General features: G+C 39.8%; 1 long non-coding RNA gene across 7 annotated transcripts; it reads left to right on the top strand.

Moving 5' to 3' along the window:
- Window positions 1-118,000: 118,000 nt before the first annotated feature.
- LOC132653602 (uncharacterized) lies at window positions 118,001-251,203 on the top strand. Of its 7 annotated transcripts, none has more exons than XR_009591336.1 (8): window positions 118,001-118,166; window positions 122,874-122,991; window positions 221,442-221,543; window positions 227,122-227,223; window positions 237,407-237,493; window positions 245,354-245,451; window positions 248,911-249,654; window positions 250,742-251,203. It is a non-coding gene; the product is annotated as an uncharacterized LOC132653602 (long non-coding RNA). The 7 variants fall into 7 exon arrangements; XR_009591339.1 differs by having other exon boundaries at window positions 237,407-237,498; XR_009591338.1 differs by lacking the exon at window positions 227,122-227,223.
- The last annotated feature ends 19,511 nt before the right edge of the window (window positions 251,204-270,714 follow it).

Below are 270,714 nucleotides of genomic sequence, written 5' to 3'. Positions count from 1 at the left end.
CTCAGTGCTAGGTCAGTGTAGATACTTTTAGTGATCCCTACATCTTAGGAAGCAGGACACCTGCCCCTGAGCAGACTGTTCATTTTTCTGGCATTCCCGTCTTCATTTAGCCTCATCATAAACATTTTTTTCTTATGGATAAAATGAGCCTCCATGTTTGGAAATCATCTCATGATGAATTTCTGTCTTTTCCTGGGGGGGGGGTTGATGTTGTTTTTTTCTCTCTCTCTCTTTCTTACTCCCTCATGGCATGCTGTTCATTCTTCAACAGTGTTTTCTACATACCTCACACTTTTAATCACCTGGAATCCCCCCTGCAAAAGACTGCATCTTTTGAGCACACGGGCAATGGTCCTAAGCGTGCATATTAACTGCCTAGCATAGTGCTTGGGGCATGATAGACATTGAATGTCAAAAGAATAAATCATCAGTGGCCAGAACAGAAGCTACTTACACAGATTTAAGACTATGTGAAAAATCCATATAATTTAAAGCATTTTAAAAGCCAAAATAAAAAAAAAAAGAGGAGCATATGGTTTCCTTTTTCTTTTCCTTTCTTTTCTTTTTTCTTTTTGATTTTTGAAGACAGGGTTTCTCTGTGTAGCCCTGGCTGTCCTGGACTCCCTTTGTAGACCAGGCTGGTCTCAAACTCCTAGAAATACACCTACCTCTGCCTCCCTGAATGTTGGTATCACAGGCATGAGCCACCATGCCCAGCCTTACAGGTTATTTTTAAAAGGTGAATAATTAGTATTAAGCCTCCTAAATTGTAGTAAAAAGAGAACAAACAAAACACATCAAGCCCAAAATGTAAAGCCAAAGTCTGAAGAATGGAAGTTCCTGGTGCACAATGGATTTTGTAGGGAATTCATAGACATTACACATAGCTTTTGTACTCAGTCTGGCTTTGTTTCCACTGGTCCTACCTTAAAATTAACCTTTCAACTCCATTCACCATTCTTCTCTCCCACTTCATTTTTAAGAGCCTTCCTCACATACACACACACACAAAATTCTTGACGTGGTTCACTAGATCAGTCTGGTAAAGCAGATATCTACATCCACTATTGAATTTATACCAACCCAAAGTCTCCAATCTTTTGGAAACCTCCACAGAAAACCTTGCCTACTACATGCTCTCAATGATATTTTCAAATGCGCTAGCTGATTAAAGCATGAAGCCAACATCCTATATAAATAAATGGAAAGTATAACTTAATTCAGAACTTGCAAGAGTTCTAGGCTGGGTAATTCCATTTCACAGGTAGAAAATATAAGACTAGTTGTAAGGACATACAAGAAACTCCATTGTTACTGAATAAACCTCTGTTTCCAGTAGTTTCTTTAGCCTAGAAGTTCAGTTTTCTTTATCGATTAAAATAGTCATCTGTCAATTTGTCTACTTAAAAGTAAAACCTTTTGCTGTATGTTTATCCCATTGATTCTAAGGATGCCCCCATAACTTTAGTAATCCAGAGACTGAAGGAGTAAAATTATTTAAACTTCACCAGCGAATGAACAAACCCAAACAATAGGGCTGCCTGTGACAGGCTGGAGATATTCACACAGCTTTAAACTTCAAAATTTGTATTGGAAAGGACAGTACCTTTTGAACGTATCATTTCATCACAGCTTTGTGGAGGTGTTAGCACCTACAATCCATCCAGACAGTGTGGCTCTCAGTTATAGCATCCCTCCCTATGATGCCAATATGGCCGAGCTTGCAGTTGCCAGCATCAGCATCCAGGTGGGAAGATCCCACATTGCTCCCAATCACAGATCTTTCAACTAAAAATGCACCAGGCAAACAAGCAGATTCTGAGGTATCAGCATCCTGGGATCTTGTAAATGTCTAAGCCCATAAGTTCAAACTGTCTGTGTTCCATGAATGGGCAATGGTTTGTTTTCTTTTAAGCCAGTGTCTGCTACTGTGATGGTGCATGTTTGTCATTGCTAAGCTTACATGGCTGAAGCAGGAGGATTGTAAAATCTGAGCAGGCCTGGCTCACCTTCCCCCCATCACAATAAAACAACAGCCAGAAGTGAGAAGTCCAAACAAATCACATAGATGTTTGGAATACTTATCTTTGAAGTTACAACTTAAGACCACAAAAGCATTTTCCTTCCAACAATCACCAAGGCAATAAAAATGTGGATCTGGAAATGGAATCTGGCAGCTTTCTCAATCATATAGAAATCCAAAGGCCAGTCACTCCCACTCTTCTTGCCCAGGCTCTTTTGTCAACCTTGCATTCTAATATCCATCTACATTCATCAAAGGGTAGCTATGGTAGAAAGAACATGAGCCCAGATACCATCAAGATCTTAGTTTTGCTCTTCCCTTTCTCACATGGGAACTTTTGATCTAATTCTCCAAGTCCATGGAGGAGATTAAATGGGATGATTATTGCATACAAGCTTTAGCATGTTACACCGCCATCTAGTAATGTTCAATTAATAACATGTCTTTCCAGGCATGGCTATAATCCTAGTACAAGGATGGATTGAGGATGGGGACAAGGGGATTAACAATTCAAAGATAGTGGACTACATAGTAAGTTCCAGACCAGCCTGGGCTGCAGAGTAAAACCATAATTCAAAAACAAAGCAAGAAAAAAATTTAAACAACAATCATGGGGTTTTGTTTGTTTGTTTGTTTGTTTGTTTGTTTGTTTTGTCAACAGATGCCCTGTGTCTGACAGAGGAAAAGGAAAAGGGTGATGTTCCTGCTTTAGCAAGCTTGCTTGTGTTGGTTGATCCTGCCCTATCCGTGGAATGCTGTTCTAGGATAGGCCAAATTTCAACCTTTGTCTCCAGATTGACATGCCCTTACTCCTCCCCCACACCCCCAAGTTCTGTTTACCCGCACCTACCTACTTTCCTCACTCAGCTACACAGAAACGTCACAAAACAAACTTATGGAAAACTGGACTGGCCCAGTGGGAACAGGTGCTTCTCTTTTCCCCAAGACAAAAACAATTTTACCAACTCAGAATTGAAAATGATCATTTACTCCATCCAGTTAATGAGAGCTAATTTAAATTTCAAGGCCATTCATTATGCATAGTCTCCTCCATCACTTTGGCTTCACTTGAGATCCAGCTTTTCCATGAACCCTGCAAACAAGCACTTTCCATTTTAGGATTTGGTTTGCTGGCAGGGCTACAGTCCCCATTTTGAAGAAATTGGTGCTCAGCAAATAATGAGAGGTTTTGTGGATTATGGAGATTATGGTGCAGTGTTCTCCAGCCTTGTGGCTTAATTTAATTAGATGTGCTACAATAACAACTGGGCTGTAGAATGGGCTCCTGTTTGCCCCCAGGTAACTGCAAGAACAGCAGAAATATGAGGTGTGCTGTGCAACTCATCAGCCTATAGAGAATGCAGTGAGTCCTACTTCCTGGGTGAAGTGACTGAGAAGCATCCCTGGGAATTCTGTACCCACAGGAGCTTTCCAAAATATGCTTACAGGGAAGAAATCTGCAAAACTACCGTCTGACCTTGAAATGAGTCTGTGGCCACTGGACTTTGATGACACTATTGGAAGCAGGTAGTGAATCTGTCTGGAACTGCGATCAGCATGTCCTCCTCCTGCCAAGCCCTCCCTCCCAAAGATGCCAAGGTGTCCAGCAGTAGCATCTTCTCCAGGATGACGCCCAAACACAGGAGTCAGGATGTCACATTTTTCCTTTTCTGACTAGAACCCAGGTAGGTAAATATTCTGTAAGGTTTCAGTTGTGTACAAATACTAAGACGTGTTTCTTAGGTATGTCTTTGTTATGGTTTCTGTTGTTGTGATGAAACACCATGACCAAAAACAACTTGCAGAGGATAGTTGTGCTCTGTCATCACAGGAGTCAGGACAAGAACTCAAACAGGGCAGGAACCTGGAGGGAGAAGCTGATGCAGAGGCCATGGACAGATGCTGCTTACTGGCTTGCCTGTAGCCTGGTCTTAATGGAGGCATTTTCTCAATTGAGGTTTCTTTCTCTCAGATGGCTCTAGATCAGTGGTTCTCAACCTTTCCAATACTTCGACTGACCCTTTAGTACAGTTCCTCATGTTGAGGTGACCCCCAACCATTAAATTATTTCATTGCTACTTACTAACTGTAATCTTGCTGGTGTTATGAATTGTATATAAATATCTGATATGCAACTCCTGTGAAAGAGTCCTTTGATCCCCCCACACTCCAAGACGTTGTGACCTACAAGTAGAGAACCACTGCTCTAGATTGTGTTGACATAAAATTTGCCAACACAAAGGGATTAAAAACTTTCCAGATTTTGATTTTTGAACCTGACAAAACTAGGGTTCTGAAGCCATAGGATGTTTGGCATCTCTGCTCAGGCTTGTAGGGTGGCATCCTTGTGGGAGCAGGGGTAGTCTCTGGTTCCACTTCACTTGTTGTCTTCAGAAGATTGAGCGTTGAATGGGGCCACATGATAAAGATTTCTATTATAAGATGGAAATGAGAGATTTAGACATGTAATAAATGGCTTCTCAAGCAACTAGTATAATCATTCATCCATCTGTTGATAGTTGTGCAATCTGAAGACACTGGTAGCGTTTACCCAGGAGACAATGCTCAGTCACACATGGTCAGTTGGTTGTTAGGTCCATGTGCCTCCTGCTAGGTTGTAAAGGGAGCACCGGCTACACTCTGAAACCAGGCACAACCACAGCCACATGCTAGTGGTCCCTTTAATTATCTGATAATTAGTTATTTCATTACCCTTCATCCCTTCTAAAACTGATCCTTATTTATTACATGACACTTAAGAATAAATCATAAACATCAGTGTGACCAATTCAACAGAAAAGAACACAGGACTTATACTCTTTCATCATATGCTTACTGCCAATCCTTCCATGTGGATGTTAGGTAAGCCTTGACATAGCGTTAAACATCTTTGGCATTCATTTATTTACCTATTACAGTTCAATAACCTTTAAAGGATGTGGTCATTATTATTTGACATATACAGGAACATCTAAATTATCATTTGACTCTGGGCAACTGCTCATTAATAATTGTAATGGACTTTGAAGGCAGAGTGACACTAATATCACAAGAAGTATGAAAGCCCTGAGGACACAGCTGCTGTATGAGGGTATAGTATAAGTTTGAAAATAATTTTTGCTCACCCATAAGAGAACAAGGAATTCCTAGCCGATGGAAAATGCCCAGAGATGTGACATAACAGGGTTTTTCAATTTGGTGTGGAGAGTGCAAACAAATGTGACATCACAAGTGGTTTAAAAGATAAGGGTGTGTGGATAGCTGCACCTCAATTTTGGGGTAAGGTCATTTTCTCACTATGTCAGTACCAGAGTGTATTAATAAAGGTGACATGCTTAGAAATAGGACTTACAGAATTATTTGTGAGAACCACAGCATGAAGACAGGAAGGGAGTGGAAGACAGAGAACACATGTCGATGCTGTAGGCTGGTGACAGGGAAGAAAAGTTAGAGACCGGGGAAGTGAGTGGAGGGAAATTTATGAGGTAGAGACTGATAGTTCTGACGACTAAGTTGGCATGTAGTATAAAGGGACGGTGCCATTAGCCTGACTTTGGAATCCTAATAACCTGTTCTAAGACACTTGACAAGAAACTGCATTTGTTGAAGTCCAAGAGATAGGAGAGGAAACAGTCCAACACCCTATTAAATGGTCAGATCCTGGATGTAGCTGGTGGTTTACTGCTGTGTTTTTCTGTGATATCATTCGTGTATGTGTCCTTATGTCATCTTTACATCATTTGATGGGGCGAACATCAGTTATACTATAGATGAACACTGAGCCTTCACTGTTTAAGCATCTTTGCTGGATGTCAGTCAGCCTACAAATACTAGACTGGGAAAACAAATGAGATTGGCCCAAAGCCAAGGTAGTAAAGTCCTCTCAACCTGCTTTTCCTGAAGAAATGCTTGCTGAAAATGACTCACGCTTGAAAGTCATCTGGGAAGATCTGAGATTCACTTCTGTCCGCGGTAATAAGTTCTTTCACTTGACTCAAGATGCAAGAACACTTCAGACTAAAGCCTATTATCCCCCTCCCCAACTGCTTTTTATAGAAGTGACATTTGACTGAGCCAGACATGATGCTCACACTCTATCCCATGTCTGAACTCATTGTCACTTAGTCACCCACCACTTAATGATAGCATCCTACCAACACTCTCCATTCTGTCTATGATATTGTCATATGTTCCTCTTGTTTGAAGATGTCGGGGATGCTTTGCAAACCCGGAAATTTAAGAGTTCATTGAAGAATGAGCACTCATTTGGAAATTGTAGTTATTTCTGAGATCACTGAAAATGTGGCAGATTATCTGAGGAACTAGGCAGGGATAGACTCTCTGTCTTCCTGGAAATAAGGGTTTTCATCTCAAGTCAGTCTTGATGGGGACTGGGCTGGCTTACTGATGGGCTAATGTGCCTTAGGTATGGGCATTTTATCCATGGGACATGTTTGCCGAACAGTGTTGCTAGGGACCCTGCTCATTCCTGCTTTAAAGGGCAGGGATTTAAAAGGCAGGGCTTGTCTGGAGTAAGCACTGGGGAAACCAGGAATGTTAAACCCATAGGGTAGTCTCTTCAAAGGATGGAGATATATGCTTGTTTCCACCCAGAAATCTGGCAATCAATGCAATAAATAGCCTTGTGATCTGTGCTATCTGTAGGGCCAAACCACACACAAATCCCTCAGACTCTTCCTCCCTAGACCTTTATCTTGAACAGTGTTTCTTAGTCATGGAACCCACCCTTAAGGGATATACTAGGTTGGTAACCTCTACAATGACCTGGACCCAGACCACACCAGATCATCCCTTACTCCCTTAAACTAGAGTACCCATTCTTATTTCTTATGGAAGAGGTCACACTGTACTTTGCAAAAGAATTTCATGCCTTAAGCTTTATTGTGTATATGAAATTGAGATAACGCACCAGGAAACTTTCTCCCCAAACTTATTACATGCCGTTCTTAAATATGCCTAAATAAACTGCCTGGTGTCAGACTCTAGAAGTTTGAACCAACGCTGGTCACTGAGTTGTATTGAACTAGTTTTTCTTCTTGCCTCCTGTGGATTTTTTCCTCTGCAGGCCCTGGTGTTTACAGAGATCCCCAGACTTCCTTCCATGTTAGCATATTTACTTATGTTGCCACTGCTCCCATCTTTTTTATGTAGCCATTTCTAGAAGAGACTATTTCACCTCAGACTTCCTGGTATTCTGGCTCTCACAATTTTTCTTCCCCCTCTTCCACAATTTCCTTGAGCCATACTTGCAGGGGCTGTACTGTACATATATCCTTTGAGGCTGGGCTCCCCACAATCTGTTTATCTTTGCTTTGTGTCCAAATGTGTTTTTCTGTGATGATATTTGTCCACCCTGAAGAGAAGGATCTGATGGAGAATTGTAACTACACTTATCTGTGAGTTTAAGGATAAGACTTAGAATATAGTATGGAATTATGTTGGTCTAGCAAACAGGGGCATGGCAGGGGTTGCAGGAAGAATACGTGGAGTGGCTGGAGGGAGGAAGGGAAGGATGAAAATGATTTAATTCCATTTCAATTAAAAATACATTAAAATAAGAGCTCTTACTCAAATAAGGTGTAGTACAAAGGCAGTCTGTGAACTAACATCACATAGTCATGTCCACACCCACCGTAACAACGTAACCCTGAATTACACACACATAGACATACACACACACACACGCACACACACACACACATGCATGGACACACAAAGTTGAGGCTCAAAAGGTACTATGATATTCCTTTTATGTACGTTGGTGTAACAGCAAACTGCTTTTTCCCTTTGGTTTTAAAATTATCTGCCTCCACATAAAATGCCTCTTATTACATGGCCATAAGCACACAAATTCAAAAACAAGGAGATTTTGTGTCTTTCCAAAATGCCAGAATTTATTTAACAACAATAAATTCACAACCTGCAGCAGACTTATTGGCATCTAGTTTCCAGGTAGCCTCACTTCTGTTGACAGTCCTAGAGGAGGCAACACCCCCACCCAAAGAACACCCCCACCCCAAGAACGCCCCCACCCCAAGATCTTTTATTCCAGTTTTAATTACTGACATTAACTCTGAAATCACACATTACACATCACCTGGTACATATATCTCTATATGTGTACATTCAAATTTCAGAGTAACAACAACAGATCAAAGAGGCAAAGAGTCCAGCAAAGATGCCTCAGCCATTTCCAAGAGGCCTGAGAAATCATATCTGGGCAATGGAGGGAAGCGCAAAGGAGTCTGTGGGGATGAGATAAGGAACCAGCGGGATGTCTCTGGAGAGGTTCTGTAGCAGCTGCTCCAGAGCCTGGCAGCAGGGTCAGAGCTGAGTGCAGCCTTCAGAGGTGAAAGTCAGGACTGGGTCCAGGCTAATGACCCAGCAGATGGATAGGTGGCATGTCCAGATGGGTAAGCAGGAGTACAGGAAGACAGTAATTTGAGTAGGCCACTGAGGGAACAAAGCCAAGCTGAAAACCATGAGACAGTCAAGAGTTTTCTGCCTGTTGGACCTTGACATGCAAACCGAATGGTGACATGAGAGTTGAGTGGGAGCCATGATAGTGCTGAGTCCATCTCTTATGGGACCCAGATGTAAACATTATGCCTTTCCCTTGATGTGGTGTTTGTCTCAGGCTTAGTTTTTCTGATATGATTTTAATACGGTCATGTACCTTTAACATCCAAATTTATCTTGGAATAAGTTAACAGTCTGTGCCTTGTGGATGGTGCCAGACAGATAATGCTATTTATGTGTCCACGCCCATACACAGAATCAAAATGCAGTCAAAACTGCTTATAGGGGCTGGAGAGGTGGCTCGGTGGTTGAAGAGCAGTGGCTGCTCTTCCAGCAGCCCTAGCTCAGTTCCCAGCAACCACGTGGTGCCTCATGAGCATCTATAATGGGATCTGATGCCCTGTTCTGTCATGCAGCTATACAGGAAGACAGAATACTCAAATGCATAAATAAATAAATCTTTTAAAAAACTGCTTATAAATTGGAGTCTTTCGGGGCAAAGCAAAATATAAACAAAAACAAACAAACAAACAAACAGAATACTGTTTTACATAGTGTCTTAAATTGCATTCTGTTGACTGTGAGTAAAGACCATGACTAAAATCTTCTTGGGGAGGAAAAGGTTTATTTCATCTTACAGGTTACAGTCCTCCAGTGCAGGAACCTGAAGGCAGGAACTGAAGAAGAAGCCATGGAAGAACTCTGCTTATTAGCTTGCTCCCCATAGTTTCCTTAGAAAGCTTTCTCTTACAACTCAGAACAACCTGAGGGGCATCACTTTCAGTTGGCTGGGCCCTCCCACATCAATCATTAATCAAGAAGATGCCCCCCAGGCTTTCCCACAAGCCAATGTGGTAGTGAGATGTTCTCTGTTGAGGTTTCTTTTTCCAGATATGCCTAGGTTTTTGTCAATTTGACAAAACAACAACAACAAACAAAAACAAAAACAAACCAAAAAACAGTCAGCATACACTCTACAGAGCACCTCAGCCCAGGACACAATCTGATCTCAATATTATACTTCAGTTTATGGCTGACATTCAGGGCCTTGGGGAATAGATGTTAGGAACTGTGCTGCCATCACCTTTGGTCTTCACATTGAGCACAGGGCCTAGAACCTTGGATATCCTTAGTAAATAGTAAATAGTAATAGTGCCCAGTGATACTTCCTTAGGTGAAGCTGTTGACAAGGACAATCATAAGGCTCCAGAAAAGAAAAACAATTTAATTTGTCCAAGATTTTTCCCTATGTTAGCAAATGATGTCCTTGCAGGAAAGTGGAGTAGATGGCTCTCTAAATGAAGATAAATGATAATATAACAATATCGTTCTTTTAGAATGTATCTGATATGTCACTGGATCTCACTAATGAAAAGTGGACAGAGTTACCTTTGGTCTTTTCAATTAGTGTAATGGGGAATCTGAATATAGCAGTAAGAAAGATTCAGACATGCCCAGGCATGTTTGTGGAATTGGTGGGAGCAGCTGCCAGAAGCCTGTTTGCATATGGAATGAGGGTCCTCTGGGGATTTTTCTCATTCTGAAGGAAGAAGTTGCCTGGCAACAAGAGCTTGACCCGTGGCGAGGTCCTTACCCAACAGAGGAACAAGAAAGTCTGAGCACAGTACAGCATTTGTCATCTCATTTATCTCCCAGTTGGGAGGCATGAATATGTGCGTGTGTAGTTCCTAGAGTGGGAGTTTGAATGTACAAAGAGGAAGAAAATGTCTTTTTTACAACATAGAAATATAAGGTAGTTCTTCTGGTCTATTTCATAGACTGGGAACCGAAATATGAGGAAAGTATCCTTTCTTTCACCACAAATTTTCTTACTTTGCATATGGTAATGTTACCAAAGCATTCATAGCAATTCATGGTACAATGGCAGAAGTCCCAAGAGAAAAGCCCTGAAGACTAAGGGAACATTAAGAATTGATACCCACTTAAGCAGTATGAAAACTAGTTTGTATGCTGCAACATGAGATCAGATATAAGCCACAAGATTTGTGTCTAGTGTATAAAGCCAAACAATAGTACACATGATGTATACGTGATCTTGCTTACTGTGGGAAATATTGAGACTAATTTCACATGATGTCAGATCCTCCAAATTCTGATATGAATATTCTTCCTGGAAAGTTGAGTTACACTTTCAGATTAACATTTTTAAGTTTCTTTTAAAGAAGAGAGGTCATCCTTAGAGAATGTAAGGCAATTCAATGGTTAGCTATTTGTGGAGGTTTCTGATATTCTCCCAGATGCCATATGCTCTCTCCTCTCCAATATCTCTGTCAGTCATATATTATAATCTAGGTAACAGGAATGGGAGAATCTTGTCCACAGGAATACAATGCTCATTCGATACTTTGACATATGTACAATCCGAGAGGATGCTCAATGCCTTTCTCACACCGAAGACTTCTTTTCCTGGTGTGATATTGACGGAAGTGTCTTGTGAACATGATTTTTTTTTTTTTTGCACATGGCACTCAGAAGGAGAAGAGTTAAACCGGAAAATGAGAAACAAAGACTCTCAACACAAATGCCTCACCATGACTCTGCCACCTGCAAGATACATTCCATATTTTCGTAGCTAGTCCCCAGGTGAAATTATTTCAGTCTTACAAATATGATACACTATTATGATTGTGTTCATTTTATTGTGTTCTGCTTTGTTTGGGATTTGGTTCCTGTTTGGGACTTACACATGCACTATATTTTGAGGCTAGCTATTCAACCTTTCTCAGCCTCAATTTCCCCATTGCTACAACATAACATCTAATACGTCTATCATATGGCTATTGCAGATATGAAATAAGAATCAGATCCAACACATAATAGATGTGTGTTCACATAATTAATAAACAAACAAACAAAAACTCCCATCAACAGTGCTCACTGGTGATGAGGCTGGGCAGAGCACATGGGCATCCCAGTCATTCCACCTTCGCAAATGCTAAAAACCCATGCTCATAATTAGCTGAGTGTCTGCTGTAAGGCAGGATCTTTGAAAAGGTCCTGTATGAATTATCTCAGACATGCAGGATTGTGTTGGCCTATGTCCTTAGCTTAGAAGTCCTGTCTTACTCAGGAAATTGGCTGCCCAAGGTGTTTTGGAAATTTACCAATGATACCATGGACATGTTACATATCTACAACTCATTTCACTCCAGCTTCAGCTTTCCTGTTTATTATGCACTGCATAGAAAGCATTCTCCTTGAAGATGGCCAATGTATTTAAGAAAGCTTGGGGCCTAGCAAGTGCCAGTGTTTCTATAGTTTCAGGAGGGCTTAGCTGGAACATGTAAATCACTGCAGGAAGGTCCAAGGGAGTTCTATCCCATTCTTATTTCCCCCCTTACTGTTTATTTTCTATAAAGTAAATAGCCTGCTCTTCCACCCAAGCCCACCATGATGTCAGCCTCATGTCCAATGGATTGAAACCCCTGACACCAGGACCCAAAAGAGTTAGTCATTATGGTTGATCTCTCTGTTATAGAGGACACATCAAAGGTAAGACACATTGTTGGAAAAATGTATATATTATTCTCAAATCTGAAGCAGTTGCCTAGTTGGTGTCCATTTATTTTTAATGTCCCGATAAATGTTTCTTTCATTAAATTACCATCCCTGAAGAAGGGTTTGTGTTCTTGCTACAATCCAGTGGCATCTGAAACTTTGTCCTTCTGACTGTTTCCACTGACCATGAAATGGAATTAGAAATCTCTCACATTCCTGCTGAGGAGTCCATATTGTTAATGGGCTAGGAGCTTGTGCTCCAAAATCTATCTATCTTGCCTCCAGAGTATGAGAAAAGTCAATGTGAGCTCAGTGACTCACTGTTGGTGGAGGAGCAAGGCAGCTCTGTTACACAGGATCATCTCTAGATGCCCTCAGTGCTCATAAACTTTTAATTACTAGGTAGTCCGAAGTGACTCCTGAGTCTCATGGGATTGCATTGTGGGGCAATCTACATCATTGGTGTGACAAGGTGGGAGGGGACGTCCCAGTTTTCTTACCCCACAGAGAATGCTTATGCACCCTTCTTTTCCTCCTGTGGCGTAAAGAACAATTATTGCCAGTTGTTAACTTCTGAAACTGACAGTGTTATCAGAACTAGAAGTGTGGTGGGGGTGAGGGAGTTTACTTGGAAAAGTTAGTTGAAGGAAAACAGCTACCGAAATCAGTGAGAGAACAGGTAAGACGACATAGGTGAGAAATGCAGTTAACACATAGAAGCATTAATTAGTATGGAGATCGTCTGAGAAGGGGAAGGTAAGGCACCAGGTATGTGAGTGTCTGTTGTGCAGGGTGGTTACACTGTAAGGAGCTGAGGCTGAACGGTGTGCCTCTATTTAACCGCAGCGTATTTATGCTTAAGATATGTTAAGTAGGTAGCTCATCTGTTCACTGTGCCTACCGAAATGAGAGAACAGCAGTATAGAAGCAGAAATAAGGGGAAAGGTACTAAAACAGCTTGGCTCCAGGCTTGAATTTGTGAAGAAATGCTTCTACAGGGAAACTTACAGGTATTGGTGGCGCAACTTGGCAATCCAATATGTTTGTGATAAAAGAAATAGCATTGTTATGTCGCTAAGTAATGAGGAATATCTCCAGAAAAGCAGAGAGAACTGGGGCTTCTGTCAGGTAGGATGGTATCAGGATTTGTCCAGAGGGTAAGATGACTCCTAAGACGGCCCAGCTTCAACGTGCATGAACTTGCAATGACACAGGAGAGCCGCAGTGTCAGCCCCTGGCCAGCAATGCTGTTGAGTTTTTCCCAAAGCCCTTTCAGTCCATATTCCCACTCTGCCATTCCTTGTTTTAGACTTTTCTGCTAAAAGTTAACGGCATCTCTGTTCAGCCTTGAGAGCACTGTGCCCTCCCCAGGATTTAATGCTTATACTCTTTGAAGCTGCTGTTGCTTAAAAGCCAATGCCTGAGTAGAACCAGAGTGAAGGAACCCAGTTCCCGGAATGGCGACCTCCAAAGTCATATTAACTGACGCCGGGTTCAGAACCACAGCCTCTTCCTTCTGTTTTGATTTGGTTTTGTTCTTTCCTTCCTACTGATGCTTTGCCTTCCTTACTGATTTTGCTAGGAAGCCCTTACTCAATCACTGCCCCGAGCTCTTTGGCTCTGTATCTCCTGGGACAACACAGCTCTAGAGGAGCGGCAAATGACTTGGAGATAGTTCAAGATTCAGATCAGAAAATGATGCTTGCTGTTGCTATTTCTGTACTCTGACTGAACAATCAGCAGCCATCCTGATTTTCAAGGTTTCAATGGGGAGAAATACTAACTGACCCACACTCAACCCAGTTTTACCATGTAAGCACAGGTACTCACTAACTAGACAACATTTGTGGTCTATTTACACTCGTTCTTTCTTTTTTGTTTTTATTTTTTGAGGCAGGGTTTCTTTTTTTGTATTTTTATATTTTTATTTTTTATATTAATTACAGTTTATTTACTTTGTATCCCAGCTGTAGCCCCCTCCCTCATTCCCTGCCAATCCCACTCTTCCTCCCTCATCTCCTCCCTGCCCCTCTCTAACTCCACTGATAGGGGAGGTCCTCCTCCTCTTCCATCTGACCCTAGCCTATCAGGTCTCATCAGGACTTGCTGTACTGTCTTCCTCTGTGGCCTGGTAAGGCTGCTCCCCTCTCAGGGGGAGGTAATCAAAGAGTCAGCCACTGAGTTCATGTCAGAGACAGCACCTGTTCCTCTTACTAGGAAACCCTCTTGGAGACTGAGCCACCATGAGCTACATCTGAGCAAGGTTTCTAGGTTATCTCTATGAATGGTCCTTGGTTGGAGTATCAATCTCAGAAAAGACCTCTTTGCCCAGATTTCTTGGTTTTGTTGCTCTCCTTGTGGAGCTCCTGTCTCCTCCAGGTCTTTCTATCACTCCCTTCTTTCGTTGCGTATGAATTTAGGATAGATTTTCTAGATTTCTGTAAAGCATAAAATGGGTTTTTTATTGGGATTGTATTAAATCTGTAACTAGATATTGGTAAAATGGTAATTTTCACAATATTTATTATAGTAATCCACAAGCATGGTATGTCTTTCCGTTTTCTAGTGTCTTGCTCTATCTCTTTCTTCAGAGGTTTAAACTTTTCCTTTTAGAGGTTCTCTGTTTCCTTGGTAAGTTTATTCCAAGAATGTTTTGGTTTCTTTTTTTTCTTTTTTTTTTTTTTTTGAGACTATTCTGAATGAGAGTATGTCCATGCTCTCTTTCTTTGTATGCTTGTTGGCAGTTTGTAGAAATGCTATTAATTTGTATCTTGCCACAATGATGAATTTATTTATCATTCCTAGAAGTTTTCAGGTAGATATTTTTTTCTTCTTTTAGGATCTGTATAGTGTCATGTCATTTTCAACTAGACATAGGTTGAATTCTTTCCCTATTTGTATCCCTTTTGTTTCCTTCTCTTGCCTGGTTGCTCCAGTTAGTACTTCAGACACAGTATTGAAAAGGAGTAGGGGTAATGGAAATTACTGTCTCATTTTTTTCTTCAGTGGAATTACTTCAAGGTTTTCTTTCTTTAGGCTGATATTAGCTGTGGGAGTCATGGTAAACAGTTTTGATTGAGTTAAGGTATATTCCTTCTAGCCTTACATTCTCTGGTACTTTACTCATGAAGGCATGTTGGATTTTGTCATTGCTTTTTTTTTTTTTTTTTTTTCTGCATCTATTGAGGTGATCATGTGTTTTTTGTCTGTAGGTCCATTTGGGTGGTTTACTGCATTCATTCATTTGTGCATGTTGAGCCATCTGTATATTGCAGGGATAAAGCCAGCTCGGCCATGCTGTATAATTTTCATTGTATGCCTGCATTCTGTTTGAAATGTTATTGAGCACTTTGGAGTCTGTGACCATCAGGAATATTGGCCGGTAGCTTTCTTTCTTCATGGCGTCCTTACCTGGTTTGGGTGTTAGAGTGATTATTAGCATTGTGGAAGGAGTTTGGAAGTGTTGCTTCTGTTTCTATTTTTTCTTATTTTAAATATTTTAAGATTGACTGGCTCTTAATGTCTGGTAGAATTCTGCTGTGAATCTGTCTGGTCCTGAACTTATTTTAGCTTGGAAGGCTTTTATTACTCTTTTAATCTCCTCATCTGCTATGGGTCTGTTTAGGTTGTTTAATCTTGGTTTCATTTTAGTGGTTTTAATGAAACCGGGAATTTATCCATTTCTTTTATGTTTTCCAGGTTCATGGAATACAGGTTTTTAAATTACCTCCTTATAATATTCTGAGTTTCTTTGCTGTGGGTGTCATGGAGGTCTTTGTGGTCACAAGCACTAGGGCTGTGGTTCCCAAACTTTGTAATACTGTGATATAGTTCCTCACATGATGGTGACCCCCAACCATCAAATTATTTTCATTGCTACTTCATAACTGTAACTTTGCTACTCTTATGAATCAAAATGTAAATATCTGTGTTTTCTGATGGTCTTAGGTAAGCCCTGTGAAAAGGTCATTTAACCCTCAAAGGGGTCAGGATCCACAGCTTGAGATCCACTGCATAGGGGGAGTCTGGAATGTTCAGCACAGGGTATTGTGCCTTCAAGAGAAGGAACGCAAAACCTGTTTTCCACCCAGAGGCTTGGAGCTGATATGCTCTCTAGCCAGCTAACCTTCATGAAATCCGTGTAGCTAGACTTTTCTAACACGGGGTCCTCTTGGACCCTTCTCAAAAAGATGTTTTTCTCACTCAAGCTACAGAACCTATACTCATGGACAAGATCATGTGTAATTTACAAAGAGTTTTGATGTAGTCCTTTCTGATATTTATTAAGCTTAGTTTGTTCCTCAAAGAGGTTTAGGTCTGCTTTATTGTGTAACAGAATTGAGTTAATCATCACAGAAAAAGTTTTTACCAGAATGTGCCATATTTAAATATGCCTAAAACAAACAACTTGAAGTCAGACTCCTGATGTTTGGACCAACACAGGTAATTGAGTCATGTGAAAGTGAACTGCCTTCTTGCCTCCCATGGTTCATTCCTCAGCTGTCCATGAAGGTCAGGTACACCTTTGCATTTTGGTGTCCATTGTAATGTTTTCTCTTTCATTTCTGATTTTGTTAGTTTTAATCTGTCTGTCCTTCCTTCCTTTCCTTCTTCCTTCCCTCCTTCCTTCCTTCTTTCCCTCCCTCCTTTCTTTCTTTCCTTTCTTTCTTTCTTTCTTTCTTTCTTTCTTTCTTTCTTTCTTTCTTTCTTTCTTTCTTTCTTTCTTTCTTTCTTTCTTTCTTTCTTTTATTCTATCTTTGGACCAAGGGTCTGTCACTGTTATTTATCTTCTCAAAGAGCCACCTCTTAGATTCATTGATTCTTTGCATTGTTTTCTTGTTTTTATTTTGGTTTCGGCTCTGTTTTTTTATTATTTCTCCCAATGGACTGGGTTTAGATTTGGTTTCTTTTTGCTTATCCAAACTTTTGAGTTGGATCATTAAGCCATTTATTTGTACTCTTTCTAACTTTTTAATGTAGGCACTTAGAGTTATTAATTTTCTTCAAAGGACTGCTTTGAGTATGTTTAGAGGTTTGGTTGTATGTTTTTATTTTTATTATTTCTTTCTTGATTTCTTCTTTGACCCATTCATTTTTCAAGAATGGTTTATTTAATATCCATGAGCTTGTGCATTTATTAGAAGTTTTTTGTTGTTGTTGTCAGTTTTAAGTTTTATCACATTGTGATTAGTCAAGATACAAAGGGTAATTTCAACCTTTTTTGTATTTGTAAATATTTATTTTGTGTTCCAGGATGTTTGTTTTATAAAAGCTTTCTTGTGCTGCTTTGGTGTTTGGATAGAATATTCTGTAGATATTTGTTAAGTTCATTTGATGTGTGGTGTCAATTCTGTTGTTTCTCTATTTACTTTTCATCCAGATAACCTGTCTTTTGGAGAAAAATGGGGTGTTGAAATCACATACTATTAATAGAGTCGTGTTACCCCGTACTGTAATTCCAGTAGTAGATATTTTAGGAAATTTGTCACCCCTAAGTTTGTTGCAAATATGCTAAGATAGTAATTTCTTCTTGGTTAACTGTTCCCTTGATTAGAATGCCCTGTCTTGTTACAGTTATTTTTATAAAACTGTTTGTTTTTCAGTCTTTCTCTTAACCCAGCTACTGTCTTAACCCGGATATCATATAAATAATCGAGACTCCATTCTATTAGTTTAACAAGCGTCACTACACAAGAACTGAGCAGTTACTGCTCTATTCTTAACCCTCTAATTTAAACTGGCTTCCTCCCAGGAAATATCCCAAAAATACTTGTACTCTGTGACTTTTTCTGCAGAGTTCTTTCTCTCCTGATTCTTTTTTTATTTTTTGTCTGGACATCTGCTGGTGGCTCCTGCTTCCAGGGAGAAACTTTTTCTGCCTCCCTTACTGGATCCTGACCCTGCCCCGACTCTGGGCAGTTATTATAAAATGCTTGTTCATCTTACCTGTATGAGTCATGCCTGCAAAAGCCCCTTCTTAAAGGGATTTATCTTCTTGCCTTGGCTAGGAAAGTCTGGCTTTGAGAAGCTTGCATGAGTTAAAGAGCCTTTTTTTTTTTTTCCTTAGCAAGAGCTTCCTAAAATAACTGCCTCTCTGAGATTTGTATCAGTTTTTGTTGTTTTTCAAGGCTGGAGGCCTTGATGCTTTGCACAGAGCGTCTAATCAAGAAGCTGTGAGCTTCTGCCTTAGAAATACAGTTGCTCTCTTACTGTACAGAACTAAGAGACTGCTTTTTGTTTAAGTTTTAGACTCTATGTATGTTCTGGCTAGATTTATCGAAGCTCTGCCCACGCTTGGTGCCAAAATGTTAAAGTTATTTTTATAAAACTGCGTTTCTCATTTTCTCTCTTAACTCAGCTTCCACACAAAAATTGAGAACCTTTTATGTCTGTTTAATAATAAGCTTCACAACACAATAACTGAGTAGTTAGTTATTACTCTGTTCTTAACCCTCTAAACTAATGTGGTTTCCTTCCTACATCCCAGGGTACTTGCACTTTGTAGCTTTTCTTGCTGAGCCCTCTTTCCTGGTCCCTCACGGATATGGGCCCATGGATGAATCCCCTATTTCCTCTTCTACTGTCCCTGGCTGGCAGGAAGTCCAGCCCTATTCTCTCCCCTCCTCAGCGATTGGCTGTAGGCTGCTTATTGGCATATCAGAAGACAATTTGGGAACAGCGTTTACACAACATTGAAACAGGAGATTTTCAAAACAAGGATTGTAACCAGGTATGGGGCGGGGTTACAGAAATCAGTATTTTAATTATACCATAACCTTACGCCTACATGTGTCTCTCGTTATCCCTGATTAGTTTTAGTTTGAAGCCTGCTTGGTCAGATATTATGATAGCAATGACTGCTTGCTTACTAGTCCCATTGGATTGGAGTTCTTTTGTCCATCCTTTTACTCTAAGGGGTCTCCTATTTTAAAACTAAGATGTGTTTTCTGTACTCATCAAATAGTTGGGTTTTGTTTCTTGATTCATTTAGTTAACCGATGTCTTTTGATTGGAGAATTGAGGCTATTGATATTTAAATTTATTTTTGAAGTTGTGGTTGTTTAGCTTGGGGTTTTTGTGAGGCTCCCGACAGTGGGAGTAGGGGTGTCTCTGACTCTTTGGCCTGCTTGTGGTACCCTTTTCCTCCTACTGAGTCGTCTTGTCCAGCTCTGATAGAGTTTGTGACTAGTCATGTTATGTTGTGTTCAGTTGATATCCCTGGAAGACCTGCTCTTTTAAAGAGAAATGAAAGAGCAGTGAATCTGGGAGAGGGGGGAGGTAGGAGAACAAACTGGGAGGAGTGGACGGAGGGGAGGCTGTAGACAAGATTTATTGTATGAGAGAATAATAAATTAAAAATAAAGTTATTGAAATATGTGTGTTAAATTGTGGTCATCATGTTGTCAATTTTTTGTGTGTTCTTAGTGATATTTTGTGTTTTAATAATTAAGCTTCATATTTCTTTCCATTGTCTCTCTACTAAGCTCATTCCTCTCTTCAGCCTGAAACATTGCTTCTTGTATTTTCTTTGTTTTGTTTGTTGGATGTAAGGTTTTTTTGTTTTTTCTGTTTTGGCTGTTTATATCATGGAAAGTTTTTCTTTCTCCCTCAATTGTAGTAGATAGGTTTGCTGTATATATTAGTCTAAGCTGTGTAGTCTTTTAGGACTTAGGATGTTCTGTTCTGGAGTCTTCTGGCTTCCAAAGTTTCCCTGGAGAAATCAGCTATTATTCTGATGGGTTTTCCTTTGTGTGACTTGCATTTCTCTCTTTTTCTCTCTCTCCCTCCCTCAGCTTTCTTTGTTATGTATACTTAGTGTTTTAACTATGATATGCCTTGGTTTTTTTGTTTTTTTTTTTTTCTTTTCTGGTCTTTTCTATTTAGTGCTCAGTTTGCTTCTTATAATCAAGATGGATTTCTTTATGAATTTTGTTTCTTAATCTCTTCAGCTAGTCTTTGTCTTTTTAATCAAGCGTTGGGGTTATTAATGTTTAAAGTCATTGTTGAAAAGTTTGTGTTGGTTGCAGTAATTTTATTATATATCTGGTGTTTGTATTCTTAGTCCTACTTTGTGTTCCAAAAAGTATAGCTTTATTTTTTTTTTCTACAGATTCTTGGGTGTGCTTAGGGTTTTTTTTTCAGTACTGCTTCCATTATTCTCTGTAGGGCTCATTTTGTGAACATGAATTCTTGTCTTTCTGTTTCAACTATGTCAGATAGTTTGCTAGGTACAATGGTCTAGGTTAGTATCCATGGTCTTTTAGAACTTGGGTTATATTGCTTCAGGCTCTTTTTGCTTTCAAAGTTTCTGCATAAAAGTCATTTGCTATTCTGATGGGTTTTCCTTTATATGTCTCTTGTGGTTTTTTTTCTTTTACTACTTTCAACAGTTTTTCTTTGTCCTGCATATTTAGTATTTTAACTCTGATATGTCATAGGGCATGTCTTTTTTATTTTTTCTGATTATTTGATCATGTTGAAGAGCTAGTTTAAGCCAGTAACCTGAAACTCTTCTCATTTATCTATGCCTACAATTCAAAGATTTAACCTTTTCTTATTGTTCCATAGTTCCTGTATGATTCTTTTCTGTATTTAAAATTCATATTCTTTACTTGTATGTTCTAATTTCTCTACTTTATTTCTGAGTACCGATATCCTACCTTGATCCATTATGCTTGTAAGAACATAGGACAAACCCACTAAAACCTGTGCATCTAAAGAAACTAAGCAAGAGAGAGGACCCTAACAAAAATGTCCAATCCCCATCTGGAAAGGCAAAGAGGATGGACATCAGAAGAAGAAGAAAACAGGAAACAACCTAGGAACCTACCACAGAGGGCCTTTGAAAGCCTCTGCCCTTCAGACTATCAAAGCAGATGCTGAGCCTGATGGGCAACTGTTGGGCAGAGTGAATGGAATTTTAGGTAAGAACTGGGAAATAGTAAGAGCTGGAGAGGACAGGGTCTCCACAAGGAGAGCAACAGAACAAGAAAATTTGAACACAGGGAACTTCCCAGAGACTGATACTCCAACCAAGGACTATTCATGGAGATAACCCAGAACCCCTGCACAGATGTAGCCCAGGGCAGTTCAGAGTCCAATTGGGTTACATAGTAATGTGAAGAGGGACTGCCTCTGACATAATCTGATTGGCCTGCTCTTTGATCACCTCCTCCTGGGGGGGGGGGGGGAAGCAGCCTTACCAGGCCATAGTAGAGGACAATGCAGCCACTTTTGATGTGAACTGATAGACTAAGATCAGAAAGGAGAGGAGAACCTCCCCTATCAGTGGACTTGGGGAGTGGCATGCAAGCAGAGGGAGGAGGGAGGGTGGGGTTGGGAGGGGAGGAGGGAGGGGCTTATGGGGGGATGCAGAATGAATAAAGTGTAATTGATGAAAAATTAAAAAAAAAGAAAAAAAAGAATTTTCCCTGTGTTTTTCTAACAGGGATATTGAATTTTTCAGTTCATCACCATTTTAGCTTAGCTCTCTTCAACATTTCAGTCTCTTTACTGAATTCAGTTTTCAAATCCCAGAGTGCTTTTGTCATTTCATTCAGTCTTGTGTTTGAGTTTTCTTTGTTATGATTCAGGTTTGTTGAGCTGTTTGTTCATGTCTCCTTCAATATAGCCCTTGAATTATTTAATGAAGTATATAATATTTCTTTAAATTATTTAATGAAGTATATGATATATCTTTTAAGTTCTTAGTTCTGGGGTTCATGTTGGTAATTTTCATTGGCAAAATTTTCTTTAGGATTGCTGGATTTTCAGGAGCACATACTTCCTTGATAATTCTTGCTGTTTACATTTTTGTGATGAGAACTGGACATATGGGCATCTTTCAATGATTTTGTATCTGATGTCTGACACAGCAGGATGAGTCTGGAAGTTGGGTATAGAGTGGATGGGAAGAAGTTAGGTGGACACAAGGACTTGGCTGCTATGTAGTCTGTGGATTTTGGCCCAAGCCTGGGAGTTAGGATAGTGCTGGGAGGGGGGATCACCAGACTTGTCTCAGGCCTTAGATTTGAGACCTGGTAAGATTTTAGGATTAGGGAAAGTGTGAAAAGGGTAGGATCAGGTAATGTAGTATGTTGGACCTAGCACAAGATGTTCTGTCAAGGGATAGCCCTGGATATGACATGGGAGGGATAGCAAATAACTTTTATAGGGTGGTGAATTGACCAAAACATGTTAGTTTACTGTAGGGGTGGGATATGACTCAGTGACAGAGCACCTACATATGAGGCTCTGGGTTCAATCCTCATCACCCCAAAATGAAAACAAGGAGGTCAACCCAACACATGTGTATTATACACACTATATCATACCACATGTACTATATAAGCTAGAAGAATATGGTGCTATGGTACTTCCAAACAACCTAATGGACATTTCTAGATGGCAAAATCATAGAGTGTTTCTTTCTTTCTTTTTTTTTTCTTTATACCTTTGCTTACTTTTCAAACTTTTTTTATCACCCATGGGTGCTTATTTGTAATTATAGGAGAAGATATGCATTATTCAGAAAGATCAGTCCTGCCCAAATATGTACAATTTAGTTTAAGTCTTGAGTGAAATTTGAACAAGACTATCATACCATTTTGTACCTGCTAGATTTGGGGTCTGTTAAAGAGAGGAGACCTTGTTCGCTGCTCTTGCTGATACATGCGGAGACTGACACTAAGAAGCTGTAGAGTGTGTTAAGTTACGAATAGGAGAAAGGACTGTTGAGGAATACAGGTGGGTGGCTAAGGTAAGTACCTTGAACAAATGGATAAATCTGCTAAATAATGTTGTGGAATTGAAGAACAGTGTACGACTCAACAGGCGAAAAACTGAGCTGCCTGGAATTAGGGGGCGCTGAGAGAAACACTTTCTGAAACCTTTATTGTGTTTTCTCATTAATTTTATGACTGCCTACAAGATATGTATTACTGTGTTTCTTTATTAGAATGAGACTCTCCAGGGGGGGAGGGGAGTGGCACAAGAGCTGTTCAAAGTTACAGCATTATAAATAGAGTTGAGTCTTGAACCAGTGTTGTCTTGCCCACGACAAGCTTTGCTGTTCTTTTATGCTACAAAGGTAGTGGCCTTGAAGACATCTATAAATGATGGATGGATGGATGGATGGATGGATGGATGGATGGATGGATGGATGGATTGATGTGGCCTATAAGGATGATGCCTGTCAAAGTAGCAGGCCACTTTTCTTATTCCTCTTCTTTTGTACCTCTCAATGGCCCTTGATTAATAACCGAGATTCCCACATTTCTTTTTTTAATCTAAAGAATTGCTTTGGAAAAATGGTACTGTTGCTGGAGTTGCCCAAGGTGTGAGTGACTTTTCAGTATTGATTATCAGAGATTTAACAACAGAAGAAACTGATATACACATTCTTAAATTTTCTGGCTTTTTGTTTTGTTTTGTTTTGTTTTGTTTGTTTTATAGACTTACCAAGTGTACTCTAGTCTCTGCTTAGTCAATTCATTTATGCCACAATCAAGGACAACACTGTCTCTGCCTTTGACAATAACAGTGTGGGAAACAGAAATCGCCATTTTGTTGACATGAGAAAGAAAAGAGATAAAATATTTGAACAGGTAATGCAATGAAGTAGACAGAATCTGGGCAGGAATAAAAAATACAGTGAAGCTAAGTACCTTGGAAGCCTTGTGGTGGCACAATAGTGAGAAAAGAATACATAGGAAGCCCAAAACCTTCCATTTTTGTGTAGAGAAAGCTTCCTTCTAAAACATTGAGGCAGCAACTCCTTTTTCTTCAAAGAATCTCTAGCTTAAGGAAGAAATTTAGCATAGCAAAACTCCAGCATGAAGCTGCCTTGCATGAGAAAAATGAGCTCTAAATCATTAACAAGGCAATCGCGGCTACATGCTAATGATTCCATTTCCTCAGCTCTCATCTTTGGATAGTAATGCACCCCATGGTATGCACTGAATGATACAAAAATGATTACATGCTTCGGAAATATTTCTGGGCTTGATTGTTTTCTACCATGCACCACTTGTTTAGGTTATGAATTAACTAATAAATCTGCTGTTCCCTAAGTTTTAAGAATTAAAAACCTTAATCTTTTGTCTGACACCAATTCAATGCATTTTTCTATCTTTGGTGATAGAAAAATGAAAACTTAACAGTGGCCATTATCATGATTTACTTCGTACTCCCTAGCTTCCTAAACCTATCATTCATCTATCTAATGATTGAGATATATGTCTCTAATACTATGGATAATTCAGACTGAATATAATGTCATTTGTCCCAGCTTGTAACACATTGTTCTGTGCACATTGACCTCAACAGATATTTATTTAAATGTGCCATTTGTTCATATACTTTGACCTTTATTTGTGGGAAAATAGTATAACAAAATCTTAAAATACCTCAAAGGATAGTCATTCTACCTTAAGATATAGGAGAAAAAAACCGCTCTCACTTTTATATACTGTTCAATATTATGAGCAGTCCACGATGGACTATAATCTTCAAGGTGATACACAACCTTTTATCCCGGGTCGGGTGGGTTTGGTTGATGTTTTATCACAGTAAGAGAAACCTCATTAAGACAATGTCCTGTGAGTAGTTACTTCTGATATTGCCAAACTGGGAAAAGGACCAGATCTCAGTTCTACATGTGTGCTTCCCATTTCAGATGTTCTGCTTCTTTCTCTTAGTTTGTAATTAGCACATACCCGTCATCCAGAGCGAGGTTTCATAATGACATTTTCCACCAGAGTGTGTCACGCATTTTGCCCCATGTTTTCAGATGCTGAACTTCTAATACCTGTACTGAGCCAACATACCTTGGCTCCCACGACTCACTTGTCAGTTTTAATTAATTTGGTAACATGGCTCTGAGAACTTAGGGAGAACACTCTACCTATGCTCTTCTACAGTGACCTACTTCCACCAGTCAGGCCTACCATCCCCAAATCTCTACCACATTTTAAAACAGTGCTACTATCTGGAGCCCAGGTGATCAGACATGAGCCTGATGGGTATTATTTCGTATCCAAACCAATATGAGGATGGACGATGCAAATTACAAAGAAGCCTGTAGCTTTTATGAAGCCCGAACACTTGAAGGAATTTATGGGGTATGGAGGTCAGTGTTCAATGTCTGTCTTGCTAAAAATGAGCCCAAACATAGGTCATTCTGTAGGACACTGGACAATCACTGTACCACCCTGACAGGTTGACTATTTGTTGGCAGTTTACTGTTAGAAATTGGATTGGGTGAGGATTTAGGGGGAAGGTTTTTGTACTGATATGATCAGAAGCGTCTTGCCTTCAGGGGGGGTTCTCAAGGGTCACAGAGCCTATTCCCTTGGTCTTGGAGAAAATGACCTAGTAACAGAATAATCTGTCCTCACTGGACTCCTAATTCACCTCTTTCTCCCACATTAGGCTGACACTGAGGAAATCACCACTTTTGTAGGTCAAAATAATGGGGTGTTATTGTTTTTATATACTTCACCCAATAATCTTTCACCTTGTTGTCATTCTCAGGGATCTAGAGAAAAATCTCATAAACAAACAAACAAACAAACAAACAAGCAAATTAAACCTTGTACTCTTACTGATGCCTCAATTTCCTAACAGTGGCCTGGCCTTAAATATTCATGCTCTGACCAAAACATCTGATCTATGGCTTTAAGAGAAAAAATTCCAAGTAAAAGTGAAACATTTATGCTTTCTAAAATACTCTGTCACTGAGCATAATAGTTCATACCTGTATCTCAACACTAGGAAAGCAGAGGCATGAGGTTCCTAAACTCAAGGTTAACATGAACTATACAACACAACCTGATCCCCAAAACAAAAAGAAATAAATTTGAAGCAAATTCTCCTCTAAAACAGAACAAATAGATAGCTATTCAGCAATGCTCACCACTGTTACTAAGCAAACTGCTTCAAAATTGTCACCAAATTTATTTCCTCCCACAATCTTTTCACCTAAGAGCAAAGCTGGTCATAAAAACCAGAAGCTTTACTTCCAATGCTAGAGGAGGATCACTTCATTTGAGCGTCGCTCAAGTTGCTCTTAGCCACTTTAAAAGCACTATATTATCAAACATTTAATATGCAAGAACATTACACATACAAGAATGCTATAAAAGGGGAGAAAAGAATCAAAGAACTGTGGTTTCTGTATTTTATGGAACTGTTGGCATACTTTTAATGTAGATTGTAGTAAATTAAGATTATAGTATAATCTTAGTATAATAATATATATAATATATTAGTATTAATATATTAATATAATATATTAATATATTAGTATAATAATATATAATATTATATATAATATAATATATATAGTATAATCCCTCAGTCGAGGCTGGGGCATGCCTCATTGCTTGCTGGCTAAGCATAAAAGCCTGTGTTTAGCTGCTTAGTCTAGAACAGAACATGAGAGACTCAGACCAATTTCACCAGAGATTGGAGAATTTTAATGAATATGGATATATAGGTTATTCTGAAAGCTCCCGATCAATTTCTGCAGAACTCAAATGTCTGCATTTGACGGTCTTATCCATTTCCCCCTGTGCTGTTCATAAGAATTTGAACTTAGATGAAAAGAAACAAATAGAATAAAAGTCAATGCATGGAGAGGACTTTTTTGCAAATCTGGAATAGCTTTGTGAATAGCAAAGTTCAGGGAAAGGAATTCTCAAAAGGAGAACAGCACACAATTTCAAAACTCCTGTAACTGCAGTAACTAAGGCAGTGTGCGATTATATATATATAATTAAATATATATTATATATAAATATTAAGAGTGATGCAACAGGAGTAAAGCAATGAAGGCCAATACTTATGTCTACAGCAAGATGCTATGACAGCATAGGAGTGAAAACTGTCTTAGCAGATTGTTTCATGACTACTGGGTGCCCACACATGAAAAAGTTTGAAGTGTTACTCTCCACATTAGAAAGCAAATCCTTTAAATTGTGTTATGCACTTCTTAACGCAGAAACTATGGTGCTCTCGTGAAAAGAAAGCACAGAACCTCTGTGACTTTGTTCCAGGCAAAGAGCTCTTAAAGATGACATCAAAGCTTTGAGTCACAAAAGAAAAGAATGGTAACTCACACTACAAAGACACTTAAATTTTTGTCCTTCGACAGACATCATTATGGGGGTGCACAGCTGTCCTTAAGAGGAAGAGGCAGGAGGATTTGAGAATTAGAGGTCATTCTGGATTAAGTCATGAGACTATGCCTAATGAAAAGTGAAAGAAATAAAGAAAAAGGTGTCATTAAAATATGTAAAGCCAAGATTATGTGTGAGAAAATATTTGCAAATCAGCTAGTGTGTGTGTGTGTGTGTGTGTGTGTGTGTGTGTGTGGTGTGTGCATGTGGTGTGTGCATAAGTGTACTTATGTGAGTATGGGTGCATGTGCCTATGCATGAGCCTAGAGGATGCTGGGTATCTTCCTCTGTCACTCTTCATCACTTTCCCACGAAACAGCGACTCTGCTGAGGTTCCAGTTCCCTGTCTATTGGGTTAGGCTACAGCCAGCGAGCCCCAGTGATTCTCCTATTCCCACCCCAACTCCAGCAGCAGGGGGACAGGGTCAAGGCAACTCTATTAAATTACTGCCAGAGACCTGAACCCATGTCCTCGTATTTGCGCTGTTATCCTCGGAGATATCTCCACAACCCTTACAAAGTAACCGTGTCGTGAGAACTCTTCCAAGTTATTGTAGTTTTGTTTTGTTGCTGTGATAAAATTCTATAACTAAAGCAACTTTTAAATGAGTTTATTTTGACTTACAGTTCAGAGGGGGGGAGAGAGGGGGGTAAGAGAGGGGAGATAGAAGAGAGGGAAAGAAGGGGAAGAGGGGAGGAGAGGGGAGAGAGAGGCTGACTAAAATGGTGGGGGAACTGTGACAGCAGGCAGCCAAAACAGGATTTTTAGAGATCATGTTTGCAACCATAAACATGAACCAGGGAGTGAGCAGGAAATGGGGTGAGAGTATAAAATTTCAAAGGTGACTCCTTTGAGAAGTCCTTGATCCTAGAGGTTCTAGAACCTGCCCAAGCAAGTGCCACCAACTGGGAAACAAGTGTTAAAATAAATGAGCCCGTGGAGACATTTCTCATTCAACACACCGCACATGGTAATAACTAGAAGAAAACTATCTACTGAAAAATTGCCAGGCCACAGAGGAAGACAATGCAGCCAGTCCTGAGGAGACTTGATAGGCTAGAGTCAGATGGAAGGGAGGAGGATCTCCTCTATCAGTGGACTGGGGGAGGGGCATAGGGGAGAATAGGAGGGTGGGTGAGACTGGGAGGGGATGAGAGAGGGGGCCCCAGCTGGCACATAAAGTGAATAAATTGTAATAAATAAAAAATAAATAAAAGGAAAAAATTAGGCAGAAAACTTGAAGTAATATGTCATCAAAGGAGACTATGAATTACTAACTCTTCATGTGAAGGCACTCAGTATTACTGATTATTATTTCCTTATTTATTTGTGAATTTTCAGGTGCTGTAGTGTGAGCTGTTTTACATAAGTGCTAGGAAACGAACTGAAGTTCTCTAGGAGAATGCCAAGTGTTAATAACGGCTGAACCATTCCTCCAGCCCACAATCATTAATTATTAATCAGCTTGCATCAAAGCCACACTTAATGCACTCTAGAAAGATCTTCACAGGAAAGATAGCCATTCCAAAGTCTAAGCATCATGTTGGAGCTGAAACAAGGAAGATAACGGACAGCAGAGACATTAGCACGGACAGAAGCAAAAGCCCAAACAGATGGCATGCATGACCAGACTTAAAAAATTTCAAAGACCAAAGGGATTGTTGGGAATATAAAATGGAACAACAGACAGCCTAGAAAAAAAGTCGATGATGTCTTACATTGAAAGAAACTAGGTATATAATACATCATTTCTGAAGATACCTGTACTTACAGAATTGTATGCCATTCATAAAAATGAAATATAAGGGCTAGAGAGATGGCTCAGTGGTTAAATGCACCTATCACTTTTGCAGAAGCTCCAGATTCAATTCAAAATACCCACATTCAGTGGCTAACAACTACCTACAACCCCAGGTCCAGGGAATCCCATATTTCTGGTCTCCATAGGCATCTGAACTTATGTATGCATTCCCATAAACAGAAAGACAACACATAATGGTTTTTTTTAAGTGAAACATAAAAGCATGTATGGCTATAAACTTTTGACTAGGTTAACAAAATGTTACATATTTATAAATGGAATACTACTCAGTAATTAAACTGAATGTTGATATATTCCACAAAAAGGATGAAACGCAAAATCTATATATTAGTCACAACAAACACACACTCAAACGCATACACCACATTTTAACACACATTTAACGTTTTTTCATCACTGTCATAAAAATAATATAAGAAACTTGGGAAAGATTTGTTTTAACTCACAGTATCATAGCGAGGCAAACATGGCAAGCAGAATGCAGTGGGAAGGGGGGTAGCATTACATATTGGCAAATCAAACAGCAGAGGAACAAGATGGGAACCAGACAAGGGCCATGAACAGTAAACTCCACTTCTATTGTCTTAACTTTTGCTAGCTAGGTTCCATGTTCCACCATCAGTTAAGAATCAAATATTTAAACACATGAGCTCATGGGGACAGTTCACTTTTAACTGGTAGGCCACTAGAAGAAATGTCTAGGAAAACAGGGCAAATTACAGAGATAGGAAGCACTGGTGTTTGCTTGGGAGGTAGGATTGACTATAACCATTTTCTGGGGAGTAGTTTGTTTGTTTGTTTGTTTGTTTGTTTGTTTGCAAAAACAGCCACCTCTTGCCATTCTCTCCTCACCAATGCCCCCTCTTTATTGGCACTGCAAGGTCTTTTTTAAGGTACTGACTTTACAATAAAACCGAGTTAAATGGACTTTTCCTTTTCAAGATTCACTATATAACATGATAATGCAGTAAAGTTTGCCAGGAGGATTTAGGATTTGACCTAAACTAAGCACCATGAATGGAAATAGTTTCAGTCTCCGTGCAGATTTTGGTGGGTGAAGAAACAACATTCATGTTACAAAACTACAGCGAGGAAAAAACATTGGAGCCCACTTCCCCCACCATAGACATGCAGCAGAGGAGAATGGCAGCCACGTGAACAAAGCAACAAAGATCAAGAACTAGAAAAGAAAAGCAGCAGCTGACAGCATTGTTACCACAGAAGACAGTAGTTTTCAACAGAAGATCATGGTAGCCAGTGGGGTGTGAGGCATTCATCTTTTGAGGCATTCATCTTAAGAATATTCATATTTAATTACTGTGGATTCAACTATGATAGTATCAAGTTTCTGAATCTCAAGGCCGAAAATAAATCTGGAAAATATAAAATAACAACAAAAAAACAAACATGACTTGCATTTTTACTTTCAAAAGTTTGACAGCTATAGAATTCCTACAAATGAATGATAATGTCATTCTTCAATACTTCCTGGCCAGCTTTGGTCATTTTCAAAATTGTATGAACTCAAAAAAATTATTTTAAATAAAGCCATTTTCTAAAGATAAATTTAGAGGGGAGAATTATTTTCTTTTAATCACTTTAATGAATGCTAACTTTATTGGAAAAAATTATAACTACTGAAAAATATATCATTATCAAAAATTAATATGTGCAATGAGGCAACATGCTGGTATAATTTTATATAGCTGATTTGTTCAAAAATACAGAATGAGAGCTAGTCAGGTCTGGTTTGTAGACCTCTGTCACAGCTACCAGTGAGACTGAAGCTGGGGGTACAATTCCAAGACCAGCCTCTCCATTTAGTAAGAGGCTGGCTCAAAATTGGAAAAAAACAAATAAAAGGACTGAGGAGTTAGCTCAGCTGTAGAATGTTCTAGAGCCCTTGCCCCACATGTACTAAGCCATGTACTATTCAATCCAAACATGTACTATTCAATCCAAAGTACAGAAAAACAAAACAAAACAAAACAGAAAAACAGTTAAAGAAGTAGAGCCAAATGGTATTCCAGTAAGATGTGGCCAGGTCTCAGCAGACTTCGTATGGATACAACAGGATGAAGAGGTCCTACTTGCAACATTTCTAGTCTTGGAGTGACCCTGGGGGTTGCTTACCCTCCACCTGAAATGGTACAGGTCCCTGAAGCTGGGAGTCCTGGCTGTGACCCGACTTAGAGCCAGCTCGGAGAGGAAGAAACTGTCCCAAACATAGACGCCATAGCTAGTACCAGGCTCATGCTGGTACAGAGGATTCTGAATTACTCTGGTACAACAGGGACCTGCATCTTGTTCTCTTGTTTCTTTCTTTCTTTTTTTCTTTATCTTTACAATTATGTTTAGTTGCTGTGATTTGACAATGGCTTCTTAAATTAAAAACTGGAGTGTCTTAAGTTTTTTTTGTTTTTTATAAGAACACTGGTAACCCAAAATCAAAATCTATTATAGGCAGACAAAAAAATAACAATCAATAAATCAAAACTTTTCAGTAGGATTTGATGTTTTGGTTTGCTTGTACCAAAACCGTTCTTCAAATTAACCAAAAAAAAAAAAAAAAAAAAAAAAAAAAAAGAGTAAAAGAAAATGGAAATTATCACAGATATTGATAAAGTGGGCCGTGGGCCGATATAAATGCATATTCACAGAATATCCAAATATATAAATCAAATATTTACAGACCTAATGGGAGAGGCAGGTTCCAGTACAATAAAAAGTGGGGATTTGAAGACCCTACTTTTAGCAGTGGACAAGTAATCTAGACAAGGTCAACAAATGACTGAGTTAAAATGCACCCTAAACCAAAATGACTTAACAGAAGCCACAGAACATTCTAGCCCACATCTGTCAGATACATATTTTTCTCATCAACAGATGAAACACTGACCAAGACAAAAGAAGTGTTAGTGAGTAAAAAAATAAAAAAACCCGAAATTAATTATAGTTTGTGGCTGTAGTGCAATAATGCCAGGAATCAGTACCAAGACAAACTCTGTATATATTTTTTAATGTGGAAATTAAACAACTAAAGATCAAGGAAGATATGAAAGAAAATTTTAAAATATTGAAAGCAATGAAAGTAAAAAGAGCTTTCTAAAGCTTACGTTATCTTTGGGAGTTGGGATTCTTTATAACACATTCTATGAAGCCAGCACAACCCTGATACAAAACTATAATGTAATAAGGACACAGGTACAAAGGACCCCCCCAAATTATGTCAGACCCTTAATAATCATAGATTAAAAAAAAACCAAAATACTAGCAAACCTAACCAAACAGCACATTAAGTATTCATTACAATGATGTGGAATTCCCTAGATGCAAGGATGGTTCAAAATATGCAAATTATTAACTCTGATGCAGTATAACAACAAAATTGAAAATAAATGCTGCAGGAGAAAAGCTTTCAATTTCAACATCCATTCATACTGAAAACACTCAACAAGTTAGACATGCAATGAACATACCACAACATGATAAAAGTCATTTACAGTGATTCAATAATAAACAGTATAATGCATAGGAGAAAATGAAAGCTTTCTCACTATGATGTAGAACAAGACAAGGATCCCCATTTTTACCATTTTTATTTAACATGACTATATAAATCCTGGATAAGAAAAATTGAGTAAGAGAAAGAAAAGGCATCGAAATCAGAAAATAAGAAGTAAAACTGCCATTGTTTGTTGATAATAGCATATATATATATATACATTAAAATATATGCATATATACATATATACATACTTATACCCCCACACATATATGTATACATGCATGTATTTATAGAAATACATACATATGTATATGCATATATACATACATGAATATATCACCACACCAAAAAGAAAGCTTATTAAAAGAACCTAGTGAATGAACATGCAAAACCAAGAGGAGTTGCTGTATGAGAGCAGAAATGCCACTTATAGTTGCTATAAACAGGATACAGGAAAACATTGAGAAATACATTTTAAAGAATAGGTCAAAGTTCCTTATCATAAACTTTAAAGCATCGATGAATTAAATAGAAAAGGACACAAAATCTGAAAAGAAAGATCATATATTCAATGAATAATGATTGTAAAAAAATGTCCATGAGCCAAAAGTGATTTATGGATTCAACACAATCTCTTTCAAAATACTGATGCATTCTTCAACAAATTAGAAATGTAAGATTCTGACATTTCTGTGGAACCACAAAACCAAAGAAAACATGATTGGGCAAAGGCATCTTAAGCAAAAAGAACAAAGTAGACACATTATACTCCTGCATTCAAAACATAGTATCAAGTATTAGTTATTAAAACAGCATGGTATGAACATGAGAATGGACAAATAACCCAAGAAGAGAATACAGACAGAAATAACCCTGTGAATCGACAGCCAGTCCTTCTTCCCAGTGTTCCCTCCAGGCACTTAGGGAAAGGACTGACATTAAAAAAAAATGGTCTGAAAGCTAGAGAGCCACAAGCTGACCCCTGTCTCTTACGGGTTACAAAAATCAGCTCAATGTGGATCAAAGATTTTAATGTCTGAACTTATGAAGCTGCTGGCAGAAAGCAGAGAGGAAATGTTCCAGAACACTGTGATGGACAGACTCCAGAATAAAGTGAGCAAAAGCAGACAAATGCAATTACACCAGCCTCAAAAGCTTTTGAGCAACAAATCAGCAACCCACAGCGTGCAGAGATCCTCCAAATATGAGAAAATGTGTCATACATCTGATCAGGAGTTATATTCAGAAGACGTAAAGAACTCTAAAACCCAGCAGCAGAAAGTCAGACAACCTGATTTTTAAAAACAGGCAAAAGATCTAAACAGAGTTTTCAGAGGAAAAGCACAAATGGCCAATGTGTATGTGAAAAGCAATGCTTGCCATCACTAAGCATGAGGAAAACAAAAATTAAAAACAAATAAACAAAAAACGTTAAGGTTCCCAGTCAACGCGGTTGACTATTATCAGAAAGTAATTATCCTCACTGATGAGGAGGAGATGAGGGGAACATGAAGCCCAAACACCATTGCTGGCAAAGTAAATTAGTACAGTCATTACTGTAAACAGTATGGAGGTCCTTAAAAACGTTTAAAACAGAACTGCCATGAAATCAATCAATTTAACTACAGGGAGTAGATCCAAAGGAAATAAAGCAGTATGTCCAAGAGATGTCTGTATTCCCATGTTCACTGCAGCAATATTCACAATGGCCAAGAGGACAGGATGTTGTAAGTATTCATCAATTTATGAATGAATAACAACATTGCAGTGATACCGGTGATGAATACCGACCAGCCACAGAAATCACGAGGCCCTGTTTGTCCTCTGCAGCAACAAAAGGAGCTGGAAGTCATTGCGTTAAGTGAAATGGACACAGAAGGACAAGTGCTGCGTGAGCTCACTCATATCCTAAGCTCTTTCATAGAAACTGATAGTAATATGGGGGTTGACTGGGGCTCTGAGGGAATGGGGTTGGGCACTGTTGGTCCGTGGGTTCTGAGTAACGGGTATCCATCCTCAAGTGAGAAACCGCTCTACCTCACACCAAGGTGACTAATGAGAACAAAGATGTGCAGTGCAAGCCAAAAAGAAAAGATCGCAAAGCTTTCGTTGTAAAGAACTTAGAAATGCCTTAGGAGACAAACATCTTCAGTCTGATTTAAATATTATGTTACATATTAAACATTACAGGGTTCTCAACTTATAAATACAATTTTTAGATTTTATGTAACCACTAAAATAAAATTTAAATGTACAATTAATATGTATTTACTAAAATTAAAAGTGATGCCCCTGAAACTATAAATAAAATAAAAGAGGATTTAGTGGTTTTGATAGAAGTATAAGCAAGAAAGTTATTCTGTCCACATGGATAGAGAAGAACATTTTTCAAATTTTTTTTTTTTTAATTCCTGGAGGCATGTGTGGCAATGACCAGAAGGATGCTAGAGATGAACTGACTGCTCAGAAGCAGCATGGGCACACAGGAGCTCGAAAGGGACATGTGACAGCTAAAGGAGACCACAAGGAAGACAGAAGAGGCCGGAGTGTCCTCATGCATCACATTTGTGAAGTGTCAGAGGAACAGAGAATAATTTCCCTCCTGGAGACGCTGCTTGTTCAGGGTGGTTAAGTGGCGATGAAGCCAGCTGAAGGCTGTGAGAATGTGAATGTATTTGTCATTTCATGCCATTGGTGTGGAGAAGGAACATTGACAGTGAAACCCAACCAGAGGCTGGAAAGATTGGAGGGATCATACCCAACATATCTCTACCAAGGCACCCCCTGCAAGCCACTAGACACTGAAAATTGAAACTTAATACCAGGTTATAATGAGGTAGTTTTGTTCTCTTTCTTCCCTCCCCTCCTCTGTTACCCTCCCCTCCTCTCTTCATCCCGACTCCTTCTCTTCCCTTCCCTGTCGCTTTTTCTTTTTTTGTGACCCAACCCAACAGTGATGGGATTGCAAACACTCATTTTCTTCTACCAGAGGCAGTAAATGCTCATTGTAGAAATGTGAAAAAGGGATAAAGGAAAAGAAAAACAAATTACATGGCCTGCGACTTCCCCAAGTAACAACCACTGACATTTTTATGTGCTTCATATTGCTTATGTAAATGTTCTATATTAGAATTATAATACAATTTTAATACCCTTTATTTACAGATTTATATACATTGCTGTTGTAAATACCCAGTAAACATCATTTTAATAGCTCCTTGATTAAAATTTGTTTGTTGCATTATTTTGCTGTCATAAATGACATTATAATGAACATGGTTTTACATAAATACTATTTTACTACATGTTATAAAATATTTACTTAGGAAATATGCCCAGAAATGCAGTTAGTAGGTTAAAGTGAGTAGACATTAATTTTTACGTCTCTTATCTTTATTTTTCAGATAATTGCCATCATTCATGCCTGCTAGCAATGTTAGGCTCCTTTGACTCCAGGCTCAGCAACATGATATGACACCATTTTCAGAACTTATAAGGTTTTTGTAACCATGGTTTTTCTATGTAGGCCAGAGTGACCTGGAATTTGCTGTGTAGCCCAGGATATCCTTAAACTCACGGCAGTCATCCTGCCTCCGCATTTCAACTATGAGGGTTGCATGCTTATGTCACCATGCCCAACTGTAAGCTAAAAGTTTGGAAGACAAAATGAGGGGCTGGTGGGTGGCTAAGACAGTGAAGAGATTGCCTGAGATTGCTACTCAGTACCCCTGTGAAAAACCTGACACACTATCATGGGCCTTCAATACAAGTGTCAGAGGGGTGGAGACAGGAGGACCTTGGGGTCACTCACCGTACTGGCCTATTTGGTGAACTCCAATCCAATGAGAAGACCTGGTCTCAAGGAGATGGATAGCATCCTCAAGATGGCACTCCTTGTCTCAAGGAGATGGATGCCATCCTCAGGATGGCACTCAAGGCAGTCCTCCTGCCTCCATGTACCCACGTGTTTACATGGGCACCCACATTTATGAATGTATGCACACTCATCCACAAATGCAGATAATGTCAAACAGATAGAATAGCAACAAGCATAGCGTAGCAAAGCGATACGGTATTTCTAAATGCTTTCTATGAGCTAATGCTGTTCCACGTCCCTCATTTAGCTGCCGTTAGTTGCTGTTAACATATGAGCAATCAGCAAAACAGTTACTCTGCCGAGTCTAAATACCAGGTACATGTGTCTAATGCTGTAGTTCTCAATCTGTGATTCGGGAAAACACATATTTCCTATGGTCCTAGGAACTGAGACACCTGCTGAGTGGCAAAATTTCAGTTATGAAGTAGCAATGAAATTGATGTGTGCTTAGGTGTTCCTAACACCACAGAAATATGTTTTCTGATGATCACGACCCATAGGTTGAGAACCACTGGTAATGTCTTACAAACCTGGCAGTCTTCAGCTGACCTATTTATAAATTGAATGCTTTTACTTTTCCTGCTGACACAAGCACATTCCCTTCTTTCCCTCTCTCTGTGCGGGCCCCTGCTGCTTTTACCTACTGCAGAGGACTTGTTCTTTAGAGTGAAGTCTGCGGTTGTCTGGGAGGAACTTCCAGGGAGACATTACTATCACCTAGTCAGTCTTGCATCTTACTGGTCCCACCGTTCTGGACTGAGCAATGTCAGTCTTGCATGTGTCTGTCTTTCCTGATAGAGGCTAGCAGTGGTTCTCAACCTTCGTAATGCTGCAGCCCTTTAATGCAGTCCCTCAGGTTGTGATGACCCCAACCATAACACTATTGCTTTTTCACAACTGTAATCTTGCTGCTGTTATAAATTGTAATGTAAATATCTGATAAGCAAGATATTTACTCCTCACCCCCATTCCATCACCCGCCAAGGGGTCATGACCCACAGGTTCATGCCACAAGCTGGACTGGGAGCTTTGCCTGGTGCAGAGAAGGTGTGATATGAGGATGGTACTGCTTCTCCCTAATGGACAGCATCGTTCCAGCAATGGACAGTGCTGATCGAGGTTCATCTTAAGACCTCTTCTGTCTCTCCTGAACTGGCCTCGCTCCCATGGATCCAAGCCAAGTGTCTGCAGTGATGAAAATGCTCCTCTGCAGCAAGCCCCTCATTAGGTCAGAAATACTAAGACCACAGCAGGGATTATGTATAAAATGCTCTCTTGGTGGTTTTTTGCAAAGGAAGGGAATACCTCTATAAGCCTTATAGCTAAGTCTAAGTAATGCATGCTTGGGAATCGCTAACAGGTAAGCCACCCCGCTTCAGGAAGGAAGCATACTGGATCAGTCTGCCAGATACCAGACTCACCTCTCTGCCTGAGTGCCTATAGCAAAGGGGAAGAGAATGTCAACAACTGAACAAAGAATCAGAAATGAATGGAGCATAATGAGAGCAATGCCCACCAATACCCACAACCACTATCTCTTGATCATAGAACTATTTAGGCACATTGTTGCATGTTCTTCTTTAACATAAGGCTTTCCTATCAATTAAGGAATTCTCATCTTATAAAAGGAGATTCTGAGACTTCTAGACATTCCCTAATTTGGCAAAGGTGACACAGCTGGTTGGGTGGAAGCAGGATTTGAAGCAGTCAGGATAACTCTCAGTCTGTGTAATTAACCTGATGAAATGCAGGGATTGAGGGCCAAAGGAATGAATTCAGCCTTCCCTTTCCTTTAAAGTCCCTTATATTTAAACAGAAAACCAAGGAGAAATACCAAGGAAAAATAAGGAGGCAGGGGGTTGGTGTAACTTTATTAATGAAGTTTGTTTATACATCCACAAACAAAGGAGCCATCTTTCTAAGCATTCATGGGGCAGTTAACAGAATGAGTTCAATACTGGGTCAGAAACAAAACTTGACAGAGAAAAATTATACAAGCCATATTTTCAGATGATAACAGAATTTAAAAATAACAGATTCAAAGCCTGGCATGTTGACTCATGTCTGTAATCCCAAGACTTGAGAGGCTAAAGCTGGAAGATTGCTGTGAGTTCAAGGCCAGCCTGGGCTACTGACATAAAAAACACACAAATTTAATGATATGAATGACTGGACAGTTCTCTCAAACCTGAGTAAATCTTAGGAGAAGAAATCCTAAGAACCATAGATTATAGTGATTTGGTGGCATAGAAACCTTACATGAAATAAGCAGTGACATGAGATGACATGGACTGTGTCTTAACAAAGCCTAGCTTAAGAGTTTTCTTTTTAAAACAAACAGAAGTTACAGTAATTCACACTATTTCTTCCAATGACATACTCCTGAAGCATCTCTTCGGGTGCTGCCATGGGCTGCTATTTGACTTTACCCATAGCCCCCTGCAGGCATGGATTAGAATGGACACCTCATGAGGGAAAGCACAGAAGCTCACTCATGACACAGTGTAGCTATGCTTTTCCCTGTTTGCCGACTTCTCTCCGAAGCCCCTAACAAGGGTCAGACACAAAATCAGAATTGCCTGCCACTGCAGATTTCTGTATATTTTAAAGTAGTTGCAGATGAGTGTATAAATTGTGCTGCTGACAAATCTAGAACAAGTAGCTCTGCATAAGAACCCTAGTAATTTCACCAATGCAATGTATTCATATAAATTTGTGTTGATTGTATCAGTACACACATTTGCAAAACAGCCTGTCATTTGATACTTTTTTTTTGAGTTATTGGACTGATTTTTCTCTGTCTTCCAAGAAGTTTTATTAAGTTTTAGTGTCCCTAATCATGTGTCATTATCTATCATACAGAAGCTATGCATTAGTTTTGGACAATGGGCCAAAATATTAATTTTGTACTTAAATATTAAATTGTTAAAAATAAAGCCTTTTCAATACTTTCCAATGCCAACCTTTGTTTATATAATGTTCTTTTGAAATGTACACACCTTGCCCTTGTTCATTTAAATGCTTATTTCTCTCCCCCACTCTCTACTTACGATCCAGACATTGCATTGTGATACTTATTCTAAGCATCACCTATCTCAACTTTGTGTAAACATGCCAAAATAAAATAACCAGCCACATTGCTGAGCAATGGAGAGGAAGGAGTAGGTGGGAGAGGGGAGGAGCCAGAGGACAGGAAGCCATGGGAGGCAGAGGAAGAGGAAGAGCAGAGGCTGGGAGAGCAGAGGCAGGAGAAGAGGTCTTGGAACAACATGGAGAATGAACCGGACCTAAGATTTCACAAAAAGCAAGTATAATGGGTGAATCTAAATGTTAGAAAACTAAGAGGGCTTGGAGGTTTAGGATGGAGTAACTATTGCCCAGCATTGTGTTCTGGGTTAACTAAATAAATCATAGTCTCTGTGTGGTGATTTAGTTATAGAGCTGTTTAAGATTAACAACAGCGTTACTAAAAGATAATTAATAGTACGTATTAACAAAACACAACAGACCTTACTTGCTGTTTCTCTGTTTTATTGCTGGTACATATTTCTTTTTTGTTTAGCCTATGAATAACCAATAAGTAATTCTACTGCACTTTAAGCATATCACATTAGTAGTGTCCATCTTTATTTACAGTAGTGTCCATCTTTATTTACCGTAATGACTGATTTCTTTTCACAAGTGCACATATTTTCTACATGGATTAGAGGTCCGTGTGTTTGAAATGTGCTCCCACTCATTGTGTGAACCCCTGAGAGGGAATTTTACATTTGACATTCTTCTGTTCTCTTTGGCATGTAGTCCATGTATAAATACGTATACAAACTTGCTTTACTTAAAGATGGGTTTCACTCTCTGAAATGATTTCACAGGTTTTGTCGTTATGCCATCCTGGGGTGTAATTTCATGAAAAAAAGAAGTTGACTATCACACCTGCTAGGTGATATAATATTGGGGGTTATCATCAAAAAGCCACCCACTTTTGATGAAAACATTTTTATGCAATTCATGATATAGATACTACATATAGGATATATAATTGTGTGTATTTGTATAGTAATACTATATAAATATGGATCATAAATATGGTACTTTGCATAGATCAGCTTTTTAACAGACGTCCTTGAAATAAGGAGGCAATTGAACCCTTTGTGTTTTGCAGGTGATTTACCCCCTTTTCCACTTCTCTTGACTTATCTTCATTTTGCATGGTTAATTCTGCCACCCTTGAAAAATGTGTATCCTTTGTCTAGTCTGTGGACTCTATATACCACAATATGATTACAAATATTAAGTGTTTTTTAATGAAACACAGGTTATTACCTTCTAGGAGTTAAACTTGGCATCTCTTAAAATTAGAAGATATATATGTTTATGTAACTATACATACACACACACATATATTTATACATATTAAAGTTTGCTTTCACAAATTCTTTAAGTAGTTCGATATTACATCCTTTCTCAGATTTCTCTTGTTGTGATAAAATGCCACGACCCAAACAACTTGGGAAAAAAGTGGGTTCTTTCACCTTATGGTTCCAGGACACACCCACTTACTGAGTGACGTCATGGAAGCAACTCAAATAGGGCAGAGCATGAGAGGGAGGAACTCAAGTAGAGTCCATGGGGCAATGGTGCTTACGGGTTTGCTTCTCACAGATCACTCAGGCTTCTCTCATGGAGCACCCAGGACCACCTGCTTAGGTGTGGCTCCGCCCACAAAAAGCTGGGCCCTCCCACATCAATCATTCATCAAGACAATGTTCCACAGACTTGTGCGTAGGCCAATCTGGTGGGGGTCATTTTCTCAATCAGAGTTCTCACTTTCCAGATGAGCTTGTTTCGGGTAGACAAAAAAAAAAATCCAATGAGGAGCCAGGTGATTTTCTAGAAATATTAACCAGAGTCGTAAATTCTTTAGCCTCCAATGTTCTTTTAATTTTAAAGTCTCTTTTGACTCATCAAAATGGTTATAAGGCTAGACTATGCATTTGATAAACAAAATTGGCCTTCAACAATAAAAGTAGACCAATCTTAGAGAAACATGAAATCGGGTTTAGGAACATGATCGTGGTACCTGAATCTACAGGGACTGAGTCTTTTGTGTTAGGGATGTGCTGCTGTTCTGTACTTATTCTTTTTTTTTTTTTTTAATGAATACCATCTTTTACTTTTTTTTTAAATATATTTTTATTTTTAAATAATTTTATACATTCACTTGTATCCTAGCTGTAGCCCTCTCCCTCTTTACCTCCCAAGCCTCCCCTCTCTCCCTCATCTCCTCCCTACCCCCTTCTGAGTCCACTGAGAGGAGGTGTCCTCCTCTCCTTCCATCTGGCTCTAGCTTATCTGGTATCTTCAGGATGGTTGCAATGTCCTTATCTGTGGCCTAGCAAGGCTGCTACTCCCTCAGCGGGGAGGGGAAGCTCATGAGTTCATGTCAGAAACAATTCCTGTCCCCCTTACTAGGGAACCCACTTGGATACTGAGCTACCATGTCTGAGCAGGGGTTGTAGGTTATATCCTTGCATGGTCCTTGGTTGGAGTATCAGTCTCAAAGAAGACTCCTGTGCTCAGATATATTTGGACCTAGTGGGGCCCCCTGTCCCCTCTAGGATACTTATGCTTAATGTCAAAAAATTTGTTCGTATGCTCATAGTCATCTTGCACAGACCCTGGAGTCTGTCCTTTGACTAGATGGCACATGAACACATAACTCTTACTTCCCATTGTTTGCTCTGCTTCGGGGCCCCTGGAGCTTTCAGCACAGACTTAGCTAATATAGTTTCATCCAGCTTTGGATCTTCAGTAGTTTAGTACTTAGCTACATGGTACAACTTTATCCTGGACAGGATCTTCCAAGATAAGTAGGGAACTTTCCTAACTGTACGACCAAGATTTTTTTATTTTAATTGTTTTCTTTTTTTTTTTCTTTTTTGGTAACTTGATTAAATCTTCCTGGGATTTTTTTTTCTCAAGTTCTTGTATACACATCCCCTCTTTAGCCCTCAAGTAAGCTTATTACAGTTTCCTGGCAATTCTCTTCTTTTTCTGTTCAGGCAAAGGAATTGACTTCATCATATTTGCCCACATCTATATGTAATTCACTCATTCATTTTTCCCCCAACTTTTCCTTCTTGTTGGTAATTCTAGCATTCCCAACTCTGCTGACCTATATCACTGAGTTCTCTGTATGAAGTAAAATTTATGTTCTGCATACTCTGCCTTTTATTTATACACTGGTTAAACATAACTTATGATTACAGTTGCAGAATAATTTGCAAGAGTATTTTACTACTCCCTGGGGCATAGTGATATCTGGAGAGATGATTTTTCACCAAGATTCTCTGGAAGAGGAAACAGTCACTAACATATCTTGATGTGTATTGTAGATTTTATTATCAGTTAACAAACATTCTCTCCTCTTTCTGTAATGTGGGTGGTATAATCAATAATGAGCTGGATATGACTTGGCCACATAAACATGGCAGCTGTGAATGCTCAGTCCCAGTCTTCCTGTACTGCTGCCCGCACAGAAGAGAGCAGTGAACCCAGATGGGAGTGGCTGCTTCACCCCAGGCCTTTAGGTGAGAAAACGCATAGAGTAGCTCTGAACCTGATATTTCCTAGAGAATACCCACAGAGCTGGCCTACAAGGATGTGTGAGGACCTGATGTTTGTGGTCGTTAGTGGCTGAGATTAGATGCTGTTCCTTACAAAGTGTTTTCACAAGGGGTATTTGTCTGGTAGGAGTCAGAGTTTTCATAGACAAGCGACAGCAAGAATTATTCATTCTTGTCATTCTACTGCTGATGCTGGTGGTGGTGTGTGTGTGCGTATATGTTAAATGTCTGGGTATGCTATAAAAACTAGCTCAAGATCCTAGATTGAGTATCAAATATTGATATCTCTTAAGGATTCCTCCTTAGGAAGAATGCCAGAGTTTCAATATGAATTGTGCCTCCATCCACCAAAAAAAGATTCATAAACTGAAGGCTTGGATGCCTACTTGCTTGGAAGCTTGGGGAGATGGGTTCACCTGTAAGAAGTAGGTCATTGGAAATGTGTCCTTGAAACCTTATCTTGTTCCTCTCCCCATTGCTGTTCACCCCTTTCCTCTCTACATTCTGCACTAGTGCTTGCATACATGTGAAACATCTTTAATTCAAAAAGCTGAAATTCAGGAAGGTCTGAAATCTGAAAAGCTCTTAAGTCTGTTTTGAGAACCCATGTTGCTCAGAAGGTTTCTAATTTTAGAGCATTTCAGATTTCTGATTAGAGATAGTCAAGTATTGAAGTCATGCAAATATTTCGAAATCCATGAAAACATCTGGAATCTGAAGCACGTGCAGCCACATTGCAGGTAGGAGATACTCAGCCCCGCCCTTAGATAATTTCTCTGTACAGTTAGCCCACCACATAGGGCAGTGGGCACCAGTCCAGATCAGGGTGCTTGCCATCGTCAGAATACTTGTGGAAGTAAGCTTACAGCATCAACAGCTGCTGATCTTTAAAAAATGTGACAGTTGGGATAAGCACCAGGTTATGTTATAAATAATGCTGATAAACTTTTGTGGAGGTGGTATGTATTTCTAGCTTTGAGCTCAATCTTCAACTCTAATTTTCTGCCTGTGAGTTCCAAAAATATGTGTCTATATTTTCCGGAAGTTGTTAGCTGATATATACATGGATTTGTTTGTATATATGTATTCAAATATCCATGTATACATTTATCTATGTATACATTCCCCCCCTCCACAAATGTATATATTGTTGTTTGACCAAGAGCTCACACTATCTTTGGTAGTCTCATTCCTACAAATGTTTGAAAGAAGTAAATAGCCAAATTCAAAGCACAAAGCCAAGAAGTTAGTTTATCAGTATAGAAAAAAAAATAATGATAGAAAATTCAATGCCTGGAGGAAAGATGTATAATGAATTAGCGACTGTGATTTGAGGGTTTCTATTTCTGAAGAAAATCTGTCCATATAACGATGTGTTCTAACATTTTGGACGTTATTGAAAAATATATGGACATACAAGGTTGTATTTGTATTTGCATTCCTTTGTTATTTTCAGATGTTAATGTCACATTACAGACATATTATAAAGTTTGAGAATAACAAAGTATAATTGACAATATGTTTGTTAATAAATATAGATTTTTTTGAATATTTGCATGGTCTTTTAGATCATGCATATTTTACCTTTAGTAAAACAATTTCTCAAATTGTCAGTTTTAAAGTTGACTATTATTTTGAGCTATCACATTTCTCTCTACACTCTTGTATAAAGTTTTCCTTTGAATAAATGACTTAAAATACTTAAAAAAAGAAGTAAGTGACCTCAAGAATGTGTGAGGTATAAATAATCATGACCAATTTAACAAACATAAATTTTTAAATGCAAATAAAATTTTCTTGAAGGGTTTGAGGAATCTACATATTTTTAAAAAGCATTATAATTTGAAGATTAATGGCTCTATGATGACAATTCCTTGAATTTCAAGTGGACCCTCAAGGGAGTGCATCTTGCAGAGTAGAGATGTCCTGATGTTCTGATGATAAGAATCAGAATATATGAATCATTAAACTGCATAGGTGATACTAATTTTATTTTTTTTAAATAATATTTATTTTTTCACACCTTTGAAAAATAATGTTAAATTGAGAATTGCAGAGTTGGTCAGATGCCTGGAGACAATATGCTGTAAAATAGAGTAAATATCAATTTTGGATTAAAATTCCTTATTCTAATTTTAGCTGGATGTTTTCTATGTAATACCTACCTGATATTTCAGTAGTCATTTATAAAATGGCCTTTTAACTTAGTATTAAAAAAATGCCAAGATTTGAGATAAAATAATGTGTTCCTAGAGCATAGCATGTGTTCAATTAAACTGTGAACATTTGTTTGCATTGTGGCTCCTGGCTAAGGATTTAGTGATTTCACTGTTCCAAATGTTATTGAAGAAAAGAGTTAGTGTTCAATATATAGTTTTGCATGATAATTTAAAATTTTATAATCTTTTTAACATTAGCATATAAAACACACGTGTGTGTGTGTGTGTGTGTGTGTGTGTGTGCGTGTGTGTGTGCGCACGTATTTATACTTTGGTCATGTTCACTACCTTCCCATTGCTCTTCTTGTCTTCCCAATATAAGTTAGGAATATTAACTTCCATTTCAGCACTGCTTATGGCTAGGTGTGGGTTTGCTTGGAAGGCAGAAGCCAGAGCTTTACCACCAATTTGTAGCTCTCCTGGTTTACACTTCTCAGTCCATAGTTCCCAGTTTATATAGCTAGTTTCCACAGACAAAGCAGGGTTACACAGAGAAGACCCTGTCTCGAAACAGGAAACCCAAACCCAATCCAAACAAAAACACAGGCAGAAAAACAAACAGCAGCAACAACAAAGAACCCAAAACCAAAACCTGCTTTCTGCACTTACTATATAACAAAATCAGCACGGGCAAGTTTTCCCAGGGGAAGACCAGTATTGTAAGACACTGGGTTGGAATCGCTTCACTGGGGAGGCTTGCCAAGAAGGATCGTAAGTTTGAGTTCAGCCTGTGCTACATAGTGAAGAAAGATTGTGCATTGTTGCTTCATGATGGTTATTTTAGCTAAACATAGTGATAGGCACGGTCAAGTTTGCTGTGCAGGCATCTCCTACAGATCCAACAGTATCCAACCAGGTAAGTCCATAGTGGTTACCTATAGCAAAGCTTTATTGAAAAAAAGCATATATGCCACCCCCTGAGTACAGATAAGCACAAGGAGAGACCCATAAATGGGCTAAGTGACTTAATCAGTGATTGGCTGAGGGAACAGCTTGGTATCATTAGCTTTCAAGAAAGATTATTTTAATAATCTTCCCCCCACAATCCCACACTGTTTCTAAAATATTTCACCTGCAAGGTCATGGTACTATTTCAGAGAAGGAAACATGTTTTATGCCAAGCTTCCTAATTCTCAGAATGTTAATGTATTGAAAAGTCAAATGAATGATTCATGTAATTTGAGCTTGAGACAGTAGAGTATAACATAGGAGAGCCTTGGGGTTGACTTCTTTTGGAAAAGCTTTCAGGAAGCTGACTTACGGATCTTCTCAACCCCACCCCCAAAGCCTAGCTGTCCCTATGTTCACACAGGGGCACTTGGCTGCCAACAGGATCTAAAGGCAATCAAGGGAAGTGGCTATTAAGTGCTCAGAGCTTTATTGCAGGGAGAAAAATGAGTTTTGCTAAGAGCTGAATCTGTAGATATTCCTGAAGCTATTTTCCCTCTTATCCTATACGTGTGGGTAGGTCATACATACGATCATTACATTTTCCCCTGATTTGTGTGTGTGTGTGTGTGTGTATGTGTGTGTGTGAACAATCTTCTCACGTGTTTAAATGTGACACTTGCTGAGCACTTACATGGCTGAGTTAAATAAGAACTCTCTTGAGCAATGTTGGCTCATTGCCATTCCTTAGGGTTTCATCATGGAAGGTTAGCTTGCAGGACGGAAGCCAACCTCTAATTGTTTTATGTAATCAGAACACTTAATGCCGAAATGAACTCCAAGACCTGATTCCTCTGAGTCCTCGTGCTTGGACAGGCGCCTGTGCTGGAGACTGTTCATCTAGAACCTTCACAACCCTGAGCAGCGGAGTTGAGGTGAGGGTGAGGAACGGTCTTTGCATCTATCTTCAGGGGCATTTCTCAGGTAGTTCCCTCCTGTCCCTCCTCCTCCACTCCACGATACACGAAAATCGATCCTCTTTGCTTTATTGCAGCCAAGAGGGTCATATATCACTGAGTCTATAAAAGCCTTCAGGGGAAGAGCTAAAGGAACGGCTCTTCTAGATGAATTCTTCTCTTCTTTTGGCCACCTGAAAGACAAGAAAGGGTTCAATTGTCAACTCATCGTGAATTTGAAATAGTAATGGAAAACAGTGCATTAAAATTGTGCATGGAATTATGTCAAAGGGTGGAGTCCTTTTGAAGTTATCAGGCAGTGACTGCCCCATATGCTAAGACTTGGCAGCATTTTCTTTCCTCTCAATGTTGGGATTATATTACAGAAGGCAAGTGAGCCCAGGACTTCTCTGAGAAATACTAATGAATGGTAGGAATAATTATAAGTTTGCTTAACCAACTGTGATGAGTTCTTTTTATTGTCATTTAAAAATAATTGCTCTACAAATTCCAGGATTATGTAACTGAATTGCACTGAAATATTGGAAATAGTATGCTATGCTCTAGACAAATGTCTCACAAAGGTTTATGTGTTATAGCCTGTTCCTCAGCCTGTGCCATTGTAGGCTGACTGAGAACCTTTCGATGGTGATACCTAATACAAGCTTAAGATCATAGAGGCAAGCTGTCCAAGAGGATTGTGGGTCTTTTGTCCTTTTCTTTCCCTGGACTTCTCTGAGGCCATGAGGTGAGCAGGATCCTCTCCATGATGCATTGTCTTCTCAGTAGTTCAAATGAAGGCCAACAGACTGACCATGAACTGACACTTCCAAAGCTCTGAGACATAATAACACTTCTCTCTTTAGGAGTCCATTTGTCTCCAGTATTTTGTATTCCTGGGCCAATAGGTAAATGAGAGTAACTTAGGGAGATTGCTAAGGATTGGGAAACTCAGGATCTTGAACTCTGTTGATTTTCTTTGATAGAAGCACAGATTTGGACCACGGGTCTGAAAAGTTGAGTGATTGAGGGACGTTTTCTCTGCATGTTTACACCAGTTCCATGGAAACCGATGCTTAACCCTTTAATCTCAGTATATGTGTCTGAGTGTGCCAAAGAGAACCTGGATCCTGAGGTTTACTTTTATGAGGTTTTCTATCTGGAAGATGGCTCACATCTGAACTGGCCTATTTCCTGCTTCCTGGAGAATTTACAAGGTTCAGCCGAGGGCATTTAACACAGTGAGGTCATCTTAGATTCCCATCAGCTTTTCACACTAATGCAGTGTCATGTTGATTTGGTTGTTGTCCCTTTCTTTCCCTGCAAACCTGACTTTGTTCAGCTGTTATTTCTGTGACTCTGCATGAGACAGTAGTGACACCCTGTGAAGGCCTGTGAGTGAAGAGCATCTCTGCTGAGCCTGTCCTGTGAGTAGCATCCTCGGGGGCAGCACCACCCTCCAGAGCAACCTGTCTGACAATCAGTGGTTATTTATTTAGCCAGCCTCATCACTCCATTACAGGAGGAACTGAGAGTTCTTTGCTAATAAACTATGTATCTTTCTTGTAAATCTCGACAGCTTGCCACTCTGATGGCAGAGCAAACGTGATTTCCCCGAGGGCAGGCAGTCGACAGAAAATGACTCCATTCTCATCATGGACAATAAATGCGGCTTATGGCTGTCTATAGATGTAGAAAAGCTCATTCGTGCTTCCATGGAAGTACCCATCATACCAGTTGCTCTATATCAGTACTGGAGCTAGTCAATGATTCTATGACTGAAGGTACAAAACAGAATCATATCATGTCTGTTGAAACTTGGAGAAGCCAGGGAGTGTGCTAATAAGCATTTAAAATATTTCATATTTCAAAACCCTTACTATGCTCTAGGAGGTAAGCATAATCACCATTTGCAGTGGAGAAATGTGAAGCTCAAAAAGTTAATCACTGCATCCTCTTAGGTTAGGGTCAGATTGTAATGGAGGAGAACCTCTTCTGTCAGTGAACTAGGGGAGGAGCATAGGGGGAGAAGAGGGAAGGAGGGTGGGACTGGGAGGAGAGGAGGAAGGGGCTACAGCAGGGATACAAAGTGAAGAAAGAAAAAGAAGGAAAGAAAGGAAGGAAGAAGAAAGAAAGAAAGAAAGAAAGAAAGAAAGAAAGAAAGAAAGAAAGAAAGAAAGAAAGAAAGAAAGAAAGTTAATCATTGTAGAAAGGTTTCAACTAGAAAAAGGAACTGGCATCAAGTACAGGCTGTTTACCTGTCAACACCACATCAGTGTCCATCAAAGGATGACCTGAGAACTAGATGATCTAGGGCTCTTGCTTTCCAACTCAAAAACGTAAAAGCCAGAAAGCCAGCAGAGGAAGGTAATTGGTACCCAGGGTGGAGTGATGGGCCTTTGTATCTGGGCTTGTTATAAACTGGCCATCAATCTTACAAAACTCATGTGTTACTATGGCCATTTGTGGAGCAAAGGTGTGGGATCGTTCATCTTCTAACATCTCTTCCAGTTCTCACCTATTGGAGTCAGTGTATGGCTGGGTCCAGGACAGTAAGCTCATCACTAGATTGAGTACAATGTCAATGAAGCACATGAACCCTGTGCCTATACAGAGTAAGATGCAAAGTGTGGCTTGTAGACCATTCTCTGAAAGGGCTTTTTAAAAGCACTTAATTAGCTCTCACATTAATTTTATCCCTTAATGTTATCGTTTTTGAATTTAAAAATGCAAAAGAATGAAAATTAATAAAAACCATCAATCTTGCCTATAATTCAGATACAGTTTTATTATACCACACCTAATAGTTTAGTGAATACATTTTTAAGCTACCCTCCGTTTCTTTACCTCTGTGTGCAGGATGATCTTTTCTTCCTTCTTTTTTGTTTTTTTCCTTAGTTTTGAGACAAGGTATCTATATATAGTCCAGGCTTTCCTCAAACACTATCTACCTCCACCATGTCAAGAAAGCTGGGATTACAGCGTGTGCTATAACACACGCCTGGCCTAGCTCTTCCCTGTTTTTTTTCCCCCCTCTCTTCCTCTTCTTTCTTTCTCTCTTTTTTCCCACGTGGAATGAGATAGTATATAATGCCAATATATGTGTATATATTCACATATCTTCACATATATGTGAATATATCCACACATGTGTACATTAGAGTTACTTTACTGCATAGTGTTCTATAGAGTAAGTGAAGGCTGTTTGATGGTAGCTCCACTTTATTGTTTCTGTTTTTACAAATGTCTTTGACTTTTTTTCCTGTCATGAGTAACTTGACTAAGACTTTCAGTGATAAATAGTAACTTAACTTTATTGGAATAAAATATGTGAAAATGCTATATCAAAGGCCATTAAAATCTCCATGGAAAGGTTTATTAGTTCCCATTTTCACCATTAGTTTCCCATTTGTATAGGAGAGTGCTGATTTTCCAATTTCTCGTTAATTCTAGCACTATCCTTATTAAGCACCACCAAATGTGCCTTCCCAACGTTCCAGTGACACAAAGGACAATCTCTAAAATCTGATGGCTTAGGTAGGAGCAGTCTCTGATTCTGAGTACGTTTGATAATTTGTGACTATTTTATTTTAAGATTCTCACTGCAGCCTAAGAGAGGAATCATAGCATGATCACTGTTTGCAGTGGAGAAACGTGAGGCTCAAAAAGCTATCCTTGCATAAGGCCTCTCAGTTAGGAAAAGATGCTGGAATCGAACATGAGATCCTCTGTGACTAAAAACTGCAGCCTGTAAATAGAACTTGCCCTCAGGGGTGCAGAGTGTCTGAGATGATGTAAGTAAATGAGGCTGTGTTGCAATTATTAACTGTTTTCATTTTCCTTCGTTATAAATCCATCTGAGCCCTTTTCCCTCAATAGGCTTGTCAATCATTTGTTTCTTGTTTTCTCACCTGTTGCTCATGTTTATTCCATTTGATCTGTTTCTTTACTTTATCTGAGAGTTGCTTGTACCCAGAAAAGATACGCAAGAGAATTCCAGTTAACTTGATAGATGGAACATAATCCAGGCTTCGTGTGCTATAGCAAAAAGCAAAACAGCCATGGTGGTGCTTGCCAGAGCACAGAAAACTGAGTCTTCTTTACCCCAAATTTAAGCCCAGCCTGAACTACATGGCATATAACCAGGCTAGCCAAGATTATATAAAAAGACCCTGGACAGAGAGAGAGAGGAAAGAAGGGAGGGAGGGAAAGGAATGGAGGAAGGAAGAAAGGAAGGGAGGGAGAAAGGAAAGAAACAAAAAAAAATTCTTTTCTGTAGCAAGTAAAACTAATGATCTGTCTTTCTATAATTGTTCATTTGGAGCTTTACTTTCCAGGAATGCTGTACATTTCAGAGAATGGAGACCCGGTGCACATACTCATGCTTAAGCCATGTGTCTCGAGCCTCAGAAACTGCTGCATAGACTGCTTAGTATTGCTCTTGTACTTTGAAATGTGTATGAACACTTTCCCAGTCTTCTACCAGATAACCTCTCACATTTTAAATTCCTGGAGTAATCCGTGGAACTATGCTTAGCCTGTTTTCATATCCCAGGTTCACCTTTTCTTACTTCAAAGGGTTTTTAAGGGGGAAATGCCTGCTCAGAGTCAGCATTTGCCTAGCATGTGATACTGTTAGAAGCTGGGGACATTTTCTGTTGCCCCATGTATTATAAATGCCATATTTTCAAATAAGAACCCTAGGGCCCACACATATAAGCACCCATGAGATGTGCTACGGTCTGCTCTGAGTTGTTCTATATTTTACACAGCAATAGTGTTCATGCTATGGTCTACCCTCAATTATCTGGACTGCACAGAACAGCGTTCTGGCTGAGCCTTGCATTAGGTCCCTTCATGTTACAAAATGGCGCTTGGCTCCTTGTTCAGTGTAAATACAACTTGTTTGGGCAAGTAAACAACCATTATGGACCAGCTCAGCATGGACTACATGGCATAGACCAATAACTAACTAATCCAGGCAAGTAAAATATCGCCATCTGTGGACTAAATCACCAAGTCAGGAATACAGAGATATGGCAAAACCATGTGAAGGACTGTGAAGGACTGAGACTTATCACACCGAACAAGAATGGAGCCCCATTACCAGGCATAAAGGTAGCAGCACCCCGAAACTAAGATGTGACAGTACACTGATCTATCACCCAGCCTCTGGTCATGAGCTTTATATAGGAAAATTGTCACAGCAGAAGAGCTCTGCCCTTGTCACTAGGCCTCAGGTCATGCACCGTTTCTCCTGATAGGGACACTCAGCTCATGTTGAACTCACTGTTTAAACTGCCTCCCTCTGTGCTGCTACTTGTCAGTTCTGCATGGGAAACTGCTCGCTGCCTGATCGGAAACACTGTGCATCTGGTTCCCACAGCGCTCCCAGGCCCTTGCACCATTCTACAAGATGTCTGTCATTGTATCATATGAATGAGCTGAGGAAACAGTCAATAATCAGGCCTGGGATATAGGAATACCCATACAATTCAACAAAGCCTGGATGACTGGGAGAAGTTAGACCCTGAAACTGACATAGCTAGTGAATCTCTTATTACTCAATAAATCCTGACATAGCGAAAGCACACAGCTGTCTATATGTCTCTGTCATAGAGAACTCGCAACACCCCATCTTCTAAAGCTCTGGCCAGGGCTCTCCATTTTCTTTTTAATTTGTTTTTTACAATTTATTATTATTATTTACAATTTATTCACTTTGTATCCTGGATATCTATTTCTTATTTATAATGTTTACTTTACATCCCAATTCTATCTCCCCTCTTCCTCTCCTCCACGTCTCTCCCTCCACCCTCTTTTCCTTATTCCTCCTCCCCTTTCATTTACTCTTCAAAGTTGGATGGTTTACTGTTTCATACTCTTGCCGAGTTGTGCATAGCATTCCTCTCTTTTTCTTCTGGTTCAGTTTAAATTGAACTTAAATGAATAAAATTATACCTTGTGACCAAAACCTCTGGAGAAATAGCAATTTTAAGGAAATGGTAAAGAAGCTGGCTTGTCTCTTCAGTTGTTTGTTTACACTAGTCCTTATATGTCAATTTGCACCTTGAGAAAGCTGTGCTAACCATAGCCTGTAAGATTGAAGACTGCACTAGGCCTGCACTGTCCCCTCCCTGGAGTGTGGGAGGGACCTGCGAGTCTAATTGCTTCCCTCTTTTGCCTACTTGACATTACACAGCAAACTGGACAAGCCTTTTGAAGATGCAATGAAAGCCCTGGCCTAATTCATTTGGGGTTAGCCAAAAGAAGGCTATCCTGAGTAGTCTTGACTTAATAAAGAAAATTATTCAAAAAGGGTACTATGCCAAGGTAGGTCTCCTCTGAGGAGAAAGAGAGGAAGGAATGAGGAGAAGGGGAGGGGAGAAGAGGAAGGGCTTGATCCTCCTGGTGATGGTGGAATGAGACACACCCAACAGAAATGTAAGTGTTCTCTGGGGCTGAGACCCACCCCTGGCTAACAGCCAGCCAGGAAGACTTCAATCCTGTAAGCGCAAGAGACTGAGTTCTGCCAACAAGAACATGCATTCAGAGGAGGCCCATGGGCCTCAGAGAGGAACACAACTTGGCCAACACCATGGCTACCTCCCCATGAAAGCCTGAACAAGGGACTTGGCTAAATAGTGCTAGAACTCCTGAGCCATGGGAAAGATAAATGTATAATTAAAAAAAAAAAGTCACCACATTTGAAGGGATTTGTTCCATAACAACTAACACTTCTTGGCCTTGTCTACATGAAATGCTTCTTTCAGGGATGTTCTTGTTCACTTTGACATACGTAAATAATATATGTGTGTTTGGTATGTCTCAGCAGAGTGATTCTCATAAGACAGGAAGCCAAGTTGCCTTTGCCTTGTTGTCCTCAGAACCTATGAACACTTGGAGGGTGCTGAATCAGAGCCCCCGTGTGGGAAGGGTGTTGGCAGAGCTATGTGTCTGTGTGCTGCTGGGGGCCCTCCTGCCAGATGAGTCTAAACTTAGCCATACTGCAGTAGAGATAATTAGAATTTAAAATTCTCCCCCCCACACACGCACACACACACGCACACAGACAGATGTATACGCACAGAGTACCTGATTCTTGGCATCTTTTACTAATTTTAATTTGCTGTATGATTCCGGCCATGCCACCTGACCTTTCTGGACTCTGCTCTCCTCATGGATCAGAGAAGTATTTAGACTCACTGCATATTCTCCAGGTGAAATTCCAATCCACGTTACCAGACTTCAAATTAGAAAAACACATATATCTGAAAAAAAATAATAAAAATGCTAAAAGCATCAAGAAATTTAATACCAAAAGAAAACAAAATGACTATGAAAATAATATCAAACCAAGCTTTGTCCAGTAAGATTGCATCTGTAATGAAGAAGTCTTAGTTTCCTTTTTAATGGGGTTGAAATCATTTTCCCCTATTCCATCCCTCTTCCACCTCCCTAGCCCATAAGCTCCCTCTCTCCTGAATCCCTTTCTTGCCCACTCCTTCCCTCCTCCTCCCCTGTCCTACTCCTATCCATTTGTCTTCTTCTGTTCAGCTGTTGTATGAATTTTCAGTTGTAGAAAAGCTGCAAAGAAACTTAAATCTTAAAGGGCTATTCTTGGTAGAGCCACAGCAGCGGTTGCTCTGGTGTTTTTGTCCTCTGCCAGTCATTCCCACTTAGCTCATTTCTGTATGAAAATGATACCTATCAGCTCCAGTGCATGAACCCATTAGCCCCAGGTTCCAAGCTCTATTTTTCACGGAGGTCACAGAGGGTCGCCTAGGAGCAACAGGAATTTCGCAAGAAGCAGTGTGTATCACATTTACATATTATAATTAGTTTTTCTATAAATACAATTTCCTCTGCAGATTAACATTTTGTGTCCTCATTAGATAGCAAACATTTTCATATTAAACCCACAAAGCTGCCAGGACTTGTTTTGCTTACATTGCATGATGGTGTTAATACCTCTGTTTATACCAGTGCCAATTAGTAGTGCTCAGTGTTGGAAGAATAAAAGAGTTCACTAATGCTATTAATATAAACAGTAATAATAAAGCTGAGGAGCGCTCGCAAACCTTGTTAACTTCAAAGATCATTAGCAGTAAAGCACCTCTGGGTGGCAAATGGCTGCATTCCGAGGCACATAAAGGGTGAGAGCACCTGGAACTCTTTGCTCTGATATGGTGCTATAAACAGGAGCATGCAATTACAATGTTGTCTTGTTTTGCTACACACATTTACTCGCTCAGGAGTTAGATGCGCTCTAACCAGGTAGAATAACAGTTTCTTCAGCTTGTCATACTTAGTGCAGCACAGTTTGCTCTGGTGCAGGAGGCCAGCTTCTCCAAGGCAGTGAGGAGTTTTATGGACCCATAAAAGGGTCCTATAAAGCAAGATGTACCAGAATTTCCCACGAGAGGATTTTCTTTCTATCTTTTTTTTTTTTCCCCTGGGCAAGAAAGAAACATTTCTGTCGAGGAGGATATTGAGGAGCATATGAGATAAAAGGTAATGTCTGTCATGGGCTCACCCACATGTATACACACATGTGCGCGCGCACATACACACACACACACACACACACACACAGGTCTTAACACACTGCTCTGATCTGAAGCCAAACTGGAAAGAGCTGCTTTAGGCAGACGCTGAGCTGCAATTGCGACAGCAGCAAGCAGGCTAAGAATCACCCACAATTCAATAGTGAAGAGATGACCCTACGTCGCCACTGGGAAGAGCAGGTTGAGGGGGAGGGGCGAGTGGGATCAAGTACATTGTGAGAATGTGTCACTACGAAAGCCCAGAATTTTGTGCAGATAATAAGCACCCAAAGTGAAAGAACGGTCCTGAAGAAATGAGCCAGCTTTACTTCTTTGGTAAATGTTTGGGTTGATACAGCACACACACATAGATTCACCATGACTCTAAAAGCATTGGTGATGGATTCAAGCAGTTAATTTCATAGTTGACTGAACTATAAACATGTTACTATTGAAAGTTAGTCTGGGACGCAAGGAGACTGGACTAGAATGCAGAATTTTGTATAATTTTAGAATTAAGGCTAAGTAAAAATAGCCTTCACTCTCAGTTCTTCTATGGCTAAGTGGAATTTTGGATAGCATAGTTTCTGTCAGTCTTAGTTTTTCTCATCTGCAAAGTGGAGATGAAAATTGCACATAACTCATGGTGCTGTTTTGAGGACTCATGTTTATCATTGCCCTCACAGAATGCTTGAATCTTATAGTGGACACAATAGACAAAAGTTGCTGTTATCACTGTGAAACACTTGCCTGATGTGGGAGGGGGGAGAATAAGCAAACTCTACCTTTCTCCTTCCCTGTGCTGAGGGTGGAACTTACTTGTACATGCTTGCAAGTACACTTCCATAGCCATCTTCATGCTCTTTTATTAACATCTGGTCCTCTAAGGCAGTGGTTCTCCACCTTCGCAATGCTGCGACCCTCTAATACAGTTCCTCATGTTGTGGTGATTCCCAACCATATTGTTTCTGCTGCTATTATATAACTATAATTTTGCTACTGTTACGAATTACAAATGTAGATATCTGTGTTTTCTGATGGTCTTAGGTGACCTTGTTGTAAGGCTCATATGACCACAAAAAGGTTGTGACCCACAGGTCGAGAACCATAACTCCAGTGGGTTTCCTGTACCACCTTTCTATCTCTGCTGCTGTCCTGCTGCAGAGCTAATGTTTCTTCTTTTCTCATAATAGCATGATGTTCTACTGTGCCACAGCCCGCTGCATTTATCTGATATAATAGCCAAGTTGCAAAACAATGCTTTCTGCTCTTGGGCTTTCAGTGTTAACTAAGCATTTTGTGAAGCTGGTATTTAGTTCTCATTACTCCATCTTCCTAAGCCTAAGGAATGGAGCCTAAGCCTCCATTTTCCGTACTTCTAGGAAAAGGAAGCAAATCCACAGGTAGTGAGCTTATGTCTCTAATCATTCTTTCTTTCTTTCTCATACTGACTTCTCACTCTTGAAGGGTGACCCATAGTTGGCTAGTACGTATGGTGGTTTGGGTTGGTCTGTGTGTCCCTATGCATTCACTATGGTTGAGACTTAGTCTCCAAAGTGATGCTACTAATAGATAATGAAATTCTTGGGAGGTAGGGGGTGTGGGATTCCAGCCCTTCTCAAAGTCTTCCTATTTGGTGATGTAAGTTATTCTAATGTTTTCCTTTACAATGATGTGATACAATGGAAAGAGAAGATCCTTAGCATAACTGAGCATTTCAGTTGCCATGGTCTTGAACTTCTAAAGCAAAAAAGGTTTTTTATTTTTCTTCATACACGTGCTTCCTCGGGTATTTTGTTATAGTAACATTACAATTAGTATTAGTAGTTACTCATTATATTAGCTCTTTGTTCCTTCATGAATGTAGTTCCTCTGCTGGTTTATTCTTTCTATTCAAGTTTTGGTTCTCAGAGTGAAGAGATACAGAATTCCCAATCTTAGGTTTCTGTTATACATTTCTAGGGGAAAAAACAGGGACACCTGATAAGCTAGGGTCAGATAGAAGAGGAGGAGGTTCTCCACTATTAGTGAACTAGGGGAGGGGCATAGGGGGAGAAGAGGGAGGGTGAGTGGGACTGGAAGGAGATGAGGAAGGGAGCTACAGCTGGGATAGTAGGTAAATAAACTAATTATAATTAACTAATTACAAATAAAGAACAAAAGAACGGGGACATTTAATATACTGTAGACCAAGTTTAGGAGGGAAGTAGTAGTTCCTCTAAATACCTGAAGGATTTCCCAGTGGAAAGATTGAATTGTTCTGACAACAAGGCCCTAGGGAAGAGGTTGGAGGAAAAGAAAAGATGCTAGATAACAAAAAAAGTCTTACAACCATTTATCTATGAAATAAGGACTGCATCAAGAACAAATGAACTCTTATTTTTTAGGTGTGTTCAAGCAAAGAGAAAATAATAACTCCAGAGGTATAACCATGCAGAATTGTGTAGCAGAAAAGAATTAGAACAAGTGACCCAGGTCAGTGGTGACTCTTTGTTTCCTTAAAGAGTGGTCTCCAAGTGACAGTACAATTTGAAATATATACTGGAGTTGAGGGAAGCTTTAATAATTATCTCTCAGGTATACTTTATATAGTAATTTACATAAAATTATAATAATCAGTTGTCCTTATCACAGTATGATGTGATCCACTTAGACCTCAGTTTTGTGCAGGGTGATAAATATGGATCTATTTGCATTTTTCTGCATGTAGATATCCAGTTAGACTAGAACTATTTGTTAAATATGCTAATTTTTTTTCAGTTGTGGCTTTCTTGTCAAAAATCAAGTATCCGTAGGCACGTGGTTCTACTTCTAGGTCTTCTATTTGATTCCATTGATCCACCAGTCTGTTTCTATGCCAATACCATGCAGTTTTTATTACTGTTGATCTATAATACAGCTTGAGATCTGGGATGGAGATACCACCAGAAGATCTGTTATTGTACAAGATTGTTTTTAGCAATTCTGGGTTTTGTTTTGTTTTTCCATATGAAATTGAGAATTATTCTTTCAAGGTCTGTAAAGAACTGTGTTAGTATTTTGATGAGAATTGCATTGGAGAACTTAGAGAAGACATAAGGAACGACAAAGGCAAGCATCACCAATAGAATACAAGACATGGAAGAGAGAATCTCAGGCACTAAAGATACAGTTGCAGAAATTGATATATCTCTCAAAGACAAAATAAAAATGGAATATTCCCAAACACAAAACATCCAAGCAATTAAGGACACCATGAAAAACGAAATCTAAAAATAATAGGAATAGACAAAAAAGAAGATTCCAGGCTCCAAGGTCCAGAAAATAATTTCAAGTATCTAAGTTTTAATGGACAGTGATGAATGGGTCAAAGCTGCTGCCTTCTGGAGCATGCATTCTGCTCAGAGGTAAGGATGAACCTGAAGACAAAACAAAAGGTGGATTTTAAAACAGGCAGACATGTGTCAAAACATTCCTACTTCTCTCTTACCACTTCTTCTAGGGAACCTTTTATTTCCTCTTTAGTTTCTCTGAGTCACTCTGCAGCATCTCTAGAACCAGATTACAGGGGAAGCTGTGATGGGATCAAGTCTTTGCTCCCTGGAATGTGAACAGTAGATTTCACCTAGCAGTTGGTTCTCTCATGCAAGAAGTGTGTATTTGGTGGCCGGGTAAAACCTCTCTATCATGCAATAGTTGATAAATAAGCAAATATACAATGAAAGAATGTAGAGTGGGTGATGAATAGTCATTATGAAGCCCTTTTCTATATTACCTAGGAGAAAAGGAACGTAAAATCATCTTTCTGAGTCAGGTGTTTGTGAATTTCCGAAGACCAGACCGAACATTTCTTTAAACCCCCACTATTTCTACCACAAAACAGATTCTTGGAAGTGAAACAGGCCTGTTAAAAAAAACCCTTTTTTATGCAATGAAAGATGTAAGGAAACTGGAGAGAGTTCAAAGAAGAAGAACAGGAATGATTAAGGGGCTGAGAGCATGATTTATGTTGAATGATTAAAAGGATTAAAATGCAGAACTTGGCCAGTGCTGCATACTCAGCTATAAAAGAAAAATCAAAATTAAGTGCCAAAGCTCTTAGCTCCCATGAAAAATACAAATTTGCATATAATTTGGCACACATTTCTACTCAGAGTTCAGCAGACCCTTACTGAGGCAACGTTCACAGTGCCAAACCCACTTGTCGATTTGGTCAGTTGAAAGCACAGTCTGATCATATCAGGAAAATCTTGCTATTTGGTAGACTGAACAGATACTTGAACCCCACTGTGTCCACCCAGGGCCACCATGCACAAAGATAAAAGAACGTAATCTATCACAATGTACCCAACGATTGTGACCAAAATCTCGCCTAAGGACAAATAGCTGGAGAATGCAGACTCATAGGACTGTAGCAACCACTCCAGTCCTGATGATTGTTCTCATGAGGGAATTTTAGCCTTAGCCAAGAGCTGACAGATCTTTCTGTCTGTCAAATGAAGCCTGTGATTTGGCAGTAAGTAAAGGCAAAGTGTGTGGAGCTAGCTCCCCTCAGAACTGCATATTTCCAGAGGAGGGAGAAAGGAGATGGGATGGGTAAGAGCAGGCTGTATGGATGAATGTAGGGAGAAAGCCAACTGATAGTGATTAAAATTGAAAAATCACATCTTGGTTGTAGTATTGAAAAAAATTTTTTCTTAGAAAATAACTTTCCTCCATTTATATTGTCTGGGTAATTTCCTTGTTTTCAAGTAAGGAAAACTAAAATTTAAAGAAAGAATTCACAGGGTAAAGGCTGCTGAGTTGCCATGGGTTGGTGGGTAACTGGGTCTGAATGAGCTTAGAGCTTAGAGCTTTTTTCTTCACGTTGGTGAAATACACAGCGTTGTATTTTCCATCTTGCCCATTTTCTAATGTAAACTTCAGTGGCAGTTACACTCAGTTGTATAAGGTTGGTCTGCAGAGTTCTCTTCATCTTGGAAAGCTGAACTCTGCCCATTTCCTGCCCCCTCCAGCACTGACTGGCACCATTCTATACCATCCTTTCAAAAATTTGCTTTCATTTTTTTTCCATTTCTGGGAATTGAACTGAGAACCTTGGACTAGGTAGGCATAGGGTCAACCACCGACCAGTATCTTCAGCCCTATTTTTATATTTTATTTTAAGACAGGGTCTTGTTAAGTTTCCCAGGTAAGTCTTGAACCTGTCCTATAGCTCAGGCAGGCCTTGAGTTTGCCATCTCCCCATGTTAGCCTCCCACATAGCAAGAATTACAAGCTTGGGCCACTAGTCCCAGCAACTTCTGTAGATTTTAATATGCTATGTACATTATACAGGGGGCATCATATTTGACTTCTTCTGATTGGCTTGCAATTTTACTTTGTATACCATCTGCAAGGTTCATTCATATTATATAACATCAGAGAATGTCAGAATTTTCTTTCTTTTAAAATACAAATAATAATACTGTATTGCACACATACCATATTTTCATCAGTAATCCACATGTTGATGTACATTGGAGTTGCCCTCTCCTCTTGGTTACTGTGTATAACAAACATCATATTGGTAAGATAAATTTTCATGAACTGTTTAAAGTCACTGAGAAGTTGCCTCTCTGACAGCTGTGTTGCTTCTCCCCTCATGTCAGATTGGACAGGTTTATCTCTAAAAATCCTTTAAGACCCCTTGTTCAGGGATGGGGTGCTCATTCTCCAGCTCCATAAGAAGGATGGAAGATAGCAGCAAAACAGTCATTAGTCAAAAGAAAAATGTGGCCTTGAGAACAGCTAAAAGGACAGCCATTTCCAACAGTAGTTACTACTATCTGCTTTATGGTACAAAAATGCTTCTAGGGGAGTGAGAAGCTGAGACTTCAGCCATGGGAAGTTGAACTTCCTATGTAGAGAGATTTCAACCTGGAATTCCTGTTGTTTTTTTTGAGATGACTGCTAATACCAGATTTGATGAAGGGAGATGAAATAGGCTAGGTAGAAAAATACTTCTTAATGATTACCATGCTCAGATGGTGTTAGAAAGTACACAAAATGGAGTCAGAGAAGTCAGGCTTTTGTCCTGCTTTTTATTATCTTGCAGCCTCGAGTAAGAGCTAGTGCTTCTAGGTAAAAGTAACTGGCTATAGTTGTATAGTTGCATTATTCAGGGTTCTCTAGAGTAGTGGTTCTCAACCCTGTGGCTCACAACCCCTTTGTGGGGCAAATGACCTTTTCACAGGGGTTGCCTAAGACCATCAGAAAACACAGATATTTACATTATTATCACAACACTAGAAAAATTACAGTTATGAAGTAGCAAAAGAGATATTTTATGGTTGGAGGTCACCACAATGTGAGAAACCATATTAAAGGGTCAAAGCGTTAGGAGTGTTGAGATTCACTGTTCTGGTTCTGTGTGTAGGACTGAGGCCCCATAGGCTTTTCCTTGTGCAGTTTGACATATTCCTCGGTGTCCTCCATGTTCAGCTCACATTCGGGTGTTATGTTGGTCAGACTTTACGGGTATAGCTTCTGATGTTACTAGGAGACACAATCTCTCAGAAAAATCCTTGATTCTCTGGCTCTCACAATCTTTTTACTCCTTCTCCCACAACATTCCTTGATCCCTGATCCTTGAGAATGTCTTCTAGATGTATTCACTAGGACTTAATTCAACAAATCTGTATTTTGGGTAGTTATGGTTTTCTGTAGTAGTCTCTATCTGTTGCAAAGGTAAGTTTCCTTGATAAAGGCTGAAGACTATACTTATCTGTGTGTGTAAAGACAACTGTTTATAGATTGTTGTTAGGGATTATGCTGATTCAGTAAAGTAGTGGTTTGTAGATTCTCCTCCAATAACCATGCCATCACTAGCACTGAGTAGCTAGCTAGGTTTCTAGTACTAGATATGGTATCCTCTTGTTGAACAGATCTTAAGTCCGATTAGAAAGCTGTTGGTTACCACCAAAATATGTGTGCCACTACTGCATCCAAACATTGGGTTATGATGACATGATGCTCATTGATATGTTTCATCACAGCTGAGTAGGACTGTTAGATGCCTCCCTCTTCTGGAAGCTTACATGGATCTTTCTAGTACCATGAAAGCTAGTCCCCAGGGAAGGGACATTCATGTCAGTTCTAGCTCAGGGGTCTGTGGGACCCTATTTCTGAAGTGCATGGTGTCTTAATAAGAACTTAGCTTCTGCCTTGAGCTAACCAAAGGCAGCAGTAACAGGCTATATGCTTTTGGAGTCTCTTAGACAGCACTAGTAGAATCTTCTGGTAGATTTTATGTGCTCTCTAATATTTAGTATCATGTTATCTGCAAATAGGGAAAATCTGACTTCTTTTTCTATTTGTAGTCCTTTTAATTCCCTCTTTTGTCTTATTGCTCCAGCTAGTACCTTGAGCACAATATTGAAAATCTTGCATTTTTTTTCTCTTGTAGCTTTCAGTACACGTTTTTTGTCATGTATCTTTAATGTTTTAACTTTGATATTCCATAAGGATTTTTTTTTCCCTTTCTGTTCTCTATTTGGTGTTCTCTGTGCTTCTTGTATGGGTGTGTTTTTCTTTAGTTTGGGAAGTTTTCTAACATTTTGTTAAAGATCTTGTCTATTGACTTGGGATTCTTCTATCTTGTCTGTAATTTAAGGGTTTAATATTTTATGGTGTCCCACATTGTATTCCATTCCTGTTTTTTTTTTTTTGTTTCTTTTTAAAATTTTCTTAAGTTTCTTTCTTATCTAGTCTAGATCTTCTATTTTGTCTTTTTGATCTCATATTCTATCCTCTGCTTGATTCATTCTATTTGTAAGGCTTTCCTTTGAATTTTCTAGTTGAGCTATTGGGTTTTCAATTCCATATTCATGTCAGCTTGAGCTTACTTCATTGTTTCTATCTTTGCATTGAATTCCATTCTCAAGTTCTGATATGTCTTTGTCATTTCCAGCAGCCTTTTATTTGTGTTTTCTTGTGCCTCACTCAGGTGTTAGTTTTCCTTGAGCTCTTTCTCTTTGATTTCATTGAGTTGGAATTTTTTGGTTTTTTTTTTCATTAAATTTTTATTTTATTATATTAATTACAGTTTCTGTCCTCTTCCTGTAACTTCTGACTTGTACTTATCTGATAACTATGACGTAAAGAGGATGGATAAGCTGTGGTTAAAGTCCTGTAGTCTACTAAGACTATAGAAAATGTACCTATGAGTTGTAATTGTAATCCTAACATATATACTTAGCATATTTATTCAACAACTATTCATATGCAAAAAAATCTTAAATGGAGCTCTAGTGAATATCAGTGAAGAGTTTAAAAAATAGTATTTTAGGAATGTGTAGATTTACTGAGGCTATTTCCCACTTTTCCTTTCTTTCTTTCCTCCTCTACCTTCTTTTTAAATGAGACAAGGTCTGCATGCTATGTAGCCCAGACCTCAACTCATGATGCTCCTGCCTTTCCTTATGCTAGGTTCGGATTACAGGTGTGTACCACTATTCCCATTACCCATTAATGAAGACCCCAGTGTAAAGCACACATCCCATATACATCACGGTAGATAAACTGTCAAGTTAGCACCGTGTGCCCTACAATTTTGGAAGAATTCTTTTGTTAGACTGTAGGGACATCCAAATTAGGCTAAAATTCACTTGTCTAATTACTATCCTTCCCTTCATATATCCTCTGACTATCAATTGCTATGATGGCTAGAGGTAGAGACAAAACTGAAAGTCTCAAAAGGGTGGAACACCCTTGTTCTGACAGGTGAGACACAACCTTGAGTAAGAGAAAACAGTTTTCATTTTCAGAAAAAGGGACTTCTATGCTAAATACCATGAAACACTTTGACAGCAAGAATTATGACTAGAGAAATATGTAGTAGAGGAAGTGGTGGAAACTCCAGCCCTGGAGACATCTGAAAGTCAATAGGGTAAAGAACTAGAAAAAATCTGTACTGGGAAAGAATCCTTGGCTGGTTCCCCTGAGACTGAGGGATGACATCATGGGTATCTTCCATGTCTAATAATAATGGTTCTCAGACTTCATGTATTTCCTAGAGTTTTATAAAGTTAAGCTAAATGGCTCTTCTCCTTCCAAAGTGAAACAACAAATCAATAAAACCTGAACTATAAACAAGCCCTAAACATGTTCTAAGGAGCACAAAGATATTCCCAAATGGAAATTGTGTATCATAACATTTTCCAGTGTGAATTTCATTATGCCTCAGAGGTGGTCCACTGAGATAAGAGGTGGCTTTATATACCTTTTCTTTTTCCTTCTGGTTTATTTTAATTTCAGCGAAGAGAAACCAATAGAACAACAAATGTTCAAAGTTCTGGCTGAATAGGATCTGTATTTTTCTTTCCTGTCCATTGATTTTCAACAAGATGCCTGATTTCCTTAGTGGTTACAAGGGACACGGAGATTAATACACAGAGGGGAAATGGAAGTCTCCTGTTTACCATTGGACTGTTGGCATGTGTACTTTAATTTAGACTCAGGAACTGAAGAAAGAGCTGGGTCCCCTCAGTGAAGAGAATTTGGAGTTTGCTGGAAATGGCACTAATTGTGCGCGACAGCATTGGTGGTCTATTTTCATACATTTCCCTGCATGCCTTCGTGTTTGTGCTTAACTCTTCTAGGCTCGTAGATGACACTGGTAGCTTGCAGGCTTTTTTGTTTGTTTGTTTTTAAATATATATAAATTCTAAGGCATAATATCACGGTCAGGTACGTAGGGTTGGTAGTACAGTGTTCTGTCTCTGGCTGGTTCTGGGACACCAACCAACAGAGTCCACAATGTGACAATGTGCTAAGACGAGCAATGCTTTCATAAAATCCAGACACAACTCAAACTATAATTTGCATTTATATAAACAGGTAGTAAACCTGGCATTACATTTATCTTATCCTTATCTAGGTCATGGAACAAGGGCCTCAGTCCAGGCACCCATCTATGGTTTGCTAAATACCCTTTTTGGCCTGCATATTGAAAAACCATACTTAGAAGCCCATACTTGGTAAAATTTCCACAATTGCTCTAGATGTATCATAGATTTTATAATTTTTTGTGGTAAATATCTCTTTCAAGACTTCCAATTTTGTTTGTTCTGAAATGATGGAAGGTCTCATTCTTGTGAACATTGGCCCCAGAGTACCTCAGTGACCAGATGTTCATATTGAAAACATCACTGTTCCTAATTGCGAAGTTAATGACCTTGAACTAATGATTACAAGGAAGATTTGAAAACAAGAACCAAATTATGTGAGTGTTGCTCTTCTCCTGTAGATATCTCTCATGATTACTTAGAACCAGAGTTGTTGGAACACCAGAAACTCTTGTTAAATCTCATCATTTGAAATGGACAAAATCAAATAAAAACAACAAATGCCACCATAGAGCCAGGTATTGGACTGATACTTTAAAACTGTATTTCCAACTCAGAGGTGACTAACACTTCCACTTTCACCAGTCCCTGCTTTCTCTTCCTCTTCAGAAATATTTCTTAGGATAATTTCTCTAGACAGTTTGGGAGCCTCCTCTTCCAGTATTTTTTCTCTGTCTCTGTCAAGAAGCATCTTCTTTGCAATCGGATCATAAAGCCTGTATACTAAAGAGACAGTTTCACAAATGTCAATGATGTCACAAAGCCCTTGGAGAACTGGTCAAAGCAGAAACCTCCATTTTATGTCCATAGGATATTATTGGTACCCAAAGGACCATCATGCCTCTCCTGTGTGCAACGGTTGTAGAAGCAGTAAGGGTCTAGTTAACTTAGGGCATTAGATGTTTGGCCAGTTTCTGTAAAACACTGGAGAGAATATAGACTTAAGGAGATGAAGTTATTAAAATGGGGTGGAGTAAGAGGCAGCATGCCAATAAAAACAGACATTGTGGCTTTTTAATCCTTGCACAGGAATTCAGGCAAGAAGGGAATAAAACAATTCCACAGGGTCACTTGTAATTCAGCTAAAACTAAAGCTCAAGAAACTGAATAATATTTCTGAGAGGCTGATTTATGCTCTTAAAGTAACTAAGTCCCAGGTGCCATAGGAAGTAATACAACTTCTAGCCATGTCCTGGTCTGCGTGCTCAAACTAACTGCCTAAATCAATTTCTAATTTCTCTCTAATGCTTTTCAGAGTGAGTTCTATGGGGACTTCTGCAGCCCTGGATTCTGCTAGCAGAGGCTTCATGGAGGGGTGTGCAGGACTAGGTGAGCTGTACATTACAAATAAAGCATGGGCCAAAGCTGGCCTGTGAATCGTTTCTTTGGGAACCCGACATTCTAGAAAGAAAGCAGAAACAAATATAACACAGCGAGGCTCCCTGGCTCTATCCAAATTCCAAATTCTACTTACCTTGTGTGCAAGTCAAATCCCTCATCTAAATAAAAACTAGACAACAGTCCCATACTTGCAACCAACCAGGGGGATCAGACTCAGTAAATTTCATTTTTCACCCCCCTTTCATTAATCTCCAAATTAGAGGGGGATAAAAGATGATTGGACCTTCCCTAGACATTCAGGTGAAGGTTTTTCAACATTTTCCAGGGTTTCTGAGGCTTGTCTGAGACACAGATTCCTTATAAGCTATTATGAATAGGTTATCTTTTCTAACATAGGAAATAGCAAGGAAAATGTCTCAGCAGAGAACAAAGAAGGAAATCTCCAGCAATCACATCTACCCCTGCCATGGCATGGCATGTCTTGGAAACCAAGCATTTCAAAACACAATTCACTAGGCACCATGAAGCTTCTTTTGTCCCCCCCCCCTTTTTTTTTCCTCCTTGGATCCAATGACCTCATTCACCCAGGTCTTTATTAGACATGCTAATCAAGAGTGAATAAAAACACTTTTGGCAACCTGTATCATTTCTTTCCCCCTCAGAAATGGCCTGCGGTGGTGGTACAATGTGAAACTAACAGATCCCAAATGTAGGTATGCAGAAGGAGTTAGAGGGGCCAAGGAAGGCCTGGAGGCTTTACATCTGGATTAAGACCTGGCTAGCTTGGTTGGCTATTCGGAATTTCCCTATTTTCTTCTCAAAAAGAGGCTGTGAGCTGCATGAAATGCTTATCTAGGACACATCAGAATACTCTAGCAATGTCGACACAGAATACTGGCAGGTATAAAGGAGGGTGTACGTAGCTGCCTGTGTGTATTTTCTCACTGTGGGACAATCTACATGCCTCTAATATCTAGGGACATGAGGACTTCAGATTAAGCCTAGAAAAACCTCTGCCGGGCCACTCCCCATGAGAAACTCAGCATCTCGGCTATAAAGTAGTAGAAGTGAACCATCTCATCAATTCCTATTCGGACCATCACTAGAGAAGGCTGGGTAAGAAAGGAGTTTGGAATAGTCTACTCAGGGCTTAGGGATCAAGTGATGGATCATATTCTAACAGGTTACACTGGCCTTCAAGTGAAAAGTCATTTGAAATGTCCCATTTGGATGTCATAGGACAGTTTTTTGAGGAAGAATGATGAAGTCAGTGAATCCATGTGAAAAGATTTAATTCATAGGAAGCAGACTGAACCAGAGCACAGCTCACATACAAAGGACAAGTACTGTGTCTAGGAGTTCTTAAATCTTGGTTCACAGGGGAAAAATCTCCTCTTCCTCCTTCATAATTCTGAGCAATTTTTAAATATAGAATGAACATATTTAACCATAAAATCTAAAGCCCAAAACTTCATGAGTTCTGAGATGCCATCACAAATGAAAAATCCTACACCTGGCATCAGTGATAGACTACAGTTAAATGATAAAATTATTCTCTAAAATTAACTTCAGCCTATGTGAAAAGGTATAAATGAATTCTGTGTCTAGGTTTGGAATCTACTACTAGGAGATTTTATTTATTTAATTTGTTTTTATGAATTCTTTGAGAATTTTTTTTTTAATTTTTATTTTTTAATATTAGTTATAGTTTGTTAACTTTGTATCCCTGTTGTATCCCATTCCCTCTTTCCCTCCCTCCCACCCTAACCTTTCCAAGTCCACTGATAAGGGAGAACCTCCTCCCCTTACATCTGATACTGGTTTATCAGGTATCTTCAGGACTGGCTGCAAAGTCCTCCTCTGTGGCCTAGCAAGGCTGCTCCTCCCTGGGGGTGGGAGGGATCAAAGAGCCCGCCATCAAGCGAGTTCATGTCAGAAACAGTCCCTGTTCCCCTTACTAGGGAACCCACTTGGATACTGAGCTACCAAGGGCTACATCTGAGCAGGGGCTCTAGGTTGCATCCATACATGGTCCTTGTTTGGAGAATTTCAAACAACATATTTTCATTGTATTCATACTTTCCCCCTAATTCTTCCTAGATCTAGTCTTCCTTCCTTACCTACTCAACTTTGTGGGTCTCCCCACATAAAGGTCAATTTGGCCACCCAAATATTTTTGTATGTGTGGGCTTCTACTGGAGAAAAATTAACTTACAAGGGACTACATTCTTAAGGAAACTGGCCCTCCACATCCCAGCAGTTGACAATTGCCAATAGTTTTTCACCCAAGAGTAGGGCCTCATGCCCACCTTCCCTCTCTATGCTGGGATTTAGTCTCAGTTTCGCTTGCACAGGCCTTATGCATACTGTCGCAACTACTGTGAGTTCATACGTGCAGGGGCCCGGCTGTATAATGAAGATGATTCCTTGTAGTTATCCACCATATCTGGCTCCTACACTCTTTCTACCCTGTTTTCTATAATTATCTCTGAGCCTATGAAGGAAAGTGTATGGTATATATATGTTCTATTTGGGGATAAGCATTCTTCAGCCCCCCCCTTTTTTTCTCTGCATGTTGTCTAGGTGTGGGTCTTTATATTATTGTCAAATACTGAAAGTAGAAACTTCTCTGATTAATGATAAGAGATATATTAGTCTATGGGTGGGTATAACAATATATCATTGGGAACTGGTTTCATACTATGTTAATTTAACAAAATAACAGCACAAGGTTCTATCCATATTACCTATGCAGTCATAAGTTCTTAGCTCAATAATGGTACCAAGGAAGGACTTTATCTTGTCAAGCAGGCCTTACATCCAATCAGAAAGTGGTTGATTACTCACATAACCTTTATGCTACCATTGCACAGATGACATGTCTTGCCAGGACGGTCATTTATTGTAGCTCACAGGGTTCACAGCTGACTAAGCCTGATGATTATCTTTCTCCTCAGGTAGTGTATGTAGTACCCCCAGCACTAGGAACGATACTCAGTCAAGTCAGAGCCTCCAAGTCAGTGCCAGCATAGTTTCCCAAGAATCTGTGTACAATGACTAAGAACATTGCATAGCCTAAAATGTTTGGGGACATCTTTTTATATATACAAATATCCTAAAATCAGAAAAGAAAATTCCATTTTCCAAACATCTCTGGTATTTAGGACAATAGATGTTCCATTTGAACTGGAAATACAGGGGGAAATCGTGTAACAAATTTACAAAAGACTGAGTAAAATGGTAGTAAAAGAGAATCGATTTTTCTAAAATTTACTTTAATATTGATTCTCTTTTTCTGCGAACAAGCTGGAATATTTATTTATTTATGTCTTTGAGAGAATGTCTTGTTTTTAAAAGAATTAAGTTGATCTTATATTAATGTAATTAAATTAATGGGATTTCAGTGTGTATGTGTCACAATACTTTGTTTAAATTCATTTTCCTCCCACTCCCTAACCTGGCTGATTTTCTCCTGGCCCCCAACTAGTTTGCTCACATTTGCTTTATGTCACCTGTATTCTGCTACCTTGTAATGGAATCTCTCAAGTGATAAAAACAAGTGACTTCTGCCTGTTCTATGTCTGTGTTGCCTCAGGCTGTTTGAAAATTCCCTTCGTGGAGTGTCTGTTGACAAATTGGTTTTAACTATAGTTTAGTTTGTGAGCTGATCGCCTGTGCTGTGAGGTTAATGAGTTGGACTCAAAACAGAAAGCATTTCTGTTTGTTGGAAGGCCCACAGCGAGCCTATCAAGATGAATTGTGATTCTTTTTAAGGAATTGTACTGTGGAAGTTCAAGATGTGAGGAATGTGTTTCTAATATCAGTATTTGTGAAAAAGGCTTTGGAATTCTAGTCAACAACTCAGTCTGAATAATAAGTGGAAAAAGACAGGATAAGTCGGCATGGAATGTATTTATCACAAGGGAGGATGGCGCCCCATCCCAGTATGTGCTGCCAAATCTACCTGGGGAGTTTGGAATCAGCTTTGATCCCAATTTTCAGGAGACACTGGCAAACCATTACTCATTCATACAAAGATGAGATTGGGTGGGCACTTTTTAAACAGAGAGGCTGGGACCTCTGATTTGTCAGCTTGTCGTTCATATAGGAAAACCACATGTGCTCAGATCTTTGGTTCTTGTGAAACAGCAGATATGGCACAATGCTTTAAATTAATCTATGTGAATTAGGTACAGGGGTCAAATATCATTTTCTGGGAAGCCAATTGATTGGAGTGTTTGAGACATGAGGGGAAAATATGGAAGGATGATACAGATTTGGAAGTGGAAAGCCTCTAGTTTAATGAAACAACTAGGCAATATTTATAGTGTGTTTTAATTTCCAGGGATTCATTTCTTTCTAGTACATGCCTTCCTAATGCTAGGAAGCCAAGTTTTGCTGTCTGTGTAAATATCTGGGGAAATGGGTTATTACAGTGTTTAGAATCCCAGCACATTCAAAGCCCTAAAATTGAAGCACGTATTTTATTTGGCCAGAAGAGATTTTTGGCCAAAGCAAGGGCACCAAAATACTCACCTTTAGTGGATAAAAATGTGCATAAAAGAATGAATAGAAACATTAAAGAGGCATGATGACAGCCAGACAAGAGGACAATGGCAGTGAAATTTAAACTGGTAGGTATGTCCAGCAGGTCAAATGCTTTGGAAAGCTTTCTTGAGACAAAAAAAAAAAAAAAACATTTGAGTGGAAGAGGTGAGATGTACCTTTCAAACAAGGTGAATGTTGTGCAAAGAGACACATAAGAGTTGTTAGAAGCCAAGTGGCAGACTAATTTAAAATAAATGGTGCAGAGAAGGGTGGCAAGGCGAAAGAAAGGAAGGCTTCAGTGGGGGAAGGAGGAAGTTTAAGGAATATAAGGACACAGAAGAAGCACCTAAGAGCAAGGGCACCTGGCTTTTAATCCGAAAGAATTATTTGTTTTGAGCTTTCGTTTCTTGTCAGGTTTTCTGAGAAAGTCCCCATTCTTCATGCGGAAGTGCCCAATGGCTGCAGATATCTGTCACCTCCTTGACTCTTTCCTTCCTGCTTTGAGCATTCTCCCTCTGTAGGGATCTCCCCAAGCGTGTGAATGCATATCAGAACTGGTCTTGGGGGAAAATCAAGGGCATCCTCTCCATTCTAAGATGTATACCACAACAAAGCAACAAGAACGTAAAAAGAAATGTACGGAAATTTTTGGCAAGGTCCAAGTGTGACTCTTTCGTGGCTGGCCTCCTACCGCAACAGTGGGCTTTGAAAAGGAAGAACCAATGTGGGATACACAGGAGAGGCTAGTGAAACAGGCTTTGAGTGTTGCATGAGGTGGAGGGACTGATGTTTGGGGGTGGGTACGGATGCACTCCTGTAATGCCAACACTCAGGAGGTGGAGGCAAGAGTTTGGGGCTAGTATAGGCTACATAGCAAGACCCTGCTTCAAAACCCTGAACTCCAAAAGTACATCTTGATTGTACTTTGTCCTCTGGATATAGAGATTCCAGAGGAAAGTACGCATTTGGGTTGGATCCAAGAGTGTTCCAAGGAGTAGCTTGCACACTGAGCTGCCTGGGCTCTCTGTCCCTGCTCTGCACAGGCAAGGGAAGAGAAAGAAGGATGGAAGGAAGTACTGAGATGAGATCGCTAACCACCGCCCAGCCTCTCTTAAGAGCCAAGGGCATACGCAGAATTTAAATAATATCATTTAAACTATAATAACTCATACAAAACTAATAAACTATAAGGGAAGAAAAAATGGTTGTACCTATGAACCTTGCTGACTGTCTCGGTTTCTATAGTCTACAGTAAAGCCCTTTTCCTGTAGATAAACAAAAACCTTCTGTGGAAGTCTAGGCCTTCTAAGACAAAAAGAATGCTCAAGATAAAGAATCGGGGGCCTTTAGGGGAAGGCCTACTCTGGGAATGTGATCTGTGTGTAAAAGCTGTCAAGGTTAGACCTCAGGATCAAAGAGTGTTTGCTTATGCAGAGGACAGGGTCATGAGGCCCTGTGGTCTCCGCCCTCTGTGATGATAGTGCTCTTATCACTGTGCTTTGCCTCTAAAACAGGCCACACAGGCCAGGTGGAAGGAGAGCCAGAAGTGCAATGAACACTTGCTTCCTGATTTGAACCTCACCAGCCCCCACTCCCTTATTGTGAGCCTTAGCCAGAGTTTGTGAAGAATAAGAATCCAGGGATCAGTTACCACACAGACTCCTACATCCTGCAGAGGAATTGGGCTAGCATCTACTGTAAACCCACACGTTATCAACTTGGCTAACTGATTTATTTGGTATTTATATATTTCATCATTCCCATCATTGTTGAAGAGACAAGGCTACTATAGCCTGTACCCTGCCTCCCCCCTTCAGGACCCACATGGAAAATTCAGTAAGGCAGTGGTTTAGCCGCTTTCCACTCAGAGATGGAGCGCTTGGAAGAAAAGTGTGACTTGCTTCCAGAGCTTGCTAGAAAATAAATGTAGCTAAATCCTTTCATGCTGGGTAGATTTAGCTGCATTCCCCCCTGGGACCAATATTTCTTCTGAGGGTTCTTCTCTTGAAATTCTTGTGAATATTTGAAAAGATGGTCCCTGCAGAGAAAAACTACCTCAGTCTTCAGGCTCAAGAGCCTCTGAATTATGCCACAGATTCTAGTGTGAACACTGTGTTAATGCAGTATCATGGGCTGCAGCAAAAATGCACCAAGTTGGGAAACTCAGATTTATGACTTCAGCCACAGTCCTGACTTCTCCAATTCTGGTGTGCTTTGTGTTCTTTTAGATTGTATTGCCAGCAAAATTTATGCATTGTTGTGCTTCAGGAATGAATTATAGATACAGTGGGAACATTATTTTTGCGTTTCTTGACTTCTGTGTGTTCAAAGAGAAAGGGTCTCAGAAACCACTCCTCACAGTATCAGGCCAGCCAGCTGAAGTGGTTCATTCTGTACCAGTGCACTGGGAGCCAGTGGCTGGGCCTGCCTTGAAGCTGTCCCTCGACCTACCATCTTGAGGGATAAAGGTGACACTTGGGGTAGGGAATGCCCTGCCTCAGGAAAACACAGTCAACCCAGCTGACAAAGCTGAGCTAATGGAAAAGGTAAGCAATAAGGATTCATCATTAATAGATAATTATTTAATGAAAAATTGCCGTATGTCTGGGATTGTTCTAGGTAGTCCAGTTTGTGTTTGCTTTGCTAGCTTTATCTCGAGACTGTGGAGTAGGTGGTACCATCCCACCCATGCACCAGGAGGACACTGAGTGAAGGAAAAAAAAATCCAAAATTTTACTGGAAGTGGCAGAATTCAGATCTAGATCTGTTGACCTTCAAGCCCAGACTCCATGTAGGGCACCTCTGAGGCTGCAGTTCTAAGACGCCATTCTAACCAGTCTTCCCTGGGTGTCTGACAAAGGCTTGGGTTTCTCTTTCATAAAATAGACTTTACAGAGCCAACAGACTGCCATTAGCTTGAGTGGGGTTGAGGCTGTTTATTACGCTGTTGGTATAGCTGATACTCCCTCTCAAGGATTTCAGGCTTACAGGGTATGACCAGCCAAAAGAAGAAAAAGAAAGAAAGAAAGAAAGAAAGAAAGAAAGAAAGAAAGAAAGAAAGAAAGAAAGAAAGAAATAGCCAAGGATGACAGGTATATTCTGTTATTCATTATTACAAGCTCTCTGGTGGCTAGAATTATTGCCACTTTTGATTGTTTTATATGTCTAGGGCTTAGAGGAGTGCTTTCAGAGAGATGTTCTGTACATGGTGACTAAGAGAATGATCTATGTTAGGTTTCCTCCCACTCCATGCTTTCTTATCTCCCAGCATCTTGGACACAGCCAGGTTAAAAGAAATGTGTCCCCGAGTCACAGTAGCAATTGAAATTCTGGAAAAATAAAATTGGCCATTTGTAAAGCAACCGAGATTTTTCTGTAAACTCTCAGAAATCAATAATATCGTAATGGTGGGACTTGTTGAAGCTACAGCAGGCTTTGAGAGGTGTGTTTTGGAGGCTGCTACTGACAGCTATCTAACCTTAATGGATAAGAGTCAACACTTAGGTTACTGAAAGAAAAAATCTTACTAACAGTAAAATAAAATCGAAGGCCTGGAAAGGTGACTCAGCAGTTAAAAGCATTTGTTGTTCTTGCAGAGGACCTGGGTTTGGTTCTCAGCACCCACATGGCAGCCCACAACCATCTGTAACTCCAACTTCAAGGGATTTGGTGCCCTCTTCTTCCTGTAACAGGCCCAGCACACGTGTGCTGCAAATACATGAATGCAGGAAAACACTCAGATACATGAATAGATTTAGAAGGAGAAAGCAAAAACAAGAACTGTTGGCCAAGTATCATTCAATGGGGGAACTGGAGAGTGAGAAAAGAGCAGGAAGAAAAAGTTGATTGTGACAGCTTTGTTTGGAAACCTAATTTCCTTTGTAATCAATGAAAAAGTTTTAAAAACTTTTTATGCGTCTTACTTTAGCTGAAAATTTCTTTACCTTTCAAAATGCACTTATTCGTCTGTTTCAACAAAAATGCCGAGTGCCTAGTATGTACCTGTTTCTCTGTGAAATGCTGGCTATCTCTTTACAGGAGAAACACATTCACAATAACTGATAATACGACAAATGGTATCACAGTGTCTTATAGAAGCGTTTGTCTTAGAAGTTGCCTGTTGTGTCTGAGAAAGGGCATATTCAGATTGGGGCTCCCTCCAGCTCCTATCAGTGTCAAAGAACATTTCCCCCAAAGTGTCTTATATTACCTGAAGACAAAGCTGTCAAGAAAGCAGTTTGCTGAAGTTAAAGCTAGTGTAGGGTAGAAGGTCATTCAGGATATTTGTGCTGGATCGTTTTATGTCCACTTGATACAAATAAAGTTAGCTGAGAGGAACAAACCTCAGTTAACAAAATGCCTCCATAGATGAACTGTAGACAAGGCTATAAAGCATTTTCTTAATTAGTGATAGGCATGAGAGGACCCAGGCCATTGTGGGTTGGGCCTTTCCTGGCCCGGTGGTCCTGGGCTCCATCAGAAAACAGGGTGAGCAAGCCATAGGGAGCAAGCCAGTAAGCAGCACCCCTCCATGACCTCTGCATCAGCCTCTGCCTCCAGGTTTCTCCCCTGGCTTCCTTCAATAATGGGCTACACGATGGAAGTGTAAGTCAAGTAAACCCTTTCCTCCCCAACTTGGTTTTTGGTGTTTCCTTTTAGCAACAGTATAATTAACTAAGACAGTGTTGTTCTCTTAAAATTGTTCGAAGAGTTCTTCTAAGGTTCCTGAAAGCCAGAGATGGTGCCATGGGGCATCCTTATAGCCTTTCTCACCTATGTCTATGAAATGCTTCCGGGATGGGAGATTGGTACATACAGTTAATGCCGAGCGAAAGTATCAAACAAAGACCTTTGTGTATAAATAGGTCGCAGTGAGTGCTGTTTGCGACTCAGGCAGCTGGGAGTCTCAGCACATGAGTCTCTATATGTGTCTACATGAAGACAGTTGTCTCTTTAACAGCTCTTTGCTGTCACAGAGGAAAATACCAAAAAGCAACCACAGTATCTGGTATGTCCATGAGTTAAACAGATCCTACCTGCCTCCCTCAGCGTTCACATGTGTTTGCATGCACAGGCACACATAGCAGGTAAGTTCATACAGCAACCACCCTCCTAGGTTTCAGGATCAGCAGAATTCTAAACATTCTGCTTTACTTTCAAACTTTGTTCCATGCCGGGTATTCTGAGTCTTGCAAGAATACAGTCACCACAGAAATGCTGAGCTAGTGGGAGGATTTTTCTTCTTGGCCAGTTCTTCTTGGTCCTATTGACCTCCCAGTCAATTTCTGAGGCCTTTTCAGGGTACCTTTTGGAACTTTCTCTAGGTCCTGGCTTCTCCTATCCCGGCAACTCTGTTTGATCTCACAGAGCAATCCCGGGATTAGGATGGGTGGGTCAGGGTGTTAAAACAGAGCTCCGGTCATCACTTTGATTGTGCTGCTTGCTTCTCAGTGGTCATAAATGGATTGAGCCCTGGGAAGGCAGAGATTAGAGCAGAGGTTCTCAGCTTTCCTAATGCTGACATCCTGTAATATCATTCCTCATGATGTCGTGACCACCCAGCCATAAATTTATTTTCATTGTTTCTTCGTAACTGTGATCGTGCTACAGTTAATGAATAATAATATAAACATCGATATGCAGGATATCTGATACGCAGCTCCTGTGAAAGGGTTATTTGACTCTCAAAGGGTGGTGACCCGCAGGTTGAGAACCACTGGATTAGATGGTCCACATGTTCTTGGTTCTCTACCACTCTGTGAGTCTTACGTGTGATCTTGAATAAGGCATTTAACCGTGAGACTCAGTTTTCTTCATCTGAAAAATGGGGATAAAATTGAAACCAACTTCATGGCATGTTCTAACACTTTAACACACATAGTGAGAACAAGAGCTGGAAAACAGTCACACCCCCAGGACCTGCTTTCACTATGATCCCCACTGCAATCCGCTCGCTAGTATCAGAACAAGTGGTCTTACGTTTACAGTGACACACACAGACACATGGGCTCTTCAAAGGTTCTGATAAGCACAAGGAAGGCGTGAGAGGGTAAGAGGTCAACTTTAATAAGGATAAAACCCCCCTTTTCACATACAAGGAACCATGGGTTAATGAGAGTTGTCAAAACTTCGTTGAATGGCATGGAGACATGCCAGCAGCTTCCATCTGCGGATTTCTCTCCTGTTTCCCTCTGCCTACATCCCTTCACCTAGTCCCAGCCAATTGAGTTGCTAGCCTCAGCTTTTCTCTGACTCAGCCAGCAGGCATCTTAAAAGCCAACACAGGGAACTCCCGAAGCCAAGCATCTCCGCATTAGCTTTCCTCTTACTCTCCTTTGCATAATTTTCTTTCCGGTGCACTGTGAGCCTTTATTAAATGTACCCCAATACCCACACTTTCCCTTCTCCATGACCAACTGCATAACAAATCGGGGCATTTGTGCTACAACTTAGCTTGAAATCTGAGCTCTGAACCAACCCCTCCAACCCCAAATTTATGTATTTCTAAATACCGACTTGTAGTTTTATTTGAGTCTAAATGGCATGTTCCAATATTCCCTGTCTGCTCAGATTACTGGTGACTGGACAATTAAGCATTTCCAGGTTGTTTCACTAAAACTCTAACCTCTTTCTCTAACCCTTACTAGAATTTTGTCATGAGATCAGCCAATTTGTGTTTGGTTGCAGTGGGAAAAAGCATCTCATGGCAATTAGGTAGAGGCCAGCTTGCTTTCAGAAAATGCAGGTTTCTTGAGATAGAGGGGCATGCTTACTTCCTGTCTTTGATATAACTATCATACTTTATCTAGACCCACAAAGGGCATTAACCTAGAAAACAGGCCTGTAAAATGGTGCCCATCTTCTTTTTTTATTTTTTATTTTTTTCTTCACAATTTATTCATTATACAACCCGATTGAAGCCTCCTCCCTCAACTCTCCTAATCCCACTCTCCCTCCCTCTTCCCCTCATCTCCTTCCTCTAGTCCACTGAAAGGGGGAGTTCTCCACTCTTGCCACCTACCCATAGCTTGTTAAGGCTCATTAGGACTGCTTGAATCCTCTTCCTCCATAGCCTGGCAAAACTGCATCATCAGGGGCAAGTGATCAGAGAGCAGTCAACTGAGTTCATGATAGAGGCAGCCCCTGATCCTGTCACTCAGAGAGCCACATGGAGACTGAGCTGCCAATCGGCCACATCTGAGCCTGGAGTCTAGGTCCTCTCCATGCTTGGTCCTCCTTGGTGCATCAATCTCTGCAGGACCCTCTGGGCTCAGATCTTTTAGTTTTGTTGGTCTCCTTTGGGGCTTCTGTCCCCTCCATGTCCCTGTAATCCCACCCCTCTCTTCCTTCAAAGGTTCCCTGCAGTAGGCTCCTGTCCTGTTTCCTGTTTTCTCCTTCTTCCAGTATCCATCCCATTTGCCTTTTTGAGTGAGGATTGATCATCTTACCCAGGGTCCTCCTTGTAGCTCAGCTTCTTTAGGTATACAGATTTTTGTAGGGTTATTCTATATTATATGTCTAGTATCCACTTATAAGTGAGTATATACCATGTGTGTCTTTCTGTTTCTGGGATAGCTCACTCGGGATCTTTTCTAGTTCCCACCATTTGCTTACAAATTTCATGATTTCCTTGTTTTAAATTGCTGAGTAGTATTCCATTGTATAAATGTACCACAATTTCTGTATCTATTCCTCTGTTGAGCCACGTTCTGGCTATTATGAATAAAACTACTACAAACATGGATGAACAAATGTCCTTGTTGTATAATTGAGCATATTTTAGATATATGCCTAGGAGTGGTATAGCTGGATATATAGGGAGCACTATTCCTATTTGTCTGAGAAAGCACCAGACTGATTTTCAAAGTGGTTGAACAAGTTTACATTCACCAGCAATGAAGGAGGGTTCCTCTTTCTCCACATCCTCTTCAGCATGTATTGTCACTTGAATTTTTGGTCTTAGACTCTACCAGCAGTGTATCAAACCAGATACTGAAACTCATAAACAAACTTTGGGCAGAGTGCAGGGAATCTTAGAAAAGAAGGAGGAGATAGTAAGACCTGCAGAAGACAGGAGCTCCACAAGGAAAGAAACAGAACGAAAAAATCTGTACCCAGGGATCTTTTCTGGGACTGATATTCCAACCGTGGTCCATTCATGGATATAACCTAGAACCCCTGCTCAGATGTAGCCCATGGCAGCTCAGTATCCAAGTGGGCTCCCTAGGAAAAGGAACAGGGACTGTCTCTGACATGAACTGATTGACCTGCTCTTTGATCACCTCCCCCTGATCAGGGAGCAGCCTTGCCAGACCACAGAGGAGGACAATGCAGCCAGTTCTGATGAGCCCTGATAAGCTACAGTCAGATGAAAGAGGAGGAGGACATCCCCTCTCCATGGGCTTGGACAGGGGCATAAGAGGAGATAAGGTAGGGAGGGTAGGATTAGAAGGGGATGAGGGAGGGGGCTACAGCTGGGATACAAAGTGAATAAATTGTAAATAATATAAAAAAAATAATTAAAAAAAAAGACTCCCTGCACTCTGCCCAAAGTTTGGCCCTGAGTCTCAGTATCTTCTTTGATTCAGGTGGCTGAATCCTTTTAGAGGGTCCTCTATAGTAGACTCACATCCTGTTTCCTCTCTTCCACCACTTCTGGTGTCTCTCCTGTTTGCCATTCTGAATGAGATTTAAGCACCCTTTCTAAGGTGCTCCTTAGTGTTTAGCTTCCTTAGGTCTATAGATAGCTGTCCTATATTATATGGCTAATATCCGCTTATTAGTAAACATTTACCGTGCATGTCATTCTGTTTCTGGGTTACCTCACTCAGGATGATCTCTTCTAGTTCTATCATGATTTCCTTGTTTTTAAGAGCTGAGTAGTATTCCTTTGTGTAGAAGTCCATATGTAGAAAATGCAAAACAGAGCCATATTTATCACTCTGCACAAAATTAAAGTCCAAGTGGAACAAATATCTCAACATAAAACCAGGCACACTAAATCTGTTGGAAGAAAAAGTGAGGAAGAGCCTCAAACTCATTGGCACAGGAGATAATTTCCTGTACAGAACACCAACAACTCAAGCTCTAAGACCTACAATTAATAAATGGGACCTCGTGAAACTGAAAAGCTTCTATAAAGTAAATGACACTGTCATCAGAACAAAACGACAGCCTACAGATTGGGAAAGGATTTTCACTAACTCTATATCTGACAAAGGCTTAACATCCAGAATATATAAAGAACTCAAAAAATTGGACACCAACAAACCAAATAACACAATTTAAAAATGGGGTACAGAGCTAAACAGAGAACTCTCTGTAGAGGAATATCAAAATGGCAGAAAAACACTTAAAGAAATACTCAACATCCTTAGTCATCAGGAAGATGCAAATCAAAACGACCCTGAGATTTCACCTTACACCCATCACAATGGCTAAGTTCAAAAACTCAAGTGACAACACAAGCTGGAGAGGATGTGGAGAAAGGGGAACCCTCCTCCATTACTGGTGGGAGTGCAAAGGTGTACAACAATTTTAGAAATCAATCTGGTGCTTTCTCAGAAAATTGGGGATAGCACTATCTCAGGATCCAGCTATACCACTCCTGGGCATATACCCTCAAAATGACCCACTATTTAACAAGGACATTTGCTCAACTATGTTCATGGCAGCTTTATTTGTCATAGCCAGAACCTGGAAACAATCTGGATGCCCCTCAAAGGAGGAATGGGTGCCCATCTTCTTTGATATTTTCTCAGATCAAAGGAAACAACAAAAAAAATTATTGATTCAAAAACAAGAAACAAACAAACCAGCCCCACAATCCAAGTAATGATGGAGGAGTAATAAATGGTGACATTAAATTGAAAACTTGTAGCAAAAATACAAAAAGAAAAAGGAAATTGGGATAATTTTCTAGCCAAGGGAAAAGAAAGGCAGTTTTCCATTGAGTGGCTGCCAAGAATAATCAGGGTCCTCAGTGGTCCTCCGTGGGGTGTCTGAGAGGTTACAGAGTCAGGCAAACACAAGAACAGTGGCCAGTGTGACTTTGCTGAGGTCCCTGTGTAAAAGCAGGCCTCAGGAAGCCTGTACAATGTAACTAGGCCCAGAGACTGAACACAGCCAAATGGGAAGAAGGACCATTCTTCCGTTACTTCCTGGTGGACTGTGAGGCCCCTTAACTGCATACTCCCAGCAGTCTACAGTCTTCCCACTACCATGGACTCCAGCCATGGTTTGGGAGCCAAATGACATTACCCTCAGTTGCATCTGTGGGGAGTTTTGCTATGATGATGGAAAGAAAAGAGAGGACTGTAAAGGTTGGGGAAGGAGGTCCTTCTGTGATCAGATAGAGCCTTCAGCGATCTCTCGGGGAATAAACAGGAAGTTTCAACCTGGGGTCACTCTCTTCCCTCAGCCTTATCAAACAAGAGGAACCACAACGGAATCCTCATGGGATATTTTCTCACGCAGCATCAGGTCTGGCTAGTAAACAGGGCATTAAATGCTTGGGGAAATGCCGCTACTTGAGTTAAAGGTCAGGGCCCTCGCACACAAAACTCCTGTCTGCACCGATGTAGGTCCAGTGCTATCCAAGTTGACAAACCGGCAGGACACACTCTGAAGAAAATACATCATCAGCCAGAGGGAGGTGGCAATCCAGACCGTGGTGGCTCCCTGAGACCAGAGTGAGGTGCAGGCTGACAGCCAAACTTGTGATTTAACAATAACTTCCTAAGTGTTTGTTAATCCAGTGTGTTAGCCATTTAAAAAGGAAAAGTTATTAGTTTATCAATTGTCTAATGCCATTAAGCCGAACAATCCTAGGGAAATAGTTATTAATAACTACAGGCCTAGTTGAACTTCAAAAATGGGAATCCCTGGGATGGACTCTCACCTTCACCATGGTCATACTCTCATTCTGGAAGCCACACTTTTTGGTCTACAAAGCAAGTCCAGCACAGCCAAGGCTATAAGAGAAGCCCCATCTTGAAAAGCCAAAACCAAACCAAACCAAACCAAACAAACAAACAAAAAGTTGGTGTGGGATTCATAATTTATGATTCTATTCTTGCACCTCCTGTGTCTTAGTTTATAAGTAATCTACTGTAATGCCTGACTTTTCATATTACTGTTACAAAGTTTTATTTCCTTATGTATGTATATATAAATTCTTTCCTTCTACCAAGTTGCTTTTGGTTACAGAATTATATCATAGCAACCCTAAATAAGACACTCCCTAATGAGAGAGGGAAAAGACAGACATATGTGGCTATAATATTATCTGCAATAATTGTGTGAGAAGAAGTGAGGATAGACCCAGACAATTCACAACAACTCTGTGAAGGGGTTTTTACACAAACTTCTTATTTCTTTATGCATGTGATAAAATCATGATTGACCCTGAAGTCAATATATCCTTACTAGCAAAATCATTTCCTTAATATGACTTTTTTTTTTTTTTGATTTTTTTACATTCTAAGAGACCTAATTACAAAAGACAAAAATGGAAAGGAAAAAGAGAAGGAGGAAAACTGAAGAACTGGAAGCCCAGGGCTCTTTTTCTTAATCATGTATCTTGGCAGTGAGAGATGCAATATGCTGCCACCTATTAATTAAATCTGTACTCTGGTGAATTGGCCAAGAGAGAAAACATTTTTTTTAAACAAAAGGAACAAGAAAGCTAAGGAGGGTTGTATGTCTAGGAAACCAGGAGGTAAATCAGCACCTTCGATTTAGCGATTCTCTGCCACATTGTATCCCAAAAGCCTTTAGAAAACTACACGGAACTAAGACGCCACCTCCAAAACTTGGCTGAAAAAAAAATAACCATTAAAACTTTACACTGCCAAAGTAACTAATTCTGAACCAAATAGAAGAGCTACTTTTGAGCTTAGTCTGGATGACACATAAGACCAACCATCTATTATCCTGAATGTCACTAACCATCCTCATGTCACACATGGCTTTGGAAGTGTGTTGAGAGACATTGAGACAGTCCAGAAAAATGCATGTCTAAACAGTTCTCCTTAGCTCCAGCCTTTGCTTGAGAGCACATTTCCTCATTAATGGCAAGAAAAACACATGACAGGAAGAGCTGGCAATTTGTTCACGATTATACCGGAAGCTGGTGACAGCAAAGTGGTGTGACAAGAAAAGTGCCTACAGACCTCAGGCCCCAATACTGGGTTTCATCTCAAAATATTTTCTTTCCTGTGTACTAGTGTTCAACAAATAAAGTTGCTCCTTTCGTCTGTGAGTTATCTGTTATAAAGTTCTGTGAGATACTTGTTTCACGAGAGGGAATCTGAAATGAAAGTGAGATTCCTTCTGTGCTGGCACCACACCCGGTCCCTCAACACATGCTACTGAAGCACAGATAATATTTTTACTTTACAGTGAGGAAGTACAGATTACAAGAGTTAAAGTGACTGGTGACTTCTCCAAGCTGACACAGGGATTACGAAATAGGAGTCCAATATGAATTACTACATGTAAGCTCAATTCATTTTTTTTTTTGTTGTTGTTGTTTTATTTTGTTTTTCTAACCTGACCCTCCGGGAGAGCTATGTTGCTTTGTTTTGTTGATGTAGCAGTTGGATAAAGCTTTTGTTATTATTGTGGCGACTATGATTATATTTAGTGAAAGAAACCCCTTGAGAAACTCCCCCTACCAGAATTGTATGAAAATATCTGTATCTATTCTTACTTCTGCACAAGTTTTACAGGTGCTACTCCAGCTAAGCTCTCCTGTATATTCTCTTTCTGCTTGAAATTTCAGTTAGCACCTCTTGGAGGGATCAAGACTCTTGTGGGTTTGCAAGCATTCTGTCTCCTTAGCTCTCTGCAGTACCTAGCAGTGTACTGAGATGTATGTGTAAAATATTCACTGTGAGACAAAATCATTGATAAGGGTACAAATAACTGCAGCACAGAACAGCAGCAGAAAACAAGGGGGTCTTCAGACAGCCCAAGTGTGCAGCCATCAGAGACAGTGCAGGAGCTGTGTTTATCTCATGTGACTACGTGTGGGATAGATTTTTTAATCTAATTATATTCTGCAATATATTATCTCATTACTTTTCAACGTAATGCTATACGTGACTATATACCCTTTGCCTTCTCTATCAACGTATATCAGCTGTTTCCTTTTCCTTTATATTTTGACTCCATGATGGTCATCCTGTCTCTTTTTCAGGGATCTAGTCAATCTTGACCTTACATACTCCACTGCTAAATATCTCTTCTTCCTCTCGAAAAATAAATCTCGCCTTTTCTCGTCATTAATGAGAATTTTCTTGCATGGATCTCTTGTTCCACAGTGAACTTTATGATTTAGGCATGTAAGATGTCATTGTCAAATTAGAAATCACCAATTTTCTTTTAACAAAAGGTGGATGCTAAGGCAATATTTTGTTGTGGAGTCCAAAGTTCTATATTGGAGCTTAAAATTGGAATCCTGCCTTTTTTCTTTCACTTTTCTATTCTGTTTTAAAAATCTTAATTCATATCCAAATTGATGAAGTCCTCTGGATAAACAGGTCATAAAGAAGGAAATGGGAGAAGATAAAAGCAAGTTCATATATTTCAAATCATTGTCTCCATCAAACACCAACTTTATAATTTAATTTTAAAAGCAAAAGAATCTTCATAATGAGTCTTCCCATACCAAAAATAATAAAAAAGGGGGCTTTATCGTTTCTTAGCTTAGGCCTCACATTTCCAGGAATATTCTATCATTTTGTCCACAAACATCTTATACATTTATTATTTAATCTGTAGGCAGTTTCAGTGATGGTTGGTATTGTAGCATTGTGTTTTCATTTCAACTTAATTTTTAAATTCTTGACTGTGTTTAGGAAATCCTAATTTTTACTTTTATGTGTCTGTGTATATATGTGAGTACAGTGTATGTGTGTATTGTATGTACACATATATGTATCCCCAACATGGGGAGGTCAGGGGTCCTGATTTATCTCTCTGCTTTATTTCCCGAGTCAGGGTTTCTCACTGACTGGGGGGACAGTTGGCTGGAAAGCCTCAGGGATCCTCCCGACTCCACCTCTCCCCATGCCTGGGTCACAGGCGCATGTGCAAAACCAAGCTCAATTTTTTATGCAGTGCTGGGACTTGAACTTACATCCTTACACTTGTGTGGCAAGCACTCTTCAACCTTGACATTTTTTTTTTTTTCTTCTGTCAATTTTTGCTTGTGAGACCTTTTGTCGTTTCTGTTCTTTTCCATCGTGGTAGGGTGCATCCTGCATATCCTGGACAGACAATAATGACAACGTCTCCTCCTTCTGGGTAGTTATTTCTTGTTATGTGTTTTGTTTTGGTTAAAACCTGAAGGAAGACAAGTGTTAGTGTAGGATGGTTACAGAACAACTATAATCACACACTGCAAACCAAGAAATTCTGCCGAAAATGCTCCCAGTATTGTGCCCCTGAGTGTGATGTTTCTGTTAGCTATCCATTCGGGTTGGAGGAGTCTCTTTCTGTTCCAGCTGACTGGGGAGATGCCCCAGAGACGATCATGTATTTTCTATCTTCTAATCTTTGATCTAGTGAGTCACGAAGATTGCTTTCCCAGTGTGGGGAGTGTCTCATTTTCCTTGGTCAATCCTAATTGGTCATAGAATGTTATTAGATTTAATTTGTGTGTACTTTGTTATTTTATACCATAATGTTTGTTAGTGAGACATTTTATAGCTGGGAAGCTGTCCATCAATTTCTACGCTTTGGATAGTTTATGTAACATAAGAATCATCTTTTTTTCTTTATATTTTGGCACAGTTTAAAGCCAAGGGAGAAAAGAATTTTATAGCATGTTTTACATATAATTGTGATCTTTTGAAGATGAGATATACGTATAAAAATATGGGTGACTACTAAATATATCAAATATTAACAATATCTGAGGAATCCAACTTTTTATTGTTTGTTTCTAAACTGTAAGTTTTGGCTTGTCTACAATAGATGCAGATGTTTGGGAGAACAAATAAGGGCATTAAATGGGCAAAAGCATTTAGAAGTATGTGACTAGATCTCTCTTACTTCAGGAACTCATTCACAGGCCCTCTAGGCAAGCACCTAGTGATTGGATTCTCCTTGCCAGCGCGCCCATCCCATAAAATGCTTTGCGAGCCTGTTGGGCATGGAAGTGTTATCTGTGCATCTCTCCCCATGGTTACATGCATATAAGTCTACCCCAGCACATTGCCTCTTACTGAGAAATTGACATGCACATTGTTCAAGGAAATGGTTAAAGAAGACCTGGGTTTCCTTTCTTCACTATGAGGCTATGTGCATCTAGACCTAAGAAGCAATGTATTCTTACATTTTGATTAATAGCTCTAAAGCGGTTCTATTGACTAGAGATGAAGTTGCAAAATTCCTGTTTATTATGCTTCCAGGTTCTATCTTCTATTTAACAGGAGGCTTCTAGCCCCATAGAAAAAAACCCAGAGCAAAACAGTTTGCTTCAGTAGTTGGAACTAGTTTGGGCCTCAGTATAGCATCGTAGCTCTGGGAATCGCCCCTCTCTGGGCTGTAAAGCTGCAGGCTGGGTCTTCTCAGTTACCACATTAGCATACACACTGCCACTCCAGCCACCTCCCCGTCAAAATGGTACCCTGCCTGGAGCAACGGGAAAGCGGTTCTCTTCTTCCCAGCTATTTTTTTTTATTCCCAGCTATTTTACACAAAGCAGTTTTGTTGTTTGCCTCTTGTGTAAAGGCTCACATCCGACCTCTAGAAAATCCTAGTGACTAAAGTGGTTAGGATGTTGTAGTTGCTTTTCTTTTTTCTTTTATTGAAAATATATTCTTTTCTCACATAATATATCCTGACTATGATTTCCCTTCCCACTACTCTTTCCAGTTCCTCTCCACTCTCCCTTCCATCTGAATCCACTCCCTTTCTGTCTCTCACTAGAAAAGACCATGCTTCTATATTAATAATAAAATATGACTGGATAAAGTACAGCAGGATAAAACAGAACCTACCATATCAGAGTTGGACAAGACAGAAAATAGAAGAAAATAGCCCAAGAAAAGGCACAAGAATCAGGGACTCATTTGCACATTTGGAAATCTCACAAAAACACTAAACAGGAAGCCATGATATGTATCCAGAGAACCGACTGTGGGCCTGTACAGGCCCTCTTTGTGCTGTATCAGTCTCTGCATAGCTCATGTTGATTTGGGCCTTATTAGCTCAGTGTCCTTCATCCCTTCTGGCTCTGACATTCTTTCTGCCTTTTCTTCTGTCAGGTTCCCTGATCTCTGAGGCGAGGGATTTGATGGAGACATCTCATTCAAGATTTAGTATTCCAAGGTCTCTGCCTAATGTCTGGCTGTGGATCTCTGTTCAAAGGGAGTTCTCATGTTAAGCATGTTTATTTGATTGTGTGTGTGTGTGTGTGTGTGTGTGTGTGTGTGTGTGTGTACATCTATTTAACTCCTCTTTTCCCCCCATCTTCTTTTCATTTTTTTTTTCTTCCTGGTTGCTTTGGAGATGCAATCTCATTATATAGCTCAAGCTGGCCTAGAATTTACCATCCTCCCACTTAAACCTCTCTAATGCAAGGATTACAGATGTGTGCTACCAAGCCCACCCCACTGCACATTAATCTTTCTCACCCCTCTTTTCCAATCTGTGAATTTGGGAAATAATAGTACCTTCTGATACACTTTAGAAATAAATACTGAGGTGACCATAAGGCTTTTTGCAGAGTGTCTGGCTTGTGGTAGTCCTCAGTAAATATTCTCTGTTCTCTTGTTTGGAAGTGCGCCCAAGTCCACGGTCTAATGAGTGGGGTTCTTGGCTAGTTGTTCACTTCCCATCCTTATTGCTTTCGTTGTACAAACACTTTTCCAGTACAAGATTCCACACTTGATCTAGAGGTCCACAATTCAGCTGTCCTCAAGTTCTGAGCACTTGAGATGCTCACACAGTGATGCAGACAGAGCAGCCTGTCCTCATGTTTCGGAGCTTCCTCTCCGCTTTGATTCCTTTCTTGTCCTCTGCAGGTATCGCCTCACTCCAGCCCTGGGCATCAGCACCATGCTGTGTCTTAGTTAGTTAGCTGCCACACATTCCCTACGTTTCTACCCTTCTCTCTGACTTCCCAGTCCAGCAGTTCTGGGTCCTCATCACATCCTCCCCAAACACCTTCCCACCCCTGAACTTCTTTCTTTTGCCTCTCTGTTTGGCCTGTGCTTAATGAGCTCTTATTCGGACACCATCCCTGACCAGGTCTTCTTCCATTATACCCACTTCCAACACTGTTATTATTTAGACAAATAACCTCCAGTCCTTACCTCTCAGACAAAGCTTATAGAAGAAAAGGAGATAGAATAAACTATGTCAAACAAGAAAAGAATGAAACAAAACTCTTAAGAAGTCATCCTATAATTAATATAAAAAATAAAAATTTAATTAAAAAAAGAAGCCATCCTAGGAGACCATGTTGTTGGACACTTAGGAATCTTTATCTATGTCTGCCTGCCTGCATCTCCTGTACATTTATACCTTAAACAAGTCAAGTTCTACTTTCTTGGTGAAACCTATGCAAAGGGTTGATTTCTGCTATTGCACAGTAATCTATTTATTCTCTGATTTAATTTTTAAATGAAGTTGCCCGAGATAAGCAAAACAGAACTGACTTGAGAAAGAAGTACATTTTTGTATCTTGCTTAGATTTATTTATCTATTTATTTTGCCTCTCCCGTTATAGTAGAGAACTGGCAAACTAATGTTATTAGAGTGGCATTCATGCTCATATCTATATTCTAGAATTTAGTATGAGAAATTTAAGATTGCTGATTCATAGTATTGCTTGAAAATAAATTTGAATCTTTGAAAATTATGAATGTAAATGTACATAGATTGGATGTGAAGGGCTGCATGGCAATAAACATTTACCAGTTATTGGGAAATGGATAGCCCACAGCATTCTCTCTAGACCGTTGATTAGATCTTTTTCAAGTATTCCAAAAACCCATTTGAAATTACAATGTGTGTGTGTGTGTGTCTGTCTGTGTGTGTGTAGTTAATATTAAGGAAGAAAGCTGAGTATTCTTTATGGGGAAAAAAAAACAAACTACACAAGAACATAAACAAAGAGCAATAAATACTACAGATGCCCACCATATACCAAGTTTAGAACTTTCACTTTACTGTATAATATTTTTATTCTTGAAATTATAATATAATTATATCATTATCTCTGTGTCCTTTCTGCCTCCAATCTTTCCCATGGACCCCCTTGCTTTCTTTCAACTTCATGAGATTTTTTCTTTAATTGTTGTTTTACACACACATACACACACACACACGCACGCACACACACATACACACATTCTTAAACTTTATAAACACAATCTGCTCAGTCTGTAGAATGTTACCCATCCTGTATTTTTTAAGGGATTACTTCTAGCTCTTTTTAAAAAAATATTTTATTTTTAATTACATGCCTGAGCATCTGTGTATGGAGCTGTGTACACAATTGCAAGTGTTTACAGAGGCCAGAAGAGCCTCTCAGATTCCTAGAACTCCTGTTCCAGCCAGTTGTGATCCTCCAATGTGGGTTCTAAGACTCAAACTCAAGTTCTCTATACATGCACTTAAGGGTTGAGCCACGTCTCTGGCTTTAGCTTTTAAATTTAAATTTAATTTAATTTTAATATAAAGCCTTTATTTTTTTTCCTCTCCACACAAGCTTGTTTTGAAGACTGCAGTCATGGTTTTAAGAAAGATATTCGTCATGCTGCAGACTGACCGCCCTGGGTTGTGAAATGAGCTCAGCTCAGTGGGTGAGCCGAGTCTCCCAGAGCACAAATCACTCCACCTGTGTTTGTTAAGACCTTTTATTATCCATGAAATTTATCTCTGGCACTTTATTTTCTAAGTCGATTCATCACCTCTGCTTACTTAAGGAATGAGCGGCTAGAAGCCATATTCTTTGCCAGAGCTTTACTCATGTGGACATGTTTAGTATTTCTTATGAAAAACTTTGATTTATGATGGTGCTATTATTGAGAGTTGAAAGAATATTAGAAGGAAGATGGAGGGAGAGAGGGAGGAAAGAGGTCCATGAGGGAACGGTTTGCAAGAGAGCATGCAGTGTGTATACTTGCTCTCCTCCTCAGAGCCACATAGACAGAGAGGAGACAGTAAGATACTTCCCATCTGACCATCTTCCACAGCCTCTACACATAGGCAAGCCAAGGTGGACGACCCTTGGCTCACCACAGTTGTTCAGCCATTTAAGCAACAAAGAGGAAAATAGAACACTAGAGAATGACCCATCAGAGGCTCCCAGCAGTCCTAACTATATGTCATGCTCTTGGCCATCAGTATTTAGAGATTCTGCACCCAGAGTCAGCCAATGGCAGATCAACTACACTGCTATACATTCACAGAAAGTTTTGTAGAGCCTTGATTCCTTAACCAACACAGTATAACAACTCTGTATAGTATTCCCACTGTATTGAGTATTGTAAGGAATATATACATGATTTAAACTATATGTGACTGCTGGTATTAAATGTCATAAACTTGACAGGGAAAGAGAATAGGAAAAGTTGGAGGAGGAGAAGGGTAAGTAGAAATGATGTTAATATAGTATTCACGGATGAAATTTCAAACATTTTAATAAAGTATATGGCGGATTGTACAGGTATAAACAAACAACATGCCATTGTGCCAAAGTACCTGAGTGACTCTGGCATTTAGTAGCTGTGTGTACTTGGAAGCAATCCACTGTGTATACCGAAGGATAACTGTATGCAGACAAGGAAGCTGAAGCTCAAGGACAGGAAGCTGTGAAGACAGAGTTGTTGACATTGCTGATTAGAACCAAAGATCTTGGCTTCTTTTTAATAAATGTTCTGGTGTCACATGAAAGAATAAGGGATTATGGGGTACATTTAAAAAAGATTATATGTATATCCATTTCATCCCCTAGATCAGGGTCCATAAACTATGCCCCGTGGGCCTAATCTGCGCCCCTGGCTGTTTTCTGTGGTTTCTTTAGATCTCAGGCACATGCAGAGTTCTCTAGCCCTTGTGACTGCTCTCATGCTACAGGGACAGGACTGAGTGATTGTAGCAGATAATGTATATTTGCAAAGGGTGAAATAAAATATTCACTGCCTTTTTTCTTACGGAAGAAAGTTTCCTGACTTCCACCCTAGCCTATTACTCTGTGGATCGAAGGAATATTACTGTCTCCTAGCACCAAGCCTCATGAATTCTCAGACATTTGTTGAATAATAACAAGAAAAATGAAGTATCTGTATATGCCCAAACTGAAATTTTAGTAGGGTGGCAGAGAAGCAATGGAGAATATAAAAGCAATCTGATTAAAGAGCCCAGGATTCTGAATCCAGGATTCTCTCAGGATTCTGCAGTGAATATCTCCTTTCTGTCCTCCTGTGGTTTCTGCATATCAAATGTGAGGCCGGCTCCTCCCATCCCATTAAATTCTCCCACTGCCCTTTATAAAGGATTTTACTGTCACCAAATGTCATCAAATGTTCTCATTTGAGGACAGGCCATGAGACTAGTGCAAAGAAGGCACTTAAGTGGAAGTTGGCTGGTGTTGCTTTGAACTGTGACAGCTAAATGGTTAGATACGATCCGCCAGTGTTCATTTCTTTTATCCACAGTTACTGACAAGTCCCCAACAGAGACTAATCTATCATCCTAGCCCTCACACAGACATTGGACAGTAGAATGGAATTCTCTGCTGACCCTCGATGACATGTAATATGAGACTGAAATAAATCGTTGTTCTAAAGTGCAAAGATTGCGTGTTGTTTGCTATGAGATAAGGAAGCCTTCCTTGATTGATGTGCTTTTTCATCTGGAAGATAGAGCTGATTGGTCCTTGGTTCTTCCACATCCTCAATCTTGTTTGTGTTTTTCTTACCTTCATTATCCTTTTTTTTACTTCCTTGCTACTCATGGAGGCCTTCATCTTTCCCTAAACATCTAGCATGAAAGAACCCCATCACCACTCTGCCTCAAAGCCTTTTCTGACCTCTGTGATCATAACAGTCCTTTCACTGAATTCCTAGAGTTTGATTAGCAATGCCATCATCTATTACCCGGTTTTGTTTTGGGTTTTGTATGATATTCTTTCAAGGAAACTTATGGAATCTCTTCTCCCAAACATCAGTCCCATTGAACATCTAAAATCATGCTTCTTATTCTTTGGATCCCCTTTTTAAAAAAATCACTTAACTTGAATGAAATGAATCAGGCACTTGGCCTTGATTCATCTATACAACCAATGTGTCAACAGAGACTGATATGGTAATCAAAAGTATTCTGACCAAAAAAAGCCCTCATGGATTCACAGGAAAATGCTAGCAGACTTTTAGAGAAGACCTAAGCCAATCCTTCTTGAGTTAATTTAAAAAATAAGGAAAGAAGCAGAAGGAACACATCCAAACTTCTGTGATGCCAGTATAACTCTAAATCCCAAACCAGGTAAATATAGGGCAAAAATAAAACTACAAGCTAATAACCCTGATGAACATAGATGCAATCATTCTTGATAAAACACCTATAAGCCAAGTACTGGCATATATATAAAAAAATAGCATTCAGCATGATCAAAGTGGCTCTATCACAGAGATGCATGGATAGTTCAACATATGTAATTCAATAAATAAAATAAGTCATGTAATGGTTTAAAGAAAAAAATCACATAAACATCTCAATAGATGCAGAAGAGGCCCTTGACAAAACCTAATTTGACTTCATGATGAAAATCCCAGAAAGCACAATATTGTATGGAACATACCTCAACACAATAAACGCTATACGCCAATCTTACAACCTACATCATCCTAAGTGGAAAAATCCTTGAAGCAGTTCAGTTAAAATCAGAAATGAGACAGACTCTCTCTCCACTGTCTTCACTCCTAGTGTGTGAAGTCCCAGCTAGACCAATAAGTTAAGAGAACTTGACAAAAGGAATACAAATAAGAAAAGAAATTAAATTATCACTATTTGAAGGTGATGTGATTTTATACATAAGAAACTCAAAAACTGCCACCAGAAAACGTTTAGAAATGATCAACACTTTTAGCAAGATGTCTGAATACAAGGTCAGTTTACAAAAACCAATCGCCTTTCTGAAGACCAAAGACAAGCATGCTGATAAAAGAGATTGTGGGAAGACTTAACCTCAAAAATCTAGGAATAAGTTTGACAGGAAAGGAAAGACCTCTACAATGAAACTTTAAATCTTTGAAGAGAGAGATTAAGAGAGAAACTAGACAATGAAAAGACATCCTATTGCTCATGGAGTGGTAGAATTAATGTTCACAAAAATAGCCATCCCAACAAAAACAGTTTATAGATCCAAGTGCACATCAATAAGATTTCCCATAACATTCTTCAGACAAGTGGGGAAAACATCCTGAAATTCATATGGAACCAAAATAGACCTTGGGATAACCAAAGCCATTTTGAACAAAAAGAACAATGCTTGTTTGATTCACATTCCAGATTTCAGGCTCCATAATGGAGCTATAGTATCACTTGGTGATGTTCAGATGCAGGATGCAACAGGATGAAATGTGGGATGAAGAAGAGCCTCATATTGCGGTCTTGACCATTACTCCAAACCCTTCCTCTGACCTGAGGCTCGGTGCTTAAAATTATGTGAAATCCATAGGAAACAAAAATTGGAACACAAATCAGTTTCAATCTGTTTGATTTGAATAGAAGCCTGAATATTTCAAGACCTTTGAAACATTTATTATGTCACTTGTGTCTAAATTGTTGTATTAATTGTCTTCTGTCATTGTGACCAAAATACTGGAAATAAACAACTGAAGAGAAGAAGGGTCTATCTATCTATCTATCTATCTATCTATCTATCTATTTATCTATCTATTTATCTATCTACCTACCTGCCTATTTTGTTCATGGCTTCAGAGCACTTTAACTATGTGTTTGTATGTCCCCATGCATGGGACAGGATAGTCCTGGAACACATGGATGTGGCAATGAAGCACCTTCTCCACACAGTGGGCAGAAGCATCATCATTCATGTTATAACATTTAAACACTTTTTTTTGTTTTGTTGAATTTTATTTTTTTTATTTATTACAATTTATTCATCCCTCCCTCATCTTCTTCTAGTCCCACCCTTCCTTCCTCTTCTCACCCTATACCCCTCCCCTAGGCCACTGATAGGGGAGGTCCTTCTTCCCTACTATCTGACCCTAGGCTATCAGCTCTCATCAGGACTGGCTGCATCGTCTTCTGTGGCCTGGTAAGGCTTCTCCCCACAGGGAAGTTATCAGAGAACTGGCCACTGAATCCATGTCAGAGACAGAACTTGCTCCCTTTACTAAGGAACCCACTTGAAGATTGAGCTGCTTATAGGCTACATCTAATCAGGGGTCTAGGTCCTCTGCATGTATGGTCTGTGGTTGAAGTATTAGTCTCTGTAGGCCTCCCTGTACCCAGATATTTTGGTTCTGTTGCTCTCCTTATGGGGCTCCTGTCTCCTCCAGGTCTTCCTATCTCCCTCTTCTTCCATAATATTCCCTGCACTCTGCCCAAAGTTTGGCTATGAGTCTCAGCATCTCCTTTGATACCCTGATGACTTGGGTCTAGATAATCTTTTCCATGATGAGCATTACGAGACAGATTTTGAAAATATTCAACAAAACATGCCAATTCTTTCTTTTTGAAAAGTTGTGTGGAACTTAATTTTAAGCATCATTACACAGAGGAAGGGACAATGGATGCATAAGATGACAGTCCACAAAGAACACCTGAATGATGTAACTGAAGCTTTCTTAAAAACAGTAGGCAATAGAGAAAGTTACCTGAATTATTCTTGGCATTCCACTAACAATAGTGCAACCTTTATGTAGTCCGACCTGTGCCTGACACTTTGGTGTGTGTATTAATTTCTTTAAATCTCAATATTTAATAAGTTGTTCAAAGTCACTCAGCCAGGAATTGCCATATCTCATGTGGAAAATACTGTAAGAATGATCAATGCTTCAAAGGCCCCTTAAGAAAGGTGCCCAAGGTCCTCCCTGACATCTTGAGACACATAAGATATTCATGTAGCTCTTTGCTAAGGAGGCTTGGGGCAAAACACAGTGGGAGTTTCTGTTTGGCTGAGAATCTGTATATTCTGTGGATGTAACTGATTGTGAAGGGCAAGGAAGTGACATCATCCTCAGCTGCCAGAGTCTCTGTATGTCCTTCCCTGAGGCAGCTCTCAATCTCCTCTCCAAATAAGTGTGAACAAATGATCTGCCGATCCAAGTGTGAAGGGGCAGCGGGGTCTTGGTCTGTCGGTGTGCTGCGTTATTAGCTCACATGAAATGCCCATACATCTCTGTCAGAAACTGGGCAGGCTGAGTGTATTTTAATGGAGCTGGACTCCCAAAGTAATTTAAAAAGTGAGAGAGGAATGGTAGACAGAAGCACCCGAGGCACTGTGTGGCATTGCGGTGGTGAGGTGGTTCCCACCTCCTTAACTCAGAAGAACATCTGCAGAGAGACTGTAAAAGACTTCTTCTTCACCCTAACGGAAATGACCCCACTGCCCTAGGGATTTTCTGTAGTGCTGGATTGCTTTTGGCTCTCAGGTTAAATGCTAAGTTCTCTGCATCAGAGAACTGTCATACAGAGGATGGTGACTTGGAGCCGAACTAAGCCTTTCTTAGGTAAGAGGACACAGGAAAGAGCCCAGGGTGGTCGCTACAGCTGTAATTTGAACATGTGGGAAGAAGAGAAGATCATTAGTTCAAGGCCAGTCCAGGCTATATAGTAAACTATAGTAAGACCAGGTCTCAAGGTCAGAGAGAGAGATGAAATTTAATCTTAGGAAAAACCTCAGCTATATCAAAAAATTTGAGTTACAACAACTGACGTGTACTTCAGAGAAAATCTATCGGCAGACTTTTGTACATATGCTATTAGGAATATTCTATTATTTTTTATAGCATATATCTGTCCAATGCCTGGTCTGTCCTCATGGACTCATGCTACTATTTGCTTTATTCCAATATATCCTGCTTTGTGTATTAAAAACAAAATAAAAACAAAACTATCTTCTTTGTCCTGATTCTGTTTAGGAAACTATGGTGAATATTAATTGAGTTTTTAAATTTTTATTAATTATACTTTATTCACTTTGTATCCCCCCCATAAACCCTTTCCTCCTCCCCTTCCAGTCTCATCCTCCCTCCCCCTTCTTTACGCATGCCCCTCCCCAAGTCCAGTGATAGGGGAGGTCTTCCTTTCCTTCCTTCTGATCCTAGACTATCAGGTCTCATCAAGAGTGGCTACATTGTCTTCCTCTATGGCCTGGTAAGTTAATTGACTCTTAAATATAAACTTTATACTGAATATATTTTTGTCTCTCAAAAAATTATAGTAATTTTGACCTGTATTTTCAATGGACTGAATTTTTGTCTCTAACTAGAAGATGTTTGTTGGTCCCATCAAAGCCAATTTAGGCATTGATGAAGCCCCTCAGAAAATAAGGGGGTAAGATCTGGGGCATTCATGTCACATAAATGGAAACTGCTATCTCAAGATTGCTGGCACCTCCTTAGGTTTCAGAGTCTTAAGTACTCTAGAGTGGCCTTCCCTGGGACACACACAGTTATCACTGACTACCTTGTACTTCATGTGAAGGACTTTATAGTCTTATTTTTGTAATTTTGAGATAGACTCATTGAAACTCAATCTGGCTTGCTTTGAACTAGAGGCTTTCTTCCTACATCAGTCTCCTAAGCTCTAGCATTAGAGGCTTGAAGCCCAAGGAGGATTTCCCTTAGAACTGATAAGATAAGTTCAGAGAGTGTAGTTATGCTTGAAATAAATGAACAAGCTGTTGTTACCTAAAAGATGTATGTGTGTATGTATATATTTGTGTGTTCAGAGATTCTAAAAAAACCCAATCAACCTATCTTCTTTTTTAATTTATTTTTTCACAATGTGTTAATTATATATCCTGATTTGAGCTCCCTCCTTCAATTTCTTCAAGTCCAACCCTTCCTCCTTCCCCCCATCCCCTTCCCCTAGTCCACTAAAAGAGGGTTTTTTTCCAACATTGCCTATAGTTTGTCAAGTCTCATTAGGACTGCCTGGATTCTCTTCCTCTGTGGCCTGGTAAGACAGAGACATAACAGAGGCAGCCCCTGCTCCCCTTACTCGAGGACCCACGTGGAGACTGGACTGCCGATCTGAGCAGGGGGTCTAGATCCTCTCCAGGCATGGTCCTTGATCGGTGGACTGGTCTCTGCAGGACCACCTGGGCTCAGATTTCTAGCTTTGTTGGTCTCCTTGTGAGGCTTCTGTCCCCTCCATGTCCTTCTATCCTTCCCTTCCTCCATTAACCTCCCAACTTTGCTCTGCCCAAAGTTTATCTGTGAGTCTCAGTATCTGCTTTGATCACCTGTTGCATGGAGTCTTTCAAAGGACCCACTATAGTAGGCTCCAATCCTGTTTCCTTTCTTCTACCACTTCTGGTGTCTATCCTGTTTGCCATTCCGAATGAGATTTAAGCATCCTCCTTAGGGTTCTCAGTGTTTAGCTTCCTTAGGTCTGTAGATTTTAGTATGGAGATCCTATATTATACAGCTAATATCCACTTGTAAGTGAATGCCTCCCATGCCTGTCTTTCTGTTTCTGAGTTACCTCACTCAGGATGATCTTTTCTGTTTCTAGCCATTTGCCTGCAAAATTCATGATCTCCTTTTTTTTTTTTTTTTTTTTTAAATAACCGAGTAGTGTTCATTGTGTAAACGTGCCACAATTTCTGTATCCGTTCCTATGTTGAGGGATATCTAGGTTGTTTCCAGATTCTGGCTATTACAAATAAAGCTGCTATGAACATAGCTGAGCAAATGTCCCTGTTGAATGGTGGGGCATCTTTAGGTATATACCAAGGAATGTTGTAGCTGGATCTTTAGGTAGTGCTTTTTCCAATTTTTTTTGAGAAAGTACCAGATTGATTTCCAAAATTGTGTAAGTTTGCACTTCCACCAGCAATGGAGGAGGGTTCCCCTTTCTCCACATTCTCTCCAGCATGTGTTGTCACTTGAGTTGAGAATTCTCTGCTTCACTCTGGACCCCATCTTTTAATTGGATTATTTGGTTTCTTTGTGTCTAATTTCTTGAGTTCTTTATATATTCTGGATGTTAGTCCTTTGCCAAATGTAGGGTTGGTGAAGATATTTTCCCAGTCTGCAAGCTATCATTTTGTTCTGTTGACAGTATCCTTTGCTTTACAGAAGCTTTTCAGTTTCATGAGGTCCCATTTATTAATTGTAGATCTTAGAGTTTGAGCTGTTGGTGTTCTGTTCAGGAAGTTGTCTCCTACACCATGGAGTTTGTATAATCCGGCCTCTACCAGGGACTTATTATAAGACAACAGGAACTATTGCTGAAGGTCTGAGTTTCCCCTCTTGCTCTTTGGGTGTGTGGGCTTTTGATGGTTAAGGTTGAATTAGCTATCTCCGTAGAGCCAAGTTTTTTCGCTTGGTCTGTGACTCCCTTTTCTCTGTGGGGGTTCTAAATGGGTCTCCCCTGATCTCAGTGACCCCAGGTTTTGTAAGGAGCTAAGAAATATCATAGAGCCTTCAGGACAGATTATAGGCCAGACCTTTCTCTGATAAAGAAACTGCTCCAGTAAGCATTTAGAAACTCCCCACCCTGTTAAGGGTCTTAGTCCAGCAGTGACCTTCAATTATACTTGGAACTCCCTGCCTCCCATAGAATAGTTAAGTACTGTATTTTCCTTCTTGTGATAGAACCATTAAGGATCCCTGACCCCAGCGAATCAAACACATTCAACCTAAATCTTCCTCTGCCCGGGGTTTATATTGCTCTTGATTTCACAGGAATAAAGGTTCACATTTTCTCATTCTAGACTGTCTGAGTATCCTCATTTATCCTCCAGCAAGTCTTGTCTCACTGAGCCTACCTTCTGGCCCGCTGGGTCTGGGCCTTGCTGGGCCTGTGTCTTGGCTGCAAGCAGACCAGGCATGGGATGGCCCATACCTCTGTTGGGCTTAGCACAGTAGCTTGACCATGAGCTGTAACACTTTGGTATCACCATAGGCTTTGGCTTCCTGAATTATAGGTTCATAAACATGTAAAGTTTAAATGAAGTTTAGTTCTAAATGTTTAACTATGATCATGTGTAAATGTGTAATTAGCAAAACACTGGGGTCTATATCAAAGATCTGTTTTTTTGTTTTGTTTTGTTTTTTGTTTTTCATGGTACCTAGGGATCCTTATTAGTTAGGTAAATGGTAGCAACCGAGATTTCTCTCACTGATATATAAGAAAATCAACATCTCTATGGCTGATGAATCCATGTATGAATGATAACAAAATGGACAGCTCACCAACCCACAAAAAAATAAAATAAAATAAAAAACAGAAGCAGAAATCAAGTGTGCACTCACTAAAAATCAAAATCAAGTGTTGTCACCTTTCCAGTGGGCATGGTCCAGAGAACAAGATTTTGGGGCACAGTCAGAAATGACCCTAAGAAGCCTCTTTGAGTCCATAGTATAGCAGGAATATAAAAACAACACATTATCTTATTCAAGCCGTGACACCAAAGATGGGAAGGAGGGTAGTTCATACATTTAAGGAGATGATTTTGTTTAAGCCACCACAACAGGAAGTGTCTTTCTTAACAACAACAACAGAAAAGCTCAAAGAAGAAAGGAGTTTTAAAAGCCTCCGGTGTTTTAAAAGCCAGTGAATAAAGGCATGCATAAAAACTACACTAAGTCTTATAGAATGCACAGGGTTGATATTCTTATCTTGGAATGAGTGAGGGTATTGTGGTTGTATTTGTTTAGCTGGTTCCCTGAAACACTGGGAAATGTAGACCTTATATATAGAATGTTAAGGTTAAGCAAGAAATGTAGATACACTAACAATGTATCATTTGTGTAAATTTATACTCAAAGCATAGCAATAATGTACATTGTGCTTGTACACAGATACATGAAATAGTTTTAAGTGGATACGTTGAGAACCTCCAATCCTAACAGCCAGATGCATACAGATATTTCGCTTTGGAATGCAGCTAGTCCAAGTTGAGATGTGCTATGTATGTAAACTATATACTTATTCTGAAGATGAAAAAAGTGTAATATATTTTAAATGTAGATTGTTAAAAGTACATCTCATCTGGGTTGTTTCCCGCTTCTGGCTGTTACAAATAAAGCTGCTATGAATATGGTTGAGCAAATGTCCTTGTTGTATACTTGAACATCATTTGGACATATGCCTAGAAGTGGTATAGCTGGGTCTTGAGGAAGCCCTATTCCTAATTGTCTAAGAAAGAGCTAGAATGATTTTCAAAGTGATTGTACAAGTTTACATTCTCACCAGCAATGGAGTAAGGTTCTTCTTTCTCCACATCCTCTCCAGCATGTGTTGTCTCTTGAGTTTTTGATGTTGGCCATTCTGATGGGTGTAAGGTGAAATCTCAGGGTCATTTTGATTTGCATTTCCCTGAAGACTACGGATGTTGAGCATTTCTTTAAGTGTTTCTCTGCCATTCAGTGTCCCTCTATTGAGAATTCTCTGTTTAGTCTGTTCCCCATTTTTTAATTGGATTACTTGATTTGTTGCTGTTTAACTTCTTAAGTTCTTTATATATTCTGGATGTTAGCCCTTTGTCAGTTATAGGGTTGGTGAAGATCCTTTCCCAATCTCTAGGCTGTCATTTTGTTCTGATGACAGTGTGTCCCTCAGTAGAGGAATGGACACAGAAATTGTGGTACATTTACACATTGGAAAACTACTCAGCAATTAAAAAAATTTGCAGGCAATGGTACAATCTAGAAAAGATCATCCTGAGTGACGTATCCCAGAAGCAGAAAGACACACATGGTATATATACACTTATAAGTGGATATTAGACATATAATATAGGATAATCATGCTAAAATCTGTACACTTAAAGAAGCTAATCAAGGAGGAGGACCCTGGGTAAAATGAACAATCCTCGTTCGGAAAGGCAAACAGGACAGACATCAGAAGAGGAGAAAGCACAGAACAGGACAGGAGCCTACTACAAAGGGCCTCTGAAAGACTCTACCCAGCAGGGTATCAAAACATATACTGATACTCATAGCCAAACTTTGGGGCAGAGTACAGGGAATCTTATTAAAGAAGGGGGAGATAGAAAGACCTGGTGGGGACAGGAGCTCCATAAAGAGGGCAACAGAAACAAAATCTGGACACAGCAGTCTTTTGTGAGACTGATTCTCCAACCAAGGACCATTCAGGGAGATAACCTACAACCCAGGATCAGATATAGCCCATGGCACCTCAGTCTCCAAGTGGGCCTCCTAATAATGAGAACAGTAACTGTCTCTGACATGAACTTAAGGGCTGGCTCTTTGATCACCTCCTCCTGAGGGGGGAGCAGCCTTACCAGTCTACATAGGAAAACAATGAAGCCAGTCCTGATGAGACCTGATAGACTAGGGTCAGATGTAAGGGGAGGAGGACCTCCCCTCTCATTGGACTTGGGGAGAGGCATAGGAGAAGAAGAGGGAGGGAGAGTGGGATTGGGAGGGGCTGAGGGAAGGCGCTACAGCTGAAATATAAATTGAAAGAATTGTAATTAATAAAAATAAAATAAAATTTTTTTAAATGTTAAAAAAGTACATCTTAAAACAAGTGAATTATATAAAATATGTTATTAATTTTACTTGTTTCTTTTTTTTAAATAGCAGAGCTATGGACAATATTTTATTTCTAGTGGATAGTTTATATATGCAACTCAACACACTAATTACTCTTATGAAATGGGAACAACAGCCCTTCAGATGTGGGAAACCAATCATCTTCAAGTGTTCCAGGAAGGTTCAACTGCCTTAGTTATGCTAGAAGCCAACATGACACAGATGTTTATAGCCTGTTGATTGTGAAATGTGAATGTTCAGATGTTACCTGCCATTTATTATCTTTTACATGAGCTACTTGTACGTTTGATACAATAAAATGGATGCTAGAAAAATATACTAGGAACTATTCACAAAGCATCCACAGAGCCCTAGAGGTCACCTCATTTTGATTTTTGACAGGATGAATAGTTGAATAGGATCTTCAGGAGAATTTTCACCTGGACACATCTTCAAAGGAAACTTTAATGATGAGATGTGGAACCTATTCTGTCTTTGAGGGTTATACAGAGTGTTTTAAAATTAATTTGTCATTTTAACAGTTAGACAGTCAGATTTTATTTATTGCAAACACAGTATCTGGCAGTAAAGAAACAACACATTTTTTCCTTACAGATGAATCTATCAAAACCAAGACAACTTTGAAAAGATGTTTAATTTATTTCATTGTTTTCTTTTGACTTCAGGTATAAAATGCGCTCTCCTTCCTGTCAGCACTTTGAGTCTTTTTGGAACCATTCAGCCTTGTCCTCATTCTTTTTAGATTTCACATTTGAAACACATTAAGACAGAACACTTTTTATCTTGAATAATAACTTGCCAAATATTCATATTCATCTGCTACCATTATTCCCTGCTTTGTCTCAAAATTCATATTATAAAATTAGATATTGAAGTAATTAGCTTTCATCTCACAAGGAACATTGGGATGTAAGTGGTTGATCCCTTTTTTCATGGATGAGCATTTTATCAGACTAGCAAAATTTATGGACATAGACCACACAACCATCTGTAGCCATTTGAGTCCTCTCTCTTTTTTTTTTTTTTACAATAGAAAAACTAAACTTATTTATCAATGAGACATACCCTGGCAGTATATCATTCAAGACATACACATGTAAATTATATTTAATATCTCATGTTTTCAAATCTAGTCATTCTTAAGAATATCTGGGTATCTAATGGTTAATCATTAATGAAGTCAATATTAGTTCTAGGTTTTAAGTTACCTGAGGATGTTGGATAATAAGTTCAATCTGACACACTATAAAATGATTACTGATAAAATAAATTACTGATAAAATATGAAGCTCTTCAGAATATCATTTTTCAAATTAAATATTTTACCAATTAACATTTTCATAGTCTTAAATATTATATGATAGCAGCATTAGCGTTTTTGATAAATAATATAGGCTATTTAGAAAGCTGATTAGCTTTTCATAGAAAAGCAAACCCTAATCTTATAAAAATAAATGTATTCTTCTATTATATTTCATGCTGATTAAATTTAGAAATAGATTTGTAGCTGTATTTCTTTTTCTTAAACTCAAGTTATTAAACCAAAGTTATTAAGCACTGTTTATGTAAACTTATATTTTCATAAAGAAATTATTTTTAGCTCATGCTTTCTGAAGAGATAATTTCAATTTTTAAGTCTGGTACACTTTAAGCTGTAGTTTTAAATTTACCTTTTATTCTTCCTGTGAATTTGTGTAAAGCGTTAATACTGGTGTGCCTTTAAGAAAATTAAAATTTAACTCTTTACACTCCTCACAGGTAGGAAAACAGTTCAAAATTGACAGTAAGAGCAGAAGGTCTGCTTGGGTTATAGAGTTTATAGTTTCATCCCCAGACCAAAGAAACACAAAAATTGCTTTTCTGGATCTCAACAAATTTGTCCTCTACCCCAGTAGACACGGAACTGATTACGGATTTGAGTTCACAAATAGAAGAGGAACCAAAACAGACACTGTGAGGAGAGATCTGTGATATTCCCAGTTAACCCCACCACGAGGAAAGTAGTCTAATAGAAATTGCTCCCTGGCTGGATTATGACAGCAATTTCCCAGTCAGAGGGGCCACCAGTGAATAAGTTATCAGCTGTGGCTAAGAGGAAAAAAAAAAAAAAATTAAAGATCAGTGGCCCAGTTCCTTCAACGAATAAAAGGCAAAAGGGGAAATTACAGGGTAAATCTATTGAGTGAATGAACAGGGTGTGGAACTAGTTACAATTTCACAAAAGTGAGTCTGATGCAAAACCTATATCATGTCAACATACACATCAAGGCATATACATTTAAATTATACTGAAAAGCCTATGTTTTAAAATGCATTCCTCCCCCCAAATCACCTGGGTATCCAATGGTTGTTCATTAATTAAGTCAATATTAGTCCAAGGTTTAAATTTACCTCAAGGATGTTGAATATTATGTTCAATCTGACACGTTATAAAATGATTATTGATAATACAAGAAGTGTTTCAGAATATCATTTTCAAAATAATTTTTTACAAATTAACATTCTTATAATCTTGTATAAGAACAATATTAGCCTTTTCTTAATAAACAATATGGATTATTTAGAACGTTCCAATTAGTTTTTTTGATGAGACCCAGAAATATTACTACTCTATATCATGTCAACACATCATTCAAGACATATACATTTAAATCATATTTAATAACCCATGTTTTCAAATTTAATTATCCTTACAAACCCTAATGGAAAGAAAACATACCCTGATGGAAAGAGGGAAGGGGACCCAGAGCTGGCAAATTTAAACATCTCCTGCCACACTAAAGGGATAAAAGCAAAACACAAAATAGAAATAGAATCAGCTTCTATGCTCAGCTGACTTCTTTAGCTTATGTTTTTCCAGATTCTATCAGAAAAAAAGTCCCTTTATTGATGGTACAGCAGTTTTATGTACTCTATTTCTTTCTCAATTAAAGTTTTCTAAGCATTTTCATTACAAACATTTCAAACATATATAAAATAGAACGAATGGTATAAGGAAAGCGTGTAGGTGTCACTGCACTTTGTCACCTATACCAACTTTCTTTCTAAATCTATACTCATTTTCCCCTTGTCTTGACTATTTTGAAGCAAATCTTATATGTTAGACTTCATTTTCCCAATATTTCACACCATAATGCTCAAAAATAAAAAGCAAGAACTCTTGAAATGAAACAAAACAAAATAAACAAAACAAAAAATGCCACTACTGAATCCTGCCTCCATTTCTCTGCTATATTGGAATCTCTTCAGTATCAGACAAGCTTCAGATATCACCAACATGTGTTTTGTTATAGTTTGTTTCCATCATACTCAAACTTACATGTCATTCTAACTACCAGTTCCACATACCACTCTTTAGATTCATGTACTCAATAGAGCCTTCCTGTATTTTTTTTTATCGATTTTTATTTGTTAAAGAAATGGAGTCATTGATCCTTTAAATATTTTGATATTTTGGATTTTATTGGTGGTGTCACTATAGTTTTGTTTAGGATAGATCTCTAGCCCTTTAGTATTCCTGTAAATTAATAGTGAAATATATATTTTCGTTGACAATAATTCTTTTTTTTTAACTTTTATTAATTACACTTTATTCACTTTGTATCCTCCCATAAACCTCTCCCACCTCCCCTCCTAATCCCGCCTTCCCTTCCCCTTCTTCACACATGCCCCTCCCCAAGTCCACTGATAGGGGAGGTCCCCCTCTCCTTCCTTCTGATCTTAGTCTATCAGATCATATCAGGAGTGGCTGCATTCTCATCTTCTGTGGCCTGGTAAGGCTGCTCCCCCCTCAGGGGGAGGTGGTCAAAGAGCAGGCCAATCAGTTTATGTCAGAGGCAGTCCCTCTTCCCATTACTGTGGAACCCACTTAGACACTGAACTGCCATGGGCTACATCTGTGCAGGGGTTCTAGGTTATCTCCATGCATGGTACTTGGTTGGAGTATGAGACCCCTGTGCTCAGATTTTTTGGTTCTGTTGCTCTTCTTGTGGGGTTCCTGTCCTCTCCAGATCTTACTATTTCCCACTTCTTTCATAAAATTCCATGCACTCTGTAAGTAAGTCTAGTCAAGTGCTTTTCTCAGGAGGGTGAACTGATAGCTTCTCTTCTGTGATGCTAAATTTGGCCAGTGTGTTCTGGTGTTGTGAGCCTGAAACTTTCCTTATTGTATTCATTTTCAGCCCTTTGCTCAATGATTTTAGGTTAATGATAAATGACTATGTTCATTATTTCATGTTAGGGTTTGAAAAGTTATGATATTCTGTCACAGCTTCGTGATTTATTGAATGGGATGGCATTATCCAGGTTATATTTGAAAAAAAGCAATCATATTGGTAATAGAAAGGAAGAAATTTTACCACATGAGCTGCTGTTGATAATTGTTGAAATAGAGGGGGAGGGGGACAGACAGACACTTACCTATTAGAAATAGAGCTTAAAGAACTTGGGATAAAAATACAGCATCAGGGAAGACTAACTGTGGGAAGAGGGAAGAGGATGGGTCCTTACTGTGCTGGTTTCCATTCTCCTGTTGCATTTCCTGTTGCTTTCAGGAGTGTGATTTCTAAGAGCAGCACAGAAATTTCTGTGAATTCCCTCAGAGACTTCCCTCAGGCGCTAGTATTTCTCACCATCTGGAAATGGAAAGATCTCTTCTATATGTAACCAGAATTTTTATTCTTTAGCCTTTTTTTTCTTCCTGAGAGGTAAACATTGTCATTTTGAAGGGTTCAGGGCTGGATGTTTTATTCTATTTCTTTCAGTTGAAGGTCCTTGATGATGACTCACCTAATGTGGAATTCAGAAGGTTGTCTCTGAAGACCTTTCAGATACCATAAACAAAGGCATTTGTTCCATTCCATTGGCCTCACTTAACCTCTTTTTATGCCCCTCTAAAAGGTTCTTTTCCCTCCAGTGTTCTTCAGTTTCTGAGCTGTCACTTGCAGGTCTGGCCTCCTGCTTGGGTAAGCTATGTGGACAGAATTTAGTTCTGTGAATCTTTGCCCATAAATCAGTTTCCAATTTCATAAGCATGTATGTCCATTGTTGAGATCGAGCTGTGCCCTGGTCTAAGGTTACTTCAAGCTGGGAAAACTGTAGCTTTTTAGGCTGTGACTTTATGGGGGAGATGCTATTTTATAGGGAGCATTTGACTGCACTTTGAGTACAGACACGGAGCCAGCACCTAATTGGTGCTCCATCTGTCTGGCAGCACCCACAAGGACCAGCCACAGCCTGATTGATATCTTATTCCAAAAGGGAAAAACGTTATGGTTCTGTCCGTTTATTGAAGTAAACAGGAGCTATATGAAAACCATAGGGAAACCAGACCTGAGAACTGATCAGACACAGGAGACTGAAGAATGGGATACATCGTCCTTACTTGGACCCCAGGAAGAGGACAACACCCAACACTGTGATGACAATGACCCCATCAGTTTGTCATCTGATTACTCAGTGTGTACACCAAGGGACCAAAATGCAGACAATGCTCAGCTATCCAGTCCACAGTGCTGACATGGCTAACTTGAAATACCTTGTCCTCAGACCACTCTTGTGCCTAATTGTCTGGACCCAGGGCTCCTCAGGTGACACCAGGCATCTACAGGGATTCTCCAACAAGGCTCCTTAAGTAGTACCTCTACCTCCCACAGGGACTCTGTGCATCTCAATCAGCTATTTGCCTCTGCCCCAGATTAGGCCCCATTCAACTCCTTTAATTCTGCTGCAGCTCTTTTGTAGCCATTCCATCACACAGACACACACACACAAACACAAACACAAACACACACACACACACACACACACAGAGAGAGAGAGAGAGAGAGAAAGAGAGAGGGAGAGAGAGGAAGGGAGGGAGGAAGAGGGAGAAGGAGAGGGAGACAGACATAGAGGACAGATAAATAGGTATATTATGTGATATGAGGTGTTGTTTGTTAGGATTGGAATGAAATAACTTGTGTTTTTTATGAGAAGGTATCAAGAAAAATCAGGATTGCTTAGCAAATTGCAACTGACAAAACAGACCTAGCTTGTGAATTTATTGTATTTCAATACATTGTCATATTATGGAAAGACTCAAATGTACTTGTCTGGTTTCTGACATAACACCCTCATGCACATTCCCATTATTTTACTCCAATTGTTTTACACTGTTCTTCCATCATTGTGCAGAAGCTTCCATTCAGAATTCTAGAACACTCTGATTAAAGACACTTACAAAGAAAATGTTCTCTTTTTGCTCCAATTGGTCACCCATCTATGAGCCTTTGTTGAATTGATGGGCAGTCCACTAATATCTTAATGTTTGTCAGTGCCTTTCTAATACCGGGAAAGACATATAACCTTAGATCATAACATTCAGAAGTGAGAAGATGCATAACTTCTGTGTTATTCTATTGATGTGTGGCTGAGCCATTAAGCTCAGAGAAATGCTTTTCTAAGTGTTACAAAACAATGAATAATAAACATCTTCCAACAGCATTTTACATAAATACACCATCCATCAGAGCTAGGTACGTAAAATAGGAAAATTTCTTGAAAAGTAAATAAATCCCTTTTAACAGTGAAAACAACTTCTAAACACATGAGGTGAACTAGTCACTTACCTCCATGAGCTCTATACAGCTGCCTGGTGGTTGGAGGTGAAGGAATAGTACAGTTAGACAAGGCACCCAGAGCTCCAAGGCCAAGAAGAACAGGCTCTGAAAAAGAAGGTTTCATCAGATGGCTCAGGGATGCCTGAGGTTTATGCCATGTATTTGGTGATTCTTCAAACGGCAAAGAAACAATTGGGTATCATAGCAACACTCTTTTGGATATGCTATAAAACAGGATGAGCAGCTTTTATTAAATAAGTAAGTAAGTAAACAAATAAATAAATAAATAGTGAGGGGAATCTTTTATCCTTGGCTTTGTAAAGGAAACGACCATTTCTAGCAATATCTATGGAAAATTCCAGTCCATAGGCCGTTAAGTAAAGAACTAATCCCATACTGCTCTGAGGTTGGAGAATACCATGTTTCTATTTTCTGCATATAATAAACAAGTTAGAGTGGTTCAGTTAGAGTGGTTTTTTTTTTTTATTTTTGTTTGTTTCGTTTTCCATCTTGGGCTTAGGGAGATCATCACAGAAATAGGGCTTTTTGGGAAGCTAAAACAAAACAAAACAAAAAAACATTCACTCTTGAAGTTAGAACATTTAACTACTCATTCCAAAAGCTATTTGAGTGTTATTAAATTAGATCTCAGACTTCCCCCGATAATGTATTAATTAGAGTCCCAATTTAGCTCAGCCCTCTAGACATAAAAGATGACCTGGTTAATGAAAAGCAGTGAATTGGTTGAAGATTCAATTTTAAATTCAAATTTTATTTATGTATTTATTTATTACAATTTATTCACTGTTTATCCCCACTGCTGACTCCTCCCTCCCAGTCCCACCAAATCTCCCTCTTCTCCCCCTATGCTCTCTCCCTAGCCCCCTGATAGAAGAGGCTCTCCTCCCCTTCTATTTGCCCCTAGCCTATCAGGTCTCATCAAGGCTGGCTGCCTCATCTTCTTCTGTGGCCTGGCAAGGCTGTGCCCCCCACCCAGGGGAAGGTGATCAAAGAGCCTGCCACTGAGTTCATGTTACAGACAGCCTTTGTACCCCTTACTAGGGAACCCACTTGGAAACTGAGCAGCCAATGGGCTACAGGGGGTCTAGGTCCTCTCCATGCGTGGTCTTTAGTTAGAGTATTGGTCTCTGCAGACCCCTCTGGGCCCAGGTATTTTGGCTCTGTTGTTCTCCTCGTGGAGTCCTGCCCCTCCAGGTCTTTCTATCTCTCTTTTCTTCCATAAGGGTTCCTGCAGTCTGCCCAAAGTTTGGCTCTGAGTGTCAGTATCTCCTTCAGTACCCTGATGGGTAGACTCTTTCAGAGGTCCTCTGTGGAAGGCTCTTGTTTTGTTTCTTGTCTTCTCCTACTGCCAATGTCTATCTGTTTACTGCTCTGTATCTAGTAGTGCATTACAGACACAAAGAAAAAGGTAATTTCCCCCAAATATGTGCTGGGAACCTAAGTTTTTCTCACCAAAGGTAATCTCTAACTGGGGTCATATCCAGCCTACTCCAAGCAAATCACAATAAATTTTATGTAACCTGCTTTCTTTCTTAACCCCATATTTAAAACCCAGTGAATTCTGGAGCCTTGTATAGTGGTGCACACCTTTAATATAAGCACTTGGGAGACAGAAGCAGGTGGATCTCTGTGAATTTGAGGCCAGCCTGGTCTACGTGGGGAATTTCCAAACAGCCAGAACCGTTGTAGTGAGATCCTACAAAGAAAAAAACAAACAACACAAACCCAGTGAATTCTGGTTGAATTGGGTACTTCAGACACTCTTAGGTAGAAGAGAATATACAGTGTAAGGAACAAGACTACCAAGATAGTCTTAGGTCCATTTTTATTGCTGGGAATTAGGAAGATAGGATCTACTAGTAAGTTTTCTGCTACTGTAACAAATACTCAAGATCCATTAACTTATAAAGAACAAAGGTCTGTTTGTTTATAGATTTAGGAGATTTATTTAGTCCATGGGCATTTGGTCCCGTCGCTTTCAGTTCTGTGTGAGGTAGACCATCATTGTCAAAGTATATGGTATAGCAGGTGCTGAGCAGCAGCAAAGAAAAAGAGAGAAAGGAAGAGACTGAAGTCCCATTGTCCCCTTTGTACGAGTGCTCCCAGTGACCTAACTTCCTCTTTTGGAGCTAGCCTTTCTCATATAAGTCTTTGGATAACCTCTATCCAAATCAGCATGGAGAAAGAGAGAGAGGCTGAGAGAACAATGCTGAGAGAGGAGTGTGTGTGTTTGTATGTGTCAAAGACAGACAGACACAGAGAGAATATGAGAATGTGATTATAGCAAGGTCATTCCCCCCAATGATTACTGTGACTGTCATTTAAAATCCCTGTTCAGTACTAGAGATTGTTCCTTGATTTGCCATACTGAAAGTATCCATAAATATCAATTCCATGGGTATAAAACTTCTACTATCTCTTAATTTCCCTATCATAAATAATTCAATCACCCCTTGTGATTCTTGATTTCACACAACCCATCTGTTTTATATAAGATAACAAGTCTTAAAAAACCGACACTGAAACTCCTACAGAATTCTTTATTCATTTCTAAAAGCCTAAATGAATTGAAAACCAAAAGGGTCATGTACATAATTAAGACCAGGACCTAGGATGGTTGGAGTAAATGTATCATGAAGTCCTAAACAAGGGTTGGATCAGTAATGAAAGCACAAATGTACATGGAAAATAAGCCCTATGCTGGAGTCAGGCCACCCGGACTCATTATGACCTGCTTAATAAAAGATGTGGAGGAAAAAAAAAGTCTGTCTACAGCAGGTTCCTGTTAGAAAGATTCCCCAGAGTCTGAAAATGCCAGAAATATAACAGACTGGTGAGTTATCGGTAATGAATCACAGAGACAATTAGCTAAATTCATCTAATTTGTTAAAATTCACAGTTAGAATTTTAATTTGCACATCAAGTGCTGCAGCTGTTTGGCCTTGCAGGGTAGGTACAACAGTGTGATTTTTTTTTTCTCCACAATAATTTTAACAACATTGGGTGGGAGCAGAAGCCCTTGAAACTCATCATCCCGACTATCCATCCCATGCTTGGTATTTTTGTACAGTAGCACAGGTCCAGGCAAACAAATGAACTTGGGGCACTGGGAGGAGCTTCCACCCACCCTAGCTGTCTCAGGCCAGGCTGCATCAGAATGTGGCCATGCAACAGACTGCTAGTCAGTGGACTTGCTGCCTCCGGACCTAGGAAATTTAGGGGATAACCTGGAAGGTTTTCCAAGGTTCAACCCATAAAAGCTCATCTTTTTTTTTTTTAAACTATGCTTACACTAAGCGTTTAAACTGCCCTTAACAGGAATTAAAGAAAAGGGCAGTTTAAACACTTAATGTAAGCATAGTTTAAAAAAAAAAAAAAAAAAACCTGTTGGGGGATCTGTCAAGGTAAAAGAAGTGTCAGAAAAAGTTATGATGCATTGGGCATGCGTGCCCTCTTGGCCACCAGGTGTATGACAACTCTTTGAGGAGCACAGCCCCAACTTCTGCCAAGCCAGGACCCTGGTCTTCTTACATGTGGTCCATCCATAAATCTTGAAAAATTACTCATTTCACCATGGGAAATTAATTTCTGGTGCTAATTATGCTGGTTGCTTGGCTCTTTAACCAACAGAACCCTTCTTGCCACATCCATTGTTCTTCTGTTAAGAGCTCTGCTTATGTATCCATAAAACCTTAAATAGTTGATTCTATGGAAAGAGAAGGCAGGCTAATGGTTCCCGGAAGCTGGAGCAGAGGAAGCATGAGTAAAGTTGTTCAAAGTTTACTAAGCTATTTTGAAGGGAAGTTCTGGCATTCTGTTGCAAGTAACACAGCTATAGACATCAATGATGCAAATTTCAAAAATCCTAAGAGAAAGGATTTTGAGTGTTTTCATTAGGAAAGATGAGTATTTGAAAAGATAGACAAGCTTACTCTGTTTTGAACATTACATAAGGAATACATGTATTGAAATGTCACTATGTCTTCATTAATGAGAAAAGTTTGAGGGACTCATTAAAAAAATGGTTCTGCTATTTAGCAATAACCAGAATAATTGTGGGAGCATTTGGTTGTCTTCTATCACCACAGTGGAGATAAAATTAACACCATACCTTGCTATGATTCTGTATGGGGTCAAATATTTTAGAATAAGCATCATCAAAATATTATGTACCTGACAAAATGTGAAGAAAATCCATCAATTGGACAAACATGGAAGAGACTTTCCTATGGTAATAAAAATTACAACTATTTGTTAACACTATTTCCAAATGCCAAAATAGTTTATATAACAAGATCAAATGTCAACATGTCAACAGAAACTTGACACTTTCTTTAGAGAAAAACAATCCTGAACCAAATTTCTGTCATTCTAAGCAAGTGTCAATGATACTTGCCTAGAGAGATGTGGGGGGAGATGGCAAGTCATTTCAGTACAGTTTTATTTTAAACTTTCAAAGGTTTATTTTATTTTTAACTTGTGTTTGTGTGAGGGTGTGTTTGTGTATGAGAGTGTGTATGCATGTGAACATGTGTGCAGACAGAGGCCAGAAGAGGGTGTCAGGTTCTCTGGATCTGGGGTTACAGGTGGTTACAAGCTGCCCAACATGGATCCCAGAAACCAACCTATAGACTTCTTCCTGAGCAACAATCACCCTTAATCGCTATGCCTTCACTCTGGCTGTGATACACTTTAATTTTAAAAACTGGCATATTAGTCGTGAAAACAAATGGGTTTCATCACGACATTTCTATGCATGGGTGAAATGGACCTGAATCATATTTGTACACACCATTACCCTCTGTTGTTCCCAGTCATTCTTCATGTTGACCCCAAACAGTACCCTTCGACCCTCATGTGCTTGTTGTTGTTGTATCTAGAATCTGCATATGGGAGGAAATAAGCCACATTTGTCTTTCTGTGTCCAGCTTATTTGTCTTGATACTACAATTCCTAGTTTCATCCATCTTCTGCAAACAACACGATCAAATAACTCTCAGTAAGCCCTGTAACTTGGGCAGAGAACTTCGGTTTTTCTGACTTTTTATCTCTTTTCCTAAAAAATAAAACAATTGATATTTTTTACTTCTGTATTTTATTTTAATTATTAGCCAATACTAACTACATAAATGATTTTATCTATGACATTTGCATACATGTATATAATGTATTTGAAGCATTCTCTCTCTCCCTTTCTCTTTCTCTCTCCCTCTCTCTCTGGATGTATATAGAGAGAACAGAGAGAGAATGAATGGGGAATTAAAAACAATATACATATTAATTACATATTAATATATATAATATATATTGCATTTAATTCCCCATTCCTTCTCTTTTTTTCCTCCCTGTCTCTATATTCCTAGAAATCTCTCTTTTGGTTTAATGACCTCCCTTTTGTTTTCTCTGAGAAATACATGAAAAATATCAGTATCTTTAGTTGTTTTAAAAATTGCAAGTCAAAACTTCATTGAGATTTCACTTCAGCCCAATCAGTGTGGCTGTCATCAACAAATCAACACAAACCCTGGAGAGGATGCAGGGAAAACCCCTTATACACTTCTGGTAGAAATGTAAATTAGTTCAACCACTATGAAGATCATTATGGAAGAATCTCAAAAATAAAAATAGAATTACCACATGACCAGCCATAGGATTTCAGGGTACATATGAAAAATAGTCAGCTTAGCATAGGGATACCTCCACATCATGCTTATTACAACAGCCAAAGTATGGGATCAGCCTGGGTCCCTCTTGACAATGGAGAGAAAAAAAAATATGATATATATGTACAATGGAGTTTTACTTAGCCACTTAAAATTAAATTATGTTGTCTGCCAAAAATGAAGGGAACTGGATATCATGTAAAGTGAAACAGGACAGTCCCATAAAGACAAGTACTACATGATTTCTGTCACATGCAGAAATGAGGTATGCTGGTTAAAGTTCTGTCAACTTGACACAAGCTAGTGTTATCAGGGAAGGGGGAGTCTCAACTAGGGAATTGCCTCCATCCAATTAGCCTGCAGGTGAGTCTGTGGGAGTGTTTCCTCAACTAATGATGGATGGGGCACAGCCCAGCTCTCTGTGGGTGATGCCATGCCGGGGCTGGTGGTCCTGGGTTCTGTAAGAAAGCAGGCTGAACAAGCCATGGAGAGCAAGCCAGTAAGCAGCATCACTCCATAGCCTCTGCATCAGCTCCTGCCTCCATATTTCTGCCCTATTTGAGTTCCTGCCTTAGCTTCTCTCAATAATGGATAACAAGGTGAAAGTATAAGCCAAATAAACCCTTTCCTCCTCAACTTGCTTATAATAACCCTCACCAGGACACAAGGACAGTAGAGGGGAGGGGAACCAATAGTTCTCTTCAAAGTTCCTGCTAGTTCTTAAAAGACTATATCTGGATCATAGTTGTATGACTGTACAGTGTAAAGCTAATAATTCTAGGAATTTGAATATCGTAGTCAAGAGTAGAAAGAAATAATGAGGTTTTTTTGTGCTTTGCAAACATTAGGTAGCCATTTGGGGGATCCCCCACGATGCTGCTTCTTCAACCCTCCCTCTTTGATGTTCTTAGAAATGGTCAATTTCTCTGAAGCAGGGAACCTATCTGTGAACGTGGTGATGCTTTCTAATGGAGATGACATCTGTAAAGGCAGCTAAGTCCTCTGGAATAGGAGATACAGAGAACATATGTTGTCTCCTAAAATGTTTCATTAGAAGATTCTTCTTGTTTACTTCACATAGTTATTCCCTTGGAATACAGATTCTACATCCTTGACATTAAATTTCTCTAAGTGGAATTTTCTGTGCAGATAAAGCACTGTACATGGAAAGCTTGGAGTCTGAGGAAATTTCCTTTGATTAAACTCACTTCAAAATGTCTGTGGGAGCCACATTACTTATCCCCTTTGTTTCTGTGGGAGCAATGGCCTTTACACAGGAAGGTGGAGATACTCCAAGCAATTTTCTGAAATACTTCAGTTGATTTCTCAAACTGACAGACTGCGTTATGCTGACACCTAAATCAAGTGAGGCTATACACTCCCGGGTGCGAATTAAAGGGCCGGCACCAGGCTAACGCAGAGAGACCATGGAGAATCGATACCGGCTATTTAAGCATCACAACTATGTTTCATTTCTGACACGTGAGTTCACACTTATTGAGTGCGAGAGTTTTTTCTCTGTAGCAGCGATAGACTCATTAGAAAGCGTCAGTTGTGATTATACTGTATGTTAAATAAATATGGCCAGTGCTGAGACAGCCTCATTAACTGGTTAGCAAAGCGTCTGAATGTGAAAGCAGCTTCAAAGTCTTAGTTAGAGTTGGATTTGTAGACACCTTCTCCAACTGACGTGTCACAAGGCTTAATTAGAAAAGGATGGTTGGGTTAGAAAACCTTTTTTTATTTGGATATCTAACAAAATGCTATGCCACATCTTTAAGGAGAGAGGTTCTCTTTTTTAATTTTTAATGTATTATTAGTTAAAAAGAAATGTTAAAAAGCAAAAATGAATTGGACATCTGGCAGTTCTTTGTCATGTTAGCAAACACACGTACAGGTGGTTTGAAGAAGCATGAGCCCTTTCTCACGCTGGGATTTCCAAACATGAAGCTTTACAACAGAGTTTAAAGAAATCAGGTCCACATCAGCCTTGAAGACAGAATGACAGAGGAGCCAGAAATGCTGGTGGCAGCATCCACAAGAACGCCCTTTCAGAGATACCCTTGTGGTGTCCAGGTCTCATTTTGAGGCCTTACTCTTGGTCCTTGCTTTTCTGTGTTACACTTGTGTGTGTGTGTGTGTGTGTGTGTGTGTGTGTGTGTAGCAGAAAGCAGTCATTTGGGGAAGAGGAGCTTCCCTGCTGCATTGTCCACTCATTTTCTCATCTGCTGCTTCTGCAAACAATGCTGACACTTTGTTGTCAACTGCTTCCTGGATCTAGTAAAATGCCCAACTTAAGAACAGGTTCCTTGTCATTGCTGCTGCTCTTTTGCTTTAGGGTCTGTGTAACCCAGGCTGGCCTCAAACACTATACTGTAGCTGGGGATGACTTGGAATTCCTAACACTCTTATCTCCATCTCACACGTTTCAAAACTACAGACATGCTACCACGTCACTCAACTTCAGGTTTTATATGGTGCTGGGGATCAAATACAGTATTTCTCCTATGATACAAGCACATTCTACCAACTAAGCCTCAGCTCTAGGCTCTTGTTAATTAAAATAATTTATTTATTTTACTCTATTTGTATGAATGTTTTGTCTGCATGCATTTATGTGTGATTTGTGCATCTGCATTGTAGCCCCTGGGATTATGGATGGTTATGAGCCAAAATGTGAGTGCTGGGAATTGAACACTGGTCTTTTGCAAGAGCAACAAGTGCTCCTAACCATTGAGCCATGTCTCCGGACACTCTGCTTATGTTTTAATAGCTTAGAAATGATGCAATTTATGTTTCTTTTGTTCTGTCTTTACTGGTGAGAGGCTTCCTCTGCTTGCTTCAGCTAATGATTCACTCCTGCCATCTAGCAATCACATATTTCCTCTTATTTTCCCCAGAACTGCTGTTGATGATGTCTAAACATAGCTTATAACTGAAAACAAAAGATCTTATGAGCACAATTGGCCTTGTAGTTTTTTTCAGGACGTTCATGAAGAGGACATAGAATCCCAATAAGATCTGCAACTTATGGGCCCATTGTATGTTCCTATATTATGTTTTTGAGTAGAAAATTGGAAAACTTGGACCACATTGTTTTATCATCTAGATTATATCCTGAATTCAACCTAACAGTAAGACTTTCTTCAGTCTAGAAAAGAGAAGTGCTAGTTTTACCGCCTAGCAAAACCTTGAAGTATTCAGCTGGAGATAGTGTATGTTTAAATGTTAAAATATTCAGCTGTCTCTAATAATTAATTGACCTGGCATATAGTTTTATTCAATAAGAAAGTACTGTGTTTTAATAAAAAGGAATGAAGCCATTTATTAAAACGTTAATCCATATAAAGGGTTTGGAAGAGGTCCTGGTCCTCCACTAAGGGTTCCTCTTGATCGTTCTCCATTTGACTCCTCAGCAAACTTTCTCTGGTTGTCTCTCTTCTCAGGACCACAGTGGAGAACTACATACCCCAAGGTGCCTTGCCAGCTTCTGCTGGGAGGCAGTGGGAGGAAACGTCATGAGACCAGCTACAGGAAGAAATAGAAGACAATTAAGTCCTGCTGGGTTCTAATTTGCTCACTACCCTGGAAGCAACCCAGTGTCTCCTTTCTAGCTTCCACTAGGCTGTTCTTCATTCCCTGGAGTAGAACTGTTTCCCCTTTCCGTTCCTTTGGCCTCAGGTAAGTTAATGCTTTCCCTGCATTTGCTGGTCCCTGTGTGCTTCCATTTCCTATTTTCACTTTGTAACTCTGCCCAGATCCCTGTGAATAGTTCCCTCCTTGCATTCTAACCACTTAGCTCAGAGGTTTGCAAGCCGTGGTGCACATTAGCATCACCATGGACTCTCTCGAAAACCACCAATGCTTGGGCTGTCATCCCCTGAGAGCAGTGTTACAGGCCTGTGGACAGCCTCCTTGTTCAACAGCTCCATAGGTAGATAATGAAGCCAGACAAGAGAACCACTTAGTGAAACCGTCTGAGTGGATTCCGTTTCCTGCCACAGCCTGACTGTTGAGAACTGAGTGAATGTTATGTGTTTATTATTGAAACTACCACCTTAGATGCATTCTGTGCTATTATCATTTCTCCTCGTTCATAGATGAGACACTTGGAATTCTTGTTCTTATACAACTTTACTCAGTCTTAGGGTTTAAGAATGCACGTCCAGCAGTCTTACAGCTGATGCTCACATTCCTCCTCCAGTGACTTCATACTGGCATAAATGACTTTCTCACAGCCTCTTCCAATAATCCCACCTATCCACATTATTTTCACCTGATGGCTTTGCTTCTCACCTTGCTAAATACCCCAAAGGGATTCTTCCAAACATACCATCACCTCCACCTGCTTTGCAGAATCTACACCTTCCATCAGAGATGTGACCATGGGTAGCCTTGTTGTGCTCATATTCCCAACCACTCTCTCCTCCACATCAGATCCCATCTGCTCTTGCTTCTCCCCAACTCAACACCATCCTCTGCATCTATTTTGCCCTGCTGGATTGTTTCCAACAGTACAACATAGAAACTGCGTTTTCACACTTAACGGACAAAAACATAGGTTGATTTTATTTCCTCCACGAACTCCTGCTCTCCTATTTTTGTCTGCAAAAGAAGTTATTAAAGTTTTCTGATATTTTCTCTGTAACTGTACTCGTTGGCTTATTCTGCCTTAACTAGCTCTCCTTGGTGTCATTGATCAAATTCATGTGCTTAACCAATGATTAACTCTGGTCTCCACCTTACTGTCAGTATTTAGTACATTTGACAGAAATTCCACCTTGATCTTAGAACACAGCATTATTTGGCTTGTTGTCCATTTACCAACAACTCATGTTGGTCCTCTTTACTGGGCCCTCTTCTTTTTTGTAGTCCTGTTAACTTTGGTGTGTTCCTGAGCTCAATCTTTGATTCTTCCAGGTTTCTCTGTGTAGACCTGGCCGTCCTGGAACTTACTCTGTAGACCAGGCTGGCCTGAAACTCAAAGATCAGCCTGCCCTTGCCTTACAGGAGCTGGAATTAAAAATATCCACCATCACCACTTATCTTCAATTTTGATTCTTATCTCTAATTATTGGTGGTGGTATCCTCCAGAAGTATTACTTTGAATATCATACAGTTATCAAGTTGATGTCTCTACCATGCCTCTTTTGCCTGAAATCTAGGCTTCTAAATCCAATAGCCTGCACAATATCTATATGAGGCATCTAATAGCCATTGATGCTCTTTCTTAAGTTGTTTCACTCAGTTTTCTCCATCTTATTTGTATGTACCCATATTCTTTCCAGGTCAGAACATCTCAACACATCCTTGAAGTGCCTTTCTTCCATATATCACAGCCAGTCTAATCATATTGACTCTTCAAAGAAGATGCAGAATCCTGTACTTATAGAAGGAATATCTTCTGTATTTTATGGATGTAGCACCTATCAATAATAAATCTGATGGCCTATAGCTTAGGCAGGAAATAGGAAGTGGAACATTAGGAGGCAGACAGGATTCTGGGATAGAACCAAGCACGTGAGATTCAGTTGGTAAGATGCTGGGTACCTGAGCTCAAGTAACCACCCATGAGGCAAAATATAGATTAATATAAATGGATTATTTTGTTATGAGCTAGTTAGAGAAAAGCCTGGCTATATGGCTTACGTATTGTATAGTATTTAATGAGTCTCATGAGTCGTCATTCTGGGGATGGAAAGAAAAACTACCAGAAACATATAGGCATCCTGCAAAACATGCTTCTTTCACAGCTTCCCTTATCTAAGCCACTCGCCTCACTTGCTTCACCAGCCTTTGAAACTGTCCCTTGGTTCTGTACTGATTAGCCAGTATCTACAATCTCATTCCATAAGGCATTCTTTTAAAGTGTGGTTCAGATCATGTGACTCCTTTGCTCAGTGTCCTGGGAAAGCTTATTTTATTCTTGTCTAAAATGTCTACATAGCTCCCCTTCTTTCTCCTGTTCAATCTTTCTGACATCACATCCCATATCTTTCCTGCCATCACTCCTCTTTAGACACATTAGTTTCCATGTTGCTCCTCAAAATTATCAAGCCATCTTGCCTCTGTCACTTAGTTTCCCCTGAATGTTCCCATATCTATTTGACCAGCCCTCTCACCTTCTAAGACTTTGCTCAATTCTCCGGAATGCTCACTCCGGTCATCCCCCTGCAATTGTCTTCTATTATTGATTATCTGACTTTCCTAATTCCCATTTGGTTTCTACATTATACAGTCTTCTTCTACATTATAGATGTTATCTATCACATGGAATATAAATTTCCAGGTCAGGAATTATGAGATCTTCTTTCCTAATATTCCTTTAAGTTAAGACAAATAGTGTTGGTATGCTATAACAATCAAACAGTTTTGTTCCTGCTAGGTTCAAATTCAGTGGTATTTGCAACCATTTGACCAGAATAATTACAGGTTGCCCTTTTTCTTTTCTACCCCATTCCCACCCCACTACTTCACTTGGCCATCCTTAAAAAATATTTTATTAAAACATGCATGTTAAAGAAATTTTTATTTTTATTGCAATTTCAGAATAGCAGAAGAATAGAATACTTTTTTTTGATAAGCAGGATCCAAGAGTAGAAGTGTTTGCATATGGCACTGAGACAGAGATATGAAAAATTGAGATAAACATTCAATCTCTTTCTATATTTAATGATTACATAGGATCTAAGAAATGAGTTCTAGAGAGAAGTTGATTGATAAAGTGTCTCTTCCTTAAGCTTTGGTCTATTCCACAATATCTCAAGTGAGCATCTATTCCCTACTCTCTGTGCTCAATAACATCTGCCAACATTTTGTAGTATGAAGAAATGTCTCACAGCATGAAATTTGGGCTGACAGGATACATAGGGGAATGGAGAGGTTTAGGGTAATGTTCAATATCTCAGAGTACAGAGCCCTCGGGCTGATATTCTCTAGAAGAATCCATAATTGGAGCTGAGCTAAATAGCTTTGTTCCCTTCCAATCTGAGCCTGGTTACTTTATCAAGGAAACAGATGTTTATTGCTTTCAGGCAGAAAATAATAACTTGGGAAGGTTTACAAGCCTCTTTTCCACCCAGAAAGCATTTTTGTCAGCTTCTTCATCCTCAGAGAAAATTACCAAATCAAGCCTTGAAAGGTGGATGAGTAGTGGGCAGCATGCTTGGCATCCCATTTCTTCCACCCGCCTGGGGACATGGAGACACTATCGACCTCCCACTTAGGGGAACTCAATTTTTGACAGCAGAGTTGTCTTGGGGGCATTTTCTCGGAGCAGAAAAATATAACTATGTGCTAATGTAGAAAACCAATAGAGCCTGGCACCAGGCACTCGATGTGGCTTGAATCATAGCTTACAAACAGTGATTTAATGGCTGCCATTTATAAGGGAGAAATGCATCCTACGTCCTCACCCCAGAGGTAATTTGGAACATGTTGAAGGTCTCACCTAGTAACCTTTTTATCCTTTTTAATATCCAAACTTTTCAAGGACAAGTTTTTATAGCCCTGGGGGGGGGGGGGGCGGGAAGACAGTTATAGTTAATTATGGAAGTCTCTGGGTGTTTAAATCTCAATTCAGAGAGCACTCAGAAGTTCTTTTAGCACAGAGGGCTATCTTGTTTTTAAAAATATATGAGATGAGGGTTTGGAAGGGAGTATCTTGTAGTGTCTTGTCCACCTTGTCCTGTGGAGGAGAGTCAGCACCAGAGGCCCTTGAGAATCTTTGACCACACTCAGGCTCATGGATCAGGATCAAGTGAATGGGAATTCAGAAACGGCTACAAATCCAATCTTATATGTTGTTAAACATTACTGTAGTTTTTATATGGGTATACCACTATTTAACAGCTCTGAGAATCTTTCAAGCTTGTGTCAGGGTTGCTTTCGGAGTTACTGATGACAAAATATGTGATCTGGTCCCATGAATTAAATTTTGTCAGTGGACTCTTGAAGCTCACCTGCTATTCCTTTCTCTCTTACTTTATAAGGGTGGATCGTACTTCCTCATCAATTGAGTGTCTCTTTGAAAGTGATGGGAAGGCATCACCAAAGGTGATGATATTTGGTGATGGGACAGATGTGTGTCCAGTCTTTGTGCTAACAGTAGAGTGAAGACAAGCTATTTCCAAAGCTATCACTTGTTCCTGGATGAAGGCTCCATAACAAATGACAAACCAATGAGAAAAAAAAATACTATGGTTTGAAAGAAAAATATCCCCCATAGGCTAATGTATTTGAACACTTGGTACCCAGTTTATGGCATTGTTTGGGGATGTTATGGAACCCTTAGGAGCCAGAGCCTTGTTAAAAGAAGGATGCCACTGGGCCTGGGCTTTGAGATTTTATAGTCTCACCTCACTTTCTGTTTATTCCCTCCTCCCCTAGTGTTTCCTGCCTGCGTGTGGAGGAACTGTGGTCAGCCAGCTTCCTGTTCCTGCCACCTTGCTTTCCATGACTGCTGCTGTGTCTGCTCCATCATGATGAACTCTATCCCTCTAGAATGGTAAGATGAAATGAAACCTTTTCTCCTTTAAACTGGCTTTTGGTAGTTTATCATAACAGAAAGTAACTGATTCAAGCATACAGTTTTATAAAATAGAAGAGCCTTCCCAAGAAATAGGGCTCAAAAACATATGTAAGCCTGTGTATTTTCATGCTGAATTTGTTAGAAGCGTATAGTCTCGGAAAAAAACAACTGGCAAAGGGATTACAGTATAGTGATAAAATGGGGGGATTTTGCCAGGCAGGATCTGCTCAGATTCTCTTCTGTTCATGTGTTCACATATAAGTATGTTCATATATTCAGATATGAATATGTTCAGATACATGATATTCATTCCTCTGAGGATACAGTGGGGTATCTCTGGGTTGGAAGTTTACTTATCTGCTTAAAGAGAGGTGGGTAAGAACGTGAGCAGTAACCTTTGTTTGTTTGCTTCTGCTATATTCTTGAATTCTAAGCAGCCTTACATATCTGTGTGTGTATATATGTATGTTTGTATGTACCTACACACATGTTCATGTGTTCAAGTGTGTGCAGGTGCACTTACATGTGTGAAAGCCATGTGTCAATCTTGACTGTCATTCCTAAGTCTCTCCACTGTCTTTTCTGAGCTGGAGTCTCTCAGTGGCCTGAAGCTCGTCAATTAGGCTAGGATAGCTAGCCAGCAAGCCTGGGAGCCTCCTCCTGACTTCACCTCTTCAGCACCAAGATTGCAAGCACATGCTAGCACATGTGCTTATGTGTACAGTTTTGTGCATGTGTGTCACACACATATCCATGTGTGTGGAAGTCAGATGAGGACACTGAAATGTCCTGTCCTATCACCGTCTACCTTAGTCCCCGAGGACAAAGTTTTTCCTAAAATCTGGAGCGAGGTTTGTGGCTATTTAGTTCAGTAATTTTCCTGTTTCTGCCATTTCCATCCATAGCCCTGGGATTACAGTGCAAGGTGACCACACCTGGCTTTTTATATGGGTTCTGGAGATTTAAACCTAGGTCCTCGTACATATGCAGCAAACTTTATTTTTATAATTTTTATTTTTTAAAATTAATCACAGGTTATTTACTTTGTACCCCAGCTGTAGTCCTCTCCCTCACTCCTTCCCAATCCCACCCTCCCTCCCTCATCTCCACCCTGCCCCTTTCCAAGTCCACTGATAGGGGAGGTCCTCCTCCCCTTCCATCTGACCCTAGCTTTTCAGGTTTCTTCAGGACTGGCTGCAATGTCCTCCTCTGTGGCCTAGCAAGGCTGCTCCTCCCGCGGGGAGGGGGGAGGTCAAAAAGTGATAAATCAAGTAATCCAATTAAAAAATGGGATATGGAGCTAAACAGAGAATTCTCTGTAGAGGAATATAAAATGGCAGAGAAACACTCATCCCCTATCAGTGGACTTGGGGAGGTGCATGCATGAAGAAGGGGGAGGGAGGATGGGACCGGCAGGGGAGGAGGGAGGGCCTTATGGGGGGATACAAAGTCAATAAACTGTAATTAATAAAAATAAATAAATTTAAAAAAGAGAGATGCTCAATGTCTTTAGCCATCAGAGATGCAAATCAAAACAACCCTGACATTTTACCTTAACACCCATCATAATGGCTAAGATCAAAAACTCAAGTGACAACACATGCTGGAGAGGTTGTGGAGAAAGGGTAACCCTCTTTCATTGCTGGTGGGAATGTAAACTTGTATAACTACTTTGGAAATCAATCTGGTGCTTTCTCAGACAATTAAGAATAGTAATTCCTCAAGATCCAGCTATATCACTCCTAGGCATATATCCAAAAGATGTTCAAGTATACAACAAAGATATTTGCTCAACCGTGTTTGTAGCAGCTTTATTTGTAATAGGCAGCAAACATTTTTATCCTTTGAACCATCTCCCTGGCCCTACACCTGGATTGCTAGAGAGGTCCTATAGATTCAGTTTAGGCCCTCATATCTTAAGACACGATTTTACCCTCTGAGATACCATGTCAGCCTCCATAGCAAGATATCTAGAACTCATTAATGAATGTCAGTAAAGAGCCACTCTCATCTAAATTTACTAGCAATAGTTTCTTTTTAATTTTAATTTTAATTCCAACAAAGGATGACTATAAAGACTGAGGTGATTAAATTAAATGTTCTATAAATTCCCAAGTGACAGATAACTTCATGATATCCACAGTGTAAGTCAATTATCTACAGTTGTTTACCTACTTTTCTTGGTCTTTGCTGAAGCCTCAAATTCATGTTATCTTAACAAACGGAGCTACCTGGTAGGGAAGGAGGATATGAGAAAATGGGATTTTGCCCCTCTGAGTGATACAACCACTACTACCTTTCTTTTGCTTTTGTTTACACATTTTATATTCACCGTCTGCCTTCTCCCCCAAATTAACTTTATTTTCAGCTCAGTAAGTTTCTTCCCGGCATCTTAGATGCAGATTTAGTCACAAAGCCAGGCCAGTACAACGAGCATTTCCTTCCAGCTGCACACAACAAGGCCTTGCAACCATCTGCCCAGTAGCCATTCTTATTTTCCTTTAGAGATGTCCATTTCTATATATGTTTCCAGTGGTGGGTAGAAATTTCTGTAAACTTGTAGAATGACCAGGAGCTTCTTCATGCCCACTTTTTCCCCTTTTCTTTTTGTTCAGTTTTCAGAACATGTTTTGAATAACTGGAATGTAATTGTGATTTCATTGGGGGGGTGGTCAGGGACAGGACATTTGTGTAATCCAAATCAATGGCTGGAGTACCAGTCTCAGAAAAGACCCTTGTGCCCAGATACTCCAACGAAAAACCATTCATGGATATAACCTAGAACTTCTGCTCAGAAGTAGCCCATGGCAGCTTGGTATCCAAGTAGGCTCCCTAGTAAGGGGAACAGGGACTGTCTCTGACATGAACTCAGTGGCGGGCTCTTTGGCCACCTCCCCCTGTTGGGGGAGCAACCTTGCCAGGCTACAGAGGAGGACAATGGAGCCAGTCCTGATGAGACCTGATAAACTAGGGTCAGATGGAAGGGGAGGAGGACCTCCCCTATCCATGGACTTGGAGAGGGGCATGGGAGGAGATGAGGGAGGGAGGGTGGGGTTGGGAGGGAATGAGGGAGGGGGCTACAGCTGGGATACAAAGTGAATAAACTGTAATTAATATAAAAAATAAAAATTTAATTAAAAAAGTAAAAACTTTTTTTTTTTTAGACAGAGTTTCTCTGTGTAGCCCTGGCTGTCCAGGAACTTGCTCTGTAGACGAGACTGACCTCAAACTCACATAGATGGATCCACCTGCCTCTGTCTCCCAGGTGTTGGGATTAAGACATGACCACCACATAAACTTTACCAACAGGAGCATTCTTGGCCAGAGCATTGTGTCTGTATATTAACGTAGTAGGGAAATAACATTAAAAATAGGTAAAAAAAAATATCAGATTACCTTTCCCACAAAATTACCACAGGACCAATGGTGTCGGTGAAAGGTAAAAAATTAGTTAAAGATACAGAGAGGCTGATGAGCTGAAAATAGGTGTGTTGTGGACAAAGTATTTCTCTTTTGGACAGTGTCTATTCCAGGTCCCACATCTCTGTAATATTCTTTTACTTATTTTTTATAAGTATGTCCTGATTCTTTTAACGAATGGAGTGTATTTTCAAAGTTACCAAATTTTCTTTTAACAATGGAATTAGAGGACTGTTTTGAAGATTGGAACTCATTTCTTATGATTAATAAAGGATAGAACAGCAGCTCATGCAAGATGTATTCTTGCACAGCCTGTGGTCAGCCAGAAACTGCTAGCAATAAGTCACATGGTGTTTTTTCATCATCTTCAACATGGGGGAAAGGATGTAATTTAAAAAGTCAATATTTGCTAGAGGAGAACAAGTTAGCCAGAGAATATTAACAGTCTGTGACATAGTACTAAGAATCTCTAATTCTCAAGGATTGCTTCTCAGAGAACAAGGAACCTTTTGCCTAATCCACCCCAACAGCTGCATATAGAGCTGGTACTAACAATTCTCTTTGTTATTTTAAAATTATTTCTTTGAGAATTTTGTACAGTGTATTTTGATCACACATATTCTCTCCCTCTGCTCTTCCCAGATCCATCTCTACTTCCCTATCCACCCCAAATTTGTTCATGCAACTCACTGAGTCCATCTAGAGAGGCTTGTGTGATACAGTTTCACGGCTGACCACTCTGTACTGAATAACCAGTTAGGGGGATCACCCTTGGAAGAGACTAAGTCTCAGTCTTTCATGAGTCCTTGTGCCTGTAGTTAAAATGTAGGGGTGTGATCTTGTGAGTTTTCTCTCTTCCATGTTAGTATGCTTGTCGTTTGTCCTTGCTCAGGTCTTGTTCAGCCATTTTGTTGAGGTAGCAGGAGTATAGCTTCCTGTCATTTCTACCAGATAGAATCTCACAGCAGACTTCCTGGTCCGCTGGCTGTTACAGCCTTTCTGCCACCTCTTCAGTGTTAGGCCCTGAACCTTATGGAAAAGATTTGAATTGTAGAAATGTATGTTGGGGCTAGGCACCCCACAATCAGTGGATCTTTGAATTATAACCGGTTTCGGTTTTCAGTAATGGCAACTCAAAGAAAAGTTTCTTTGATGTGGGGTGAGAGCTACACAAATTCGTTGTTGATATCAGAATGTTTTATAATGCATGTAGGAATTATGCTCATGTAATAAAGTGCTAATACTAGGTTCTCCTCTAAGACCCGTGACCTCTCTAATATCAGGTAATTGGCATGATTTCCCTCTGTTGAGGGAGCCTTAAGTCCAATTAGATAGCTGTTTATTACTCCTCAAATATGACAGGTAGCAGAGCCCTTTACAGAGATCTTGACATTTGAGTTGTTGGTTATGGAAGTCCTAGTGACTCCCAGTACAATAAAGGCTGTTTCCATTGCACTGGATTGCCTCTCAGAGTTTGGAGATAAATCCCTCCTGCTGAAGACACTTGAGACACAGGACTCAGAGGACTCAAGCTTCATCTCATTTGAAAACCCTGCCCTGAAGTCCAGCTTTCATAGAACCAAGGGAGGGAAGCAATCAGTATTTCTATCCAGCTGTGACACCTATGAACAAATGAACCTTAGAACTAGAGAAATTTTATTGACAGTAGTATGCCCAGACTTTTCAAAATGCATTCTATACTTTGTGTCTCTACCTTGAGCTCTTTTTCCAGAGTGATGATGGCTCCTCTAAAAGAAGAGGCCTGTAGAAGGAATGGTAAGGTAGCATTGTGTGTCCTGCTCTCTCTTGCAGAAGCCTTTTGCTTTTTATTCCCATTAATACATGTTTCTTACTAATTTTTTTTCTCAATTTGAGGAAAAGGTCTAGAAAACAACATACTGCTACTATCTATAATCATGAATAATACAGTATTTTTGTGCTTTCCAAATCGAGAAAAATAATCATTTTAGGAAAATTAATATGCATTAATATAAATTTAATCAATGCTTGTATGTTGTTAAAGGAATACAGAGAATCAAAATATAACAATAGTTGTGAAAATAAAAAAATCAACATTATCCAAAAATATTTCTTATAGAATTGCAGAAAAAAAGCTTCAAAGTTTTGGAGAATATATAGGCAAGTATATTAATGTATATATAAACATAAAATTTGAGGTCTTATTTTAAAATTTAACCTATTATAACTGTAGGTAAACCTAAATGAAAAACACAGATGCTACTTATCACAGCAAACAGCATTGTCAAATTTGAAAACACTTAAAAATTCACATAGGATAACCGGGTATGAAAAAAATATATATATGTCTTTTACTCACTCAAATATATCCTTTTTCAGGGGGCAAGTCTCAAGACAGGGATACTCTGTGTAGCCTTGGCTGTCATGGACTCGCTTTGTAGACTAGGCTGGCCTCAAACTCACAGAGATCCACCTGCTTCTGCCTTCTCGAGTGCTGGTATTATAGTTACATGCCACCACACCCTGCTTCAAAGTAATAATAATAATAATAATAATAATAATAATAATAATAATTTCCCCATACAATACATCCTGATCATGGTTTCTCCTCCCCCAAATCCTCTTAATCCTCCTTACTGCTCCCACCCATACAATTTTACCCTCTTTCTTTCCTTCTTTTTTCTTTCTCTCTCTCTCTCTCTCTCTCTCTCTCTCTCTCTCTTTCTCTCTCTCTCTCTCTTTCTCTCTCGCTTTCTTTCTTTAGAAAACAGTCAAACAAACCAGAATAAAAAACAAGTTAAAAAAAAAGAAAAAGGAATTAAGGAAGAGAAAAGAAAACATGGAAACACAAACACATACACCATAGAAACACAAAATTGGAAACCATAACATACAAGCAAAAGATAAGTGAGACAAAAAAAAAATGCCCAAAGCTATATGAGACAAAACATCAACAAAAATACGCCTGAATTTGTTGTATGTTTGCCATTTAGTGCTAGGCATCAGGCTTCCCTTAAGTGTGATTACCATACCCAGTGAGACTGCATTAGAGAAGACTCGTTTTTCCTTTACAAGTGGATGTCAATTGCAGATAGCTTATTGGATAAGGATGGGAGATCATCTTCACTTTCCCTCTCAGCTCTGGGATGTCATCAGGCCTGATCTTGTGCAATCCTGTGTGTGCTGCAAGAGTCACTGTACGTTCATATGTGTGGTAATCCTGTTGTGCCTGGAAGGCTTCGCTTCCTTCATGTCTTCCATTCTCTCTCCCTCTGGCTCCTACCACGTCTTCTACCTCCTTTTCTACAAAGTTCCATGGGCCTCGGTGTGGGGGGAGGGGATTTGGCATTTCCATTTAGAACTGAATGTTCAAATCTTGCACATTTAACATCATAAAAATGTATTATTATAGTTGATTTTCACGAACCATGAGATGGTTTGATGAACAAGATGATATGAAGGTTATGGTTGTGGAAGGTTGTGGAACACAATTGCAGTCAAATGGTAAAGAAATAGCAACTAGTTGCCAATGGATTCTTCAGATAAACTGATCCAGAAGTCTGAAAAGATAACATAAGCCTAGCTTGTCATCAAAGCCTTGGGTCAACAACAACGTTTGAATCAGTAATATGCTGACTCTTTGCTTTGGGAAGCTTTTATTTGTGAGTTTATCACTGTTGGCTTGTGAGAGGCCACAGTGCTGTGGTGTGGCCTTAACAGGAGTTTTCCTTCACACTGCTGCTCTCACAGCGAACAATGAAATATCTGCCTACCTGCCTGAGACCAATAGAGATACATGGTTTGTTGTTGTTGTTGTTTCATAAAACTATGGGCAAGTGTTTTCTCTTTTTTTCTAATCCCCTGAATATTGTAGTTTAAACTTGTATTAATGTGGAGCCATGGGAGGTGATGTTACAGGGCTATTCAGTACATTTTATAGGTAAGCATGTTCTGAGACTCTAAAATGAAAGAAGAATATAGTAGATTTCAAAACATTAATTTCTCATGAATTTATTTCTTTAAGGGGTATGTTATACTTTAGGTTCAATAACATGCTTTGGGAAATCCTAGGAAAATTAGATAAATAACATATAAAAATTAAAAACAGTAGAAACATATCTGGTACCTCTGGTTTTAGCCATTGTTTCTGAAGTGCTAATATAAAACAATAAAGTATATAGTTTAGTGAGTGTGTATTAAAGAAAAGGGGGAGAAAATGTTTTCATTTGGAAATTGTGAGTTCCTTCCACAAAATGCTGAAAAGCTAAAACCCCAGTGAAGCTGGTAAAGAGATGGAAGAGAGGCTTACTGCAGCAGGGCACTCTGCCATAATGGGCTGCGAAGCAAATTTGAGAACTGAAAAGTTTTAATTCTCAGGCTTGCCAGTTTTAAAAAGAATACGGAAATCATAAACACTTTTCACTTGGTAAGGACTCCTGTTCAAATAATTTATGAATGGTTTCTCTGCTTTCCAAATGCCCATGTCGGGGACTCCATTATATCATGACTTATGTTAGCCACGGTTCACACTCTTTGTTTTTGTAATCGTCTCCCCTTCCCAGTTAAAATAAGCATTTCTTTGATGACTTTGGTGTTATCACTGGCCTTAGCAATGTGTTATTTATCACATTTTTCACAAATGCACTGTGTATTAGGGTAGGTAGAGAGTACAGGTATAGCATATTAAGGATGGTGAAGAACACATATGTATTAAGAGAGGGTGGAGAACACAGCTACTGCTTATTAGGGAGGGTGGTTAACACAGCTGAAGTGTGATGTCAGCTTGCTCTTTTCCTGTATGTCGAGTAGGGGGATAGGTGGGTGCAGTGTTAAGTCCATGCCATCCCCAAATTACATATTACTTCATGGCATGAGCCTTTGAGATTGTAGTCAAACATAGTAAGTGCTAAACCCAGTTCTGCAATCCTGAATCACCAAAACTCCCAGCTCATTATTTAAGGTTAATTCCTCACAATTAAAAACTTTACATAGCATGTATCTATTTGCACACTATCAAAGTGCATGTGATATCTGAAAATAATGAGCGCCACCATCCTCTAATAATGCAAGGTAAGTGCACCAGTCATGAATAATGGATGGGAATCTTCAAAATAGTATGTGAGGCAGATTATAGATCATCTAGTCTTTAATAATTTATCTGCTCACTCTCTTACATCATGCAGGTTCTAAGTCCCATTTAATGCAAGAGGAAGCTCAGACATCAAGAGGTTAACTGGCCTTTTCAGGGCCACATGGGACATTGTTTGTAGCCAGAGCTAAAGGTCAAGGACAGCATCAATCCATTTCTTCTGCCTTCCTTTCTATGATTAGAAACATTTATTTTAGCTGCTCAAATATTGTACTGTGCAATATCAAAGTGAGTTTAAAGAATAAGCTGTGTGCAGACAAGAATGCAGAGAACTATTTAAGACTAGTAGAAGTGATTTGAAGCTGTAATTATGACATTCAGAGAGAGAATTATGACATTCAGAGAGGACAAAACTTGACCAAGATTCAAAATATTGAAATGGTTTTCAAGCTCCAATGTGTTTAAGTCCCATTGGCCTGACAGTCTTTCTTTTTAAAGTTACCACAGATGATCCTAAAGCATCTGGTCCACAGGCCACATTTTAAGTGTCACTGCAGGGCAGGCTGGAGATTTGGGGTTTCAAGTAGATCCATCCTTGATGTGAGTGAAAGCGTCCTGATAGAACACAATGTACAGTGAATATATACAATGAAAATTAAACATAACAAAACTAAATAGAAATAAAAAAGACACAAGAAGATTAGGCAACAACAACAACAAAAAGTAAAGAAAAAGAAAAGTCCTCTCTTAGCTGGGCATGGTGTCGGACCCCTACAATCCCAGCAGTCAGATTGAGGGCCCCCTGGGCTCTACAGTGAACACCTGCCACACATTCTTCTGAAGGAAATGCTCCAACTTTAAGTAGATCCCTTTGGAAGCACACCACGAATCAGTGCTAAGTGATCAGTGGTGAGGGGGGTTGTTTCTGAGAGAGGAGCATGAAGCCCATGGGTGTTACTAGTCACACTTTCACTGAGAGAACTTCATCCTTAAACCTACTTTTGGCTTCCGAGTGGCTGCTTTGCCTAAAGCTGTCTTGTCCAAGGTAAGAAAGCAAATTCTCCTTCCACAGTTGTTGCCAATGCTGTTCAAAGGGAACCTATGTTTTGCCCCCTCAGCCTGTCCCCTGGGGGGCTTTGTGGGATCTAGTGGGATTCTTGGAAGGCATGCCCAGACAAAAGTAACTTAAAAATGGCAACAGAGACCAACACCAGAAGGCCTGCTAACGCTCCCATGCCCGCCCATTCCTTCATATGATTCATGGCTGCAGCAACCCAGGTCCCGCCTCTGAGAAAAAGGTATCAGACGGGTCTGATGCTCTTTGGGTGGATGACACCTAAATGAACATGAGTACAAAGTCCCAATTTATTTCTAATATCAGAGATCAGACCTCTACTCTTGCCTGATGCGTCTAAAACAAAAAGGGGGAACTGCAGAGAGCTGAGTAATGCCGTGCCTTAAAGATGGAGCTGGTTTCCCGCCTTCCACCTTCCTGATGGTGAGTGCTCTCTGTCACGAACAACTCCACATTTGGCTAAGGCCAAGGATCTGGCTTGCTTCCATGTATGTGGACCTATCTGCATTGCCCACATGGCACGCTGGGGTTGGCTACCCAGAGGCTATTTAAGCTGTGGGCTGGCTTTCCCCAGGGTAAGATGATTGTTCAAGGTTCCTGAATAAACTGCATTGAAAAAATAAAATTAAATTAAATTAAAAAAAAAAAAAACTATTTCAAGAACATTTTGTCAGAACTGATAAAAAAAATAAAGAAAGAAAGAAAAGAAAAAAAATGGCAACAGAGGGTTTGTAGACATAAGGCTTATGTTTAATTCAAAGGGTGATTTTGTATCCCGCCCCCATTTCTACTTGTAACCCTTGTTCTGAGAGTCTCCTGTCTCAGTGTTGTGTAAACATTGCTCCCCAGTTGTTCTTGATATTCCAGTCACGCAGTTTATAGCCAGTTCCTTAGCAGGGATGAGAATAGGGCTGGACTTCCTGCTAGCCAGGGGAGGAATAGTTAGAAGAGGAAGTGGGAGATTGAGCCACTGACAAGGTCCAAGAGACATGAGGAGAAGGAGCTAGAACAAGAAGCAACAAAGTGCAAGTGTCTCTGGATTCACACTGGGAGGAAGCCACATTAGTTTAGAAGGTTACAAAAGAGTAAGTAATAACTGCTCATTTACTGTGTTGTGTAGCTTCTTTTCAATCAAATACAACAGTGTTTCAATTATGTGTGTGATAGCCAGGTTAAGAGAGAAACTGAAAAACTCAAGTTCTTTTTTTTTTAAAGCATTAACAAATGTGACTAGCTACTTTTCTTTGCCTTCATAATACCTGTTGACAGTCAAATATTGCTTTACAATTTTTCTTCTTCACATCTTTGCTTGTTCAAGAGTATGTTCCTTAATTTGCATGTATTTGTTAACTTTCCACTTTTCCTTTTTCAACTGATTTCTGGCTTTATTTTATTATGGCCAGAAAATAATGATATAATTTTCCTTTTGATTAAATATATATATATATATATTATATTTTTATAATATATATATATGTATAGTTTTTGTGAGACAGTTTCTCTGTGTAACTCTGGCTATCCTGGAACTTGCTCTGTAGACCAGGCTGTCCTCGAACTCATAGAGATCCACCTGTCTCTGTCTCCCAAGTGCTGGTATTAAAGGCATGTGCCATCACCGACTGGCTTTACTTTTCTTAAATTTTTAAAGACTTGTTTTGTGAAATTTGGAGAGATGGCTTCTCAATTAAGAACACTGGCTGTTTCTCCAAAGCACCCAGAATGATTCCCAGCACACACTAGGCAGCTCACAATTGTCTGCGACTGCAGTTCCAGAGAATCTGATGGCTTCTTGTGGTCTCTGTAGGCATCAGCTGTGCATGAGGTACTCAGGCTTACATGCAGGCAAAGTACTCATATATAACATAAACAATCAGACGAACAAAAAGCAAACTTGCTTTGTAGTCCAAAATGCAGTGATTCTTGGAGATCATCCCATGTGTACTCAAGGGATATGTATATGGTACACTTGAAGGGTGAGGGCTCTGGGTACATCTTTTGGAGCTAATTTGACCATATGGTAAAGTTCTTGTTTCCCTGCTGGTTTACAGGATGTAAACAGATTAGCGACCATGCTGTCCTCATCATCGTTTATATAGATTATCCTCATCCTTTCAGCCTGGTGAACCTTTCGGTATACACTGGGTCTTCCGCAGACAGCGTGTAGTTGGCTCTTGTTTGCTTTACTTGTCATTTGCTCAGCCACCATGTGTCTTTGGGGAGTTTAATCATTTACATTTTAAATAATTACTGATAGGGAAGGACTTACTACTATGATTTTGTTAATTTTTTTAAATGAGTGCATCTTCTAGTGTTTCTTTCTTTTTTTTCTCAGTGTTTTAAAAGGTTTGTTGTATAGGTCTCTTCACTTCCTGATTGAATTTATTTTAGCTGTTTTATTCATTCAAAGTTATTGTGAATGAGATCGTTTTTATCACCTCATTATTGGGACACTCCTGATGTGTGTGATTTATCCTGTGTATGTTTGTTCTGGTGGAATCTTTAAGGTCTCTGTGTGCAGGATCACATCACCTGACCATAGGGATAATTTGACTTCATTCCGATTTGAGTCTATTTTATTTATTCTGTCTGTCGAGCTCAAACTACAAGTGATATATCAAATAAGGAAGAAGAAAGAAAACACCCTTTTCTCATTGTTCATTTTGGTAAAAATGCTTCCAGTTCCATTTAGCGTAGTGCTTGCTAGAGGTTTGCCATATATAATCTTTATCATATTGAGATATATTCCTTCTGTTTCTAGTTTCTTTGGGCTTTTATCATGAAAGGATGGTAAGCTTTGTCAAATGTCCTTTGTACATGCATCTACTGAGATAATCCTGTGATTTCTGCCTTTCAGTCTATTGATGTTTTATATTATGCTAATAAATTTACATTTGTTAAAGCATCCCTGTGTCTCTAAAATGAAGCTTACTTGGCTATGATGGATGATGGTTTTGGTGAGCAGTTGGCTTCTGGGAAGTATTTTATTGAGAATTTTTTACATACATTTTACCAGAGAGATTGGTGTATCTCTTACTTTTGTGGATGTGATATCTCTTTTTTGTATTCAAATAATACTGGCTGGATAAAAATCAGACTGGTAGCATTCCTTCCTTTATGCAGTAATGAAGGAGTATTAGTGTAGGTTCTTTAAATGTCTGGTAGAGTCCATATTCCTGGCTTCATTTTAATGGAGAGACTTTTTTTTTAACTGCTTCAATATCACTGCTAACCAGTTAAATATGTAAGTCATCTTGGTTTAATTTGATAGATTATATGTACCTGTATTTTCTAATTTACTAGAATACAGGTTTTCAAAGTATTTTCTAATGATTCTATACATTTCTTTGGAGTTTGTTACAATGTTTTCCTTTTTATCCCTACTTTTATTAATTTACATCCCCTCCCTCTCCCTCTCAGCTACTTTGACTAAAGGTTTGTTAATTTTGTTTATATGTGCAAAGAACCTAGCTTTCTTTCATTCCCTCTTTGTATTGGTCTTTTATTTCCATTTCATTAATTTCTTCTCTGATATTTTTTTTCTGACTGATTTTGGATTTCTCTCTCATGTTTGGAAAACAAAGCAACAGAGGTGTGTTACTTGAAATTCCTCTTAATTTTTAAATATAAGCATTTAGAGCTGCAAATATCCCTCTTAGAACCACTTCACTGTATCTTCCAGATTCTCATATGTTGGATGTTCAATTAGCGGTTACTTCTCAGAAACTTTGTATTTCCTTCTTCATGTCTCCTGTCATCCACTTCTCATCCACCACTGCATTGTTCAGTCTGTGTGCATTTATGCTCTATAGTTCCACCTGGGGATTTGTAGTTTTATTCCATTGTTATCAGAGAGAATATAAGAAATGATTCTGCTTTTCTTAGACTTGCCAAGTATTTTTTGTTGTTGTTCTCAAATAATATATATATATACTTATAAAATTTATTCATTTATATCCTGATTGAAGCCCCCTCCCTCAACTCCTCCCAGTCCCACTTTCCCTCTCTTTCCCATCTCCTTCCCCTAGTCCACTGAAAGGGAGAGTTCTCCTTTGCCATCTGCCCATAGCTTATCAAGTCTCATCAGGACTGCCTGGATCCTTTCCCTCTGTGGCCTGGCAAGGCCGCATCACCAGGGGCAAGTGATCAAAGAGCAGGCAATCCAGTTTATGACAGAGGTAGTCCCTGTTCCTCTTACTCGGAGACCCACATGGAAAATGAGCTGCCAATCAGCTACATATGAGCAGAGGATCTAGGTCCTCTCCATGCATAGTCTTTGGTTGGTGCTTCAGCCTCTATAGGACTCCCTGGACTCAGATCTTTTAGCTTTGTTGGTCTCCTTGTGGGGCTTCTGTCCCCTCCATGTCTTTCTATCCCTGACTTCTTCCATAAGACTCCCCATGCTTTGCTCAAAGTTTTTCTGTGGGTCTTAGCATCTGCTTTGATCCCCTGTTGGGTGGAGCCTTTCAGAGGACACTCTGTAGTAGGCGCCAATCCTGTTTCCTTCCACTGCTCCTGGTGTCAATCCTGTTGGCCATTCTGAATGAGATTTAAGCATCTTCCCTAAGGTCCTCCTTGTTGTTCAGCTTCTTTAATTCTGTAGATTTTAGCATGGCTATCTTATATTATATAGCAAATATCTGCTTATAAGTGAGAATATACTACATGTATCTTTCTGTTTCTGGGTTAACTCACTCAGGATGATCTTTTCTAGTTCCATCGAGTTGCCTGTAAATTTCATGATTTCCTTGTTTTTAATAGCTGACTAGTATTCCTTTGCGTAAATGGAGAATGGATGTTTTGTTTCAGGTAACAATCTTAAAGATTACTAAATCTGTTAAAAGATTTTAGGATTTTAATGGTTTAAATACTCCTTCAGTGTTTTAGAAACAGATTCACACAGACACCTCCTGATGACTTGTGAGTAGAATGTTGAGTAATGTGAGGTAGAGTACTATGCCTGAAGATACACAAAAAGGAATATAAGTTAGAGTCTGTTCAGCTGTGGCACTCCACTCAGAAATACTCATAAGATGGTATGAAATAGATGACTTGGACAGCTGTGGTATCGTTGTTTGGTTAATTTTTCATTCACTGCCCACTGGGGAACATCTGTTCTAAGCCAGGCACAGAATGGCATACCAGAGATACAATGATACCCAAGACAAGCACATGCTTGGTGTGTGCTTGCTGTATGATATGAGACACATATAGATATAGCTTTAGCAAACAGTCCTTATCAAGAGTAAAAGTCACCTTTGAGTTATATGCAAACCCTGTGGAAACAACCTTGTTAAGAGATGTGCTCTACCACAAAGCAAGGTTCTCATTTTAAAGCAGATCGCGCACCATAGATTCTCCAAAATAAATAAAAAGCATCTCACTTGTACTTTCATTTACTAGTTTTTTTTTAAGTGTTTCTGGTTTACATTTTACACTCCAATAGTGAATTATATAGCATTTCTGGTATTTTAAGACAGGGTTTCATTATGTTGCCCTGGTTGGACTGGAACTAACTATTTACACCAGACTGGCTTTAAACTCAGAGATCCACTTGCCTCTGCCTCACAGATGCTGGGATTAAAGGTGTGCACCACCATGCCCAGCTATATAATACTGTTTTTAAAGGAATACTATCTTTCAGCTATCCCTTGAAACAATTAAGAAAACAACCTAATGTACAAAGAACAATCAAAAAGACAAGTGTTCTGCTGTTTGAGGGTAGCTTATTTTCTTATTTTGTTTCTTGTCAAACCATATGTTTTTTTTTTTTACAAATCATTGCTTTACAATAATTATTACAAATTAAGTATATAAAGGAATCAAACATTTAACTTATTAATAGCAATGTTACTTTTCACTGATGTTCCATAACATCACAGCATTTAATTTTATGAGGATGAATGTGTGCTTTGTTTTTGCCCAAATCACCAAATGTTGCATAACATAATCCATTAATTAATTTTTATTTCACTTCCTTATGCACATCCCTTCTAAAGTTGATTTACTAATGAGTAAGGAAAAATGGAAAAGAGCAGGGATTTGAAATAGAAAAAGCCTTCCATTTCCTCCTAAGTAACCAAGTCATTGGCTGAAATACAAGTAAGAGTGAAAAATAAAGGTACCTTGGTCATTAGTAGATTTTTGGATTGAGAGCTAGCTAGTTTTCTAATGAAAATTATGGCTTTGCTAGTGTGTTAGTCAGCTTTGTATGAACCAGGGGTAAGTAACTTATAAACAGAAAAGGCTTATTTTAGCCCACTGTTTGGGATGTTCAAGGCTAAGAGCTGATGTCCCAGTTGATTTGGGTCTCAAGTTTTGGTTGGACATCTTGTTAGGATTATAGGCTGTAGTGATGACAATATAATTTGTTTAAAGGGCATAGTCACTGTAACATAAGGGCTCAATTCTTAAAGGTTCATCAGAACCTCCCAATTATACTGCCACCCTGAGTACCAAGCCTTGACATGTGGACCTTTGGGAAGAAATTATCTAAACCATAGCATGGGCCTCTCAGCACCTCCACTGAGTTGTAGACATTAGAAATTTCCTATGCAGTATTGAATTGTGATTCCAACAGAATTTCATGTCCCTGGTGAATATTTATTATCTACAAATGGGAATACTAACAGGGCACACATATTTTGTCCTATTCTCATGTGCATTTTCTATGAACCATTAGACTTTGCTTCTGAATTCAAGTTCAACAAAATAAAAATGAACACGATCAGGAAGATTACACATTAATACTCTACCATATGCCCTTCTAAGTGTGGGATCCAAGGAAATGACAGAGGTTACCCATCTATGAGTCTGTCACAGCCTTGAATTGTGTAACTGACAAAAGTGATAACTGAACCAACTTTAATGAGAGATCATGAGAAACTTTTCATAAAATCTCCTAACCATGTTCCTAAAACTACTGTTGATAAAAAACACATTAAAGTAAATTATGTTATTTTGTACCTTTAAGAAAAAAATTTTTTTATTTAAATTCACATCGTTGAAAGTAGTGTATTGGTTAATTTTCTTTCTTTGTGGACAATTTGTTTCTAGATTTGTAAAACTTTTGTTTTGCAGCCAGATAAAAGCACCATTTGGGTTAACTCCCAGTTCCGAGGATTGTGGACCCAAGCCCAAACTTGAAGGACAAAAAGACTAGGGACTGTTTGGCTCCTTGAAATTATTAGAATTAAGAGGGGAAAAAGAAAGTGGTTCCAATGACCTCATCATTGAAGAGAGAAGTCTGAAGATCCATTGCTTTATCACACCTCATCCCCTGCTCCATTGAGCACTCAGAAGGGGAATCCATTAGATTTAGGAAGGACAGGCCTCTCTTCATGTAGAAGTTGCTGCTTTTAAACGTGGATAAATGGGGGTTAGCTAAATCTTAGAAGTTAGGGTCAAAACATGGTTTAGATAGTCTATATAGCTCCACAGAAAAGAGCAGAGCTGTGAACTTGGAATTTCTGCAAATGACCTTAGCTCTAATGCCAGTGCTGCGAGCATCTTGCCTGTTGCATCTCATAACTGTTGATTAGAAGACCAAGACTTGCAGTGTTTAGTCACCTTATTTTCACCTGGCCTAAGAACATTAAAATAAAGACCAGACCATTCCTCACACCACTAAAAGGCAATGCATAGGTCTGATACACGCTTGTATGAAGAGTGAGACCGACTCTCAGACAGATGACAACGTTTGAGCAAACTCCAAGCAAGGAGTGTGTGATGAGGTGCCTGCCATTCATACCCATGTTCGCCCCATTCACACACATTTTGGTCTGGACTTTAGATGCTTTTGTTTCCTGTGCTCTGAAATGTATTTTTACAAGGTCTGTGGTGTTTCTGCATGCTGTTTCATACGTTTTAGTACCGCTGATGTTCACTTTTGCATGTGTTTTATTTTATTCCCCTAATAGTCTTAAAAGTGGGACAAGAATTATTTAAAGGGGAAAGGAGATTATTATTTCAGTTTAGGAGTCCCAGTAGGATGGAGAGAACTTGGAAAGTGTAAAGAGTTCTCTATCCCTATTAAGTGTGACTCAAAAGCCACCCTTGGTTTTACACCATGTCTATCTGTAATTTGCTTTCTCTCTAGCATTCTTTTTCAGACCCACACAGCAGCTAATCCTCATAAAGCAGCAGCCACACATGAAATTTAAATTCCAACACATTTGCTAAAATTCCTGCAAGACACCTTCTCCCCCTTCTGCATGACTGTATTAAATCGACTACCTGGAATAGAGTCAGCCTTTTCCCTCCAGCATTCACGTTTGGATGGAGTCCCAGATTTAATAAAGAGAGGCAGAGAAAATCAGGTATGATCAGATGTGAACTACCTGGGCTATGCTTTTATGGCCTTTACAAGCAACACTTCATAGAGGAAAAGCATTAAGTACATAAGGAGAGGACCTGTAATGACACCACGTTGACAATCTATCGGGTTGTAGTACACGCCAAAGCATCCAAGATGTGTGTATATATGTCAATGCACGTGAAGAATTCCAGAGAGTCCCTGAGAAGGGTCAGCTCTTATGTTTGTTTTGCAAAATGGTTCAGGAGATACAAGGCTTTTCCTTCCCCAATCCTTTGTTGGCAAACCCTGGGAAAGAAAGACAAAGGCGTATACATACAGCCTGCATCATTCTGTTCTGCTGGAGACACCAGACCCTGAAATGTTAAGTCTGAAAAATATCAAGTCATACATGGATTTTACACTCTTTTCCTGGTAATCCTTATTATAAGGGTGTGTCAGAGACCTTATTGAATCACAAAAGAAAAGTCAGGTATAGGCAAGCTCTAAGCCTCCTGCCCACATGGCAGGCTTTAGTAAATTCTTCCTTTGGTTAGTATTATCTGGGAATCAGCAAACATTTCATTTAAACTAAGTCCCCTCAATTAACAGGTAAAGCAAGTGTGACCAAGAGATCAGGATGACTTTTTATTACCATTTTGATATTTTGTACCAAATACCTGCTAATAGCAGTGTCTGTAACCAAATAAACTTGCGATCCTTAAATAGTCATTCATGTACTTTAATAATTCTCCATTTCCTATCTTAGGTCTTTACAGAGGCTGTTCTCTTCCCAATATCAAACATCTCCTCTTATCTTTATAACATGATCTTGTTTGTTGTTTGTTTGTTGTTGCGACAGCGTCTGGATTTGTACCCCAGGTTGGCCTCAAATTTGCTATGTAGGGAACAGTGACCTTGAACTTCTAAGCCTCCTGCCTCCAGGTCTCAAGTGCTGAAATTATAGATATGTGTCTATATTGTTCAGTACTGGGAACTGAACAAAGTGCTTTGTGCATGCTAGATAAATACTCAAATGAGCTATATCTTCAGCCCTAAGGCTTTGACCTTACTTAGAGTGATTTTGCCCCCTGACCTAGTACATATGACAACATTCTGTGTAGTAATCAAGCTACTAAGCTCTGAGGGCCAGTGGAATGGACAGACTTATAGCGTGCTTCAGCTGAGAAAAGAGCCGGGGTAATTCAGCTTAGGAATAAGTGGTCCCGCCCCACCTCTACCCACCAAGCTATCTCCCAACCCAGTGTTTCTGCTTTTATTTAAGAGGCAAGCCCTTTGCATTTAAGCCATCCGTATTGCCCACATTATCTGTGTTTGTGTTTCCCACATGAGTGTTTTCCTCTCGCCCACACTATATACAAAGATTAACCATACATCTCTCTTCACTCACAGTTTGAGCCCTTTCAAGATAACTTTCTTATTTTCAACATTGGCTGAAAGTTAATATTTCCTCTTCTGTGGAATATTTATCTGTGACGTTAAGCATTTAGATCCACCAAAGGCCCATTTAGTAGCATCCAGAATTTCCAGAAGATGTAGTGACTTTTTTTTTTCACTTTACATTGCAGAAAACTATCCAATGAGAGTTCTTTGCTCTAATGAATAGGCTCCATGAAAACCCAGTCTAAAATTAGTAGAGTTCAAAATTGTGTCAAGCATTCAGAATGGTAATTCAGGATGACTTTGTTTAGTGTTGTCTTGTTTAGAGACAATATCTTAATACAGGCCGAGCTGTCCTAAAAACTCATTGTCCTCTTGCTTTGGGCTTGCTTTAGACTAATCACGTGTCACTAGGCTTAGCTTCAACTTCTTCCTACATTTTGATAGTAACTTCTACTTAGGTTTTGAAAACATGAAATATATGTACTTCTAAATGCTCCTAAACATATTAAGTGTCAGTGAGAAAGTGTAACACACAGCAAGAACTTTTCTGACTTTAAAATTGTTGCGACATAGAATGAACTGGGTATACTTTTAGACATCACCAGTATTAGCATCTTCTCTTTTATGTTAATGAATAGAGCAAAAGTACAATGTCAGGTTTCTTCTGGCCTCATTGGTTTTCCTCTCAACATAGAGCATTTGTTTATAATTATAAAAAATATGGTGGTGGTGATGCATGCCTTTAGTCACAGTACTAGAAAGGTAGAGGCAGGTGGATCTCTGTGTGTCCCAGCCTGGTCTACAGAGTGAGTTTCAGTTCTGGGACAGTCAGAACTACACAGTGAAACCTTCTCTCAAACAAAAAAAAAAAAAAAACAAAAAAAAAAACAAAAAAAAACCAAAAAGAAGAGAAAGAAAAAGTAGAGGAGAGGAGAAGAAACAAGAGGGGAGGCAGGAGGGGATGGAAAAGGAGGGGAGAGGAGAGGGAGAGTGAGAGGAAGAGGAGAGAAGAGAAAATATGTTAGGCATGTACTAGCAGAAAACATCTTTGAAGGAAAGACTAGATTTCCAGTTGGCTTTTGACATTTAGGAATCAATGATATTCATTGCTTTACTTCTCTCGGTACAGATTGATTCATTATAAGGAAGAAGTTAAACGAATGATTTCGGCTGTTTGCATCTAGTCCTTAGGGACTCTCCTTGCTAAATGAGCTTTCCTTTCCCTGAAAGCAAAAAACCGACCCTTGGAAGGCAGGGGACATATGACCAAGGAACTCCCAAGAGCTACTTTGAAAATGGCATTCTCTAGTCATTAGTTGGTACCTTAAGTACCGTAGACATAGACAAGGGAAGATCCTCAGAACTGAGTTTAGAGAACACAGTGACCATGGAGATAGCTGTCAACGTGATGTTCACTCTTTTAAACTCTAACCCCCCCAGGACACAAAACTGATTAACTTTTTCTTCATATCCCTCTTTTAAAAAAAAGGACTGCATAACTGCATAGCTTTACTTGTGAGATGCTTCCATTACACAAATTAGGCAGCTTTTGAGACCTAACCAGTTTTGTACAGTGATAACATTAGATTAAATGTATCTTAGGAAATACAATAAAACAATTTTAAAAGTCAGAAAACCAACCTGGTCCCCAAGCTACACAATCCTTTTGTACAAAATCCAACAATTTTGGCTAGACATGTTGGCAAGTGCTCAAAATCCCAGCTCTTGGAGGGGAGAGAAAAAAAAATCATTAGCGATAAGCCAATGTGGACCACATAGTGAGACATTGTCTCAAAAAAAAATTAAGAATCTTTCCAACTAAAATTAAAGACAACTAAAGCAAATTAATGGGCAAAACTCTTCTCACATATAGTAATACTATATGCTAAATGGGCAGTATTTTCTACATGCAGAAAGTTTCAAAGAGCCCCCGGGAAGCTTTCTCAGTTAGTAAGTTGTATCACAGTAAAAGAGGGAGAGTTGGCCATATGTGAAGAGAGAGGGAGCATGACAGAGCCATGACAGAAAATAAGATGAAATAGACCAGGGATTCTCAACCTGTGGGTTTTGACTCCTTTGGGTGTTGCATATCAGATATTTACATTACAGTCCATAACAGTAGCAAAATGACAGTTATGAAGTAGCAATGAAAATAATTTTATGGTTAGGGGTCACCACAACATGAGAAATTGCATTAAAGGGTCACAGCATGAGGAAGGCTGAGAGCCAGTGGAACAGACAAAGGGCTCCGGCAGAAGATGAGCCATATCTGTCTTTATGAGAAACTAGACACTTTTCTTCTCAGAAATGAGAAAGTGTGGGAAGTTCTAAATGGAAATGACACTACAGCTACCAGTGGTATGCAGGCTGAATGGGTAGTAAAAAGCGCCTGGAGACAGAGATCGGTTCACTGCTGATTTCTCACAGAGATCTACAGTAAATTCAGAACTGATAGAATGTAACTTTATTTATTCATAACATACTACCTAATGAACACATTATTATGAATGTGCATTTTTGTTCTGTCTTCCACAATGTATGTGCCAGTGGAAAATCTGTGTGTGTGTGTGTGTGTGTGTGTGTGTGTGTGTGTGTGTGTGAGAGAGAGAGAGAGAGAGAGAGAGCATTTAATGCAAGAAAGGGAAAATTTGGGATTAAATTTAAAATAGACAATGGTTTGTGTAGTGTACAAGTCAGAGAAGTGGTTATTAAAATCATAGTGAAGGAATGTCAGCTCACAAAGGTGCAATAGGTTGGCAAAGGCAGATGTAAACATGGAGGGGTAAAGTCCCCAGTAATTTCCTGTAGGAGAATATGTTAGTATAACTAATTTCAAGAGCAATGCAAAAAGTGGAGAAGAACATCTCCTTCACAGATCGCATACATTCTTTAACCAAAGCAAAAGCGAACTATTTATCTGGCACGAAAACAGATCAATAAGATATGATAAACATAATGAAATCTATACACCTAAAAAAGATAATCAAGAGAGCGGACATGGGGTAAGATGATCAATCCTCGTTTAGAAAGACAGATGGGATGTGCATTGAACGTATGACAGGAGTCTACTGAGCGCATCTGAAAGACTCTAACTAGCAGTGTTTTCAAAGCAAAGACTCATGACCAAACCTTTGGCAGAGTACAGGGAATCATAAGAAAGAAGGGGAGTTAGTCTGATGGGGAAAGGATAGGAGCTCCACAAGGACCAAATATATCTGGGCACAGGGTCTTTTCTGAGACTGACATTCAACCAAGGACCATGTATGGATATAACCTAGAACCTCCACTCAGCTGTAGCCTGTGGTAGCTCAGTAACCAATTGGTTTCCCAAAGTGAGGGGAACAAGTACTATTTCTAACAGGAACTCAATGACTGGCTCTTTGGTCTCCCCACCCCTGAAGGGAGGAGCAGTCCTGTTAGGCCACAGAGGAGGGCTTTGCAGCCAGTCCTGAAGATACCTGATAAAACAGGATCAGATGAATGGGGAGGAGGTCCCCCCCATCAGTGGACTTGGAAAGGGGCATGGTGGAGATGAGGGAGGGAGGGAGGGACTGGGAGGGAATGAGGGATTGGGACACAGCTGGGATACAGAGTTAATAAAATGTAACTGATAAAAAAAAATAAAATTCAAAAAAAAACAGATCAATAAAATACTAATCAGTAATGAAAACAAACAAAAATTTCACTGTATTTATCAGCATGGATGAACCACTTGAATATTATTTGAGAAAAAGAATAAATTACAGAAAATGTACAAAGGTTATTTTATTCAGAGGATGTGCATTCATTGAAGTCAATACTTTGTGCTATTTTGCCTAAAAGCGCTTCTGAATGGAAACTGTGTATTTTAGCATAGAGTTTGTTTCTAAGAGTCTGGGGCAAATGAAAGTTAGCATGGACAAGCTTCAAGTTAATGGCTTGTTCTCTGCTTCTTAGATGAGATGTTGCTGTTTTTATATCCTCAAAAGTCTAAATAATTGTAAATTTTAAATAACTTTCATCATATGCTAGGCAGAGTGTCAACATACCTGCAAATCCTAGTACCTGGTATAATAGGGCAGAAGAATATCGAGTGTGTGGCCTGTCTGAGCTAAATAGTGATATCCTATCTAAAAGTTAAAAAAAAGAAAGAAAGAAAGATGGGGGTTGGGGAGAGGGGCATATCTAGCCAAGATGCTGACTTTGAAGTTGCAAGCTGAAATCCTGCCCATGAGCCGGGAAGGATATTGCTGAATCTATTTAAGGACTTAACATTAGTCCAATTTTCCTATTTCCTGACTTGATGATGATGATGATGGATGGGCCCAAGGATCCCCTGATCTTCTTCAAATGCTCTAGAGATGAGCCTTCTGCAACAAGGAATGTTCACCCCTGCCCCTTCTCCAATACAGAATCAATATGAATACGACGCTGGCTTCTGTATCAGGTGGCTCCTGGCTGCCTGCTGCAGTCTGCCATTCTCTCCTGGGTAGCATGGTCCTGCTGTCTTTGAGAGCTGTTTCTGTCCAAGAACAGAGTCAGATTTCTCATTAGTCTGTAAAATAGCTGCTGGACTAACTGTATTCTCAGCTGAAATTCCCAGCACTGGGTGAGTCATGCCTAAGAACCTGCTGAAGCCAGTCTGAGCTGCTTTCTGTGTTTATGGCCAAAGGGGGGAAAAATCTAGAGCTTAACATTTGGAGTCGGACTGCATTTAGATGCATCCACTGGACCTTCGGTGCTTGATCATCTGAGGGATTGTTGGAGTTCTCTCTACTTTTAATTATAAACTATTGAAAATCTACCTAAGAATTATGACTGAAACTAGGAGCCTGGGGTTATAATAAAATCAGAATTTCGGTGTTTTTCTGTGAATGAAGTAGGGGCGTTAGAACCATTCAATAAGCTCTGAATAAATCATGTCCCTGGCTCTGGCGCATAGGGACCCAGCATTTCCTCTGTTAGGCCCAGCTGATGGACCTCTATAAAAATCTTAGCAGGCACTTAGGTCTCAGCAGGAGCTCTGTTGAGATGAAATCATGGAGCTCTGGAGGACTGCACCCCATCCCATCCCCATGGCAACTGTCAGTCTCACAGGAACAGAGGTGATGTCTTGGGTTTGTGATCTCTCTGGGAATGCCCTCTGGGATGAGAAAGTGTTATTAAATTTCAAAGATTCAAATACTGAGACTCAAGAGAGAAGGTTTCCTCTTCTGATATACTGGGTGGGGAAGGAAGCCGTTTTCTTATTGAGAAACAAGCCTTAGGGTTATTGGTGGGCATAATGGACTTCTCCACATAAAAATTACTGTTCTGTATTGGGATAATCTATCTTGGATATTGAAGCATTCTCTGATATTGTAAAAATTCAGGCAGAGGCCAGATATCTCTTAGTTAATGAGGATATAGAGGAAATGGATTGAGATGCAGTAGATCTGTTATGATTCGTCACTGTAGTATCCACTCATGCACACCACTGCCCAGGAAGACAGAAGGGAAGATTGGAGAACTGATAGACAAGATGGGAGGGAAGGTAATCTAATGAGGATATAGGGTAGAGGCTGAGTGCACTGTTTTTGTCTGTGTTGCTAGGTAGCTGAGTCATCTCACACTAATCCTGTGAACACCCAGGGTTTCCTTAGATGATGAAAGGATGAGCTAGACATTTTCAGGTTTCCTCAGTTTATCTCAGACTCTCAAACTGAGATGCTGTGGAACATTTAGAGAATGATGTACAGAGCAATGTCATTTAGAGTTTGTAGTTTCTGAAGGTAAGGATCAACTACAGTACATCTCGGGTGGTGGCCCAAAACAACCAGGATGCTGGACTTCTTAAAACAGGCAAAGTGTGGTGATGATTCTAAAGCTGATTTTGTTAAGTTGTATTTTTTTTCAAGCAAAAAGAAATGATGAAAAGTAGCATGTCTGTCCATCTACCTTCCTGTATTCTCCTTCCTTTTATTTTTGCCCTCAACCTCATGATTTCTAGAGAGGGGTGAGACACAGGTAAATAAAGTCAGCATGATGGTTAATCTTTATTGTTAACTTGATGGTATTACAGTCACCTGGGAGATTACAGCCTACTTCTTGGTATGTCTGAGAAGGTGGCAGAGAGTGTATAACAGAGGGAGAAAGACCTGGATGTGTATGGCACCCCTCCATGAGCCAGGTGCTTGGATACAATGAAAGAGGGAAAGAGAGAAAGACAACTGAGCCCCAGAATTCATCCTTTGTGCTCTCTGACCCTCTGGGATGTACGCAAGGCACTGCATGATCCCACTTACACAGCTTTTCCCATGGTGCTGACTCTGCAACCACAATGGAGGATGCTCTCGACTGTAAGCCAGGATGAACCTTTTCTCCATTAAGTGGTTTCCCACAGCAACAAAGTCACTCATTTAATGAACTTCTTTCCCATTTCTGTTTTAACACACACAACACACCAAGACATGGGGCTCTGAGCAAAACTTCCTTTTTTTCTGTTACTTCTGGGATTGTCTTCCTGCATCTGCCCAGTACACAATGCATGTTAACACAGGGGGTCAGGGGAGGAGTGAAAACTGCGAATACTAGGCAGCTGGGGTCAGGAGTCATGGTAGGTGGTCAAACTTGCCTGCAGCAGAGAGATGAAAGTGCCTTTCACATTTTTGTTGTTGTTGTTTGTTTGTTTGTTTGTTTTCTTTCTGCAAGGAGCAAAGTACTCACACATTGAAGTTAAATAACAGCCTGAAAACGGAGCTTTGTTGAGGGACCAACACATTTTTTGCTAAGCTCACAAATCCCAGAAGATCTCTGGGTTCAGAGGAGGTCACACTCTGATCACATGGGTTGTATATAAAATTCACTTTATTTCATATAAAAACCTACAATAAAGAAACCAATGAGGAGATATAGAAAGTGTATTTAATGGATATAGGTTTTATATTTCTAGTACTTTCCATACATCTTGTCTTTACTGAGTGTAAGAATATATGAGTTATCTAGAATGGAAAATCGGGCTACTTTACTGCTGTCATTCATATTTTATAATTAGGAATGGCATGTAATATATGGACAATTGGGTTTTTGAAGAGCCCCTTTTTAAGCCAAATAAAACCTTCAATTAGTACAGATTTGAGTTAAGTCAGCAGCTTGTGAGTTAAGGAGAGAGGACTAAATGTCAAGTGCCATTTCTTAATTTAATAAACATGAAATGTTTCTCCTCTGCAGTGATAATCTCTGGGATTTCCTGGTACTTGTATTTCATCTCAAAGAATTCCCACAACCCCTGCACAAATCAGTATTGCCTTTCCCACTTTCAATGTGATTTATCTCCGTGAATAGCTTTCAAAATTCAGATATTGTCCAGTATAGGAAGGAACATACAAATTATTAGGCAGCAGATAAATACTATTGGCCATTTGTCATGAGTTTACCAGAACAAATATCATAAGAAAGCTAAAAATAAAATGAACCTAGAAACGAGATTCCTACCACAAATAGCTTTTTAAAAGATATCCATTCAAAATTATTCCCAGATTTTGCTATACAGACTCACTGTGCTGGGCAGTTTTAGGTCAACTTGACACAAGCTAGAGTATCAGAAAGGATAGAACCTCAATTGAGAAAATGTCTCCATAATATGATTTTCTTAATTAGTGATCAAATGGGGAGGGCCCTGCTCATTGTGGGTGGGGCCATCCCTGGCCTGGAGGTCCTAGGTTCTATAAGAAAGCAGGCTGAGAAGGCCATGAGAAGCAAATCAATTAGCAGCACTTCTCCATGGCCTCTGCAGCAGCTCCTGTGTCCAGGATCCTTCCCTGCTTGAGTTCCTGTCCTGGCTATCTTCAGTGATGGACTACAATGTAAAAGTGAAAGCCAAATAAACGTCTTCCTTCCCAACTTACTCTGTGGTCATGGTGTTTCATCACAGCAATAAAGACCCAAACTAAGACACTCACCCTAGTCTATCTCGTCAAGACCCCCTGCTCTTTTTCTGCTGTTGTGACTCCTCGTATTCCTGAGCATGTGCAGATGCCAGGGAATCCACTTTTACTGACATCTTTTCTTTCTTCCTGAAACTCATAGCCTGAAAGTGACAAACGATAGACACAAGTTTCTGAAATAAATACAGAAATACATAAAATAGGAAAAGCACTTAATTCTCTAATTCCTAGAGGAAATGATTTGAACCTCCACTGCAAAGTTCCAGGCAAAAGGGCAGATGTCCTTAGGATATGTGAACATTTTCACTCACTAAAGGTCATTAGTCTACAGCAAGGAAGGGTGCAAAGGGAATGGCCTTCTGACTGCCAAGGAGATTGAATATTAAATCAAGATTTTTTTGGTGCAAGCCTCTAACCCCACCTACTTAGGAGGCTGAGGCAGGAACATCATAAGTTTAAGACCACCCTAGCTATAGAGCACCTTCAAAGAACACTCCATCTTAAAATAGAAAATATAACAAGAACTGGGAATAGCTGAGAACCATAGAGCTTGCTGAGCGTGTGCAAGGTCTAATTTCTAATATCTCAAAAAGCAAAACCTAAATCATTGGGTTGCTCTTTATTACCAGAAGAACCACTTTATGGGTTATTAGAAAACAAAATACAAATATTTTGCCCCAGGAACCTATCTAGGCATTACTCTTGTTTGTCTAGGCAAGAGTCTTGTTTGCTTGCTTTCAGTTGTATAAAAGCCCTCACTTACTGCTTGCTCACCTTCCAGGTTCTTTTCACCATCTCAGCTTGTGAACAACTGTGGCCCCATGCACTTTTTACCTTCAGTGAGGAACTAAAATTGCATTCATGTTCTTCCCCAGCTATCAGGATTGCCACACAAAGCATGTGCCATCTGATGGGTTTCACTGGCTTCAGTGATTCTTCACCATTCAAGAGGAAACATCTCTGATATGAATATTAAAAGGCAGAGCCTTTAGGATGTTGTAAAGTCATGAGGGATAAAGACTCTCATGAGAGAAACCTGTCATGACCTTCAGCCTCTTGCCTGTGCCAAGAAGGCGCCAACTTGAAGCAGAGAACCGGTTCTGACTAGATACCGAATCAGCTAATGCTTCAATCCTGGACTTCCTAACCTCTCAGTCAATAAGAATGAATTTTCCATTTTTTCAAATCAGTTTCCAAGTCTGTGGTATTTTATTATAGCAGGTTGAACTGGTTACAATAAAAGGCTGTCCATTTTTATGAAACTAGGGTTTCACTACATTGCTAGGAGTGGCCTTGAACATTTGGACTGAAGACATCCTTCCGTCCCTACTTTCCAAGTGGCTGGTGCAATAGGCGCACACCACCACACCAAGCTTCAGTTAAAACAAAAAACACTTTCCAAACAAAATAAGAGCCAAGAAATGGCTCAGCAGTTAGCACACCACCTGCTCTTCCAGAGGGTTCAGGCTTTAATTCCCTGGCACCTCACAACTGTCTGTAACTACAGTTCCGAGGAACTTGATACCATCTTCTGGTTTCCATAGGTACCAGGTATGCATGTGGCTCACTGATATGCATCTAGGCAAACCACCCATACCCATTAAATTAAATTTAAAAGACTCCCTTCACTATCAAATAATGGGTTTTGTTTGTTTGTTTGTTTGTTTTTCCTGAGAATAGTGGTATCTTCATCAGTGTTCTGTTGCTGTGAAGAGACACCACGACCATGGCAACTCTTATAAAGGAATTTGAGGCTGGCTTACAGTTCAGAGGTTTAGCCTGTTATCGGCAAGGCAGGAGGCATGGCAGCACTAAGAGTTCTACATCCTGATCAGCAGGAGAGACACTGGGCATAGCTTGACCATTTGAAACCTCACAGGCTCAATACCACACCTTGTCCAGTGAGGCCACACCTATCCCAACATGGACACGCCTCCTAATTCTGCCACTCCCCAATGATCCCCAACAACACAGCATTCAAATACATGAGCCTCTTGGGGGGGGGGGGGGCAGTCTAACTCAAACCACCACAGAGTGCTCAGAACAGTTTGTCCTGGAGAACTCAACCCTTCTCATTCTCTGCTACCTATGCAAGAGGCCAGTACTGAGGTAGATGTCTCCCCACCCCTCCTGCATGATGCCCCCAAGCTCCATGCTTAAGAGCTGACTATCAATTTGGTAACAGTGAATTCGGCATGTTATAGTGAGAAGTTGAGCAAGTGAGTGTTTGAGGAGACATTGAGAAGCCCCAGTGCTATAGCAAGTCTCTGAGAGCACAGGAAAAATGCCTACTTCTCATTGCAAACTGCCATCCAGCAGTGTGCCTCTGGCTTCTGTTAACGTAATCCTTTTATGGTCTATAAATCTACCCTGCAATTAATTTCATAGATGATATGGTGGCTTCACCCTCATCTGCTTCTCACTTGACTGCTCACTCAAAGCTGGAAGCCCCTAGGGAGAAGAGTCTGGAATGCCAGGACCCACACACCCATTTTCATAGGGTTAGCAACTGTTGCTCTGTGTCATCTTTTTTCTTTTTTTCTTTTCTTTTCTTTTCTTTTCTTTTCTTTTCTTTTCTTTTCTTTTCTTTTCTTTTCTTTTCTTTTCTTTTCTGTTTTGCACTTACAATCTCCAAATGAGACATTGATTGAAGAAACCAGTGACAGCACACTGACCAAAAGTGGCAAACGATGAAAACACCTCTGAACAAAAACTGGAAAAGGGCTTAGTTCTGTGGTACCTGGAGGAAATTAAACTTTGTACTTCCATTAGTTGTCAGGTCCCAAGCAAAGGGGAAAATAGAATCTCTCAGTGCTGTCCTGGTCTGAACACATTGGGTGTATATATATGATCAGAGGTTTTGTAGTATAGCTACCCCATAGCTAGCTCTCTAAAGCAGGTAGGTAAGATGTCCTCTGCGGCTTTATGAAAAGAGGGGTTCTGCCCTTGGCCACAGGAGTGGTGGGTTACATAGAAGAAGGGGGAGGGAAAAGAAAGTTTCATCACATTGTACCTTTGCGGAGATGAGGCCAAGGAATTGTGCCTTCTTTCGCTAAGAGAGCAAAGCCCAGTAAAGGACCAGGATGCTTTGGTGTGGTTAACCTCGGGAGACAAGAAAATCCTACCGCAATCCAAGCAAAGAAGATGAAAGCGGCACCCTGGTGTGTTGCAGCATGACTGAGGTTTCTACTCCTGTGAGCTGCTTTCCCTATGGTCTCCTGGGCACTGCTTCCTAATTGAGCCTATCATGATTTGTAGGCCTTAAAGCCTCAAAAACCAAGCCATAATCCCCATAATTCTTTGGCACAGGAGGGTGGTCTCAGATGAGTTTTTATTCTAACACTATATTTTCTGGCTTTTGCTGGCTTGTGAATTATCCATGGAATATTGGGAACATATTTTTGATCATTTGTGATTCTCTCTAAGTATCTGGGGCTAATGCGGCAGAAACAGTTCTTTGGTGGGTCATTTGATGCACTGATGCCTAGAAAAAGAAGGCCTTTTAGTTAAAGTTAGTAAGACAAAGCATCTCAAACCTGCAGCTCTAAAGAGTGTCTATACTCTTAGACTGGTGCAAAACCAAATTTTCATTCCATACATAAAGAGCACATGAATGTAAGTATTCTTCAAGGTATTGCCTTTTCCTTCAAGGTGTTGCGTTGTCATTTTGTGGGTCAGAGACCCTGTTTATTGTTCCTCCCCTCAATGCTCCTTTTCCTTTCTGAGCTCCTGCTGTGTGAACACAGGTTTACAAATATTTGTCAGCTAGCGCATATTTGCTGTTGGAAATAGGCATCAGTGCAGCTATGGGAGGATTAGCATGGATCTGGACAGTCACAGAATTGTGGAAATCTAAGTAAGGACTTTAGACAGAGCACCCAGTTGAACTGCCTGGAGGACTTTCTGAGTTGTCTAGGAGGAGAAAAATACATCCCAGCCATACTGAGACGGATGGCATGGAGGTCAATGTAGAGCTGATGGCTACTCAAGGAGCTGGAATTCAATGTTTGGGGGCTTTTGCTCATGCCTCTAGCTCACTCTCAGACCCAGCAGTTTAGTGCCTGGACAAGGAAAAAAAAAACAACAACCCTTTCAAGCTAGCTTGCTGGCATCAATAAGCAAAGCAGCAAGCAGCTGGCTCCCATTTCACCACCGCCAAAGCTGAGACTGAGATTTTTCCCAAGTCTCAATCAGCCCTCATTATTTTTTTTTCCTTCTGAAACAGCCTGGCTGTGTAGACTAGGCTATCCTTGAACTCCTGCTTCAGTCTCTTGTGGTGAGTACTATTGATAGCATTTGCAATTAGTAGCATGTGTCACCTTTCCTTTATTGCTAACGTGGGATAGTAGCTTTAACCTTTCTGTATTATTTAGCACAAAGAAACACACACAAAAGTGGGTAATTGATGATTTTAGTTTACCATGGCAACCACAAGTACGCTACTATCAATTCTTGTTTTGTTTCCAACTCTCAAATTTGTTAAAATAAAAATCTCTGTGGAAAAATAGGTTATTGTTCGGTCTTCTGGTTTCTTTGTAGTACCTATAAGAATGCATGCTCTGTAATTATACTGATTTCCTGAGCATTTATCAAGATAGTGAATGGCTTCTCTTCCTTACCAGATAGAGTTCTTTATCTTAGTTTGTGTTTTGGATGCCTGTGGATCTTTCAGCAACTTGAGGCAAACATTCAGAACAAGTACGATCACTGTGCAAAGAGTAATGGAAGAAGCAATTAAAAGCAAAGTGTGTCCATTCCAGCGTGTACTGACTCCAAGGCATGGCTACTTCAAGAACACATTGATCTAAGTTGTCTTTCTATATTTTATCATTTTACTAAAAGCTGACTTGCAGGAACAAAAATCTGAGCACTTCAGCACAATAATGAGTATAATTATAGCTTATCTAAACTTAACCTGAGGAGTTTAAAATATAAATACATGATACAATCTAATAACAGCATATTACATGTCTAGCAAAAAAAAAAAAAAAATCCCAAATCTTTTCTTGCACAGCTATAAGCAGGCTGTCTCTGGTGGTCATTGGAAGAAGTCCATGAACAAAAAGCATCTTAATGTTATGGAAAACCCATAGCATCAAGGCTGTTTAAAGTGAGAAGGACTTTAGCAAAGTGTGCACACATGAGCCAGAGGTGCTGTGCTATGTGCAGTACCACACATCAGGTAAATAGAAAGGCCAGACCATAAACTCATGTCTTAAATGGTGCTATCCTCCTTTTACCACATAGCAGGTCAGGTACCTGGTTTTTGCTGAAACTGAGTGCTCATTCCTTGGAAAAGAAAAATGCTTCAAGTATTTATAGTCATACATTCTGAGATTGTGTATGGTTGTGTCATTGTGTGATGTCACAGAGTATACAAGTTTAGACAGCTGTGACTTCACTTTGACATAGGACCATCCTAGACTAAAATATTGTGTGTGGCTCATCACTGCACTATTTCTTGGAGGATGTAAGAATGTTCAAGTTCACCATCATAGGGGTAAAGCCTTACACAGTGTACTCACAAAATACATGTGTATAGCCTACCCTTTGGTTAAGTGATGGCTTCAGTACAGATGTTAACAAGAGCATCCTGATGACAGAAGGAAATGCAAAGTCCCCTCTGGCTGAGCAGCTCTGGGAATTCTATTCTATCCATACAACAATGTACTCAAGACACCTAGACACATGATGGATATCTGAACTTTGTTTTTAAATGGGGTCATATCAGCTTATGGTTCACTTCAGCAAATCGTGAGATGAGGATTGAAGGGTTATCAGCACTCCCTCCTGTGATGAAGGGGCTGGAAAATGAGGGGCTGAAATGCCGTGCATTGCAGTAAATGTGTTGGTGTGATGAATTGTTTCCAGGAATTAAAATATCATAGATTTAGTCCTTCTGGGAAGAGAGGGCGTACAGCATACTCATAGAGAAGGCAGAAAGGATTATGTAGCAGGCATGTCAGTGGGACACTTCCCAGGATGAGCAAAGAGATCTTCTATTACCATGTTTCTAGTGCTTGGAGGGGCTTTTAATCTTATTTTCATTGAATTTAGTAATTGTTCATAACTGCCAACCTAAAGTCCATATTGATCAGTGAAAGAGAAGACAAAAAAAACAGATGATGCAGGGGGACTAGAGGAAAGCCATTCCCCAACTGTCTCCTCTGCACTCTCTCAACAGGTCTAAAGTAATAAATGTCAGCAGCATAATGGGGGCCCTTCCCTCTCTCTAGGGGGAACATCTTGTGGCAAATGTGGATTTTTAAGGCGATGCGTTCATTAAAACAGTCTTGGTGAGTACGATTGAGAAAATGCCAGTCATTCAGTTTATATTTAAGTTTCTTCCCAAGGCTGAAAGAGAAAAGCTGTGCCCCTGATAGTAACTGTGAAAAAAACTAGTTAGCTCCTTTTGTTCAGAGTTGAATTATATTTATTCATCTAACCGAAACATCAGAGAGATGCAGGGCCGCAGTCTAGAGGGCAATAGGACAGGGCCTAAGGTCTTTTCACAACTCAGGGTTGTGGGTGCTGGTGATTCTATCAGAAGAATTGTATTTATCTCTCATTTTTCTTTTACTGTGGAGTAAAGTAGAGGTTTCCAGGCTTAACCTGGGGGTATTTGCCTTTTCTTTAGAGTGGCAAGCCTCAGCACTCACACAAGGCTGTGTAACTTGAAAGGTCAGGGTGAAGACTCCAAGCCAAACACAGTAATTCTCAACCTGTGGGTCGTGACCCCTTAGCCGTCCTTCTATCTCCAAAAAAATCTATGTTACGAATCGTAACAGTAGCAAATTTACACTTATGAATAATGTTGTGGTTGGGGGTCACCACACCACGAGGAACTGTATTAATGGGTTCCAGCTTTAGGAAGACTGGGAAACCACAGCTCCAGGAGCTTAGGGGTTAGGATCCTTTTGCTGCTTCAGTGAGTAAAATGACCTTAATGCCTTGCTTACTCTCAAGATCTGAATACTTGTACCAATTCTAGTACCCAAAGGGTGGCCTAAAAATAATGAATACTCCAATTTTGCTTGGGTCGTTTATCTACGGTACGCCTACCAACCAAAGCTGAATGCAAGCAAGGAGTGTTCAGCTTTGAAACCTAGCAAAAAAGAGGATGGCTAGGGGCTCAAGTATCAGCAAGTATGTAGAAGGCTAGGACCTTAGCTGTCTGATTCGACATTTAACCTGCAGCAGCAATGCCCTGAACCCCGTCCCCACTGGGGTAAAGAATCTGACCACTCGGCTTCCATCTAATGGCACTAGTGACTATGATGGTGCTGGAAAGAAAGTTGTTCTTTATCCTCTGGAAGACAGAGTAGGGCTTAGTCTAGGCTTAGGAGACCTTTGAGGTGTGGAAAGTGGTCCCCTACTCCTCTTTGTGGTAACACTAAGACTCAGTTATCAGTTCCAATCAGAGTTCAGTCTGAGGGAGAGCAGAGAGGCCTATCCAGGACCCCAGGGGAGGGTCCAAAAAGGAGCTGACAAAACGGAACAACCCTCTTCTTCTATGGTTTCTGCTCACCACCCTCTCCTTCCTGAGGTTTTCAGCCTCCAGGGAGGCTGGGAGACAATGGCTTCTGAGGATTGGGTGAGATTTGGGAGGAGAGGCCCTTGGGTCTTCAGGGCATTTGGGGCTGGAAGGACTAATGATTTCTTCTTAAAGAACTTAATTCCATGTCTCTACAATGAGTGCTCCCTCTACCCAGTGGGGACAGGGGTTCAGGGAATTGCTGCTGAGGCTTGAAGGTCAAATTGAGCAGCAAAGGCCACAGTCCCTATAAACGTGCTGATCCTTGAGCTCTAAGCCATCCTCTTCTTGCTGGGTCACAAAGCTGAATGGCCCCTGCTTGCCTTCAGCCTTGGTTGGTATTACACACAGCCCCTCGCTTACAGGAACAAATAGTGGCTGCTTGACAGGAAAAATGGTCTTTATGGGATTCTTACATTAGAGAAAGAGAAAACTGGCCGACAAGGAAGGATGTTGAGAAGACCTAATGAGACAGATAAAGAGGCAGTCTTTGGGGGTTTTCATAAAGGAAAAACTGTTTTTTTCAAATGCCATTGAAATCTGAGTGCAATTTTCAACAGTTGCGGGGGAAGGGAGGCAGATATCTTAAGCATACAGAAATGAGATCAGATCACATCGATTTACCATGTTAAGAACTTCACATAAATTATTTCTTCCAGTCCTTTCACCAGATTTATAAGATAGGGACTATTAATGAAATGTGATATTTTAATATTTATGACCCTCTGGGAATTATTTTAATTACCTTATGTAAATTCACTTTGGAGTCCTCGGACCCTGTGGTAGAGGTGCCATTTAGTGGAAAAGGAAAAGGTACAAGGATGCTAAATAATTTGTCTTAAGTGCAACATCACTAGTAGAAAGGCTGGATTTTGAATTTAGGCCATACCACCCTGAACGCGCCCGATCTTATCTGATCTCAGAAGCTAAGCAGGGTCGGGCCTGGTTAGTAAGTACTTGGATGGGAGACAATCTTGAGTATAGAGGCTGCACTGTACCATACTGCCAGTGTTTAGGAAGGTGCTAATGTGGCTGCATTTGTTCCCCCTTTTCTAAACAAGGAAAATGACCACATCTTCATTTATCCACTTATTTAGCCTGTGCTTGTTATACAGACTCTCAGTGACCAAGACTGACTTTTTTCTCTTGAGTGCTCATCTGGGCTTGGCACTGGCTCCTCTTCTCTTCTCAGCTCTTCTTCTCTCCCTTCCCCTCCTCTCCCCTCCCCTCCCTCCCCTTTTCTTCCCTCTCCCCTACCCTTTCTCTCCTCCTCTCTCTTCCCCTCCCCTCCTCTCCTCTCTATTTCTCCCCCTTGCTCTCCCTTCTCATTCCTGCTGCTCTACTCTTCTCTTTTTTATTCTACTTTTCTCTTCTTCTCCTTCTCCTCTCCATTCTTTCCTTCATTGAAGGCTTGCTACATAGCCTAGGTTGCCTTCAGAGTCATGCTCTTCCTGCTTTTGCTTCTTCCATGCCAGTTCTAGGCATATTCAATCCCTTAGGAAAACACTTGACAGGAGGTAGAAGCCAGTCACATGGAAATCCTAAGTATGATCAGATGAAGGATCAGTTAATCAAACTGCTGAAGTAGAGCATGGATTTCAGAAAGAACTTTTCAAATGGAAAAGAGCTGGTCAGAGGGATTATAGAATCATGTTTAGCACAACTGAGGGAAGTAAGGATGACAAATTAAGCAGAGAAGCAGATGACTGGGGTAACATCAGGTTGTGGAAGGGGGAGCTTGCAGGGGGGTTCCACTCTGTGTAGGACAGGAGCCAGTGCAGAGATTTGAACTAAAATGTGAGATGATTTGACTCACCTTTAAAAAGATTCATGGAACTTCTGAATTTCAGGAAGACTATAGAGGTAGGAACATCGAAACTCTACATTCTTGATGAACAGAGGTAAGGAAGACAGATGTGGAATGGAAGCAAGGAAAGACGGGAACATCAAGGTCAGGATTGTTCTTAGGCTTCTGCATGGAAGTGCCGGAGATATGGTTGAAAGGACTTTGGGAGAGAGATCTAAGCCAAACATATAACTGGGAGATCAGCACATTGATGGAATTAAAACCATGTGGTTGGATAAGACTAACAAACTCCAAAGCAGAGATGGAGAAAAGGCTGAAGGAATGGCAACATTAGGAGGAGGAGCCAGCAAAGGAAGCTGATGAGGCATACAAAACTGAGTTTGGTATTCCACAGGAAATGCAAAGAACATGTGCCAAGGAAAGATTTTTTTTTTTCCTTTGAAATTAAAGTCTTGGTTAAAAGGTCTTTGGCCTGGCAGTTGCTCATCATTTGAATCATATACTGGTTGCTGCTGCCATGGTGGCTGAACCTGCTCATGAGCCTGCAGCCAGCTGGAAGGTTAGTGAGGGTGGCTGGTCTAGGGTGATTTTGGCTTGGTTGGTTAAGCTTAGTTTCAAGTGGCCCTTCACGCTCCAGGACTCATTAAAGCAAGAGGTAGGTTCTGCAAGGCTAAGAACAGGAGAGGGATGAAATGCCCTGGCAACTTGAGACCTAATGCACGACTGGAATGCTTGCATCGCTGCCCAGTTGTACTGTCCAAAGCTCATCACAAGGTTAGATATAGCATAAGAAGTAAGTAATGTGTGTTTTGATGAGAATCAGAGATGTATTGCCAAGGGCACGGCTAGAGAGAGCAATAAATAAATGACAAATAATTTGAACCCACTCTTACATGAGTCCTTGCCAAACTAGCTCCAGGTTCTATCATCAGGACATTCCTCCTGAAACTTGGCAACCTGTTTCTAGATTATAATATACTTTCTAACCTACTTGGGCTTTTCCCAGTTCCTTCATCATCTTTCTGAAATTCCCCCTTGCAACTAGAACCATGGGTAATACTTTAGAGCCTATAAGCAAGGGACTGCCATGTAGCAAGCATTTGGTAAATAGTAACTATCACCGTTGCTCCTCTTCAAATTACAAAGCATCTGAACGTGTTCTTGAACTATTTTAAGCAGAGTTCTTGTTGAACTCAGCTGCCATCCGCTTAATGAGAAGTAGATGCCTTCAGCAGCTCCCTGTTCTAACAGCCAGAGGCACGTAATGAGGACTCAATAAAATCCTGTTAATTATGAAGAACTGATTTAAAGTCTGAGCGCATCCTTATAGCTTGGAGATTGATGCATAGTTAAAATATCTTCCAGCCACGTAAATTCTGGAAATGCTAAGCAAAGTGTGCATCTTATCAAGAAGAGTGAAGAGATCTTTCTCTTTAAGAAAATGATACGAGCTCTTTTCGTTATTTTGTAACGATTTTTCTTCATTATTATAGTAGTGGGTGGACCTGGAGATATTAGTAAGTTTCAAGCACCATGCCTGTAACCATAGTTTGTGTATTGTCTCATCAATTTAGCATTCTGCTTTGGGCTTTAGAAGGGGGCTTGCTCTTATAGCTCATCTTGGAAGAGAAAAAAAGAAAGTGCCAATTCTCCCAGAACTGAAGTGAGCAGTTGTGACCAAAATAAAACCAAGCATACAATAGTGGTAAAACATTAGCGAGTATATTAAAATTACGGTAACCTCAACATCTGCCTGAATTTTGGGGTTTGTATCTCCTGTTGAATTTTGAACTATATTGCCTGTGTATCAGAAAGAACACAATTTGGAGACGAAACCATACCGTTATTGGGATGAGTGGGAGGATAGTAGGAGTAAGGTATAGTAGTCACGGAACCATTTCCATAGACTCAGAATATTCTGCTTCCTTAAGATTGCCATATAATACAGGATAGCCATGAATATTAACATACTTTAAGAAATCAAGTCAGATCAAACTGTCTTGGTTGCATAAATTCTCAGTGAAATTCCTAGTTTTTAGTCATATGAATCTTCTATAGGCTTCACTTTGAGCACAATGTTCCAGATGCAAATATTTGGGTTAACTTCTTTCTTTGTGTGATCCAGTCTGGAACAAAACCAGAATGCAAAGTAAGAAAATCAGAACATTGGCACACCAAGGCACTTTACGTTTTTCAGATATTTCTATCAATTTCGACTCTTCCTTTCATTTGCTAAGGACCTGGATCCCTGTCCTTACGTGGGCGCACATTTCTATTACTGTTAATGGGCACAAGGGCCTGATGCGTGAGGGTTTTTTGTTTGTCTCTTTCTTGTTTTTGTTTTTTCTTTTTTTTTATTTTTAAGAAATGTTTGGCTTCTATAGAACAACACTTGGAAGCTCCTGTACATGCCACAGTAAAAGAGTGTGTTAGAATAGTTTAAAATGGCACATGTGTTCTGTAGTTAATCAGTAAGTTCAGCTACTCCTTAGATGCATTACCCTACCTCCACTGTCAGGCTGGGAATCATATCCTGACACTAAGACAGATTGGCCTTCTACATCTTGAGTCCTCCTTGTGTCTTCCTCTTCCAATTCATTCTTCTTGCTGCCAAATTAATCTCCCTCAAGTAATAGGTTCCGTATATCAGAGCTTGCTTTAAAACCTGCAATTACTCTATTTGACTTCAGGAATAAAGGTGAAAAAAGAACCTTAGCATTATTTTATATGTGTTATGTATATATAAAATATAAGTATATACATATATATGTACATATGTGTATATATACATGTACATATATATATGAGCTATGTAAATATATATATTTATAATATGTATGTATATATCTCACATATAAACATTTTTTAGGTGTCATTCACTGTGTTTTTTAAGACAGGGTATTTCATTGGTCTGGAGTTCGCCAAATCTGTTAGGCTACCAGTCCAGGAAGCCCAGGAATCCACATGTCTCTGTCTCCCTAATACTGGGACTACACACACTGTCATACCTTTGGTTGTGGTGGTTGTTGTTTGTTTTATTTTATTTTTTGTGGGGCCCAAGGGAATTTAACTCAGGTCCTCATACTTTAAAAAAAAAATGTCCTACAGACTGAGCTTTCTTCTTAGATCTTGGATGCTTTCATTTATCTGTTGAAATTCTTCACCTGTTCTGTGTGTTTTCACCATTTTTTTTTTAAATAAAGGTATTTGAAAGTGTTTCTCCATAAGTTGTACTAGCTGGGTCATTTGCAGGTCTGTTTTTATTGGCTCTTTTGTCTTTGATTATATCTCAGACATTGAAGTGTCACATTTTTCATCTTTTATTGTACTCCAGATAAAAGATATAACATATTATATTCTGTACATGATATTATTACCTACCCCAACCCTCTGAAAACACTCAGAAGCTAATTACTTCATGAGAATTTTATCTGGATCAAAGTAAGATTATGCTTTTCATTAATTGTAGTTTACTTTTAGTTTCAAGATGATGACACCTGTCTTGAAATATCATATGACTTTCCCTTTGGTTCTGTGATACTGTTGGAAGCTCTGTCTCTCCAAACCAGCCTTTAGAGTCCTCCAATTTCTAGTTATCATAAAAAGTACTGTGGGAGAAAACCAGCAGGAGATGGAAATTGGCTCCATGTTGGAAGCTTCTTCATGTTCCAATCTGTCATGCCCAGTTTACACAGCTGTTAAAAAGTACCAGGGCTTCTCTCTCCTTGAATAATCTATCTGACAAGCCAATTTTTTGTTCATAATCAGATTTGGCAAATTAGTTTACCCCTGGGGAGAGTGAATATTGAGGAATAGCTGTCTATACCTGCTTATTAGAAATGTATTTTTCCCTCTGTGGAATTTAGATTTTTAAGTTGTTAACATTTATAGCTCTCTCTAAATTTCCCTAGGTATTATCTTCAGGAAACTTACATTCTAATTGGAAATGGAATTACTTTTAATGCTGGCGGTTGGTTTGGTGCTATGTATTCAAATACCTGCCCCCAAGATCTGGTTGTTGCCCAGAGAAGTACATTCTCACATACACAAATGCTGTTGTGTAAATCTTTCTCCAAATTTTAAAGCTTAATTGGTTAATAAAAATAGCTAGAAACCTGTAACCGGGCAGAAGAGAAGTAGGTAAAGCTTAAGTTCCTAGGCTTGGGTCAAATGGGGACCACAATGCAAGAGAGAGAAGAAGAGGAAGCTGGTGAGGAAGAAGTTGCCATGGGCAGTATGGGCCATGAGCATGAGGCCATGAGGGCTGTCCTCATGGAACAAAAGCAGCCAAGCAGGAACAATTATGGCAAGTAACTTGAGGTGTGTAGCTGGAATTTCTGATGATGAGTTTCTTTTTTTTTTTTTGATACTTAAAATATATTTTTATTTGTTATTTAACAGTTTAATAGCAATATAAATGTATCTTTTTTAAGTTTTTTTATTTTTTATTTTTTTATTATTATTAATTACACTTTATTCATTTTGTATCCCCCCATAAGCCCCTTCCTCCTCCCCTCCAGATTCCCTCTTCCTCCCCTTTCTGCATGCATGCCCCTCCCCAAGTCCACTGATAGGAGAGGTCCTCCTCTTCTTCTTTCTGATCTTAGACTATCAGTTCTCATCAGAAGTGGCTGCATTGTCATCTTCTGTGGCCTGGTAAGGCTGCTCCCCCCTTAGGGGGAGGTGATCAAAGAGAAGACCAATCAGATTATGTCAGAGGCAGTCCCTCTTCACATTACTATGTAACCCACTTGGACACTGAACTGCCATGGGCTATATCTGTGCAGGGGTTCTAGGTTATCTCCATGAATAGTCCTTGGTTGGAGTATGAGTCTCTGGGAAGTTCCCTGTTTTCAAATTTTCTTGTTCTGTTGCTCTCCTTGTGGAGACCCTGTCCTCTCCAGCTCTTACTATTTCCCAGTTCTTACCTAAAATTCCATTCACTCTGCCTGACAGTTGGCCATCAGGCTCAGCATCTACTTTGATACTCTGCAGGGCAGAGGCTTTCAGAGGCCCTCTGTGGCAGGTTCTTAGGTTATTTCCTGTTTTTTTCTTCATCTGATGTCCATCCTCTTTGCCTTTCAGGATGGGGATTGAGCATTTTAGTTAGGGTCCTCTCTTTTGCTTAGTTTGTTTAGATGTACCAATTTTAGTGGGTTTATCCTATGTTGTATGTTTATATGAGTGAGTATACCATGTGTGTCTTTTTGCTTCTAGGACAACTCACTCAGGATGATCCTTTCCAGATCCCACCATTTACCTGCAAATTTCATGTTTTCCTTATTTTTCATTGCTGAGTAATACTCCATTGTATAGATGTACCACAGTTTCTGCATCCATTCTTCAGATGAGGGGCACCTGGGCTGTTTCCAGCTTCTGGCTATTACAAATAAAGCTGCTACAAACATGGTTGAGCAAATGTCCTTTTTGTGTACTTCAGCCCCTTTTGGATATATGCCTAAGAGTGGTATATCTGGATCTTGAGGAAGCGCTATTCCTAGTTGTCTAAGAAAGCGCCCGATTGCTTTCCAGAGTGGTTGTACAAGTTTACATTCCCACCAGCAGTGGAGGAAGGTTCCCCTTTCTCCACAACCTCTCCAGCATGTGTTGTCACTTGAGTTTTTGATCTTGGCCATTCTGATGGGTGTAAGGTGAAATCTCAGGGTTGTTTTGATTTGCATTTCCCTAATGGCTAATGAGGTTGTGCATTTCTTTAAGTGCTTCTCTGCCATTTGATATTCCTCTACAGAGAGTTCTCTGTTTAGCTCTGTTCCCCACTTTTTAAGTAGATTACTTGGTTTGCTAATTCTTTAAACTTTGGATTAGGTTTTCAATAACTGAAGACAAACTGGCTTGGTATAACAGAAGCTATGGCTAAGTTTCAGTGTGATTGACAGCAGATACAACAAAGAAAAGCTGGCTGTGTTACAATGGCCCCTTAAATCTTCATGAAACCTAGAGGCAGTTCAAGTGAACCAACTTCTTAAGATTCCACCTACATGTAAATATTGGCCATCAGTTTTATTATGTAAATTCTTTTTTATCAAATGTGACATTTTGAATAATAAAACCTACAAAATTTTCTCTACTAATGTTATTTACATGTCCATTTACAGTGATCTTTTTGTTTGTTTGTTTGTTTGCCTGTTTTTCAAGACAGGGCTTCTCTGTGTAAGGGCATTGGCTTTCCCAGAACTTGCTTTGTAGACCAGGCTGTATCTATTCCATACATTCTATGTAAACTTTCTCATTTGGACAATATCCAGTGAATGCTGATTCTGTTGACTGTCTGTGGAAAAGAATTCCTTAAATATATATGTCTGGGGATTTTCATATCATAAACAAAACTTTAGTGATCAAGAGAAGATTTTTGTGATCTGACACATACATGCTTTTGCTTTGTTTTGTTACTTTTACTTGACATTTTCAGATAATGATTCTACTAAGTGATTTTTTTTTTTGAGACAGAGTTTTTCTGTGTAATAGACCTGGACTTGTTTCATAGACCAGACTGGCCTCACAGAGATCCACCTGCCTCTGTCTCCTGAGTGCTGGATCGTTTTTCTTTTATTTTCTTTTTTCAAGCAAAGTGAATCTACTAATAGTACTTGAATGTGGTATTCTATATGCTCCAGCATGTCTAAGAGGACAGGGAGGTCACTCAAAATAAAGTCTGTGAAATCCTGCAGAGTACATGAGGGGCAGCTCTATTTCATATAGTCTTGAACCCTTTCCTCTGCAGGGAATTGAGGTGTCTTTTCAAAGACTTTGGAATGGATATGCACTGTAATGTAAACTGTTGTCACTGAATGCAGTGACACTTATAGACAGGTCAGAAGATACCAACCTTTTGTAAAACAGGAAGAACATGTTTATCTGATGTTATAGACTCTCTGGGAATGACAGTCACCGCCCCCCGGAGAAGCATGTTAATGTGTATGTCTTCCCCTGGGTCTGGCTGGAATCATTTCTAAGTATCGAGGTGTGTTTCTGTAAATATTTTCTAACCTAGGTGCTGGATTTGTGTATCTAACAATATCATCTTTAAAGAGAGGGTACTGTTTTAATTTCTATAAAATAAGATGGCTAGTTCTTACTAGCTACAATTTATTTTTAGACATTGTAAATGCCAAATTTTGTTCAGTCAAGAGAAACACTGGACTATTTCACTGGTAGTCTCATACACAAGATGCTGCTGCTGCATGACATCACCAGGAAACTTACAATTTTATAAAACACAATAAATAACCCTCTCACCTAATGTTTGGTTCTTGAATTTCTAACCTGCTGAATGGCATTTTTTGTTTTCTCTGTCCCCAATTACTCTTGCTTAAATCTTATTCATCTTGGGGTTTTAATTTACATGGTCTGTCTTGGAATTGATGTGACCCCCACAAAGGCATGCCATCCGGCCTGCCATATGAGTGTTCTCTCACAATAGCCTATTCTTCTAGAATTGTGTATTTACTTAGAATTTAAAATATCTAATGTTGGCTTTGCCACAGGGCTGTGAACTCTATGAAGGAAGAGGTTCTTAACCTTTTCCTCACCACATTATATTCAATGCTCAGAACAGTTTTGATAGATAATACTTGATTGTTTGTGGTCAAAATAATGAAGCAGATATCACTTATATGTGGAATAGGAAAATCCCAAATTCATGGATATGGAGAGTAGAACGGTAATTAGCAGGATCTGGGGAACAAAGCTTCAGAGATGCAAATAAGGTAATTCTGTAGGCTTCTGGTACAGAAATGCAACTATAACTAAAAATATTCTGCTGTGCATTTAAGATATGTTAAGGGGATACATCTTTGGCATGGTTGCTGGGGAAAAGAAAGCTATGTGAGATGATGTATACGAGCTATGTAATTAATCATTAGCTTGATGTAATAAATGTTTGTCAATCTGTCTGTCTATAATAATATCAAGTTATAATGTGGGTTTTATGGCATGCCATACAACAGTTTTGTATGTTTGTTTGTTTTTTCTCAACTGAAACATCTCCAGGAAGAAGTGGGAGGCTCATGAGACTTAGACGGTAAGTAGAGTTCAAGTGCTTGGGACAGCTGAAATTTGCAAGATTCACGATGACCACCCTCCTGCCTTGTAGAAACATCAAATACCTACTAGAAGAAGAGAGTGGCCCATGAACTGCTTAGGGAATTTCTCTCAGACCTGTTGAGCTTCCTGAGTCATCACCCATACTGCAATAGGCTTCTTGGTGTGACACCTGCTCCTAGAATTTAACCCTCACCCACACTCCTATAAGAACCCCAATAAAAGTTCAGTGTTTCACCAAGTTGGACGCTAGTAGAACTGCTACTTTGAACTGCTGTAGGTTCTTTTCTCCAGTGTGAGTAAATGGGTGTGATACCTCCAGAGCAAAATCTCTCGTAAACATGACAAGAGCCCTGTGTCTGACAGCGCCAGCAGCTTAACTGTGGGAAGTTGTTCTAATGTGACAACTAAAGACACGAATAATGGTGAAAAATAGAGGAGAGTTCATTAGCGTGTAGGTAAAACAAAAAGGGAGTCCCGTGATCCCAAGTCTGGTGTAAGCTTCAGATTTAAGTAGAGAAGATTTGGGAAAAGGACAAGAACTATGTATGCTTAGGTAGTCCTGGTCAAGGTGTGGTTATATTGGTCATTATCTTGGTTATAGTTATGGGAAGTGGTCTGCAGAGGTCCTTAATTCTTTATGGTACAAGCTGATTCTCGTCAGAGGTGATTGCTTATGCTCTGGGGGTGTATGTAGCCTCAGCATCATGGATAATTACCCTCATGTTGGGGTTGGTCTGCCCTTGGCAGTTCTGCTGTTCTTGGAATCCAAGGTGATTGCAGTTTTAGGACAATGGCTGGAAACTGTTAGGGTCTAGGACAGAACATAGTATGAATCTGAGAGGAAGATGCTTCAACCTTGACGGGAGATGCTTTTGGTTAGGTAGAAAGACACTCCTTAGTAATTACCGTGACCGAACAGTGTTAAGAAGTACAGAAAATGAAGGGAGAGATGCCAGGCTTTTGTCCTGCTTTTCATTACTGCTTTTTGTTATTGTGTGGACTCAAGTAAAAGCCAATGCTCCTAAGCAAAAATAACTGGGTATAGTTGCTCTATTAGACAGGGTTCTCTAGAATAACAGAACTGATGGAATGTATTTATAAATACAAAGGAGATTTATTAGAGTGATTCACAGGCTGTGGTCCATCTAGTCCAGCAATGGATATTTACTAATGGAAATTTCAAGAATCCAGTAGTTGCTCAGTCACCAGGGCTGGATGTTTCAGCTGGTCTTCAGTTTGTGCTGGAAACCTGAAGAAAGAGTCTCTAAGGCCAGTGTAGGAATGAACTTGTAAGCCAGCGAGAGCCTTTGTATAGACAACAACTCAGACTAAAAGGGTACCTTCCTACCTCAATAATCACTGAATTAAAGGTGGGATTTCCCACCTCAAAATATCTGGATTAAAGGTGGATCTTTCCATTTCAAATTATTCAATAAAGAACTAAAGAAGTTAAACAGCAAAAAATCAAGTAATCCAATTAAAAAATGGGGTACAGAGCTAAACACAGAATTCTCTGCAGAAGAATATCGAATGGCAGAAAAACACTTAAAGAAATGCTCAACCTCATTAGCCAACAGGGAAATGCAAATCAAAATGAACTTAAGATTTCACCTTACACCCATCAGAATGGCTAAGATCAAAAACTCAAGAGACAACACATGCTGGAGAGGTTGTGGACAAAGGGGAACCCTCCTCCACTGCTGGTGGGAATGTAAACTTGTACAACCACTCTGGAAAGCAATCTGGCGCTTTCTCAGACAACTAGGAATAGCGCTTCCTCAAGATCCAGATATATCACTCCTAGGCATATAGCCAAAAGATTCTCAAGTACACAATAAGGACATTTGCTCAACCATGTTTGTAGCAGCCTTATTTGTAATAGCCAGAAGCTGGAAACAGCCCAGATGCCCCTCAGTGGAGGAATGGATGCACAAATTGTGGTATATCTACACAATGGAATATTACTCAGCAATAAAAAACAAGGAAATCATGAAATTTGCAGGTAAATGCTGGGATCTGGAAAAGATCATCCCGAGTGAGCTGTCCCAGGAGCAGAAAGATGCACATGGTATATACTCACTCATATAGACATATAATATAGGATAAACCTACTAAAATCTGTACACCTAAAGAAACTAATCAAGAGGGAGGACTCTTGCTAAAATGCTCAATTCCTAACCAGAAAGGCAAACAGGCTGGACATCAGAAGAAGGAGAAAAGAGAAAAAGTCAGGAGCCTGACACAGAGGACCTCTGAAAAGCTCTGCCCTGCAGACTATCAATGTAGATGCTGAGACTTATCAGCAACCTTTGGGCAGAGTGCAGGGAATCTTAGGAAAGGAGTAGGAAACAGCAAGATCCGGAGAGGACAGGAGCTCCACAAGGAGAGCAACAGAACCAAAACATCTGAGCACAGGGGTCTTTCCTGAGACTGATATTCCAACCAAGGACTATGCATGGAGATAACCTAAGACCCCTGCACAGATGTAGCCCATGACAGTTCAGTATCCAAGTGGGTTCCATTGTAATAGGAACAGGGACTGTCTCTGACATGAACTGATTGGCCTGCTCTTTAATTACCTCCCCTTGAGGGGGAAGCAGCATTACCAGGCCACAGAAGAAGACAATGCAGCCACTCCTGATGAGAAAATTGACTAGGATCAGAAGGAAGGAAAAGAAGTCTTCCCCTATCATCCTGAGTGAGGTATCCCAGAAGCAGAAAGCACACAGGGTATATACTCATTTATAAGTGGCTACTAGACATATAATATAGGAAAAAAACATGGACTTGGGGAGGGGCATGCATGCAGAGGGTGGAGGAAGGGAGGGATACAAAGTGAAAAAAGTGTAATTAATAAAGAAAAAAAAAAGAAAAATCCCTTACAACTGTCCCCAGATACTTGGGCTTTTGTTAATTCCAGATGTAGTCAAGTGTACAACTAAGAATAGCCATTCCAGTTGCACATTTTTAAGTATATATTGATTTTAATTTTCATTAAACCTTAAGGAATGTAAAAAAAGAATGTATGTCATGTCTCAGTTTCATGTCTCAATTTCATTATATAATTCAATCAATCCTGGCAAAAAAGTGTTTGACTTGATAGACCTACCCAAAGGTACAGTAATCTGTTTACATCATCCTTGGTTTCAAAATAAAGGATGAATTGATGTGAAAAGCTGTGAATCCCAAGGAACACCTTGATTTTTATCTTTTTCCCACAAATTAAGAATTTTAAATATGAGGATTCTTTTAGTGTTATGGTATTTATATAAATTGTTTTAATTATGCATATAAAATACTTGGGAAATATTGGGACTCTTCTCTCCCTATTTTCTCGAAAAGGGATTCTTTTCTGTGTCATTGCAAATCGTATTGGTTAACAAGAAATTTGCCATGGTGAAATGCAATTCACATTTGTATGACCATCTATGCCCGTGATTAGAGCTTGTGGTCAGTGGCTCTTAAAATTTAGACCTGCACTCTGCCCAAAGTTTGGTTATGACTCTCAGCATCTGCTTTGATACCCTGCTAGCTAGATTCTTTCAGAGGTCCTCTGTGGTAGGCTCCTGTCCTGTTCCCTGTCTTCTCCTTCTTCCAATGTCCATCCCATTTGCCTTTCTAAATGAGGATTTATCGTTCAGAAGGATCATTCAGAAGGAGGAAGAGTCCTCCTTGATTAGCTTCTTTAGGTGTACAGATTTTAGTATGTTTTTTTCCTATATTATATGTCTAGTAGCCACTTATAAATGAGTATATACCCTGTGTGCTTTCTGCTTCTGGGATACCTCACTCAGGATGATCTTTTCTAGTTCCCACCATTTGCCTGCAAATTTCATAATTTCCTCATTTTTAATTGCTGAGTAGTATTCCATTCTGTAAATGTACCACAATTTCTGTATCCATTCCTCAGTTGTGGGACATCTGGGTTATTTTCAGATTATGGCTATTACGAATAAAGCTGCTACAAACATGGAAGGGGGAAATAGAAAGATGTGGAGGGACCAGTCATAAGTAGCAACAGAACCAAAAAATCTGGGCAAAGTGGTCTTTTCTGAGACTGATACTCCAACCAAGGACCATGCATGGAGATAACCTAAAACCCTTGCACAGATGTAGCCCATGGCAGCTCAATCTCCAAGTGGGTTCCCTAATAATTGGAACAGGGACTGTCTCTGACATGACCTCGTGGGATGGCTCTTTGATCACCTCCCTCTGAGGCAGGGAACAGCCTTACCAGGCCACAGAGGAAGACAATGGCAGCCAATCCTGAGGAGACCTCATATGTTAGTGTCAGAGGGAAGGGGAGGAGAACCTCCCCTCTCAGTGGACTTGGGGAGGGACATGGGAGGTGATGAGGGAGGGATGGGGCTACAGCTGGAATAAAAAGTGAATAAACTATAATTAATAAAAATACATAAATTAAAAAAATTAGACCAGACTATGAGGTCCTTTGTAAACAAGAGAGGACATGCAAGCTTCCCCCTGCACTGCTCTCCCATTTGCCTTGCAAGAGTCCGTAAACCTTCAGCTGCTGGATATTCAGTGCAGCCTGGCTATACCCCTATATACCAGGTACTGAAGCATTCCAGAGTATTTCAGGAATAGCATTGCTGGTTAGACAAAAGTAAAATACTGCTGCCTTATTCCACCTAGGTGATGGTTTTCCTCTGTCTTGTAGAAGCCAAGGATGAGAGAAGTCTTGTTATTATTGCTAACGTCTGGGAAAGGTATTCAGGATAAAGCTACATAGAGTGGGTTTTAAATGCATTCTCAAATACTGCTAGACATTAGAAGATATCCCCTCCTTGCTCTCCCAGGATATCAGGGCTGGGAAAATCTCAATGCAAATATTAAGGATTTGATTGTGGTTTTTTTTTCCTAAATAAGAAAAAAGACTACCATGGGAGAAAATTCTGTATTACATTTGTCACTGCAGCAGAAAAAGGTGGTGATGGGTGAGGAAGGCCTCTGAGCCTTCTGCCATCTTTCTGTCCTTCCTCTTCAGTCTTCCAACACTCATAGCACAGTGTATCTAGGGGAAGCTATTAGCCACTCTATCCGTCTTCAAGTTATCTTTAGAGTGAAATATCTCTTTGTATGTGCAATTCAAAAATAAAATGTCTTTGTGTTTATGGCTTGGTTCCACCAGGTTTGAACCGACATAAATTGATTCATGTGAGACAAATTTAAAGGGCTAAACCTCTATAATGAATAATTAGCTAATCATACAATTTTTACAGCTGGAAGTTATCTAATCAAATGTCTTCTTTTTACAGATGTGGATTAAGTCCTTGGCTCTGTTCTGAGAACAGCCATAAAAGTTCTTGGCTGCTTCAAGAAACAATTTCAATGACCTCTCATTACCTTCTGCAATACATGCAAGCCAATGTTGACTGTATAAAGACTTAATAGAACCCAGAAGTATCTAAAATGACTTCTTATGTGCTGGCATATATTTTTACAGAGCCAAAATCACTACTTCCTGGTTTGGTATTTTCTGTGGTGGAGAGAATAAAAAGGCACTTAAGAACGTCCTTCCAGATAACGCCACACTCTAACCCCTTAAAATTTGAGATGCTCCTCCTTAATCTTTATTTTTTAAAATTCTGACGAGGATGCTTCATTGTCCTTTTTAGAAAATCGAGAGTATTTCTACGTAGGCATGCTGTTGCACTGATCATATCTTGCCCCTGCTTATCTGCTATTTCTATAGTTACCATTTTCAACCTCCAATAGTCACAATTACCTTTTCAGGGTTTCTGTGTCCTCATATGAAGGAGAAAATGCATCACTTGTCTTTCTGTGCCTGGATTATATCACTTAATCTAATATCATCCAGTTTTATTGATTTTGCTGCAGTGACAGCTTTCTTTTCACCAGTGGCCAAGTGGCTATCCGTTGTGCAAATATACCACATTTTCAGGAATCCTGCAGTGGTAAATATCTATGTGGATTCTATGTCCTAGTGATCTTGTTTCTGTAACATGAGGGTGTTGATTTCACATCATAACATGCCACAGATTGTTCATGCGGGAGAGATAGTAGTTTTTAGGAATACGGTTTTCCATAGTAACTTCTATTATATCCACACCAAGCATAAGAGTTCTTATTTCCCACATCTTTATCTGTTTGGTTAATTTTTGTTCTTCACATAATAGCCATTTTAGTTGGGGTGAATAGTATCTCTTTGAGGTTTTAAAAAAATAATTATGTTTGTTCGTTGACAATTTTATACATGAATATAACACTTTGTGACTGCTCTCATCCCCCAGACTCTTTGTTGTCTCCTGCCATCACCTACAAACAGTACACTCCACTCTAGAGGTCCCTACATATATTCATATCTTTTGGGGGGGTGGGGTTGAACCATTGAGTTCTACCAATGCCATCTGTGTGACTATTGGTATACCCAATGGAAGTCGGTGGGTTGAGCAGTAGGTACACATCTGAAAGTATTAAAACTGGAATCCACTATAGCTAAGTTCATCAGGGAGAGATAGGTGCCACAAGTCCCAGCCTTCAACCCGGCCCACTCATGTACAATCCTTGTACAGGTGTATTCTACACAACTGCTATGAGTTCACAATTACAATAGTCACGTCCAGAAGACAAAATGTTATAACTCCTCTTCCGATCTTCTGTCTCTTGTGTTCCTTCTTCACCTTCTTCCACAACATTCCCTGAGCTAGAGGGGGTGATATAAATGTCTTGGTTGGCCTGAGCATTCAGCAATTCCTTATTCTCATTTTGAGCATCTAAGGGTCTCTGTATTCATCACCACTCACTGTAAAGACAAGGTTCTCTGAGTATTGCTGAGAGAAGCATTTGTCAATGGATGTAGATATAGATATCTAGAAGGTGGTTTCATGCTACGTCGATGTAGCTAAACAATGGCAGTTCTTCCTTATGGTCTATGATCTCCTCAGCCATGTGTTTTCTTTTACTGGGTTTGCTTTGCTAGGCCTGAATTCTCTTTTGCAGAACAGGACTCAAATCTAATCAGAGAGTGTCTAGTTATTCCCATCACTTGGTGCCATTACAACAGTGGACATATCTTTCCTGATAGTTTAGTATTATACTTCATAGGGTTTACAGATACATAAGACCACAGACACTTTTCCTCTTCCAGCAAGCTACATGGAACCTTCCAGCATTATAGAAGCAAATAAGAAGGGAGGAAGCTTCCCATTCAGTTCCAGCTTGCTCTTTCTGTATCTTGCAGTTAAGGTGCATGATGTCTTCAACCATAGGGTCTAATCTAGTTCTGGTGGGCAACCAAGAGAAATGGCAAATGCTCATAATGTTTTCAGTGTCTGTGGGGCCTCTCTGAGCAATAAGACAATAAGGAAATATCCAGCACCTGGCACTGGTTTTCATTTTATTATATTTTATTATATAAAATTTCATTATTATCATTGTTGTTGTGTGTGCATGCACATTTGCATGTGATGTGCATGAGTACAGTCCTGTGGAGGCCAGAAGAGAATGTCAGAATCTGCTGGAGCAGGAGTTACAGGCAGCTGTGAGCAGCAGACATGGATGGATGCTTAGAACAGAACTGAGGTCCTCAGAAGAGCAGCCTGTGTTTCTGATTACTGACCCACAACTCCAATCCTGGGATTTTTTTTTTAATATTCTGTGGCTTTGTGGAACTGCATTATCCAGCCAAGCTAGGTATCTCCTGTGATGGGAAATCTTAATTGTCAACTTGACTACATCTGTTATAAACGAAAACCCATGAAGCTGGGCACACTTGTGAGAGGTTTTATTGATGAGGTTATTTGAGGTGGGAAGACCCACCCTAAATCTTGGCTGTAAATGTGGGCCACACCTTCTGGTGACACCCACATAAAAGGAAGAAGGAAAATTTTCTTTTTCACCTGCCCACCCTCACATTCACTAGCAAGTTCATCTATCTTGTTTGCTGAAGCACTCTTTCCCTGGTATTAGAACCCATGGTTTTTGGGAATCCAATGTAGATTGAAAGCCAAAAGCCCTCTAGGAATCCTCCCAGACCCTAGCACTATTGGGACTGCTGTGACTCCCAGTATACTGGACTGAACAATTACTGGATTCTTGGCCTTTCTGTTATGAGACACTCATTGCCAGACACATCCTGTGAAGCCATTCTAATAAACATCATACACTTATCTCTACTTTAACTTTTCCAACCCTGCTATTCCCCCTCTCTACTTTCACATCACCTATTTCCTACCAGCTTCTTTACCTTAAGATAGGCCTCTGACGACCTTTTCCAGTCTCCTGGCTTCTCTAAGTACTCCATTTCAATCCATAGATCCAAACCTCCAAAGATCAGTCTTGAGGCCACTCAATGTGGATTTGTTAGCAGAGTATCTGAGGCAATTCTAGTTCTATACGGGAAGGCTCAGCCTCTGGTTTCACCAGCCCGTGCTCCGTGCACATTAGAGACAGGGACATGCTATGGGGTAATGGGGTTCAGCCTCTGCATTGGGAAGGAAGTGAGTGTTCTTTATCAGAGCTTGAGATGGAAGGGTTTGGGGTTCTTCTCCCCCACCCTACCCCCTTCTGGAGATAAGTCTCTATGTAGCCCCCGCTTCCCTGGAACACTGTACATAGAACGGGCTGGCCTCAAACTCACACAGAGATGCACCTGCCTTTGCATTGTGAATGCTGGGATTAAAGATATGCACAACCTCCTATTTCTTCAGCTGCTAATTTCTCTTAATAAAATTTTTTAGTACTGTGTAAAAATAGAATAATAGGAGGATGGGCAGCCTTGCTCTGTTCCTAATCTTAAAGGAAATGGTTTCAGCTTTTTCTCATTCTTATGGTGCTGGTTATGGCTTTGCCACAAACAACAATTAGTGTGTTGGGGCATAATCTTCTCTTATCTAACTTATGGAGCGTGTATCATGAAGACAAGTTAAATTTTATCAAACTTGTTTTTCTGAATCTACTAGATTAATTATGGGACCTTTATCTTTCATTTTGCCAGATATATTACCTTTATTGACTTGCATATATGGCAAATCATCTTTAAATTTTGGGGATGAAAGCAGTTTTACCATGGCCATTGATATTTTTGATTGCTGTACAATTTTGTTTTCAGGTATTTTGATAGTATCTACTTCCCTCAGGAACTTTCATTTATACATTTTTTCACATGGCCTTGATTGGTTTTGATTTCAGAGTAGTGCTGTTTTCATGGATTGAATTTAATTGGCTTCCTTCTCTTGAAATTCCTTGAGAGAGTTTGCACCTCTGTCATTTCCATCAAAAATTCTAGTTCATATATCTTAAGTCATGAGATGTGTGTCCCCTTTTTTCTATTTGATATGTCTGTTAACTGCTCTCCCTATTTCCTTTTGTTCCATTACAGCTAGCTGTACACATAAATAACATTTCGCCTTGCCTCCATTGCATAGGTTGGTTTCCCCACTCTAGTTTTTCCATGGCACTGCATGTGAGTTCTCAATCACACCCTGGAAAGACAAGGCACCTTAAAGTGTATTTAGAAATATAGTCAATTGGAAATACGAGTATAAATGGGGCATGTTCTGTGTGTCCCTTCATGAGGTCCAGTGAAGATCAACACAAACAAACAAATAAACAAAAACTAAGAGCTTGTGTTACACTCTGCTGTTCTTCCAGGGAACTCACTCTCAAACAACATTTCCCAGGCCTTTATGTTTCTTAGTGAGCTCATCTCAACATCCTACATTTGAACTTCTCTTGGTCACCTCGCTGAGGGAGTGACAGAACCTCTTCTATAAAGTTGCCTCTTTATTCCTGTATTAATCCCTTCGGAAAAAGTTGCCATGTATGGTTCTCACTAGAGTGAAGTCATGCTCTGCCCTGGGGGTGGCTTGTTTATATGAATCATTTGCAATTCTCTATGTAATAGGTTCTTCCATTCCAGTGTTTTAGTGTATTCAGTAATTTATGTAAATCAGAGCAGAGTCATAGATGTATATTTTGTACTTTTGACTATAGTTATTGATCTTATAATTTATCATATTACAATAAGCTACTTTTTAAGTACTGAACATTTGCTTTGCATTCTAATATATTTTACAAATTGATTTTATATTCATTTGGCTGTACATTTTAGTTACCAGTAGATTTCAAACATTCCCTGGTACTATTCAAATGCGTTAAAGAAGAGGTAATTTTAGTAGCAAAATCCTGTGTCCTATTAAAGACCTTCCTCCCTACCCTTAGGTCCCTCTTTTTTCAGCCATACTATGAAGCCCTACTTAGAACTAAATTTCGTATCTTGTTCATGCTGATTTTTAAAATGGGCTTCAGAGTATTCTCTTCCAGCTTGTGCTTTATCCTCTTATCCACAAGAATAAATAAAAGAACAGGAAGACTAATCGGAGTATTTCCTATGGAGAATAATAATCAGGAGGACGTTCACTGCTCCAGAGTAAAAGAAGAATGGAGTTTAGATGGAGATACTCTGGAATTTTATCTTTCAAAGGAAGGAAACAGTTATCATTTTGGAGGGCAAAAAGTTAAGAACTAGAAGATGAATTAGAGTGACTTGCAGTTCTCCATAGACCCTGTGACATCTAAGCAGCAAAGAAATGATGCCAGACCTCTTCAGCTCCACATTTGTTTCCAAGATTATAAGAGGTCAGGGGAGAAAAGAGTCCTTCATATAAATTACAGATGACAAGAAAGTCAATCAGAGTACAGATCCATCTACATGTGTGGTTTAAAAATAAATGACAAATCACAAATTCTTAAAGCCAAAAATACCCATCATCCACGGTTTCAGTTTCAGCTTCTACTCACCATAGCACATTCTGGTGCTTCTGAAATTGACTATTCCTAAAGAGAAATAGCACTGCTCAAAGGGAAAGCCATGTCCCTGGCTTTGAAAGTACAGCAAACACTGTCGAGAAAAATGGGATTGTATGGATTTCTTCTGTGCTTTTAAAAATGCCTCTCAAAGAGAAGCCACCAAAGGCATTTTGTGACCTGAGACATTTCCAAGAATAATTTTACAAAGTGAATGTGGAGATTTGATCATTTTTCAAGCACGTTCATGTAGTGCGATTAGGAGGAACAGCTGCCGCCCACAGAATATCGATTACATGCAAGCTCCCATGTGCTTCCTGTTTCTCTCGGCAGTGTCGGTGGCAAAAGATGTGGCTCTTACGTTTTCAGATAAAGACCTATTGTCAGAGAGCTTGAGCCACCACCTGTGCACAATGTCACCCAACAGCAGCCAGACCGTTCAGGTAGCTCTGGGGTTGTAGTAGTTACCTCAAAAAAATAAATAGATAAATAAATCACAAAGGAAAATAGAAGACTTTGTCTTATAAATCGACACATTTCTGAATGCAGGGGGTATGAAAATGAGGTCTTGATCCTGATAACTCCAGACATGTTTTGTATGACAGTGTTTGATCTTCTTGCTAAATGGCTAGGCTGAATCATTACTGCTGTATATAGATCAGAAGTTATGGCTGTCTAATATTGAGAATCCTGCTTGTTAGCCTGTTCTCTCAAAAGAAAATTTAGAGTGGGAACTTGGGGGAAGGAGAGAATTTAGAACGGGAACATGAGGAAGGAGAGTGTAAAAGAAATTGACACTAACTCAAAGGGTTTGAGACTCAACAGTAACTTTTCCCCTAAATGCAAAGAACATTTACTTAAGCTTCTAGGTAGGCCAGAAATTGCCAAATTCTTTCTCAAGGCAACAGTTTTCTTTCTCTTTGCCTCCTCTCTACATTACATTTATCTCCTAAGAGCTTTAGATGATATGTCAATTTCTCATCAATAGCAAGCTGAATTAAAGCTATTGAAAACATGAACAAGCAGCGTATAAGGAGAAATTTTACTCTGCTTCTCTTCTCTTCTGGGAAGTTTGTGTGTTCTTGCTGGCACCTGCCAGAGCATGTTTACCTTACAGGGAATGCTTTTGAGATCCTAACTGATTGACATTCTGGTAGGAACCACGAGGGAACTACTGTTCATGAACATTTTCATTAGCACATTCTTCTTGGGAGATAGTATTCTGCAGACTGCAGTCTGACAATTCCCCAGTCTCAGCAGGCTCCTGGCAGGGAGCCATTATAAACTGGAATGCCTCTCTGTTTTCTCAACCTTGGTGAAAGTTGACCGGTTTAGTTGTTATTGCTTTTCTTAAAGCATGGGCCAAATCCACTGGTGTTGGACACAAGCTGTCTGTCCTGCCACATGCTTGCAGAGCAGTGATTTCATGAAAACTCTTCTAACCTGTATCGGACTATTTGCTTACCGCTCTTGCTTCCTTCGGGATGACATCACATCACAACTGCATTTACAGAACAAGAATGACAATAGAGAAGGGGGGGTTTCATGGACATAAGCAAACCCTTGGTGGAAACTAATTTTGACTCTCAAGGAATAAGCACAGGTTTAGCACTTTGTGAGTTATTTCAGTTACCTGTTTGTTGCAGAAACTGGACACCTTTTATAGAGGAGGAATGCCGTCATTGAAGCCCATATGGTGCCGAGTTCATGGCACTGATGATGGCCTTTCCTGCCTCTTCTTCTGCGAGGGGCTGAGAGTAATGGGTTCTGTAATGGTCACAGCATAGTAAGATCTCATTGTGACTCACCCACTCCCTCCTTACAGGACCAACTACAGTCCATGCTCACTGGCACTTTTCTGCACTAGTATGTATACAGTTGTATTTGTTTCCCTGCTCATTGTCATCGTTTGCATAGTAGAAGCTTAGCTATCGGGACACTTGTGCCATACCTTTCCTATGGGATTCTGTGATACATTCTAACCTGAAAGGTTGGGAACTGGTTTCTAATCTGAAAATGCCAATCCCAGTTTGTTTCTCTCTTTTATCTTCTGTGATTTATCCTAGTTTCCTTTAAGAGTCACTGTGTCATCCAAATCCCAACGACTAATATCTTTCCTTTATTTCTTACTCAGAGCTACATTTACTCCACATGGGCTAACATTCTACTCTACAGTATTAGACTATTGAGATTAGGGAAATTCGATCCTTGTTGACATTTGTGTCTGGTAGCAACCAGTACAGGATTTCTTGTGAGCAGCCCCAGTTAGGGGCTCCTCTTGCTCATATTGTAGGCCACACAGTGGGGCCGAAGTTTATCCCCTATCAAGAGGGTAGAGACAAACTATACCTCTGTGATTTCCTTATTTACTACCATGTATTGGTAGGGTTTAACCAAGACGTTTTTGCTACACATTCTGTAACACCTGAATAAGTTTGTTTTCTCAGCTGTGTAGTTAAGATGAGCCTGAATGTTGCTGTCTGCTCACAGTGGGAATGAGAATTTGACTTCTATAAATGTGTGAATGTGGATCTGTGGTGTGTACTGGGTCTGAAATCAGTGTTTGCTTGGGGCTGCGGAAAGGTCTGACCTTCAGTACTGGTTATCAGTTTCTACAGATGCTTGAAAACTAGACACGACAAGGGTATGAAATGAACAGGAGGTGGTATCTTGATATACAACAGTATATGACATTGCTGGGTTTCTCCTTTGTCTTAGGAAAAAAAGAATGGGATTTTGCAGGTAGAAGAATATATCAGTAAATATACCCAGTCATATTGTTTAATTTATAGAAATAAAAAAAGGTTTTTTTTTACACAAAAGGATTAGCTCATGCTCATGACTAATTTCCATTTTTACAGCCATCATGCACTAAAAAGTGGCCCTGTTTCATATCATACTCCACAGTTTGAACTTTAATTTAAAAATATTACAGATTCATAGAACGTTATATTAAACACCTTAGAGAGGTCTCATTTAACCTGTCACCTGGTTTCTTCTGATGGGATCATTATGATATAAGTCAAGTTGCACAGAATTTTATCAAAGCCAAGAAAATGACACTGAAATTTACATACCGTATTCAGATGTCATGAGTTTTACACGCGCTAATGTGTCTATGTGTTGTCCGTTGGATTAAATGCAGCTTTATAATGTACATACTCATGTACCTACCACTGCCATGAAAATAGAGATCTGTGTATATGTGTGTGGTCCACTGAGTTTCACACAGTTCTATACTGTGTAGATCACAACAGAGATCAATTGTCCGTCGGGCATGATGACGCATGCTTGTCATCCCAGCACTTGTCATGTTGAAGGTGAGCCTGGGATATGTAGTACAGAGATCCTGTTCAAAAAATGCAAACAGAGCACAAAACAAGAAAGCAAATGACATAAAGAACTCCACAGAGAGCTTTTCCACCATTCACCTCTGTCCCGTGAATCTTCGTAGTCACGAGTGCCGTCCCTCCTCTCTCACCCTTTGAAATCACTAAGCTGCTTTCAATAGATCCCATTTTCTTGTTTGGAGACTACGAGAAAAATCAGATAATATAATAAGTAACCCTTTGAGACTGAGGGTTTTTTTTTTTCTTCTAGAGTAATTCCTATGAGATTCACATAAAATGTTGTGTCCTTCTATTGCCATGATATAGATATTTCAGTTTATTTAACTCTTCTTTCACTGGATGGCATCTAATTATTCCTAGTTGGTCACTAAGTAATATGGCTATAAATATTAATGGAGAAGGATTTTGTGGCTATAATATGTCTTTGTGATGAGTACTCAGAAGTATGATTTTGAACCGTTGATTCAGGGGTTCTTTGTTTTTGAACAGCCGAAGTATTTTCTAGAATAACAGTCTTGGCAGTTAGCTTTTGTCAGCTTGATATAAGCTAGATTCACCTAGGAAAAAGGATCCTCAGTTGAGGGATTTCCTCTATCAGATTGGCCTGTACACAGTCTGTGAAGGCAGTTTCTTGATTAAAGATTGATATGGGAGGTCCCAGCATACTGTGGGTAGTGATATACCAGGACAGGTAATCCTGGATTGAACAACAATGAAGGCTGAGCAAGCCGTGGAGAGCCATGGAAAGCAGGGAGGTTTTCTCTATGGTCTCTACTTCAGATCCTGACTTCAGCTGTCTGCTTGAATTCCTATCCTGGCTTCCCTCACTGATGGACTCCGATGGAGAAATGTAAATGAAATTAAACCATTCCCCCACCCCCAACCTGGTCAATGTTTTATCACAGAAATAGAAAGCAAAAATTAGACCCTATACAATTTTACCTTTCATTTACGTGGAGAAGCATCATGGTAGCAAGAAGCAGGTTCAATAGCAGAAACAACCTGAGAGAGCACATCTTCAACTAAGACATGAAAGCCATTTTTTTAAAATGTATCTTTGAGAACTGTTAGTAATCTGTTGTTCATTTCAGCTCTTTTAATGTGTATTGGAGCTTCCCTCCTTCCCTCCTTCTTCCCCTCCCCCCACTTCCTTTCCTTCCATAGAGTCCTAACCTGTGGCCCAAGCTGGCCTGGAAATTACAACTCTCCTGCCTCATCCGCCCATGTGCCAGAATTATTGGAATGTGCTTCCACACCCAGCAGCCACCTCCACTTTTAAATCATATAAAGTGATTGGGTGTTTACCATCAAATCCAGCTATACCAGGAGACATACAGGTTAAATTGATGGGTAATATGAGGATTGCCATATATATAGTTCATGTTCTGATTTCTATATGATTCAGCAACTTAGTTCAATTCTACAAGGATGAAAGTCCAAGGTTGTTACAAACATTTATCATGTAACAAATTTTGATGGGTTGTGAGGTTCTTAATAAAGTTATTTTTCTCTGGCCAAGCCAGAAACCTTGCCATTTAGTATATTTATAGCAACAAATTAGAGGTTGATTAGACTAGAAAGTGCTTATTGAGGCTGTGCAGATTTTAAACACCTATCATCTTGCTTCTTGACTAGGTTAGTATTTGAGCAACTTGTACCTTTTTTCATCTGAAGATGATAAAGTATTGAACGGTGGCTTCTACCCACTTTCTTGTGGAGAGATGACTCTATGCCTGTTGAACTCTGGATCCCACCTATTAAATAGGACTTCACCACTCTTTCACCTCCTGGGAGTTTGATAACCTGGGTCCCTGAATCTATGCCCATTCCAAAGAAAAGCTCATGAGTTGACTCTCCTGGTTGTTTAGCACTAGAACGAAGATGGATTATTCTACCTGGCTCTATTTCCCTATCATATCAGACCCCTGAGAACATGATTAGCTGTGAATTTTGTACGTAAGACATCCTTTTAAATATATGATGTCTATATTTTAGCTTTTATGTATTTCAATTATGGGCAAGAGTGAGCTGAATAACAGGAATGCAACTGAAGGCAGCTGGCTAGAAGAGAGTGGTATCATAAATCCACCAAGACACAGAGAAGGAGCCCAGTGGGAAGAAAGGAACTGACAGCTTCAATAACTTTCAACTACCACCATTATAACAGTGTGCAAATCAAACAGAGCTCTAAATCACATCACCTGTATTTGTAGTCACTCATTTGCAAGAAAACAAAAAATCAGAGAAAATCTAGGGTAACAGGGCAGCTGAGGGCCTATCTCCATAAATCCTTGTTAAGTGTCGCCTGGCAGGTCTATGCTCTTCCCAGGGCTGTCCTGTTTCTTCCAGAGAGCTTGGTGAAAGTGTCTTAATGGAGACCAGTCTGAGAGAAAGGGTACCCTTTCTTCTACCCTTGCATGGGCAGCAGCGTTGTTTTGAAGTCTGTTTCATCATGGAAGCCTATAGTTGAAAGCTGCCTCCTAGCAAACACTAGGTTGATTATCAAAATATTTTGCCTGCTCTTAAGTTTGAACAATAGCCATTTTTGGCAGGCCAGAGGCCCCGTGGTTTCCCCAAATTGTCATAAGCTCCAAGTCAAGGTTCAGATTTTTCACATGGCATGTTTTTTACTCTGTTATCAGAGAATAAAGTTCAGGGAATAGTAGGACCTTCCATTCAAACATTCCCTGTTGACAATGCAAGGCCAAGTTTAATGAGTGAGAACAATGGGGAAATATCTCTATGCATTTTGAGACTTCACATGAAATAATGTGAGAACTTTTAACACATTTCCTTTTCCATCCTCTGGGGTAGTTAACAGACTTAGCTTGTGCCACTGTGATTCAGAGGCTGCTGTTGATTTCAACTGTTACTTTATCTGTTGGTAATCTCACTTATTTGAGATCCCTGAAGAAATGCAATTTGACTTGAGCAATGATTATGTCTTCTTTATCACTCAACTTATACTAGGGCCATTGACTTAGTAAAATAACCAGAGTCCCTAAATTCTGTTAATTCCATTTTCTACATAGAAAAACACAATTCAGATATTATCTTACTTTTTTTCTAACTAATAGCCGCTAAGATTAAACAGTTCCTTACATACTAAATATTCTTAGTACTATATTTATATAATAAATTTTGATATATGAGAAATAAGAAATAATATATAACATGCATATATATGCATACATATATATGGGCTTCATAGAGCTATGGCCTCACCCTATACTCTATCATTGAGATACACCTCCTTCTGTGTGTGTGTGTATGTGTGTGTGTAAATGTCACATGTACGGTGAGATGGTCAGATACGGTTCCCCGGAGGTCTAGTGGCTTGGCCTGAGATGGACACATACATGGCTCTTTAGTTACTATCATTGCTTTCTTCTTTCTTTCCTTCCTTCCTTCCTTCCTTCCTTCCTTCCTTCCTTCCTTCCTTCCTTCCTTTCTTTCTTTCTTTCTCCTCTTCCTTCTCCTCTTCCTCCTCCTCTCCTTTTCCTCCTCCTCCTCTTCTTCTTTCTTTATTTTTTGAAAACTATGTTTCTGTGTGTAGCCTTGGTTGTCCTGGACTCACTTTTGTAGATCAGGCTGGCCTCAAACTCACAGTGATCCTCCTACCTTTGTCTCCCAGGGTGCTAGAACTACAGGTGTTTACCACTGTGCCTGGCTTGCCTGTGCTTTCTGCTCTCTCATACCTTCAGCATTGATATGGTCACTAATTCTTTTCTGCCACCCCTATTTCTTTTACATATTTACACGAATGTTTTCTTGCTTTTTGTTGTAGTGTGGATGGTCCCTGAACATGTTAAACACCTGCCCTATAAACTTAAGATAGTCTCCTTCCTGATCCTGTACTAATGCTTTAAAATTATTTTCAATGTATTAGTAAAGGGGTGGGTGGACTTAGAACATGAGGACCTTATTTTCAATGTATTAGTAAAGGAGTGGACTTAGAATATGAGAACCTTTGAAAATGAGTGTCTCTTCTCAGGTTCAGATATGTCTCCTCCTTGGACTGTTCTTTTTACATTTGTATAACACTTCTTGGCTACTCCATTCTGTACTGGTCTTTTTGTTATGTCACGCCTCCATTTCCTCTATTTTAGGTTACAATCTATAGACTATTCCTCCAATGTCTTTTCTTATCTTTACTCAAATCCTGTGTTCCAAATCACAGCTGTGGGTCAAAAAAACCACTTGCCTTCTTGAATATTTGCCTGGACTATGGAGTCTTACTGAACTCTGGCTTTACATCACAACTACCCAGGATTGGGAGTACAGTTCAGTGATAAAGCATTTACCTGGCATATAGAAGACCACAGATCCCATCTCCAGTCAAGAAAGTAAGAGAAATAGAGAGGGGGGCAGACAGAAAAAAGGAAGGAAGGAAGGAAGGAAGGAAGGAAGGAAGGAAGGAAGGAAGGAAGGAAGGGAGGGAGGGAGGGAGGGAGGGAAGAAAGGAAAAAAGAAAGAAAAAGAAACAAAGAGAGAGAAAGAAAAGAAAGGAAAGGAATATCACCTAGGGATATTTTAAAAATAATTCATTTCAAGACACATAAATCAATATTTTGGGGGGTTGCAAGCTAGGAATAAATATTTTTAACATCCTTCTCCCATACACTTCACGTTTCTTTACTTTGAGGAGGCTGAGACAAGAGAATCACTGTGATTCAAAGCCGGTCTACACACAGAATGAGACCCAAACTCTAAAAGTGGCAGGCAGAGAAAAAAAATGTGTGCATGGATGGATGGAACAATCAACAGAACAATGTGTGAATGGACAGACAGGCAGATAGATGAAGATTTCCCAGGTGATAGTCTTTGAAAGACAAACATGAGATTCTGACTCATCATTCTAAGCTGGGACCTTATCTCCATTTCCCTTTTTCTCTGCTCTGACGCTTCTCAGCCATAAACCTTGACTTTCTCTCTCCACTTCCCATTAATAACCCACACCAGACATGTCTGAAGAAGATAACCCACCTGTGCTCCGCTTCCAATCCAGACCTTAGCGTCTTCCACTTCTGTAACCCTTTCATCTATAATCTTTCCTTTCATATCAAAGCAACAGGGAAATTCTTGTTAGTCACAAAGTAATCTCCTTGCATAGGCTCTTGGCCCCTGTTCCTACCTCTGAGAGTTCCCAATCCACTATATTTCCTATCTTCGTAATTCACCCATTCCTCCTTACATTTATGTTTTTCTTATCAACAATTAACACGGGCACTGTTGCCAGATTCCAAATACTCAGGTTCCCTTGGAAAATAGGTCCTACTGTCTTATTTTCTGACACACTTCATTGTATTATAGACACCCCTGAAAGTACTACACACTGGCTGCCATTTCTCCATGTGATTAGAAAGTTCCATGGAGTCAATGATTAACTCTTTATTGTTTCTCTACTTACTTTTTTGGGAACACTCCATAGCAGTAGATTCTGCTTGCTGCTCTGGGTTTTTGTTTATTTGGTTTGGGTTTGGGTTTTGAGTTAATTCTTTTTCTTGACTTCTTGGTGTGTTTTTCTTTTTGGATTCTTCTCTTCTGATCACTGGTTCTTTAATTTTCTGTCTCAACGCATTTTTCTTTTTAGGTTAATGAAGTCCCAGGGCTCCCGTTATTACATAGTGATCACGCCCAAGTCATATATGAATCTCAGAATTCCCCTTGACTTCTTGACTCACTCTAACTGGAGGCCCCAAATTAAGCTAAAATGAGTTTTACTCCCAGTTCCCTAGTGACAGACTAGCCATTGCCCACCTGAAGAAAAATATACACACATACTCTGATTCAACTGCCTTGGTATACCTAGAACGGCACCCCTGTGTTTATGTCTTTCTACCATTCTATAGACTGATTTCTTTTTTTCAACTAAATTTTATTTTTATATTACTTAATTTATTTGTTTTGTATCCCAGCTGTAGCCCCCTCCCTCATTTCCTCCCAATCCCTCCCTCATCTCCTCCCATGCCCCTTTCCAAGTCCAATGATAGAGGAAGTCTGCCTCCCCTTCCATCTAACCCTAGTTTATCAGGTGTCATCAGGACTAGCTACATTGTCCTCCTCTGTGGCCTGGCAAGGCTGCTCCTCCCTCAGGGGGAGGTGATTAAAGAGCCAGCCACTGAGATCATGTAAGAGACTGCCACTATACCCCTTACTAGGGAACCCACTTGGAGACTGAACTGCCATGGGATATATCTGAGCAGAGGTTCTAGGTTATATCCATGAATGGTCCTTGATTGGAGTATCAGTCTCAGAAAAGACCCCTGTATCCAGATTTTTGGTTCTTTTGCTTTCCTTGTGGAGCTCCTGTCCCCTCCAGATCTTTCTATCTCCCCCTTCTTTCATAAGATTCCCTGCATTCTGCCCAAAGTTTGATTATGAGTCTCAGCATCTGCTTTGATACCCTGCTGTGTAGAGTCTTCCAGAGGCCCTCTGTAGTAGGCTCCTGTCCCGTTTCCTGTTTTCTCCTTCTTCCAATGTCCATCCTGTTTGCCTTTCTGAGTAAGGATTGATCATCTTACCCAGAGTCCTCCTTCTTGCTTAGCTTCTTTAGGTACACAGATTTTAGTATGTTTACCCTATATTATATATCTACTATCTACTTCTAAGTGAGTGTATAATGGGTGTATCTTTCTGCTTCTGGGATACCTCATTCAGAATGATCTTTTCTAGACCCCACCATTTGCCTGCAAATTTCTTGATTTTCTTGTTTTTAATTGCTGAGTAGTATTCCATTGTGTAATTGTACCACAATTTCTGTATCCATTCCTCCATTGAGGGACAACTGGGTTCTATCCAGGTTCTAGCTATTACAAATAAAGCTGCTATAAACATGGTTGAGCAAATGACCTTGTTTAGATCCAGATATACCACTCCTAGGCATATATCCAAAATATGATTAAGTACACAACATAGACTGATTTCTTAATAGAGTGCCCTTTTGGATCTCTTTATCTCCCAGCCATTGCTCTAGCCCCCTTTAATTTCAATTTAATATTCATTAAAATGCTTTTCATTCTTTCCATCTTTCTTCCTCCTTCTTCTAGATATGAAGATATTCATTTGGATTTTATTGAATAAATATACAGGGGGTAAAAATCAAAAGAATCACCACAAAGGGAATTTGAAGGGATCAATATAGAGGTCTTATCTAGATAACAAAAAGAAATCTATGCATATGCGTACACACGCATGTGCACACACACACACAAAACATTAACAAGATAATGTCAGTGTAATGTAGATTTAGATGGACTCTGTCCCTCCTTACTAAAGCATCCCTAGATAGAATTATTAAAGCGCACCAAACACATCTGTGGAGGAAGTAGATAAAGAAGAAAGAGGTCTTGGTGGTAAGTATATCAGTACTTATGATATGGGAATTATAACCAGTAAGAGGAATCTGGATCTTTCCTCACTACTTTTATTAGAGATTAAATAAAAAGAAAAATCTATATTTTAAAAAATAACGTTTTGTATTTCTTGTGCAAATAGGTTTATAGAGAGACAATCTTTAAACTTCTAGAAAGCATTTACTTTGAGAACATCTTAGTTAAGTGGAGAAGTGTTGGAGTCTTCAGTCTTTACATCTAGAGGATAGCTATAAGCTAGAGATAATTGGTTTATTTTAATTCAGTAATTTGTTATGAGTATCTTAGTTAGGGTTTTATTGCTGTAAAAATGACCATGACCACATAGCTCTTACAAAGGATAACATTTAATTGGGCCTTGCTTACAGTATCAGAGGTTTAGTCCAATATCATCATGGCAGGAAGCATGGCAGTGTCCAGGCAGACATGGTGCTGGAGAAGGCACTGAGGGTTTTACATCTTGATCTGCATGCAGAAGAAGAGGATCCCGTATGATTATTTTAGAACAAAGTTAAACTCCACTGGTTGTTGTTTGAGTAGAGACCTCAAAATCCTCCCCCACAGTGACATCACTTCCTCCAACAAGACCACACCTACTTCAACCAGGCCACACCTCCTAAAAGTGCCACTCCCTATGGCCAGTCATTCAAACACATGAGTCTATGGGGACAATTCTTATTCCAATCACTACAATATACATGGGTGTTTTGTCTGTCTATCTGTGCATCAAGCACATGTCTCCAAGACCAGAAGAGTATGTCAGATTTCCTGGAACAGGAGTTACTGATGGTAGTGAGCTTCCATGTGGATGTTGGGCTCAGACCTGGATCCTTTGGAAGAGAAGCCAGTGAGTGCTCTTAAGCACAAAACGATTATTTTAGAACAGCGTTAAAAATCTGAGCACATAGCCCACCACAGTCTAGATAAAAGTAGATGACCTATCCAGGCTCATCTTTGACCTTGTCTCCCTAGGCTGTGAGAAGTCCAGCAAGTCTGAGCTACTTCTAATGCCCAGCACATCACTTGATCATTCACTGCTGACTTTGTTGTGCTCATTGTTTGAAGTACTCTCCCTTCATGACCCGTAGAGTCTCCTTGATTCGGAAAGTATAGGGAACATACCAAATGTGGCTTACGGATTTTGAAATTGAAGAAAAAAATATTTAAGGAGTATGTTCACTCACAGAAATATGTCACTTTTTAAAATTAAAAAGGTCTGGGAACAGGTGTAGATTTCATTAAAATGTAATAGCAAAGGTGCCAGTGGGCACTTCTGTTGCAGGCTGTGGGTGACTGGGCACATCCACAGAAATGACTTTGTAAATGCGGAAGGGCACAGCATGCAAGCTCATGCCTTCCTACTGCGTCAAATCTGTAGTTTTCTCTTCATACTGTCCTTCATTTACCTTGCTGATTTTCAGCTCAGTGCCAGAGCACAGATTCTGAGACCTATTACTGTTTTACTAGGGTTATAATCTAAGCAGAAATTTCACTTCCCTTTATATTTTAGGCTTTGAGTTAAGTTGATCTTTTTTTGTGGGAGCTGCATGCATGGGAAAAATACCTGTGTTGACTTTCTTGTCCCTATTGCTAAAATGCCCGAGAGGACAAATTAAGAAAGAATGTACTTTGGCTCACAGGTTTCAGAGGTGTCTTTCCATCATAGCAGAGAGGGTATGACAGTAGAGTGTTTTGTACTGTGGTAGGCAGGGAGTAAAGAATAAGGCTTGCCTGAACTCTTACAGGCTTTCTCATTTGCCCCTCTTTAGTCTGTTGAGGCCCCCAGCCTATGTATGGTTAGTCACAGCATCCTCACTGAGTTAATCCTGTCTGGAGACACTGTGCCAGAAACATCTATAAGCATGATTTAATAATCTCATGAGTACTTCTCAACCTAAGGAAGCTGATAATCAAATTAGCCACCGTAAATCCCTTTCCTACAAAATCCTAATTACAAGTAGGGAATGAGGAATTACCAAGTCACTGATGTTATGAATAAGGCAAATGGTTTTTACAATTAAACCAATTTTTGTATGTGTGAGGCTTACAGTTACATCCTCCTCAATACTTGCAATTGCTATCTGAAATATACCCTTTGGTATTTATTTACTAGGAACAGATTGTCTAGGGTTTACTTAATCAATTTCATCTTCTTTCTGTTATCAAGTAAATTTACATGCACATACATTTTTTTTTTCAATGCAGTTTATTCAGAAACCTTGAACAATCCTTGGACCCTGGGGAAAGCCAGCCCACAGCTTAAATAGCCTCTGGGTAGCCAACCCAGGCGTGCCACGTGAGCAATGCAGATAGGTCCACATACATAGAAGCAAGCCAGATCCTCGGCCTTAGCCAAATGTGGAATTGTTCGTGACAGAGAGCACTCACCATCGGGAAGGTGGAAGGCGGAAACCAGTTCCATCTTTAAGGCATAGCAATCCGCAGCTCTCTACACTTCCCCCTTTTTGTTTTAGACGCATCAGGCAAGAGTAGAGGTCTGATCTCTGATATTATACATAAATTGGGACTTTGTACCGATGTTCGTTTAGGTGTCATCCACCCAAAGAGCATCAGACCCGTCCCATACCTTTTTCTCAGAGGCGGGACCTGGGGCATCAACCTGCATGCAACCAGACATGGTCTTCTCTGGGTCCAAAGCGGCTGACCCTGAGTGCAGTGCTTAGCCTCGCATCCTGAGCGTAACATTTTAGCTTTTTATGGTATCCAACCATGCTTGGGGAGAATGTCCTGCTTCAATGGCTGTAAAGGCCTGAATGATTGTGGCTGCATCACACTGTTGTGAGACTCTAATCTTGCATATATACCACAGGCAAACCAAGGAGACCAACACCAGAAGGCCTGCTAACACTCCCATGCCTGCCCATTCCTTCAGATGATTCATGGCTGCAGCAATCCATGATGATAATCCTGTGGCTAGTCCTGCGTCCACTCTGGTAGAATTTACTGTGATAATGGCCACTCTCAGCTGCTCCATCGTAGTATCGAATTCTCCAGTCCAATTACCTAAAATATAGCTTGACAATTGTTTAGACAGATTTGCAGCACAGGAAAAATTCTCATATTATATGCTAGTGACTCAAAGTCCAGCATATTTTCATTGACAGCCAAGTTGAGCGATTTGCCATAGGGTATCAATTTGCTCCTGCACAAGGTCAATCCTCTGATTGAACACCATCAAGCTTCCTTTTAGTTGAGCATTAATTCCTTTATGTACAACTAAGGCATGAGCTACATTGGCTAAATGATTGTTCAGGGTCTGAGCAGTCTGCCCAGTATGACTCATGGCTAATGCCCCGGTGGTAGCTCCAACAGCCGCCAATGAGATGGTAGTAACAATGGTGGCTGTAGTTCCAAGATCCCTTTTCTGTCTGAAGAGAGTCATAGCGTGAGGGGCATCAACGGACACAGGCACGCAGTGAGGCATGCGAGTAACCAGGGCATACCTAAATTTACTAGCATTCCAGCATTGGGCAAAAAAGCAAGTATCATCACCACAATTACTTGGCTCTATCTGGCTAATAATGAATAAAAATGGGGGATATAGACAAACAGGTGTGGGCTTATAGGAAATATTATGAGAAGCCTTAACCCCTCGTTGGAACATCCTGCGTCAGTTCTAGAACTAGCAGTGGTGGTGTCCGAGGTCTGAGTAGGTTCAGGAGACCATTGCCCCCAGGGGCGAGACGTGCTCCATGCCAATTGACTAACTCCATGTTTTCCTCCACTTTTGAAAGTCATTTAAGGTTCTTAAATTATTTTTTTCCCTTTTTTTTAAATTTTTCATCAATGCACATACATTTCTTTTTATTAATGTGTATTAATTATCCAAAGCAACAGCTTCCATTATAACATTTCAATGCATGTATATAATTTATTTGATAGTCCATAGCCCTTCCATTCTGTCTCATCCCTCCTTATCTTTTTTCTCCCCCCCCACCATTAAAGTCTCCCTTTTATGTTCATTTCCTGTTTACTAAATCTACATGTGATGTTTGTCTTTCTGGTGTGAATTATTTCATTTGCCATGATTCTCTCCAACTCCCACCATTTTCCTGAGAGTAGCAGGCTGAGTGAAGGTCCATTGTGTATCTATCATTATAGACTTTGATTTTTTTTTAAACCTATTTTGTTTGGGGTTCCTAAACACCTCTGCCTCCCTTCAAACCCCTGATCCTAAGTAGGAGAAAAAGAAGGTTAGTAGGGACAAGGGTTGTATACCTTTTTAGACTTAGTTCCTTGGAGTGATACCACTCTTTGTCATCAGGATATTAGCAGTCCAGCTAAACAGAAAATAGCAGCAGCATAATGAATTGCCAGCAGTGTCTTCAAAGCATTTTTCTGGAGCATTTCTTGCTTGGTGTGTGTCGAAGAGTCCTCTCTCTTTCTTAGGTCCTATTTATACCCTCTCAGAATCCACAAAAAGTTTTCCAACTGGCAAAAACCACACCCCCAAAAGAGGCAGTTTTCATCTGGCAAAGATCACACTCCCTCTCATGAGGCTGTTATCAGCTGTGGATAAACTAAAAGCATTCCCACACCCCACACTTGGAGTTACAACAAAAACATATTTACATAACATAATTGATTTTTTAAAGAAACTAAAACATCCACCACATATCATATTTTCTCTATCTATTCATCTGTTGATAAGCCCTTAGGCTAATGCCAAAACTTGACTATTGTGAAGTGTCTTGTTGGACACACATGCATATTTTAGGTTTTCACAGGTTTCAGATCATGTAAACAACACCCCACAGAAAATATATGTTCTGCAGCTGCTCTATCTAGCAAGCTCCTCCTTGTCTATGTGAAGTCTGTGTTCCCTGCCTTCCTATCCCAAAACAACCAGTGTTTTTTTTTATTTTTATAGCCATAGATACTGTTTACAAAGTGAAATGTTACAATATTTACTCGTCCGTAGCTTATTTTGCTTTGCACATTATTTTTGACACTAGGTTTGCATTTGCATAATCAGTACATTTATTATTCTTTATTGAAGAATACTAGTCTATTGTGTGACTATACCACATGATACCAGTATAGTCTGTTGATGACACTTGTGCTTGCACAGTTTTCAGTTTTTGTTTCTGTAATGAATGAAAATGTGATGCGCATTTATTATGAGCTTTAAAGTGCCCATATGTTTTTATTTCTTGGCTGTAAATCATTAGAGGTACCATGTTTGGCTTATATAATAGATACAATTTCAGTCCTATAAAATGGATGGCCATAGACTGTATAATAAGCATGCTGATCTGTATTCTCTGCCATCATCTTTGAGAATATTGGTTTCTTTGTCTCATCTTCACCATTAGGAATTTTTACTAGTCGTGCATTTTAAAGGTAGAAATCATAATATGTACACGCAGCATCTTACTGTAGTTCAGTGATGTTACATTTTTATGTTCATAGACTATTTTTAACCTTTCAAAAATAATCTCTTTAAAAAGTTTAATTTTAAATGGTTCTCAATGTTTATTGATTTTTAATATATTTAATATAATCATATCACACAATACACAAATTCTTTATAGTACATATTTTAAGAAGATTCTTCTCCTTGGTTTTGTTTTGCTTTTAATTTTATCAACTTGTTTTGCTGAATAAATGTTTTTTGAATCTGGCAGAGCTGGGTATGTCAGGTCATTCACATATTTAGTACTGTGCATGTGGTTTAAATCATCTACCTACTTTGATGTAGCAAAGAAATTCTCTGGGTAGCAAAGAGCTTTATATTTTTAGCTTTTATATGTGTATGCCTATAATCCATCTTGAGTTTGCTTTTCTGGATAGTTTGAAATACAGTTCATTTTTTTTGTAAAGGTATACAGTTGGAACAAAATTTGTGAATATATTCCTTTCTGGCTAAATTATGAAAGCAACTTCATCAAACAGCATTGATATCTGTGTGTTTGTATTGATTGCTTTCTGCTAGGCTCCTTTAGTGTCCTTGTCTATGATTACATCAGAATTCTCTGTCTTTAAGGCAGTTTATATTAATAAAGAAGGGTATGCCAGTATTAAGCATTATTTCTTTTTTTATGAAGTTATGCTGATTCTTCTGGGATATTTATATTCCCATCTAAATGCTGTTATTAAGAATTTGCAAAAACATGCTATGTGCATTCATTTTTATATCTCTTAAGTTTAAAATCAAGTTTGTGATTTCTTCTGACTGAAGATATAAGTAGTTCACTGCAGTGGTCAAGCTTCCTCTAGACACATGGCTAGACTCTAGACACATGACACTATTTTGAGGTACCATAAGTTGAAGAGTAGCCTTTCTCTATTAGTTTGCCTTAGCAACTTGCTCAAAAATCAGATGATTGAATGCTTTCAGGAAGATTGCAGATCAGTAACATATTCCAAGCCACCAACACTGAATTGGATGTCCTGAACCAAAAATGATGGTGGGAAATTCTAGATACCATCAAAAAAAACTAATTGCAAGGTCATTTCAGACCATGTAGTCTCATTCTGGAGATTCTTGGAACAGAAGGAAAATGACAGCCAAAACTCTTACTTATCTGGAGAACACACTAGGGGTGATTTGCCTCCCTCAGTCAGAGATCTATATAGACCAGTTTAGAAGTTGCTGAAGGCAAAGGCAGCTGCATGAGAGAGAATTTCAGTTTGGCAGGGAAATATCAGGAAGAGAAAGGTTTTAAAAGCCCCAGACCATCACTGTGGCTGCCTGACCACTAATGTGAAATAGCTGTCATTAAGGTGCTTTGTCATGAAAAAGAGAACACAATGAAAGTAAAAGTAAAAGAATAGTACATGAACAAATTGAAAATCTCAACAAACAATCAAATCTATAAATAAGAACAGCAAATTTTGGACTTACAAAATAAAATAGCTGAACAGAAGGATGTATTGCAAAGTTTGGGGATCACACTTGATCGGGCAGAAGACAGAACCAACAAGATAAATATTTCAAAATCTTGAGTCATGGGAGCAAAACAGAAAAGGATGGGAAAAAAGCAAGGAAAATGTGCATATGAGGCAATCTAAAATGGACTATTAAGCTCATTATTGTAATTCAATATAGAGATAAAGGACATAAAAGGGCAGAGAGTTTACTTGAAGAAATAATGGTTGAGTAACACAAATCTTTGGAAAGAAATAATCACACAAATCCAACAAAGTCAGAGAACGAGTAGAAATTATATTTGAGCCCTCTGGAATCAGACAGTCATCTTGAAAGAAAAAAGGAAAATAAATAAGTGAGGCATCCCCAGTGGCTCCTATAGGGTTATCTACAGAAGTCTCAGCAGAAATTTTGCATAGCAGAGTGAAAAGGAGACCGTAGCCAAAGAGTTGACAGAAAAACTGATATTGCCTTTGGCTAAATTATCTTTTAAAAATTAAAGGCTCAGATAATCAAATAAGCGATGGCCAAAGGGAATCCATCACTACTAGGAGGTCCTACAGGAAAGTCCTTCAAGGTGAAATTAAAGGACAGCTGTCAGCAGTGTGAACGTTTATAAAAGGGTGAGGTGTGCTCCAGTAACAGTAAGTACATGAACACATTTTGTCATTTAGTTTAAATGACAAAAGCAAACAAACAACTATAAACATTTTAATGGACACATTATATAGAGAGTCGTAAATAGTGACGATAATTTTCTATCTGTACGAGACTTACTTATTCTGTGCAAATGATAATCAAAAGAGCGACAAGAGGGACACTGGAGTTCTTTGCTCACTGGTTAAGAGCACTGATGGCTCTTATAGAGGACCCGGATTTGTTTCCCAGTGCCCACGTGACAATTCACAACCAGTTGTAACTCTAGATCCAGAGGATCCCTGATCCCTTCTGGCCTCTGTAGGATAGACACATATGTGCACATGTACACATACACATAAAAAAAATCTTACAAAAAGAAAACTCAACATAGTAGAGTGTCAGTTCTCCTCCCATGAACATGTATGGTTAATGCAATATTCAAGCAGGGTTGGGTTGGGGTTTTTTTTTGTTTTGGTTTGGTTTGGTTTTTTTGTAGTTAAGAAACAAAGTTATAAATAATTTTTGAAAGGAAGTGAAATGAAAGGAGACGATGTGATTTCCAAATGTATATAATTGTATAAGTATATAATGTATATAATTATATTAGTAAGTCTGTGATGGTAGTGAAATGATAGAAACATGGATCAATGCAATGTACTAGATAACCCAAACGCAAAAATAGACAGAGAAATTAGCCCACTGATTGTCATACTGCTAGAAAAGCAGCTCAGCAAAAGAAAGGCAGCTTTTTCAAGAGAGAGTGAGGGAGTTTTAATATATAGGGTATAGAGATCTCTACCATGCCTCCAGCAGACTGCCCACACATAAAATTTTATATTTAAAGGATAAGATTCTAGAAAAACGTGTGACCAAATCAAAGCAAGGAGTTTTTAGACCCAACCCCATGAGGTTGGTTATTTATCTGCTACATTAGTCAGTTCAGAACTCTGGGTTTGGGCCCCAGATGTACTCCAATTCATGCTACAGTTAGCCCTTTATAATAATCTTATAAAAGGAAAGCATTCCTAGGGCATCTGTGTAATCAATGTAAGAGAATATTTTCTCTCCATCATGACAAGCATTGGTTGTTAATATTTTTAATATTTTTAATTAATACTTTTAAATTATTATTTTTTTAAGCTGTGACAGCACAGTGCTAGCCCACATGGCTTTGAGTTGCACTTCACAGTGACTAGTGTGAAACAATGTACTGTATACTTACTGGCCGCGATGACATGTCTGTTAATGCCTTTTTCCCATTTTGTAACAGAAATGCCTTCTCTGCTAAGTTTTGAGAATATCTTCATGAATTTTAAAAGCTAGGCCTACAACAGATTCACAGTTTATGAGGTTTTCCCGGGCTATACTCAGACCATTCATTGTCTTGATAGCCCATTTATAACATGATGCTTTCAGTTTAGACGAGTGCTAATTAATCAATTTTACCTTTAATTATACTCGTGGAATTGTGACTTTTTTTTTTTTACTATGCAGTAATATTTTGTGTTTCTAGTACTAGCTGGTGTGTTTCATAGTTTTATGATACATCAGACTTACAGAATACCCAAGCTAAGGATGTATCAAGATCCACAGTAACTTATTATTAAAGAGTTTTCCATTACACAAATATGTTCAGCTGTAGGCTACTGTATGCATTCTGATAATATTTAAGGAAGACTAGGCTAGCTGTGCTGTTTAGGTTTTTATGCTGATTAGGTTATTAAATGCATTTCAATTTGCAATGAGCCTATTAGAACATAACCCCATTGCAAGTCAAGAAAAACCTGCATTCTGAATACTGACACCCCGCCCCCAATCACTACAAACATCTTCCCTTCTTAAGGTTGACTTTTGCTGATGATTGTGTCCTTTAATGCACAGAAAACTGTAAGTCTGATGTAGTCTTGCTTGCCTGCCTGTCTGTCTGTGGCTTTTGTTGCCTGTGATTTTAGTGCTGTGTCTAAGAAAGCATTGCCAAACCCAATATCCATTCTATGCTTTCCTCTAGATATTCACAGTTTTAGGGGTTTAACCCATTCTGATCTTACTCTTGTATATGACAGTGTTTATCTTTACTCTTATAGAAGGGTATATTGTTTCCCAAAACCACGCTAAGGATAGGTTATTTTTTCCCCACTTAGCAATTTTGGCACGCTTCCCAAAGACCATTTGGTCATATTTGCAAAGGTTTATTTTGGGATGATTTATTCAATTGTCCCATTTTTGTGTTTGTGCCAGTACTCACTGCTGATTACTACAGCCTTCTAACATGCTTTGCAATTGGGTGTTGTTCTAGTGTGCTGTCCATTATTACGATAAACACCACGAGCAAAAGCAACTTGAGGAGGAAATGGTTTATTTGCCTTATACATCCTAATCACAGTGCATCATTTGGAGAAGACCGGGCAGGACTCAGGCAGGAACAGAAGCAAGAAACATGGAGGAAAGCTGCTCCTTGGATTACTTTAATGCTCCCATTCAGCTACTCTTCTCAGACCTTCCAGGACTGCCTGCCCCAGGGGCAGCGCCACCCACAGTGGTCTAGACCTTTCCACATCAACAACAATCAAGAAAATGCCAAACAGAGGTGCCTACAGGCCAATCTGACGGAGGCATTTTTTTCAGTCGAGGTGCCCTTCTCCCAGGTAATTCTAGTTTATATCAAAATGAAGCAGCATAGAAGCAATGAGTTCTCCAAGTTGATTTTATTTGAATCTTCTTTTTTTCCTGAAAATATTTATAGCTATTTGGAGTCTTTTGAGACTTGGTATAAACTATAGGACTTTTATTAACATTTCTATAAAAATGCTTTTGGGAACACGGTTAGGGGTTGTGTTAAATGTATAATCATGTAGAGAGTGTGATGATCTCAACACAGTGTTTCCCAGTGAACACAGGGTGGCTTTCAATTTATTTTTGTTTTCCACAATTTTCTTCAATGTTTATTGCCTTAAGTCTGCTAGTCTTGAGACTAGAATGGTTGTTTGTTCCCTGAATCAGAGACACAGAAGGATTGTGAATTCAAGACCAGCTTGTTTTCCATGACAACACTGTGTCATGAAACAAAATAATATAACAAGCAGGTGTGTCTTCTCCTTCCTTGGCTACATTTATTTTGGAATACTTTTTGATGCTATTACAAATGAAAATTTTTTTCATATTTTATCCTGTTAGCCGAGGCAATGCAGCAGATATTTTCACATGGGCTTTTTATCTTGGACTTTGTTGAATTTATTAGTCCTGGGGAGATGTTGGGAAACATTTGGGGTCTCATTCACATTGTATTGAGGGTATCTATGGTTCTCCATTCCGATGTTTTTTTTACTTATTTTGTTTCTTGCTTAAGTGCCTTCTGTAGGAAGTCCAATGCTATGTTGAATAGAAGTGAAAGGACTGATAAGATGGTTCCTGCTCCTGCTGGAATGAGTGTCCTGTCTTTCACCATTGAGTAGGAGGGCTTTCACCAGTGCCTTTACTGTACTGACCTTCTCGCCCTAGATTCTTTCAAACTTCGGACTAGAGAGTTGAGAGTGCTGAGATTTGGAGCAGAAATATTTACCAGTGACTTAACCTATTTATCACATTTTTTATTATTACTATGCATTTTGATAAAGTCTTTATTACCAATTCTTATCTATATTTCCAAACTTAAATTTTATTTTATGGATAAGGGTGTGCTGTCTGAATGTATGTGAACCGCTTGCATGCCTGATGTCCATAGACCAAAAAGAGCTCTGGATCCCTTGCAAACAGGAGTTACAGATGTGTATGGATTAAGAACAAGTTCGCTATGTAGCCCAGGCTGGCCTGGAACTGAATATGTAGACTAGCCTTGAGCTTACAGAAATCTGCCTGCCTTTGCTTCTAATGTGCTAGTGTTAAAAGCATGAACCACCATGGCTAGCTAGAAACTTTCCCTTTGAAAACCAAAAGGCCCACCCCCAATGACACACCCACTTCTATAAGGTCACCCCTTCCAAAAAACAGAGCCACCAACTAGGGGCCGAGAATTTAAATATATGAGTCTATTGGGGCTGTCCTCATTCAAACAAACCACCACGCTCAGTACTTGTCAATCTCGTTTAAATTTTTTTTTCAAAGAACCAATTCTTTGATCGATTCTATTTTTGCTCTTCAATTTTACCATGATTTTCACTATTTCTTGGTACTACTTGTTTGGAGTTTGAGTCATTCTTGTTTTTGTAGGATGCCGAGATGTAACACTGTCTTTATTTGGAAACTCTCCGGTTTCATAACTGAAACACTCATAGCTAGAAGCCTCCCGCTTCAAACTGTCCCCAAAGATTCTCGCCAGTTGTGCTTCCATTTGCATTTGATTCTAGGGATTTTTACATTTCTTCTCTAATTTCTCTATGATTATTTCAGTTCTGTTGTAATTGGTGAGATGTGCCTTGTGGCCTAGAATGTGGTCTAATTTACAGAAGTTTCCATGGGATGTTGAGAAGAAAGTATATTTGTTTCTGTTGGATGAAATATTTTGTACATATCTGTTAAGTCCAATATTATCTTCTGTGTCTCCATTTTTCTTGTTTCTGTGTTGTGATTTATGGAATGTGTGTGTTGTCTGTGAATCGAATACATGTGTTGTGAATTGATCCCCCACCCCCCTTGGCTGTATTTCTCGGTAAGTTCATTACTGGTATATAGAAAAGCTGTAGATTTTTGCATGTTGCTTTTGTATTCTGTTTCTTTGCTGAAAATTATCAGGTGAAAAGATTTATCTGGCAAAGTCCTTTAAGTGTAGATTCTATTGGCTTGCATAGCTCTTCTGATTTTTGTCATAACAAACAAAAAAAGCAGGCCCATAGGAAGTTGACATAAAAATACCTTCTTGAGGCCTGCTATATGAGCAAAGCAGCCATGATGAGTCCCTGAAGTGGGAGAGTATTAGAAGAGAGAGGGCACTGCACTAGAGATACAGAAATGGGGTCATAAAGAGTGACAGACAGACGTCAATTCCATAGCGTTTCAGAGAAGGTGGGTAAACTTCATCCATATGACTCAGACTGGCCTGATGTCGGGTAGACATTGATAAAGATGAGCAGTAATTCAAGATTGTCTCATGCCTCTAAGTGGGAGGGAGAGAAGTGATTTCTGGGAGAGCTTGAAGGTCAAGGCAAGCCTTCTTAGCAGATCTGGGTAGGAAGAATGGAGAGTGGTGTGCCCTGACGTCAACGAGAGGACAGCAGACAGATGGTCCATGAGCTCACAGACTTAAAGGACTGATTGAGACCTATTCCTTTTCTTACGGTTTATTTTATTTTTAACTTGTTTAACTCACAGAAAGAGGGAGAGGGAGAGGGGAAGGGGAAGGAAGGAAGGAAGAGAAAAAGAGAGAGAGACAGCATGTCTCCACAAAGATCAGAAAAAGGTGTCATGTCTTTTGGAGTTGAAGTTACAGGCAGTTTGAGAGCAGCCTGATAGGGGTATTGGGAACTGAACTCAGCTCCACTTACTTCTCTTAAGCACTGAACCATTTCTCCAGTCTCAAGAAACCTTCTTTTGAAGTTCTCTCCCTAAAGAGAAAACAAACTTTAACAACAATAAGCCACTTTCACATTGAAATATGCTAAAAATCTATTATAACCTAATATGTGGTATGTTACCCCTGACCATAACACTGAAATGTGTTATGAAGGTGTAAGAGTAGGGCAAGGGTAGAAATAGAAAATGAATGAGATGAAAGAAAGCAGAAAAAGAGATGAGAAACATGACTAAGCAAATGAAGGAGAAAGAAGGTTGGAAAGGTGTGGAGAGGGAACTAGAAAGGTGAAACGATTAGAAACAATAAAGTAAAGCAAGATTAAACAAACAAAAGAAGAAAAATGGAGTAAAATGTTTTGTAACAAAAAAAGTGTGAGAAATTGGGGGAATGAAAAGGAAAATCCTAAAAAGGTTACCCAATAGTGCAAAAGTAAAAACCAAAGTTTGGTAAATATACAAAGGTGAATATTGAAAACACATGAGAAAGTTTTTTCCCACGAAGGATAGGGCTCTCTTTTCATATCCCTGCCTCAGCCCACGTTCCTGCCTCCCTTCTCAGCTTATCAATGTTTGGTCGTCCTCATCTCTGCAGTTGCCTCTCTTGGCCTTCACTCACCCAGTGGCTGTAGCTAAACTGTGGATCTGTCTGGGATTGATATTCTATGTTGTGGCTGCCAGGGTAACTTAGCTGTTAACAGACCTCCTCTCAACATACCGCCTCACCTTTGCCCTCAGATATGTGCGGTAGGACATAGTAGGGTTCTCTCTGCGATTGACTCGTCAGCTGGAAGAACTAATGTCTCCTCAAGCCCTGGAAGTGGATTTGCCGGGGTGGCATCTAAACAGCCCTATAATCTAGCATCAAAACTAGTGTCCAGGGCCATTCTGATGGAGAGGTCTCTGTGAGTCTTCCTTCTTTACTTTGATAGTTGTTATGCTCACCATAACAGTTATTTTATCTTGATTTTAACTTTTTCACTAAATAATGTTGGTGTAATGTTAACAAGTAGTCAAATGAACAAAATCCATGCATTAATAAATCCAGAGATAAGACAAAAATGCTGATAACTCATGACACTCTGAGTAGCTCAGAACCAGAACCAAATATGTTAATTTTGTATTTCTAACTTTGAGCAAACACATATTCACCTTTGCAATATAATTTAGACTTTCATGCAGTGGTTACTCTTTCTTGCATTTCCCTTTGGAAAAACCAACAACACGGTCTGTTCATATGTACTCACTTTTTTTCAGGTGATCTGAGCACTACTGTTTAAAATGTATGATCTATACACTAATTTTTTTTTTTAACTTTCTTAAGGTATCTGAATGCTTTATTTTTATGTGCTTTCAGCCACACTTTCTTCTGTACCAGTCTTGGTACCTAGTTCTGTATATACATCATCTTGCTGCAGGTCTCTGAAGTTCTATGAGACTGGATTCTTCCCAAACTTTAAGCGAAGAAATCAACTAAAGGGTCTTAAGTCATATTCCTACAAAGAAATGCATGCCGAGTAGCAAATCCAATGAATCCTACTAAGGTAGCCTTGGGTGTCTTATCTGGGGTAACCCGTTATCTCTGAGGAATTCTCAGCTTTCAAAGTCTATCTGCAGAAGTATGGAAACTCTGCTTTCTGTCAGTCTCATAACCATCCAGAACTTCTAAGCCTTGTTTCTTTTTCATGCTTTCTTTGTTTTGAGATGGTCTCACCAGCTCTGGATGGCCTGGAACTCTTACACAGAGCAGATGGCCTTGAGATCCCAGTAACCAGCCTGCCTCTGCCTCCTAAGGACTGGACTTAAAGGTGTGTGCCACCACACAGGGCTCTGAGCTTTGTTTTCAAGTAGCACAGGATACAAAACAGTATTTAGATTTTTTTTTTAAGTGTTGGGGGTTGAACCCAGGATCTTTCATATGCTAGGCAAATACTTTACTCCTGGGCTATATTCCCAAGCCCTCAATTTGTGGTTTCAAGAGTCAGAAATATAGACAACAAAAATAAGGTAGATGAAGCTATAAAATTTGAAAATAAAATGTTAGCTCTGCCTTATGGCATAGATCTGCAATTTTAGATCTTTGAAAGGCTTCGGCAGGAGGGTTTGGGGTTCAGGGTCATCCTGGGGAGCTCAGACTAAATGACAGCTCAGCCTAGACTATAGCTTCGACTAGACAGATCAGACTTAGCAGTTAAGATTAGTTTTGAAACTAAAAAAAGTAAAAATCAAAGAAGCACAGTGGTAGAGTGTTTTCTTAGCAATGTGAAGCTCTAGATTCATACACATTTTTAGAACTATGAGATACTGAAATCTCAACTTAATAGATATACTTAGAATAAAAGTATAATTCAGACAAGATCTGAGACATGACATGCATACTGTATCAGCAAAGGGTCTTCTGGTGTAGCTGCTAGAATGGGAGTGATGCACATAGATTGTTCTGGGTTCGCTTTTTCTATACATCCGTTCCTAGCCGAAGTCATTGACTTCTTTCTTGAGGATATAGGTGGCTGAGAGACAGTCTGGTCAGAGCTTTTCTGGTCTTCATACCATTGGTGTGCAATGCATCATAGGTGCCCTGTCTATGAAAGGGGAATTATCAAGCCTGGGATTGTCAGCAGGAAGCCTGAATTCTTTCACTGCCCATTCTTTAAGCTAGCTGACCACCACCACAGGCAATGCTCTTCAGTGCCCTGTGGACACTTTTTTTACTTAAATGGCTTCATATTATAATACAGCCTGAAACCCAGTAGAGGTGAACACAACGGTATCAGTGGTAGCTTATAAATTATGCTAGTTATCTTTTAAGGACATTTCCATGTAACTGCACCAATCATCCCCTAACTGTGGCCTTTGCCATCATGAAGAGGCCACTGTCTTGATGGATTTAGACCTCCCACTGTTTGTTTGAGTCACAGGGCAGCTTTTATTTGCTTTGTTGAAAACAAATCCCTATAGCCAGCCTGGCCATTGCCCAGTGAAGCATTGTTCATTTCTTGCTATATTGAACATCCTTGTCTTTTTTATGAGCAGAGTGTTCTCAATCTTCCACTGCAGTGCCGATGGGTCAGGGGGACCAGGCAGCGTGTGACTGAGAGTTGCAGAAGGCCATCCCATGACACAAGTTTCTTCCTTGTCTCTGCCAAGTAGAACTCCCAAGAGGTTCCTGGGCCTTCCAGGGTTCAGCTCTCCTGACCTGGGACTGGAAACTGGACAAGAAATGGGAATGCTTTGTGACACTCTCTGTCCTCTTCTGCTCCTTGAGCCAAGCAGAAAATTGAACTTAGGTTTCAGGAAATAGAGAGAAGGAAAGAGGAGGTGTTAGCAGTTCTCAAATCCAATCCAACACCCCTGCGTGCTCCCAGCCACTGCCATAGTGACAATGGGACATCTGTTTCCAGGTAACCGGATGATCATGGGAACAGCGCCTTTGGACTCCACCTCTCTGTGGTCCCCTACAGTGTTCCCACAGAGTGATGCTATTTTTTCTTTTCTAACAGACTGCATCTCCTTCCTAATTTAATTATCCCTTCAGTTTGGAACCAGGGACATTGATAATTTTGTTAGAAATGCAATCAGTTGTGAAGCCCTGGGAATAAGTATGGTTTAAAACCTCAGGTGAGTTTCTTGGAATTCTGGACCAACTCCCTATCCCAGTGGCTCACAGGAAGTTTCAGCTGATGTCATTAGAAGCTGGATGTTAGTCCTTGCCTGTGAGAGATGGAGAGGAGTGGAGTAGGGTACAGGTGGGGGTAGGAAGTGAAATCTGGATTAATGGCGAGGCCTTAAAATCTGGGTTAACGGTGAGGCCTTAAAGATCCTAAAAGCCCTCTTGTTTCAGACAGAATTTAGCAATTGTATTACTCTTTGTAGCAAGCTACTATTTAGCAGCCATGTGAAGCTGATGAATCCTTCAGAACATGCTAGATTATCAGTCTGGGATTAAAAATTAAAAGGGGTACCTTTTATTGGGGGGGCATGAGTTAAGATTGTTTTCTTATTTTGATTCAGTATTTCACAGCCAAGAGACTTTTCAGGATCCTCTTACTCACTTTTACCATGTGTATTGAGATCATTAAGTCTGAAACTTGTTATCAGCTTAGAAGAAATTGCTAATGCTGACACGTTTTGTGAAAAGTTGATTGGTCCTAATCTAAAAGGGTCAAAGTCCTTCGGGGTAGACAAAAATCAGTCTTTCCCTGTATTAAGACTATTAGGGGAGAAAGCCAAATCTTGCATACTGGGCATAATTCTATAAAGGTTCTAGAGGACAGAGAGGTTGATGTTACATAAGGGCTTCGTACGGGCAGAAAGCCATACTTGATTTCATTTCCTGCATTTAACCAGCTTTGCAATTCCTTTTGTTTTATTACAACCAATGTACACAAGCACATGTATGTGGGCTCATGTGTGCACACACATCACACCATATGCACACCATATACCACACACACCACACATACATATACACCACACACACCTACACACACATACAGCACACACACCATACACCACACACCACATATACCACACACACCACACACACCTATGCACACATACAGCACACACACCATACACCACACACCACATATACCACACACACCACACACATATGCACACATACCACATGCACACAAACTTTAAAAAGCCTAAGCAACTTCTCAGTTCTGAATCACTCAGAAAATGTAGCAGTTCTGAGTTTCTTCTGTTTTGGCACAATTTGGCTATGGTGGCTTTTTGCACAAGGCGATAATACAAATAAAGCCTCTTTCTCGTAGTAGTATTTCTTGTAGAAAACCTAAACTTAGTCTCCATATATTCTTCTTCCTTCCCTCCCTGCCTCCTCCTCTCCATCTTTTTCTATTTCCCGCTCTCACGTTTCCTTCTCTGTGACTGATAACATCTACCACAAAGAACATTCAAACCCTTGCTCACTGCTCCCTGGACCAGTTGTCTGTATCCATCATTTCTTGTCTCATCTGAAAAGACACATTTGCATTCCTGGTGTTTCAGTACCTGCTCACTCTTTGCAAAAGAACATGAACTGAAAGAGGAATGTAAAGAAGTTCCCTGGTCTGGCCAGGCTCCCTTTCCCAGCAGCATAGATCTTCCTGGCATCACCAAATGAACCCGAGAAGGCAACAGTCCCTCGGTTCTGTTCGTGACAAAGATACATTCCACAATGGTGGAGATTTCATAGTCTTTGTTCACAGCATTTAAAACATTACCCGGCTAGTGGTGAAAATTGAAAATATATTCCATAAATTAGGAGGCAGTTTTTCTTAGGCATCAGTTTATAAGCTACAGAATAGCTTTGATATTTCTTTAAACACCAGCATAAAAACAACTGAAGGCATTTTCCTGAGAGAACAGTAAGACTTAAGTCTTCTTTTTCCATTAATCAGTACAATTATTTAAGAGTAATGAATTAGAGGGGGAGTGAGATATAGCTCAGGTGCTAAGTGTACCGAATGCTCCTCCAGAGGGCCCTGGTTATATTCCCAGCGCCCACATGGTGGCTCACAACTATCTGTAACTCCACTGCCAAGGAATCTGATGCTCCCCTTTAGCCTCTTCAGTCACTAGGCGAGCACATGAAGAACAGATATGTGTGCAGGCAAAACAGCCATATGCATGAAGTGAGAAATAATATTTTAAAAGATTGTAACACAAACAAATTGGTATTATGAGAAACTTCTGAGTGAAAAGTCATGATAGCTGCCCAGACAGAATCTGAGATTCTGTTTCACCGTTGTGGTGATGCTGTGATAAAACAGTTTTTGTGAAACGGTATGTCACATACGAATGTGAGAACTATGAGATCATTTTGATTGGTAAGGTCCATGCCTCTATTGTGTTTAATTCTATTCCACACAGAGAAAATGCCATACATTTGCAGCCTGAGAAATTTCTATTGCATCCCAACTTATTTGCCACTGAGAGTTTTAAACGTGAAGTTAAACGCCGTGGCATCAGAATAGAAGCACATGGCTGTGACATAGTGGATTTGCTGCTTTCCTGGTGTCCTGGTTATATTTTGCTGTGTTTATCAAAAGCTGCTGACCAAAAGCAGCTTGAAGAGGAAAAGGAGGTTTATTTGGCGTATACCTCCAAATGCAGCCCATCAACAGAGGAATTCAGGGTAGGAATCCATGCAGGAACCACAGAGGAAAGCTGCTTATTGGCTTCTTCTCTCTGGCTTATGCTCGGCCAGTTTTCTTATACAAGGAGGACCACCTGCCCATGGACATTCACAGTGGGCTGGGCCCTTCCATCTGAATCAGTAGTCATGACAGACACTTATAAACATGTCCACAGGCCAATCTGATTTGGGAATTCCCTCAATTTGAGACTCATTGACTCATTCTCTCAAGGCAACTTCTTGGTTGTGTCAAGTTCACAATAAAAACAAATCAGGTTATTGATATAGCAATGTGAAAAATCTGCCCAACCTTTGGGACGCTGAAGGAAATGAATGGCCTACAGGACAATATGGCAGTTCAAATATGTCTTCCGCTGGGCCTGTTGGTATATGTCTGTAAGCCCAACAAAGCTCAGGGAACTGAGGCAGGAAGATTGTTACTGATACCAGCCTGGGATATAGAGCAAGACACTGTCTAAAATAAAGTAGAACAGCAAAATGCTTCTCCCTCTCCAGCTGTAGGACATTTTCCTTTTTTATTAATGAATTAACTTATTTATTCACTTTACATCCCAATCGTAGGCCCTCTTTTTTTCTCTTCCCAGTCCCATCCTCCCTGCCACCTCCTCTTCTTGCCCCCCCCCCACTCCTCAGGTAAAGCGAGCCTCCCCTCTACCAACTCAGACCAGCACATCAAGTCGGATCAGAACTTATCACATCTCCTTCCCCTGTGGCCTGGCAAGGCAGCCCCACCAGGGGGAAGTGATCGAAAAGCAGACAACAGAGTCCATGACAGAGACAGCTCCTTCTCCCCTTTCAAAGGGACCCACACGTTGGCCAGGCTATCCAAACTCTACATATGTGTAAGGGGCCTAGGGCAAGTTCATGCATGGTCCTTTGTTGGTGCCCCCTAAGCTCCTCTGGTTCCAGGTCAGTTGGTTCTATTGGTGTTCTTGGGGAGCTCCTGTCTCCTCTGGGTCCTTCTATTCTCCCTGCACCCCCTTCCCAGTTTTTCCACAGGACTCCCTGTGCTCCACCCAATGTTTAGCTGTGAGTCTCAGCATCTGTTTCCATCCACTGTAGGGTGGAGTCTCTCAGAGGACAGCTATGCTAGTTCTCCTGTCTGCAACCAAAGCAGAGTATCTTTAATGGTGTCAGGGGTTGGCTCTCTCCCATGGGTGGGTCTCAGGTTGGGCCAGGCATAGTTTGGACATTCTCTCAATCTCTGCTCTATGTTTAGCTCAGCATGTCTTGTAGGCAGGGTAAAATTTGGATAGAAGCTCTTATGGGTGTTTTGTGTTTTTGTTTTTGTTGTTGTTGTTTTTAAACCCAAACTGCTCAGATGTAGCCAATAGGCAGCTCAGTCTCCATGTGGTTTCCCTAGTAAGAGGTGCAGGGGCTCTCTCTGACATGGACTTTGCTGACTGCTCCTCTGCCACTGATCACTTTCCCTGTAAGGCGGCCTTGCCAAGCCATAAAGGAAGAGGAGTCCTGATGAGGCTTGATAGGCTGGGGCAGTTGGTGGGGGGGGAGGGCTTCCCCTTTCTGAGGACTAGGGGAGGAGGAGCAGGGAAGAGGGAATGAGGGTGGGACCAGGATGAGACAAGGGAGGGGACTATGATCAGGATGTAAAGTGAATAAATTTTTAAAAATAATTTTAAATAAAAAAATTACTATTTCCTGAAGTAGTGTGTGCCTGTAATCCCAGCTCTAGGAGGCAGAGATGGGAGTATCCTGGAGATTGCTGGCCAACCAGCTTAGCTAAATTGTTAAGCTTCAGGTACAGTCAGAGACCTTGTCTGAAAAATAAGATGAGGAGCAATTGAACAACACAGCTGACATCTAGATATGATGTCACACACACACAAACATGAACATATACACAAATATATTTAAAGAACATAAGAAAATACCGAAAATTAACTGTTAAGTGGGAGAAAAAAAGGAATACAAAATATATGGTCACAGTTGCAGTTCAGAATTAAAAGCACACTAAAGGGAAGTAAATTTTAAAAGATTATATGATAGGATCATGAGTAGCTGCTTTCTTCATCCAGCAGCACTGAACTGGCAGAGGGATCAGATATGCTTACATGGAAACACATTGTGAGAACACTTTGTTTTACTATATTGGAGGAAAAGCAAACTCCAAGTTAGTTGGCAAAAAGCAAATCATCAGTTCCTCAAATATTAAATAAAACAGTGTGTAAACTAGTATATCATCAGGTTAGTGGGGAACATTTTCAAAAGTGAAAAGTTGGTGTATCATTTATCTCCATAATAAAAACCAATTTAAAATCACACAGAAACATTGTTCTGTGATGATTCTGCCTCAAACGGGAATTCAAAATAGAGCTTTTGGTAATCAAACCAATACAATTTTGAAAAATTGTTCATATCCTCTTCTAATTTATTCCCTAATACAAACCAGTAATTTCTGTGCTTTTGGACCATGGCTATCTAAAACTAATTAATAACTGAGTGGGTTTATTTACTGCTCTAAACCACACCCCCTTACAAATATGTCCTAGCTCCAAATTAAGGCAATTACTTTATTAGAAAACTATTTCTAATAGCTTGGCTCACGAGCCTTAGCCTGATTATTGTGATTACAAGCTATTTACCACAATCTAATGCTGTTTGCTCCATGATGGCTGTGTTTTACAATATCCAATTTCTTTTTTTGCCTCATTTACATTTATTTTTCTCAGCGGATACAAAAGAATAAACATTTCTAGTCTAGTCTACATTCAAACTAGTAAAATGTAGTATTTTCTACCAATTTCCCTGCACTTAAATTTGAAGAACTCCCTGACCTTGTGTCTTCATTTTTTTTTTCATTTATCCTGAGATTATTTTTTTTACCTCAGAACACTTTGATTTACAGAAGGGGGGGGACACTTGCAAAAATATGGCATAGTCCAGCATGTTGTGGCCAGTTTTCTTTGTTGCTGATATCCTTACACCAATTTATTATATTAATCAGAGTGGATGAAGTAACACTGATGCATCATCACTGGCCACAGCCTGTTCCCTGCTTATGCAACTCCCTGGTTGTAACTCTATGTGCCTCTCTTAGATCTTAGAACTCCTCCAGTGTTCCGTTACACCTCACAGTACTGTCTTCATAGATTCATCTGTCCTTCAGCAGCCTCTGGTTTTTTTGTTTATAAACAGCAATGGTTAGGGATTGTCTATAGTCTTCTATTAGGTTTTGCTTGATGTTTCCTGCAATTGGATGGTGATGTTTGGGGGGAGGGGGGGATCAAGATAGTCACACACAGGACACACAGTGACAGCATGTTGCCGCACAGATGAATGTTGGCCTTGTCTGTGTGGCCAGGGTGGTTACTCTTTCTTCTACTGAATGTTACACCGGCAGAGAAATTACTGTCCACTGCTCAGACATAAGTGTGGAGGTCATTGACCATGGAATCGGACACTGATGGTGTATGGAAGGTGGTTAGAATTCTGCATGGGAGTTTTGTGTATTCTCCCCTATTAACTTATTCAGTCATTTAGTTACATCAGCATGTTCTCATGGAAATAAAATTGTGTATTTTGATTAAGGCACCAGTATTTTGTTGCTGAGGGTTTCACAGATGTAACTATTTAGAGGACATTCGGCTGGCTTTAGTGTGTATCTCTTTAATACACTTTCATGCTTGGGCAGTTTGGGGGTTTGTTTGCTTTCTTTTTTACAAGAAATAAATACATTATATGTTATTTTACATGGCAGGGCTATTGTAGAAGTCAGAGGACAACTTGCAGAGTCAGCTCTTATCTTCCTCCATGTGGGTTCTAGGTACTGAACTTAGGTCATCAGGCTTGCTGGCAGGTAACTTTGCCTGCCAAGCCATATCATGGACCCCTTTTCTTTTCTTTTTAAAACCATATTTCACTATTTCTTTAGCCACAAGAAGACTGAGGTTAGTTCTTTGCAGCAAGATGGATGCTACTGGAGATAATCACATTAAACTTATTAAGCCCTTTTCAGAAAGACAAATGCCATGAAAGACAAATACCATGTTTTCCCTCATTTGTACTTCTTAGCATGATATAGTTCTTGTACATTTGATGTGATAGAACTGGGAATGTCTGAGGAAACAAAGGGAACTAATGGAGGCAGAGAGAAAAGGGAGGTTAAGGGGGTTATGTTCAACATACAGTTTATACTTGCATGTAATACATTATGTGTACAATGAATAATTAAAAATAATAAAGTCAGATAAAAAAGGGATGGCTGTTTCAGAATGATAGCACACCAGTTGCATTTACTATGCCATCTGTGCGTTTCCACTGATAGGCTATCCAGACAGATTAAAAGATAAATTTTTTAACTCTGTTAGAAAATAAAACAAGTAAAAACAAATATAGGAAATTTTCATTAATGTCAATCCAAAAGGAGATCCTACAAGTGTTTTATGCATGTACAGACTAAATGTATATAGACCAAGGAAGATGAAAATCTGTAGTTAGTTTTGTTCTGACAACCTTAATTTTATTAAAAAAAAAGAACATTCATATCTAAAACTTTCTTCATTTTGGTCTATCAATAAACTTATCAAATATAAAACAAAATCCATAATAAAAGCATTAATGAGATGCTTTTCTGAGTGCAGAGCCGGGGAAGGTATGAGTGTGAGTAGAGAGGTTTGGCTTAGTGTGTGGAGAATGACATTTTACCTAATTGGAAACACAAGAAGAAGTGGTACAGAAATCCATATCTTTATATTTTAATTGGTGAAGGTATATTTGTACAAGTTTTTACCCGAAATGTGTCTTGTCTATAAGAAGTACAGAGATGGAACAGAGATTGAGGCAATGGCCAACCAGTGGCTGGCCCAGCTTGCCTACCATTGTCGCTATTAAAGTTACTCTGCTTTGCTTGCAGAGACAAGTCTACCATAACTGTCTTCTGAGAGGCTTCCTCTGGCAGCTGTGGAGACAGGTGCAGAGACCCAAGGCCAAGCAATGGGCTGAGCTCAGGGAGTGTTGTGGAAGAGCGGGAGAAAGAACAGAGGGAGCCAGAAGAGTCAAGGACACCCCAAGAAGACCAACAGACAAAACTAACCTGGGTCCATGGGGTTTTACACAATCTGAACCACCAACCAAAGAGCTTGCCTAGGCTGGTCCTAGACCCCCTAAATATATGTAGCAAATGTCATCATGTGGGTTCCCTAATAACAGGAGTAGGGTTGTCTCTGAATCTGCTTGACACCTACATCGTTATCTGAAAAGAAGATAGCAATGTCAAATCCATCACCAGCGCCTCTGTGCCCAAATCCCTTTGCAGTGGCATGCATAGCATGAATAATGTCTAAGGAAACAGCCATCATATAATAGAGACACTACTCTCATTGCAGGACTAGTTATAATTATCTGCAGGAGACCTTGTGATAAAGTAACTGAAAAGTCCCGCGATGAATGCGGAAGGAGCTAAGGAGTTCAGACCCCTCACTGAAGAGCTCTTGGTACTGATGGGTGCTAGGGTGAGTCTGTTTTTTTTGTGAGAGGTGTGACTACTAGGCAGCTGCAGGTTGCTCAGTGGATGACCCCACACCCAAGGTGGCACTGATTTCACTCAGTGGTTAAATATATATTTATATTATTTATTTATAAATAAATTTATAAATTTATAAAAATTAATTTATATTATATTTTTATAAATATATTTGTATTATATATTTAATGACTATTGTGATAGGATCTTAAGTTGGGAGGGAGATGTGTTGTAGGTTTTTGAAGGAGGATATAATCAAGGTATACTGTATACCTATACGAAAATTTCAAAGAAAAAATAAAAGGTAAGTATTTAAAAAGTCATTTCAAAAAAATCTATCATATACTTTTCTGATCACAATGTAATAAGAAAAACAACATCAAAAGAAATTTTATAGATTCATAGAGGAATTCCAAAGGGATTCTTAAAATAGAATACACAGGTACAGCAAAAGCTGCATTAAAGACAATGAGTCCATATATTTAAATAGAAGATTGTTTACTAGATGTCTTTCCTAAAATGCATCACAAAGGCTGAGAAAAGTGGGAGCCATTCTAACCCAAAGGAAATAAATAAAGACTATAGCAGAAATAAAACAATTTGAAGAATAAAATTTGAGGTTAAAGGGGAAAAGTTATAATCAGTGCCTCTGAAATAGAAAGGATCATTAGAATTACTACAAAAAAGTATCAACAAATTAGAAAACATGGGAGAAAGGAAACTTCTGACCTTGTATTTTGTAAAATTAAACTGTGATGACGTGAAGAAACTAAGTAGACCGAAAGCAAGCCATGAAATTGAGCGTGTAATAAAATGGTCCAACCAAGAAAAAGCCTAGGGCTGATGGCATTACTGTGGAATTGTAGCAAACTGTAAAAGAACTCCAAGTTCTCTCAAATATTAGATCAACGTGAAAGCAAGGGGATCCCTTCTAGACCCATTATTACACTGTTATGATAACCAGACAAGGAAAAAACTACAGACCTATATTCCCAATGAATGTATATATATATAAAACTCAATAAAACACAAGCAAACTAAATGTAACAACACATGAAAACCATTTGTCTTGGAGCTGGAGGGATAGTTAAATAGCTAAGAGTACTTGCTGCTTTGCAAAGAACAGTGTCTATAACTCCAGTTCCAGAGAATCAAATGTCCTCTGGCCCCTTCAACACCAGGCACACACATGGTACACACACACACAAATAAAAACAGTAAACTAAATCTTATAAAGATTTTTCTTTTTATTATTTATTAAAATTTATTCACCATGTATCCTTGCTATAGCCCCCTCCTTTGTCTCCTTCCAGCCCCTCCTCCCTTTTCTCCTTCAAGACCCTCCCCTAGTCCACTGATAGGGGAGGTCCTCCTCCCCTTCTATCTCACCATAGCCTATAAATAGATATTTTTTAATTCCCTTGACTAGGCTGGTTTGTTCTAGGGATGCAAGAATCCTCTAAGGATTCAACACATGAATATCAATAAACATAACCTAATAACTAAATGAAAGATAAAAATATTGACCATCTCAATGGATGTATATAAAGTATTTGATAAAATTCTACCCTCCTTCACAATAAAAGCTCTTGATAAACTAGAAATACTACAGAAGAATTCTTTCTCAGTACAATAAGGACTATGTACGGCAAAGCTACATCAATCGTATGGATTGGGATGAAGAAGTCCAGTCTCATATCATAGGAAATAACAAGTTTTAGCTGCAATTATGTAAGTGAAAGAAATCTGTGTATAGATGATAAAGTTCTACATGGAGGAAAACCTGAAGACTTCACTAAAAGATTGGGCTTGATAAATTTAGTGAACACAATGGAGCATTTCTGAGCCACAGAGAAGAATAAAACCCTGAAGATTGACATAGATTGATTTAGAGGATACTCTATTAAGCTAATAAATATCCCCTACCCACATACACACCAAGTAACAAATGTTCTTTCTCATAGTAAAATAAAATATAAACCTGTATGTCATGACCCCTCTGGACACTCAATGGCCCTTTAACTGGGGTCCCATATCAGATATGCTGAATATCAGTTATTCACATTATTATTCATAACAGTAGCAAAAGTTACAGTTATAAAGAAGCAATGAAATAATTTTATGTTTGGGTATCACCACAATGTGAGGAATTATATTAAAGTGTCACAGCATTAAAGTTGGGAACCGCTGCTTTAGAAAGATTAGTGACTGGGAGAGATTGAGACGAGAGATGGGCCTTTGGAAGTAGGAGGTTGTATTTGGACAGATCACTCTATGAATGTGTGTACACATCATGCTGAATCCTATTAAAATATACCATTAATATGCATGAAGAAAAACAAACAACAAACCAACCCCTAGTCTCCTAGGGGAAAAATCTTTGATGGTATCCATACCGCACTCCATTAAGTGCCAGGCATGGTACTCAGGAGCCATGGGATTAAAGGATCAATCCAGTATGGACAAAGATGGGGCTATCTGTGGCCTTCCAAATCGAGAAGTTTATTTTAGCCCCTCATTTTTCTCCTAAGCTGGAGCTCACATTATTGCTGTTTTGCATAAAGTTTCTCCTCCTAATCCAAGATGAACAAAGAAAAGGAGAAATAATTAGTCTTAAGGTTCCCTGATGGTCGAGGACCCAGGAGAGCATTTAAGTGGAGGCATGTGCATGTGACAGGCAGTGAATATTTTATCAAGCCAGTCCCTGCCCTCAAACCTGTCTGAAACCCTGATCACACTTCCAGTGTGAAGACCACCACCCTCCCAGGATTCCTCAAGACGTGGGTCCTTCCCTAGAAAGTAGTGCTGTTGAGAATAACAGTTTCCCTCCAACCCAGGATGGAAGTTCCCTTTCCCCATCATGGACTCCATCAAGGGATAGGTGAATGCTTAAGCCACAGCCCTCTCGTCCTGCATTACAAGAAGCCAAATTGCACACTACATAATGGCATGGTACTGGTTATCCATTTCAGAACTCTGCTCAAGTGCAGATAGTATCCTTGGAGAAATCTTTCTGGTTACTCTTCTATACACTCCTTTTGCCTCCCTTTTATTTTCTTAAAACAAACACATGCACATGAATACACACACACACACACACACACACACACATACACACACAAGCATTCTCTTTCTTGTTCCCTCTATATATGAAAGCTCTATGGTGACAGAGACCATTGCTGCATATTTGATGGTTTTCATCCTGTTTCTCATACAATAGTACTTGTCACAGAATGGCAGCTCAACAAGCACCAGCTGAATGAATGGTGGCAGTTGTCGGGGAAAAATGGCTTCTGAGAAGTACTGCTTAATAGGAGGCCTGAAGATGGAGTCAGTCAGGCAAAAGTGTTGGCTTAAACAGGAGGCCTTAGAAGGGGGTGGCACGCAAGGAATGGAAGAAAGCCGATATGCCAGAAACACACATGGTTGGAGATGAGATTAAGGCAGGGGAGGGCAAGGTGCAGATTAGATTTTCTTGTTAGTGCCATGGGAAAGAATATACACAAAGCAGAGGTATAATAATCTGAGTTTAAACATGAGCCTTCTGCTTCTGTGTGTAAAACAGCTCTTGGCAGGGGACGGAATATAACCACAGACCAGATGTGAGACTTGTAGAAGTGCCTGCTAGTATTCACTGGGCACCTACTGCTACCAAGCACTGCTCTCAGGATTTTAAACATTAAAGCACTTTAAACACTTAATAAATTCTTTCAATATTCTTAACACTTGCTTTTCTGTATTATAATTTGCTGTCACATAAATGTATGGAACTGTTAGTGCTGTTGTGCCCTTATAATGTTAGCATTGAATGGGCCTCCAAAGAGAATAGTCCAGGTCCAAGGTATCCTTTACCTTTAAGGACACTGTTGATTCAAAAATCACCTGAAAGTGGTATCTGGGGGTGAATTTTAATTCAGCAATGTGCAGGATAGCATGAGTTAAGAATACTATAATGATGAAACTAGGCTTGGAAATGGGTAAGGAGTACCAGGCTATAGATGAGAAAGTTTAGGCAAATGTGACTGTGGTAGGAAATATATAAAAAAGATAAATTCAAACAACACAGCAAACCTGGAAAACGATGGATGGACTATGTGAAAGCAGAGGAAAGAGAAACTGATGTCATCAGGGCTCTGAGACAGTGGGGTACAGAAGACCATTTTCAGGTTCTGTTGGGTCAGTCTCCTGTGCCACTCTTGGCAGATATGAGTCTGTCTCCCAACTGCTTCGGGTATTGTCTAAAAGCCATGCTTACACTCTGGCCTGGCAATATGTCCTTCAGGATTGTTCTTAGCACAGTGACTACAGCTGTCCATCTCCCAAGTACCCTGGAGGTGAGGCTTTTCCTCCTTGGGGAGCTGAAAGCTTGTGTCTAACAGCCATACCTCAAGGTAAGGCAAGTCTGCTCAGCCAGTCTTGTCCTAAGCTCCCTGTGGAACCAGACTGAGGCTAGACCTCATCAGAAACAGTATCTTGCTCAGTTCCTCCTCCTGATTTCATTCCTCTAGGCTTCTCTGAGAATCCTTCCTCTATAAATCACTTACACCGGAATCTCTGCCTTGGACTCGGCTTCTATGGGAAGTGCCTGAAGATAAATGCAGGGAAAAACACCAGGGCAAGTGACAGAAGAAAGCAGGAGAGGAGTGCTCATTTAGACTTCCTTCATAGGTGCTATCAATCTCTCCTAACAAGGTCTGAGCCTCCCAGAGCACCATGTGCACAGTCAGGGTCTGATCACAGCGGGAGGGAGAGGCTGTAAGATACTGAAGAACTAGACATAGCTGAAATGCTGTGATCCAAAAGTGACTTTTGACATCTGTTCTTTAACTTGAGAGCCAAGTGCCCACCGAGCTCACTGGAAGTATGTTTCTTTGGGTGACCTACATTTTAAAATCTAAGTCCTTCCCAAATTTAGAAAGGAGAGCCCGTGAGCACCTGGGGATCAGCAAAGTATCCCAAACAATTTTTCAAGTGTTTTATTTTTGGCAAAACTTGATTTAGCTCATTTTGCAAGTGCTCGTCTCTTCAGCTTTTTAAGCCCTTTGGGCATTTCAAAGGAAATTTAATCCACATGTTCCTTATTCATTTACATTTTAAGTCATAAAAATGTTATTTTTATAAGAGCTGCTTGATATCCAAGAAACTTTCTGAGCCTTTTAAAAAATCTCTTTAAAGTCTTGGTTGGAGCCAAGGAGCAGACGTGGTGTGTGATGCACTACCCAAAGATGCAATCCAGACAGTCTCCACCAGAGACCAACCAAAGAACAATGCTAGCCATAGCCAGCCAAGAAACTGATGGCAACGAGATGATCAAAAAAGTTGGTTTGGACACCAGAGAATCCTTGAGAAATGCAGGAACAGCCAACAGCCAAAACAACAAAGGCTACAGTGGGCTTCATTAGGATGTCCGTGAAGTGTTTGGGCAAATAAGGACTAGATCACATACATTACAGCAAGCTATCATTTCTGGCAGCGTTCAAGATCTTCTGCAGGACAAAGCCATCTATCACCACTCAGATATTACATGTAGAGAATGTTGTACCTTTTCTCAGCGTTTTACATAAGATCAAAATAGCATCCTCAAACAATAATGATATATTACAAATCTTTTCAATAGAGTACAAGGAATGGCTTAAAATGGTGATTACAATGTATATCTATAGGAAAACGTTTACATTATATTTCTAAGCTTGAAAAGTAATAAACCTGTAGACAGACATTAGAACTATGTTTTTCTTTTGAATAAATGAATGTCAGGACCAGGCTTATGCATGCTCATTTCTGTCAAACAGTAGTTCTCACAGGTAGAATGACAGTGTTCTTTCTCCGTTTGCTTGGTTAGGCTCACTAGCTTTCCTGAAATATGCATGTGTAACTCAAGACTTCTTTCTGTGTTTCAAGTTGTATGGAAAGTATTCCCATAATATTGAAAGGGAGCAGTGCCCTTCTCATTCTTCTTCAGGGGTCCAAGCTGGAGGGGGTGCTCAGGCAAGCACAAGATGATCAAATCGTCTGGGAGTCAATGGAATGCAAGTGATCATCATTTGGAATGGCTGACTCTGTGGTGACCATGTTTTCTGCACCCCAAATTTGTCACAGGATCTAGCATGGGGGAGGACTGTGCAGCAGCTTCAGGCATTTTAAATTAGAACTGTTCTGAGACCTGAAGGGCATGTGGTTGTCCTGGCCACAGGGCTTTAGAAAGGAAGAAACATTGTAAAAGACAAGAAAATGGAACACTCTAAGAAGAAAAAGTAACAGCTGCTAATTGATACAACTGTAGCTGCTGGTTTGCACACCCACTGAACAGGGAGCCTAGAGTCTCCCTTGTGGAAATGCATGCGGCTATTTCAACCCAAAGGATGCTTGCTTCCACACAGCGGGCACCTGGTCAGTGGCTGCTTAAAGTTCTACCTGCACAAAAGTGCTCAACTGCTAATGTTAATTGCCCCTGTAATTCTCCTGAAGTCTGTAAAGGGCTTCCCCTTGAAGCAGTGCTCACTCTGAAACTCATTTGACCCTTCCTGTTTCTCTCAACCCCCACCAGCCTCAGGGATGATTCTGAAGAATTACCACTTTTCCTCGGTTCTCCTGAGCTCCTGATAGCCTCTTTGATCACAGATGGAATAAAGCAAAGCTAAAACATCCTTTTCTCAGCCCCTGTGAACATAGAAAGTTTAGATAAATAATCAGCCCTTTAAAAAAGTGTGACTCAAAACATTCAAATCCAATGAAAAGGATAAGTGGGGAATTCAGTTGTCATATAAAATCAATTTATTTTAAAACTCTGGGAAGACTTTCTGTTTTAACAGTCTGTGGTGATTTGATTTCACCATGTTGTAGTCTCACTTTCAGTAACGACTGAGTGAACCCATTCTTAACAGGTATTAGCTTGAAAGATTGAAAATAAGGAGTTAAACCAATCAGCTATCGTAGTTACTTTTTTTCTACTCAGTACTCTCTACCCGGTCGCCAAGACTATGAGCTTCAGGTTTTGTGTCGTATGGACAATTCACACATGTGTACATTATTGTCTTAGAAATTTTACAGTAGTTTTGCTCTGGGTAAATATCACATAAACTGGATGATATAAATGAATGCCAAAAGTCTTTAATCTTATAGCAAAGCAATGAGAGGTTTTATTGACCCATACTCTGAGAAAAGGTGCAGGGAGAAACTCCATTAAAAAGAAAATATAACTCAGAACCAAGTTGTGATCATTATAATTTAAAATACTTAAAATATATTTTGTTTAAATAATGTCTCTAATGCTAAGAAAAACACTTTTTTTTTCATTAGAAGTCCAATGGCATTTTATACTGTTGCTCCTACTAAATCATTTAAATTCAAATTCAGATGACTCCAGAAATCACATGAGAGATTTTGCAATATGTATGGACATTGTGATATTTCACTTAGAATATGCTTGGAAGAAAAAGACATCGAGTTTGAACCACAGCTTGCTCACAGAACAGTCATCTGACGGAGCATGTTGGATGTTTTCAAAATGCAGTTTCCATCTAGTTTCTCTTAAGTGGAATGGTGACAAAACAGTATTCCCTTTGTCTTTCATAGACTGTGCAGAGGATCTAGTTAAACAGCGTACCTAAAGGTCTTGCCAATATCTGTCACTTAGGATATGCTATTCTTTCTTTTCCCCTTTGCAATTAGGCTGAGATCCTAGCAAGGGAAAGAGGTGCCTTCAACTCCCCATCTTGGAAGATCTGCTTCTGTTCCTGCAGTGTCGGTTTTTGCCTCATTGGCTCCCTTCAAGTAAGCTTATCCCAGGTTAATCTGATCATATTCCTTTGTATGTGCTGCAAAAAGTAATACTTAGATATTGGTTGGGGGGCAATGGAGAGTTTGTGCTCTCCATTTACACAACAGAGAGACACCTGCAGTTCCTACAAAAGAATAGACTTGTTACAAGAACTATCCCCCATGTCAGCAGACACACACACAGATAATGAGCTCATAAATACTGTCAAGTGGCCTTTCTCTTGCCAAGTATTAAATTGTGAAGGAAGGGGGAAGGGAAAGATTAGGGCTGCATATTTACTACAGAGTTCAAATTCGGGGCTTCTTCTAGCTAACTTTTATTATAATTGACCATATTTTAGGCTTGTCAGTCCTCTAATCCCCTCAATGGCTGACACAGTATGTTCTTTAAGGCAGAGACCTCTCTGCCTCATATGCTTGTGTCTGGAAGAAAGCCGTGTTCTTCTTTGGATCAGTAATGGCCTTTTGCAGCCTTCTGCAAAAGCAAAGAAAATGGCTTGTGCTCCTCCACTGGAAAATTTTACTTGCTCAGTCTTATATCCTAGCTGTCCTTTCTTTCTCCTGAGATTGTTATAAATACTTGTTGACAAAATTTCCCTCCAAATTTATGAATTTAGAACTTCCAATCTTGATACTCCATCCCAAATATCCAGTCTGTTCCAACATCTTTTCATTAAACTAATAGTACAAAAGTCTAATTATTGCTTCACCATCTAATTATAGTCAGTGTGGGGGATTCAGAGACACCCATATACGCCTGCATTCCTTTCAAAGCTGACTCCCCTCAACTGGACGATTGGGTTACACTCAATGGTTTCTAACAAAGGGAACATGGTGATGAGGATGGTCTTAAACTTCCAATATGTATCATTAAGATGTTGTGTTTAGCTTTTGTTCTGTCTTGTAGATTATGTACTTTGGTGGAGTACAGCAGGGAGAATAAGTGCCATGCTTTGAGAGTTTTCAATTAACCCCATAGAGAGGCCCACATAATGAGAGATGTAGGCTTTCTGCCAACAGCCTGTGAGGCAGCCATCTTGAAGTGGACCCTCCAACTCTAGGCAAGACATTAAATTATCACAATCCTGGGTGATATCCTTTTCTCACCTCATAAAAATCTCCTGATCCACAATGACCTTGCTAAGCTGCTTTTGTATTCTGGACACACATGGCAACTATGCAATAATAAATGCTTATTTTATCAAGCTACTAAGTTTGAGGATGATTTTTTTTATGCAGAATTAAGATGGTGAAACATGTTCTTTCAGCCTCTGGGATCATTTGAACCTTTTAGCCCTGTTTTTCTTCAGCCACTTCATCACTTACTCATAAATAGTAGAATCATTTTGCTTTGAATACTTTCATTATTTGCCCAATAAAATTAATGATTTTTCTTCAGCCTTTCTGGAGTTACTACAATGCTTGTCTCTATGGAGACTTGTAGAATTTCATCCAAGTCTTCAAGTAGCTGTCTGCAAATGGGTGTAGCTCCAAAGCGGAATGCAATCCCAGTGGGCATATCTTTTTGTATTCACTCTGTGCTGTCGGATTCTGCCTACAAGGCAAGGACTAGCTGAATGAGAGTAGTGAGAAAGAACCAGCCTGTCAGATGCTAGGTGAGGCTGGATACAGAGCCTAAGAGTAGATGAATTGCCATTTCTGAGATGGAGAAATTGAGCTAGTCAATGTGGGCCTGGCTTGCAAGCAAGGGAAGAAGCAAAATGTACCTGCAGCTTGAGATTTGAGACAAAGACATGAACAACTGGGGAATCTGAGGGAGGATGACCAAGGGCTTAGGAGTTATTTGTCATCCTAAGTGGCATCTAGATGTTTTGAGTTGCGATTACTCCTTTCTTGGTAAATATTTTTCATTCTTGTTGGTGAGATCACAGGCTTTGCCCGACTTCCCTCAAGTCACTAAATCTTTTCTGTCTCCTCCCGCTGTTGGGTGGCTAAGTTCTGAAGTGTCTCAAGATGTTACCTGGGGCCTTCTCTTTCTATGAATTCTCATTAGGTAACACTGTACCTGAATAACTCCAACTCTACACAGACTCTCTTCAAGACTTCAGATTCATGGATACATATATCCAGAAAAGGCTACTAAAATGTAATGACAAACCAAATGTAAATCCTGAATCGCATCAATCAGGTGGAGGTTTTGTGATTGTGTTTCTAGTCTGTGTTTTTTGCTTCAAGTGCTTGAGCCCCAAGTCTGAATAGCATTCTTGTTCTTTCTTCCTGTTAACACCCACAGTTAGCCCATCAGCAACTACTCTATCTTCCATAGCTCACCCCTATCTCTTCCCTGGCCTGCTTTATAGCCCAATGTGTCTTAGATCTAGTTTACTGCCATGGGGCATTTCCCATTCCATGGCTAATGGAAACTATAAATAACGATTCAGACCACATTTCCAAGTATGACCCTAAGAATAAAATTTCAAAATTTTCCTCCAGCATTATGGAACTTTCCATGGTCTTGCTTCTGAATTACATTTCCTCTCTCTCTGCCTTTTCTTTCTGCTCCCCCAACACCTCTCCTGCCTTCATCCTCGGGACCTTTGTGCTCACTGTGGCCTTTGTTTGATTTCTGTACTTCATCACCTGTGGGTGTCTATTTCAATCTTTGCAGCCAATCCCCACCTATGATATTCTTCCTCAGAGGCTCCATTCCCAAGTAACTATGGGATTCCCTTCAGCCTGCTACTGCTTCATTCACTTCATTTTGTGACCTAGATCTAATGCCATCATATATATATATATATATATATATATATATATATATATATATATCCTCATGTGTGGATTCAATCTTGTCTTCAGACCTCTATCAGCCAGAACAGTTCCTGACACAAAGGACAGATATAATCAGTACTAATGAAATAAATTCATAATCTCTAGTCCGTGTTCCTCTGTGAGGCACAGAAGTATTCCCTGGTTTTCTCCTGTATTCATCTTTTGGTGCTCAGAGATCATTAGCTTGGAAATTATCAAGAGCTTCTGTCTGTCCATGGGCCCAGTTATGCGTTGAGGGCAATTTAGCATCTCATTTCCTGAAGCACTGAGTGACTGGTCTGATAAGGGAAGTTACCACTCTGTGTACAGATTCATATCTGTCATGCAAAGGTGCTTCAGCGCTGGCTAGAATGAACAGGAGAAGAACAGGAAGTGGCTGCTGCAGAGGACTTGACACTTTTGCCTCACAGGTCTGTAGGGAAAGACAAAGCTGTGAAAATAGAGTATGTGCACACTGTCATGTCTTACAGGTCCCTTGACTAATATTAATTTGAGAAGGAAAAACTCCAGCATTTTTATAGCTGAATACCAAGTATTTTTTTTTCCTTTTTGTGCACAACAAACCAAATCATCATTGACTATAGACATCTAAAATCCATGTGTGCGATACATAATAAGTTCTGGTTGTTAGATAACTGTATTGGAAAAATACTCAAACCGATCATGGTGGTGCATGCCTATAACCCTAGCACCGAGTAGGCAAAGGTCAAGAGCATACAGCATGTGAAGTTGCTCAGGCAGAAGCATCTTTGCTGTACACATTGTTAGAGTGATCAAAAGCCAGACAGATACAAGGGTTTCTTTTAATATTGTCACTCATTACATATTTTAGTTTGAAAAACTAAAAAAAAATGCCCAACAGTAAATTCTTTGTTTAAAAAAAATTTAAAAGCAGTGAGGAAAAGGAAAAATTAAAAAAGATTCAACAGTCCTTCCCATGCAGCAGGTAATTAGGGAGATGTAAGATTGAGGGAGAGGGGGAAGGGCTCATGTCTTAAAGTTAGAGTGATGGGGATATCCAGCTTCCGGAAACTACATGTTAGAATGACCTGCTGGTGGCGATACTGCCAAAATTCTAATCTAAAATGTAGCTCCTGCTCAAGGCAGCAGCCCTTAGCTAGCCTTGATGCTTTTTAACAATCCTGTTTTTGCTCTTACTGCCTATAATTGGGCGACCTTGGGACTAACGATCCTCCCCTCGCCTCTTAAATCTGCTCCTGCAGCTTGGGTAGGTGTGTGCCGTCCCACATCCTTTTTGTAATGAAGAAACAGTTGTTGTCCAGGAACAGTTGAGTAGAACTGGAATCGGTCTCTGAAATCATGCACTCCACGGTGCAAACTCGTGCAGAAAAGAGAGCAAAGTATTGACAATCACTGAAGCTGGTGAGAGAAACAGAACAGAGAGCTTACTTCAATGCTCTCACTAAGCTGTGTGTATTTGGGAACATTCCTAATAAAGAGAGTGCAGGGAGGAAGAGAGATAATATGAAAGAAAAATTGGTTTAAAAAAAATAAAGGATCTTCTTGTCTTATGGAAAAGAATAACTGGAACTTTGCTCTCAAGTGAAAGGTGTAGAGTGGCCATCACTGGATGGAGGGTGGTCTCCCTATGATGGCTGTCACCCCACTGTACTCCAGAGTTGACTCTGCTAGTCTCCATAAGCAGGTGTTACCTTCCTCCCTCATCGCTCCATGTGTATCTCTCCTGAATCTGTGCATCCAGCCGAAGAGGTTGGCCTTCACCAACAGCTAAGAGCCAATCTACTTGTTCCTCGGCTAGAGTCTCCAAACTCTCATGAGCAGCCATAACAAAGGCTGTGCAGTGTACGTCTGCTACCTACATGCTGACTCCACCTTCAACGTGGGTGAAATCACCCCACAAAGTGCCTCAGCTCTTAGGAATAAGCAGCTGCGTTTGAGAAGTTCCGTCAGAATAGCCAGAGGCAGAAGTTCAGATGTCAAGTCACAATGTCCAGCTTGTCCATCTGGTACAGCGAGAAAGGCAAAATCACACACACACCTCCTGTCTGCACAGCTGCTGGCAACAACCATACAGAGTCAGGTTTCATGGATTCCACTTGCCAGCATTTCTTGAAAACCTTTTATTACTCACCAGGTCTAGAGACATGTGTCAACTTCTCATATGCTGTGTGAATGTCTTCAGACACTTAGCTCAGAAGGTATTGCTGGGGCATGAGGACATTTTACTCATTAAGTAGGTATGGCTGACTCTTTGTGGAAAGCTGAAATGCAGAAGGACCCACTCGCAGCCTAGCACTGGCACGCTTGTTCCCTGTGCAGATGAGTGCGGCTACACACAAGGTAAATCACACTAGGGGTACTAATGGTATCCTTCAGAAGAAGGTTCCTTATCGACAGGTAACCACATGTTCACACTAGGCACCAAACAGTATGCTGAATACTGGGAGGAAGATATAAATGGCCTCTAGCCAAGTAAGAGTAAGGACATGACACGTACATGTGCTACAAGTAGAAATCATGTGACGACAATGAAAGACTGGCAGACAAACACAGCATTTGGGTTGAGTCTTGTGGAGAAATAGAAGCTCTCCACGCACAGAGCATGAGGCGGGGGTAAAGAGGGCAGAGCCTCAGGCATTGCACTGCTATGAAGTGTGCATACTTGTCTACTGTATGAGGCAATGCATCAAGTGTACCTTCGGTGAGGTTTCAAGCTGGGTGAGGTGATCAAAGCATCAGTCCTGTGTGTGGTCCTCACACAGATGGGCTCAAAGTGAAGCTTGCCTCTCCTGCACAGGCTCCAGGACAGGAAACAGAAAGGGCTCTGCTCCTGCCCCAGAAAATGGCCACTCCGGTAATCCAAGATAGCAACTTGAATGGATAAAAACAGAAGGGCAAGGTAAGCCTTGGGCCCGGTGTGTAACAGCAAATTATGGCTCTGCTGGCCCTTTCTTATCTCTGTGTCTTCTCCTAGATCCCCGTTTTCTTCCCAGCTTTGTAACAGTGCTTCCAACTAATCACAGACTCATCTGCCATGCCAATACCCACAGCCAAGTTTACCCTAGCAGCAATGACTCACATTGTGTTTTTGACCCCCTAAGTTTTCCATGCCTTCAACTAAAGGAATTTGCTCTTACTATTAAGTGGAAAATAAGCAAAGTGGCCTTGCTCTTAGTGGGGGTGGGAATGACTTAAATGCTCTCAAATCATCCTGGAGACTGATCATGTTCTCTCTCAGTTATCGCTATTAACTCCAAAAATAAGAAGGTAGTGTTCCTGTACTTTGGAGTGGATGGTTTAATCTTGATGGTTTGCACAGTACCCAAGTAGAACACAGGACTCTATCTCATGAAAGAATACCCCTGGGGACATATACATCTTAGGGACACATGAGCATCTTAATATAAACCTACCTTGCTAAAGTCCCTTATTCATGCCACAAGGAATCAAACATTATTTAGATATCCAGGATAATTAGAAGAATCTGGTAGATGTCCAATGTAGACTTCTTACATTGTGTCTACAGAACCCCCAGCAGAGCTGTACTGAATCCCATATCTTCTTCTTTGGCTCACATTCCACCCTAGGTGGGCCTCCTCTGAGTAGAGACTATCTTGTAGGAGATATAGCAAGAGGCCCTGCTCAACGCCTTGGCTTGAAGATCCACCAATAGTTAACCCATATCCAGGAGTCCTTGTGGTAATGCCCATGGGCAAGTGGGACCCAATGTTCAACTTCATGCAAGCAGAACACGCCAGAGCCCTAGTTGCCTCATTAAAAGAGAGGACAGTTTCAAATGAAACCGTGATCAAACATGGGAAGATCAGCCTGGGACATCTTTACCTCAGTGCTTTTCCAGTCTCTGCAAAATAGACAAAAGTCATTATCCAAGGATGATGGAACTCTTATCAGCCACAAAGAACTCAAGAAAACCTCAGCTGTTTTGCAACTCATTTGTTTACTTTCTGTGCAGTCACCCTGATAGCCCCCGCTGGGCTCATTTCCCTTCCTTGTAAACAACTGGCTGTAATTAAACTTTTTCTGTTGGGGGAAAAAAGTCTATATAACCTTGGAGAGTCCATAAAGAATGGCCCCACTGCTATGACTTCAAAGAGCTCATGGTCCCTTTGTCAGGCCCTCAGCAAGGTCAATGCATGTCATCACTATCTTCCTCTGAAGGCCTCTGGCTCGCTTCACATCTGTTCTCTGTCTAATCTTGCAGAAGCATGGAGGTGGTCTTGGCAGCTCAGAGCATCTCACAGTCCCTTAACTGCTTCCTGCCCAAATCATTCAGCCATACAGGCCTGGATTCTGTTCCCCTTCTGATTTTGCAAAAAACTTTCAATTTTTGTCTCTCTTGACTCTCATGCTCTAACTCCAGCATGAGGAACTACTTTTGCTAGCTGGGTGACCTTAAAGAATACCTAACGAAGATGAAGTAATATATCTCCCAATACTGAAAGGAGAAAAGATAGAGTAAGGAAGTTGTGCAGAAAAATATACACACATGTGTGTTAGAAGTCATGTCTGTTAAAAGTACCTAAGAATATTATATTTGCATGAGCATTCTTTTATAAAGCTTTTACAAAGCCTTAGTTGTGTGTATGTACATTTGATGTTTGGAGTCTTAAGATTCTTTTTCTAAGCTGTGGTCAAGTGTTTAAAATGACTGGTGTAGTGTGGAGTCTACAGCATTACCTGTTTCTACCAACATGATCATGAGCACATCTACTTGCTTCTCTAAGTGTGTTTGCACATCTGCAAATTGGGAATTATACATGCTTTGTTTTCTTTGCTGTGTTGAGAGGCCCTCCACAGGCTCACACATGTAAGATTTATTACAAACTGTCAAAAACACGTCTTAAGAGGAGGACAAGCTCCATGGAGGACACTCGGGTATGACATGAGATGACCCAGGGAAGATAGCATCAGGCCCAAGCTAGGTTTTGGACTCATGTCTCCACAGCTTCAATTACTCAACGTTTATCACATCACTACTGTGTATGTCAGTTTTTTGCTGCCGATTTTCTGGTGGAAGAAGACAAATTGATAATAGAATATGTGCTATGTTAACCTCGACAAGGAAGTATGCCACATAGGATAGTGAATCTTTAGCAATGTTACCTGACTTTCAATACAGAGTTGTTTTTCTGTTGTTCCTAATCCAGAAAGGTTTAATGGCTGAGACCAGTGGAAAGTCATTGTCTGATTATTCTGCTTTGGTGCACAGATACTCAAAGACCCATTTTACAGAGGACACCCTCAGAGTGCTTTCTCCCTAGGAGCTTTATGGCACAATAAATCCTGGTACTCACTCGATTATGTCAGCAACAGTTTTGATAAAATATAGGCTCCAAGTTAACAAGAAGTCCTTTTTGTCTAGATGGGAAGTGCACATATGGAATGTATTACCTGAACTAGTTGTAAAAGCCAAAATATAAACAAGTTCAAGGCAAGTTTAGATACAGAGTAGTTTGGCAATAAATATGTAATGGTACTAAATATTTTAAGAGACATTATGTAAACTATCATAAGGTCTTATGAGGATGTATATGCCCTTAGCTCCTGTGTACAGAACTCCCTCCTTGTTCATCACTGTCAGTGCTATCTATGGCTTTATGACCGAAATCCCGCATCCCAAGCTTGGGTGAGTGGTTTTACATTGACAAGCGGCCGAATTCAAATCAGCAAATGGTGGCAATGAGTTCTAGACCACCTGGTAGGAGAATAGTCAAGGAATGGGATGGGTTCAGGCTTGGGACCCCAGCTCTAGAACCCCATCAGTTAATGCATCACTTTCCTCTTTGTGAAACCCAGGAGTCTCAGTGAGCTTCAAGGTTCCACTCAGTGTGAAAGAAAAAAAAAAAAAAAAACATGCTAGAAAACCACTTTGTTAAAAGATCATGCCACTATATGAGGAGGAGCCAGGAGCTGTCATCCGCTTTATGAGGGAACACTGTCCTTGCAGCTGATCCTAGTCTCTGATCTGTCCTCCAGGCTTATATGTGCCGAGTTGAATCTGTCAGTACATTGGAAGGGAGACCACGTTTCCAGGACAGTGGACACTGACCAAGTCAGTGGGGATTTGCAACAAAAAGGGAAAATTCAGACATTTATAAATGCATAAAGTATATTCTCCCGTGGTCTAGAATAAGCTCATCACACATGTCACATGGACCAGTCCTGGGCAGAGTGTTTATGAAACTAGCATCACTGGAGACCGATAATGTACAGCAGCAGCAACAGACCTGTCGCTGTGTTGAGCTACAGTGGGCAGTTTTGCTGTCTCTATAGCGATGTTATGGTTCTGGTACCTAAAATACTGAGGTACAATCATGCCCTTTAGAGGAAGGTTCCTAAATGAGAACGAGCTTATTTTTGCCAATACCACTAGGACATTTTCTCCTTGAAGGAACAGAGCAAGTATGCTAATGAACACAGGGATGATGGACTATGTGAGATTCTGTAAATGATACTACATGGTTTCCGGCTAAGAAACGTACATGTATCTTTTATAGGAGGAATTTTGCTGGGGAGGTTTAATATTGAAATCCACTGACTTAACGTCCACTCACATACATGTTGCTGGCGCTTCTTCATTTCTAGCTTGATATTTGTGCCTCCGTTGCTTAGTAATTTTCAGCAGGTAAATGCTTTGTGTTGCTAGTAAAATAAGATTTAAAAAAGATTGGTCACCTTTGCTCCCAGTGTGCATGAAGCCTACGAATATAATATAGAGATATACCTAAGCCGTAAAATGTTCTCTAGATGTGGACTCACAGTTCTCTCAGATGGTGGTAAAGGATACTGCTTCTTGCAACACAGTGAACTTCTGACAGTAATCTCTAGGATTGATATGTTTAAAGTTTCTGTTTCATTCTTTTCCCTAAGTGTGCCTTCTGAACTAGGTTGTAGCTTCCTAATATATACCTAACATACAACAAACCCTGGGTTCATTCCCTAGCACCATTTCCTTTTTTAAATTTCTAACTTCTGTCTTCAATCTTTTCCTTAGTACACAGTCGCACTACCATTAAAAAAAAATGAGGGGTTTTTCATACAATATATTCTAATTATGGTTTCCCCTCCCTGTTCTCCTCCCAGTTCCTCACCAACTCTCCTCCCATCCAGATCCACACCTTTATTTTTTTTTCTCTCATTAGCAAACAGTCATCTAAGGGATAATAGTAAAATAAGATAAAATAAAAACAAACAAATCAGACTAAAACAAAAAATTAAATAAACAAAAAGAACCAAAGAATCAGAATAGTACAAAACAAAACAACAACAACAAAAACACAAGAAAAACATGTACGCACATGAGCATAGAAACATATATATACAGAGACACAACAATCTGCATACACTGCAATCCCATAAAAGCATAAAACTGGAGGCCATAATATGTACACAAAGCACCTGCAATTTTTTAAAGCCTCTTTCAAACCTTTAGGAGACAACAAACCTCCAAAGATGACACTGAGTTTGTTTTCTCTTGGCCTTCTGCTGCTGGGTGTGGGGGCCTACCCCAAAGAGTGGCTTGTTTCCCCGGTGAGACTCCGGGGACCCCAGCTCTAGGACCCCATTTGATGTAGACATGTGCTGCATGCTGCCTCAGCCTGGTGTCCTCCATCCTCTCTGGCTCTTACACTCTTTGTGGCTCCTCTTGCACAGAGTTCACTGAACCGAGAGGGAAGAGATTTGATGGAGACATCCCTTTTGGGGCTGAGTGTTCTAAGGTCTCACTCTTGAGAGCATAGTGTCTGGCTGTGGGTTTGTTTTTATTATTATTATTATTTCCTTAAGTAAGATTGTTATCCTTTTCTCTCCATCACTCTGAATTCTGTAATTTGAACTTTACCTCTCTGTTTTCTGTGAAGCCAATAGGCTCTTCACTCTTTTCTGACTGAATGGTTCCAAATAAACATCTGTGTTCACAGGTGATTTTGTCTGCTCAATCAGTTCTGTTGATTCTGTTTGACTTTTTATTTTGTCCATTTTATCTTATGGATAAAGGGTAGTTTCATGGAATGTTATGCAATCCCTTTGGTTTGTCCCTTTTCCATGATTTTCATTTATCTTGTTTTCCTGCATTGCTGTCTATGAATCTAATGGAGCAGTCCCTGCTTCTAAATTTCATGGCCTGATTCTGGTGAAAAAAAGACCTTGGACTATGGCTCATGCTAGGGCACCAGATGTGTAGGGTTTGACATTTCTTGCCCTAGTTAGGAAGCAGCACCATAAACCACCATACATGTCTGTCAGCTGGTATGGAAGGGTTCTGTGGTCCTCAGCAGCCAAGGGTCTGAGGGATACAGCAATAACCAGGATAGCTGGAATCTTTGATGGCAAAGGATGCTGGGATCCTTCTAGTTTATTTTTCTCCCAGTGTGGAACTGATGGTCATAGTTTACCCTCTCGAGGAGAGGCAAACGCTTGCAGAGGCAGTGGTATCTGCCATCTAGGTCTCCAGGACATGTATGTAAGGGACAATCACAGTTTCTGGAGCTGTGATGGCAATGGCTCCAATACTTGAGCGTCAGTGTGTTGGAGATGGGAGTGTCTGTGGAGCACCTAAAGGTGCTGGATGCTGGGGGGGAAGGTACATACAAATACGGAGATGACAGAGATGGTGTGTTGAGTGCAGGTATGTCCAAAACAAGCAAACAAACAACCAAAAATCCTTGGCCAGGCTAAGGTCCAGCCCATAGCAGCAGGGGCTGGACTTTTGTGTGGTACCAGGGTATATAGTGAAGCCACAGAGCTCAAGTGTTGACTTCAGCTACACAAGCTGCTTCAGCAGCTTCCTGGGATGACTCACTGTCATCTTACCTCAAAAGGGGGAAGCACGAGCATGTACGGGGCAGCTTCAAAGCTAGGGCATGCGAAGTGGTGTGCATAAACCAAGCAGGACTCAAAGAGCTGCCTACAGCAACAGCCCTGGTGTTAGAGAAGAGGGCACATTCAGTGTGGCTACAGATCCAGAGTGTGGGGTGTGAGCATATGGTCACAGCTGCAGCATCTAGAACACAGACGGATTTGGGCATCAGCTTCATTCTCATTGAGGTTAGTGGCAAGGATGCCTTTTATAACATTGGTGGTCAAAACGTCAGTATCATCTGCAATAGAAGCAAGCTACCAAAGACCATAGTGGTACCCTCCATATGGCTGATAGCCTCTTCCTTCTTTTTTCCTAGCCACCCCCAGCAATTCTTTGTAGGTGGCTATTTGGGAGTTTGCTCACTTTGTGTTACTTCTATTTTTTTTTTTGGGGGGGGGTTCCCTCCCAAGGCCTTATTTGTTCATGACAGCTACCTTTATTTTCTTGAGAGAGATGAAGACTGGAGTCTCCTGCTTTTACCATCTTATTGATGCTGCTTTCTCCGTGCTGTAATCTTGATTTTATATTTCTCTTATCTAGAATAGTGACACATCAATTTCCACTGTCTGAGGCCAACAAGCTTGTGACACTTTGTCATAACAGTCATAAAACTATAAAGCATAAGATATTGAATTAGGCTTTGTGTTTCAGTACAAGATGCTATATACACGTGATCTGTTTCATAGTGCTGCTGTTACACCTTGGAAGGAAACCCACTTCTTTTTTCAAGTTTCACGAGTGCCTTAGATCCAATGCCACTTACTTCCTACACCTGAGAGGGCAGGCTATTTTTTTCCTACAATAATTACTTTTTATAAACCCCAATAAGTGTTGTTTCAAAGAGTTTAAAAAAAACCAATATTTTCGTAATTTAAAAATGTGTTGAAGCAGTTTTAAAAAATGCATGGTACTGGCATAGAAACACAATGGTGGATCAATGGAACCGAACAGAGGACCCAGAAATAAACCCACACACTTACGGACACCTGATCTTTGACAAAGATGCCAAAACCATTCAATGGAAAAAAGACAGCATCTTCAACAAATGGTGCTGGTCCAACTGGATGTCTACATGTAGAAAAATGAAAATAGATCCATACTTATCACCCTGCACAAAACTGAAGTCCAAGTGGATCAAAGACCTCAACATAAAACCAGACACATTAAATCGGCTTGAAAAAAAAGTGGGAAATACCCTAGAACTCATTGGTACAGGAGAAAACTTCCTGAACAGAACACCAACAGCACAGGCTCTAAGAGCAACAATCAATAAAATGGGACCTCATGAAACTGAAGAGCTTCTGCAAAGCAAAGGATACCGTCATCAAAACAAAGCAACCGCCTACAGATTGGGAAAGAATCTTCACCAACCCTTTATCTGACAGAGGACTCATATCCAGTATATATAAAGAACTAAAGAAGCTGAAAAGCAGCAAACCAAGTAATCCACTTAAAAAAAAATGGGGAACAGAGCTAAACAGAGAATTCTCTGTAGAGGAATATCGAATGACAGAGAAGCACTTAAAGAAATGCTCAACCTCATTAGCCATTAGGGAAATGCAAATCAAAACAACCCTGAGATTTCACCTTATACCCATGAGAATGGCCAAGATCAAAAACTCAAGTGAAAACACATGCTGGAGAGGTTGTGGAGAAAGGGGAACCCTTCTCCACTGCTGGTGGGAATGTAAACTTGTACAACCACTCTGGAAATCAATCTGGCGCTTTCTCAGACAACTAGGAATAGCGCTTCCTCAAGATCCAGCCATACCACTCCTGGGCATATATCCAAAAGAGGCTTAAGTACACAAAAAGGACATTTGCTCAACCATGTTTGTAGCAGCTTTATTTGTAATAGCCAGAAGCTGGAAACAACCCAGATGCCCCTCAACTGAAGAATGGATGCAGAAATTGTGGTACATCTACACAATGGAATATTACTCAGCAATGAAAAATAAGGAAATCATGAAATTTGCAGGTAAATGGTGGGATCTGGAAAGGATCATCCTGAGTGAGTTGTCTCAGAAGCAAAAAGACACACATGGTATATACTCACTCATATAGACATACAACATAGGACAAACCCACTAAAACCTGTGCATCTAAAGAAACTAAGCAAGAGAGAGGACCCTAACTAAAATGTCCAATCCCCATCCGGAAAGGCAAAGAGGATGGACATCAGAAGAAGAAGAAAACAGGAAACAACCTAGGAACCTACCACAGAGGGCCTCTGAAAGCCTCTGCCCTTCAGACTATCAATGCAGATGCTGAGCCTGATGGGCAACTGTTGGGCAGAGTGAAGGGAATTTTATGAAAGAACTGGGAAATAGTAAGAGCTGAAGAGGACAGGGTCTACACAAGGAGAGCAACAGAACCAGAAAATTTGAACACAGGGAACTTCCCAGAGACTCATACTCCAACCAAGGACTATTCATAGAGATAACCCAGAACCCCTGCACAGATGTAGCCCAGGGCAGTTCAGAGTCCAATTGGGTTACAAAGTAACGTGAAGAGGTACTGCCTCTGACATAATCTGATTGGCCTGCTCTTTGATCACCTCCCCCTGGGGGGGAGCAGCCTTACCAGGCCATAGTAGAGGACAATGCAGCCACTTTTGATGTGAACTGATAGACTAAGATCAGAAAGGAGAGGAGAACCTCCCCTATCAGTGGTCTTGGGGAGTGGCATGCATTGCAGAGGGAGGAGGAAGGGGCTTATGGGGGGATGCAGAATGAATAAAGTGTAATTGATGAAAAATTAAAAAAAAACAAAAAAATGTGTTGAAGCTTTCTTTAGACATTATATATATATATATATATATATATATATATATATATATATATATATAATTCCATAACATACATATACCCTTGGGTATACTGTGGCAAAACAAAAAGCTCTTATATTCTCAAGACTATAATGTATTACCACTATCTATTAACTCTGGCACCTGAACCCCACCTACACCAATCCCCCAAATCAAATGACACACAGGTAGATCAACATCCTTTAAGAATCATGGAATCTTATACAAGTCAGGGCTCCATCACTGAAAACTTACATTGATGATGATAACAGGAGTTTAGGTCCTTTCGAGCCATAAACTGAGCTCAAGAATTTTGATTCATAGCTGGATACAAAATACTGTGTGACTGTAGATTGGAAGGTGGTCCTTTCAGGTCCCACTACCCCTCACACTTCCCCCATAGTTATTCACAGCTCGTTTTCCCTCCCCGGCTTCTAGGTGAGAGTTGAGGGTGCTAGGCTGTTTGGGCTTTGGACTCGGGAAGGAATGCAGTGAAATGTTTGGCACTCTCCACTGAATGATTTACATGATGCTTCCTCTGGGCCATTTGCTTTGTCCTTGTGTGACACGCAGGACTTCTGCTTGGAGACATTCATTTCAGGTCTGCATTTGCTGGCCCTCCTGGAACCTGTAACCTTAATATATGGATGAAAAGCATCTTTCCCTGAGAGGCAGCTATAATGCACTTTGAGGGAAAGAGTGACTGTTTTTATTGGGATGGATCATGAAGAAGGAAGGGGAGGAGTATATATTTTAGGACTGGCCGATAAAACAGCCAGCTAAAATAACTTGAAAATATGCTAGAAATTTCTTCCAGGACTATCTATGATCAATGAAGGCCAGTGTATTAAAACCAAGATCACCCAAGGCCTCCAATGGACGGTGAACTCTACTCAGGTACCTGGTTAAAGTTTCTTTCTGATGCTGTCTGATAAGTTGTCCAGTTCAGAGCATGATGACTGTCCTGGCTGAGCAGAAGAAAGTATGCAAGTAAGCATTTCCAAGTTACCCTGAAGGTAGTGGCTCTGAAGCCCAAATCCTCTTGGAACACCTTGTCAGATTCACCTTCTAGTGACAAGCTAGCTGATGCACAAAGGAGGATTTTAGTCAGTATTTTACAGGTGTAATACCAGAGTGATTTTCCTGTGATTTAGACAAGCATAGTCTCTCCAAGGTACTTCCACTCTCTGGGAATAAGAAAATATGGTCTCAGTCCCTCATAGTTAATTGGGAACCCTGCAAAGAGAAGGGTCAAGACCAAAGCACACATAAAAATAAAAAATTCAGAACACCTGCAGTAACAGGGCTCATGTCAGCAAGCATGAATTTTCAAAAGTAACTGTGGGCCAACAGAGAACTATTGAGTCTGGCTTCTTTTTATCTTTTGTAATCTAGGGTTATAGGTGAGTTTGTGGTGGACTGTCATCGTGTGCAGTACCACGGGAAGGAAAGCCATGGGATCCCACTTCTGTCACTAAAGAGGTAAGGTAAGTTAGGCTTACTCTGAATGGGCATTATATTAATTGGGGTCCATGTAGCAAACAGAAGGCATGTTGAATAACTTAACAAAGAGAGTTCAAAGAACAGGGCAAAGAGAACATCGAGGGATGGCTAAGTGTTCCATAGTAGCAAAAATAGAGCCTATTATCATAACTGACCTTGGAGATAGGACAAACAGAGTCGAAAGAACTGGACTGATGGAGGGGGTGCCTTTTGCTATAGATGGTCGACTCTTTCCTATAACAGCTGGAAGGCAGGAAGACAGGAGGGGCATAACCCCTGGGCCCGTCCCCCGTCTTATTCTCATCTCTTATATGTGCCCCTCCATAAGCTAAAGCCATGAACAATGCCAGGGAAAGATATCCTGGTGGCCCTTTCTATATAAAGCATACTCCTTAGGAGAGAACATTTGGGCCTGTGAGAGAAGCAGCAAATAATCCAGGGCATGATCCCTAAATGTGAAAGAAACCCACTCTTTGTAAAAGAGTATAAGAGCACAGGTTACAGAAAGATGCACATGGTATGTACTTACTTATAAGTGGATATTAGACCTATAGTATAGGATTACAATCATTACAATGATTACAATCATTACAATCCACAGACAAAGAAGCTAAGTAACAAGGAGGGCCCAAGGGAGGGTGCCTGAATGTCCCTCAGAGGGGGAAATAGAATAGACAGCAGAAGTGGATGAAGAGAGGGAACTGGGCAGGAGATGGACTAGGGAAGGAAACAAGGGTGGGGATCAGATGTGGGGAGAGCAGGGATGAAAGGTGAGAGGGATGGGAACAAGAAGCGAAACTGGGGAGAGACATCTCTTGCTCAAGCTGGAAGCCTGAGACAGGATAGGCTCCTGGGAGGATATGAGTCTGATTCTAGCTGAGACTCCTAAAGGGGTTGGGGGACATGGAGACTAAGTGACCACCTCCTAACCAGGCAGGACTAATGGAAGGATGAGATCAACAACCCACCTATAAAACCTGTGATCCAAAACTCCCCTGCCTACAAGAAGTGTAGGGCTAATGAGGGAACAAAGATAGAGGGAAACTCCAAGCAATAATTGGCCCAACCTGAGACCCACCTCACGGTAGAGAGCCAGCCCCTGACACTAAGAATGATAGTCTGCTATGCTTTCAGACAGGAGCCTAACTTGACTGTTGTCTGGGAGGCTCCAGCCAATAGCCAATTGAGACAGATGCTAGGACTTGCAGCCAAGCATGGGGCTGAACTCTCGGGGTCTTAAGGAAGTCTTGGGGGAAAGATGGAAGGACATGGAGGGGACAGTAAAGTCACAAGAAGACAAACAGAGACAAGTAACCCAGTTCCATGGGGCTTTCAGAGATTGAGACATCAACTCATGAGCATGCATGAGCTGGACCTAGGCCCCCTGCACCCATGTGGCCTACGAGTGACTAGGTCTTCTTATGGGATGCCTGGTGACTGAAGGGGGGGCCGTTTCTAACATGGACTCTATTGCCTGCTTTTGGATTACTTCCCCCCTGGCAGGGATGCCTTGCCTGGTCTCAGGAGATGAAGATATGCACAGTCCTGATGTGACTTGATGTACTGGGGAAGGTTAATATGGGGGAAAGGGCTCTGCTTTTCTGGGGAGAAAGAAAGAGGGAAAGGGGGAAGGAGAAGTGGAAGAAGGAGCTGGGAGGAGGGGATGGAGGGGTACCCTAAACAAAAAACAAAAGAGCACCAGCTACTCCAGATGGACTGCTTTTGTTCTGCTGAGGGCCATCTTTTGATGCTCCATCTCTTCTGTAGCATGCACATCCACCCTGAGAACTGTACTAATATAGGGTAGAAAACTATTCCTTGCTGGGTCAGGGAGAAGAATAAAGAAGGCTATTGTTGCCAGAAATATGCAAAACTGGAAATAAACCTCGGTATGAAAGTGTGGTTTCTGTAAAGAAGTGTGCTAATTTACAAGAGGGACAGACTGTGTTGCAAAAGGAAAATGAGACAAAGGATAGAGGTTGTCTGTCAGGCTGGACACCAGGGCTTCCTCTAGGTTCCCATGGGACAAAAAGCATGTAGCATGCCTGCCTAATAAAGACAGCTTTCTTAGCCCTGTCAATGGGATAGTGAACAATGGCAGTAGGAAGCAGGATTGTAATCTTGGTACCTGATACAGTGACTGCTACAGCCCAGGGGGGTGTCCCAAACGCAGTAGACAAATGCCCAGGCTGGTACAGCCAGTGTCCCACTACACCGAGAAGAAATGTCACCATGAACTATTACCTGACTCTGATCTGGTTTCCTCACTCTGCATGTGTATCACAAGCTTGAGAAGACAGAGACAAGAAAGCAAGTCAAATTATATCCCAGGGGATCGCTCCCAGAGAGTTGCCTAGACCTCTGCGGGGGTTGGTAGAAAGCTCATAGCCACTGGCGCCTGAACTGAATAGAGGGTGATGAAGTTCTCCAGAGCAGAGAGAACATCAGCAAAGCTTCCGTAGGCAGAAATACATAAGGCCCAAGGAAAAAGTGATGAGCTACTGGTGTTCTTACTGGAGAAGAAGGTATGGACATGAGTGGTAGTGATAGAAATGTTTAAAGACAGTCACTACCATTGTGAGTACCAGAAACATTGCTAGCTGGAAAGAGTTCAGACATGAGTGTGGAAGTTTGAGTTATCACTGAGTAAACGGAGCAACAAGATGGCTCAGGAGACACTGTTGGAGAAAGATCTTGTTGAGTTGGGTGTGGAGGCTTATGTTTGCAATCTCGACATGCAGAGGGCCAAGGCAGGAGGATCTCAAGCTCCAGGAAAACCTGAGTTATACAGAAAGACCCTGTCTCAAATATAAATAGACAGAATCCTTGTCAGCTAGAGGGCAGGCTCAGGAGAAGGAACCAATGATGAATATGACTCTGAAAATAAAGATGCTATAAAGAAACAGCCAGGGAGGAGGATTATTGATAATGATGGAATAAATATGATGAGCATTGGCTTTCAGTTGCCTAAGAAGAAATTAACCTGAAGTAATCTTCTCCAAACTAATCCTACACCTGGCTTCAAGAGCTCATTCCTTGACATTGCCAATTGTCATTTTCCCCCAAATCCCAAACCCAAGACTCACCATTAGCAATTTTCTCTATTGCTACCCAAATTAATCAGAGCCTAAATTCTATTAATTTTCCCCTAATCCTACTCTGTTTACATCAGCTCACCGTCATCCTAAGCCAGGAATCAGCAGCTATCTCCCAAATGATGTCTTAGCCACTTCAATCACTTTCCACCATAAAAGCCAGAGGATACTTTCTAAATCAAGAGACTGAGTCTACTTCTGCTAATTACATACTTTTGTTAACTAACTCAGGATGAAGCCTTAACAGAACAGAATAATCTTCTCCTTCACCATCGAGCCATGTACATTTTCCTGCTTGTATCTTTATCCAATCCTCCTTCTTACACAGGACTGATCCTTCATCTGGAAAGGCTTCTTCATTCCCATTTCACCACTCTTCATTCATATCTCCACTTATAACATCAAATTATCTCTCCATCAGGGAGCCTTTGCTGGCCTCCCAAGACCAGGTTCTTGTCACTCATTCTTCTACCATAGGTTGTATCACTATCTCAAATACACTGTTTATTTATCCAACACCCACTCCAGACCTATGTGTTCAAGTACTGGAAAAAAAAATAGTTGTCTAGTGAATGAACACATAAGATAAACACAAACATGGTTGTATTGGCATTTAAATCAATCTGACAATTGAGTACATACTGTTAGCCATGGTCTATGCTGGGATAGGGAATGTGATGGTGACTATTCCCCCATACACAAGGAATATGCAATCTAGCATCACAGAGTCAGAGGTAAATCAATATCACCTAATAGAACAGTTATGTTAGATGATCGAAAAAGTGTAGTGATAACTTTAGTCTGAGTTTGAGGTAAAAAAAAAAAAAAAGGTCAAAAATTCATTCTAATTTTTTATTATATATTTCTTTTCCTAATCTTTTTGGGGAACTTCACATACGCACTATATATCACTCCTACCCTTCCCTGCCTGATACAACTCCCCCCATCCTCCCTCCATTGCAATGTTCTTTATTAGTGTATTATATATACACATATCTATACACACACATACACACACACACGTGAGTGACACGTTTTCCGAGAACTGACCTACTTGAGCAATCACAAAGGCTTCTGACACCAACAATATTTTTCATCTAAAACAACACAGGCTTATCATATTTCTAGTTCATTTCTCTTTCCTTAAATCCAGCTCTAAGGAACTTCCATATGCATGATCCAGAGAGCAAGAGCGACAGCAAAACAGGCAGCAACTGATGCTTGCTTCATTTGAACTATAAACCTGTCTGTTTGCCACATCTTAATTTCTTTACTCCATCAGCGATTACCCTGCCTTTCAATGAGCAACAGTTTGAGGTGTCTGCTCAACCTCTTAGGAAATTTTTTTTAAAAGCCAACGGAAAATTATAATCAAAAAGTTCAGATACCACTACTTGCCCGTATGGATCTGCTATGCTCATTTTTTTTCTCCCTGCCACTGCATACAAAAATTTTCATATAATGTGAGTGACTCTTGTAAACAATACCAAAAACTGTGTAGCAATGAAAGAAGGGCAAAAACAAGTGAAACCAAAATCAGATCAGAAGAGAAGAAAACTGAATTCCACTTATATATAGTGTAAGAATTTATATAGAAAATCTTAAAAGAATCATGTGAAACTTAATACTTCAACCAATGCTTTGTATACCAGTGTTAAAAAATTTTTAAATTTAAATTTAAAATTCTGTTTGTAAGAGCACCTAAAAATAACAGCATCCTTTGTGCTCACTTAACAAAAGACATAGGACAATTTCTCGCTGAAAACTATGGAACATTGCTGAGAGAAACTAAGGAAGAATCATATGAAAAGTGAAAAAAAATCACATTTGAGGTTGTATTTAAAGACTAATTCATAGGTCATTGGGCGATCATAGGTTCATTGAATGATTCTATTGTTAAGATGTGATTTCTACCCAAATTTATGTATTCAGAGCAACCCCATTCCAAATTCAGCAGAGGCATTGTTACTGAAACAGACATTCTTCAAAAACTTACTTATAGATTTGATATATCTAGAACAACCAAAACAAACATGAAAAGGAAGATGGAAAACTCGTGCTATCTATAGCAATCAAGATGACATTTGCAGTAATCAAGGTGTTGTAGCAGTTATGAATGACAGACAGGGGAAACAATGGCCAGAAATGGCCACACTTCTTTAGTCCATGACATTGGAAAAAAAACATGGCAAGGAGAGCCAGATATTCCAGAATGCATTAGGCCAATTTCTGTTGCTAATAGCACAGTGCCACAGACTAAGTTGTAGAGAACCTGGGCTCACAGTTCTGGAGGATCAAGGTCAAGAGTCTTCATCTTATGATGGCCTACTGGTTGGTAGTCTCAAGATGATGAAATCTTCTGGTGAAAGACAGGAAACCCATGTTTGTATCTTCAGTGTTGTCTCCCTCTCTTCTTCCGGAGCCACCACAGCCAATCCTGGGCTCTACATTGATGACCTTGTCTAAACCTAAGCACACTGCAAAGGCTGCAAAGGCCTTACCTCTAAACACGACAGTTTGCCATTCCAGCCTCTTTACACCTCACAATATGGATAAAATGTCAACATGAGCTTCAGAGGGAAAATGACACACTCAAACCATAGCATGGAAAGATTTTTGATAGCCTCATATTTTTTAAACAAACATTCTTCTGTATCTCAATATACATAAAATATCACAAAATTATCAAAGACCTAAATCAAAGTACAAATAATAAAATTTCTAGAGGAAAACAAGGACAAAACTTTATTGATACTGGGTTTTGGCAAGGCTTCCGAAACAGGACAAAACATATTATAAAGGAAATTACAAGTAGGATTTACCAAAATTATATTTTTCACATTTAAAAGACATTGTTGAGGGCTGGAGAAATGGCTCACAGGTTAAGAGAACTGTCTGCTCTCCCAGAGGTCCTGAGTTCAATTCCCAGCAACCACATGGTGGCTCATAACCATCTATAATGAGATCTAGTAGCTTTTTCTGGCTCACATTCAGAAAAAAAAATGTATACATAATAAATAAATAAGTCTAAAAACAAAAAACATGGTTAAGCATGACTATCCCACAAAGAATAAAAAAGTGTTTACAATAAGCATACTCAACAAAAGTACAGACCTCCCCTATCAGTGGACTTGGAGAGGAATATGGGAGGAGATTAAAGAGGGAGGGTGGGATTGGAAGGGAGTGAGGGAGGGGGCTACAGCTTGTATACAAAATGAATAAACTGTAATTAATATAAAAATATTTTTTTCAATAAAAGAAACAAAAAAGCAAATAACCTACCCAGGCATGGCAGGTATACCTAAATTCCAGCACTTGAGAGGAGGCAGAGACAGGTCGTCCTCAGCTCTGTAGTGAGTTTGAGACCAGCCTGAACTACATGACACCCTATCTCAAGTAAACCACAAAAGGAGGGAGGGAAAGAGGAAGGGAGGAAGAGAAGAGAAGAAAATCTCATCAAATAACTGATCAATTTAAATAGATACCGCATTGCTGGAGGTGGTTAACATGAAAATATGTGAAGCATACTACTCATCAGTAAGTGGGAATTGAAACTAGAATGATAAGGCAGTGACACCCATTAGAATGACCCTAATTAATGCAATGGGAATTATAAAATATTAATGAGGATGTTAGGCAACCAGAACCCTGCTGGAATGGAATATGGCTCACTCTTTTAGAAGGAGTTGTTGGTTCCTTAAAAAGTTAAACATATGATCCAGACATTCCATTTTAAGTATTTATACAAAAGAAATGGAAACATATGTCCATGCAGTGACTTGTATACAAATATTTACATTAGCTTTGTGCACAATAACAGAACCTGGAAACACTCCATAGCAGCTTTATGCACAATTAGCAAAAAATTGGAAGTAACCCAGATGCTCCAACAGGTAATAGATAAACAGTGGAATATTATTAGACAAGAAAAAGAATCAAACATCTAGCATATGAACAAGTGAACTACCACTAAGATACTAGTCCAAAAAGCCTGAAATGAAGACTGTAGTCCCATTTCTATAAAAAGCCCAGTCAATATGGTTATTGGTTATGACCGGAAAGCCATTCTGTTTCAAACCAAAGGCACAGAGAGAGCAGTTTCAAGAACAAACTGTTTGGGGGGTTAGATACAGTCTTTGTCACACTGTAGCAATGATCTTGTGCATATTCAGTGCAAGCAGCCAGCTACCCGCCAGTTAATACGTCCCTGAAGTTGATTTTAAAACAACCCAAAGTAACCAACTGCTGAAAATTCACAGACTAATCTCTCGTCTGAAAGAAAACTTTGGACCCAAGTTTTCTTTCTAAATGACACAAATTTCCCTCAGCAGGCTCAAGTAAGGGGAGAACTAGCCCAAGTATGTTTTCCCTTCCCGTCCCCTCCGCATTCCATGCCACCTGAATATTCTAAGCTTCCGACAATGGCAGGCTTTTTAAAAAGGTTGCTTTTAACTAATGGTGGAGCTCCAGGCAGCAAATATATGTATCTGGCTCTATGTGTCTTTTCTCTCAAAGCAGCTCAAGATGGCTGTTCTTTGTTCTCTACTTGACTGGATTGGGAAGTACAAGGAATAGTGAGGCACTCTGGTGTCTGTGGCAGGGCATGTCTATATAGAAGACTGACTGAGACCAGAAGACCCACCCTAAGTGTAAGCAGCACCGTTTCATGGGCTGAGGCCCACATGCAATGAAAGGGAAAGGCCAACAGAGGACCAGCATTCCCTTTCACTCTGCTTTCTTGTAGGTAAAAGAGTCAACTATTCTCCTCTACCTCAAGCTCCTCCACATTGACATACTTCCCATGATCAAGTTAAGTAACCATGGACCAGACTCTCTGAAACAGTGAGTGAAATAAATCCATATTCCCTTGTTTTGTGAGAATGAGGAAACAGTAACTTTCCCTATATGCCTGTACATTGAAGAGCTTTACTAAGATGCAAACGATATGCTTATGTGTGACAAGTCCCATGTAACTGGGTTTGTTTGATTGTTTGTTTGTTTAGTTAGTTGGTTGGTTAACTGGTTGGTTGGTTGGTTGGCTGGCTCGCTGGCTGGTTAGTTAGTTATTTTTTTTAAAAGGTCATGTCACATAGCCCAGGCTGGTCTCCAGCATGTGATGTAGATGAAGCTGACCCTATCCCCTTATCTCCACCTTCCACATACTAGGATCATAGGTTTGTGTCATCTTGCTTATTTAGTTAAATTTAGTGACTTTTTTTTTAAGTGAAGAATCTTGATGCTATAATTTCTTGTGATCCTAAAGTCAATCACAATAAGTTTTCCTGATGTCCCAAAGGCCCTTTGAACATCCAGAAACTCTTCTAACAACGTAATGTATATGCCCAATGGTATTTTGATTAGCATACGACAATTTGAGTTCTGCTACTCTTAAGTCTAACCCATATTGGCTGAATCAGAGAAAGGTCACCTCAGTGGAATTTAGGGTCTTATCACCCTCTCCCTCCAACTGAAGGGTAGGAGGCACTGTTTCTAAACAAAAGCACTGGTAATTTTAACTCTATTGAATAAGACCTTAACATATTTAATTCCTACTAGTTATCTTCTGTTTAAAAGTCTAATGAGAAAGTCTCCAGACAGTATTGCTAAGGTTTCAAGAAGCATTGCAAATCAGAAGCTGCCTGCACAGCTATATGAAGTTAAAAATGGTTTTATCATATACCATGCGCACACATATATATCTCCATTCAGGAACACTGTGAGATCTTTGCATATATGGATAATGTAGAATCCAAAGATGCACAGAAGATATCAGAGGAAAACTCTGGATAGAAAAGATATAAGCACAGATCAAATTCTTAACAAGATATGCTTTGAGTATACAATACACTTTGAGTTTATACCTTAGTGCACACCTATAATCCCAGCATTCAGGACATATAGGCAGGAAGTTTAGGAGTTCAAGACCAATACTGACTACATAGTAAGCTTGAGGCCAGCTTGGGCTACAAGAGACCCAGAAAAAACAAAATATAAAACAGAACATGGAAAATAAGATACAAGACTCAAAACTTAGAGAAGACTGTTCATGAAGAAAAAGTAAAGTTAGATACATCTTTGTTCATAAGTCTCAAAAGATATTAGATGGCTGACTTGAAAGTCACAGAGAAAGTAAGTTAGTTGTCTAAAAAGCCTTTATTGTAATAGGAAGGTCAGTCCTATGGTTTCCATTTCATAAATGCAAAGACTTCCTCCCAATATATAAGGAACAAAGAGAATGATTCACACACTGGTTGAGAAACTTAGTGAGAAGAGGTTAGATAATTGAAGAAATGGAAGAGCAAAAGGAACCTGTAGAAAGACAATAAGGTACTTAAATGTGCTTATGGAATATGTCCTAGCAGTCAAGACATGTTGAATTGAATGACCCTTAGTGTCCTTTCACATAGGACACATCTTGGTAATGTTTTTGAGAGACAGATGTAAGGACATCTATAAGGATATCAAGCAAATCTGTCTCTACCAGCTGTTCGTGCTAAAGTTTCATTCGGAGTCTTTATGTCTCTTTACAAGAGCAACCCTGGGTTGGCCACTGAAAATATTTTCATGTTCTCTGAATTCTAGGGCAAATCTGTGTCCATTTTTGGGTCAGCCTCCTCCTGGCTTTACAAGGGATGAAGAAAATACTCCTTTCAGTTCTGCATATCAGCATGACCCCTTTCCTAACCAAGCAGGAAACCTAGTTTTTATATTCTCAAGGATCTGTGCTTAAGACCAGAGGAAATTTCTCCCAAGAGAATTACTAGGCAACCCATGATCAGATCCAATTGTCTGTATTCATGTGTCACCAATAGCAAGAACTGACAGGCCTGCCCTGTGGCTGCCTGGTTTGTAGTTCTAGGAAATGCTAGAGATTGAGTGACTGGTAATACCCTGCTCAGTTCTGAGTTCACACAGAATTTGTCACTGCCAAGAGGTGGGGAGCAAGTGAAATTCTGGGAGAGGCAAACAGATGCCCCAGCCAGAGAATCATAACTGGGAATTTTCCTCTGAGTCAGGTTAGATTTTAAAATACATTTCTCCGAGTAAAAATTCACTTAAAATTACAGTCCTGGAAGGGTATGCTAAGATTTTTTTTTTAAACACTGTTGTAATCTGAAGCTATCTCTTTGGGGTAACAAAGTTGAAATGTAAGCTCTTAGCCTCAAATTCTTTTAAAGCCCAACAGTATACTTTTTAATATCCCCAGTAATTCTTGGTTCTATTGAAAAACACATTTTTCACAGGTTTTTTTGCATGTCTATTAACTATGGAAAAAATAGTTGTTTTTTTTTTTAAATCTATCTTTCTGTTTATTTTGGTGAGCAAGATTTTTAAAGGCCTTGGGCCTCACTGGTAGCTTACAGAACAAGAGCTGAGACCTGGTGAATGTTCTGACATTCATGAATCAAGCTAAAGAATGGATACATTAGTATTTGTCCCATTCTATGGGAAGTGTAGTTCTACTTCATTCTACTGTTGTCTAAAAACACATGTACAGTTTTTAGCCAACAATTATTGAATATATAATAAGATAAAATTTTTAAATACAAAATCATGTGATTTTTCTACTGTAAAGTAACAAACATGATGTCTATGCCACTGGAAAATAGATAAAAACACACATCTGGAAATATAATCTTTACATAATATTTTTTTTTGGTCTAATGTTCACCTTTAAATCTTTTCTTCCTCCTGAAGCTACCTGATAGGCTAGGGTCAGATGGAAGGGGAAGAGGACCTCCCCTTTCAGTGGACTTGGAAAGGGACAGGGAGGAGATGAGAGAGGGAGGGTGAGATTGAGAGGGAATGAAGGAAGGGGCTACGGCTGGGATACAAAGTAAATAACCTGTGATTAATGTAAAAAAATAAAAATTATTATTAAAAAAATCTTTTCTTCTCGTGGCAGCTCAGTCTCCAAATGGGCTCCCTAGTAAGGGGAACAGGAGCTATCTCTGACATGAACTCAGTGGATAGCTCTTTGATCACCTCCCCCTGCATGGGGTCGGGGGGGGGCAGCCTTACCAGGCCACAGAGGAAGACTATGAAAGACAGTCCTGATGAGACCTGATAGGCTAGGGTCAGATAGAAGAGTAGGAGGTCCTCACCTATCAGTGGACTGGGGAAGGGGCATAGGAGGAGACGAGGGAGGAAGGAAGTGTAGGATTGGGAAGGGATGAGGGTGGCGGCTATAGCTGGGATAAAAAGTGAATCTATTATAATAAATAAAAAAATATATTATAAAAATAAATTTAAGTATTATGTAATATGTATAAAAATCTTTTCTTCCACATTTTTTTTCAGAGCTGATGAAGTCCATCACTTCAGTTTCATCATACTCTGACTATGCCTTCCTCCATACCCAACCTTTTCCTTCCAGAGGCCTCTACAAACCCGCCCTGTACAATGTGGATCTCAAGAGCCAAACCACAGTTCCAGAGTCTGATCTATTCTGTGTTAACTGTGTTAGAATAAGAATGCTCAAAAGTTACGTGTACCCTCAAGAAGCAGGCCCCTCTTCCATTGAAGGACCAAAAGAGGATGTGCTCTCATTTCCCAGGGGTGTTGTATCAGGCCCTGCTTAACTACTATATATCCGGAGATTTGTTCTTTGCTGTTCTATCGCTATCACCCAAAGGAAGAAGGGAACTTTGACCACTCTTCCTGAGAATAATTAATGAGTGACCTACCATGTTTGGAATGTACAATGGCGTGAATTGCAAAGAATGTGCCTTCCCTTGCCAGGGGGCAGCAGAAAGTAGGCAGCTCATTCTTAAGAAAACATCTCTGATTGGCTATCTCTCATAATCATGAGCTCTGTTTTGGATATAAGAACCAGGTTTAAATTCAACCTGAAGCAGAAATTCTGTTTCAATAGACAAGCAAAAACACAGCCTAAGGGGGTGGAGGTGGGAATGCTATCAACTATTTGCAAAACGTCTGCATATCTCCCCTTACAGACATCGCTGTTGGCAATAATTCTTCTGTTGCTGATGTCCACTAGATTATAAGACCCTGCATGAATCAATCGCCTGAAAAAATAACTCAGTAAGTTGTTTTGAGATTAAATAGACCCAAGATGTCATGCATACAACAGTGCGTCTAGCATAACAAAGCTATTCACCAGTTTTTCTCCGCATGTGGCACTGTAGACATATTTGACAAAATGCAGCTTAGAATTTTATATAAGCTTTGGGGGAATATGTTAAAATACTCATGTTTTAGGAGTTCTGTGAAAGAACTTACACGTAACTCTGCTACATGATAGACAAAAGCATGTAAAATCTTGTGAAGATCAGAACTAAGCTAGTTCATAGGCCCCGAGGCTGATTAAGCATTCCACACACCACAGCACATTGCACTGCTTTTCCTGATCAGAGAAGCTGGAGGTTAAAGCCACTACGTGGCACTCACCTGAGCAGGCATTGGTACTGAAGGAAAATTATCATTTCTATTACCCTTCTGCTGATGGTGTGCTTAAGAATGCAACGACATTGAGATGAATCCTGACAGGGAAAAAAAAGCCACTCCATGAAACAACTCTACCAACTTTTTTGACATTTCCATGTGCACCCTTAGTAAGACTGTGCCTTATTCGTTATGTGTTTATGTATACATGTGCATGTGAAAACTAAAAGACAACCACAGGTGTTATTCCTCAAGCACCACACATAGTTGTTTTTAAAACAGGGTCCATCACTGGCCTAGGTTGCACATGGTAGGCTAGCCTGGCTGGCCAACAGGGGTCCACCTGTCTCTCTCTTGCCAGTGCTGAAATGACAAGTGTGTAACACCTTGATTGACTATTTCACATGGGTCCTGGGGACTGAACTCGGGCCTTTTTGCTTGCCCAGCCAACACATTATCAACTGGGCCAGCTTCCAGCTTCTGTGCCCAATTCTGGATGAAGATTCTTCACAATTTTCTCCTTTTATCTTTAAGCATTCTGAAAAAAAGGGGTGAGGGGGATAGTATGGTGAAAGGGCTATATTAGGGTTGATATGGATCTCTATTTTTGGTGAGAGTCCAATGTACAATGTCCTTCCAAAAAACTGCATCCTCGGGGTGGAGGTGGGGGAGAAGAGGAGGAGGAGGAGAAGGAAAAGAAAAACAAATGTTTCTTGTTCTTATTCAGTGGTCCCCCAGGTAAAAATCATTCCTCTTGTTTGGTGCTTACTCATCAAGAAGGGACTTCGCTTCTTAAATGAGAAAGCTGAAACCCACAGTACCTAAGGCTTCTTCCAGAACTCACTGAAGCTGCTTTCTACAGCAACAGACAAAAGCATTTGAAACCTCCCCTGTACCATCTTTCTGGCGACATGAGACATGGTTCTGCCTAATGCTTTCTAGGACTACACGAAGGGAGGAATGGCTGGGAAGGGCATTTCTTTGCTCAGAAAGAAAGGTCATCTACAAGAAGCTTGTGACTTTCTTTTATTTGAAAGCATTTATATGAATGCATAATCTAGCCATTTCAGAACCAAAAAACAGCAGGCCTGAAAGCCGAAACCAATATCTTGAAGATGTCTCCACAGAACAATAAAGGGAAACCCTGAGCCTTTTATGACTCCTTTGCTGCAGACCTTCTGTTGAGTAAGCCCTATACTTCCTTTTCATTTGAGCTATTTTAACTGAGATCTCCCTACAGATTGAAGCATTTCATGATGTAACAGTTCCAGCCAGATGCTAAAAACAAGCTTCAATCAAGACTGATAAAGATTGGGGGGAAGGAAATTAGAAAAGAAAAGAAGAGAAAAGAAAAGAAAAGAAAAGAAAAGAAAAGAAAAGAAAAAACAGTTGACACATATACCCCAACACTTTACACTCTTTACTAAAATTTCCATCATAAGCGCTGGATCATTCTTTCTACAAATAAACATCAATCTCCTAATATTTCTGGGCTTGTCATATAAATACTTGGGATATATTTACATTAACATTTTATTCTGGATTTATCAAAAATCCAAATTTAACATGGCCAGCCAGGGTTACTATTCGCTAAGCCTGGCCACTTTAGCTCCTGTCCTATGAGAAGATCTGAGGATTCAACCATTCCTTTAAGGACCTAATCTCCTTCAAAGTCCCTTGTAATCCCACCATACACACTTAGTGGAGACCCTCTTCCTCTGAGACTTTGATGTGACTATCTCAGACGACCTAGGAAACTGGAGCCTGAGTAGGTCATGACTTTCCCAAAGGCATAGCTGGAGCTATTTCCCACATTCAGGATCTTCCCAGTTCATGTTTCTCCAGATGCTGCCTCCTGTTCATGGAGCCTCTTGAAAGATAAAATGGGATTTAAAAAAAAAGAGCAGTGCTTCTAATTTTGTGAGGAAGAGAATCATAGTTTAGTCAGTTAATTTTATGTTGGAAAAGCATTTAAGTAAGAGAAAACAATTGTTCCTCAAATATTGTCCAAATCTGTAGACAGGGTTAAAAAGAACTTATAGAAAAATTCTTACATAGAGTCTATATAGTTTATAAATGTGACATATGAGGCATACGTAGCTTATAACATATAGCTTATTTGGTATATAGCTTAAAGTTACATCATGGATTGTTATAAATGAATATTTTGAGGAAAACCTCTCTCCTTTTGTTCTTATGAGATATCCTTTATTAACATTTTGATGGTGACTAACAAATTCTCAGCCTGTGATAACAGCTTCATTTGAAATCTAAAAGCAGTGATGGTGACCTGTCACTCAATGAGTTTAGTGGATACCATAGAATTTCCACCTAGCTTTCTCTAGAAGCTGCTACACATTACCAGTTCCAAGAACATGGGTGGAGAAGACACATTTTTATCTGTAAGGTCTTTTTCTTCTTGCCCATCTAAGTCTCTCGTTTTACAATGTTGATCCAAATCACGTACGTAATTCTATCATTGAAAAAGATGGGGACTGAGTCAATTCTCCATACATTCATGGTTTTATTGTAACATAGATTTCCTTTCAGTCTTTCCTCATGTTTACTTTAATACAAGTATCACAAATGAGATAAATTTCACTTTGATAAAAGATAATCCATACATTTCTAGAGCATTAGATGATTTTTTTAAAAGAAACTGGCATGAGATACCAGATTCAGTATCAATACTAAAAATACAAATGATATAGAATTTATTTTAACAAAAATTGACTCAAAACCCCAGCTCTTAGATCTGGGCATCCTCAAGCATATATATCTAGGTATGGAGTGCCAGGTATATGCGAAGTCCGCCAGGCCGAGAGTCTAAGTGGCCCCATGTAACTGAGTGTTCCTTTATGAGACAACTCACACTACTGGCCTACAAGTGACAGCCCTCAGAGCAGTCAGGAAAAGTGTGAACAGTGGAACACATAGATTAAAAAAAAATATCATACACTACAGGATTTGATCCCTGCAGTGTTCACTTTTCCAGTTCTTCGGATTTCTAAAGTGAGTCTTTGTTCCCTCCAAGCTTCCTGCATTTGGGCTGTTTACAGAATCCAAACCTGCTCTCAAAGGGAAGATCTGTCACTTCTGAGAGAAGATGTTATTTTAATAGCACAAGCTCTGCTGGTCTGGGTGATTCTTTTTTAATGAATTCCATTGTATACTGTCCTTATCAGCAAAGGGGAGACTCTTTTCTCCTGGGAAGTATTTCTGTTTGAAATGTTAGAACTGCAAAGCACACCCTTGATGCTTCAAGCTACCAGATTCTAGAGCCTGACTTACCTGCCCAGGCATGTTGTCTGAATTGAGGTCACAGTTAGGCAAATAACATTCCACACATTTTTCTCCTCCTGAATTAAAAGGGGCAGCTTGTGTTCCTCTGGCTCCCATTGGTTAAGAATTCTGACTCAGACACCAAGAGAGCTCTCCAGTGCCAGAATGGAGTGATTTGATACTCACATGACCTATGTGAGGTGTGAATCCATCTCTCCTACCATTCTGTACCCTTGCCCTTTTGCAGCATGACTCAACACTTGAAAACTAGGCAACCTGACGGTGAATGTTCTACTTGACCTTTCATTTCAGAAGAGTGGCATGACTTCAAATGTTGTCCATCTATTCATTAACAGAGAGGATCGAATTCCAAAAACTGTGAAGTAATGTTTGAAACTAAAATTTTAACACAGGAAAGCTTTCCTATCTCTTATGTATCCTGACTTGTTTGAGGTTTTTATTCCTTTGTTTTAGAGTTTTTTTGCTTTGTTTTGTTTCTTTTACTTTAGATAATGAGATTATGATCTATTATATCTTGGGGATTTTTTTCCTTTTTTTTTTTTCCCAAGACTTGCTAGTCATTTGAAAGCGATTTCTTTCTGTATCAGATATATATTTATAAAATAATTATTTGCTAATGAAAAGTCTATTCCACACTTGTGAAAAGGTGCCTTTGAAAGCAATTGTGCCATATATCATTTCAAGTCTATGATAATCAGAATGTGCACAGAATGGCTATGTGAGAGTTGCTCATGTAGTTATATTCTTTCTCAAGAAACTAAATAAAGAGAACTCTCATTCTTCAATATACAGATGTTTTTTGACTTGCATGGAAGATTTTCCCATTTAAGGCTATCATAAATTCAAAGATGCATTTAGCCTAGTGCATATTCTAATAAAGCAACACAGCTCCTGGTGGAATATTGATGGCTTACCCTCGTGATGGCATGGCTGACTGTAGCTCACCACTACCACCCAACCCAAGAGCGCCAAAGAATATATTACAAACCCGGGAAGAGGTCAAAATTCAAAGCATAATTTCCCTGAATGACTTATCACTCTAGCATAACCGTGAAGCACAAAACCGTAAGTTGAACCATATGTTGAATTATAGGAATTAGCCAAACTGAAGGAAATATGTAGAGATGTGCAAGGATAAATTATGTCATTAGAAGGAAAAGTAGAACTGAAAAGAAAACTTCCTGTTGAAGGTGGGTAAATGCTATGCTTGTGAAGCCAATAGACGGTCTGAGGTCCAGGATGAGTTAGTTTATGACATAAGAATTAATAACACATGAGCTTATGCAAGTGTTCTTATCACCAGTAGTGCTCCCCACAAGATGACCAAATAAGAAAACTATCATTTTTAACCTAAGATTTCAGTTTTGCCATCCTACCCAGCTTCCTTTCAAATTCGTTGTCCACATGTGCATGTAAGTTCTCTTGGAATCACTTATGAAGAGGCTGTGTAACTTGGTTGAGTAAGAAGGTTGTTTTGTTACTTACAGAAAACATGACTGACATTTTATTGTAACACTATTACCTGTACTTTTACTATAGTGCACTTATTTCCCTTACAGGAGGACTGCTTTGCAGTGAGGGTACAACAGGGGCTTAGCTTCTTTTGTTGCTACCTTGAACATAACTGTTACTCTTGTTACTACCTTTAACATGCACCCAAACAATTGGGATGGTCAACCTTGCCAGATGTCCATTCATGAACATCTTTCTTTAATTAATTAGAATTTAACCGGTGACTAAATATCCAGTTAAAACAATTCTGATAGGCTCATAATGCCATCTAGTGGACACTGTTTAAAATATCACCAGCACCACTACCTCCCACTGGCCATTTTAGTTTTCTAATGATCAAAATAGTCTTCAGTCCTGAGGAAGTAGCTGGGGCTACTAACCTAGAAGGATGGGTTTGGATCTCTGAAGTCTGTGGCAACTCCACATAGCGCTTCTAACATTAGCCCCATCATAAGGGGAGGAAACACACAGCATCAAGCACTTTGGGCTCATCATCTGTTCAATGTATAGCTCTAGTGCTGTTGTAATTTAAAATATCTGCACAAAGAAAAAACTCCAGTGTAGTACTTCTTGCTCTTCAGTTCCACAATTACCATTGTTTTCTATAGACACCTTTTAGCACTTTATGTAATGGTAACAGCTACTTGTGATGACAGAAAGGGGCACTCGTGCCATATATGGGAAAATTAAAATTAATGAGAACACAATGGCACAGACAGTCAAATAGCTGCAGAATGTCCAAACTCAGCCATGGTTTCTCAAAGCTAAGAGTCCTGGACTCATTCCATAGACTTGTGGTGATACTTCCTGAGAAGAGAGAGCTTCTCTCAAAGGAACAGAGCACTTATGGGCTTATGTGTAACATGACTCTCCACTTCAGCAAACATGGAAGTAAAAACGTATGGCTATCTCACCAGATGCTAGGAAACATGCTCTAAAATCCAACACTCATTCTTGGAAATAATAGAAGCGTAGGCAGCAAAATGATGATGTCATAACATGATAAGGATATAGACAAGAACACTGCCACTGTTATAAGGCCCTGGGATACCTTCAAATTATTTTCAATAAGAACAAGGGCATTTCTGCCATTATCACTAGTAATTCAGCCATGTACTTGCATGCTGAAGCAATACAGTAAGAAATCATATAGCTTTACTGGGCTGCAGAGGTGGTTAAAGGGTTAAAAATTCTTGCTGCTCCTGCATAAGACATGGGCTTGGATCACAGTATCCATGTCAAATGGTTGTCCGGTGCCAGGGGATCTTATGCCTTTTCTGACCGCTACCAGCGCATACACAGATCTGTGCCCATTCACACACATTTACAAATAGAAAAATAATAAAGTAGATCTTTAAAGGACATATAGCCTTAAGAGACATAAATGATTATTGAACAAAAATACCCCGAAGAACAAAGTAAACATAAAAGCTTGTACAGTAGATAGAAATTTTATGTGTATATATACATATAGAGAGATGTTTTATATGTATGTATATTAATGTCCTATAAAATAGGAAAATGAAACAAATGGAAAAGAAAACAAGGAAATGTAATTAAAACAAACTAAAAATACTTAAGAACAAACCAAATCAGATATATACAGGTCTTATCAGTAAGAATGGTTCTCATGACTTAGTAAGATGGCTACCTTATATATATACTATTAGATCAATTAGTAATATTACATTAATAATATATTAATAAAGTATATAATATATTGTATCATTAATAATATATTATTAATTTATTACTGCATTGCAATCTAGTAATATATTGTAATATTAATTATATCATATATTTATAATATGTTAAGTATGTAATTTCTTATATATAATATATTATACTAGTAAATATATGCTAAAATAAGTATGCAGCTGTTACCTAACCTCATACAATTTTAAAGTTAAATGTCAAGAAAAATTGAAAAAGAGGTGGAAATATTTCCAACGATTTATTTGAAATATTCTCTTAAATAAGCCTTCGTTTACAAACCAATGTTGGCTCAATTTCTTTGTTACTTCTTAATTGATAATCTCATTATTCAGAACATGTATCTCACCTTAGACTAATACACAAATCAAGCAGGGTTATATCTTATTAACTTTAAATTATTTTCTGCTCTTCCATGAGACTATGAGAACATAACAGGAACCTTGTTTCTCTAAGTAAGAACATGTTTTAGAAAGCACTGCACTCCGTGATCACTAGTTGGCATGGGAGAGCAAGGTGCCAGCGGAGGAAGATCCTCCAGCAATCATCTCCTCAGTGAAACCCTGATCTAAGCAGATAATCTGGCACCAAACTACCAAGTAGAGGCCCAGGCTGCCTGTTTCAGTAAGTATGATAAAGAAGAAATTTGAAAGACTCTACCCAGCAAGGTATCGAAGGAGATACTGAGACTCATAGCTGAACTTTGGGCAGAGCACAGGGAATCTTATGAAAGAATGGGGAGATAGGAAGACCTGGAGGGGACAGGAGCTCCACAAGAAGAACAACAGATCCAAAACATTCTGGACACAGGTCTTTTCTGAAACTGATACTCCAACCAAGGACCATGCATGGAGATAACCTAGAATCCCATGGCATCTCAGTCTCCAAGTGGGTACCCTGGTAAGGGGAACAGGGACTGTCTCTGACATGAACTCAGTGGCTGGCTCTTTGATCACCTGCCCCTGAGGGGGAAGTAGCCTTACCAGGCCACAGAGGAAGACAATGATGCCAGTCCTGATGAGATCTGATAGGCTAGGGTCAGAGGGAAGGGGAGGAGGACCTCCCCTATCAGTGGACTTTAGGAGGGGATAGGAGGAGATGAGGGAGGGAGGGTTGGGATTGAGAGGGGATGCGATTGAGGGCTACACTGGGGATACAAAGTGAATAAACTCTAATTTATTAAAAATAAATTTAAAGAAAAAATATGTCAATAAGCATGTATAAATAATACATATATTTAAAAAGAAAAAGAAGAAAGAAACTTCCTCATAGAAGGAAAAAAACCAAAGTGTTGCCTATGTCCTACTTTCCCCAACTATCACCAACACAGTATGGAGAGAGATGACTCCTGCTTTAGGGATGGAACAGAAATTAAAACTAGCCCTTAAACTTAAAGCCCAGCATCTGCCCACTACAGTGAGTGACAAGCATTGCCCCGTGGCCCCTGCTTCCTGGCCAGTGACTATGGGCCAAGACCCTGGAATCTGATTACACAAATATCCCAGGGACTGCTTCCAGGACCCCCTTCCCTTAAACTCAGCAGAGAGAGCAAAGTTCCTTCTACTGGGGGATAAGGAAGAAGAGCTGACACATGGGGTTTGCGTTGAAACTCAGAGCGAGGCTGATGACATGAGATCCAGCACTAGTCATGAACCAGAGGCCAGCGCTTACAGATGCATTTTCCTGACCGTTCCAACGTTGTATAAAGACTTACATATCAGTGGAGTTGAGTCATGACTTGGTCTATATCATTGCCAGTATTAGAGTGGACCTGAGGCATCTCCTACTCACGGATCACACAGAGCCCTTCAACTGTTAGATGTAGCCCAGATTAGCATCAGCTTTGTTTACCAAGGAAGTGTCTCTATACCCAGCCTCAGGCTGTATAATCTTCCATCCTCAAGCTCATCCTCACAAGTAGGTCTGAGTAGACAACAGTGTTCTAGTAGGAGAGACTCATACTCTGACTTACATCACTGCCAGCTATAAGTTCTAGTCTATAGGGCTTAAACCATCATTTGTAGCACTGAAATGGCAGAAGTGACTGATGGCTCAGAAAATCAGCAGCTTTTTTACAACTTCTGGAAAGCAAGCATAAATCAAGCCAGAAGAGGTATAAAAGAGTAAATATTTAATCCCTGAATGTCCAGGGATTAAATGGTATCATAAACAAGCATCAAAAGTTGTTATAGAATTATTATCTAATAGTCAAAATAAGGTGGCACTCGAAATAGTTCATATAGCAATGAGCATGGTTGAGTTCTCAGCTTAACCTAAGACAACTCAGTAAGCTTCAAGTAAAAAACACAGAATAACTCAATAGTCTCACAAAAACTTAAAATTTGAAATGAAAAACAAAAATATTTGAGTTGAAAATTATACTAAGTAAAATTCTGAATGTAATAGAGATCATCAATAGCAAAATAGTTAAAGAATTAATAAGTGCCACAGGAAACTTTTTAAAAGTTTCTTGATACAAAGAGGTATCAACCTGTTTCTTAAATCTTGAGGAAGGTATCACCAGATAGCCACAAAAGACCAAAAGTCACCTGGCAGAGTCAACCAACATACCCCACAATATATAACCAAGTCCAAGTGTAGGAGGTAAGAGTAGACTCCCAAGAAGAAAAAAGAAAAAGCATTAAAGGTAATGAGCTGGCTCAGCGTGTAAAGGTGGTTGCCACCAAGCATGATGGCATGAGTTCAATCTCAGGTCCCACATGATGAAAAGAAAGATATGACTTTTGAAAGTTGTTCTCTGACCCGTGTATTCATACACAAAAATAATTAAATACTTTTATTATTATTATCAATTATTACAATTTATTCAATTTGTATCCCAGCTGTGGCCCCCTTCCTCATCTCCTCCCAGTCCTACCCTCCCTCTCTCTTCTCTTCCCATGCCCTTTCCCCAGTCCACTGATGGGGAGGACCTCCTCCTCATCCATCTGACCCCTAGCTTATCAAGTCCCATCAGGACTGGCTGCATTGTCATCTTCTGTGGCCTGGCAAGGCTGTACTCCCCCTGGGGGAGGGTGTCAAAGAGCCAGCCACTGAATTAAAGCCAGAGAGAGTTCCTGCTCCCCTTACTAGGGACCCCACTTGAAGACTGAGTCTATGGGCTACATCTGAGCTGGGGGTTTTAGGTCCTCTTCATCCAGGGTCCTTGGTTGGGGTAGTATCGTTCTCCTCATGGCCCCCAGGACTCAAAAAAGAAAGAAAGAAAGAAAGAAAGAAAGAAAGAAAGAAAGAAAGAAAGAAAGAAAGAAAGAAAGAAAAAGAAAGAAAGAAAGAAAGAAAGAAGGAAGGAAGGAAGGAAGGAAGGAAGGAAGGAAGGAAGGAAAGAAAGAAAGAAAGAAAGAAAGAAAGAAAGAAAGAAAGAAAGAAAGAAAGAAAGAAAGAAAGAAAGAAATGGAATGAGCAAGCAACAAATACTGCATGAGAGTCATTTGCTCACAGTAGAGCAATTTTCAGTTATCCTATGCCAATTACAGGTTCTAACAATCAATAGCACAGCTGTATGAGAGCAGGGTTTAGTATCTGAAACCAAGAAAACAATCTCACCTGTAAGCTACAAAATATGTAGAAATAAATTTTATCAAAGTCAGCAAAGATCTCTACAGTGTAAATTACAGAACATGACATGGACAGAATGAATTGAAGGGAGCAGATGAGAATAAATAGTTCTAAAATTCCCATTCTATACAAAGTAATGTGCAAATTTAATGTAATGGGTCTCAAATCCTTACAACATTCATGGCAAAATCCTAAAAACTGTATGAAACCATTTAAGAAAAAAACATCAAGCAAATATCCAAAGATAGTTCAGGCTTCAAAAATAAGAAACTAGCAGGCAGTGCATACCTGGAATCCCAGCAGTGAGAGGTCGAGTTAGTAGCATCTGAGGCAGAGCCTGAGCTACATAAGCAAGAGCCAATATTTCTTTTTTCCCCTTTGAAAATTTTTTTATGATTTTAAAAACAAGATATTAAGCTGTCCTCTTTGCTGGACTATATTCTTTGCTATTCAGAGTCTATCTTTGAAGTTATCTCTCAATGGTGGCCTTTTTCTTTTATTATTATTATTATTATTATTATTATTTATTACAATTTATTCTTTGTATCCCAGCTGCAGCCCCCTTCCTCATCTCCTTCTGGGTAGCTCCCTCCCTCTCTCCCCACCATGCCTCTTCTCTAGTCCACTGATAGGGCAGGACCTGCTCACTTACTATCTGACCCTGGGTTATCAGGTCTCATCAGGACTGGCTGTACCCTCATCCTCTGTGGCCTGGCAAGACTGGTCCCCACCCAGGGAAAGGTGAACAAAGAGCAGGCAACAAAGTTCATGCCAGAGACTGGCCCTGTTCACCTTACTAGGGTACCCATATGAGACTGAGCTGTCCAGAGGCTACATCTGCGCAGGGACTCTAGGTCCTCTCCATGCAAGGTCCTCAGTCTCTGCAAGGACCCCTGGGCCCAGATTTTTTTGGCTTATGGAGTGCCTATCCCCTCCAGGTCTTTCCGTCTTCCCTTTTTTCCATAGGATTCTCTGTAGTTAGCCCAGAGTTTTACTATGCATCTCAACATCTGCTTTGATACCCTGATAGATAGAGTCTTTCAGAGGCCCTCTGTGGTAGACTCCTGCCCTGCTCCCTGTCTTCTCCCACTTCCAAAGTCTACTATTTACCCTTCTTAATGAGGATTAAGCATCTTCCTTAGGGTCCTCCTCCTTGTTTATCTTCTTTAGGACTATAGATTTTAGTATGTTTATCCTGTATTATATGGCTAATATCCACTTATAAGTGAGTATATACCAAGTGTGTCTTTTTGCTTCTGGGTTACCTCACTCAGGAAGGTCTTTTCTAGTTCCATCCATTTGCCTACAAATTTCATAATTTCCTTGTTTTTAATTGCTGAGTAGTGTCCTACTGTGTAAATGTGCCACAATTTAGTGTCCATTCTTCAATTGAGAGACATCTAAGTTGTTTCCAGGTTTGGCTATTATGAATAAAGCTGCTACGAACACAGTTGAACAAATGTCCTTGTTGTATGGTTTAGTATCTTTTGGATATATGCCTAGGAGTGGTATAGCTGGATCTTGAGGTAGCACTATTCCTAATTTTCTAAGAAAGCAGCAGATTGATTTCCAAAGTGGTTGTATAAGTTTACATTCTCACCAGCAAAGGAAGAGGGTTCCTCTTTGTCCACATCCTCTCTACCATGTGTTGTCACTTGAGTTTTTTATGTTAGCCATCCATGAGGGTATAATGTGAAATCTCAGGGTCATATTGATTTGCATTTCCCTAATGACTAAGGATGTTGAGCATTTCTTTAAGTGTTTCTCTGCCATTTGATATTCCTCTGCTGATAATTCTCTGCTTAGCTCTGTACCTCACTTTTTAATTAGATTAGTTGGTTTGTTGCTGTTTACCTTCTTGAATTCTTTATATATTCCGGATATCAGCCCTCTGTCAGATGTAGGGTTGGTGAAGATCCTTTTCCAGTCTGTAGGCTGTCGTTTTGTTCTGATTACAGTGCCCTTTGCTTTACAGAAGCTTTTCAGTTTCATGTCTCATTTATTGATTGTTGCTCTTAGAGCCTGTGTTGTTGGTGTTCTGTTCAGAAAGTTGTCTTCTGTGCCAATGAGTTCTAGGCTATTCCCCACTTTTTCTTCTAAACAATTTAGTGTGGCTCTGGTTTTATGTTGAGGTCTTTGATCCACTTAGACTTTAGTTTTGTGCAGGGTGATAAGTGTGGATCTATTTTCAATTTTCTACATGTAGACATCCAGTTAGACCAGCACCATTTGTTGAAGATGCTGTCTTTTTTCCATTGTATGGTTTTGGCTTCTTTTTAAAAAATCAGGTATTCATAGGTGTGTAGGTTTATTTCTGGGTCTTCTATTTGATTCCATTCATCCACCATTCTGTTTCCATGCCAGTACCATGCAGTTTTTATTACTGTTGCTCTGTAGTACAGCTTGAGATCAGGGAGAGAGATAACTCCAGACGATCTGTTGTTGTACAGGATTGTTTTAGCAATTCTGTTTTGTTTATTTTTTTCTTTTCTTTTCAATATGAAACTGAGAATTGTTTTTTCAAGGTCTATAAAGAATTATGTTGGTATTTTGATAGGAATTGCATTGAATCTGTAGATTGCTTTTGGTAGGATGGCCATTTTCACTATGTTAATTCTACCCATCCTTGAACATGGGAGATCTTTCCATCTTCTGTTATCTTCTTCAATTTCTTTCTTCAGAAACTTGAAGCTTTTTCATACAAGTCTTTTATTTACTTGTTTAGAGTCATACTAAGGTACTTTATGTTATTAGTGGCTATTGTGAAGGGCATTGTTTCCATAATTTCTTTCTCAGCCTGTTTGTCTCTTGTATACAGGAGAGCTTCTGTTGTTATGGGGTTTTTTGGTTTTTTGTTTTGCTTTTGTTTGTTTGTTTCAGTTAATCTTGTATCCAGCCACTTTGCTGAAGATGTTTTTCAGCTGAAGGAGTTCTCTGGTGGAATTTTTGGGGTCACACATGTATACTACAAATAGTGAAACTTTGACTTCTTCCTTTCCAAGTTGTATCCGCTTGATCTCCTTTAGTTGTCTTATTGCTCTAGCTAGGATTTCAAGTACTAGGTTGAAAAGATATGGAAAGTGGGCAGCCTTGCCTTGTCCCTGATTTCAGTGGGATTGATTTAATTTTCTCTCCATTTAGTTTGATGTTGGCTATAGGCTCGCTGTGTATTGCCTTTACTATGTTTAGGTATGTACCTTGTATCACTGATCTCTTCGAGACTTTAAACATGAACAGGTCTTGGATTTTTTTCAAATGCTTTTTCATCATCTAAGGAGATGATCATGTGTTTTGGTTTCTTTTCCTTCACTTTGTTAATATGGTGGATTGCATTGATGCATTTCCATATATTAAACCACCCTTGCATGCCTGGGATGAAGCCTATTTGGTCATGGTGAATGATATCTTTGATGTGCTCTTGGATTCTTTTTGAAAGTATTTTATTGAGTATTTTTGTGTCAATGTTCATAAGAGATATTGGTCTGAAGCTCTCTTTCTGTGTTGGTTCTTTGTGTGGTTTAGGTATCAAGGTGACTTTGGCCTCATAGAATGAGTTTGGTAATGTTCCCTCTGTTTTTATATTGTGAAATAGTTTGAAGAGTGTTGGAGTTCGCTCTTCTTTGAAGGCTTAGTAAAATTCTGCACTGAAACCATCTGGCCCTAGGCTTTCTTTGGGAGACTTTTGATGACTGCTTCTATTTCCTTGAAGGATATAGGACTATTCAATCTATTTACCTGATCTTGATTTAATTTTGGTATATGAATTTATCAAGAAAATTGTTCATTTCAATTAGTTTCTCAAATTTTGTGGCTTTTGAAGTAAGACCTAAAATTCTTTGGATGTCCTCAGTGTCTGTCATTATGTCTCCCTTTTCATTTCTGATTTTGTTGATTTGAATATTGTCTCTCTGCCTTTTAGTTGGTTTGGCTAAGGGTTTGTCTATCTTGTTAATTTTCTCAAATAACCAGCTCTTGGTTCCACTGATTCTTTGAATTGTGTTCTTTGTTTCTAATTTATTGATTTTTAGCCTTGAGTTTGAGTTATTTCCAGCCATGTACTCCTCTTGGGCGTGTGTCCTTTTTTTCAGGTGTGCCGTTAAATTGCTTGTATGAGATGCCTCAAATTTCTTTCTGAGGGAACTTAGTGAAGGAACCTATGTGTGGAAGTGCTTTGGGGGGTAAAAAAAAAATTCCTTAGGAAGCTCCATTCATGCTTTTGTTGTAGTCTCTGGAAAAGTTTGGAACAATGGAATTATTTTCTGAGAGATGAGAGGCTAAAAGGCATGGATATGAAGAGCCCTTGCCATCAGTGACAGGAATCCTTATAACTACGAATCAGATGGAGCCCAGGGTACTTCACAGAATACGTGGGTGCTGACAGTACCTAAGAAGAAGATGCCTAAGGTCCCCAGTGGTGTGGCGACAACCAAGAAACTATCAGTGGAAAAGCAGGAGTAAAGTAAGACTTTTTTTTCTGCCCAAAATAAATGTTCAGAGATATTTAGATCCATTATAGAGAACTAGAAGTACAAATACTTCATGGATGAGATTCATACTTGGTATTTTTATATGTTAATAAATATGCCAATTAATAGACAGACTCTGTAAAAAATAACTGACGAAAAGTAACTGCCTCATGTAAGTGCCTGACCATCATTTTATATTAAGGAGCAACTAATACAGAGCTTAAGAGTTCAGATTTTTTAGGACTACCTGAAGGTGACCTGGGGTAGGTCATACTAGGGACCCATACCATCTAGTGGTAAAAACAGGGAACTGCCCAAGAATTATGATGATGCAAGCTCAAGTGCACAAGTTGAGGGGCCCAGTGCAGTAGAGAGGAGCCAGTGCAGGTGTGAGCCAGTGGGGTGCAACAGATCTCAAAGGTAGAGAGGTAGGTCAGGCTGCAAGGTAACACAGGGCTCTGGAACTCAGTGTTCTGCCAGTGCACAAGGTGCTAGTTAAGAAACCATATTTTGACAGTGGTACACTGACAAAAATAATTAGGACTAACCTCCACTAAAAGGAAGGTGACAAAACATCCTTACCCAAGCAACAAAACAACTCCAGGTGTGCAAGGCCCACTGCAGAAACAAAAGTAACATAAAAAGCAAGACATGTCTCCTCGCCAAACTACCAATCCCCTAGTAATAGCTTCAACCAGAGTAACTTGGATAAAGTTCCAAAGGGGGGCTTCCAAAGAATGACAATAAATATGTCCGAAGAACTCAGAGAGGAAAATAATATTTTCCTACAGAAAACAATTAGCTGAGTATAAAAAAAGAAAGTCAATCCAGGATATGAAAAATGGAATTTAATAAAGAGACAGAAGTACTGAAGGAAAGCCAAAGTGAAATGATGGAAATGAAAATTTCAACAAGCTGGATATATAGCTCAATGGAGAATTTTTCCCAGTAGAGTAGATCATGGAACATTATCAGGGCATGAAGACAAGGTAGGAGAAATAGGTCACTCAATCGGATCGATGCTAAAATTTTTAAGTCATATGACTAGAATCTGGAGGGCTTCTAGAATTACATCCACAATGATATACTGTCGTAGAAAGTAAGCTTAAATTCACACACACACATACACACAAGCTGACACTGTAAAATAAGTGGTGGGGTAGAGAAAAACTGGAGCTACCATATATTGCTGAAAGCTCAAAAGAGTACAGAATTTTTGAAAACTAAAATGAAAGAAGACCTCATGTAAACCAAAGTCCACTTGGAGACATTTTTCTAAAGGAAATGAAAGTGTGTATCTATTAAAAGAGCTATATCTCAAAATGGAGAGCAGCTCATATGCCTGTCCTTCACAGAATCATATACACACACTGTACAATTCAACTCAGCAATTGAAAGGAAAAAAATACAAAAACAAAACACTGAGACATGTGTCAGCTTAGATGCGTCTCAATAGTGCCATGGGTGACTGATGCTAGGTCCTATGTGAATCCTTTAGAAAGCATTCCAGAATAAGCAAAACTATGGATGGACTCGGGTTCACAGTAGTCGGAACTCTGGTAGGAGGGAGTGGAGTACAAATGAGCTTTTTAAATTTTTTTTTTTTGAGGCAAGATCCCACACTGGCATAGAATTCACTACATAACCCGAGCTTCTCTCAAACTTGTGGCAACCCTCCTGCCTCAACCTCCTAAGTAGGATTAAAGATATGACCCACAGACTCTACTCAGAAGAACTTTTTGAACCCAAGGGAATCTATTCAAGTATTGATTGTGGTGCTTACATGTAGTGTTTAACAACATTGATTTTATTGTACATAAATTACACCGCAATAAACATGACCTCTCAAAGAAAATGTATTTACTGAAATCTATATCTTTTCTCCAATTTTAATTGTTTTTAAATTATAAAAGCTTTACCCTTAAGCATATGTTATTTATTCTCTTTTTAGATCCATGTGGTCTGAGTTTTCTTGGAATTTTCATTCTGACATTTAATGCAGAAATATAGAATTGTATAGGCATCATTTTAGCTTTCAAATCAGCTGAAAATACATTTAAACTGGCCATCCCAGGCAAGTGGATGACAAGAAAAATAGTGAAGCAGGCATATTAGTTCATAATGTGATTTAAGCAATCATGAAAACTGCCGGTAAAGAGCTGGGGAAGCAAACTCAATGCTTGTGTATTCCTATAGTGTCAATGCATGCACACACACACACACACACTGACTATAAAGGTAGAGATGCAGAGAAGAGATGCTTACTACTTCCTCTGAAGAGCCAAGGCACTACCCCCAACACACATCATCCTCTAGCACCTTTTTTTTAAAGCTTTTATTCAACAAGGTAGTTATTCTTTGTGTGTGTATAAGAGTCTTGCTCTTAATGAGTAACTATTAATTAATCTTTTACGTATGCATTTATCTTTAATTTTTCTTTGTCTCATTAGATATTTTGTAAAATTGACTTTTTTCATTAAAAGCAATCTGTATTTTTAAATTCAAAAAGAAAGGCAAAAGTATGAGATAATGAAAGTGTACTTTTTGATATAAAACCACTGTTATGATGAAGACCATGCTTAAAACCACTTGGGGATGAAAGGGTTAATGTTACTTTACTGGGTTTATAATTCATTAAGAAGAAAAATCAGGACCTGAAGGCAAGGCGGAACCCAGAGGCAGGAGCTGATGCATAGGCCACGGAGGAGTGCTGCTTAGTGGCTTACTCCCCGTGGCTTGCTCATATGCTTTCTTATACAACCCAGGACCACCTGCCCAGGGATGGCACTGCCCACAGTAGGCTAGGACTTCCACATCAGTCATTCACCAAGAAATTCCCCCACAGGCATGCCTCTAGGGCAATCTGATAGAGACACAGAGGCTTAGATTTTCCAAAAACCTACTTTATTTAGGGTTCTTAAATGCTTCTACCTCCCTTCCAACCCACCGACCAGAGGTAGGGAAGAAAGAAGGTTATTAGGAAAAAGGGTCCCTTTTAGACGTATTTTTTTTTGAGTGATTCCACTCTTCATTGTCTTTCTACCAGCAGTCCAGTCAATTAGCAAGCACCGAACCACAATATGAATCAGCAGCAGCAGCCCAGCAGCCCTATTCAGCGGGAACAGCAGGACTCCACTGGAGTGCCACAAGAAGTTCTCTGGATCTTTTCTCTTTATGTAGTCAAGTGTTGAAGACCAGTGAAGCCATGTGGACCTTTGCAAAACATAATGATCCCAAAGTGTTTTCGTCCTGTCTACGAGCTTCTATTTATCCCTTCTCAGAGTCCATACAAAGCTGTTTTAAAACCATGCCCCTTGTAGGAGACAGCTTCCACCAAAACATCGCGCGTGCTCTCACGTATCTGTCTTCAGCTGTCCAAGGTCATGTGCCCTCTCACATCTTTGTTTTCAACTGAGGATGCACTAAAAACATTTCCACATCTCACATTTGGTACAAAACAAAAAACACGTAAAAGAAACCAAAACTTTCACTACAGAGGCATTTTTCTCAGTTGAAGGTCTTACTTCCCAAATGCCTCTTTTGTGTCAAATTGACAAAAGAACTAACTAACCAACCAACCATCCAACCAACACAGACTTACCATAATTTGTGTGCTACTCATTACATCAGACTACACACTCGTTTGGTGGTAGGGGGAAGAGACCTTAGGGGACAAGAACTGAGCACACTCATCCCTTTGCTTATAAAGGTGTATCTCAGTTTGAGTATGAAATATCCCCTACAAGCTTGGTTCCCAGCGGCAGCACTATGTTGGAAGCTGGTAGAAGGTTTAAAAGATGGTTCTGTACTCTGCCCAAAGGTTGGCCTTAAGGCTCAGCATCTGCTTTTATAGTCTGCAGGGCAGAGCCTTTCAGAGGTCCTCTGTGTCAGGCTCCTAACTTGTTTCCTGTCTACTCCTTCTTCTGATGTCCATCCTCTTTGCCTTTCTGGATGGGGATTGAGCATTTTAGCCAGAGTCTTCCCTCTAAATTGGTTTCTTTAGGTGTACAGATTTTAGTAGGTTTATCCTATATTATATGTCTATATGAGTGAGTATATACTGAGTGAGTATATACTGTGTATGTCTTTCTGCTTCTGGGATAGCTCACTCAGGATGATCTTTTCAAGTTCCCACCATTTACCTGCAAATTTCATGATTTCCTTGATTTTTATTGCTGAGTAGTATTCCATTTGGGCAGCTTGCAGGGAGTCTTTATGAAAGAAGTAGGAAATAGTAAGATCTGGAGAAGCCCCACAAGGAGAGCAAAAGAACCAAAAATTCTGAGCACAGGGGTCTTGCCTGAGACTGTTACTCCAACCAAGTAGCATGCATGGGCATAACCCAGAACCCCTGCACAGATGTAGCCCATGACAATTCAGTATCAAAGTGAGTTCCATAGTAATTGCAACAGGGACTGTCTCTGACATGAACTCATTGGCCTGCTCTTTGATCCTGAGTGGGGAGCAGTCTTAACAGGCCACAGAGGAAGACAATACAGCCACACCTGATGAGACCTAACAGACTAGGATCAGAAGGAAGGAAAAGAAGACCTTCCCTACCAGTGGACTTGGGGAGGGGCATGCATGGAGAAGAAGGAGGAAGGAAGGGATTAGGAGGGGAGGAGGGAGGGAAGTACAGGGGGGATACAAAGTAAATAAAGTGTAATTAATTTAAAAAAAATAAAAATAAAATAAAAATAAGTAAAAATAAAAAAGATGGTTCTGGTTGGAAGAAACAGATCCCTGGGGTGTACTTCTGAAAAATTGGAAGGCCATAACTGGTCCTCTCCTGTCTCTCTGCTTTCTGACTTCCATAAATTACACAACTTGGCTCACTGATGTTCCTAGCTTATCATGGACTGAAACCATCAACCAAGAAAATTCTTTCTTTTCCCTTCTGATACAACTCTGGTATATTGTTAGAGTGTCAGAAAAGCTGATGTGCACAAGGTACTTCTGGGAAATATTTTGTAAAGCGTTGCCATAGTAAGATACTTACTAAATCTCTTGCAAGTGTTTAGTACGCCATGTATGTAGGCATTTCGGGTGTAGATGCCTGGAGGCACAGTGGATCTGTCTGCCTTTCTTGAAGTTCCTGTTAATGCAATTGTTCCATTAGATTTCCCATAGTTGAAATCCTATAGAATTTCTGCAGATTTCTGCCTGGAGTCGCTTTTATAAAGATAAAAGTTTGCTGCTGGGCTATTTTAGTACTTCCCCTTTAGTATTTTCCTTCATCATTTTTATTTTAGGACGAAGGGGCAGAAATTGTGAAAGTTTAGCTGTGTTCAGGGCCATAGTCCCACATTACTGAGTAGCACAATTAAGAACAGAAAATGGATTCTGCATGCTCAGAAGGAATGTGATTGTCACCAACTTGTTACTGGGTTGGAATGGGAGTCTACATTCTAGTCTGAGGCGTATGAGTAGGTAAGTGTTACTAGGGCAAGTATTTAACATGCTTAATCCCTCTCCCTATGATATGGGAAGGTCTTGAACTATCATCCCCAGTTCTCAAACTCTAAAGCATCTCAGTGTCCATTACTGGGAATGGAAATGAGGAGGGGGGCCTGGTCCCTCTACACCCAGTTCAACCACGGTAGTTTTTCTTCTAGTTGCATGTACTGTACAGAGGCCCGTAGGGATATTTTTACCAAAATAATTGCATATACATACTCATATTCTATGTCATGCATTTATGAATGCATGTTTTATGTACATAATGTTGAAATTTTTTAAATCTCATAAGGAATATTTTTCCTCCTGGATTTATTGTCAGAATCAAAAATGTTGTGCATAATTTTAGGAAGACCTACAACCAGTAATCACTCTCATCACTAAAATAATACAAATTAAGACTTCTTGTGAAAGGAAGAGTTACATCAGTATATTTACTGCCAGGAAAAACTGATGTTCACGAATGCCCACACAGGGATCACTATAAAGTCTGCAGAGGTGACACAGAGTTTTCACAAAGCAACTCGGGTTTCCCCTTCTTTTAAGGCAAAGCAATCCCTGACAACCTCAGCACTTTTCAGATCTCTCTGTTTCCTTCAGTGTTTTCAGTCTCATGGTCTGTGAGAGAAGAACACCATAGAAGGGCACAGGACTCAGAAAGGGGTCTGCTTTG

This window comes from Meriones unguiculatus, chromosome 4, assembly GCF_030254825.1.
Source record: "Meriones unguiculatus strain TT.TT164.6M chromosome 4, Bangor_MerUng_6.1, whole genome shotgun sequence".
Classification (NCBI taxonomy): Eukaryota; Metazoa; Chordata; class Mammalia; order Rodentia; family Muridae; genus Meriones; species Meriones unguiculatus.
Note: the sequence above shows the minus strand (reverse complement) of the source record. Positions and strands in the feature narration are given on the sequence as shown.